General features: G+C 42.7%; 10 protein-coding genes across 26 annotated transcripts in view; 4 read left to right on the forward strand and 6 right to left on the reverse strand.

Annotated features, from left to right (window-relative positions):
• Window positions 1-8,525: 8,525 nt before the first annotated feature.
• LOC109893947 (glutathione-specific gamma-glutamylcyclotransferase 1-like) lies at window positions 8,526-10,030 on the forward strand. The gene is made up of 2 exons (XM_031828528.1): window positions 8,526-8,531; window positions 8,634-10,030. Exons 1-2 carry the CDS (start codon window positions 8,526-8,528, stop codon window positions 8,997-8,999), a joined length of 372 nt encoding a protein of 123 aa, XP_031684388.1. The 3' UTR covers window positions 9,000-10,030.
• Window positions 10,031-44,517: 34,487 nt separating this feature from the next.
• On the forward strand, window positions 44,518-55,142 carry LOC109894514 (zinc finger FYVE domain-containing protein 1). Of its 2 annotated transcripts, XM_031828991.1 has the most exons (12): window positions 44,530-46,252; window positions 46,384-46,888; window positions 47,622-47,690; window positions 48,956-49,170; window positions 49,368-49,474; window positions 49,565-49,673; window positions 49,792-49,889; window positions 51,636-51,753; window positions 51,893-52,063; window positions 52,288-52,468; window positions 52,642-52,755; window positions 53,008-55,142. In XM_031828991.1, exons 1-12 carry the CDS (start codon window positions 45,665-45,667, stop codon window positions 53,238-53,240), a joined length of 2,508 nt encoding a protein of 835 aa, XP_031684851.1. In that variant the 5' UTR covers window positions 44,530-45,664; the 3' UTR covers window positions 53,241-55,142. The 2 variants fall into 2 exon arrangements, with proteins under 2 accessions (XP_020343648.1, XP_031684851.1); XM_020488059.2 differs by lacking the exon at window positions 47,622-47,690 and having other exon boundaries at window positions 44,518-46,252.
• A 330-nt stretch (window positions 55,143-55,472) lies between these two features.
• LOC109894515 (zinc finger protein DPF3) lies at window positions 55,473-94,768 on the forward strand. Its single transcript, XM_020488062.2, has 10 exons — window positions 55,473-55,571; window positions 68,015-68,175; window positions 75,468-75,575; window positions 83,387-83,511; window positions 83,836-83,928; window positions 85,617-85,680; window positions 90,103-90,228; window positions 90,671-90,793; window positions 90,904-91,714; window positions 91,959-94,768. Exons 1-9 carry the CDS (start codon window positions 55,540-55,542, stop codon window positions 91,065-91,067), a joined length of 996 nt encoding a protein of 331 aa, XP_020343651.1. The 5' UTR covers window positions 55,473-55,539; the 3' UTR covers window positions 91,068-91,714; window positions 91,959-94,768.
• A 1,500-nt stretch (window positions 94,769-96,268) lies between these two features.
• On the reverse strand, window positions 96,269-168,282 carry LOC109893949 (regulator of G-protein signaling 6-like). Of its 3 annotated transcripts, XM_031828992.1 has the most exons (18): window positions 167,925-168,248; window positions 165,849-165,964; window positions 119,563-119,662; window positions 118,016-118,066; window positions 117,805-117,911; window positions 107,320-107,371; window positions 106,607-106,671; window positions 106,126-106,202; window positions 105,460-105,541; window positions 105,040-105,114; window positions 103,302-103,406; window positions 102,967-103,139; window positions 102,338-102,463; window positions 101,890-102,076; window positions 101,163-101,255; window positions 100,818-100,859; window positions 100,547-100,600; window positions 96,269-100,296 (listed from the first exon to the last, which is right to left on the reverse strand). In XM_031828992.1, the coding sequence occupies exons 2-18, from the start codon at window positions 165,936-165,938 to the stop codon at window positions 100,246-100,248; spliced, it is 1,530 nt and encodes a 509-aa protein (XP_031684852.1). In that variant the 5' UTR covers window positions 165,939-165,964; window positions 167,925-168,248; the 3' UTR covers window positions 96,269-100,245. The 3 variants fall into 3 exon arrangements, with proteins under 3 accessions (XP_031684852.1, XP_031684853.1, XP_031684854.1); XM_031828993.1 differs by lacking the exon at window positions 100,818-100,859 and having other exon boundaries at window positions 167,925-168,282; XM_031828994.1 differs by lacking the exon at window positions 100,547-100,600.
• Window positions 168,283-174,586: 6,304 nt separating this feature from the next.
• LOC109894516 (signal-induced proliferation-associated 1-like protein 1) lies at window positions 174,587-240,857 on the reverse strand. 2 transcript variants are annotated; one of them, XM_020488064.2, is made up of 21 exons: window positions 240,589-240,857; window positions 200,273-201,872; window positions 199,910-200,040; window positions 198,701-198,889; window positions 198,317-198,491; window positions 196,789-196,892; window positions 195,945-196,102; window positions 191,691-192,270; window positions 186,875-187,149; window positions 186,489-186,743; window positions 184,231-184,380; window positions 183,805-183,944; window positions 183,579-183,655; window positions 183,001-183,371; window positions 180,755-180,979; window positions 180,300-180,456; window positions 178,149-178,350; window positions 176,684-176,827; window positions 176,449-176,557; window positions 176,122-176,200; window positions 174,587-176,018 (listed from the first exon to the last, which is right to left on the reverse strand). In XM_020488064.2, exons 2-21 carry the CDS (start codon window positions 201,717-201,719, stop codon window positions 175,875-175,877), a joined length of 5,112 nt encoding a protein of 1,703 aa, XP_020343653.1. In that variant the 5' UTR covers window positions 201,720-201,872; window positions 240,589-240,857; the 3' UTR covers window positions 174,587-175,874. The 2 variants fall into 2 exon arrangements, with proteins under 2 accessions (XP_020343653.1, XP_020343652.1); XM_020488063.2 differs by having other exon boundaries at window positions 176,675-176,827.
• A 15,040-nt stretch (window positions 240,858-255,897) lies between these two features.
• Window positions 255,898-260,371, reverse strand: gpx2 (glutathione peroxidase 2). The gene is made up of 2 exons (XM_020487159.2): window positions 256,724-260,371; window positions 255,898-256,575 (listed from the first exon to the last, which is right to left on the reverse strand). The coding sequence occupies exons 1-2, from the start codon at window positions 256,943-256,945 to the stop codon at window positions 256,222-256,224; spliced, it is 576 nt and encodes a 191-aa protein (XP_020342748.1). The 5' UTR covers window positions 256,946-260,371; the 3' UTR covers window positions 255,898-256,221.
• Window positions 260,372-260,526: 155 nt separating this feature from the next.
• On the reverse strand, window positions 260,527-264,631 carry LOC109894517 (ras-related protein Rab-15). Its single transcript, XM_020488065.2, has 7 exons — window positions 264,482-264,631; window positions 261,723-261,783; window positions 261,466-261,526; window positions 261,227-261,304; window positions 260,965-261,054; window positions 260,805-260,870; window positions 260,527-260,707 (listed from the first exon to the last, which is right to left on the reverse strand). Exons 1-7 carry the CDS (start codon window positions 264,603-264,605, stop codon window positions 260,558-260,560), a joined length of 630 nt encoding a protein of 209 aa, XP_020343654.1. The 5' UTR covers window positions 264,606-264,631; the 3' UTR covers window positions 260,527-260,557.
• A 3,360-nt stretch (window positions 264,632-267,991) lies between these two features.
• Window positions 267,992-272,455, reverse strand: LOC109894518 (protein max). Of its 4 annotated transcripts, none has more exons than XM_020488067.2 (4): window positions 272,192-272,455; window positions 270,301-270,408; window positions 269,799-269,937; window positions 267,992-269,262 (listed from the first exon to the last, which is right to left on the reverse strand). In XM_020488067.2, exons 1-4 carry the CDS (start codon window positions 272,372-272,374, stop codon window positions 269,075-269,077), a joined length of 618 nt encoding a protein of 205 aa, XP_020343656.2. In that variant the 5' UTR covers window positions 272,375-272,455; the 3' UTR covers window positions 267,992-269,074. The 4 variants fall into 4 exon arrangements, with proteins under 4 accessions (XP_020343656.2, XP_020343658.2, XP_020343657.1 ...); XM_020488069.2 differs by having other exon boundaries at window positions 269,799-269,922; window positions 272,192-272,398; XM_020488068.2 differs by having other exon boundaries at window positions 269,799-269,922; window positions 270,292-270,408; window positions 272,192-272,359.
• A 4,395-nt stretch (window positions 272,456-276,850) lies between these two features.
• LOC109894520 (sodium/bile acid cotransporter) lies at window positions 276,851-281,133 on the forward strand. Of its 2 annotated transcripts, none has more exons than XM_020488075.2 (6): window positions 276,851-277,098; window positions 278,716-279,155; window positions 279,387-279,591; window positions 279,766-279,944; window positions 280,060-280,259; window positions 280,411-281,133. In XM_020488075.2, the coding sequence occupies exons 2-5, from the start codon at window positions 278,734-278,736 to the stop codon at window positions 280,244-280,246; spliced, it is 993 nt and encodes a 330-aa protein (XP_020343664.1). In that variant the 5' UTR covers window positions 276,851-277,098; window positions 278,716-278,733; the 3' UTR covers window positions 280,247-280,259; window positions 280,411-281,133. The 2 variants fall into 2 exon arrangements, with proteins under 2 accessions (XP_020343664.1, XP_020343665.1); XM_020488076.2 differs by having other exon boundaries at window positions 276,958-277,098; window positions 280,193-280,259.
• LOC109894519 (sushi domain-containing protein 6-like) overlaps window positions 281,010-288,358 on the reverse strand; it is an 8,665-nt gene continuing 1,316 nt past the window's right edge. For 2 of the 9 annotated variants that reach the window (XM_020488073.2, XM_020488072.2), the window contains exons 2-8: window positions 286,323-286,474; window positions 285,680-285,871; window positions 285,148-285,540; window positions 284,838-285,032; window positions 283,321-283,459; window positions 282,761-283,155; window positions 281,236-282,650 (exon numbers count right to left, since the gene is read on the reverse strand). In XM_020488073.2, the coding sequence (XP_020343662.1) occupies window positions 282,625-282,650; window positions 282,761-283,155; window positions 283,321-283,459; window positions 284,838-285,032; window positions 285,148-285,540; window positions 285,680-285,871; window positions 286,323-286,440 (1,458 nt within the window). In that variant the 5' untranslated portion in view covers window positions 286,441-286,474 and the 3' untranslated portion in view covers window positions 281,236-282,624. Of the gene's footprint in view, window positions 282,651-282,760; window positions 283,156-283,320; window positions 283,460-284,837; window positions 285,033-285,147; window positions 285,541-285,679; window positions 285,872-286,322; window positions 286,475-288,358 lie in introns of all 9 variants that reach the window. The other 7 variants (XM_031828996.1, XM_031828997.1, XM_031828999.1 and 4 more) reach the window with 5 other exon arrangements.

The raw sequence follows: 288,358 nt of genomic DNA on the forward strand, positions 1-288,358 counted from the left end.
CCAACGTCCATTGTAGAATTGCAAGATCTCAAGCAAAGCATTTTTACAGGATATACTCAAATCAACTCACAAGTTTGGACATTGGACAGCCAGTGTCACTGTCAATCTATGTATAACCAGGGAACATAATGTAAGAGCTTTCAACATCCTGTGAATGGGGGAAAAATAGCTTGCCGTTTCTGTTTTATGTAAACTATCCTCTGAAATACAATGAAAGGATGGAATAATGAATGAATGAAGTAATTCATGAATTGTTGAATTACTTTATATCTCTGTGTCTTTTATGTGACTCCACATGATACCATTTTCAGTAAATCAAACGACTACAAGATTGCAAATACAGTAGGCTACATTGTACATTACTTCCAGTGACACCACAAGTAAAGATTAAACTACACACTTAATAAATCCCCTCTCTTATCAAAACAGTTGTGATGCTCAAAATCAATTCAGACAGTAGAGGAGAGTTGGGTAAGTTGAGCCATTTTCTTCCCATTCAGCATTACTCCGTCAAATAGAAATAGTATTATTGTCTGACAAAGCTATCCACATATATTTCCCTGGTAATAATCAGAATTAATTTAAACATTTCAATTTTGAAAACATAGCTTGCCCCAAAAAAGTGGTCTCTCGGTACAAAATACCTCAGTTTGCACAACTTACCCCATACCTGGGGTAAATTGTGCCAAGAGACCACTTTTTTAGTCTTTTAATAATTTTAACCGAAAGGTTGCTGGATCGAATCCCCGAGCTGACATGGTAAAAATCTGCCGTTCTGCCCCTGAACAATGCAGTTAACCCACTGTTCTCTGGTAGGCCGTCAATGTAAATAATAATTTGATCTGAACTGCCTTGCCTAGTTAAATAAAGGTTAAATAAAATAAAACATTTCTAAACATTTTAGAAACAAGTATCATGAAACCTCTAACACAATACAATAATTTGACTTCGTGCAAATATTTTGGGGACCCAATTTGCTAACCTCTTTTTCCATGCCATGTGGTTTCTTCCTTCACAGACTCCATGAAATGATGACCTCGTCCTAAATATTTGGTCAAATTATTAATTTTGTTTATGGTTTCCTAGAAACAGTGATGGCTCAATTTACGTATTTGGCTCAATTTTCCCCACTCTCCCCTACAGATCACTCATATAATCCCATGTTATTGTTTGTCAGTGTCTGTTCGTCAGATATGTTGTTATAGCAACATTGTAACGTTCGAAAACAGGATTTCAGAGAATGTTTTGTGCTCGATAAGTTTCTAATTGGTCGGCTTGTACTTTTAGTACGACCTCTTCTATGATATCATTGGTCAGCAACGTCTTGGTCTGACATCCCGCCACAACACATACACGTGTCTGTCTGTACACCAATATACTGTTGTAGTAGTACTGCACATTGGTTGATAGACACACCAAACTGATTGTACAGATATACGTTGCGGTGAGAGATACTAGGTCTATGCATCAGCTCTTTTACATTTATCAACATCTTTGGGTAGGCTATGATAGGGTTATTACGCAAAACCATGGTCGCCGAAATGCATTTATAGCGAGTAGTTCAGCGGTCTCATGCTTCGGAATGCATCTACAAAGGAGAGTGAGCTCCACCGGTAACATCGTATAACAGCTCCCACTGGCCACAGACCTCAATTAAACGTCTATTCCACTTTGGTTCAACGTGGAAACAACTTTGATTCAACCAGTGTGTGCCCAGCGGGCTATTTCTTGACAGAAGAAAATAGGCAATACTTTACATCTTCTCTTACATATTACCTGAACACGACCAACTAACCATAATGAAGCTACTGGACATTACTGTATCAGAAAAACCCAGCCTGTGGATATTCGGATATGGCTCATTAGTCTGGAAACCAGACTTCAAATACAAGAGAAACTACGTCGGCTATATCAAAGGATTTAGTAGACGCTTCTGGCATGGGGACAATTTTCATCGAGGAGACAAAGACATGGTAAGTCTTTACCTTCAGAAATGCAATCAGTGTATTTGCTGCTGCTGTAGACAGACATAATATTATCTCAGATCAAACTGTTGAGCTTCAGAAGGTGGGAAGTCAAATGAAAAGTCTAATAAAAAATGTCTGATTTGTGTTGCAATCATATTGGTTATGGAAATGTCAACTTACATAAAGGTCTGGCATGGCCAAAAATACCTAACCTGATAGGCTCACATGTAGTAGGCTAGCATAAGTAGAAATTAATTGGTAAAACAATGCTGACTGTGCATTGATCCTCATGTGCTCTATTAATCTCTGTCCTTATATCTATGGTCCTTATCCTCCACAGCCAGGTAGAGTGGTGACTTTAGTGGAAGATCATGATGTAAGTGGCTTTGTTTAAAAATAACCCAGAACACACCTACAGCTCACATTTGTTTTGATCCTGTCTACCATGAATAAGTACTGTACTTTGTGTTGTAAAATACATTGACACTGGCAGTGGCGGGAGGGAGGGTCATAACATATTGAACCTTAATCGTGCAAGGTGTAACGCTCGAAGAGTGATGGGTGTGGAGTCAGGCGCAGAGAGCAGAGAACTTGGGAAAAAACGCTTTAATGTCCAACAGAAAAACGTATAACGGGTGACGCCGAACACAGGCGTAATACACTCTACCCAAGTATAAACTGGTACCCCACCGGACAGCGAAAAAACCCAACAATAATCAGGAACACCTCTTGACATAACAGTAACAAGCCCCCACAAACACAGGCAGGCTAACCAAACTTAAATAACCCCAACCCAAAAACCCCAACAAGGAACAGGTGAAACCAATTAGACAACGAAAAGGGGATCAGTGGCAGCTAGTAGACCGGCGACGACGACCGCCAAGCACCACACGAGCGCAAAGGGGAACCACCTTCGGTGATACCTCTTTCCCAACTGTATTTAATTTGTATTTATTTATTTTGCTCCTTTGCACCCCATTATTTTTTATTTCTACTTTGCACATTCTTCCATTGCAAAACTACCATTCCAGTATTTTACTTGCTATATTGTATTTACTTTGCCATCGTGGCCTTTTTTGCCTTTACCTCCCTTCTCACCTCATTTGCTCACATTGTATATAGACTTGTTTATACTGCATTATTGACTGTATGTTTGTTTTTACTCCATGTGTAACTCTGTGTCGTTTTATCTGTCGAACTGCTATGCTTTATCTTGGCCAGGTCGCAATTGTAAATGAGAACCTGTTCTCAACTTGCCTACCTGGTTAAATAAAGGTAAAATAAATAAAAAATAAATAAAAATATTCGTGACAGTACTCCCCCCCCCCCCCCCCCGACGTGTGGCTCCCGCAGCGCGCCGACACCGGCCTCGAGGACCACCCAGAGGGCGAGGCGCAGGGCGATCCGGATGGAGGCGATGGAACTCCCTCAGCATAGATGGATCCAATATGTCCCCCACCGGGACTCAGCACCTCTGAGACTCTGCACGCACTCCTCCACTGCAGGACCCTCGGTCTGGCTCTGGTGCCATGGTGCCAGGACCGGCTGGTACCCCAACACGCACTGAAACGGTGACATGTTGGTAGAGGAGTGGCATAGTGAGTTCTGGGCCATTTCAGCCCAGGGGACGTATCTCGCCCACTCCCACAGCCGGTCCTGGCAATACGACCGCAGAAACGTACCTACCTCCTGGTTCACTCTCTCCACCTGCCCAGTACTCTCCGGGTGATACCCCGAGGTCAGGCTGACCGAGACCCCCAGACGTTTCATAAACGCCTTCCACACTCGGGATGTGAACTGGGGACCCTGATCAGAAACGATGTCCTCGGGCACCCCGTAGTGCCGGAAGACGTGGGTGAACAGAGCCTCCGCAGTCTGTAGGGCCGTAGGGAGACCGGGCAACGGGATAAGATGGCAGGACTTAGAGAACCGATCCACAACGACCAGGATCGTCGTGTATCCCTGAGACGGTGGAAGATCAGTGATATATGGGACCATTGCCGTTGTGGAATGGGGAGGGGTTGTAACTTCCCTCGTGGCAAGTGCCTAGGAGCCTTGCTCTGGGCGCACACCGAACAGGAGGAGACATAGAATCGCACATCCTTAACTAAGGTGGGCCACCAGTACTTCCCCCTAAGACCCTGCACTGTCCTCGAAATTCCTGGGTGACCCGACGAGGGTAGACTATGAGCCCACCGAATCAATTGATCACGAACAGCAAGCAGCACGTACCTACGACCCTCCGGGCACTGTGGAGGCGCAGGTTCCTCCCTTAGCGCCCACTCGATGTCCTCGTCCACCTCCCATACTACCGGTGCCACCAGCCTAGCCACTGGAATGATGGGAGTAGGATCGATGGACCGGTCCTCGGTGTCGTAGAGACGGGACAGCGTGTCGGCCTTAGTGTTGAGGGAACCTGGTCTATTCGAGATCGTGAATCTAAATCTGGTGAAATACATGGCCCACCTTGCCTGACGAGGATTCAGTCTCCTAGCTGCTCGGACATACTCCAGGTTACGGTGGTCAGTCCAGATGAGGAAAGGGTGCTTAGCCCCCTCGAGCCAGTGTCTCCACACCTTCAGGGCCTTAAACACAGCCAACAACTCCCTGTCCCTCACATCATAGTTTTGCTCCGGCCCGAGCTTCTTCGAAAAAAAGGCACAGGGGCGGAGCTTCGGTGGCGTACCCGAGCGCTGTGAGAGCACGGCTCCAACCCCAGCCTCGGATGCGTCCACCTCCACTATGAACGCCAAAGAGGGGTCCGGATGCGCCAACACTGGCACGTCGGTGAACAGCGCCTTCAAATGACGAAAAGCTCCGTCCGCCTCTGCCGACCACTGCAAACGCACAGGTCCCCCTTCAGCAGTGAGGTAATGGGAGCCGCCACCTGACCAAAACCCCGGATAAACCTCCGGTAGTAATTGGCAAACCGTAAGAACCGCTGCACCACCTTTACCGTGGTCGGAGTCAGCCAATTACGCACGGCCTTGACGCGGTCACACTCCATCACCACCCCCGAGGTGGAAATGCGATAACCCAGGAAGGAAACGGCTTGTTTAGAAAACTCACATTTCTCCACCTTCACGTACAGGTCATGCTCCAGCAGTCGCCCAAGAACCTCAGAGACACATGCGCGGCGCATGTGGCGGAGTAGATCAAGATGTCATCAATATACACCACCACACCCTGTCTGTGCAGGTCCCTGAGAATCTCGTCGACGAAGGATTGAAAGACGGCTGGAGCATTCGTTAACCCGTACGGCATGACGAGGTACTCATAATGGCCAGATGTGGTACTAAACTCCACTCATCTCCCTCCCGTATACGCACCAGATTATACGCGCTCCTGAGGTCCAGTTTCGTGAAGAACCGCGCCCTGTGAAATGATTCCACCGCCGTAGCGATGAGAGGTAGTGATGGAATTGAGACCTCGATAATCAATGCACGGACGCCAACCACCCTCCTTTTTCTTCACAAAAAATAAACTCTAGGAGACGTGTGACATGGAGGGCCGAATGTACCCCTGTCCCAGAGCTTCCTTGACATATGTCTCCATAGCCAACGTCTCCTCCTGGGACAAAGCATACACGTGACTCCTGGGCAGTACAGCGTTTACCTGGAGGTTTATCACGCAATCCCCCTGTCGATGGGGTGGTAATTGGGTTGCCTTCTTTTTACTGAAGGCATAGCCAAATCGGCATACTCAGCGGGAATGCGCACGGTGGAAACCTGGTCTGGACTCACCACCGTCGTCGCACCGATGAAAACTCCTACACACCTGCCTGAACACTCATCAGACCACCCCTGGAGAGCTCCCTGTCTCCACGAAATCCTAGGATTGTGAATAGCCAGCCAGGGATCCCCAGCACCACCGGAAACGCAGGTGAATCGATAAGGAACAGACTAATCCGCTCATTATGATCCCCCGTGTAATCATCTCCAGAGAGTTCCATCTCCAGGAACCGTGGCCTCCCTGTCCAGCCCTGACCCTAACGGTTGACTATCTAAGGAGTGCACGGGGAAGGGGGGGTCTACCTGTACTAACGTAATCCTCAACCTCTGGGTGAGACCGCGATCTATAAAGTTCCCAGCTGCGCCTGAATCGATTAGCGCCTTTTTATTTTTATTTTTTATTTTACTAGGCAAGTCAGTTAAGAACAAATAGTTATTTTCAATGACGGCCTAGGAACAGTGGGTTAACTGCCTGTTCAGGGGCAGAATGACAGATTTGTACCTTGTCAGCTCGGGGATTCGAACTTGCAACCTTTCGGTTACTAGTCCAATGCTCTAACCACTAGGCTAGAGCGGGCCTTATGCTGGAGAGAAGGAGAAAACTTAAGGAAACAAATGAATAAAAACATGTGACCAACAGGAAGCTCTGGGTGAGTGTGGTGCTGACTCACCTGGCGTGCCCGAGAAGTGTTCTGCCTGCCCTCTCGACTCCCAGATGGACTCCTCCAGCTCCGACCGGAAGTGTGCCCTCTCCGGCCACAGCTTGTGCGGAAGGAGCCTCCTCCTCCTGTCTCCCTAGATGCAGCCCCCCCTAGCTCCATAGGTATGGGAGCAGGAGGGCCAGGAGGTGGAACAGACAGGACCCTTTCTATGAGCTCGTCCAGGGTGAGCGTAGTGTCCCGACAAGCCAGCTCCCTGCGGACGTCCTCTCTCAGGCTACACCTGTAATGGTCTATCAGGGCCCTGTCGTTCCACCCCACTCCAGAGCCAAGGTCCGGAACTCCAGCGCAAAGTCCTGTGCGCTCCTTGTCCCTTGCCTGAGATGGAACAATCTCTCACCCGCCGCTCGGCCCTCCGGAGGGTGATCGAACACGGCCCGAAAACGGCAGTGTGAACTCCGGGTAGTGGCCCCTCGCCGAGTCAGGCCCATTCCAGACGGCATAGGCCCACTCCAGGGATCTACCTGTCAAGCAAGAGACGAGGACACTCACGCTCTCCTCGTCCGAGGGAGCCGGCCGAACGGTGGCCAGGTAAAGCTCGAGTTGGAGCAGGAATCCCTGGCACCCCGCCGCCGCTCCATCGTACTCCCTCGGAGGTGCCATACGCAGGACGCTGGTACCGGATATCGCTGGAGGAGATGGTAGCGTTGCAGGTGGGAGGGTTGGAGGGGAAGTAGGGAGACCACTCCTCTCCCAGCGGTCCATCCTCTCCATCATCTGATCCATCGCTGATCCGATGCGATGGAGGATGGACGTGTGATGAAGGACACACTCCTCCATCGTGGGGAGAGGGGTAGTCGCTGCTCCTGCTGACTCCATACTTTTGGTGCGGGCTTCTGTAATGCTCGAAGAGTGATGGGTGTGGAGTCAGGCGCAGAGAGCAGAGGATTCGGGAAAAAACGTACAACGGGTGACGCCGAACACAGGCGTAATACACTCTACCCAAGTACAAACTGGTACCTCACCGGACAGCGAAAAAATAAATAAATAATCAGGAACACCTCTTGACATAACAGTGACAAGCCCGCACAAACACAGGCGGGCTAACCAAACTTAAATAACCCCAACCCCAAAAAAACAACAAGGAACAGGTGAAACCAATTAGACAAAACCTATTGAAAAGGGAAAAAAGGGATCGGTGGCAGCTAGTAGACCGGCGACGACGACCGCCGAGCGCCACCCGAACGGGAAGGGGAGCCACCTTCGGTGATATTCGTGACACAAGGTGTATTTTTTGGGCCAACACATTAAATGTTTGAGCTTAGGTTTTGTACATTTCTCTGATCAAATAAATCATACATCAATTTCAAAACACCTGTTACAGTTTTTGGATTCAAGGTCAGGATTTGATATAAGGATTTTAGCATTCATCTGTAAATTCACTTGAAAGTGGCACCCAGAGTGCAAATTATACTGTGACATTAGAGGGGTCTCTATTTTTTATGGACTTTATGGTAAAGACATGTAATTGAACTTTGACCTTTTAATGTGTCATGTACACAACCAGCCATTATGTTTTTATCTGATTGTCAAACAAATCACTTCAAAAAGTAGATTAAAGGAGAAGCTCACTATTTTACAACTTGATGTTAGATGTTCCCTCACCCTGAAAGTAGTCTATGGGCCATGGAGAAACTGTAGTCCATGGTTCAGTTTTCTTTTATTAATAGCCATTATAAACTTCAGCTAACTTTAGCCACCACACGCTAACAATCAATGGAAGTGATGGGGGCATGTGACCATGTTTTGTTTTTAATGGCCACCTTAAGTACCATCAAACCAAATAGGGAGTTGATTTGAATTGATTTCAGGTGATTTGGACACAATTTTTTTTAAACATGCCTCCAGCACTTCCATTGATTGTTAGCTTGTGTTTGCTAAAGTTAGTTGAAGTTTGTAAGTGGCTGTTTAAAGAAAACGGATCAATGGATTACAGTTTCTCTTGGCCCATAGACTATTTTCAGAGTGAGGAACCATCTAACATCAAGTTGTAAAATAGTGAACAGTTCATACTCTTTTTGGCCATACAGCATCAGATACACGGGCTACACGTGCTAAGACAGAGGGTTGCTGTTTCGCTGGCTCGTATACTTTCTCAGGTGATATTGATGTCTGTAGGTGCGTGTCTTAGTCAAAATTATCAATATATTCTATATATTCAATCTGATTACCTACTTCTCCTTCCCCAGTCTAACATCCATCTCTTCTTACGGCAGGCTTGCACCTGGGGGGTAGCCTACGAGGTCACCGACTCCCAAATGGAGGAGTCTCTGCAGTATCTGAATCTGAGAGAGGCTGTGCTGGGGGGCTACGCCACCAAGATGGTGGAGTTCACTCCCAGAGAGAAGTGCCAAGGGTCTCTGCTTGCCCTGGTCTACATCGCCACCTCTGACAACCCCATATATCTTGGGCCTGCCACTCCCACAGAGATAGCTGCTCAGATTGCCATCTGCAGAGGCAACACGGGCCACAACATAGAGTACCTCCTTCGCCTGGCTGAGTTCATGAGGCTGTACTGTCCTGAGGTCGAGGATGATCATCTCTTCTCCATAGAGGCAGCCGCCCTGGCTCTGCTCATCTGAACTACCAGGGCCAGGGATACTCACATCAGACCAACGATACGACCACTCAATGCTACGACATGCGCAACCCTACTTGTTAATATGATCAATGTGAAGACAATGACAATATGAAGAGAGTGCGAGTCACTATAACTCATAAAAAGGGTCAACATGTCATGATCACTGTTTTTGTTGTCCATTGTCTGTGAACGCCCATGACATTGAAATGTTTTAAGTTAATGGGCAATGAGATTACAAGTACGGTGCTGTATGTTTCTCTACAAGGTGTGTAAAGGGAAATCTGAAATTCTTATATTTCCTGCAATCTTGTGCAAAAATGGTGACAGAATTCACCTTAACATTTACCAGTAACTTGGTTAATAAGGACTATGTTTGTACACAAATCTGCTTTCTAGTATAGCCATGAACAGCATTTATTGTATACTTTGATTACATATCAAAGAATAACTTAATCATACAGTAGTCTTGCATTGCGTACAAGACTCCTAGGGTCTATGTCTATGAAGACATATAGAGGCTGGCTGACAGAAGAATCTACTCATATAAAACAGAAAATTTAACCTTTACCTCAGTGGCATACCACAGTTTCACCTTAACATTACACCATGCAGTCTGAGATTATTAAAGCTATATAACAACATCCTACCTTTTCCCAGCAACAAGAGATATGTCTTATGTAGAGAAATTGGGAGCCTATCTAAATTAAGGAAGCTAGTGATTTGAACAACTATGAAGAGACTCTATCTTTCAATTGTCTGATGCAGAATCAGACTCCTTATCCATTAGGCCACGCAGTCTATGATTATTAAATCTACATAACAATGTCCTAACTTTTCCAGGCAACAAGAGACATGTCTTATTTAGGGAAATCGGGAACCTGTCTAAATAAGTAAAGCTAGTGAAATTGAACGACCATGAAGGAACTCGAAACCTCAATCTTCTGATTCGAAGTCCGACATCTTATCCATTAGGCCACTCAGTCTAATTCTACACAGTGCCTTTGGAAAGTATTCAGACCTCTTGACTTTTTCCACATTTTGTTCCGGTACAGCGTTATTCTAGAGTTGATTAAATCGTTTTTTCCCCTCATCAACCTACACACAATACCCCATAACGACAAAGCAAAAAATGGTTTCTAGAAATGGTTGCAAATTTATTAAACATACAAAATTGAAATATTTAATTTATTGGGTATGATGCTACAAGCTTGGCCCACTTGTATTTGAGGAGTTTCTCCCAATCTTCTTTGCAGATCCTCTCAAGCTCTGTCAGGTTGGATGGAGAGCGTTGCTCCACAGCTATTTTCGATTGGGTTCAAGTCTGGGCTCTGGCTGGGCCACTCAAGGACATTTAGAGACTTGTCCCGAAGCCATTCCTGTGTTGTCTTGGCTGTGTGCTTAGGGTCGTTGTCCTGTTGAAGGTGAACCTTCGCCCCAGTCTGAGGTCCTGAGCGCTCTGGAGCAGGTTTTTATCAAGGATCTCTCTGTACTTTGCGCCGTTCATCTTTGCCTCAATCCTGACTCGTCTCCTGCTGCTGAAAAACATCTCTACAGCATGATGCTGCCACCACCATGCTTCACCATAGGGACGGTGCCAGGTTTCCTCCAGACGTGAAGCTTGGCATTCAAGCCAAAGTTCAATCTTGGTTTCATCAGACCAGAGAATCTTGTTTTGGCAAACTCCAAGCGGGCTGTCTTGTGCCTTTAACTGAGGAGTGGCTTCCATCTGGCCAATCTAACATAAAGGCCTGATTGGTGGAGAGCTTCAGATATGGTTGTCCTTCTGGAAGGTTCCCCATCTCCACAGAGGAACACTAGAGCTCTGTCAGAGTGACCATCGGGTTCTTGGTCACCTCCCTGACCAAGGCCCTTCTCTACCGATTGCTCAACATGGCCGGGCGGCCAGCTCTAGGAAGAGTCTTGATGGTTCCAAACTTCTTCCATTTAAGAATGATGGAGGCCACTGTGTTCTTGGGGACCTTCAATGCTGCAGACATTTTTTGGTACTCTTCCCCAGATCTCTACGGACAATTCCTTCAACCTCATGGCTTGGGTTTTGCTCTGACATGCACTGTGTCTTTCCAAATCATGCCAATCAATTACATTTACCACAGGTTGACTCCAATCAAGTGAATGGAAACAGGATGCACCTGAGCTCAATTTTGAGTCTCATAGCAAAGGTTCTGAATACTTATGAAAATATGTTTATGTTTATTTTTTACTTTTAATACATTTGCAAAATGTCTTAAAACCGGTTGTCACTTTGTCATTATGGTGTATCGTGTGTAGATTGATAGGGGAAAAAATGTACTTAATCCATTTTAGAATAAGACTGTAACGTAACAAATTGTGGAAAAAGTCTAGGGGTTTGAATACTTTCCAAATGCACTGTAACTTCCTACAATAATAAATAAAAAATCCATGGGGCAAAGAGAAAAAGTAGCAGTATTATAGCTAATCTCATGATATTCTACACATTTTGCAATGAGGCTGAGAGAATTTAGCATTTTTAAAGCTAATTTCTAGCAATTCTGCACATATTGCCATGGGACAGAGAAAAAGTAGCAGGTTTACAGCTAATTTCCTGTCATTCTAAACATTTTTGCCATGCCTTATGACGTGTTCATATGCTATCTGGAGGGGGAGGGGACCTCTAGGGGGCCCCCCCTCCAAAAATAAATATATACACTCAGTGGCCAGTTTATTAGGTACATCACCCCATTCTCCTACAGACAGTTAGTCACGTGGCCTTGGCTTGCTATATAAAACAGGCAGAGAGGCATTGAGGCATTCTGTTACTGTTCGATTGAACGTTAGAATGGGCAAAATGTGTGACCTAAGCAACTTTGAGCGTGATCATCGGTGCCAGGCGCGTTGGTTCTAGTATCTCAGAAACGGCCCACCTCCTGGGTTTTTCACACACGACAGTGTCTAGGGTTTATAGGGAATGGTGCAACAAACAAAAAATCCAGTCAGTGGCAGTCCTGTGAGTGAAAAAATCTCATTGATGAGAGGTCGAAGGAGAATAGCAAGAATCGTGCAAGCTAAGAGGCGGGCCACAAACAGCCAAATAACGGAGCAATACAAAAGTGGTGTGCAGAATGGCATCTCGGAATAAACAACTTGTCGGTCCTTGTCACGGATGGAATATTGCAGCAGAAGACAACCACACCAGGCTCCACTCCTATCAGCTAAAACAAAAATAAGTGTCTCCAGTGGGAACGCGATCACCAGAACTGGACAATTGAGGAGTGGAAAAACATTGCCTGGTCCAACGAATCCCGGTTCCTGTTGCATCATACTCATGGCAGAGTCAGGATTTGGCATAAGCAGCATGAGTCCATGGCCCCATCTTTGCCTGGTGTCAATGGTACATGATGGTGGCGGTAGTGTAATGGCGTGGGGAATGTTTTCCTGGGACATGTTAGGTCCCTTGATACGAATTGAGAAATGTTTCCATGACCCGAAGACTTCAGGCTGTTTTGGAGGCAAAGGGGGATCTGACCCGGTGCTAGATGGGTGTACATAATAAACTGGCCATATATACAGTGGCTTGTGAAAGTGTTCACCCCCTTGCATTTTTCTTATTTTGTTGCCTTACAACCTGGAATTAAAATAGATTTTTTGGGTGTTTGTATCACTTGATTTACACAACATGCCGACCACTTTGAAGATGCAAAATATTTTTTATTGTGTAACAAATAAGACAAAAAACAGAAAACTTGGGCGTGCATAACTATTCACCCCCCAAAGTCAATACTTTGTAGAGCCACCTTTGTAGCAATTACAGCTGCAAGTATCTTGGGGTATGTCTCTATAAGCTGGGCACATCTAGCCACTGGCACTGGGATTCTTGCCCATTCTTCAAGGCAAAACTGCTCCAGCTCCTTCAAGTTGGATGGGTTCCTCTGGTGTACAGCAATCTTTAAGTCATACTGCAGATTCTCAATTGGATTGAGGTCTAGGCTAAGACTAGGCCATTCCAAGACATTTAAATGTTTCCCCTTAAACCACTCGAGTGTTGCTTTACCAGTATGCTTAGGGTCATTGTCCTGCTGGAAGGTGAACCTCCATCCCAGTCTCAAATCTCTTGAAGACTGAAACAGGTTTCCCTCAAGAATTTCCCTGTATTTAGCGCAATCCATCGTTCCTTCAGTTCTGACCAGTTTCCCAGTCCCTGCCGATGAAAAACATACCCACAGCATGATGCTAACACCACCATGCCTCACTGTGGGGATGTAGTTCTCTGTGTGATGAGAGGTGTTGGGTTTGTTCCTTGATGGCCAAAAAAGACAGGAATGTCAGTGATCTGCCATGGCCAGCGAAGAGCCCGGATCTCAATCCCATTGAGCATGTCTGGGACCTGTTGGATAGGAGGGCCATTCCCCCCAGAAATGTCCGGGAACTTGCAGGTGGAAGAGTGGGGTAACATCTCACAGCAAGAACTGGCAAATATGGTGCAGTCCATGAGAAGGAGATGAACTGCAGTACTTAATGCAGCTGGTGGCCACACCAGATACTGACTGTTACTTTTGATTTTGACCCCCCCCTTTGTTCAGGGACACATTATTCCATTTCTGTTAGTCACATGTCTGTCAAATGTGTTCAGTTTATTTCTCAGTTGTTGAATCTGGTTATGTTCATACAATTATTTACACATTTTCAGTTGGCTGTAAATAAACGCAGTTGACAGTGAGAGGACGTTTATTTTTTGGCTGAGTTTATATATATATATATACAGTTGAAGTCAGAAGTTTACATACACTTAGGTTAGAGTCATTAAAACTAGTTTTTTAACCACTCCACAAATTTCTTGTTAACAAACTATAGTTTTGGCAAGTCGGTTAGGACATCTACTACGTGTATGACAGTCATTTTTCCAACAATTGTTTACAGACAGATTATTTCACTTATAATTCACTGTATCACAATTCCAGTGGGTAAGAAGTTTACATACACTAGGTTGACTGTGCCTTTAAACAGTTGGAAATGTCCAGAAAATTATGTTATGGCTTTAGAAGCTTCTGATAGGCTAATTGACATCATTTGAGTCAATTGGAGGTGTACCTGTAGATGTATTTCAAGGCCTACCTTCAAACTCAGTGCCTCTTTGCTTGACATCATGGGAAAATCAAAAGAAATCAGCCAAGATCTCATCCTTGGGAGCAATTTCCAAATGCCTGAAGGTACCACGTTCATCTGTACAAACAATAGTACGCAAGTATAAACACCATGGGACCCCGCAGCTGTCATACAGGAAGGAGACACGTTCCGTCTCCTAGTGATGAACGTATTTTGGTGCGAAAAGTGCAAATCAATCCCAGAACAACAGCAAAGGACCTTGTGAAGATGCTGGAGGAAACAGGTACAAACGTATCTATATCACCAGTAAAACGAGTGCTATATCAACATAACCTGAAAGGCCACTCAGCAAGGAAGAAGCCACTGCTCCAAAACCGCCTTAAAAAAGCCAGGGGAGCTGGGGGGGCTTTGCTGCAGGAGAGACTGGTGCACTTCACAAAATAGATGGCATCATGAGGCAGAACAATTATGTGGATATATTGAAGCAACTTTCAAGAAATCAGTCAGGAAGTTAAAGCTTGGTCGCAAATGGGTCTTCCAAATGGACAAAATTGCAAGTTCCAAACATTCCTCCAAAGTTGTGGCAATATGGCTTAAGGACAACAAAGTCAAGGTATTGGAGTGGCCATCACAAAGCCCTGACCTCAATCCTATAGAGAATTTGTGGGCAGAACTGAAAAAGGGTGTGCGAGCAAGGAGGCCTACAATCCTGACTCAGTTACACCAGCTCTGTCAGGAGGAATGGGCCAAAATTCACCCAACTTATTGTGGGAAGCTTGTGGAAGGCTACCCAAACTGTTTGACCCAAGTTAAACAACTTAAAGGCAATGCTACCAAATACCCATTGAGTGTATGTACACTTCTGACCCACTGGGAATGTGATGAAAGAAATAAAAGCTTAAATAAATCATTCTCGCTGCTATTTATTCTGACATTTCACATTCTTAAAATATAGTGGTGATCCTGGCTGACCTAAGAAAGGGAATTTTTACTAGGATTAAATATCAGGAATTGTGAAAAACTGAGTTTAAATGTATTTGGCTAAGGTTTATGTAAACTTCTGACTTCAACTGTATATATATATATATATATATATATATATATATATATATATATATATATATATATATATATTTATATACAGTACCAGTCTAGAGTTTGGACACACCTACTCATTCATGGCCTTTTCTTTACATTTACTATTTTCTACATTGTAGAATAATAGTAAAGACATCAAAACTATTAAATAACACATATGGAATCATATAGTAACCCAGAAAGTGTAAAAAAAAATCGAAATATATATATTTAAGATTATTTGGTAAAGTTCATATTATGGCACGAACATCTCAGATAAACGACAGTCCATCATTACTTTAAGACATGAAGGTCAGTCAATTCGGAACATTTCAAGAACTTTGAAAGTTTCTTCAAGTGCATTCGGGAAAACCATCAAGCGCTATGAAACTGGCTCTCATGAGGACCGCCACAGGAAATGAAGACCCAGAGTTGTCTCTGCTGCAGAGGACAAGTTGATTAGAGTTACCAGCCTCAGAAATTGCAGCCCAAATAAATGCTTCACAGTGTTCAAGTGACAGACACATCTCAACATCAACTGTTCAGAGGAGACTGAGTGAATCAGGCCTTCATGGTCAAATTTCTATAAACTATTAATGGACACCAATAACAAACACGAGCAATGGACATTAGACCGGTGGAAATCTGTCCTTTGGTCCAATTGAGTCCAAATTTGTTGATTTTTGGTTCCAACCGTCATGTCTTTGTGAGACGCAGAGTAGGTGAACGGAAGATCTCTGCATGTGTAGTTCCCATTGTGAAGCATGATGGAGGAGGTGTGATGATGTGGGGGTGCTTTGCTGGTGACATTGTCAGTGATTTATCTAGAATTCAAGGCACACATTACCAGCATGGCTACCACGGCATTCTGCCATGATATGCCATCCCATCTGGTTTGCGCTTAGTGGGACTATCATCTGTTTTTCAACAGGACAATGACCCAAAACCCGTGGGTGCTGCGGAGGTGTATGTAACGACAGTGCTTTTTACCGGTTTCTGGTCAGACTTTAAAAACTGGTCTTGTCGTAGAACATGCATACCTCAGGTTGAGTCCTTGCTTGAGTCATGCAAATACTTATCCAGTGATGAAATAAGATTATTGCATTGCTCAATGTACTGTATATATTGTAGCTATTTCTATTATTATATGAAGTCTATTTGCCCTTTTTGTAAAGGAACATGGATTTGTATGCTTTGTTCTTCTAATTAACTGAAGTAAATAACATTGAACTTGAGATCTTGCCAAGACCCCTGGTTCTTTCCAATACACAGTGGTGTAAAGCACTTAAGTATAAAGTATATAGTAGTATTATAGCAGTACTATAAAGTACTACTTAAGTTTTTTGGGGGTGGTATCTGTACTTTACTTTACTATTTATATTTTTGACAACTTTTATTTCACTACATTCCTAAAGAAAATAATGTACTTTTTTCTCCATACATTTTGTCTGACACCCAGTTATATTTTGAATGCTTAGCAGGACAGGAAAATTGTCAAATTCACGCACTTATCAAGAGAACATCCCTGGTCATCCCTATTGCCTCTGATCTGGCAGACTCACTAAACACAAATGCTTTGTTTGTCAATTATATCTGAGTGTTGGTGTGCGCCCCTGGCTATCCATTACTTACTTTTTGAGCATTTTAAGCTCATTTCCTGCATGCCTTCTCCATTTAGAACAAAGAGTAAGCAAAATTGCCCACAGTCATCAAGCTAGGTAAGATATCATTATTAAATATGTTTAAGTGATTAATAAGAAGGTAATTCACTAATAAATATTGTGTTTCACCTTTAACCAATAGTTTAACAAATGAACAACTCTTGAAAAAAAGAGACATCCTCTATATCAAATTTCAGCCAGTATGACCAGCCAGCCCGAGCTGCCTGCACGCCCGACCCCCACCAGTCTAGTCAAAAACTAAACACTCTCCCAACACAATTTCCTTCCCAGTTCACACATTACATTTTTTTGGGTTCCCAAGGGAAAGGTATGGAAACAAAAAACAAAACAAAAAACCCCACATACACCTCAAAAATACATTAACACACAGAAACAGCGAATCCTCAATATAATTAATCTCATAGGACTAATAGAACTGTAGAGCTCTTTTTACTTGCACACAATATAGCTGAGTCGCCCAGTCCTGTCCCTAGGGGTCCACCACCCTGCAGCGCCCCAACACACCTCACTCAGCTTTAGGATCTTAGTGAAACATTCATTATTGGTTCGGGTGTTTTACGCCAAGGCCAGAATGACAACCCACAGGACGACAGACCACCAGGGCCAGGACTGAGTAGCCCAGCAGCTAGGGATTGCCTAAATAGGTATATCCCCTGACATGGGCATGTTTTCAATACAGATGCCTTTTGTTGTATTGTATTCCATATAAGGCATCCAGACTTTAGGAAAGTTGCCCAGTATACCCTTAATCTTGTAATAAATCAAATCTAGTGATACATGACTTGACATTGTGGGAGGATAACCAACCTTCCATTTAATGGGAATGCATTTCTTAGCCGCTATAAATGCTTGGTTAGACAGTTTCTTCAGATAACAGTCTCCAGTATCAACATTTCCAAGCAAACAAAAACAGGTAGAAGATCTGTAGACATGCTGAGACAAAAGAGCACAGTCTTTGCTAGAATTCAGCCAGCCTTTACAAGACCATAACATATGCAAATATGTCCTCTTTTTTGTTTTACACCTCCAGCAGGGGAATTACATGTCTGAGTGCATGTAATTCAGTTTCATTGACATATTGTATGTTCTATGGATGGCCTTAAACTGCAGTCATTTATGTCTGAGATGATATGAACATGACTCAAACATATCTGTAGCCATTCATCATCATTAATAGCTTCTTCCAAGTCTTCCTCACATTTTTGTTTGACATGTTTTGTGTCATCAACCCTTAATACAGTTTGTAAATCAACTTTGGAGGTTTGCCAGAGTGCCTTAAAATAGCATCTGGCCTGTCCAGTGTTCCAAAAGAATAACAGCTAACGTTAGCCAACTTTTGTCCAGCTCTCTCTCGAACGGTACATCAACTGGCGAAAGCTAGCCAAGTTAATTTACTTCTGAAACGGGACAAAACAAAGGCCACAAAACATTTCCAAACAAACAACAGCTGTTAGATAGTAATAATAGCTATCTGACAGATAACTAGAGGTTAGAGCTGACCTGCTTGTGGTAGCTACTGTGCTAGCTTGTCACACCCAGATCTGTTTCATCTGTCTTTGTGCTTGTCTCCACCCCCATCCAGGTGTCAACCACCTTCCTCATTATCCCCAGTGTATTTGTACCTGTGTTCTCTGTTTGTCTGTTGCCAGTTTGTCTTGTCTTGTCAGGTCTTACCAGAGTGTTTTCCTGTCTCCCTCCTTTCTCAAATTCTGTTCCCTCGTTTCCCAGGTTCTGACTATTCTGCCTGCCTGCCGCTCTGTACCTGCCTGACTCTGACCCGTTTACGAACCTCTGCCTGTCCTGTCCTCACCTCAGTCGAGAGGGGATGAAACATTAGCTAATGTTACATATAAGCAGTGGTGGAAAAAGTACTCAATTGTCACACTTGAGTAAAAGTAAAGATACATTAACAGAAAATGACTCAAGTAGGTAGCCTAGAGGTTAGAGCATTGGGCCAGTAACCGAAAGGTTGCTAGATGAAATCCCTGAGCTGACACGGTAAAAATCTGTCGTTCTACCCCTGAACAATGGCAGTTAACCCACTGTTCCTAGGCCGTCATTGTAAATAAGAATTTGTTGTTAACTGACTTGCCTAGTTAAATAAAGGTTACATTTAAAAAATAAACAGTAAAAGTGCAAGTTACCCAGTAAATACTAAAAGTATCTGGTTTTAAATGTACTTAAGTACAGTGGTAGGAAAAATATTATATTTTCCTACTTGAGTAAAAGTACAAAGTAAAAGTAAATGCTATACATCAAAGCAAACTAGACAGCACTATTTTCATATTGTTTTTAATTACGGACAGAAAGGGGCACACTCCAACACTCAGACATAATTTCCAAACACAGTAGTTGTGTTTTGTGAGTCAGTCAGATCAGAGGCAGTAGGAATGACAAAGTGTTATATTGATAGGGGCAATAATTCTGTCCTGCTTGAGCATTCTAAATGTAACGAGCACTTTTGTGTGTCAGGGAAAATGTAATGATAAAAAGTACATTATTCTCTTTAGGAATCTAGTGGAGTAAAAGTAAAAGTTGTCAAAAATATAAACAGTAAAGTTAAGTAAAGTACAGATACCCCAAAAAACGACTAAAGTGGTACATAAAAGTATTTTTACTTTAGTACTTTACACTACTGCATATCAGTTACAATGCTAGCTCAGCACTGCGAGTAAACACTAGTTTAGTTTTTTTTCTGTTAAACAGCAGTTACCTTGCCAGCGACATCAATCAACTAAAGAGTAGACAGTCTCTGCTCTGCTTGCTTTTACAACTCGGTGAAAGAGTGCAACACATACGCACTGAACTATGCTCAAGTCTCCCAAGCTAATCCAGCCAGCCTTTCAGAAGCTTTGCCTTCACACAGCCTACCTGAACGCTCAGAAACATCCACATGGTCCAGGTACTCCAACAAAAATGCAATTTCAGAATGTGTGTGGGGGGTGGGGGGGAACATGACCCCCTGTCCCCAGTGAAAGTTGTGCCTCTATTTAAAACCAAATACTTGTAGACTTTTACTCAAGTGTTATATTCCTGGGTGACTTTCACTTTTACTTTTCTGTGAAGATATTTTTACTTCTCCTCAAGTATGACAATTGGGTACTTTTTCCACCACTGCCAATACAGTATAAGTATATGCTTGTGGCAGTCTAATAGTAAAGCTTAAATTGAAAATCTGTTCCAGGTACGTACTGTAGATAGTGTGCAGATAGAGATATATAGAGGATTGGGTTAGAGGAAATCTGTTTTTCTCTCCGGATTTGCAATACAGAAAGGCATCCCAATGCCTACAAGTTTTTCCTCAACAGTATGTTTCCTGGTTACGTGCCAAATCTCAAACTCTTTTACTTCTGCACACCCTCATATCCCATGGCCAAATACAGCTACACTATACACTCAGTGGTCAACAGTCTAGACTATTCTGAAGCAAAGAAGAGAAACACGAGCTCACAGCACCACTAGAGTGCCTTTGTAATTTATTTGTATTTATTATGGATCCCCATTAGCTGCTGCCAAAGTGGCAGCTACTCTTCCTGGGGTCCAGCATAATTAAGGCAGTTTATACAATTTTAAAAACATTACAATACATTCACAGATTTCACAACACACTGTGCGCCCTCAGGCCCATACTTCCCCCCTACCACCTATCTACAGTACACAGTGTGTGTGTGTGTGTGTGTGTGTGTGTGTGCCAATGTTTGTGTTACTTCACATTCCCCGCTGTTCCATAAGGTGTTTATTTATCTGTTTTTTAAATACATTTTTACTGCTGGCATGAGTCACTTGATGTGGAATAGAGTTCCATGTAGTCATGACTCTATGTAGTGCTGTGTGCCTCCCATAGTCTGTTCTGGACTTGGGGACTGTGAAGAGACCTCTTGTGGCATGTCTTGTGGGGTATGCATGGGTGTCCGAGCTGTGTACCAGTAGTTTAGACAGACAGCTTGGTGCATTCAACATGTAAATAAAGGTAGGGATGAAGTCAATCTCTCCTCCACTTTCAGCCAGGAGAGATTGACATATTATTACATATTATTAATGTTAGCTCTCTGTGCATATCCAAGGGCCAGCCGTGCTGCCCTGTTCTGAGCCAATTTAAATTTTCCTAAGTCCTTTTTTGTGGCACCTGACCACACGACTGAACAGTAGTCAAGGTGCGACAAAACTATGGCCTGTAGGACCTGCCTTGTTCATAGTGTTGTTAAGAAGGCAGAGCATCGCTTTATTATAGACAGGCTTCTCCCCATTTTAGCTACTACTCCATCAATATGTTTTGACCATGACAGTTTACAATCTAGGGTTACTCAAAGCAGTTTAGTCATCTCAACTTGCTCAATTTCCACATTTTTTATTTCAAGATTTAGTTGAGGTTTAGGGTTTAGTGAGTGTTTTGTTCCAAATACAATGCTTTTAGTTTGAGAAATATTTAGGTCTAACTTATTCCTTTCCACCCACTCTGAAACAAACTGCAGCTCTTTGTGGAGTGTTGCAGTCATTTCAGTCGCTATAGTAGCTGATGTGTATAGTTTTGGGTCATCCGCAAATATAGACACTCTGACTTTACTCAAAGTTAGTGGCATGTCGTTAGTAAAGAATTTAAAAAGTAAGGGGCCTAAACAGCTACCTTGGGGAATTCCTGATTCTAACTGGATTTTATTTGATAGGCTTCAATGAAAGAACACCCTCTGTATTCTGTTAGACAAGTAACTCTTTATCCACATTATAGCAGGGAGTGTAAAGCCATAACACACACTGTATGTTTTCCAGCAGCAGACTATGATTGATAATGGATTTTATTAAATCAAACCCGCAATGCACAGCAAAATTAAACTGCCCCTGCATGGAGGAAAGGCACATTTTCACTCAAATCAAAAGTAGTTTTCCCCACTGAACATGTTCTGTGAATCACATATTGTTTTAATATATGGTACAGAAACCATGTGTTTTTTATATGTACATTATATCAAGATTTGAAAAGACCAATGAACAGATTCCCAGATCACAGACTGGCTTTAACATTTGGAGCACAGCATTACTGTCACCAAAACAGATCTGCCCTTTGTCGTATGCCAGGTGCCATTAATACAGGTAACGAGTGGAGGACAGAGGAGCCTCTTAAAGAAGAAGTTACAGGTCTGTGAGAGCCAGAAATCTTGCTTGTTTGTAGGTGACCAAATAATTATTTTCCATCATAATTTGCAAATAAATTCATAAAAAATCATACAATGTGATTTTCTGGATTTTTTTTCTCATTTTGTCTGTCATAGTTGAAGTGTACCTATGATGAAAATACAGGCCTCTCTCATCTGTTTAAGTGGGAGAACTTGCACAATTGGTGGCTGACAAATTTTTTTTTTGCCCCACTGTATACCTACTTACATTTTGGAAGCTAATAGATTACATTTAGTTAAACTATGAGAAATAATAATTGTAATCAGAAGATACCTATAATATTTACATGCAATATAATAACTGCAGATTAAATAATGCTTTAATTGAAAATAGTACACCCACCCACCCTTTAAGAGCTAGAATTGACTTTGTACCTTATGTTGTGATTCTCAACAAATATATTGTTGTCTTCTCACACTATTTTAACCCCACAAGCCAATAAACAGGTTAAGAAGCTCTCTTTATATTGCAAACAAATAATCTGAACTACAAACCACACATATTTTAGAATTTCTGTGCATCCTTGACAATCGCTAATCAATATCCCAAAACAGCACACCTTTTTTTCTCTGAACCTGAACATCTTCTCTTTCCAATGTGAGTTTCAAGGCACAAGGCGAGACCCAGATGCAGACACAGGAGGCAGGTGGTTGGAGTCTTACAATGTTTAATAATCCAAAGGGGTTGGCAAGAGAAGGAGGTACAGAGTGGCAGACAGGCTCGTGGTCAAGGCAGGCAGAATGGTCAGGCACAAGGGTACAGAGCCCAGAAACAGGCAAGGGTCAAAACCGGGAGGACTAGAAAAGGGGAATAACAAAAAGGAGTATGGGAAAACACACTGGTTGACTTGTCTGAACATACAAGACGAACTGGCACAGAGAGACAGGAAACACAGGGATAAATACACTGGGAAAAATAAGTGACACCTGGAGGGGGTGGAGACAATCACAGGAACAGGTGAAACCGATCAGGGCGTGACAGTGAGGGGTTATGGCAGGGGAAACTGTGTTGCATAGTTTAGTGTGTGGTGCGGGAATAATGACAAGTGAACCTGGGGAGCTTTTTGTTCACATTGCCCTTAAAAAGGGAAACCACCTCGAGGGTCTGAGTTCCTTTTGTAGTTTTCACACTGGACAAAAAATGTCTGAAAGGGACCAAGTGTGAGAACACCCTAAGAAATATCAGAACGAGCAATGTCAGAGTCCAGAACTGCGTGTACAAAACATTATGAACATCTTCTCTTTAAATGACATAGACTGACCAGGTGAATCCAGGTGAAGGCTATGATCCCTTATTGATGTCACTTGTTAAATCCACTTCAATCAGTGTAGACTCCTGAATATCTAATCAAATGGCTACCCAGACTATTTGCATTGTTATTATCTATGAATTGGTAACTTTAATAACTCTACCTACATGTACATATTACCTCAATACCGGTGCCCCCACACATTTACTCCGGGTACCCCCTTTTATTACTGCTCTTTAATTATTTGTTATTTCTTACTTGTTTTTTAGGTATTTTCTTAAAACTGCATTGTTGGTTAACGGCTTGTAAGTAAGCATTTCACTGTACAAATACTACACCTGTTGTATTTGGCGCATGTTACAAGTAAAACTTGATTAAATTTTTTTGAAGGGGAGGAGTCTTAAGTCTTGAGACAATTGAGATATGGATTGTGTATGTGTGCCATTCAGAGGGTGAATGGCAAGACAAAAGATTGAAGTGTCTTTGAACGGGGTGTGGTAGTAGTAGGTGCCAGGCAAGACGGTTTGTGTCAAGAACTGCATTGCTGCTGGATTTATATATATATCACAAACCCTTGAGGTGCCTTATTGCTGTTACCAACATAATTAGAGCAGTAAAAATACATGTTTTGTCATACCCGTGGTATACGGTCTGATATACCACTGTTGTCAGCCAATCAGCATTCAGGGCTCGACCCACTCAGTTTATAATGGTGTGTATAAACCAGTGGAGGCTGCTGAGGGGAGGACGGCTCATAATTATGTCTGGAACTGATTCCGCTCCAGCCATTACAACGAGACCGTTCACCCCAATTAAGGTGCTACCAACCTCTTGTACAGACAGTATGGACAGTATATGAATAGGAAAGGTGTGTACAGCAGTAGTTATATAGGGAGGCTAAGGTCCTTGATGATCTTCTTGGCCTTCCTGTGACACCGGGTGCTGTAGATGTCCTGGAGGGCATGCAGTGTGCTAGTACATTATGTTCCTGGGAGAGCCTCTTCACCGACTCACATGAGATGTGCTTTGTGTATGTTTAGAGTGAGACACAGGGGGCAGAGGGGGTTCCCATTCCCTGCATGTGGAGTTTGATTACATTGTGAGAACATGTGCACACCCAGCAAAAATAGTTCTCAGCAGTGCATGCTTTTTGGGCTGTGCTCCTTCAGAGGCACACTGGTCCAGATTCCAAGACAGCTGTCTCTAAATGGGTGAAAGGTTAAAGCCGTAAAAAAAAAGCTCTCTGTAAGGAAAGGCAAAGGCTGTTTAAACAGTATAAATGGAAGTATAGGCCTGTATGATGAATTGGACGAATGGAAACTCAGTCAACAGAAGCGTCTGATGAGACCTTATGTGACTGGACCCCTCTGCGTGCCAATAGGACTACACACTTCAATTGGAGGCCAACAGCATATTCATAACAGAGTATGAAATCCTCTGCACTATTATCAATCATAATGCATCGCTATCTGATGACTCAGGAAACAACAAAGCATGACCTGAAAACCATTTGGGCTCTATTTCAAGTGCAAAATGCAGTTGACTTGACTCATAAATCCACACCATTTTTATAGGCTGTTTTGAAAATATCCTCTGTAGTCAAAACACTTAAATTGGCTTTGGGAATAAATTAACATCATGATATGGTGGGGGTTAAAACCAGTTTGAAGACCTGGATGTACAGTATGTGATACTTCCAGGTTGTTATTGTAAAATATGTGTCCTCAATAAGTCCTACGTGTGTACTCAATAACCTGCTAATGTACTGATACACGTGTGTTCTACTAATGTGTACTCAATAACCTACTAATGTACTGATATACATGTGTGTTCTACTAATGTGTACTCAATAACCTACTAATGTACTGACACAGATGTGTGTTCTACTAATGTGTACTTAATAGGCTACTAAAGGCAATGTAAACCCACTACACTAAAGTCTGAGTGGTTGCTTCTAGCATACAGTACCTTTAAAGTCAAAACAGGACAGCAATATGGCTAGTAAAACAGGAATACAGTACACCATGAATGTGTACATGTACATTCTCATGGACAGTAAACAGAGAGCAACCGCTCTGTTAGATCAGTGATTAATCATTACGCGATGACCAGTTGGTTATCCTGAATATAATGAACTGTCAAGCTAACACCTCTTAGATGAGCTGATAATAAGGGCTTACCAATCAATAGAGCTCTCACAAAGCCTCCATGAGGGTTCCTTGGAGGCATATAGGAGTGAAAACATGACCCGGGGGTCACTCAATTAGAGCATAGGGATCAGGCACAGGCCATGTCATCATCCCTGACCATCTCCATTACATAACCACATGGCCCTAGCTCACTGTAAGTGGTCATTTAAGACAAAGTAAAAACCTAATCAAATAAAATGAAAAATGTAATTGGTTAATGAGGGGCAGACATTTCTTAACCTTGCAAAGCTGCCTGATCCTGCAAGCTTACATGAACGTTGGTGCACTGATATCTGCAAGAATCAGTCTGGTATTTACGAAGGCTAAACATTTCTAGCTCTGAAACTTTTGTCTATTTTGTTTTTCAATTGTTTCCCCTCTCACCCTTCTCAGCCCCAATGACTCGTGTTCTCTTTTTTGTGGTCATCTGACATAGAAAATATGTTATTATGGTCTGACCTGCATGTGCATTGATTGCAAGGAGCATGCGTAAACAATACTGAGGAGGAACAGAGCGACGTCACACATCCTCATGGTAATAGCAGTCTGTTGGGAACAGGAGGCACGCTCCAGAAACATTGTTCCTGGCTAATCATCCCCTTAGCCTCCACCTGCATGCTAATGTGTACTCTGGCTGAACCCAGACCCTTGACCTTGTGTGGTCAGAAGGAGGTTGAAGGTCATCCTGAGAGTGCGTTAAAAAAGTGATTAGGGCACTAATGGAGTCTGGGCACTTAAGAGTTACTGGTCCTCAATAATGGAAGTAATCCCAAACCCCAAGGTCAGGCCTAGTATCCACTGAAAATCAACGGACCCCATCACAGACTGGTTCCACTGGACATGAAACCATTACAGACATAAAAGGCTCCACACAACAGAGAACAAACACTAACAATGGGTAACGGGTTGGCAGTAAATTTGAAACCGCATATCAAAGCTACAGTTGAAGTCGGAAGTTTACATCCACCTTAGCCAAATACATTTAAACTCAGTTTCTCACAATTCCTGACATTTAATCCTAGTAAAAATTCCATGTCATAGGTAAATTAGGATCAGTACTTCATTTTAAGAATGTGAAAAGTCAGAATAATAATAGAGTGAAAAATGTCAGTCTCTCGATGTGCGAAACTGATAGAGACATACCCCAAGCGACTTACAGCTGTAATCGCAGCAAAAGGTGGCGCTACAAAGTATTAACTTAAGGGGGCTGAATCATTTTGCACGCCTAATTTTTCAGTTTTTGATTTGTTAAAAAAGTTTGAAATATCCAATAAATGTCGTTCCACTTCATGATTGTGTCCCACTTGTTGTTGATTCTTCACAAAAAAATACAGTTTTATATCTTTATGTTTGAAGCCTGAAATGTGGCAAAAGGTCGCAAAGTTCAAGGGGGCCGAATACTTTCGCAAGGCACTGTAGATACTTTTGTACCTGTTTCCTCCAGCATCTTCACAAGGTCCTTTGCTGTTGTTCTGTGATTGATTTGCACTTTTCGCACCAAAGTACATTCATCTCTAGGAGACAGAACGCTTCTGCTTCCTGTATGATGGCTCCGGGGTCCTGTGGTGTTTATACTTGAGTACTATTGTTTGTACAGATGAACGTGGTACCTTCAGGCATTTGGAAATTGCTCTCAAGGGTGAACCAGACTTGTGGAGGTCTACAATTTATTTTCTGAGGTCTCGGCTGATTTCTTTTGATTTTCCCATGATGTCAAGCATAGAGGCACTGAGTTTGAAGGTAGGCCTTGAAATACATCCACAGGTACACCTCCAATTGACTCAAATGATGTCAATTAGCATATCAGAAGCTTCTAAAGCCATGACATAATTTTCTGGAATTTTCCAAGCTATTTAAAGGCACAGTCAACTTAGTGTATGTAAACTTCTGACCCACTGGAATTGTGATACAGTGAATTTTAAGTGAAGCAATCTGTCTGTAAACAATTACTTACTTGTGTCATGCACGAAGTAGATGTCCTAACCGACTTGCCAAAACTATAGTTTGTTAACAAGAAATTTGTGGAGTGTTTGAAAAACGAGTTTTAATGACTCCAACCTAAGTGTATGTAAACTTCCGACTGTAAGTTGTTAATTCAAACTGAAATGCCATATTGACCTGTTAGCTCAACGTTCACACATGCCTGAGCACACCAAAAGGTCTGTGAGCAGCTCTGCTTTGCAACAGGGTCTGTTTGAGTCAGAACTTACGTATTCTGACTTATGTATCTACGTGTTGCTGTTAATGGTCAAGCTACCTGATTCTGCAAACAGGGACAACAAAATAATAACAATCATCCATCATCATATGATGGTAAGACACAAACTTCAATCCATCGCATCTATCATTCCCTACAGACTGATGTGACTGATGTGTGTCCCACCTCCATACAGAGCACAACTAACAACCTCTGGATATTATAATCCAATCTGTGGGCACCAGGGCTCTGGGGGCTGGGGCCTGAACCAGGACTGACCTGATTAGCCTCTCAGCCAGAGAGCTGCCCTCTGCTTCATTAGCCCAACCCTCCTCTGTGGAATGGCACTTTTACTACTCTTAATTTAATTTCCCTAATCTAATTTCCACTTGAGCACACCATGGCCAACCCTCTTCTGGTTGTGGGGTGTTTTTGGGGCCTTCTGGTAAATAGCATTGTGAGATCATCTCTTGGAAGACTTCTGGCTTTCACTGATAGACGGGTGGGGTGGGAATGGGGATCAAATTGATGTGTAGTTATAAAACAGTCTGGAGAGAGGGCTGATTGTGTGTTGGTAAACACTGGCTGTCTGTTTGCATTTCAGCCCACAGTCACCTGCTTGGCAACACAACAAAGACACCGGGACCATATGGTACTCTCGCTGAGTGACGCTATCTCGCCCTATCATCAAGATTGCACAATGCTGGTTGTCAACACAAAGCAAACCATACTGACAAAGGAAACGTTTTTCCAGACCAGGTCTGGTTTGAGTTGTAACAGCAGACATTGGACAATGTAACTGATTGGGGAGGGATGAGCAAACAGCTCCCCCTGTTGGCTGTGTCTGTGTGAGATACAGTAGCAAAGAGACATGAATAAGAGAAAAGAGGATGGGACAAGAAGAGAGGCTGACATGGTAAGTTGGTAGAAGACATTGCAGAGAGGACAGATGAGTGACCTTTCTGAAGGTCAAGAACATTCTATCTATGCAATATACAATCATTGTACAAAACATTAAGAACACCCGCTCTTTCCATGACAGACTGACCAAGTGAATCCAGGTGAAAGCTATCCCTTATTAATGTGACTTGTTAAATCCACTTCAATCAGTGTAGATGAAAAGGAGGAGACATGTTAAATAAGGATTTTTATTTTATCTTGAAACAATTTAGACATGGACTGTGTTTGTGTGCCATTCAGAGGGTGAATGGGCAAGACAAAATATTTAAGTGTCTTTGAAAGGGGTATAGTAGTAGGTGCCAGGTGCACCGGTTTATGTCAAGAACTGCAACGCTGCTGGGTTTTTTCACGCTCAACAGTTTCCTGTGTGTATCAAGAATAGGCCACCACCCAAAGGACGTCCAGCCAACTTGACACAACTGTGGGAAGCATTGGAGTCAACATGGGCCAGCATCCCTGTGGAACGCTTTTGACCTTGTAGAGTCTATGCCCGAAGAATTTAGGCTGTTCATGCTCCTGTGTATTATTTACGAGCAATAAATAATGTGTAATAACTGATGTCGCTGTGTATTAGACTTTCCTTTAATTATTTCCACCAAAGGGCAAAGATCCTTGGTATAGATAGAGATGGCTCTGACATATGCACTCTGTAAACACTTATGTACCAAATTCACTTAGCAAATATCAAAAGGCCCTGGATGTTTCCTGCCATTTTTCTGGAGAGTGTTTTCTCTCAAAGAACAGGAAGCAGAGCCTAATTTTCCCACAGACCCACAGAGGTTGGATCTCAATGCCGTTCTACAGTGGTTCTATGTTGTATTTACAGAGGACAATAAAGGAGAAGCTAATTTATTGTGAGAGGGCCTCTGTGTCGGGGCTACTTGGCGTCCTAATTACAGTAAGGAACACAAAAGCCCTTCTAACTGTAACTCTGTCGGCACATTGTTTCATTCACATCATCGTTTCAGTTCATCAACAGCACATTGATTGGTTAGACAATAGAATTGATATTGGCCAGCATTCCTCTAATGTAAAAAAAGGAAATGCTTGGGAGTTGGGGGGCTCCGTAGCTAGCTTATTGTCAGCTTCACATTTCTGACAGTTTGTTCCTCCATAGTTGGCAGTCTTTCCATAGGTAATTTACCTGAGGTGGGAAGTATCTGCTGCCTGCCAGGGGCATTGTTCTGGGTCATCAGTCAGGTGTCATTGACTAGTGATCCATCATGCTGTTTTCAAAGATAATGGGGTTCCCTTTTGACCCAACAGTTATAGGAACCAGGCCAGTCCTGGTGTGTTTTTCAAATAATATTTCAGCCAACCTGACAACTACAGCTTGTTGAAACATGTATAACAAAAAGTAAAATGTGGCTTTCACTTTGAGGGTAATGGTTTGGCTTAACACCATGGGTTGTGTGGTGAGCCATGAGTGAAGCATCATTTGTCAATATTTGTCAGGACTGTTTTGGTCCAACACCATCTTTTCATCACAGGTCAAACAGTGATCCTAGCTAATGCTATGAGGACAAATCCAGCTTGGAAACATCCCAAAGGGGGCTATGTGGACTCAGGAAACCTCACTTCACTTACGCTTTGAAATAACTGCCCCCTTTGGGACAACTTGATACAATCTTGTATTAGCTAAAATCATCCGGGTTCTCTATATAGATTTCCCTTTGATGTTCTGCATTTGTGCTTGGGTTCCTTAATCTACTGCCCATTCTCAGTCACTGGAACCTTCTGATTCAGGTTCCTGATGATTGCCATGACTTTCATTCTTCACTTTTACCTATCTGAAAAAACAGAGAGACATGTCTGTGTCCAATGCTATCAGTGCTGTGAGCTAAAATGTGCTTGTTACAGATGGACAAGACTGGTCTAAAGTACACTATATATACAAAAGTATGTGGACACCTCTTCTAATTAGTATATTTGGCTATTTCAGCCTCACCAATTGCTGACAGGTGTACAAAATCGAGCACACAGCCATGAAATCTACATAGACAAACATTGGCAATAGAATGGCCCGTATTGAAAAGCTCAGTGACTTTTAACATGGCACCGTCATAGGTCAGTTTGTCAAATTTTTGCCCTGCTAGAGCTGTCCCGGTCTACTGTAAGTGTTGTTATTGTGAAGTGTAAGCGCCTAGGAGCAACAAAGGCCAAGCATCGGCTGGAGTGGTGTAAAGCTCACCGCCATTGGACTCTAGAGCAGTGGAAACACGTTCTCTGGAGTGATGAATAGCGCTTCAACATCTGGCAGTCCGACGGACGAATCTGGGTTTGGCAGATGCCAGGAGAACGCTACCTGCCTGAATCCATAGTGCCAACAGTAACATTTGGTGGAGGAGGAATAATGGTCTGGGGCTGTTTTTCATGGTTCGAGCTATGCACACAACACTAGTTCCAGTGAAGGGAAATCTTAATGCTACAGCATACAATGACGTTCTAGATGATTCTGTGCTTCCAAATTTGTGCCAACAGTTTGGGGAAGGCCCTTTCCTGTTTCAGCATGACAATGCCCCAATGCACAAAGCGAGGTCCATACAGAAATGGTTTTGTCAAGATTGGTGTGGAAGAACTTGACTGGCTGAATGGAAGCAAATCCCCATGGCAATGTTCCAACATCCCAGAAGAGTGGAGGCTTTTATATCAGCAAAGGATGGACCAATTCCATATTAATACCCATAATTTTGGAATTATACTGTATGTTTGACCAGCAGGTGTCCACATATTTTTGTTAATGTAGTGTATATAATATATCACCATCACAACCCCAGAGCCGAAGGTCTCACCATCATTTCTCTCTCTAGGGCCTAGGCCAAGACAAATATTCCTGACTTGTACTTGTTAAATTATAGGGAGCTATTTCCTGAAGTGATTAAGGAAATCAGTCGTCACTGCATGGTAGGAATCCATTTCCATATTATGTGTTTGTTCGGAGTTCTTTACTCCTTTGAAAAGGGTATGTTTTACAGTTTAAAGGTAATCAGCAAATCTTGCCAGATTTTTTCAGCTTTTTTATTGATCCTATCATGCTTCAAAAGACCAGATGTTTGAGCTTGGACTGATCTGATAGGGACAAACAGATGTTTCAAAGGCCAAAATGTTCCTCAACATCTGATGTTGAGGCACTAATTCCATGAAAGACTATGGTCCCATGTGGATATGTCAATATATTGAGGCTAATGTCACAACATTACTTTATTAAACCCCTTTTCAGTGGTGGAAAAAGTACTCAATTGTCATAATTAAGTAAAAGTAATAGAAAATGTCTCAAGTAAAAGTGAAAGTCACCCAGTAAAATACTACTTGAGTAAAAGTCTAAAAGTATTTGGCTTTAAATATAGTAATAGTAATAGTGATATAAAAGTAATAGTAAAAGTATAAACCATTTCAAATTCCTTATATAAGCAAACCAGATGGCACTTCTTCTTTTTTTTTGACGGATAGCCAGGGGTACACTTCAACACTCAGACATAATTTAAAAAACAAAGCATTTGTTTTTAGTGAGTCCGCCAGATCAGAGGCTGTAGGGATGACCAGGGATGTTCTCTTGATAAGTGTGTGAATTGGACCAATTTCCTGTCAACATGTAATGAGTACTTTTGGGTGTCAGGGAAAATGTATGGAGCAAAAGTAAAAAGTTTTCTTTAGGAATGTAGTGAAGTAAAAGTGAAAGTTGTCAAAATATAAATCATAAAGTAAAGTACAGACACCCCAAAAAACTACTTAAGTAGTACTTCAAAGTATTTTTACTTAAGTACTTTACACTACGCCCCTTTTTGACACCAAGGTCACTCTCCCTCCAAATGCTGATATATAAAAATGTCAATCTGATATGATGGGGTATGGTGGAGGGAAATATTAACCGCATAAGGGAAGTGGAAGACTGAAAAAAATCCTCTGGCACCAGGGGCCCTCTCCTCTCCAGAGCTGACAGGCAGACAGACAGACAGGGGTGGGATAGGGGTTCCTGGGGGATCCCAAAAAGAGCTGGACAGACTGACCCACAAGGAGACAGGGATAAAGCCACACAGTCCGTATTTCCATCATAGGAAAAGTCAACTGGAATTACATGGTCAGGTATGCATTATGGGGACAAATGCTGTGGTGGTTACAGGCAAGGACTATAGCCGCTTTCATGTGTGAAACTTAGTGTGGTTCCAAGAAATACAACTGTGTTTCATAATGGGCTTTACCACACAAACTCAGCTGAGTAGCACAATACAACCTTTAATGTGACTAGCACAGCAGACAGAGCTCACACCATCCTAGTTAGACTTGTGATAGGCGCTAACAGACAGAGGGAAGAGATTGAACTTGAAGGAGCGCTCCAGCTGACCCAGCTGACCCGTGGACCCAGGGTCCGATTGGAGAGACGCTTTGAAGGTGTTGTGTTCCAAGACATGGTAGGCTTGAGCTGGGAGACGCACCAACAGAAGGGAGATCAAGCCCCAGGACCCATTGAAGAAAAGACTAGAGTTACACCCCCTCAGCCCCCCAAAAAACTCATAGCTCCCCACTCCCAATGTGCTGACAGAGGACTGACAATGTTGTGGTCCAGAGATACTATGCCTAATGTGGTTTTGTTTTATTTGTACAGATACAGTTTCTGCTGTATAACAGTAAAGTATGTCTGAAGGGTGATGAGTCGTTTTTCATGATCCCTCACTGGAAGCATATTAAGCAAGTGATACAACGTTTGAAACCTAACTCCACCACCTTAATTTATTACTGATGAGGCTAGCTTTGATATGGACCAAACATGTATGCAAATCAGTAGTTAATTCACTGACCTGGACTAAATATTCTATGGCCATCCAACAGGCAGTGATGAACATGAATCTTACTATCAGTTTTTGCCCGTTTGTTTTGGAGCAGTGGTACTTGTCATCAGGGACAGACCTCCTGTGGCTTTCTCTTGAGGACAAAGTGGGATTAGGGCTCCCCCTCCTCTTGGACCACTACCAAGGCTTAATGGAGCAGGAATTAATGAATTGGAGGATGGATGGATAGATACTGTAGATAAGTAAATGGATGATCTGAGGATACACGCAGGGTCAGGTGACCCCCAAATCAGCACTTGGGCTCTACTTACAGACAAAGCGCAGGGAGGAATAGGAGTTGTACTCTGGTGTGTGGGATTTACTGTGAGTAGTTTCTGCCACCTCTGCCATAACTGGCAACAAGTAAAAAATATGAGCAACAGGGGAGATTCACAGAGCTCTCAATTCCTATGAATCTACCCTGTTAATGAAGGAGCTATAGGCCAGGGAGGTGACCTGGGAAAGGGCTGTATCCTGTCTCCAGGGGAGGTGCAGAAATACAGACTAAACCAGTCTGGCCCTGTCAACATCTGGTTCCTCTCTGCCTAACCATACATGTAATGGGCCTAAGTATCTTACAGATATAGACCCGAACTGACTATTTATATAGTCTGGCTCTAAATATTCAGAACTAATATTTTACTATTAAATTGTACCTTGGGTTTGGGAATGAAAAGTCCAGCCAGGAACAAACACCCCTGGAGGAGCACTATAGACTACAATACCGCTCGGCTCACCCCCTTTGTTAGAGAGACACTCATAAAACACACAGAGAATCTCACTGTCAATAGACTGTCGCTAGAGCAAGTGCTGGCCCGGTAGTGACGAACCTAACGATTGTACTTGTAGAATTGCAATGCTCATCAGTGGACAACAACATGACTTTGAGCCAATCAGAGAGCACAACTTGTGGGAGAGAAAAAAAAGGGGGAAAAAGAAAAACATTTTCATTTTTTCCCATACATCCGCAGATGAGCCATTCACACTTCATACTCAATGTAGGCTATGTAGCTAGCTAGGACGCAATGCACACAACACTAAATACCTCCTCCGAGCAAACTAACAATTGTAGCCATTATAATTAAATCACAATGGATTAGCTAGTTTCCATTAATTAGCTGACTGTGTTAGCTGCCAATTAATGCAGTGTCCTTAGCTAGCTATGTTGTGCTAGCTTGCGAATATGCTAACGTTTGCTAGCTAGCTAAGCATTTGGCTATGTGCTGGCACTGGTAGTATGGGATTATCGAGAGGGAATTCAATTGTTTCTTCGTCATCTTACTAGGTAGTTATCTAGCTGTGGTTATCTGGCTAGTATCAACAAGGGCTTTCTACAAAATAGCAACATTAGTGCAGATAGCTTGGAATCTATTCTAGACCTTAAGCAATACTCACGGGTATGTATTGCTAAACAATGCTACTGCCACCTGGTTTGGAGCATATTAACAAGGCTGATGACTTCCAAGGTCTTTGCTGTGTGAACAACACTGTTCAGAGGTGCTAAGTACAGTCGGCAGGCAAACGTTTGACAAATCTACCAGTGTGTCTGAGCTTTAAGACGGATGCCACTGGACCCAAGAGGAAAGAGGATCCGTAAAAGCATCATCACGGGGTCCCAGAGAAATCTGTAACCTATCTCATTTGATGAAGGCGTGCTCTGCAAATACTCAACTGATAGCGCAGGCTTGAAGGATGCTGTTGCTTTCACTGGTAGATTATTCAAGAAAACATACCCCACATATGCAAAGAGCTTATTTTCTACCCCATTTGACCCTATCTATGCCAGTGGCACGTTGATCTCCAGTTTACGATATATAATCCTTTAACACCTCTCTGACAGATTTTCTGTTGTGCTCCAATTCGGTCTAAGACGTGAACTTCAGTTACTGTGTTTACTCTTTAACATATTTTAAAGAACTGGTTCAGATGTATTCGGGTTGACGGACTGTTTTATATCTTCTGTGAAGCTGCTCCACAGACCAAAGGCCACAGCTTTGATAGCCTGTGAATGGAGCCCTGTACGCTAGTGCATCGTAGGCTCTGTTGTGGTGACCTGCAGATATCCATTCAGAGACCATTACTAAGCAGATTACTCCTCCAAATCTGTGTCAGGATATAGTTCTCATGTCTGGTGATGCTGATACAGCGATGTGGAATACGAATGGATTGCTCTTTTTATGAACCACGCAGGAGGAGTACAGTAAAGGTCAGTACAGTGTATCAAAAACATGTTTACAGTAACTGAGGCGTGAGAACTATAAAGAATAGGCAAGGTAAACTAAGCAGCTGTGCAGTTCAATGAAGCCTAACAGTCAGATGATCCTGAAAACAGAGTGCTGCTGACACCTATAGCACAGGTCAGGACATGCAGCAAATAGCAATAAATAGGGAGACTCCATTAATTTAATAACTGTTCTTTCACACTAATTTCATGCAAGTTATATAATCACACAAACTTGTGCCCGGGTCAAACATGTTAAGAGCAGCTATTGAAGAAAAGGGAAATTGGAAATCCAACTATAACGGTCTGTTTCCTGTGTATGGCAGTGTTACCTTGGATGTGGGAATGAGTCCTGTGAACCACTGTGCCAAAATGCAGTATGGGGACTGGTGATACCATGAAGACAGGGTCCAGATGTTGCCCTTCTACCGAGGGGGAATACATTCCCTATCACTCACACTGCAGGTGGGAGAAAGAGAGGGAGAGAGAATGAGAGAGAGAGTAACAACGGCAAACAGGAAGTAGGGAATTTACAACACAATGCTCCTAGAATTTCCTGCATGCTTCAACAGATAAGGAAGTCAATCTAATTTTATATTTTCCCCTGAAATATATTCCCACTGTCCCAAGTCACATCTTGTGTTTTCTGCGCAGTAGGCCTATACTAGGGCATTGTGGTGAAATAACTTCACAAATACATAATTGTGTCCCTCAGACTGAAAAATCTTCATATAAATTTGTAGACCGTCATTGTAAATAAGAATTTGTTCTTAACTGACTTGCCTAGTTAATTAAAGGTTAAATAAAATAAAATAAAAATATTAATTTGAACAATGCACATTCCAACTCTTCCTTATTAATATATCATATAGAATTTCTGTGAATCAGGTAAATCCAAATACTATTGCAGTCTTTCATCGAGAGAATGGTTGCATGCACAACCTTGAAGGCTCTAAAACACTGGGCACACATAGGTGTAACCTAATACATCAGACAGTGATAGCTAGGTATTACAGTCTGAAACAAAGCAATACAATTGTTTGGAAATGTTCCTCCCACGACCTATGCAAGCCAGAATGTTCAATAAAATGACATTTGAACTACCGGTTGTCTGGGCGGTTGCTCCTTATGCAGCTGGAAGTTTGAGACAAAATATCCAAAGGAAAGTTTTATGAAACCGACTTTTTAAAATGCTAGTACTGAGATTTCCATCACCTTGCACATGTTCAAGACCATGTAAACACCCGCAAGAGCTTGGTTAGTAAGCCTGCATCACGTTTTGCATTTAGACTCAAGAAAAATATGAATGCAACATGTAAAGTGCTGGTCCCATTTCATGAGCTGAAATTAAAGATGTTCCATGTGCACAAAAAGCTTCTTTCTCAGGTGATGAACAGACAAACCATGAAAGCCACACACAGACATCTGTGTTTTTGAATTTGATTTCCGGTGGATATTTGGTCAAAATTTTCTTCGGCATAAGGACGAACTCAGTGGACAACCGGCAGAGTAAATTAAAATTACGTTTATTCAAAATTCTGACTTGTAAAGGGACTGTTCGGAATGATGTCATCTATGTTAGAGACGAGTGTAGAGGCATGTCCATTTCACACTCAAATTCGTAGAGGCTAATGCAGGTGATCCTCTGTGTATCTTCCTGACTAGTGGGAAATCACTCCAGAGAAAATCCCACCACTGAAATGGAATTTGGGACATGCTGCTGTAGCAGAGGATCCTGCTCCTGCATCTGACAGCTGAGCTGACCAAAGAGCAACTGTCAAGCTGTTGACAGAGCCACAATGCCCACTCAACTGAGCTATTTCAGAGGACAATCAGATCTGGGAGAAGAGAGGAAGCCACAAGCAGGTCTGGAATCACAGAGGGAGCTGGCCACACACACAGGGCTGGAGAGGCAGATATTGTAGCTGACAGTGGAACAACACTGCCTCCTATAGAGAGCGGTGACAGTCTCACATGAAGTAAATAGTATTGTTTATTAGTTATTAGTAACAGGGTATTACACAGAAGCTAGAGTACAATTACTGTTGTAGGCCTATAAGTATCTGTACTTAAACTGTTACAATGTATAAGGTAATCCAGAAATAATGCCCAGTATCAATGGACATCAGTGTTGTTACAATAGGCCTATAGGCATAATATTCTGCTTTCCAAGATAAAAGTATACTGAATGGATCAATCATTTCAAAAGTTGCTGACATTCTGATCACAATCTTGAATGGTGCAGTTGAGCGATGTGAGCGCATTTCCAGTAAACTTTTAAATTGCATTTACTGGTCACTTAAAATGTTGAATATGCTTAGGCTTGCGTTGCAGTAAAGCTGTAGGCCTATGTGGTGAATCTGATATTGTTGTTTTTATCGTTTTTTCATGACCTCTGTGGAATTTCATACGGTAGTGAAGTGGGAATTCAGCAACTCTTCTTTATTCTTAAAAGTAAAATCAACACACTATTAGCATTCCTTAATGTATTAAATGTAATATACTTCTTTGGTATCATGGCATTCGCACATTTTGTTTGTGCATTCCACCACCTACTGTGCGGTCAATCACCTTACATTTTGGCATTTAAAAATGTAAAAAGAAGTGGGAAAATAAAAAATTGCACCCTCAACTAACCCTTACCATCCACCTATATACCACTGGTTTATAAAAAAAACACCACCCCATTCCACTACTTTGACCCTAAATGATCCTATCCCAGTATCTCTACTTGCACATCATCATCTGCACATCTATCACTCCAGTGTTAATGCTAAATTGTAATTATTTCGCTTCTATGGCCTATTTATTGTCTTACCTCCCTACTCTTCTACATTTGCACACACTGTACCCAGATTTTTTTTCTAGTGTGTTATTGACTGTACGTTTGTTTATGTGTAACTGTGTTGTTTTTGTGGCACTGCTTTGCTTTATCTTGGCCAGGTCGCAGTTGAATATGAGAACTAGTTCTCAACTGGCCTGTCTGGTTAAATAAAGGTGAAATAAATATTTTTGGGGAATTACCTTGATTTCTGTATAAATTGGTCATAAAATTTCATCTGATCTTCATCTAAGTCACAACAATAGACAAACACAATCTGCTTAAACTAATAACACACAAACAATTATATGTTTTCATGTCTTTATTGAACACAATTTATTGAACACAATTCTTGTTTAGTGTTTTATGTATCGTAGACTCGTCAACAGATATGTTAGCATGTTCCAGAGATTTCTGTAAGTATTTAGCTGACACTCTAGGATTCTTCTTACCTCATTGAGCATTCTGCACTGTGATCTTGCAGTCATCTTTGCAGGACGGCCACTTCTAAGGAGAGTAGCAACAGTGCTGAACTTTCTCCATTTATAGACAATTTGTCTTATCGTGGACTGATGAACATCAAGGCTTTTAGAGATACTTTTGTAACCCTTTCCAGCTTCATGCAAGTCAACAATTCTTAATCTTAGGTCTTCTGAGATCTTTTTTGTTCGAGGCATGGTTCACATCAGGCATTGCTTCTTGTGAATAGCAAGCTCATATTTTGTGAGTGTTTTTTTTTACAGGGCAGGGCAGCTCTAACCAATCTCGTCTCATTAATTGGACTCCAGGTTAGCTGACTCCTGTAGCTTTTGGAAAAAGTCATGAGCCTTCACATACTTTTTCCAACCTACACTTTGAATGTTTAAATTATGTATTCAATACAGACAATAAAAATACAAGAATGTGTGTGTTATAAGTTTATTGCAAGAATATCATATCAAATTTTATGGCTTATTTATGCAAAAATCCAGGTAATTCCAAAGTGTTAACATAATTTTTCTTGCCACTGTATTTTCTGTGATTTACGTTTCATTTATACAGTACTGTGACGCCCTGATCTGTTTCACCTGTCCTTGTGATTGTCTCCACCCCCTACAGGTGTCACTTATTTTCCCCAGTGTATTTATCCCTGTGTTTCCTGTCTCTCTGTGCCAGTTTGTCTCGTCTTTTTTCAAGTCAAACAGCGTGTTTTTCCCGTGCTCCTGCTTTTGCTATTCTCTTTTGCTAGTCTGTCCGGTTTTGACCCTTGCCTGTTTTCTGGACTCCGTACCCACCTGCCTACCAGTCTGCCTGCCCTTACCTCGAGTCTGCCTGCCACTCAGTACCTCCTGGACTCTGATCTGGTTTTGACCTTTTGCCTGTCCACAACCATTCTATTGCCTACCCTTTTTCGAATTAATAAATATCAAATACTCAAATTATCTGCCTCCCGTGTCTGCATCTGGGTCTGGCCCTGAGCCCTTATAGGTACAGATGATAACCATGGCAATGACTGCTAAGAAGACAACTTCACTGAAGCACAAATTTGTAACATTATGTATTGGCCTAGGCTTACTACTCACCCTTGACCCATCATCCTCTAATCTCTTCATTGCCTCAGCATACAACATCTTCTGTTCTACTCTGACACTGGCAACCTCAACCTGTCTCTCTCGCACCGGTGCACTTCTGATCCCCAGCAACATGGGTACCCCCACAATTGCCAGGTTTTTCAACTGATACTACACAGTCCTTTGTCCCATGCCCTCCTTCACACTTCTCACATCTCAGAATCCTACACACTGCTGCAACATGACCCAAGCTTAGCATCTGAAACACTTTGGTTGGTTTGGCACAACAGCTCTCACTGGATAACTGATATCCTAACATGCCTTTATCAGGTAAAGACTGCTTCAAATCTTAAAAGGACAGCCAATGTATTCTCAGATAGCAGAATGCGGTTTGTACTTGGCACCATTCTTCTTCAACACACATTTTCCCACTGCACTCAGCTCGTCTCCTCGTAACCACGTCTATCCATTCACAACACACTTGCCGTGCCTTCCTCTGTATTGCTTGCAGAGCACGCACTGATGGCGTTTCTCCAAAACCCAACTTCTGTTCCTTAGCCCAATTTACAAGTCTGGCTATCTCTGACCTCTCCACACTTCTCTTCAATCATTACCAGATCAAAATCTTGATTCAGCTTACTGCTAAATTTACTATAGAGACTTAAAGGACGCTTTTATGTACTTCAAATGCACCTTCATGTTCAGGGATCCAATCACAATGGGAATACAAGAACACATTAGAACACCACCCATAGAACACCATTTTGAAATATAATAAAAACCTACATTTTTTGCTCTGTAAACCTTGATAAAGGTCCAAAACAATAGAGGCGCTTATCAACAGCCATTATCCTCAAGGAGTTGCTGCATTTCCTTTTCACTTCAGTTTGCTGCTCAATTCATGCATCTTGGTTGGAGTGGTAGATAGGTAGCCCTTCCCTTTGCACTGAAATCAGTGGAGGCTGGTGGGAGGAGCTGTAGTAGGATGGGCTCGTTGTAATGGCTGGAAAGGATTAAATGGAATGGTGTCAAACCTTGTTTACATATGTTTGTTGTGTTTGATACCAATCCATTTATTCCATTCCAGACATTACAATGACCGCGTCATCCTATAGTTCCTCCCACCAGCCTCCACTGACTGAAATGTGGTGGAACCATGACAGTAACTTGACTGGGCATATGAAGCGTCCGGGTTAGCGTCCCGCTCCTTGAAAGTGGCAGCTCTACCCTTTAGCTGATGCGGATGTTGCCTGTAATCCAAGTCTTCTGGTTGGGGTATGTACGTACGGTCAGTGTGGCGGTGACGTCATCGATGCACTTATTGATGAAGCTAGTTACTGATGTGGTGTACTCCTCAATTCCATCGGAAGAATCTCGGAACATATTCCAGTCTGTGCTAGCAAAACAGACCTGTAGCTTAGCATCTGCGTCGTCTGACCACTTCCTTATTGAGTCACTGTTACTTCCTGCTTTAGTTTTTGCCTGTAAGCAGAAATCAGGAGGATAGAGTTATGGTCAGATTTGCCAAATGGAGGGCGGGGGAGAGCTTTGTACACGTCTCTGTGTGTGGAGTAAAGGTGGTCTAGAGGTTTTTTTCCTCTGGTTGCACATTTAACATGCTTGTGGAAATTAGTAAAATGGATTTAGGTTTTCCTGTAATAAAGTTCCCGGGCCACTATGAGTGCCGCCTCTGGATGAGCATTTTTTTTTTTTGCTTATGGCCTGATACAGCTCTTTGATTGCTACGAAAAATATAGATGAAAACTCTTGGTAAATAGTGTGGTCTATAGCTTATCATGTGATACTCTACCTCAGGTGGGCAAAACCTTGAGACTTCCTTGATACTAGATTTCATGCACCAGCTGTAACTTACAAATAGACACAGACCGCCACACCTTGACTTACCGGAGGCAGCTGCTCTATCTTGCCGATGGACCAAAAACCCTGCCAGCTGTATGTTATCCATGTCGTCGTTCCGCCACAACTCGGTGAAACATAAGATGTTACAGTTTTTAATGTCCTGTTGGTAGGATAGTGGTGATCGGAGCTCATCCATTTTGTTATCCAATGATTGCACGTTGGTTAATAGGACTGAAGGTAGAGGGGAATTACTCACTCGCCATCAGCTCCTTACAAGGCACCCTGAACTACGTCCCCGATATCTCTATCTCTTCTTCATGCGAATGACGGGGATTTAGGCCTTGTCGGCTGTCTGAAGTAACTCCTTCGTGTCCAACTCATTAAAGAAAAATTGTGTCCAGTACGAGGGGAGTAATGGCAGTCCTGATATTCAGAAGCTCTTTTCGGTCATAAGAGACAATGGCAGAGACATTATGAACAAAATAAGTTACAAATAACGCAAAAAAAAACACACACAATAGCACAACTGGTGACCTTTAATTGTCCCGAGCACAATGTGCACCTGTGTAATGATCTTGCTGGTGTCTTTACAGTCTTATGTCCAACAATTTAAACATTAAAATATACAGTACCAGTCAAAAGTTTGTACACAATCACACCTACTATTTTGTACAACTATTTTCTACATTGTAGAATAGCAAAGACATCACAACTAGGAAATAACACATATGGAATCACGCAGTAACCAATTTTTTAAAAACAATTTTAGATTTTAGATTCTTCAAAGTAGCCACCCTTTACCTTGATGACAGCTTTGCACAATCTTGGCATTCTCTCAACCAGCTTCACCTGGAATTCTTTTTTGAAGGAGTCCCACACAGTTTTGAAGGAGTCCCACATATGCTGAGCCCTTGTTGGCTGCTTTTCCTTCACTCTGTGGTCCAACTCATCCCAAACCATCTCAATTGGGTTGAGATCGGGTGATTTTGGAGGCCAGGTCATGTGATGCAGCACTCCATCACTCTCCTTTTTGGTCAAATAGCGCTTACACATTGTCCTGTTGAAAACAAATGATAGTCCCATTAAGCCCAAATCAGATGGGATGGTGTATCGCTGCAGAAGGCTGTGGTATCCATGCTGAATTCTAAATAAATCACAGACAGTGTCCTCAGAAAAGCACCCCCACACCATCACACCTCTTCCTCCATGCTTCACCGTGGGAACCACACATGCGGAGATCCGCATCAGTTCACCTATGCTGAATCTCACAAAGACACGGTGGTTGTAACCAAAAATCGCAAATTTGGACTCAACAGCCCAAAGACAGATTTCCACCGGTCTAATGTCCATTGCTCGTGTTTCTTGGACCAAGCAAGTCTGTTCTTATTATTGATGTCTTTAGTAGTCGTTTCAAAGTTTTCTGGATTGACTGACCTTCATGTCTTAAAGTAATGATGGACCGTTGTTTATCTTTTTTTTATTTGAGCTGTTCTTGCCATAATATGGACTTGGTCTTTTACCAAATAGGGCTATCTTCTGTATACCACCCCTACCTTATCACAACACAACTGATTGGCTCAAATGCATTGAGAAGGAAATCATTCCACAAATTAACTTCTAACAAGGCACACCTGTTAATTGAAATGCATTCCAGGTGACCTCCTCATGAAGCTAGTTGAGAGAATGACAAGCGTGTGCAAAGCTGTTATCAATGCAAAGGGTGGCTGTTTTGAAAAATCTCAAATATAAATTATATTTGGATTTGATTAACACTTTTTTGTTACTACATGATTCCAAATGTGTTATTTCATAGTTTACAATGTATAACATAGTAAAAATAAAGAAAAACCCTTGAATGAGTAGGTGTGTCTAAACTTTTGACTCTTACTGTATATATACAGTATATTTGCTCTGAACTTGTGGGGCAAGCAAAGGATGAAGACATCAAATAAAATCAAACACCTGCAGGCGGCCAGTTGTGGAACCCTGGTGTAGGGTAAACACGGGTACTAAGGTTAAGTACGTTGCGATTGATAATAATTTGTCACATTCATTCCGACACAACTACATTGTGTCCACTTAAGGACATTTTCATTCTGGGCAGGTCTCACATCAAACCCACTGACATGATCAAACCATAGAGAAATATGATTTTGTTATCAGGTAGTCGTTTACCCAAGGATTCAAACTATAAATTATCTACTGCCCTCTACTGTTGTACTGATGTACTGAATATTACAGAAGCTACTGAGCTTTTACTTGTTTAAAGCATATTACAAATTGCATAGAAAATCTATATTTGTTAATTCTGTCAGGAAAATGTATTATTCATAATGATCAAATTCAAAGTCTTGCAATATTGGTGGTAGTGTCAGAAGGAGTTCCCTTTCACAGATTCAACACACAACTAAATCAGGTTGTACAATCCAATATCTTTCTGATAAAATGTAATATTTTACTAGACAATCCATCATCCATGTCTGTGTGTGTCATTATGTAGAAGTACACATATTATCAAAGACAATTTGATAGATTTTTGACTACAACGCCTGCTTGTTTCATTCAAAACAACTTCATTTCCCAGCATACACCTCAATTTGCCTTTATAATCTGATCAGCTGATCTGACCTGGCTGGCAACAACAACAATCCTAGCGCACAGAAATTCGCTAGGGAAGGGGTTGATGAACAAAACAATGACAAAGCTAGGAAGGATTTCAATGCAATAATATATTTTAAAGTCTCCCGAAACGACTTGGGCTATTTTTCTTTGTATGCTTTTGTTGACCGACCAGTTGTTATCGTAGCATTCGTCTATAATATTATTGACAACCGAGTTTACCAAAACTGTCTAGCTTGGATAACACAGCTAGCTAGCCAGCCAGCCAGTTAATGTTAGCTGTTTCAGACAGGGGCGATTGTGATTTGTTGTCGGTGTTTTGTTGATCAGAACTCGTAGTTTGTCACATTGACATTGGAATAACGTTATTTTAAACTAGCCAACTACGTTAGTTGGCTAACTATTGTTTAAATGTCAAGCTACAGGCAGCTAACTTACTAGCTAGCTTTTTTAGGCAGCTGTCAACTAGGTTATTTTATTTTCGAGCTAGGTAGCAATTAGGAAGCTAGCTAACAAGGGAAGTAATTTATGTTTGATTCTAAACAGCTGACTAGTTTTCCCAGCTGTGGTTTCAAGTTGGTGCCAGTTTGCACATATTCATGTTTAGTGTGGTTAGCTATATGTTTCAGGGAAGTTGTCTTGCCAAACATTTGTTTTATTGCATACATTGAGTTTCCAGCTTTACTTTGCTGTAACGTATTCTGTCTGGCAGTGTTATAATGTTCACGAAGCCAGTTATAACCGTAATTTATGTTATTGTCAAGAGCAGGTTGACTTAAAATAGCCGGAACAAACATTCAACCATATTACCTCACAGTACTATATTTGCAATGTGTCACATATTGACATTTTTGTATTAAATGTATGGAATGCAGCAGTAATTGTTGGCTAATAAGCTGTAAGAAGTTGTAGTGGATCTTGAACCTTTACAGGTCAATTGGAGCACTGTCACCATGCAACCCTGTTAATAAGTCTACTTACATCAAGTTGTCTATGTTGTAGGTGTAGCCTATAAAGCACACAATATTTAATACTACGGTCATGTGTTATCACAAACTACTTAATTGATATTTATTTACTCTTCTTTTGGGTCTATTTGGCGTTATAGTCAAATTACTCCAGCTAGCATAAAACTGTTCAGATTTGGCTTGTGAAGGAAAAATGAGTGGTCATGGTTCATCAGAAAAGGAAATTAACACCAGTCTAATTTGTCAAGAGAGCTATGCTTGTGGGGGCTCAGAAGAGGCTGCTTTTGAATGTGATGAATGTAGAAGCTTGCAGTGTGTTCGCTGTGAGCAGGAACTCCATAGTCAAGAGGGCCTGCAGAACCATGAACGGGTAGCAATAGGCCCATGGCATGTACCCTACTGTGACAACTACAGAGGAGGGAAAGAAAGGCCAGTAAATGGCTGCTGCCACAGGTCTGTCGTCCGCTGCCAGAACTGCAAAGTCAACCTGTGCCAACCGTGTCGGAAAAGCACCCACAATGGAGGTAACAAGAGGAAGCACCCACTCACTGCCTATCCTCCTCCACCCAAACCTGCAGAGCTCAACTCAACCCCTTCACCCAAACCTGCAGAGATCAACTCAACCCCTTCAGCAAAACCTGTTGAAGTCAAATTAACCCCTCCACCCAAACCTGCAGAGATCAATTTAAGCTTATTGGTAGATGAGGCAGAAGTCCAGAAGGCAAAACTTCTGGAGAAAGTATGCAGTTTTCTTCTGGTTGATGCGAATGAGGAGATGCAGGTAGGTAGTGAAGGGAATAAAAAAAAGTCCTTTGAGTTTTTGCATTCTGTCAGTTTTATTTCTAAACTAAATTGTGTTTTGTGAAATGGAATTACCTCATCTGCTAACACCACTCTTTTTTTTCTCTCCAGGTAAAGGACGATGGCGCGTTTGTGAAGAAATTGAACTGCAAACCTGACAAGCTGATCAAGGTGGTGTCCATCTTTGGCAACACAGGAGAGGGCAAATCCCACACTCTGAACCACACTTTCTTCATAGGCAGGGAGGTGTTCAAGACCTCCCCCACACAGGAGTCCTGCACAGTGGGGGTGTGGGCAGCATTCGACCCCATCCACAAGGTGGTGGTCATTGACACAGAGGGCCTGCTGGGTAACAGCTCCAACCAGGGCCAAAGAACACGACTCCTTCTCAAGGTGCTAGCTATCTCCGACCTCATAATCTACCGTACCCATGCCGACCGCCTCCATGACGACCTCTTCAAGTTTCTGTGCGACGCGTCGGACGCCTACCTGAAGCATTTTACCAAGGAGCTGAAGGCCACGACGGCCCGCTGTGGCCTTGACGTGCCTCTGTCCACCCTGGGTCCGGCCGTCATCATATTCCATGAGACCGTCCACACCAAGCTGCTGGGCTCAGGTCAGTGCTGAGAAATACTGTAGTCAACACTTACCATAGTATGCTGTACACAAATCGAAGAATATTACTTGCTGCACTCATCAGTCTCATTGTTATTTCACCTTCCTTGACAGAGTGGAAGCAGGAATACAGTAGATTCATGCATATTGTCAAGAATGCTGCTATAGAAGATCATAAAACATGTGATTTGGTCATTACTGCTGCACAATCCTACTCATCCCTATCTCCTTTTGACACGCTGAGACTAGTATTTGTTATTTCAACAGAGCTGTTTTGATACAGTGTGAACAGGTAACTGACCAGTCAAGCAGTTTGAATAATCTAGAGACCTTTTCCTTTTAAAGTATGTGGCTGTTGAACTGTAAATTATTTGATATCCCTTAAAATATGCTGAACAAAAATATAAACGCAACATGCAACAATTTAAAATATTTTACTGAGATACAGTTCATATAAGGAAATGAGTCAATTTAAATAAATAAATTGGGCCCTAATCTATGGATTTCACATGACTGGGAATACAGATATGCATCTGTTGGTCACAGATACAGTACCTTTAAAAGAAAGGTAGGGGTGTGGATCAGAACCAATCAGTATCTGGTGTGACCACCATTTGCCTTGTGCTGCGTGACACATCACCTTTGCATAGAGTTGATCAGGGTGTTGATTTTGGCCTGTGGAATGTTGTCCAACTCCTCTTCAATGGGTGTGTGAATTTGCTACATATTGGCAGGAACAGGAACACGCTGTCATGCATGTCGATCCAGAGCATCCCAAACATTCTCAATGGGTGATATGTCTGGTGAGTATGCAGATCATGGAAGAATTGGGACATTTTCAGCTTCCAGGAATTGTCTATAGATTCTTGCAGCATGGGGCTGTGCGTTATCATGAAACATGAGGTGATGGCGGTGGAATGGCACGACAATGGGCCTCAGGATCTCATCATGGTATCTCTGTGCATTCAAATTGCCATCGTTCAAATGCAATTGTGTTCGTCGTCTGTAGCTTATGTCAGCCCATACCATAACGCCACCGCCACCATGGGGTACTCTGTTCACAACGGTGACATCAGCAAACCACTCGCCCACATGACACTGTACTTTTATTTTAATTTGATCTAACCTTTATTTAACTAGGCAAGTCAGATAAGAATGAATTATTATTTACAATGATGGCCTACCAAAAGGCCTCCTGCGGGGAGGGGGGCTGGGATTAAAAATAAATAAAATAAAAATATAGGACAAAACACACATCACTACAAGAGACAACACTACATAAAGAGAGACCTAAAGACAACAGCATGGCAGCAACACATGACAACACAACATGGTAGCAGCACAAAACAGGGTACAAACATTATTGGGCACAGACAACAGCACAAAGGGCAAGAAGGTAGAGACAACAATGCGTCACTCAAAGCATCCACAACTGTTAGTAACAGTGTCCATGATTGAGAAAAACATGCACATTGTCTACAGTTGTAAGGCCGGTTAGACGTACTGCCAAATTCTCAAAAATGACGGAGGTGGCTTATGGTAGAGAAATTAACTTTAAATTCTCTGGCAATAGCTCTGCAGTCAGCATACCAATTTCACGCTCCCTCAACTTGAGACATCTTTGGCATTGGTTACAAAACTGCACATTTTAGTGGCCTTTTATTGTCCCCAGGACAAGGTGCACCTGTGTAATAATGCTGTTTAATTAGCTTCTTTATATGCCACAACTGTCAGGTGGATGGACTACCTTGGCAAAGGAAAAATGCTCACCAACAGGGATGTAAAACATGTGTGCACAAAATTGAAAATAAATAAGCATTTTTGTGCATATGGAACATTTCTGGGAACTTTTATTTAAGCTCATGAAACATGGACCAGCACTTTACATGTTTATATTTTTGTTCAGTGAATGTTTCTTGTCTTTAGAGTTTGACTTTTTTGTTGTGTGAGGCCCCTTCCATCTCAGTTTTGATTGATCAACGTAATAAGTGAAATGTCATTTTTATGAAGGGATATATAAAAGTTAAGTCTGTCTTCCCATCCTGTTCTTCGTTCTCCCTCATAACAGACAATTCATCAGAGTCTGTAGATCGGTTGCTACTTGAGCGGTTCAGGAAGCTAGGCCGTTTCCCAGAGGCATTTAGCTCCATCCAGTACCGAGGCACGCGTACCTGCAGCCCCCCAACTGACTTTGGTGGCCTGCAGCACACCCTGGAGCAGCTGCTGGACAACAACGCCACCCGCTCTCCTCGCTCCCCAGTCGTCATCTTCAAAGCCTTGCAGGTAGTAGACATGCTTATAACTCAGTCAGTAGCCAACTGGCTCCAAAACAGTTTCAAACAGGCTCACATTTACATGAGGCAAACACTAAAACAATATTACTATTCATTAGTTACAGATCTGTTTACTTTCACACTGTTTGAAAAATCTAGTCAGGCTATGTGTATTACATTTCTGATGTATTGTTTCTCTCTGTCTAGGCCCTAAGTGAGCGCTTCAATGGGGAGATCTCTGATGAGCTCATAGCCCACAATTGCTTCTTCCCCGATGAGTATTTCACCTGCTCCTGCCTCTGCCTCAGTTGCGGGTAAGTCCTCTCATTTATTTCATTTTCTCCATCTCATGCCACTGACTACAGCGAGGGTTTTAACCAGTCACATTGTTGTTGCTATTTTAGCTCTGGCTGCAAGAACAGCATGAACCACCTTGGGGAGGGGGTGTGTCATGAGGCCAAACACCGCTGCCGTTACTCACCCCAATACGACAATCGCATCTACACCTGTAAGGTTAGTTCTGTGGATATCCAACTAAATCTTGTACTACCTGAACCCAATGTTGCCATATGACATTCTGAAGATCTGACTCTGTATCAGGCTGACCGCAATGCCTCTGTTGTCCCACTAGGCCTGTTACGAAGGGGGAAAGGAAGTGGTGGTGGTTCCCAAGACCTCTGCGTCCTCAGACTCTCCGTGGCTGGGCCTTGCTAGATTTGCTTGGTCAGGGTGAGTGACACTTGAGGTCATCGGTTGGGGTTGAATTTCTACCGGTGTCTCTAATTTTAAGTCATGGTGCTTTTTGATCTAGAATCACCAATCCATTCATTGCTAACTCTTAGCTGTTTACTAACTTATTTGGTGCACTCCAGATATGTAGTTGTTTGTCTTGAGGTACAGTGCATTCGGGAAGTATTCAGACCCCTTTTTCCACAATTTGTTAGTTACAGCCTTATTCTAAAATTGATTAAATTAAACATTTTCCTCATCAATCTACACAATACCCCACAATGACAAAGCTAGAACAGTTTTTGAAAATGTTTACACATAAAAAAAAAAAACTGATACCTTTTACAATTTACATAAGTATTCAGACCCTTTGCTATGAGACTTGAAATTAAGCTCACGTGCATCCTGTTTCCATTGATCTTCCTTGAGATGTTTCTACAACTTGTTTGGATTCCATCTGTGGTAAATTCAATTGATTGGACATGATTTTGAAAGGCACACACCTGTCTATAGAAGGTCCCACAGTTGACAGTGCATGTCAGAGAAAAAAACAAGCCATGAGGTCGAAGGAATTGTCCGTAGAACTCCAAGACAGGATTGTGTCGAGGCACAGATCTGGGGAAGGGTACCAAAAAAAATTCTGCAGCAATGAAGGTCCCCGATCATTCTTGAATGGAAGAAGCTTGAAACCACGAAGTCTCTTTCTAGAGCTGGCCGCCCAGCCAAACTAAGCCATCAGGGGAGAAGGGCCTTGGTCAGGGAGGTGACCAAGATCCCGCTGGTCACTCTGACAGAGCTCCTCTTTGGAGATGGGAGAACTTTCCAGAAGGAAAACCATCTCTGCAGTACTCCACCAATCAGGCCTTTATGGTAGAGTGGCCAGATGGATGCTACTACTCAGTAAAAGGCACATGACAGCCCGCTTGGAGTCTGCCAAATGGCAGACCATGAGAAACAAGATTCTCTGGTCTGATGAAGCCAAGATTTAACTCTTTGGCCTGAATGTAAAGCGTCACATCTGGAGGAAACCTGGCACTTTCCCTATGTTGAAGAATGGTGGTGGCAGCATCATGCTGTGGGGACATTTTTCAGCAGCAGGGACTGGGAGACTAGTCAGGATCAATGGAAAGATGAACGGAGCAAAGTACAGAGAGATCCTTGATGAAAACCTGCTCAGAACCTCAGACTGGGGCAAAGGTTCACCTTCCAACAGGACAACAACCCAAAGCACACAGCCAAGACAACGTAGGAGTGGCTTTGGGACAAGTCTCTGAATGCCCTTGAGGCCCAGCCAGATCCCGGACTTGAATCCGTTCGAACATCTCTGGAGAGACCTGAAAATAGCTGTGCAGTGACGCTCCCCATCCAACCTGACAGACCTTAAGAGGATCTGCAGGGAAGAATTGAACAAACTCTCCAAATAAAGGTGTGCCAAGCTTGTAGCGTCATACCCAAGAAGACTCGAGGCTGTAATCGCTGCCAAAGGTGCTTCAACAAAGTACTGAGTAAAGGGTCTGAATACTTTTTTAAAAAATGTATAAATTTGCAAACATTTCTAAAAATCAGTTTTAGCTTTTTCACGGGGTATTGTGTGTAGATTGAAGGGACAAAAATAACAATTTAATCCATTTGAAAATAAGGCTGTAACAAAATGTGGGAAAAGTCAAGGGTTCTGAATACTTTCCAAATGCACTGTATATGGTTATAACTGCTCTGTAAAATGTAACTTTTTTTGTGTGTCTGCAGGTACGTGATTGAATGTCCAAACTGTGGGGTGATCTATCGGAGCCGGCAGTACTGGTATGGGAACCAGGACCCAGTGGATACGGTGGTCCGCACTGAAATCCAGCATATATGGCCTGGGGTAAGAGAACTACCACACCACATACCTACTAAAATACTTCTAAATGCCTATTGGTATTATTTCCACATTCTCAACATAGTCTTATATGTAAAGAAAATAACTTGTAAACTTCTTGCAACTCAATGTTCACTTTCCACAGGCAGATGGATTCCTGAAGGACAATAGCAATGCAGCACAGCGTCTGCTGGATGGTGTTAACTTCATGGCCCAGTCTGTGTCAGAGCTCAGTGTGAAGCCTGCCAAGGCCGTCACCTCCTGGCTAACGGATCAGATCGCCCCGACCTACTGGAAACCCAACTCCCTCATCCTGGTGAGTGACAGAGGACCAACCACACACATCATACGTGGAACATTTGAGTCAACACTTTCTTGTCCAGGAACCTGTTTATTTGCCCTTCGCTGCCTTTCAGCTGGGGGCCAATGTTACACAACCCATGTTTGCGGGTCACAAGATAAGGCTCAGATCGACCCCTCGTCCTAGATTCCCCAGTCAATAACTGCCTCTTGTTTTTGTTTTTCCCCTGTAATGTCCAGACATGCCTTAAGTGCCAAGAGGTCTTCCAAGACAACGATACCAAGCATCACTGCCGTGCCTGTGGGGAAGGGTTCTGTGACACATGCTCGTCCAAAGCCACGCCTGTCCCAGAGAAAGGCTGGGGTCTGGTCCCCGTGAGAGTCTGTGACACCTGTTTTGAGCAGAGGGCCACACATACAGGTACCAACACCTCAAAGCCAAAGTTAGCCTGTATTTATTTATTATTAGCCATGCTGTACAGTGGTAACTTAGTACACTTATCCTTTAAATCTGTTTTTAGCCTTACTTAGTCTGCATACGTGTTTATGTTAGCCATACTCTACAGTGGTAACATAGTTGTATGCCTTGTACAGAGCTGTTGCATGCAGAGGTTGAAGATGAGGAAGGTGGAAACCTAGCCAGGAAGGTTGGAGAAGCAGTGTCAAACACACTGGGCGCCGTGGCTACTGCTATTGACATCCCACTGGGTGAGTGTTATGTAACACAAGAGCCAGATAGAATTGTGTAATGGGCAATGACTACAGGAATTTAAACCCATGGACAGGCTGCCATCTGGTGGCATATGAAAAATGTCTCTGCTGCTCCTTATCACAAATAAAAGTATTTTTAGATACTGCAGTATTAGGATACTTTCATCGTTCGACATGTTATTGCAAGTGCAATACTAAACCATTCTATTGTAACAGTCGTTTTTTACTGTGTGTCCGCTCTCTCTTCAGGTCTGGTCAAGGATGCTGCGCGTCCCACTTACTGGGTGCCTGACCAGGATATCCTCTCTTGCCACAACTGCCAGTGCAGCTTCACTGCCAAGTTGTCCAAGCACCACTGTCGCGCCTGCGGGCAAGGCGTGTGTGACGAGTGCTCGCTGGAGCGTCGGCCGGTCCCGTCGCGGGGCTGGGACCACCCCGTCCGTGTTTGTGCTAACTGCAACCAGAAACATGGAGACCTTTAACGGGGCTGGCCCTCTTCCCTTACAACACTGGACTGAACCACCTCTAGACCCTCCACCCACCCCTTATAGACCTCCATTAAATGGTTCTGTCCTGTGTCTGTGGCAAGTGTGTTTATAGTAAATCTAGTTTTAGGGTTTCTGATGGCTTGTGGAACAACAGGAACATCTATGTAATTTGTCCTTATCAAAAGAGCCAGGAAGATATTTTGAGCTCTTCAATTTACCCAAATCACAGCTTTTTTTAAATGGTTTAAAAATATTTTTCTACCATGGAAAAAAAGTACATTTCTAGCATGTTAGCAATGTTATTTTCTTGAGAAACCTGGGGAGGGGATTAGTTTTAATCAATACTTTCCATAAGGCCTTGTTTTACTGATGTTACTACTAATGTTGAGGGGATAATGGTGTCAGTGAAGTCCCTGCTGCAGGTTAATTGCATGCTCTACTACACTATTTTAGGTTTGCTCTAAGTCTGTTGCAGCTTTACAAAGCTGCTGCTTATCATAGCCAGAAAAATACAAAAAAACAAAGATTTGACTTAGATTTGAGCATGCATGACCAGCCATATCCCATTTGTCAACCAGTCTGTCAAGAGTTAGTCAACTTTAGATTTAGGATATTTGGTCTACAAATAGCCTTTTGGGTTACTGCTTCTGTTGACACTAACTTCAGAGGTTATGGTTCTATGAAGACATGGAATTATGCTAGAAGGTGAATTCAGGATTTTAGAAACATTGTTTTGTAGAAAACAATTGTTCAGCTTGAGTCTGAAAGATGCATAGCCTTTGAGATGTTCAGAGGGTCTGGTGATCTCTGAATAAATCAATACCTAACCTCATTGTTATATTTTAACTTATACTGGGTGGTATTTTTGTAATGTATCTGACCATTTCTGTTACTTAAGTGTATACACATGATGTGCATTATGCACCTAGAATTTGAATGGTGTGGCAGTTACTACCGTTTGTTTGAATCTTGTTTGATCACCATAAGCATAGGCTGGTGGGACAATGAACTCAGCATTTGTTTTCAGCCCTCTGCTTCTGTGGCATTATTTGTCATCCATGTTAAAGATTGCAGTGTCAAATAGATTGCATGCTCATTCTTTCATATTTTGTGCTTTTTAATAATTGAGAGGTGATATGCTATATGTAGACAGTAAGTCATCTTAAGTTAGTTTAATGTGGTTTTATTTCTGAATAGTGTTATTGGTATATTTGAGTTCAATTGCTTTCTTGACTGGAATCTGTTGTCCTTCATTCATACAACACTTGGATATGCACAGTCAGCTAGCATTTATACCTTAACCATTTCACTTCTTTGATGGTTAGATGAATAAGAGGCTGAAATGTCAGAACCCAGGGAACAATATTACCTGGATACATGCCAACCAAACACATGTTTATTTCCTTTGTGTTTGGGAAAAAAAGAAAATTAAGAAAAAAAGGTTGTCCTGTAAGCATTTAAGAGATAATTGTCATTTTGTTAGATTTGTATTTTATTTTTGCCCTTTTGTCTAAGCTGTAACCCTAGATAGTGAGGTATAGAAATTACGATGGAATCTGCCCTGTCTGCTGTCAAAATGTTTATCTGATTGAATGATGTCATTGTATGAAACTAAGTCATGTCTGTGTTGCTAATATTGCACAGAATAATAGCCAGGAATGTCAGCTATGTCCCCATCTAGTCCTTTGTTTTCCAAACCTATTGCTTGAGAGAGACCTTTGACAGAAATGATAATGGATTGAATTCTCGAATCGACACTCCTAATGCACAGACAAGAAAGAGGTATGAAACACTATGTTATGCTGTTATTGAACATAAGATCATGAAAAAGTGTGGCTGTCTGCATATTGACAATGTCCAATGGAATAACTATATTATTAAAGTCTTATCAGCTCATGGCTGTTTATAATTATTTGGTTTGGGAGGGGGCTATGGATATTTAGTCAGGTTCTATTTCAAATTTCTAATAAGATGTGCTCTTCTTCGAACCCTGGCAACCTTAGTTTTGTTGCATTGGTAAGAAGAAAGTTTCTGACAACTTTAGCTATCTCTTCAAGAAGTCAGTATCATAGACATATGGTCGGTATTCCGTTTTCTACAATATAAATACAGGCAGAACCCTTTAAAATCGTTTTGACAGTTTACTCATTGAGTTTACCACACAGGCCACGCCTTATTCACGTATACTGTGGATGCATTGGCCAACGATTTTACCCCGAGCCCTGATTGGTTGCTTTTGCGTAGGTTTCCCTCAGAACTGCAAGACGCTGATATTGCGTTACAGTGTAGCAAAATGGCGGCTGTCATTCAGAACCCACTAAAAGCGTAAGTAATTTTGACAAATTGATAAAATTCTATTTTGTTACTTTGTTGCCAATACTTAAATTAAAATGATCCGTCTTTTCAAGCAAGTAAAAGACGCGTGCAAATGAGAAATAATGCTGTCTTAGCATTTTGTGTATGTCTACTTGCATAATGTGCCACTGCTTTCACCAAAGTAGCACCTACTTAGTTTTTTATTATACATTTCTGCTTATGATTTACAGTATTCTAGCTATAATATTGGTTATGATATGCGAATGATATATGAATTACACATTAGGCCTATAGCCTAAACCTGCTAATTTATTGACTCCCCATCCAGAGACGCTTTGACCGATACTTTTAATCCTACTTCAAAATTAAGAACAAAAGTGTTTCAACATGCATTGCGCTGTGACGAGAACGAATAAAATACAAAATTACATTAATGTTGGATATTTACGTAATAACATTGACATTCCGATTCAGAGAGTCGTTTATAGTTGGTGTGAATTTTCGACATATCAACTTTGGCGCTGAGCGCAGATGTGGTCAGGTCCAGGACCCGGTAGAGCAAGGGAGGAGGAATTTTACATTTGCATGCCTTTCCTTCCGAAAGCGAAGTGACAGCAACGTGAGCCCCGGAATTTCAGTTGGAGATAGTAGGCCTATGTATTTTGTAACGCCAGTGCCATAATTTCAGTTTTATGCTACGCTCTGTGTGCAGGCACCACTTTATGAGTCTCTACAGTGTTTGTCCATGACTCCATATATGTTTTGTAGTATCTTTTTATTTAACTAGGCAAGTCAATTGAGAACAAATTCTTATTTACAATGACGGGCTAACCCAGACGACGCTGGGCCATTTGTGCACCAGCCTGTGACACAGCCTGGAATCGAACCAGGGCCTGTAGTGACGCCTCTAGCACTCTAGCAGTGCATTAGACCACTGCACCACTCGGGAGCCCTTTAACATTGTATCTAACATTCTTTTGTCAGAAAATATCTATTCATCCCATTGAAGTTGAGAAAAAACTATTGTCAATTTAATAGTTTCAAAGCAAGTTTGTATGTATTGATTGGTATTGGCAACGCCTGTATGTCCATGTCTTTGAGAAAATTTACAAGACCTACCGGTAGGCCATTTCTTTGTTGCTATCCATGTTTGGACACTGACAGACTGTTGTAGTGCAGCAGGGCAGTTGAGGTATAACCAGACCTTTTGAAATGTGCAGTACAGATGGTGAGACTGTTTGGAGGTGAAGAATGAGGGATATAACTTGACAGTGCCTTTTTTAAATGGAGGAGTGGTGCAGATGAACCTGGTCCAGGATCCTGTGCCAATTTATCAGGATGCTATGGCAGATGTCAGTAGTGTAGAGAAAAGATGTTGGTTGGATGGGCCTGCAAAAATTTGCTATGGGGCAAAGATACAATTTAGCTGTTTTTAAAGCTGATTTCCTGCAATTCTACACATTTTGCCATTGAGGCTGAGAATTTTTTAAAAGTTAAACTGTAGGTGTGTTGACTGTCATAAAGGCACTGGATTATGAGCTGTCTTGTTTGTTAAATGAACAAATAATGTAGGCAGTGGCATGGTGCATATAGCCATAGAAACACAGTGACATATACCTCAATGTGGTCATATTTGTGGCTTATTGGGGGTGTGGCTTTCAGTTAATTTTGGCCAACCATCCTATGAGAGTGAATGCCATTCCAGTTAATCTGAATGTCATTCCAGTGCACTGCTCTGAATTCTGAGATTGTTTGCATTTTTAGGTAAAAAGACTAATGTCCCATTTGGAACAAGTAGAGAGAGCATATCTGCTCAAACTGATTGGGTGGGCCCAGGCCCACCTGTGCCTACGCTGCTGGACAGAAGACCCATCTGCTCCTCGGTAGAAGTACCCTGGCACCCCCATGGGCCCTACAGGATCAAGGGAGTGTGCTCCTCGCCTATACCCTCCATTTACGTATGATTGCCATTGTTATTATACATTCATGACTGCATAAATGAGAGGGAACAGCTCTACCACTGACAAGCATAAAGGGATAGTCTTGTTTCATAATTTCATGGCTGTGGTTCCCAGTTGGCACAATGTAGCCTAGTTTGAGCATGTGCCATTTTTTAAAATATATTTTGCTGGACTAATTTCCTCTAAACCACTTTATCCTTGCATCCAACAAGATCAACCTACACATTCTATTGTGCCTGAAGCTGCTGCTTCTTCATCTCATTGAGAGGTTTTAACATTCAAATGTGGAATATCTCCTCGCTATAAGCTATGCTTAATGAAGTGTTTCAATCTGCTATAATTAGCCACATGTCATTTTTCAGATTATAATTAGTCACACTTGACACTAATTGGATGTTGCTCATGTGGACCAGTTTGACAATTTTGTATCAAGAGTATTCTCATTTGAGATTAGGCAAATTTAATTAGGGAGTCTTGTTGGCTTTGTTATAGAGAAGGATGTGGTGGGTGTACCTTAAGTGTTGCTCCTCCCACACTGTGTGTGTGTTAATTCCTGTATGCATGAGAGGGAGATATAGGGTGAGAAGAAGAGATGAGAAGAGGGAGAAGGGCCTCTACAAGCTACTGATAAAATGGAGCATAAATATGGAATATAAATATTGAGCCTGTGTGTGCACAGTGTGTTATCTTTAAAGATGACTCGGTGAACTGGCTATCTTAGCTATAGGGTCAACGTGTTCGATAGGAAGTCTTGTATGACACTATGCCATTACTCTGCGGTTGGCTTTGAGTGAGTCATGCTGTATGTGTATTGGTACTGCAGTGAGGTGTAGGCCTATCGTCTGGTTTTCCTCTAGCCCTCATCCTGGCTCTGTTGTGCTGATGGTTGTAATCAAGGGCCTGTTGTCAGGATGCAGTCTCTCTCTAGACCCTCCCCTCTTTCTATGCTGCAGCTCTGGTTTCCTGTAAAGCTGACATGTACCTACAAAACCCAAGACATTTGCCTCAACAGATCTCAAAAGGCAGAAGTTGGTGGAGGAAATGGTTATTCTGAAAAATATGTATTGTATTGCCCTTTTTCAGCCTGTTGGAAAATGTATGGCTATAAGAGTATCAAGGTCTAGACAACAACATTGTAACTCCAACACTGTAACTCCAGCCCTCATAGGCCCTAAACTATACTGAACAAAAATATAAATGCAACAATTTCAATGATTTTACTGAGTTATAGTTCATAAAAGGAAATGAGTAAATTGGAATAAATTCATTAGAGAGCCTTAGGACCATGCCTGATGACTCCTTGCTGTCCCCAGTCCACCTGGTTGTGCTGCTGCTCCAGTTTCAACTGTTCTGCCTGCTGCTATGGAACACTGACCTGTTCACTGGACGTGCTACCTTGTCCCAGACCTGCTGTTTTCAACTCTCTAGACAGCAGGAGCGGTAGATATAATCTGAATGATTGGCTATGAAAAGCCAACTGACATTTTACTCCTAAGGTGCTGACCAGTTGCACCCTCTACAACCGCTGTGATTATTATTATTTGACCCTGCTGGTCATCTATGAACATTTGAACATCTTGGCCATGTTTTGTTATAGTCTCCACCCGGCAAAGTCAGAAGAGGACTGGCCACCCCTCATAGCCTGGTTCTTCCTAGGTTCCGGCCTTTCTAGGGAGTTTTTCCTAGCCACAGTGGTTCTACACCTGCTTTGCTTTCTGTTTGGGGTTTTAGGCAGGGTTTCTGTACAGCACTTTGTGACATCAGCTGATGTAAGAAGGGCTTTATAAATACATTTGACTGATTGATTAATCAATCCCTAATCTATGGATTTCACATGACTGGGCAGGGGCACAGCCATAGGTGGGCATAAGCCCTCCCACTGTGGAACCAGGCCCAGCCAATCAGAATGGGTTTTGCCGTATATTTTTTTGTGCTGTGATTTGATGCTTCACAAAAAGCCCTTAACCTTTCTATTCTCATAGCTTCTACAGATTGTAAATTAAAGATAAACATTTTTGCTAAAATAATGATTATATTATTGATCAATTTGAGTATGACTTTTCAAATCACCCAGTATTGCTATCTACAGTGTTAGTTCTATGTAAATGTTGCAATTCTTCAGCCATTCCTGGACCTGTGACCAAAAATGAGCTACGTATGGACAGTACCAAATTGAATGATCAAATGACTCTGCCTCCTCGCAGCAAAATCTGCAGAGCTGGGAAGATTGTATCCCCCATATACTGTATATAACATTCTATTGGTTGCAATAATTTTGTATAATAATTTAAATTTTAAAAAATGAAGTTTTGAATCCTGCTTCGTTTTGCTTGTCAATTTATAAACCATGTGCCATGGAATCAGTACATCGCAAATTTCTTCCCAACTATTTTGCAATGTTTTGGTCCTTAAATGAAATTTGAAATATATTTTCTTTTTATATACAATTTTCTTTAACAATTTTTGGTCTTTAATGCAGGGCCGACAGACAAGTTCTTTACTTTTTCCCCCTTCCACTTGCCTCTTCCAATTTTGTGGTAATGCTGCAATTAATTAATTAATTAATCATTTTGGGTAGAGCAGACATTTCCATATGTCTGTGTTAGCTGCACGTGTGACATAACTCCACCAGTCCTGTTTTATGATATCATTTACAAAAATGCTACCTTTTTAAATACTTTATTTTTTATTTTTATCAATTAGTATATTTGAGTTTAACCACAATATTTGCTGTATTATTTGTTCTGTCTTTTGAGGTGGATTAAACTGAAATTGCAACCAACTTTCTAAGGCTTGTTTAAAAAATAAGAATATTTTGGAAATTATTTAGTTTTCAGAAAACCGAAAGTGAGCAGTTGTAATCTGAATATAGGGAAAAAGGCCATTCTTGAACATGGGGTGAAACATTCTTACTAATTTACAAGAGAACTATTTCTGATTTTAATTATAACTTTTGTATGACTGATGCCTTTAGTGAGTAATTTAAGAATTTCTGCCCTCTGAATTCATACTCGTTATATAAGTAGGCCTTTTTAGTTTTGTCTGGCTTGCCATTCCAAATAAAATTGAATATTTTTTGTTCATATAATTTAAAACGTGTGTCACTAGGTGTAGGCAAAACCATAAGCAAATAGGTAAACTGTGATATGACTAAAGATCAGGGGGATTTTTCCACGAATAGACAGGTATTTTTCTTTCCATGGTAGCAAGATCTAATCTATTTTTGCTAACTTTCTATAAAAATGTATTGGAGTGAGAACATTTCTTTCTTTCGGGATATGTATACCGAGTATGTTCACATCCCCGTCAGACCAATTTATTGGTAAACTACACGGTAATGTAAAAGTAGCATTTTTCAGTGATCCTATGCGTAATATAGTACACTTATCATAATTTGGTTTTAATCCAGAGAGGTTAGCAAAAGTACATAGATCCTTTATGAGGTTGTGGAGGGACGCTAATTGTGGTTTTAAAAGAAAACATGAATCATCAGTGTACAATGACACCATTGTTTTTAAGCCACGGATTTTCAATCCCTTAATATTATTGTTGGATCTAATTTTAACAGCTAACATATTGATGGCAATAATAAATAGATACAGTGCCTTGAGAAAGTATTCGGCCCCCTTGAACTTTGCGACCTTTTGCCACATTTCAGGCTTCAAACATAAAGATATAAAACTGTATTTTTTTGTGAAGAATCAACAACAAGTGGGACACAATCATGAAGTGGAACGACATTTATTGGATATTTCAAACTTTTTAAACAAATCAAAAACGGAAAAATTGGGCGTGCAAAATTATTCAGCCCCCTTAAGTTAATACTTTGTAGTGCCACCTTTTGCTGCGATTACAGCTGTAAGTCGCTTGGGGTATGTCTCTATCAGTTTTGCACATCGAGAGACTGACATTTTTTCCCATTCCTCCTTGCAAAACAGCTCGAGCTCAGTGAGGTAGGATGGAGAGCATTTGTGAACAGCAGTTTTTAGTTCTTTCCACAGATTCTCGATTGGATTCAGGTCTGGACTTTGACTTGGCCATTCTAACACCTGGATATGTTTATTTTTGAACCATTCCATTGTAGATTTTGCTTTATGTTTTGGATCATTGTCTTGTTGGAAGAGAAATCTCCGTCCCAGTCTCAGGTCTTTTGCAGGCTCCATCAGGTTTTCTTCCAGAATGGTCCTGTATTTGGCTCCATCCATCTTCCCATCAATTTGAACCCTGTCCCTGCTGAAGAAAAGCAGGCCCAAACCATGATGCTGCCACCACCATGTTTGACAGTGGGGATGGTGTTTTCAGGGTGATGAGCTGTGTTGCTTTTACGCCAAACATAACGTTTTGCATTGATGCCAAAAAGTTCAATTTTGGTTTCATCTGACCAGAGCACCTTCTTCCACATGTTTGGTGTGTCTCCCAGGTGGCTTGTGGCAAACTTTAAACAACACTTTTTATGGATATCTTTAAGAAATGGCTTTCTTCTTGCCACTCTTCCATAAAGGCCAGATTTGTGCAATATACGACTGATTGTTGTCCTATGGACAGAGTCTCCCACCTGTGGGGTGGCCAGCTGTAGATCTCTGCAGTTCATCCAGAGTGATCATGGGCCTCTTGGCTGCATCTCTGATCAGTCTTCTCCTTGTATGAGCTGAAAGTTTAGAGGGACGGCCAGGTCTTGGTAGATTTGCAGTGGTCTGATACTCCTTCCATTTCAATATTATCGCTTGCACAGTGCTCCTTGGGATGTTTAAAGCTTGGGAAATCTTTTTGTATCCAAATCCGGCTTTAAACTTCTTCACAACAGTATCTCGGACCTGCCTGGTGTGTTCCTTGTTCTTCATGATGCTCTCTGCGCTTTTAACGGACCTCTGAGACTATCACAGTGCAGGTGCATTTATACGGAGACTTGATTACACACAGGTGGATTGTATTTATCATCATTAGTCATTTAGGTCAACATTGGATCATTCAGAGATCCTCACTGAACTTCTGGAGAGAGTTTGCTGCACTGAAAGTAAAGGGGCTGAATAATTTTGCCCGCCCAATTTTTCAGTTTTTGATTTGTTAAAAAAGTTTGAAATATCCAATAAATGTCGTTCCACTTCATGATTGTGTCAGTTTTATATCTTTATGTTTGAAGCCTGAAATGTGGCAAAAGGTCGCAAAGTTCAAGGGGGCCGAATACTTTCGCAAGGCACTGTATGCCGATAGTGGACAACCTTGTTTTACTCCTCTTGACAGTCTGAAACTTTCTGAGATGTAGCCATTATTTACAATTTTACACCTAGGGTTATCATACATAACCCAAAATTCTAGGCATTTTATATATAAACTCCAGTTGTACTTTAGCAAAAACCTTTTCAAAATCAGCTATGAAAACCAGGCCTGGTTTCCCCGATACTACATAGTATTCTACTGTTTCCAGTACTTGTCTTATATTTTTTCAAATTTATTTATATAGCCCTTCGTACATCAGCTGATATCTCAAAGTGCTGTACAGAAACCCAGCCTAAAACCCCAAACAGCAAGCAAAGCAGGTGTAGAAGCACGGTGGCTAGGAAAAACTCCCTAGAAAGGCCAAAACCTAGGAAGAAACCTAGAGAGGAACCAGGCTATGTGGGGTGGCCAGTCCTCTTCTGGCTGTGCCGGGTGGAGATTATAACAGAACATGGCCAAGATGTTCAAATGTTAAATGACCAGCATGGTCGAATAATAATAGGGCAGAACAGTTGAAACTGGAGCAGCAGCACGGTCAGGTGGACTGGGGACAGCAAGGAGTCATCATGTCAGGTAGTCCTGGGGCATGGTCCTAGGGCTCAGGTCCTCCGAGAGAGAGAAAGAAAGAGAGAAGGAGAGAATTAGAGAGCGCACACTTAGATTCACACAGGACACCGAATAGGACAGGAGAGGTATTCCAGATATAACAAACTGACCCCAGCCCCCCGACACATAAACTACTGCAGCATAAATATTGGAGGCTGAGACAGGAGGGGTCAGGAAACACTGTGGCCCCATCCGAGGACACCCCCAGACAGGGCCAAACAGGAAGGATATAACCCCACCCACTTTGCCAAAGCACAGCCCCCACACCACTAGAGGGATATCTTCAACCACCAACTTACCATCCTGAGACAAGGCTGAGTATAGCCCACAAAGATCTCCGCCATGGCACAACCCAAGGGGGGTCGCCAACCCAGACAGGATGACCATTATCTCCAATGTATTATCCATGTAAAAAATGGTCTGATTAGGATGGATAATATCTGACAATACCTTATTAATTCTATGCGCCAAGCATTTAGCTAGAATTTTTGCATCATAACACTGACGTGTAAGAGGCCTCCAATTGTTTAAATGGACTGGATCTTTAAATATACACTTGGATTCTGTTTCAGTAATAATGAAATCAGACCTTCTTGTTGCGTTTATATAGGAGTGGTTAAAACATGCTAATAATGGTCCTCTGAGTATATCAAAAAACAGTTTGGTATATTTCCACTGGTATGCCATCCAGCCCTGGAGTTTTCCCACACTTAAAGGCTTTAATTGCATCAAAACATTCCTCCTCTGTAATTTGGCCTTCACAGAGTCTTTCTGTACAGATGTTAATTTTACATCATTAATAGGAAAGAAATCCATACAATTAGTTTCAGTTTGTGGAGATGGAGGAGACTGAAACAAAAACATATTCTTAAAGTACTTTACTTCCTCTTTCAAAATATCATTCTGTGAATCTTGTGTGACTCCATCATTTGTAACAAGTTTCAATACATTTTTTTGGTAGCATTTCTATGTTGAAGACTGAAAATAATTTGCATTTTTTCCCCCCATATTCCATGGGACTAACACATGTTTACATGTTGTGTTTTATATTTTTGCTCAGTATAAAACTCTAGGGGTTCCTCAAATGTAGTGTAAAAATAAATGGAATTAATGTTCTGAATTAGACTTCTGCAGATCACTTGGCTTGCCTGGCCTCATGGAAACTGAGTTATCATTCTCTATTATGCAAAATGTGTGTTCATCTAGTGCTCAAACTAAGGGCTGGGCACAGACATGCGACGCCCAGACTGTTGACAGGAGCACACTGATCGAGGAGGCCCCAGCAGCCACAAGATTTTTTTGTTGTTGTTTCCCCCTCACTCACATCTGTAAGATGATGTGTGCTTTTGAACTTTCCCTTACTGTAGCTAAGTCACAACAGTGTCTGTGTCTGGTTAGCTCTGCTATGTATTTTTACCGTTGGAACAACCTTCCAACCACTTCAATGTCACACAAAGGTGCTAAATAACGGACAGTGGGGGAAAAAAACGAATGTGAGTATGAGCGGCGCCTCTCTCACCTCTTGTGCTCTCAGACGCCTCTCTGAGGCTCGTCACTCATGATGAGTGTTGGAGATGTCTCTCACCTAGGCTGCTGCATCTGCTGCTCAGGACCAGTGCACTAGTAGGATGAAAGACATGCAGCAGCCTTTGAGACAGACAGTTGACACCTCATAACAGAGGGAGCTTTTAACATGACTTTCGCGGCTTGTTTGTTTTCTATCCTCCTGGATGTTTTTGGTCAGACGCTGAAGCTCGACTGAAGTGATCTAGGTACAGCATTCAGATTCACATGACATGATGGTAGTTTAAGGCCTATATGTTCTTTAAGTAGGTTAGTAGCCTCTAATGACTGTATTGTTCAACAGTTACATATGTTGTAGCTGTTTATGGCATACAATCCTGAAACATGATTGAGGTGCTATGACATATTAGTCATTTCTGGTCCCAGGAACGTGGTGCTTTAGTTTGGGCAGGCATAATAGTCATCATTATTATCAGTAGTCTAGTCTTGAGGTTTATTTAAAATGTAATAAACTCTGTCACTCACTGCTCAATCACCTTTTCAGATGGATTATTTTATATTAAACCCTCAAGCGAGCGCTTACCAGTTGGCCACTCTGCATGTGCATAAACCCCAGTTTGTGATTTGTTCCTGTAAAAATTCCTGTGCTGCTCAGAGGCTAGTTTTAGAACCTTTAGAAATGTCATTGCTCTATGAAATTTCCACAAGGCAAAGAATATCATTGGCATTATTATCTAGCCTACTATTCACTGTCTTTGTTGGTTTATAACACGAGGAAGGAAAACAATGCAGCCTGCTAGTTACCGTGCTATCCTTTCTGATGGTTTGTCTTTAACCTCTCTCTCTGAGCTTCATGCTCTTCGTCTCTCTCATGCTCTCCCCTTCTTTCTCTCCCTTCTTTCTCTCTCTTTTCCCTCTTATTGCCTTGTGTACCTGGAACTGTTTACTCTTCACAACCACACTGACATGCAGCCTCATTCCAAGAATCCTCAAACACTGTGGCTTTGTCTTACCGCAGTGCCTTCCTCTATGTGAGGGAAAACATTCCAAGCATGTCTGTTTATCTGTTGGAAGTTGTCTAATCAGAGAGTTAGGGAGAAAGAGAGGATAGATTTGTAGGACAAGGAGGAGAGAGAGAAAGCGGATTTGGCCGCCTTTGCCCAGCCCAAGCGTGCCAATGCCTCCTCTTCTCACAGACCTCCGTATCTCTAATTGAGGCTGGGAGAGCTACGATTATAGCGCCTCATTAAGTGTGTCTTTTCAAAATGGCTGCTTGTGCGTATTGTAATCAAGAACATGTGGTGAAAATGTATTATGGGTAGGCTATACCAGTGGCGGGCCCAGCTAGGTAGAACTTTACACAGGCATATGTTGCTGCCTTTTGTGTAAGATTCAGCATTTATCCTCATCTTTGATGTAGTCAAATTAAAACCTGTCTGTGTGCTAGCGGCTCTGCTGAGATTAATTAAGCAGACTAATTACCATATGAGCTGTGTGGCAGGGACTGAAGGTTTGAATGTGAAATATCCTCCTTTCACAGCAAATATTAACATTGATACCCTAAGGGGCTGCCAAACTATCACCGGCATTGGAAAAAATCTCCACAAACTATAAGATCATTGAGATAATGTTAGCAGTAGTAGTGTCTGTAAATCTTTATATGTTAGACATGAGAATCTTTGAACACATTCTATATTGTGATACCCTCGCCCAGCACATCATCTTCCTCATTAATTCATCACCATAAATATAAACCAAGGCTCACTACTGTGTAGAATCAGTCATGTGATTCAGTCATGTCCCAGCGACCCAGAGGTCATGATCAAATCAACTGTATTTATAAAGCCCATTTTACATCCACACATGTCAAAGTGCTTATACAGAAACTCAGCCTAAACCCCCAAACAGCAAGCAATACAGATGTTGAAGCACAGTGGCTAGGGAAAAACTCCTTACAAAGGCAGGAGCCTAGGAAGAAACCTAGAGAGGAAGCAGGCTTTGAGGGGTGGCCAGTCCTCTTCTGGCTGTGCCGGGTGGAGATTATAAGAGTATATGGCTGTTAAGGGCAGATTTTTCTTCCAGATGATGAAAGGAAAGGCCAGGGATCATCAACTAGATTCAGCGGCAGGCCAATTATTATTATTTTTTTCTATTGAGCGGATGGTCAAGGGGTCGGAACGTAATTACAAATCATTTGTAGAATCATCTGTGAATTGACCGCAAGAAGCCCAAACAGATATAATATTTATCTAAAACATAATAATTTCAAACCTCACTTGGAGCTGATTTTCTGGTGTTTTACAGTCTTGAAATGAATGAATGAAAGTGCAAAAAATATATATATATCAGAACTTGATGGGCCAATTTGGGCTACGGGCCACCAGTTGGGAACCCTGGGCTAGGCTATATGAAAGTCACGCCAGTCTCCGCAAAGAGCAATGCAAGCATCACACAGACAACATTCATCTTAGTCACGTTGTTTGTCCATGGTAGAGCCACTCCAATCAGCGGTTGAAGATCCCGGGAATAGTGTTTGTTTGATTATTTGATTGACCCTGGTGATTAACATGGTTTAAAAGCTGACTGTAATCATCATTGCATTTCTGCTGGTCGCTAGGGAACGGCCCATGACCCGCCATCCCTAATTGTATGCCGACAGAGCAGTACAGAGGATGAAGAGGTGAAAATATGCTTCCAGAATGTAGCCAATACCAACCCTATAATGTTTTACATGGTGTATAATCTGTCAGATCAGGAAAACCTTTATTTATTTATTTTATTGAACCTTCATTTAACTAGGCAAGTCATTTAAGAACACATTCTTATTTACAATGACGGCCTATACAAACTCATCTTATAGTTTTGCTTGGGGCTGGGTTTAGGTCTACAAGATCTACATGGCTTAATGTACAGTATATGACAGTCAAATGGAAACTTCTCTTCCCCTGAAGAACATACGGTCTGTAGGGATATTTCTCGTGGTCCATGGTGGTCAGTGAGTCATGGCTGAAATGAATTGTCTGGTTAGCCACTAATCTGGTATTTTGGCCTATTTCAGTGTCTATAACAGCCACATAACCAAATGCATGTCTCTGCCAACCACATGTGGTGTTGACCTCTGTCTGATTTGTCTCCCTGCTGCAGGTTGGGTGACCAGTTCTACAAAGAGGCCATTGAGCAGTGCCGCAGCTACAATGCCCGCCTGTGTGCCGAGCGCAGCGTGCGCCTGCCCTTCCTGGACTCCCAGACCGGTGTGGCACAGAACAACTGCTACATCTGGATGGAGCGCCACCATCGCAGCCCTGGTGGGTAGAGAAGCACTATTCTGTTGGTTGGGAGTTATGATGGCTGGCTCTGTGGTTTACTAAAGGGCAATTCCACGCCAACAGTGTTGCTGAGACTCTGATTTTTCACTTTGAAATGTATGTCAAATAAAAACAATGATTGCGGTTTATGCTGTCATTCTCTTACCAAACTTTGCATCTGCACTGTTATTCACTGTTATTGCATTTTTGTTTAATGTTCAGTTGAAATTGTTCAAAGTAGTCATTTTGCATACTACAGTTGTATGGTTTGTTTAACTTTGCAATCATTGGTTTTTGTTTGACATGCATTTTTTAAAGGGAAAAATCTGAGTCTCGGCATCACTCTTTTAGCATGGAATTGCCTTAACTATAATTCAGTTGACGTTTAATGGGTAATGTCATCTGTCTAAATATGTCCCTCTGGCCACTACAGCTACACACATGTCTAATATAATGATATCCAATAGTGTTCATGTTCCCTCCAGGGAGAACTATTAATATACAGTGCATTAGGAAAGTATTCAGACCCCTTTACTTTTTCCACATTGTTACGTTACAGCCTTATTCTGAAATTGATTAAATTGTTTTTTTTCGTTCATCAATCTACACACAATAACCCATAATGACAAAGCAAAAACAGGTTTGTAGAAATGTTTTCAAATGTATAAAAAAAAATCAAAACTGAATTATCACTTTTACATAAGTATTTCAAGGCACACTTAACCAACATGGCTACCACAGCATTCTGCAGCGATACTGGTTTGAGCTTAGTGGGACTATCTGTTTTTCAACAAGAAAATGACCCAACACACCTCCAGGCTGTGTAAAGGATATTTGACCAAGAAGACTGATGTGCTGATGTGCTGCATCAGATTACTAGGTTGAAGCACCTACTAGGTTGAAGCGATTACAGCCTCAAGTCTTCTTGGGTATGATGCTACAAGCTTGGCACACCTGTATTTAAGGAGTTTCTCCCATTCTTCTCTGCATATTCTCTCAAGCTCTGTCAGATTTGATGGTGAGCGTTGCTGCTCAACTGTTTTCAGGTCTCTCCAGATATGTTTGATTGGGTTCAAATCCGGGTTCGGGCTGGGCCACTCAAGGACATTCAGAGACTTGTCCCGAAGCCACTCCTGCATTGTCTAGGCTGTGTGCTTATGGTCGTTGTCCTGTTGGAAGGTGAACCTCCGTCCCAGTCTGAGGTCCTGAGCGCTCTGGAGAAGGTTTTCATCAAGGATCTCTCTGTACTATGCTCTGTTCATCTTTCCATTGATCCTGACTAGTCTCCCAGTCCCTGCCGCTCAAAAACGTCCCCACAGCATAATGCTGCCACCACCACCATGCACCACTGTAGGGATTGTGCCAGGTTTCCTCCAGACGTGACTCTTGGCATTCAGGCCAATGATCATGATCTGAGAGTCCTTTAGGTGCCTTTTGGCAAACTCCAAGCTGGCTGTCATGTGCCTTTTACTGAGGAGTGTCTTCCGTCTGGCCTCTCTACCATAAACGCCTGATTGGTGGAGTGCTGCAGAGATGGTTGTCCTTCTGGAAGGTTCTCCCATCTACCCCAGAGGAAGTCTGGGGCTCTGTCAGTGTGACCATCAGGTTATTGGTCACCTCTCTGACCAAGGCCCTTCTCCCCTGATTGCTCAGTTTGGCTGGGCGGCCAGCTAGCTCTTGGAATAGTATTGGTGGTTCCAAAATTCTTCCATTGAAGAATGATGGAGGACACTGTTCTTGGGGACCTTCAATGCTGCAGATATTTTTTGGTAGCCTTCCCCAGATCTGTTCCTCAACACAATCCTGTCTCGGAGGTCTAAAGACAATTCCTTAGACCTCATGTCTTGGTTTTTGCTCTGACATGCACTGTCAACTGTTAGACCTTATATAGACAGGTGCCTTTCCAAATCATATCCAATCAATTTAATTTACGACAGGTGGACTCCAATCAAGTTGTAGAAACATCTCAAGGACGATCAATTTCGTGTCTCATAGCAAAGGGTCTGAATACTTACAGTACCAGTCAAAAGTTTGGACACACCTACTCATTCAAGGATTTTTCTTCAAGGGTTTTTCTTCATTTTTTCCAATTTTCTACATCGTAGAATAATAGTGAAGACAACAAAACTATGAAATGACACATATGGAATCATGTTGTAACCAAAAAAGTGTAAAACAAATCAAAATATTTTTGAATTTAGATTCTTCCAAGTAGCCACCTTTGCCTTGATGACAGCTTTGCACACTTTTGGCATTCTCTCAACCTGCTTCACCTGGAATGCTTTTCCAACAGTCTTGAAAGAGTTCCCACATATGCTGAGCATTTGTTGGCTGCTTTTCCTTCACTCTGCGTTCCAACTCATCCCAAACCATCTCAAATGGGTTGAGGTCGGGTGATTGTGGAGGCCAGGTCATCTGATGCAGCACATCAGTCTTCTTGGTCGAATATCCTTTATACAGCCTGGAGGTGTGTTGGGTCATTTTCTTGTTGAAAAACAGATAGTCCCACTAAGCTCAAACCAGATGGGAGGGTGTATCGCTGCAGAATGCTGTGGTAGCCATCTTGGTTAAGTGTGCCTTGAAATCTAAATAAATCACAGACGGTGTCACCAGCAAAGCACCATCACACCACCACCTCCATGCTTCACGGTGGGAACCACACATGCAGAGATCATCCATTCACCTACTCTGCATCTCAAAAACACACGGCGGTTGGAACCAAAACTCTTGAGTTGGACTCATCACACCAAAGGACAGATTTCCACTGGTCTAATGTCCATTGCTCTTGTTTCTCGGCCCAAGCAAGTCTCTTCTTATTATTGGTGTCCATTTAGTAGTAGTTTGCTTGTTAGCAATTTGACCATGAAGGCCTGATTTCACGCAGTCTCCTCTGAACAGTTGATGTTGAGATGTGTCTGTTACTTGCAGCATTTATTTGGGCTGCAATTTCTGGGGCTGGTGACTCTCTAGTGAACTTATCCTCTACAACAGAGGTAACTCTGGGTCTTCCTTTCCTGTGGCGGTCCTCATGAGAGTCAGTTTCATCATAGTGCTTAATAGTTTTTGCGACTGCATTTGAAGAGACTTTGAAAGTTTTTGAAATGTTCTGGATTGACTGACCATGTCTTAAAGTAATGGTGGACTGTCGTTTTCTCTTTGCTTATTTGAGCTGTTCTTGCCATAATATGGACTTGGTCTTTTACCAGATAGGGCTATCTTCTGTATACTACCCCTACCTTGTCACAACACAACTGATCAAACGCATTAAGAATGAAATCAATTTTACTAATTGCTACATGATTCCATGTGTTATTTCATAGTGGTTATGTCTAAACTAGTATTCTTCAATGTAGAAAATAATAGAACAAAGGAAAACCCTTGAATGAGTAGGTGTATTAGGTGTGTCCAACTTTTGACTAGTACTGTTTATACAAGAGTATGTGGACAACCCTTCAAAATTTGTGAATTCGGCTATTTCAGCCACAACCGTTGCTGACAGGTATATAAAATCGAGCACACAGTCATGCAATCTCCATAGACAAACACTGACAATAGAGTGACCTTACTGAAGAGCTCAGTTACTTTCAACGTGGCACCGTCATAGGATGCCAACTTTCCAAGAAGTCAGTTTGTCAAATTTCTGCTCTGCTAGAGCTGCCCCGGTCAACTAGTGCTGTTATTGTAAAGTGGAAAACGTCTAGCAGCAACAACAGCTCAGCTACGAAGTGGTAGGCCACACAAGCTCACAGAACGGGTCCGCCGACTGTTAAAGCGCGTCTGTCCTTGTTTACAACACTCACTACCGAGTTCCAAACGGCTTCTAGAAGCAACGTCAGCAAAATAACAGTTGGTCGGGAGCTTCATGAAATGGGTTTCCATGGCCGAGCAGCCGCACACATGCCTAACATCACCATGCACAATGCTGGAGTGGTGTAAACCTCACCATCATTGGACTCTGGAGCAGTGGAAACGCGTTCTCTGGAGTGATGAATCACACTTCACCATCTGGTAGTCCGATGGACAAATCTGAGTTTGGTGGTTGCCAGGAGAACCTTACCTGCTCCAATGCATAGTGCCAACTGTACAGTTTGGTGGAGGAGGAATAATGGTCTGGGGCTGTTCTTTTATGGTTCGTGCCAGGTCCCTTAGTTCCAGTGAAGGGAAATGTCAACACTACAGCATACAATGACATTCTAGACGACTCTGTGTTTCCAACATTGTGGCAACAGTTTGGGGAAGGCCATTTCCTGTTTCAGCAGGACAATGCCCCATGCACAAATGGAGGTCCATACTGACATGGTTTGTCAAGATTGGTGTGGAAGAACTTGACTGCCCTGCACAGAGCCATGACCTCAACCCCATTGTACACCTTTGGGATGAATTGGAACAGTGACTGTGAGCCAGGCCTAATCGCCCAACATCAGTGCCCGACCTCACTAATGTGTGTGGCTGAATGGAAGCAAGTCCCGGCAGCAATGTTCCAACATCTAGTGGAAAGCCTTTCCAGAAGAGCAGAGGCTGTTATAGCAGCAAAGGGAGGAACCAACTCCATATTTATACCCATGATTTTGGAATGAGATGTTATACGAGAAGTTCTATGTCCATATACTTTTGATCATGTAGTGTATATCAGCTGCATAGCCTCATCTCCTCTAATCTGCATTGTATGCGCTCAAATGTTTGGGAGTCTACTGTGTGCATTTCATCAAAACACTTGCCGTCAAACAACAAATAATACTGCACACCTCTGGTTCTTTTCCTGTGTTTGGTCTGGACTGCGTTCTCACCTGCAGCAAACCATGGTACGAATGGAATCAGACAGACACCACCTTTTTTGAGATATGACATTTTTGGCCGATATCCGATATTTTCCTTGCCAAAAAAAACAACACCGTTAACCAATATAAAAAGAAATTGCGGCCTTTTAAGCATTCTAATACAGTTAAATAGTTAACACACACACATGGACGCAGCGGTCCAAGGCACTGCATCTCAGTGCAAGAAGTGTAACAACAGTCCTTGGTTCGAATCCAGGCTGTATCACATCCGGCCATGACTGGGAGTCCCATCTGGTGGAGCACAATTGGCCCAGCGTTGTCTGGACCGTCATTGTAAATAAGAATTTGTTCTTAACTGACTTACCTAGTTAGATAAAGTGAAAATTATGACAATAAAGTGAAAATGATTGTCAGTAAAAAACTTTAAGCTCCTCTCTGAAAAAAAAAAAAACGTGTCAGTATTTTGCCCCTTGATAACCAGTGCACTTCTGTGTGTTGTAAAAGCGTTACATGGTCGAGAGTTCATGGGCCTTGCTTTAACAAAGTCAACCATTTTCATTGTAAAGTCCAAAATGTCTTTCAAGCTGTCAGGCATTCCCTTGGCAACAAGAGGCTCTCGTGGATGCTGCAGTGACCCAAGTGGCGTCGGGAGCAACTGCTTGCACGTGGTTATTTTATGACTAGCTTTTTTGGGGTGTGTGTTGTTTTGCTGTGGTATCGGGTATTGTTTTGGTATTGAGTATCAACTCATGATATTAAACCTGGTATCATATCGAAGTAAAAAAAATTGGTATCGTGACAACCCTAGTTAGAAGAGAGAGAGCCAGGGGTATTCACTAACTACCATATGCTAGCTACTCTGAGGGCTCATTCACACGGAAGCCCATCACCAATGTGTCTGCACATGTTGACTTTCAACTCTCCACAACTAGACAGCCTCTCCCCCTTGGAGCTGCAGGCTAAAAATAGAGCAGGCAGCCTGCAGCAAGGAGCTGATTCTGCATGCAGCCCGAGTCTCCCTCTACCACCGCCAGTCAGACAGCCAGCAACTTACTCTGGCTTGCTGCAATGCTAGCTACCTCTGCCCAGCTACAGGAGAAGGCCCTCTCTCAGTGGAGAGTCTGTAGACACCAGGCAGAACCTGGAACCAGCTGCTCCTCTACTGGGCACGATCACATTCACTGGTATGTTGCACAGTGTTAGTGACAGGCAGAGCAGAGTGAGCATCAGTGAAAACAATACAATAGGAAGTGTGAGTGAAACAAAACAATGGCTGGGTTTCATTCCCTCTCTCTCGCTCTCTCCCAAACCCTACATAACACATCACTCTTCCAAGTCCCTTGCAAATAACTTGGAAGACAGTTTGAGCAAATCCACGAGAAGAACAATACAAAACTAAGTATTATTATTCATCACAACAGGATTATGATAGCTATTCCAGAACTCTTTTTGAGAACAATCATTTTTTGAAAATGCAAAAGAGAATTGAGCCGCTCTAACTTTGGCGCGAATAGGCTATTCAGTAGTCTACACTATACAGTACCAGCCAAAAGTTTGGACACACCTACTCATTCAAGGGTTTTTCTTTATTTTTAAAATTTTCTACATTGTAGAATAAGAGTGAAGACATCAAAACAATGACAAAGCACATATGAAATCATGTAGTAACCAAAAAATTAGTAACCAAAGTGTAGCCACACTTTGCCTTGATGACAGCTTTGCACACTCTTGGCATTCTCTCAACCAGCTTCATGAGGAATGCTTTTCCAACGTTCTTGAAGGACTTCCAACATATGCTGAGCACTTGTTGGCTGCTTTTCCTTCACTCTGCAGTCCAACTCATTGAGGTTGGGTGTTTGAGGAGGCCAGGTCATCTGATGCAGCACTCCATCACTCTCATTCTCGGTCAAATAGCACTTACACAGCCAGGAGGTGTGTTTTGGGTCATCAAATGATAGTCCCAATAAGTGCAAACCAGATGGGATATCGCTGCAGAATGCTGTGGTAACCGTACTGGTTAAGTGTGCCTTGAATTCTAAATAAAATCACTGACAGTGTCACCAGCAAAGCACCACCACACCACCTCCTCCCTGCTTTACGGTGGGAACCACACAGAGATCATCCGTTCACCAATGGTGAAAATTATGGTTAGTAAAATGAGGTATTTCCGATGTAAATTTTATTATACATTTGAAAAAATGTCTAAAACCTGTTTTCACTTATGTCATTATGTATGTATGTAGATTGATGTGGAAATTATTTTCTTTAATCCATTTTAGAATAAGGCTGTAATGTAACAAAATGTCAAATGGAAGGGGTCTGAATACTTCACGAGTACACTGTATACACCTGTGTAAGGATATTTTTAGGGCCAGTAAGCAACACATTATGTATCTGGGTGGGGGGCATTGAGACGTGAGAGGTGTTTTCTTTAGTTCCTGTCTCTGTGTCTGTCTTCAGCACTTTGAGGTTGTAATGAAAAGTTCTTAATAGTTGAATGTATTATTATTATAGGGGTGGCTGCAGGTCAGATGTATACATACCCTGCCCGCTGCTGGAGGAAGAAGAGACGGCTGCACACCTCCATGGACCCTCGTCTACGCCTCTGTGGCCTACAGCTAGGTAATAGAAATACCAGTTTACTCTCACCCCACCCCCCAAAAGTCCAGTGTCTCTCTCTGCCACGTCTCATCACCCACTCTTTTGTCTTATTACTTATGATCTGGGATCATCTAACTTGAAAGCACATAATTTAATTTCAGTGTGGAAATCAAACAGACTGCTAGTCACTTTTTATCAAATGAAAAGTGCTCCGTTCAGTAACCGAGTAAACTTTTTTTTGTGAGAACAAGAGCATGTAACAAATGGTTGCCTGCTGGGAGGAGATGGACAGGAATCACAACACGGCATTTAATAAATGTTATGAAATGGAGTTTGTCACTGCTCCTCACTTACAATCCTGACCATTTACTCACTCACTTTATCACCCGCTTCCATTTATTTTTAGTAGGGATGCACGATATATCAGTGAACATATTGGAATCGGACGATATTAGCTAAAATTGCAAACATTGGTGTTGGCCGATGTCTAGTTTACCGTGCATACCTATAGAACGTAGGTACAGGACGTAATGACTCCATTTTGCGCTACACGTGCAACACAGCATTCCTAACCTAGCCCACAATGTGTGCTGTGTGGATCGAGCAGTCAACAAGTCGAGCAGTCATTTGAAAGAGTAAGAACATTTCAGCGAGACAACTCAAGGGCGAAATGGCAAGATAATGGAATTCATTGCCCTTGACAAGCAACCGTTCTCAGTCGTGGGTGATGTTGTCTTTCGCCGACTGGTCAAGCACCGGTACACACTACCAAGTGTGCTATTTTTCAGATGTTGCCCTACCGGAGTTACACAGTAATAGTGTCACTGCTATTAGCTTCACAACATACATACTATGGAACGCTGTTTGGGTCTTTGCGTGTCAAAAAAGATACAGTAGCACTGTCAAAGCTGTACAAAAAAGTCTGCAAACAAGTGAACACCGGCCACGAACGATGTGTTTACAATACCGTGTTGGTAATAAAGCATCATTTGTTTGACCTCAACTTCTGGGGTAGTGAGCTTTAGCTTGGTACCTAGCTAGCAACAATACAACCAGCCTGAAAACAATGACCAGTAGAAACTGCAGTCATTTTCATTATTCTTATCAATGATTTAGGAATCCTTGTAAGTATTAGCAAGGTTGCCACTTGTTGTTTGCCTATTGAAAATGACCTCCAGTTCATGAAAATAAATAGGTAGCCAGCTAAACAACCCTGTTGCCCAAAGCTAACGTTATAAGCAGCCAGCTAGCTTCATCTGGCTAGTGAGACTCGACCGGACCGGGTTATGTGTTATGAAGCTCAGTTATTATTTGATTAATGCTGGTCATACCCATCTATGTGAAGGTAGCCACAATTAGGATTAGCCACAATAGTGGACTTTGCGGTTAGCCTTCAAAATAAAAGTATGGCATAATTCTACTATTTGTATTCATTTGCATCACTGTCAATGACGTACTTTAATTTTGAAGGCAAACCGCAAATTCCACTATTGTGCCTAATCCTTATTGTTGCTACCTTCACATTCACGTACGACCAGCATTAATCAAATAAGAACTGTCTTATGAATTAGGCTTATTTTAGATGATGACACCTAGCTATATAGTTAGCTATAGCTACTGAAACAGATTATGTCGTTTTGCTATGTTTTTGGGGAAGAACATTGTTTGCATTCTTGAGCTATTTAAAAAAAATGACCAGCACTGTAGGTGCGTGAGACAACTTTACAAGCATTACAGCTTACGTATCGATGAATCGTTGTGACATATGAAATACGAGTGATAGTGTAATCAATGTGTAATAACTACGTATAAAATGTATTTTAAAAATTAAATTATGTGACGTGCAGTCATATTCAGGTCAACAAGCTTATTTGACATGTCAAATAGTGTTCTTTTTTTGACACGCAAAGTCCCAAATGGCATTCCATAAAAATCCTGGTTGAGAATGAAACGACTGAACAAATAAACAACGAAACAACACAGCAAGTAAGTGGAAGAAATAGGTTTTGATTAACTGGTAATGGGACATACAGTTGAAGTCTGAGGTTTACATACACCTTAGCCAAATACATTTAAATTCAGTTTTTCACAGTTCCTGACATTTAATCCTCGTAAAAATGTCCTGTCTTAGGTCAGTTAGGATCACCACTTCATTTTAAGAATGTGAAATGTCAGAATAATAGTCGAGAGAGTGATTTATTTCAGCTTTTATTTCTTTCATCACATTCCCAGTGGATCAGAAGTTTACATACATTCAATTAGTATTTGGTAGCATTGCCTTTAAATTGTTTAACTTGGGTCAAACGTTTTGGGTAGCCTTCCACAAGCTTCCCACAATAAGTTGAGTAAATTTTGGCCCATTCTTCCCGACAGAGCTGGTGTAACTGAGTCAGGTTTGTAGGCCTCCTTGCTCAAATACGCTTTTTCAGTTCTGCCCACAAATTTTCTATAGGATTGAGGTCAGGGCTTTGTGATGGCCACTCCAATACCTTGACTTTGTTGTCCTTAAGCCATTTTGCCACAACTTTGGAAATATGCTTGGGATCATTGTCCATTTAGAAGACCCACTTGCGACCAAGCTTTAAGTTCCTGAGTGATGTCTCGATGTTGCTTCAATATATCCACATAATTGTTCTGCCTCATGATGCCATCTATTTTGTGAAGTGCACCAGTCCCTCCTGCAGCAAAGCACCCCCACAACATGATGCTGCCACCCCTCTGCTTCACAGTTGAGATGGTGTTCTTCGGCTTGCAAGCCTCCCCCTTTTTCCTCCAAACATAACAATGGTCATTATGGCCAAACAGTTGTATTTTTGTTTCATCAGACCAGAGGACATTTCTCCAAAAGTACGATCTTTGTCCCCATGTGCAGTTGCAAACCGTAGTCTGGCTTTTTTATGGCGGTTTTGGAGCAGTGGCTTATTCCTTGCTGAGCGGCCTTTCAGGTTATGTCGATATAGGACTCGTTTAACTGTGGATATAGATACTTTTGTGAAGACGCTGGAGGAAACAGGTACAAGGTCCTTTGATGTTGTTCTGGGATTGATTTTCACTTTTCGCACCAAAATACATTCATCTCTAGGAGACAGAACGCTTCTCCTTCCTGAGCGGTATGACGGCTGCGTGGTCCCATGGTGTTTATACTTGCATACTATTGTTTGTACAGATGAACGTGGTACCTTCAGGCGTTTGATAATTGCTCCCAAGGATGAGCCAGACTTGTGGAGGTCTACAATTTATTTTCTGAAGTCTTGGCAGATTTTTTTTTACATTTTCCCATGATGTCAAGCAAAGAGGCACTGAGTTTGAAGGTAGGCCTTGAAAAACATCCATAGGTACACCTCCAATTGACTCAAATGATGTCAATTAGCCTATCAGAAGCTTATAAAGCCATGACATTTTTCTAGAATTTCCCAAACTCTTTAAACGTAGTGTATGTAAACTTCTGACCCACTGGAATTGTGATACAGTGAATTATAAGTGAAATAATCTGTCTGTAAACAATTGTTGGAAAAATTACTTGTGTCATGCACAAAGTGTCCTAACCGACTTGCCAAAACTGTAGTTTGTTAACAAGAAATTTGTGGAGTGGTTGAAAAACGAGTTTTAATTACTAAGAAAAATTCAACAATTAAATGTTAGTTGTTTAATAAAGGAAAAATATCTGATGTTTCGATTTATCGCTCAGCACTACTTAGAGCAAACAAAATAATTGTACTATGACAGTCTAAACTGTTTTAAATGTAATTTGATACATATCAGGGTTAATTTGCTAATCTGTGGCCATAATATTGCGTTAAATAACTTTCCATAGACATTATTCATTACAGCTAAATATTGTAATTTATTAAATGTTTAGTTCCAAAACTACATAAACACTTTGAAGCTCATTTCTGAAGCTTATATATTGCAATCGTCTACACACCATAGAAATACAATGGATTTGACACAGTATACGATTCCCAAGGAGTATTCACTTCCCAGGGTCCAGGGCTGCTGGCTGGCTACTGCTAGCAAGCCCAGACATATGTAAAGTAGTCTAAAATATGTTACTGTCACGTTATGAGTGCATTTCACATTACTATTGGGTTGTAATCATATTATAACGCTCACATGAATGAGATGCTGAATACATGTTTGTCATTGTCACTCAAAAATAATTCCAATTTAGTTGCTAGTAGAATAACGACAATGTTACAATGCAAATGGCATGGTTAAAATAGTTTTTATGTCGTTTTTGAACTAAACCTCCCTTGCACTGCACTGCACTGCACTGCACTGCACTGCACTGCACTGCACTGCTCTGCTTTGTAAGTCCTTTTGCTCAAAGATATTTATAACTAACCCAAGATAGTTAATCTGTATCGTCTACAGTTGGAGCAAATGAAGCATAGTGGGCAGAAATAAGCAAGGAGGTGGGCAAAGCCAAGCACGAGCTAGTGAGATCCTATGTATTTGCATATTTCCGTTAGGAAACACCGCCTCTGTGAAGTGCACTTGTGGACAAACTCAATTCAACCTTGCACTCCTTCTACACAACAAAATGTTTTAAAGCTTTTGCAAAGCATCAAGTCTCTAAAGTTTAGTGCACTGTGTTCCTAACATATTCTAGTTTTGGGAACAGAAGCATTTATTAAGATCAGATGTTTCATGAATGAGAAAATGTGCGGAATGTCGGCCCAGTTTAACCTAGTTCCACCCTCTCCTACTACACCCGCAACTGGACCTCACCAGAAAACATTCTAAACCAATGTTTCAGCTTGATAGCCCTTGTGACGTGTCTGTGTTCAAATCAAATCAAATTGTATTTGTCACATGCCCCGAATACAACAGGTGTAGACCTTACAGTGAAATGTTTACTTACAATCCCTTAACCAACAATGCAGTTTTAAGAAAATACCTTTAAAAAAGTAAGAGAAGAATAACAAATGATTAAAGAGCAGCAGTAAATAACAATAGCAGGGCTATATACAGGGGGTACCGGTACAGTGTCAATGTGTGGGGGCACCGGTGTCGAGGTAATATGTATATGTAGGTAGAGTTATTAAAGTGACTATGCATAGATAATAACAGAGAGTAGCATTAGCGTTCCAGAGTGGGGGGGGAAGGGGGGTCGATGCAAATAGTCTGGGTGATTAGCTGTTCAGGAGTCTTATGCCTTGGGGGTAGAAGCTATTTAAGAGCCTCTTGGACCTAGACTTGGCGCTCCGGTACCGCTTGCTTTCGGTAGCAGATAGAACAGTTTATGGCTAGCGTGGCTGGAGTCTTTGACAATTTTTAGGGCCTTCCTCTGACACCGCCTGGTATAGAGGTCCAGGATGGCAGGAAGTTTGGCCCCGGGGATGTACTGTGCCGTACGCACTACCCTCTGTAGTGCCTTGCGGTCGGAGGACGAACAGTTGCCATATCAGGCAGTGATGCAACCCGTCAGGATTAGATTAGATTCAACTTTATTGTCATTGAACAAGTACAGTACAACGAAATACAGTTAGCATCAGACCAGAAGTGCAAATAAAAAAGTACAAAAAATGTACAAGTAAAACCATTAAGTACAATGTATGTTATTAAGTGGGATGTATAAATATGCAATGAAGGCAAATTGAAAGTGCAAGGAGGCATGCAACTGAAATGCAGGGATAGCAACAATGAGGTTACCGAGGTAGACATGTACATGTACAACTGAATAATAAGGATGCTCTCGATGGTGCAGCTGTAAAACCTTTTGAGGATCTGAGAACCCATACCAAGTCTCCTAAAGGGGAAAAGGTTTTGTCGTGCCCTCTTCACGACTGCCTTGGTGTGCTTGGACCATGTTCGTTTTTTGGTGATGTGGACGCCAAGGAACTTGAAGCTCTCAACCTGCTCCACTACTGCCCCATCGATGAGAATGGGGGTGTGGTCGGTCCTCCTTTTCCTGTAGTCCACAGTAATCTCCTTTGTCTTGATCACGTTGAGGGAGAGGTTGTTGTCCTTGTACCACACGGTCAGGTCTCTGACCTCCTCCCTATAGGCTGTCTCATCGTTGTCGGTGATCAGGCCTACCACTGGTGTGTCATCAGCAAACTTAATGATGGTGTTGGAGTCGTGCCTGGCCGTGCAGTCATGAATGAACAGGGAGTACAGGAGGGGACTGAGCATGCACCCCTGGGGGGCCCCCGCGTTGAGGATCAGCGTGGCGGATGTTGTTACCTACCCTTACCACCTGGGGACGGCCTGTCAGGAAGTCCACAATCCAATTGCAGAGGGAGGTGTTTAGTCCCAGGGTCCTTAGCTTAGTGATGTGCTTTGGGGGCACTATGGTGTTGAATGCTGAGCTGTAGTCAATGAATAGCATTCTCACATAGGTGTTCCTTTTGTCCTGGTGTGAAAGGCACAGTGTGCTGTGCAATAGAGATTGCATCATCTGTGGATCTGTTTGTGTGGTATGCAAACTGGAGTGTGTCTATGGTTTCTGGGATAACAGTGTTGATGTGAGCCATGACCAGCCTTTCAAAGCATTTCATGGCTACAGACGTGAGTGCTATGCGTCGGTAGTCATTTAGGCAGGTTACCTTAGTGTTCTTGGGCACAGGGACTATGGTGGTCTGCTTGAAACATGCTGGTATTACAGACTCAGACAGGTTGAAAATGTCAGTGAAGACACTCGCCAGTTGGTCAGCCCCTTCTGCCTGTGTTTTGCTTAGTTGTTTTGGTGGGATGGACCTCATCTGCTCTGTAATCAAAATAATCCCATAGTTCACTCCTGCAGACAGTTTTGCCAACAAGCTGTTTGTCAACAAGTTGTGAGCGTGGAGGTAGTATGTTTTCTCTCTTGCTTCTCAAAGTGGCTCAAGCTGTGTCGACTGCATACACAAGCACAAGTATCCTGGCTAGCTACTGCCCCCTTGAGAAGAATCAGACAAATTACTAGACACTCGATCCTCTTATCCTCCGTATATGATGTGATACACATTTGACAGAAGTACGGAAGTAACAAAAATTATAGTACCGAACCATTTTTCATGTTCTAGTATCAAAGTATTTCCAAAGTTTCGATATACCGTGCAACAGTATCTCCACCTCTATCTACTCAGATCCTTACCTCTTATCAACTGCTGCATGTTAGCATTCAGTTTAGGGATTGAGACTGCTAGGTGATTTTACTTGGGGAGATGAGTGTCTGTGAAGGTATGACAGCTTGAGGCTTTGAAGCCTGTCCTCTTTTCTAAAATCATAAGGCTGAATGAAATGGCCATCAGTGAAGAGAAAGTCTTGAATATGATGTCCATGATAGACTGACTACCAACCAATGTTAGTCTTTTATCTCATCCACACTCTTTGTTTTGACCTCTATCACAACAGAAAAGCTTTGGAATATTTCACATTAAAGGGACAGTTCACCCAAATCACAAATGTACCTACGTTTATGGACATTTCCTAGTTTGACTAGGAGAATCAGCGACCCAGGGTTAAGGTTTGTTTAGTTATGGCTTTGCATTATTTATTTTTAGACAATGGTAGGTCGTCCCTGGTAGCGTGCTTTAAATAGCAATCCCAGATTAGACTATCTTTGTAACAAGGCATTACACATTGGATTAATGTATCCTTCATTTGCTGAATAGGAACATAAGTTATACAGAAAGTATCACACCCCCCTAATGAAGGGATTTGGCATTTATAGTGATGCTTTGTTAAGCAAGCCATTTGTATCTTCCTGGCAAAGACTGACTAGATGAGGTGATGCCTGTCAGTGTCTTTAGAGTTACTGGTATACATGTCTACTTTAACTGATGTGAGGGGCGGCTCCCGGGTTTGTTTGATTTATTTGTGTGTGTTTGTTGCTCTGTATCCAGATGGAGGACTCCCAGGCAAGGATACACTTCCCACACAGGACACCACACTGGAGGCTCTTCTTAGAGGGGAGGGCCTAGACCAGAGGACCAACTCTAAGGATGAGGAGAGTCTCCTAGAAATCCAGGTGGGTCCTAATTAAGTTTTATCCCAATGGTTTAAAGGGAAAGGGATTACTCTGATCTAGGATCAGCTTATCTAACCTCTGCCATGACTATAACCAGTCTGAGCCTAATACCAAAACTGCCTGGATTGGTATAAAAGGGCACACTGTCATAATGCACTTTAAATATGCAAATGGCTAGTATCAGAGGTTTATGGCCTTATAGTTTATTACAACCATCTTTTTTAAAAGTGTTTTATTTTGTTGTTCCTCAGACTGGGAGTCAGGCAGTGTCTTTGACCTCCAGACAAGAGATTGATCCGTCTATTCCCTTTTTTCCCACCACAGAGGGTGTTGGAGGCTGACGCAGCTGAAGGTGCATACAATGACGATGACTATGAAGCGGACCCCCCCAAAAAAAGACATAGAGGAAAAGGCAAAGTAAGTGATCCACAGAGACATACTGTACTATAATAAATTGCTGCTAATGTACATGACTGCCCTAGTTCATAACTCATTCAGTAGAAATCACATTTGCTACATTAGCTAGCTAAGATCATGCATATAACCATCTAACGGTGGGTTTGCCCCAAATGCGCGTGTGCATGCCATCAAATCAAAGGCACTCTTTCGATATAACGTTTTTGAGTAATAACATGTTCAGCTACTTAAGACATTGGCTTGAAACTAAGTTGTGTGCCTTTTAGAAGTAGAGAAACATTTTCACTCATTGTCTTCTCAAACCCCGGTCTGGTCTGTCAAGTCTGCTTCGCAAGCGTTCTCGGAAGTCTCATGATGTTGGGCCTCTGGGTTTAGAAACTCTGTGGTACTATATTTGCATCATTATATGTGCTGCAAGCACTTCCTGTTGTCTGAATAACACTAGGTGCTAGAGACTGATCTGAATCAATACATTATAAACTACAGTACCAATATTAATAAATATTAAGTGCTCTTATATATTTATACTGACAGAACTACATTATACACTGAGTATCCTAAACATTAGGAACACCTTCCTAATATTGAGTTGCAACCCCCTCCCCTTTTGCCCTCAGAACAGTCTCAATTTGTTGGGGCACGGACTACAAGGTGTCAAGTGTTCTACAGGGATGCTGCCACATGTTGACTCCAATGCTTGCCAAAGTTGTGTCAAGTTGGCTAGATGTCCTTTGGGTGGTGGACCATTCTTGATACACACGGGAAACTGTTGAGCATGGAAAAACCCAGCAGCATTGCAGTTCTTGACACATACCGGTGCGCCTGGCACCTACTACCATACCCCGTTCATATGCATTTAAATATTTTGTCTTGCCCATTCACCCTCTGAATGACACACATACACAATCCATGTCTCAATTGTCTCAAGGCTTAAATCCTTCCTTAGCCGGTCTCCTCCCCTTCATCTACACTGATTTTGAAGTGGATTTAACAAGTGACATCAATAAGGGATCATAGCTTTCACCTGGATGTACCTGGTCAGTCTGTCATGGAAAGAGAGGGTGTTCTTAATGTTTTGTATACTCATTGTAGATTAGTATGTTTTTCAACACAACCCAGTCATAAGCTTCAGAAACGACTTGTCCTGAGAAACATTTCCTCCATACAGACTGTTACTATGACATTGATGACAAAGGAAACAGACGACCTATAGCTACGAACTACCATCTCACCTAAGATATTTTCCTGCCAGCCAGTTGAATGCACCTGTAGAAATTAGTTTATCTTTTGTTGGCTGCTTTCTTTGCCAGTGAATTACATTTTTTATCTGATTTATTTGTAAAAATGTAAATTCTTATACAAAACACCTTCCCTTTCTACTCTGTATCTTTCCAACAAAATGCTATTTTAATGAATCACCGTTTCATCTAATGCATTAGAAATATATTCTACCATATAGTTGTTGGCTGGCAGGAAAGATTTTTGCTACATTAATGCAATCTATTGAGTGTGCTATATTTACCTTTATAAGCTGGTCTTTTTCAGTTGGACTTTTAGTTTAGTATGATATGGGCTTGTACTGTAGGTTTCTGTTTCATTTGCAACTTCCTTTGGATCACTGGGGCCTCTGTAGGACTAGCGCTGTCGTGTAATTGGTCACCATGGTGATGCTGGTTTTGTCCCCACAGGGTCGGGGTTCAGGCCGCAGGAGGACAGAGATGGATGACCAGGACAAGCCATACCGCTGTGACAGTAAGTAGAAAAGTCAAGAAATGATCGACCTTCCTCACATATCGGATCAATTATTATATCATCCAGTTATGAGACATTTGATCTCCACTTCAAGTGGTTTGTTTTTCTTAAGGACAATCTCCTAAAGAGAGATTATGTACTACCATGCCTCAATAAGCTAGTTATTCAAAAGTTATATTGATTTCTCTGGTCTGTTCTGGAAGTCGTTCTACAAAGGGATTAGGTGCTGTCAATTTCAATTCCCATGTTCAATAACATTGGGAAATGGCAGCACTCCAAAATGTTAAAAAAAAAACTCAAACACCTCATTTCAACGCTTTTCGGCAGTTATGCCTACATCACAGCATCAAGAGATGTGCATCATTGCGAGGGTGGTGAGTAGTGGTATTAAAAACATTAGTCAACAAACACAAGGATGCTGGTGCATGTTGACTCCAATGCTTCCCAGAGTTGTCAACGTTGGCTGGATGTCCTTTGGGGGGTTAGACCATTCTTGATACACACGGGAAACTGTTGAGCGTGAAAACACAGCAACATTGCAGTTCTTGATACAAACCAGTGCACCTGGCACCTACTACCATACCCCATTCAAAGGCACTTAAATATTTTTTCAACCTCTGAATGGCACACAAATAAAATCCATGTCTCATTTGTCTCGAGGCTTAAAAATCCTTATTGAACCTGTCTCCTCCCCTTCATTGACACAGATTTAACAGGTGACATCAATAAGGGATCATAGCTTTCACCTGGATTCACCTGGTCAGTCTGTCATGGAAAGAGCTGGTGTCCTTAATGTTTTGTACACTCAATGTATATACATATACATATACACAGATCAGCAGAATAAACTCAACAAATAGCATTTGGGGATTAAATGCTGTGGTTCCCTATGGACAGCATGTCAACAAGCTAGCCCACAGGCGTTAACTCAAACTAAATTAAACCCTAACATCAACATGATGTACATAATGGTCATTCAAATCCCCCTTGGAGAACTCAGAGGCATGTGTTTCCACATGAATGAGAAGCACACAGAGGAGACCAGTGTTGTCAATGTACCGTCTCAAGTTGTCCAGTAGGCACACAATTTGCATGTGGAAAACCTAGGCAGGGGTATTGGATTTTCTTTAGTTGTGGTGACTCTTACTGAGTGACACATACCATTTTCTTTAGTTGTGGTGACTCTTACTGAGTGACACATACCATTTTCTTTAGTTGTGGTGACTCTTACTGAGTGACACATACCATTTTCTTTAGTTGTGGTGACTCTTACTGAGTGACACATACCATTTTCTTTAGTTGTGGTGACTCTTACTGAGTGACACATACCATTTTCTTTAGTTGTGGTGACTCTTACTGAGTGACACATACCATTTTCTTTAGTTGTGGTGACTCTTACTGAGTGACACATACCATTTTCTTTAGTTGTGGTGACTCTTACTGAGTGACACATACCATTTTCTTTAGTTGTGGTGACTCTTACTGAGTGACACATACCATTTTCTTTAGTTGTGGTGACTCTTACTGAGTGACACATACCATTTTCTTTAGTTGTGGTGACTCTTACTGAGTGACACATACCATTTTCTTTAGTTGTGGTGACTCTTACTGAGTGACACATACCATTTTCTTTAGTTGTGGTGACTCTTACTGAGTGACACATACCATTTTCTTTAGTTGTGGTGACTCTTACTGAGTGACACATACCATTTTCTTTAGTTGTGGTGACTCTTACTGAGTGACACATACCATTTTCTTTAGTTGTGGTGACTCTTACTGAGTGACACATACCATTTTCTTTAGTTGTGGTGACTCTTACTGAGTGACACATACCATTTTCTTTAGTTGTGGTGACTCTTACTGAGTGACACATACCATTTTCTTTAGTTGTGGTGACTCTTACTGAGTGACACATACCATTTTCTTTAGTTGTGGTGACTCTTACTGAGTGACACATACCATTTTCTTTAGTTGTGGTGACTCTTACTGAGTGACACATACCATTTTCTTTAGTTGTGGTGACTCTTACTGAGTGACACATACCATTTTCTTTCCTTTTTTTCTGCTTTGCTTTGTGTTTTCTCTGTTTCAGACAGATGCAAACAAAAGCAGAAGTCAAAAACTGCCGCCTCCAGTATCTGGACTTGTTGCCTTTTTACTTGTATCTTAGGACATTTTGAAGTGGTTTGATGTAGTTAAAGACCATAGTTGATTAGTATTCCTAGTGATCTTATTGGTGTAACTTGTGTACTGTACATCCGTTCTCTTAACAATGAGTCCATGTTTTATGTGTGACTCTTGCCACACATTTCTCCCTCACTGTCCTTATGTTCCCGCATCAGGGTTATGCTTTGTCCTGAGAGTGTTCCGTATTACTGAGTAGTGAACCATTTCCCTGTATTTTCATTCCTTTCTCCAACAGATAAGCTAAGCTCCAACATTTGGATCCTATCAGTCTATTTACAGAACTCAACATGATGAATTTCTCATGGCATGTTTTCTTAGTCTACAGATATGACCTTATTTGGCAACCTTATTGGGCACACTTGAAGATGAAATAAAGCCATGTTGCAACAATAATGACATGAATGCTTAAAGGTTGAAAACTACCTGACACTGTGTCAGTGGGTATTTGACCTACTGTTGAAATGGATCCTAATGTTTTCAGTGCATTGACAAAAACATTGTGACTTAAGGGTCTTTTAGAATTTTCACAAAATCCCCAATGTGTCTAGAACTGAAGATGGGTGACACATACAGTTGAAGTCGGAAGTTTACATACACTTAGGTTGGAGTCATTAAAAGTAGTTTTTCAACCACTCCACAAATTTCTTGTTAACAAACTATAGTTTTGGCAAGTCGGTTAGGACATCTACTTTGGGCATGACACAATACATTTTTCCAGACAGATTTTTCCAGACAGATTATTTCACTTATAATTCACTGTGTCACAATTCCAATGGGTCAGAAGTTTACATACACTAAGTTGTCTGTGCCTTTAAATAGCTTGGAAAATTACAGAAAATTATGTCATAACTTGAGAAACTTCTGATAGGCTAATTGACATCAATTGGAGGTGTACCTGTGGATATATTTCAAGGCCTACATTCAAACTCAGTGCCTCTTTGCTTGACATCATGGGAAAATCAAAAGAAATCAGCCAAGACCTCAGAATAAAATTGTAGACCTCCACAAGACTGGTTCATCCTTCAGGCCTGAAGGTACCACATTCATCTGTACAAACAATAGTATGCAAGTATAAACACCATGGGACCACGCAGCCGTCATACCGCTCAGGAAGGAGACGCGTTCTGTCTCCTAGAGATGAACGTACTTTGGTACAAAAAGTGCAAATCAATCCCAGAACAACAGCAAAGGACCTTGTGAAGATGCTGGAGGAAACAGGTACAAAAGTATCCAAATCCACAGCCCTATATCGTCATAACCTGAAAGGCCGCTCAGCAAGGAAGAAGCCACTGCTCCAAAACCGCCATAAAAAAGCCAGACTGCGCTTTGCAACTGCACATACGGACAAAGATCGTACTTTTGGAGAAATGTCCTCTGGTCTGATGAAACAAAAATACAATTGTTTGGCCATAATGACCATCATTATGTTTGGAGGAAAAAGGGGGAGGCTTGTAAGTCGAAGAACACCATCCCAACCATGCATGGGGATGGCAGCATCATGTTGTGGGGGTGCTTTGTAGCAGGAGGGACTGGTGCACTTCACAAAATAAATGGCATCATGAGGAAGGAAAACGGTGTGGATATGTTGAAGAAACATCTCAAGACATCACTCAGGAAGTTAGCGCTTGGTCGCAAGTGGGTCTTCCAAATGGACAATGACCCCAAGCATACTTCCAAAGCTGTGGCAAAATGGCTTAAGGACAACGAAGTCAAAGTATTGGAGTGGCCATCACAAAGCCCTGACCTCAATCCTATAGAAAATTTGTGGGCAGAACTGAAAAGGCGTGTGCGAGTAAAGAAGCCTACAATCCTGACTCAGTTACACCAGCTCTGTCAGGAGGAATGGACCAAAATTCACTAAACTTATTGTGGGAAGCTGGTGGAAGGCTACCTGAAACATTTGACCCAAGTTAAACAGTTTAAAGGCAATGCTACTAAATACTCATTGAGTGTATGTAAACTTCTGACCCACTGGGAATGTGATGAAAGAAATCCAAGCTGAAATAAATAATTCTCTCTGCTATTATTCTGACATTTCACATACTTAGGATCACCACTTTATTTTAACTGACCTAAGACAGGGTATTTTTACTTTGATTAAATGTCAGGAATTGTGAAAACTGATGTTTTTGGCTAAGGTGTATGTAAACTTCCGACTTCAACTGTAAATGCAATTTGTCTCAGACACATTTTCAGGAAAGAAGTGAATGTTTTGTCTCTGTTTTGTGCTCTCAGTCTGTGGGAAGCGCTACAAAAACCGTACGGGGCTGAGTTACCACTACACCCATTCCCACCTGGCAGAGGAGAGGGGGTCCGAGTCCTCCCGGTCACCCTCCACACAACGCTCCGACAGACACAAACGTAAGACACTCGTATTCAAGGCCTCTAAAATGCCTCTCTTCTGGTGTCACCATCAGCAACAGAAATGTACAGAGAGCATCTGTGGGGGTGTTTTTAACCGTCATTGCTTTTCCTAGTACATGGTTTGCATGTTTTTTTCAAGCTTTGTTGGAGTCAATTAGCTAAAGTAGGGATAGCGGTACCTCTGTAGGTGTTTAGGAACACTGAGCTTACAGTTCCACCTGCACCTCATGGCTGACTACCTCCACTGGGCTCTCAACATGTGATTTCTGTCTTCAGTGCAAATTCACTAGCTCCGTTTTAACTAACGATGTACACTAATCGTTTTCGGGTCAGCCCTGTCTAATGAGGTCTTTTGAAAACATATTTTTTCTTCATAAATTGTTAAAATGTCTGAATGCTTGGTTCAGGGCTCAGTGTTTGATCTAGCCTTCTTCTGCAGGTCAGAAGGGCCCAGGTGGGTCTGCCAGTACCAATAACTACTGTAACTTGTGCCGGTGCACACCAGGCTCCAACAGGGGTAAATCTCGGGAGAGGGTACCCTGCTCAGTCTGCCGATGCTCCAGTGAGTACCCTGCTCTGCTACACAGCATCCACACCATGATTATGACTAAGCTGTACTGATTGCTGTATTGTAGCTGTTATGCCGTCCTCATCCTGTCATCTTGTTGCCAGCTGGGTGCCCAGAAGAGAAGGAGGACAGCAGGCCGTTTGCCAGGGCAGAAGAACTGTTTGGCACCACCTCAGAGAGCGACACGTCCACGTTTCACGGCTTTGAGGACGATGAGCTTGAAGAGCCCTCGTCAAATGGCAAGGGGACATCCAACCGATACAGATAGAGAAGAACTTACTAGGTTTAAAGACTATTTTTAATATGGATAACCTCTAGCAAAAGTCTGCTGCTTCTTTTTAAATGTTTTTGTTGTTGTTGTGGAAAGCACAAGTGATTATTTCAGGAGAGAAATGCAAGAAGTGTTATTTTATTATCTACTGAACCTTGTTTAATAATTTATGAACATGTTTTTTATATTAACTTTGAAAGCAACAAGAAACAGTGTTTCTTGACAAGTGACTTGCTCTTCATGTGAAACTGAAGGAAGAATCACTTCTTGGATTTTTTTCCCCCTGGAACAGAAAAGGCAATTATGTTATAAACAAACACTGGAACGTGGATATCATTGTATTGCTCTTTTTGGGATGATTTGCCAGTGAAAATGAAATTCAATAATTTATCTGAAATGAAACAACTTAAATGATAAACTTGAGTTTGGATGGGGAATGAATGTCAACACCAACCCATCCCTCGGCTTGTTGATGTCACTGGAATCACCAGGCAGTTTGGAAAGAGGAGCTTTTAGATGACACCTCCACTGCTTCCTTCTCTGGATTATAATAATGTGGCAATGAAGGAGTGAAGGATTGACGTGTGTGGATGAAGCAGAGGGCTACGAAGGCATAACAGAAGCAGGGCATGGCTAGCTGAAAGGTAAGCACCTAGGTCCTATTCACACATAGTAGTACAGCGCTTTCTCATTTAATTGCAAGGTATATCCTTATTCCATCAGATCATGCTAGAGGGCTTTGCACTTTGAAGAACATTGAATGTAAAAGTGCTCATGTTAATCTCGATCACCATCAACAAATATATATATTTTTTTAAACAACTGCTGCTGGTTGTATGCCAGTTATCTTGGACAGGGGTGAGTCTGACCTATTTCTCTCTGTTGTAGGCGTACCATGGAATGAAGATCCAGAGGGCTGTGAAGCCAGTGAGGGGTGAGGTTCAGGACCCTCAACACTGGGCCTCTACATACCCCTCCACTGGACTCAAAAAAATCTATCTGGCTGACAGTCAGACAACATACAGCCAGCCTGCCAGCGACCACACAACCCCATACTCTCTGACTCAGACATTTTCTCTTTGAATTTCCCCCCTGAGAATATGTATTGATTATCCCAGACGGAACGTAGAAAACGAGTGGCTCCACATACAGTGAGTCTCTCCTGCACTGCAATGCACTGTGCTGTATGGTACCTATCCTGTATAAGGAAAGGTCAGGGCTGTGGGTTCTCTGCCCACAGAGTGTGTTTGAACCCTGTGTGTTGCTACTCTACGGCTGTGTCCACCATGCCCATGGGATCCAATATGACAATGAGACGTCATTAACTTCATCACTGTGCCAGCCTGCGACCCAGTTGGGAACCAGCTCTGACGGCCATAGTGACCCAGTGACCTGATTGAACCACTCTGACCTCTAACTTCTGACCCCTGCCATAGCGACGGTGCTGAACTCCCTCCGTCACTAATACAACAAAACCTCTGGACTACTTAGACATGCTCTTTTCTCCTCTCTCTTCTCTTGCTCTCTTTAATGTCAAACTAATGTAGAGTTTGCTTTAATCCCATCCATCCTCATGTTTCAGAATTGTGCTATATTCCTTTGTTTTGAACAGAATATTGACAGATAGGGTTCTTAGTGTCATTTAAGTGTATCTGCTGATTATTCTGATGTCTTCTGTTTGTTCTGGCTTTGTTGATATGTCTTTCTACAATACCTACTATTACTACTACAGTACTACTACTCAGGCATATGATTTGTACTGCTGTTGATTGTTCTTGTGTCTGCATAATGATGCAGTCAGTATCAGGCCATTCTCCCCTGCCTGCCTCATGATGTATTCTATTGGTCAAAAGGATAGAAATAACTGATGAGGGTATTGACAAGGAATCAGAAAGGGCAATAAAATGAATGCCACAGAGTTTAGTCATCACACTAACACATGTCTATTTAGCCCAGCTTTAACAAACCATTGCAATAACAAAACATTCTGAACAGTGCCCAACTGCATTCTTGGGCACATTACTCCAATTTCTCTCCTTCCTCTGATTCCTCAAACACTTTTGTCCAGAATCACTTATTGGTAACTGCCAAAATAAAGAAAATACTTCAGTAAATGAGGGATACAAAGTATATTGAAAGCAGGTGCTTCCACACAGCTGTGGTTCCTGAGTTAATTAAGCAATTAAAACATCCCATCATGCATAGGGTGATGTATAAAAATGCCCAGTTGCCCATATTTTTTTGCTACCATGGCTAGAAGAAGTGATTTTGAAAGAGGGGTCTCAAAAGAGCATAGCTAGGGGGTTAAAAGTGGCTTGGGTGTGTGTCCATGTGTGCATGCTTGCACCTTTTAATGAATGGGGATAAGCAATTGAAGACTTATTGGAGATTCTGGAGTGGCACCTGAGACAGCGTTTTCCACCACCATCAACAAAACACCAACATGATGGAATTTCTCATGGAAGAATGGTCTTGCATCCCCCAAATATAGTTCCAGACGCTTGTAGAATCTATAATCTATTTGATCTGTTCTGGCTGTTAGTGGTGTCCAACGCCCTGTTAAGATACTTTATGTTGGTGTTTACTTTATTTTGCTAGTTACCTATACATGCCATGTGTACATAATGCGAGGAGAGTTATGTACAATTGCAGAAGAGCTGTAAAACAATGTTATGTGACATTTTGATTTGAGTGCTATATTAGGCATAAATACTTTATGAAGTGTAAAGGGTGCTTGGGATATTGAGCCAAAAACATGTTGATGTATTGTATATCTATCACACAGTCATGTGTCCTTCCATGTGGTCATATGAGCAAGTTGTTAGTTGTTCCATTAGCTAAAATAACCTGAAAATGCAAGATAGTATTTAAATAGAAAGGAATGTCTTAAATGTTGGCACATTAGACACGCAATACACATTCTTAACACTGAATTCCCTCAGGGATACCTTCATCCACAGTTTCTAGGTCTTTTTTATGGATAATTATTTTGGTAATCAGCAACAACCTCCCTATCAATTACATGGTCACCAGTCATTTTGGAATGACAACCTGGTACTGATGTAGGATCTTAATTTTACCTTTATTGTCGCAGCAAAATAATTCTACAGCAACAGAATTTTAATGTTTAGTCTATAATTTTGCCTGATCGGTGGTCAGGCTATTAGCTAGTCAAAATGAGGCTACATGAAAAGTGTTATTTTGTTAATATAACTGTGTTAGTGCAGGTTTTCAATGAATTAATCTGCAAATTCTCAGCAGCAAAAGAGTGATCAAATTAAAGTCTTACATCTGTATTAACCCGCCTGGAGTCAGCGGAGAGTGTGTGGTTTATGGTTAACGTTTTCTTTCACTGGTGACTTCCTCTAACAAACGGGTCTAGCATGGTGCACTTCCAAACAACACTCATTAAAGTCAGTGATGTCTGTATAGAAGCAAGTGTCATCACCACCAATCATATAATCTTGCATAGCCTGTATACCTCGTCAAAGACGGCAATAACCCAAGAGCTCTCAGCAAGCCTTCCTGAGTTAGCGGGGAGTGCAGGGGTTGGAATGGAGCCAAGAACAGATTAAATGGACTTGACCGGTCATTTTATCTTCAACTGTAAATAACTAAAATCGAGAGAATGAAGTCTTTGTTTGTTAAACTATTTTTATTGTAATGAAAGAAAATAAAGAATGAGACTCTGCCCACTCCGGATGTTTGGGGATGTTTTGCTGTGGACCTATTTAACACCATTGTTGCTATTGTAGTATTTACGTTACTACCCAGTTATAAGAGTAACTGGTTACCAATATGCTACTAACTGGTTACCAGTATGTTACGAACTGGTTACCAATATGCTACGAACTGGTTACTAACTGGTTACCAATATGCTGTGACCTGGTTACTAACTGGTTACCAATATGCTACAAACTGGTTACCAATATATTACTAACTGGTTACCAATATATTACTAACTGGGTACCAATATGCTACTAACTGGTTACCAATATATTACTAACTGGTTACCAATATATTACTAACTGGTTACCAATATATTACTAACTGGTTACCAATATGCTACTAACTGGTTACCAATATGCTACTAACTGGTTACCAATATGTTACTAACTGGTTACCAATATGTTACTAACTGGTTACCAATATGTTACTAACTGGGTACCAATATGCTACAAACTGGTTACCAATATGCTACTAACTGGTTACCAATATGCTACTAACTGGTTACCAATATATTACTAACTGGATACCAATATGCTACTAACTGGGTACCAAAATGCAAGTAACTGGTTACCAAAATGCTACTAACTGAGTACCAAAATGCTACTAACTGGGTACCAATATGCTACTAACTGGGTACCAAAATGCTACTAACTGGTTACCAATATGCTACTAACTGGTTACCAATATGTTACTAACTGGTTACCAATATGTTACTAACTGGGTACCAATATGCTACAAACTGGTTACCAATATGCTACTAACTGGTTACCAATATATTACTAACTGGATACCAATATGCTACTAACTGGGTACCAAAATGCAAGTAACTGGTTACCAAAATGCTACTAACTGGGTACCAAAATGCTACTAACTGGGTACCAATATGCTACTAACTGGGTACCAAAATGCTACTAACTGGGTACCAATATGCTACTAAATGGGTATCAAAATGCAAGTAACTGGGTACCAAAATGCTACTAACTGGGTACCGATATGCTACTAACTGGGTACCGATATGCTACTAACTGGTTACCAAAGTGCTACTAACTGGGTACCAATATATTACTAACTGGATACCAATATGCTCCTAACTGGGTACCAAAATGCTACTAACTGGGTACCAATATGCTACTAACTGGGTACCAAAATGCTACTAACTGGGTACCAAAATGCTACTAACTGGGTACCAATATGCTACTAACTGGGTATCAAAATGCAAGTAACTGGGTACCAAAATGCTACTAACTGGGTACCGATATGCTACTAACTGGTTACCAAAGTGCTACTAACTGGGTACCAAAATGCTACTAACTGGGTACCAATATGCTACTAACTGGTTACCAAAGTGCTACTAACTGGGTACCAATATGCTACTAACTGGGTACCAATATGCTACTAACTGGGTACCAAAATGCTACTAACTGGGTGCCACATGTGCTACTGTAAATGAGAGGCGGACACCATGTAGATGGAGGTCCCAAGGTTTTATTTTTTAGTCCCCACAAGATATTAGGTGCATGGGTCTTTTAGAGTGCTAATAGTCATTTTGCTGATTTGAGAAACTAGAAGCACAAATGTCCTGGATATGTTACATGCATAGTAATGTGCCCATACCATAACATGTGCTTTTAGATAATGGAAATCTATATAGCCAATTTATATACAATGCACTCTGTACACACACACACAGTGCTATTGTGTTTGTGCAGACAATATTCTTTAAAGGGATATTTCACAGATTACAAAATTAGACTTATGTTTCCTTGCCCTGTAAGCAGTCCATGGACAAGGTATGACAGCAATCCATGCTTTGGTTGAGTTTCCCTGGCAGTGTTGGCACTGTTTTCAAATGCTGGCCTAGCTAGCAGAAAGTGTTCCATTCTGCTTCCAGGGCAAGATTCCTGACAATAAATGTCAACATGTGGGATTTCTACTACAAAGCATTTGGAAACTGCCAGGGAAACTAAACTATAGACTGCTTACAGGGTAAAGAAACCAATGTCATTTTGTAATTTGGGTGAACTATCCCTCAATAAATTAAGCATTTCTATCTTATAGTCAAGAGGTTTTAGTTTATGATAATCATATAAATATCAACCTGTACAGTGCATGGCAGCAACTCTAATTTAATTTGAAGTACTGTAATTCTCTCAGTATTTGACTTTAGTAATATTGACTCTGGCAGTTGATCATATGCCCCCCTTACCACACGAGGGAGCTGTTGTGCTGTGAATGATACTCTCCTCTATCTCAGGACTTTGGGAATGTAGAAGAGCGATGCAGCAGAGTCCTTCAGATGAATCATGTATCTTCCAGTTCCAGGGATGGATGTTATATCAGTCAGGTGCATCCTGTTGGTTTATGTCCTTTCAGCAGAGATGTTCGTTGTTCTGTTCAGTGGTGGAGATTGAGGTAATTTCCCTTTTGGTTGTGTTTGAAGATAGAAGAAGAAGAACCAAGCAGCTTGCTGGTTGGCTGTGCACGTAACCTTTTCTCCCCAGCTCAGACTCCCTAAACTTCATTTCACAGAGCATTTCCCCTAACAAGCATACACACGGTTTGGCAAATATAACAATGGCTTGCAACAACATGACATGAGGAATAATACATACACATATCTCTGTAATGACTGAGCATGTAAGTCATGGTTTACATTGACATGAATGCAACATAACGGCTAGCGCTAAATGAAACATGCTTCTCTTGGTCTGTTAAGCGATATAGGATCTTTCTGATTGTGAGGTGATGACATATTTCAACATCCAAATAAATATTCCTGCCACAGTGCTCCTGTTCGGGCATGCCTGGCCACCATGGCCCATAGAGGTGCATGGTGTTTAGTCTCCATTAGATGACACTGGTGACATTCCAAAGTGGTAGTGATGCAGGGCTATTTTATTAGGGGCCTGTAAGGCAGGTGAATGTCACTTAAATATCTCTGTGACTGGTCTAATGTGGCATTTATTTGGCATGTATCTGCTTGAATAGGTGCAGGATAATACAGAAACACCATGTATCACATTGTTATTGATCATTACATTGTTGGGTTTTGAGTTTGCAAGAAAGGCATTTCACTGTACTTGTGCATGTGACATGAAAACTCGAAACTTGGTGCTGTGTAAAATACTAAATAAGGCTGAATTCACTGATTCTGAGAGAACATTATTGAGATTTTCCATAAGGGACAGGGTTTTCGAGCTTTAAAGCTGTCTATATTGATTTAATCAAATGGTAGGTGTGCTCTTGAGTGTATGATTGTCTGTGTTGGCCAGGTCTCCTTTGAAAAATAGGCCTATGACCTCAATTGGACTTCATGCTTTCAAAAAATAAGAATCGAACCATAGCATGAATTCTAAACAAACACAATTTGATGAAACATGCAATGATTAATTGTAAATTCTCTATCAAGCCCTTATGCCTACTCCTGGAATGTAATAAAATCATGGAGAATTTCCCTCAAAGTCGCTTCTATAATAACAATTACAATACCTTAGATTTATGGGCAAACAAAAATATTCCCAATCACTGCAAAAATAATAGGTTTTAAGTTTCCATCAGTAAATAGGATTATATGGTGTACTGTATAAGAAAAAAATATGATACAGATTTAGACAAAGATAAAGATATAAAAAAAGAGATTTGTTAAATACAGAACAGAAAAGTGTCCTCCTGCTGTCATTATTGCTGACTGCCTAGTGTGGGCAGACTGTACTGTATATGTATATACAGTTGAAGTCGGAAGTTTACATACACGTAGGTTGGAGTCATTAAAACTCGTTTTTCAACCACTCCACAAATGTCTTGTTAACAAACTATAATTTAGGCACTATAATCTACTTAATGCATGACACAAGTAATATTTCCAACAATTGTTATTTCGCTTATAATTCACTGTATCATAATTCCAGTGGGTCAGAAGTTTACATACACTAAGTTACACTTTGCTTGACATCATGGGAAAACCAAAATAAATCAGCCAAGACCTCTGGTTCATCCTTGGGAGCAATTTCCAAATGCCTGAAGTTACCACGTTCATCTGTACAAACAATAGTAAGCAAGTATAAACACCATGGGACCACGCAGCCGTCATACTGCTCAGGTAGAAGACGCATTCTGTCTCCTATAAATGAACGTACTTTGGTGCGAAAAGTGCAAATCAATCCCAGAACAACAGCAAAGGACCCTGTGAAGATGCTGGAGGAAACATATACAGAAGTATCTATATCCAGAGGAAAATGAGTCCTATGTCGACATAACCTGAAAGGCCGCTCAGCAACGAAGAAGCCACTGCTCCAAAACTGCCAAAAAAAAGCCAGACTGTGGTTTGTAACTGCACATGGGGACAAATATTGTACTTTTGGAGAAATGTCCTCTGGTCTGATGAAACAAAAATACAACTGTTTGGCCATAATGACCATCGTTATGTTTGGAGGAAAAAGGGGGGAGGCTTGCAAGTCGAAGAACACCATCCCAACCGTGAAGCATGGGGGTGGAAACATCATGTTGTGGGGGTGCTTTGCTGCAGGAGGGACTGGTGCACTTCACAAAATAGATGGCATCATGAGGCAGGATAATTATGTGGATATATTGAAGAAACATCTCAAGACATCAGTCAGGAAGTTAAAGCTTGGTCGCAAATGGGTATTCCAAATGGACAATGACCCCAAGCATATTTCCAAAGTTGTGGCAAAATGGCTTAAGGACAACAAAGTCATGGTATTGGGAGTGGCCATCACAAAGCCCTGACCTCAATCCTATAGAAAATGTGTGGGCAGAACTGAAAAGGCATGTGTGAGCAAAGAGGCCTACAAACCTGATTCAGTTACACCAGCTCTGTCAGGATGAATGGGCCAAAATTCAACCAACTTATTGTGGGAAGCTTGTGGAAGGCTCCCCGAAACGTTTGACCCCAATTAAACAATTTAAAGGCAATGCTACCAAATACTCATTGAGTGTATGTAAACTTCTGACCCACTGGGAATGTGATGAAAGAAATAAAAGCTGAAATAAATCACTCTCGCTACTATTATTCTGACATTTCACATTCTTAAAATAAAGTGGTGATCCTAACTGACCTAAGACGGGGAATTTTTACGGTATTTTTACTGTGTTAATGTATATGGCTAAGGTGTATGTAAACTTCGACTTCAACCCAGTGTCTGCATTCACTTCCTATCTGTACATGTCCCACTATGACTCATTGAGCTTGTATGTAGCCCTACTGTATGTGCTTGTACTGTGTTCATACCATGTGGTGAGTGGGTCAAGCTCCCCTCCCCCCCAGCTGGCATGATCTGTGGTTCTGTGAGTAGTCCTAATTCCAGCGCTGCATGGCACTGTCTGTGACCCACCAGAGCAGAGCTTCCCACCCCAGCAGCACCCCTCTCCCTGCATGGTCATGGCCCTTCCAGGGGTGTCTGTCTGTGCCCCTCCAGCCCAGGCAGTGTCAGGATGACTGCATCAGCCCTGTCAGCCGCTTGCCCGTCAATGACTTGCCCTGGAAAATGGAAACAAACATTACTGGCACAGTTTTTGGAAAATAATGCAGTCTGTGTACAGTTCTGTGCCAAGAAAGTACTAAGACTAGTTACCCCTGCATAAATGTTGAGCACTTACCTGTCCTTAAAATGGTAATAAATACCATCAAAAGACCTCTGCACTACTAGCCTGCACAATTATATTGAACTTGAAAAAGGTCTTCATTAGGTTGCGTGCCCGTGATACAGCCCCAGTTCCTGGTGACTTACCACACTGCGGGTGAACTTTTCCAGGGAGGTACGGCGGCCCTGCTCACCCTCTGTCTGCGAATAGGGGCAGCATGGTGTGGGGGTGGGAATCGGGGAGGGGAGGGGAGGGGATGAGGGAAGATTAGAAAAGTGTCAAGGAAAAACACAGGTTACATTTTAGGCCATGAAGCCAGAAGCGGTGGCTATGGTAGAAGAGCTAGGGACCAGGCCAGCAGGGGGGAGTGTCTTTGAAGGGGACAACATAACACAGGGATGCACTGCTGCTGCTCACCAAGAGAAGATGATGCTTTGATCTGCTGTGGTGCTGATCATCCTAGTACACAGTATAACAGGACTTGCTTTATTTTCCATTTTAGAGAGCTGTGAATGTATAAATCCGAAGGAGTCAAATAATATAATAAACTGAACGACATGAATACTCGAGCAAAGGTAAGCCGTCTCAGTTCAGATGTAAATGGTTATGTAGTATCTGCAGAAAGTGTGGATTTGAGAATAAAGTTGCATCTTCCAAAAAGTGCTTTCAAACAAAGTGCTTTCAAACATATTTAGTAAATGCATATTATCACAGGTTTAAGATGGTGGAGTTGTGACTGAGTAGGTGTTAGTTACAGCTCACCAGCTTCTTTCTGGCTAGCAGGAGGTCCTGATAAATGTTGGATCTCAGGAAGCGTGCATAGCTGTCACTTTTCATCAACTTGAAGATGTGTTCCTGGAGAAGAAGGAGAGGTGGTTGATGGTGTGTGTGTGTATGTGTGTGTTTGTGTGAATGTGTGTTTGTGTGTGTGTGTGTGTGTGTGTGTGTGTGTGTGTGTGTGTGTGTGTGTGTGTGTGTGTGTGCGTGTGTGCGTGTGTGCGTGTGTGCGTGTGTGCGCGTGTGCATGCGTGCGTGCAATTGTGTGTGTGTTGAGTTGAGTTGATGATTATGTAAGAGTGGGAACGAAGGAGCTGAGTGTAAACCATGCTTGATAACATGGAGGGAAGAAGGAGTCTCCTGAGATGGCTGAATGAACACAAAGCCATCATATAGCCATTGAAGCTAATGCACCGTGAGGTGCAAAGCAAATACAGTTTGAATCTAGGATGAATGCATGTGCCATTCACAGGTATTACTCGGCCCATTAGACCCTGAAAAACATCGTTTCGTCACCACCATTCACTTAATTTCCTTTCACTCCATCTGTCCCTCCACCCCCCCTCTCAGCCAGCAGTGTGTGGGTGGGGATTATGATGTTATGTGTTTGTGTGAGTGGTTGAATGTGTGTGCAGTAGTAGCAGTAATATTGACAGTCTGTGTGGGCGTGCATGCATATGTGTTTGAGTGAATATGGGAGACTGATATGTACCTGTGCGTCCTCATAGCTGTATCGTCCAGGATCTTTCAGGTTATGGCTGGTGAGCTCATAGCTGTGGGAGTCCAGGTTGATGGAGCTGGGTGCACCCTCTGCCAGGAACTCCTGCCAGATCTCCTGGGCCCTGGCTGCCACATTCTCAAGGGGCCTCCGCTTCAGGTCCTGCACTGCCAACCAGAACCTAGTCAAGGGGCACAGGTAGGGCACAGCCAATAGAGATCAGTGTCTGCATTCACTTCCTAGTGTTAAACTGCCAGGAGAGGAGAGCGCCCCTTGTGGACATGCATAGCAGTCATTCCATTTAATCTCATTGCTGCCACTCAAAAGCCTCTATTGGCCTGGGGAATATAAATGGATGTGAAACAGTAGAAGGGAAGAAGATAGTGACAGTGTTATCATTGGGAACTGCGCCTGCCTGAGCCTATAAGGCTCCACCTCTCACCGGAGGTTCTCTGAGCTGAACTCCGACTCCAGGAACTTGAGGAAAGCGTCCCGTCCCGCTGGGTCCTTGAGGGCCTCCTCCAGAGAGAAGCCCCACTTCTTCACACGGTGCTGGCTGGGGTCCCGGCTGCTCACAGGGAAGAACGGTGAGAGACGACTGTGAGGCATCTCAGAATGCCAATCAAGCCTAGCATAGAGCTGGTTTACTGTACATGCTATTCTCACACTATTCTCCCACAGTACATATGTTGTGGGTGTGCATGCTGTTTAATATGTGGATGAATAGGGAAAGAAAGAGGAGCTAGCCATGGGGGTATCATGACATTTTGGCCAGCACCTGAGAGCACTGACCCTCTGCCTGACCCCACTAGTCATTTGAGGAGTGATTATGTTTGACTAGTGAGGTCGGTCCATGGGGCCTATGGCCTCACACCACCGGAGGCTGCTGAATGGAGGACGGCTCATAATAATGGCTGGAATGGAGTAAATGGAACAAGGTATCAAACACATGGAGGCCATGTTCGATTACCATTCCATTTATTCCATTCCAGCCATCCCTATGAGCCCGTCCTCCCCTATTAAGGTTCCACCAACCTCCTGTGCCCCACACTGCCTCCCCAGTAAACCCACCTAGCCTCCAGGTCCCAGAAGGTCATGTCATCGCTGATCCAGGGGTTGGACGGTTCAACAGTTGACGCTAAAGGATCGTAGACCATGAACTGTTCTGTGTAGCTCATGAGGCTGTCTGCTACTTTGGACATTTTCATACAGTGTCTGTCCAGCTGCATGTTCAAGAAGGAAATCTGAGAGAGAAAAGAAGGAAAAATGAGAGAGTAGCATTAATCAAGAGGAGAGTTGGCGTTATGATTGATGAGTGAGACAGATAGGCAGACAGACAGACAGCATGAAATAATGGATAATGCCAGTGTTAGTAATGACCTGTCAGGAGAATCACAGTGTGTTACCTCCTTCTGCACGTCCTCTCTGGTGGGCTTCCTGGACGGCTGGGATGGGAGGGACTGGTGGACTGAACTCTGAGTCTGGGTGTCGTCTGTTACCCCATACACCGACTGGACAGGGACAGAATGGATATACATGTCTGTTATTTGTATTTGTATTTATTATGAATCCCCATCTTCCTGGGGTCCAGCAACATTAAGGCAGTTTATACAATTTTAAAACATTACAAAACATTCCCAGATTTTACAACATACTGTGTGCCCTCAGGCCCCTACTCCACCACTACCACATATCTACAGTACTGCCAGGAGACAGTACAACATCCGTGTGTGTGTGTGTGTGTGTGTGTGTGTGTGTGTGTGTGTGTGTGTGTGTGTGTGTGTGTGTGTGTGTGTGTGTGTGTGTGTGTGTGTGTGTGTGTGTGTGTGTGTGTGTGTGTGTGTGTGTGTGTGCGTGCGTGCGTGCATGTGTCTGCGCCAATGTTTGTGTTGCTTCACAGTCCCCGCTGTTCCATAAGGTGGTTTTTATCTGTTTTTTAAATAAAATTTTACTGAATAGAGATCCATGTAGTCATGGCTCTATGTAGTACTGTGTGCCTTCTATAGTCTGTTCTGGACTTGGAGACTGTGAAGAGACCTCTTGTGGCATGTCTTGTGGGGTATGCATGGGTGTCCGAGCTGTGTGCCAGTAGTTTCGACAGACAGCTCGGTGCATTCAAAATGTCAATACCTCTCATAAATAAAAGTAGTGATGAAGTCAATCTCTCCTCCACTTTGAGACAGGAGAGATTGACAGGCATATTATTAATACCAGCTCTCTATGCACATCCAAGGGCCAGCTGTGCTGTCCTGTTCTGAGCCAATTGCAATTGGCACCTGACCACACGACTGAACAGTAGTCAAGGTGCAACAAAATTAGGGCCTGCAGGACCTGCCTTGTTGATAGTGTTGTTAAGAAGGCAGAGCATCACTTTATTATAGCCAGATTTCCCCATTTTAGCTAATACTGCATCAATATGTTTTGACCATGACAGTTTACAATCTAGTGTTACTCCAAGCAGTTTAGTCATCTCAACTTGCTCAATTTCTACATTCTTTATTTCAAGATTTAGTTGAGGTGTAGGGTTTAGTGAGTGTTTTGTTACAAATACAATGCTTTTCTTTTTAGAAATATTTAGGGCTAACTTATTCCTTGCCATCCAAGCTGAAACTAACTGCAGCTCTTTGTTGAGTGTTGCAGTCATTTCAGTCGCTGTAGTAGCTGATGTGTATAGTGTTGAGTCATCCGCATACATAGAAACTCTGGCTTTACTCAAAGTCAGTGCCATGTCGTTATTAGAAATTGAAAAAAGCAAGGGGCCTAAACAGCTACCCTGGGGAATTCCTGATTCTAACTGGATTATATTTGATAGGCTTCCATTAAAGAACACCCTCTGTGTTCTGTTAGACAAGTAACTCATAACACATAAGTTTTTCCAGCAGCAGACTATGATCAAGAATGCCAAAAGCTGCACTGAAGTCTAACAAGACAGCCCCCACAATCATTTTATCATCAATTCCTCTCAACCAATCATCAGTCATTTGTGTAAGTGCTGTGCTTGTTGAGTGTCCTTCCCTATAAGCATGCTAAAATTCAGTTGTCAATTTGTTTCCGTATTGCTTATACACTCACCCTCAACACACGCACACAGATATATACATACATAAACAGAGACCACTCATCACTAAAAGCCTTCTTCCTTACCTTTTTCACCTTCTGTGGATTCTTCTCTCTCTGGCACTTGCGAATGTCCATCTCTGTGGTGTTTACACAGCCTGGCTGTGAGAGAGTTAGTTTTCAGGTCAGATTATAGTGGGTCACCAGACATCCTTCCCTAGCCTGCAGGCTAGACTTAATTCAAAACTGGAGTTGGCTAATACAGAGCCCCACTAGGATCCAGATGAATTCAGGCTAACCCAGGCCCCACCAGACATTAAAACACTGTATTGTTCTAACAGTAGAGCCCTACAGGACTTTCACTGTAACATTCCTTGTCCTTTCATCATGCCCTCTCTCTATTACTCCTTCAGACCTTAGCACCACCTCCTCCTCTCAGCTTAGCACCACCACCTCCTCCTCTCAGCTTAGCACCAGCACCCTCCTTCCTTCCTCCTTTCAGCTTACCACAGGGCGATGGACGTCCCAGAATGCCCTCTCCTGGCTGTCTAGGATCTTCCTCTCAGCCTTGTCCTTCTTCCTGTCGATCCTGAGGGTAGGGGAGAGAGGACAGAGCCAAGTCAATACTGAGAACACAGACAGACATGTCACTTTTAATGAGAGACCAGAGGAGGGTAAAAGCTCAAAGTGGAAGTCACAACCTGTTTCGTCACCAAACAATCTGTGGTCTGGCCGCTGGCTGGTAGGGTACAACTCTTACATAACTGACATTTACTGATCAGTGCTTGGTTGGACTGTTTCTCTCTCTCACTCGGAATGTAACAAAGCTAAAATGTATTATCTCTTAACTACAGTAAATACTTAGTGCTCAGACTATAATCATTTGAAAGGGTAATCATGACCAATTAGGTTTTTCTCATGTCCTGATATCATGTTTACAAATGTCAACCAGCAGATGGAGATGTAGTGGAAGGAACAGTGATAATAGTCAATGAGTAAAATATCACCTAGAAAGTAACCTAGGGGTATGCATCTGGCACACTGGGGACTCTATAGTCACCTGCATCAATGCATGAAATATAAGGAATACACTGACATAGGGCACAATAGACAAAGTATCAAAACCACAATATGTTGTGTGCGTGCTCGTTTGCCTAGTTACTGTCCACTCACTTGACCTGCGCCTCAGCTTGCATGAAGATGAACTCCCACTTCCTGGCGAAGGCCCTCTGCAGTCGAGCCAGGTTCTCCTGTAAGACCCCCAATCGTTGAGAAATGAGGGGTAAGAGTAGACCAGTGAAGGTTCTTGGGTAATTGCATTGCTACAATGCTTTTTGCTGCATAAAGCTAGCCAGCTCAGCTTAACCGGGAAGTAATATCATGGTTGTTGTAATTTGCATATAATAAGGGCATCTGCTTGGCAAGTGAGCAATACAAACATCTGTCATACATATTCAATGAAGTCACCTATTTGAATTGTGGGGAAAACAACACTCTGACTAAACCTATATGGCATGGAATAGACAAGAGCTTATGAGCATGGCATGTGATCTGAGAGAATCTGTAGTTGTGTAGTTGATACCTCTTTTAAAGAGTCAGTAGTGTATTGATAGTGTACTGACGACAGTTCCAGTAGGGTGAATATGGGACTCACAGCCTCGTAGTCAGCTAGCTCCAGCCTGGCCTTGTTCTGCATGGTGCGCTTGCACAGGTAGATAGCTGCAGAGGAGAGAGAAGACAGCAGAGTGTAGTCAGTTACTTACTGTTGCTTGGCAGACTGCCTGCCTTTAGTGATATTGCCAAACAAATGTCACATATGCTGTATCGCCAGTTGTAAGTGTAGTTTATTTCTTGCAAACAAATGCCACCTACTCGGTTTCCGCCTGAGTAAATCTGTTCCGATCAGAGTGAGGTGAGCAATATTTAATGAGACAGTTGGCAACTTTCCATTTACATAATCAGGCTGGAGAAATGCCATGCAAACATGAAACCCTGGAGATGTACAATAATTTCACGTATGACGTCTGTACCCTGATTGGCTAATATAGCCTGGGGGTAAAATGAGATCCTACTGGGGAGATAGTGGGATGCATTACAGATTGGGCCACTCAATCAATACTGGGTGTGAGACAACAACAGATCCATAGTCTGTGTTTAGACTCTAGGCAGGAGGATATGACACAGTCTGGGCCAGACACTGCTCTCACTCTGCACTGAGCAGAGCTATAGGTTAGGCTGGCAGGGAGGGGCATCAGGGGGGAATAGCTGGGGGTTACACATAATGAAAATATGAGGGGTAACATTTAGACACATTTGAGGTCAGTGATATTTTCTCAATCCACCCTTAGGGACCACAACATAACTTACCATAGTCTGTGTTTTCAGGTTCCCAACAATTAGAGGGCCAGAAGTATGGAGCCTGAGGAGGAAAGTGGAGAGATCATTAACTTACTCATCATCTTAAGATCATTTATACATCAGAGCATCTGTCCAAGACTGGAGAGGGTCTCCTTTTTACTGTCTTTCCTAATGTTGATGCATACATTTTTTTCCACGCTGTCCCTAGGAGCAGTGTTTGAAGTTAACAGATCCTTTCCTTTATGTTTCACTCTGTAAAAATGTTGTGTTGAGTATGTGGATTAAAATGCTCAAATAATGAGGTTTTAAACACATTTCTGAGACACAGTTTAGTTTGAAGATGGGCAGCCCCGGTTTTAATATGCATGTTGTGTCCAGTCCACCCTGACTCATAGCACTAAGTCATGTTGAGATGAAGATGCTGGAGAACACACAAACCATCCATACTCTTTGTTCATGCCTTTCCCTCTCTACGAACATGCTGAAGTTAAAATAAGATAAGTGGTGTGATAATCAATGCCCTTCTTATGCTCTGCATAACTATATAGGTAAGAACAATAGCTATATTCTCCATCCAGATTTCTTTGATTATCGCAATTGATATTTCAGATTCAAAGTTCATTCCATGATGCATAAATAATGGCTTTCTCAGATCTATCATTTTTAATGATGGGCAGAATTAGAATGCAGAGATGTGCCGAGACATCTCCAATATCACTCATATAATTAGCTTAAAGCCTCCATGCAGTCTTTGTAATTTTATTTTTAAATCAGTACTGTATGTCTAAAATATCACTGAGTGTTCAGTGAAAATGTGTAATTTAAATGCTCAGTCTGATCATGTGGGTGTTAGGTAACAAATGTGAAGATATTTACATAAGCAGCCCTGATTGGCTGATAGGATGGTCTAGAGCCGACCCCCTTACCCAGATGACATCATGATGTGGGCCAAAAGTTCCATCCCACCTGAACAGGCAGAAATGTCAGGATTTCCTTTCAAACAGCTCTTACACAAAAAGGGCAATCTGATAATTTTCACAGTTTCTTAGTGTTATTTTGACCTCATAGTGTGGAAATATCATAACTGCACTGCCCCTCTAACAACAAAAGGCTAACAAGATGATTGAGATATGAATATGTGTCAGAAGCAACACATCAAACAGACAGGTTAACATGTATTTTCTCAAGTCTAAACCAAACTGCAGCAGTGACATATCATGTTGTGACTAGCCGCGGGAAGTAGGGGTGCTGAAGGTGCTGCAAATTGAAATACCTTTGCCAAAATTATTTAAAATAAATGTACAAATTCAAAATACTACACCAGGGAGCATAATTTAGCCACAGAGGATCAGTAGCTTTTAAAAAATAGCTGTGGATTAAGTTTTATCACAAGCACTTACAGTTGTGAAAGCTGCAATTTGGGAAACATGCATGTCAAATATAGAACAGCTTGTTGCACTGTGGCCAAAGACAAATATTCTATAGAAGAATTTTGGAACCTTTAAACCTGGTACTTTGACTGTTAAAATCAAGGGTACACAAGCGTTGGTTGCCAGGCCTTACTTTCCGTGCGATTGTAAATTCCATCTGGAGTGCCAGAGCATTGTCAGATTATCCGTTCGTAAACTCAGAGCGTTCAGAGCGCACACTGGACACTCTGGCCGAGGAGTAGTGTTGATCCATGTGTTCTGACCTCACAACGGCAGTCATGCACCCAAGCTAACTGACTAACAGTGGCTAGCTTGCTAGCTACTTCAAGACACATATGTGAGAACATCTCACTCTGACCAGTTTACTCGCCCTAGCAGAGCTGGTTAGGCTGTTTTCATTTTGTCCAGAGCGTTGGTGACTGTAACTCTGCTGCTGGCAACAATTTAATTAAATTTCTTTGCTGACGATTACTGACTCCGGTCCTATTCAATGAGTGTTGAGTGTTCGTAAATGCACCAGTTACTCACACTCAGACGAGAGTGCTCTGAAATCGGAGTAGATAGCCAGAGTGAATTTACCAACGCACCCTTGAATGGGAACTGTCATCTATGGTTGGTTGTGGCTGTCAAATAGCTGTTTGCACATTTCTAAATGCACAAGAAAAAACAATGGGATACCATTTGGAAAGCAAATCCCTACTGCTGAAAAGAGAAGACTAATCTAAGAAGACTAGTCTGTTGAAGCTAAGAATTTTTAACAAGTGATTGCATTGTGAATTGTTATGCAATAATTGATTAACAAGATACATACAAGATACATACAGATACAAGATACATACAATGCATTCGGAAAGTATTCAGACACCTTGACTTTTTCCACTTTGTTAAGTTACAGCCTTATTCTAAAATGTATTAAATGTTAAAAAATATATAAATATCATCAATCTACACACAATACCCCATACAAAGCAAAGCAAAAACAGGTTTTATGAATACTGAAATATCCCATTTACATACAATTGAAGTCGCAAATTTACATACACTTAGGTTGGAGTCATTAAAATATGTTTTTCAACCACTCCACAAATTTCTTGTTAACAAACTATAGTTTTGGCACGTTCATCTGTACAAACAATAGTACGCAAGTATAACACCATGGGGCCACGCAGCCATCATACCGCTCAGGAAGGAGATGCGTTCTGTCTCCTAGAGATGAAAGGTACGTTGGTGCGAAAAGTGCAAATCAATCCCAGAACAACAGCAAAGGACCTTGTGAAGATGCTGGAGGAAACAGGTACAAAAGTATCTATATCCACAGTAAAAAAGATTCCTATATCGACATAACCTGAAAGGCAGCTCAGCAAGGAAGAAGCCACTGCTCCAAAACAGCCATAAAAAAAGCCAGACTACGGTTTGCAACTGCACATGGGGACAAAGATTGTACTTTTTGGAGAAATGTCCTCTGGTCTGATGAAACAAAAATAGAACTGTTGACCATCGTATATTTGGAGGAAAATAGGGGGAGGCTTGCAAGCCGAAGAACACCATCTCAACCGTGAAGTACGGGGGTGGCAGCATCATGTTGTAGGGGTGCTTTGCTGCAGGAGGGACTGGTGCACATGGAGTGGCCATCACAAAGCCCTGACCTCAATCCTATAGAAAATGTGTGGGCAGAACTGAAAAAGCCTTCAAACCTAACTCAGTTACACCAGCTCTGTCAGGATGAATGGGCCAAAATTCACCCAACTTATTGTGGTAAGCTTGTGGAAGGCTTCCCGAAACATTTGACCCAAGTTAAACAATTTAAAGGCAATGCTACCAAATACTAATTGAGTGTTTGTAAACTTCTGACCCACTGGGAATGTGATGAAAGAAATAAAAGCTGAAATAAATCATTCTCTCTACTATTATTCTGACATTTCACATTCTTAAAATAAAGTGGTGATCCTAACTGATGAAAGACAGGGAATTTTTACTAGGATTAAATGTCAGAAATTGTGAAAAATTGAGTTTAAATGTATTTGGCTAAGGTTTTTGTAAACTTCCGACTGCAACTGTAAGTATTCAGACCCTTTACTCAGTACTTTGTTGAAGCACCTTTGGCAGTGATTACAGACTCAAGACTTCTTTAGTATCATGCTACAAGCTTGGCACACCTGTGTTTGGGGAGTTTCTCCCATTCTTCTCTGTAGATCCTCTCAAGCTCTGTCAGGTTGGATGGGGCGTGTCACTGCACAGCTATTTTCTGGTCTATCTAGAGATGTTAGATCGGGTTCAAGTCTGGACTCTGGCTGTGCCTCTCAAGGACATTCTTGTCCCGAAGCCACTCCTGCGTTGTCTTGACTGTGTGCTTTGGGTCGTTTTCCTGCTGGAAAGTGAACCTTCACCCTAGTCTGTGGTTCTGAGCGCTCTGGATCAGGTTTTCATCAAGGATCTGTCTGTACTTTGCTCTGTTCATCTTTCCCTCCATCCTGACTAGTCTCCCAGTCCCTTCCACTGAAAAACATCCTCAATGCATGATGCTGCCACCACCATGCTTCACCGTAGGAATGGTGCGAAGTTTCCTCCAGCATTCAGGCCAAAGAGTTCAATCTTGGTTTTCATCAAACCAGAGAATCTGGTTTGCCTTTTGGCAAACTCCGAAAACGTTTTTCTTCATCTCCCAGAGAATTGGCCGAGGCCTATATTTTTTTTTGTCTTTTCAATATTTTTATCTGCCAAAATCCAGCTATTACTGGCTAACGGAAACCCTGAGCCAGACAAGTGACCGGGACCCGGGAAGATTTATAATTTATTTGACATTTTAAGAATTTACCAGTCATCCATATGCATTGGGTGTGTAACCCATTAGGGTGTCCACCCACACAGCCAGCGCCATCAATAATCAAGGGATATTGGCCAAATGAGCCACATTTACACGCACTTAAAAACAGTCTATAACAAATTACAAAAACACTATTTCTTGTGTTTCGAATTTCGATGTGTAGCATATGCAAAACTTTATAGGCCATTGTTTTATTGGTATTTACTTTCCTAAAACAATAAATGTCCATCTCATGTTCAGCTGTGGGAAATTTGAGCACTAAATGCAACAAGGAATTGCATGCATAGGCCTATAGACCTAGGTGTCCACTATATTAATATTTAAAAAGTAAATATAAAGGAAGAGAAGCTTAGTCCTAGCCCCATAGAGAGAGATGCCTGAGGCATGCTATGACACCAACATTCATTCATTTATCCTTGTCAGATTGGCTACTGCGTCTGCTATACAGATATAGGCATACAGAAGGAGTCTAATTCATACATTTTCTATCTGAATATTTTTTATAAAGATAAGTATTATATTGTTATATTATAGGGGTAACTCTGGTAGGCCTAAAACATTATTCCTCACCTCAATTTCAACTGTCAGAGTCAGTTGGAGCGCCTGTGCGCACTGCCTTCATGTCATAGGCCTTCAGTATAATAGAGGCTAATAGCCACACTACACCAATCCTTCACAAACATTTCTAAACTTTATTAAGGTAATATCAAAAGTAAGTCAAGCCATTGTTTATCTGGAAAATATGAGCAGGATAATATATCATGGTAAACACAACACTACAGTTGGAACTTCATTTGGCCCAAAAAAATGGCTCAACAGAATGAAACAAAACACTTGCGAACTGTTTTAAACATTCACAAAGGTTTTGAACAGGCTGTATTGCAGCAATTACCAAGAAAGGCTAGTGCCTACCATACCCAACACATGACAGCAAATAGGCTAATGATGTTTATTTTACATCAGGCCGTATAACTTATCTTAAACTAAATACAGAATTTAGCCAACGAAAATGTCTCCTCAGAATTAAACAAAATAAATTTTGCATAGGCTTTTTAAAGAACTGATTTAGACTAATACATATGCCTACAATAATAAAAATGATATACATAACAAAAATAATAAAACAAATGCTAAAAAATATGTTTGTTTTTTTGCATCCTACCTGAATAGCAAGTTGCACATAAAGTACCAGTCAAAAGTTATTTGTTTTTCAACGGGACAATGACCCAACACACCTCCAGGCTGTGTAAGGGCTATTTGACCAAGAAGGAAAGTGATGTTGTGCTGCATCAGATGACCTGGCCTCCACAATCACCCGACCTCAACCCAATTGAGATGGTTTGGGATGAGTTGGACCGCAGAGTGAAGGAAAAGCAAGTGCTCAGCATATGTAGGAACTCCTTCAAGACTGTTGGAAAAGCATTCCAGGTGAAGCTGGTTGAGAGAATGCCAAGATTGTGCAAAGCTGTCATCAAGGCAAAGGTGGCTACTTTGAAGAATCTCAAATATAAAATATATTTTGATTTGTTCAACACTTTTTTGGTTACTACATGATTCCATATGTGTTATTTCATAGTTTTGATGTTTTCACTATTATTATAGAATGTAGAAAATAGTACAAATAAAGAAAAACCCTTGAATGAGTAGTGTAGTGTGTCCAAACTTTTGACTGGTACTGTATGTGTGGTATTAATAAAAAATATTCTGCTAATGTCTTATATTATGTAAATGACGTAGCATGCATGACATGTGTTTATTAAAGGCTTGCCCCGAAACATCACAGATTTATCTCAAAGCACAGCAAGAAGTTGTCATTAAAAGCGGGGCTTCCAAAGATGCAGCACCTATTTATAGCACAGCGTGCCCACACAGCTTCTGTCAAAGCTCCTCAGTGCTGGCACAGAGACACACTCAAAAGGGCATCAACATACTGAAAAAAGCATGCAGGTCCTCTTTTATTGGCAATGATGACGCTCACTTGTTGCACCACACATAACATCAGAGGAAGGGTATTTTTTAGTCCGATTGATTATGGGTGACACACACGCATCCCCATCCAGAAAAAGGCTCGTCATGCATTTTAATCTGAGGGAAAATAAGTGTGCAGAAATGGATTCTCCGGTAGATTGGGGGAGGAGTGGGATGGGTGAGTGACAGAGAAAAGTGCAGAGGAAGAGAGTGCCAGTTTAGCGCTTCCCAAAGGGAGCTGCTCCTAGCTGGGATTAGCCAGCCATAGTGACTCATTATTCTGGAGCCTTTCAGCAGGACCAGGGACCATTCAGCCTCCACTACACTGTAACACCCTGTGCTGAATGTCACAATGCATGCAGGGCCGGCTTAATGCAGGGGCGTACTAGGGCTGCAGCCCCTGGGCCCAGGCCTGATGGGGGACCAATTTTAAATTAAAATATAAATATAAACTCTGCAAAAAAAGAAACGTCCTCTCACTGTCAACTGCGTTAATTTCAGCAAACTTATTTTAACGTGTAAATATTTGTATGAACATAACAAGATTCAACAACTGAGACATAAACTGAACAAGTTCCACAGACATGTGACTAACAGAAATGGAATAATGTGTCCCTGAACAAAGGGGGGGTCAAAATCAAAAGTAACCGTAAGTATCTGGTGTGGCCACCAGCTGTACTGCAGTCATCTCCTCCTCATGGACTGCACCAGATTTGCCAGTTATTGCTGTGAGATGTTACCCAACTCTTCCACTAAGGCACATGCAAGTTCCCAGACATTTTGGGGGTAATGGACCTCACCTTCCGATCCAACAGGTCCCAGACGTGCTCAATGGGATTCAGATCCGGGCTCTTCGCCAGCCATCGCAGAAAACTGCCATTCCTATCTTGCAAGAAATCACGCACAGAACGAGCAGTATGGCTGGTGGCATTGTCACGCTGGAGGGTCATGTCCGGATGAGAATGCAGGAAGGGTACCACATGAGGGAGGAGAATGTCTTCCCTGTAATGCATAGCGTTGAGATTGCCTGCAATGACAACAAGCTCAGTCCGATGATGTTGTAACACATCGGACGCGAGTGAACAGGCCTACAAGCCCTCAGTCCAGCCTCTCTCAGCCTATTGCGGACAGTCTGAGCACTGATGGAGGGATTGTGCATTCCTGGTTTAACTCGGGCAGTTGTTGTTGCCATCCTGTACCTGTCCCGCAGGTGTGATGTCCGGATGTACCGATCCTGTGCAGGTGTTGTTACACATGGTCTGCCAGTGTGAGGATGATCAGCTGTCCGTCCTTTATCCCCGTAGCGGTCTCTTACGCGTCTCACAGTACGGACATTGCAATTTATTGCCCTGGCCACATCTGCAGTCCTCATGCCTCCTTGCAGCATGCCTAAGGCACGTTCACGCAGATGAGCATGGACCCTGGGCATCTTCCTTTTGGTGTTTTTCAGAGTCAGCAGAAAGGCCTCTTTAGTATCCTAAGTTTTCATAACTGTGACCTTAATTGCCTTCTGTCTGTAAGCTGTTAGTGTCTTAAAGACCGTTCCACAGGTGCATGTTCATTAATTGTTTATGGTTCATTGAACAAGCATGGGAAACAAGACTTTACAATGAAGATCTGTGAAGTTATTTGGATTTTTACAAATTATCTTTGAAGGACAGGGTCCTGAAAAAGGGACGTTTCTTTTTTTGCTGAGTTTATTAAGGAAAAAATATACTGCATATATTATATACAGTGCATTTGGAAACTATTCAGACCCCTTGACTTTTTCCACATTTGTTACGTTACAGCCTTATTCGAAAATTGATGAAATTCATCTTTTCCTCATCAATCTATACACAATACCCTGTAATGACAAAGCAAAAACAGGGTTTTAGACATACTAATTTATATAACAAAACAAAAACAGGGGCAGCAGGCAAAGTGGTTAGAGCGTTGGATAATAACCGAAAGGTTGTTGGATCGAATCCCCGAGCTGACAAGGTAAAAATATTTCGTTCTGCCACTGAGCAAGGCAGTTAACCCACTGTTCCCCGGGCGCCGAAGATGTGTATTTCGATTATGGCAGCCCCCCACACCTCTCTGATTCATAGGGGTTGGGTTAAATGCAACACATTTCAGTTGAATGCATTGAGTTGTACAACTGACTAGGTATCCCTCTTTTCTTTCCCTTTACTTACATAAGTATTCAGACTCTTTACTATGAGACTTGAAATTGAGCTCAGGTACATCCTGTTTCCATTGATCATCCTTGAGATGTTTCTACAACTTGATGGAGTCCGTCTGTGGTAAATTAAATTGATTGGACATGATTTGGAAAGGCACACACCTGACTTTATAAGGTCCCACAGTTGACAGTTCATGTCAGAACAAAAACCAAGCCATGAGGTTGGAGAGCTCCGAGACAGGATTTTGTCAAGGCACAGATCTGGGGAAGGGTAGCAAAACATCTCTGCAGCAATGAAGGTCACCAAGAACACAGTGGCCATTCTTAAATGGAAGAAGTTTGGAACCACCAAGACTCTTCTTAGAGCTGGCCGCCTGGCCAAACTGAGCAATCGGGGGGGAAGGTCCTTGGTCAGGGAGGTGATCAGGAACCCGCTGGTCACTCTGACAGAGCCCCAGAGTTCCTCTGTGAAGATTGAGGTACCTTCCAGAAGGACAACCGTCTCAGCAGCACTCCATTAATCAGCCGCTTATGGTAGAATGGCCAGACGGAGCCACTCCTCAGTAAAAGGCACATGACAGCCCGCTTGGAGTTTGCCAAAAGGCACCTAAAGGATTCTCAGATCATGAGAAACAACATTCTCTGGTCTGATGAAACCAAGATTGAACTATTTGGCCTGAATGCCAATCGTCGAGTCTGGAGAAAACCTGGCACCATCCCTACGATGAAGCGTGGTGATCACAGCATCATGCTGTGGGGATGTTTTTCAGTGGCAGCAACTAGGAGACTAGTCAGAGTCGGGAGAAAGATGAATAGAGCCGAAAGTACCGAGAGATCCTTGATGACAACCTGCTCCAGAGTGCTCAGGACCTCAGACTGGGGCGAAGGTTCACCTTCCATCAGGACACCGACCCTAAGCTCACAGTCAAGACAACGCAGGAGTGGCTTTGGGACTAGTCTCTGAATGTCCTTGAGTGCCCCAGCCAGAGACCGGACTTGAACCTGATCAAACATCTCTGGAGAGACCTAAAAATAGCTGTGCAGCAACATTTCCCATCCAACCTGACAGAGCCGGAGAGGATCTGCAGAGAGGAATGGGAGAAACTCCCCAAATAGTTCAATAAAATATGTGCCAAGCTTGTAGCGTCATACCCAAGAAGACTCAAGGCTGTAATCGCTGCTAAAGGTGCTTCGACAAAGTACAGAGTAAAGAGTCTGAATACTGTTTTTGTTTTGTCATTATGGGATATTGTGTGTAGATTGATGAGGATAAAAAACATCAACTGCACATCAACTCGGTACTATGACCCCATGTACAGTATATAGTGAAGTTATTGTTATTCATTGTGTATTTACTATTACTTTTATTATAATGTGATATACATTTTCTATTACTTCTCTATTTTCTTTATCTTTGCATTGTTGGGAAGGGCCCGTAAGTCAGCATTTCACTGTTAGTCTATGCCTGTTATTTTCGAAGCATGTGACAAATAACATTTGATTTAAACAGCAATGCCAGATTGTGGGATGCTGTGAGTAGATATGCAACACTGTACATTGTGCCTCTCCAATTGATATCATCTATAAAATCATATATATATTTATAATATAGTGATCTGTAGTGATTTACCCACGGGTTAAGGGAGAGAACAAGGGTAGTGAGTCCAGATCAATTACAACACTTGACCTGTTACTGAGGATCAGACTATAGGAATCTCTCAATTCAGTTGCTCTGTTAGAACACTCTCCCCTGGTTTTCTCTGCTTTAGAGCGTAAAGTGACCAGCCACAAGGTATTGAGGCTACTGTTCTAGACAGTGCACAGGATCATTTATGGTCATAACTCATGTTATGGATGGTGGTGTGGACAGGTCCAGTTTGGGACCACTACACCCTTAGAACAAAAGGTGCTATCTAGATCCTAAAGGGGTTATTCAGCTGTCCCCACATAAAACCCCTTGAAGAATCCTTTAGGTTCCATGTAGAAAATAAGAAAGAAAACGTTTCTTTATGGGGGACAGCCGAAGAACCCTTTTTTGACCCTTTTTTTTCTAAGAGTGTAAGGAGGTACGTCTACTGGTGCCTGAAGTTGCCATGGTAGCTTACCTGGAAGCGGTACAGGGTCCCATCATCTTTGAGAGTGAGGACGTGGTCGGAGATGGGGAAGAGGTAGCCAAGGGCAGCGATCAGGCTCCCTAAATGAATGGCTTCAGCTACAGGAAAGAAGACTAACGCTGAGTAGAGAAAAATAGCCTGAGTAGAGACTGACATCAGGGGTCAATCCCAGTCACGCTGGCTATGTACATAGCAGACATACCTGAGTCCTCAATGGAGAGGTTTTTCATCAGCCACTGCACAATGTCTGCTCCTGGTATTCAAAGCAGAAGAACGGTTGATAGGGACAATGAAATGGCATTGTACACACACAGAAAGCCTCTACACAACAGCTGCAATAATTAACAGGTCTCCCCTCAACAATCTATTACTTTTAGCTTACAGCACAGCTACAATGCCCTTGGCTGAGGCTGAATGTGGCACAGCTGAGTATGTGTTTGCATGAACAATCCAAATGGAACAATGTGATCTTAGTCTAACAATAGGCAGGAAACCACACTGCCCTTTCCCACCTGGACAAAATGAACACCTATGTGAGAATGCTATTCATTGACTACAGCTCAGAGTTCAACACCATACTGCACCACAAAGCTCATCACTAAGCTAAGGACTCTGTGTCTAAACACCTCCCTCTGCAACTGGATCCTGTACTTCCTGACGGGTCTCCCCCAGGTGGTAAGGGTAGGCAACAACACATCTGCCACGCTGATCCTCAACACCGGGGCCCCTCAGGGGTGCATGCTTAGTCCCCTCCTGTACTCCCTGTTCACCCACGACTGCATGGCCAAGCACAACCCCCCCTCCGTCGGCCCCCCTGCTACTGCACGGCATGCGGTACCCGAGCGCCAAGTCTAGGTCCAAAAGGCTCTTTAACAGCTTCACCCCCAAGCAAAAAGACTGCTGAACAATTAATCAAAAGGCCACCCCCCCACCCCCCTTTGTCTTTCACTGCGTCTACTCGCTGTTTATTATCTATGCATAGTCACTTTACCCATACCAACATGTACAAATTACCTCTGTTTTTTATTTTGTTTACTAAATATTTTCTTAACTCTATTTCTTGAAATGCATTATGGTTAAGGGCTTGTAAGTAAGCATTCGGCATGTGACAAATACAATTTGATTTGATTTGAAACCAGGTAACCATCTTTTCTCTCCTGGACAGCAACATATTTGGCAAAATGTGAGGAGGAGTGAGACTGGGAGAGTGAAGCGTGAGCCCAGCAGGCCTAAAGAGACGTGAGGGGGTGAGTCACACTCAGAGCAACGTTACTGGGACCCCCCCCCCCCCCCTCCTCCTCTCCTATTCCCCAGCCCCATGGCTACTGTTGACTCTGTTGACTCACACACACACATACACACACCAGCCAGAACAGTCTTACTCACTCACACTGCCCCCTTAAACCATGTCATAAAACACACAACCAGCCACTCTCTACAATGTCAGTGCCAGACGGCCTCATCTGTTTCCCTCTGCAGAGGCAGCAAGTCAAATGAGCCTGAAAGGTCATATTTGCTTTAATGATTCTGACTCTCTGTCTGCTCTCTCTGCTTTCTCTCATTGTATGAGACAACAGACACACACGCTCGCACGCACGCACGCACGCACACACCCGCACACACACACACACACACACACACACACACACACACACACACACACACACACACACACACACACACACACACACACACACACACACACACACACACACACACACACACACACACACACACACAGCTGGTCACCTGATACCACACTGGGGATCTTGGACAGGAAGCTCTTGACAGTTCGGATGGCCACCCCTCCTGCCTTCTCATCCTGTAGCCGCATAATGACATCTTCAATCTAACAGGGAGAGGAGACACAACAAAAGTGATCAGGGTTAGAACACAAACCAAACCATCCACAGTCTCTCCATTAAAATGGTTTATTTTCATATAACAATCCAATTTTAATGTGGAAATCTAGGGTCCGTTTATCCAGCCCCACAATTCCCACGGTAACAAGGCCCACGAATGGGGAGACTAGGCCCATTGAAGATGGCTGTCAGAGCGATTCCCCAGAGGTTAAGATAAACATCACACCTCAAACGCCTTGCAGGCAGCAAGCACCCCGCCACATCACACAACAGCAGCCTAAAATTAGGCACGGCCGCACCGTGCTCGCAGCTCAAGACTCAGACACACACACACACCCACATACTGACTGACTGTAACAAAGACGATTATGCTTGGATGAATTCAAAGGCCTGATTGTGTGCAAAGCTGATTTGATTTGGCTGCTCCTTTAGCTTCACCATCTCAGAAAGGTCATCTGTATTTATCTGCACTGTTAAATGGGAGATGGTATGGATCGACTCGTTCTATTACCATCAATATTCAGCAACAATCAGAAAACGCTCTTTATCAGCCATTTGTATAGAGCCCTATAGGGGACAGTGATAAAGTCACGCAATTCTCTGTTGTGTGTCACTGCCATTCCAGCAGGTTCCTGACCCCCTTCTCTCCCTCTCCTCTCATCCATCATTCAAACAGACACATTTGCATGTTCCAGCAGCCTCCTTAGCCTCAGAAATTCAGCTCTTAGCGAGCGCACCAAGGGCCAACTGCCTCCTCTCCGAAGTGGTTGCAGCAGGTTGCAGTTGCACGGCATGCCTCAGTACTGTGTATCTCTGCCCTCACAACGACAACCATAGAGATGTGCAGTATTCTGGACAATCCCAACTAACAGTATAAATAAGAATGGTTGGTTTCGCAACAAGTACAAACATTGGTCACTATTTCAACAACCAGCCCCTACAACCATTGTGTCTCTGGTCTGATGGCCTGATGAGAGCAACAAGCATAATTCAGTAGACCCATTAGCAGGTCTGTCTCTGGCTAGAAGTAGTGTTGAGAAGACACTAGGTCCGTCTCTGGCTAGAAGGAGTGTTGAGAAGACACTAGGTCTGTCTCTGGCTAGAAGTAGTGTTGAGAAGACACTAGGTCCGACTCTGGCTAGAAGTAGTGTTGAGAAGACACTAGGTCTGTCTCTGGCTAGAAGTAGTGTTGAGAAGACACTAGGTCCGTCTCTGGCTAGAAGGAGTGTTGAGAAGACACTAGGTCTGTCTCTGGCTAGAAGTAGTGTTGAGAAGACACTAGGTCTGTCTCTGGCTAGAAGTAGTGTTGAGAAGACACTAGGTCCGTCTCTGGCTAGAAGTAGTGTTGAGAAGACACTAGGTCCGTCTCTGGCTAGAAGTAGTGTTGAGAAGACACTAGGTCCGTCTCTGGCTAGAAGTAGTGTTGAGAAGACACTAGGTCTGTCTCTGGCTAGAAGGAGTGTTGAGAAGACACTAGGTCCGTCTCTGGCTAGAAGGAGTGTTGAGAAGAAACTAGGTCCGTCTCTGGCTAGAAGTAGTGTTGAGAAGACACTAGGTCCGTCTCTGGCTAGAAGTAGTGTTGAGAAGACACTAGGTCCATCTCTGGCTAGAAGTAGTGTTGAGAAGACACTAGGTCTGTCACTGGCTAGAAGTAGTGTTGAGAAGACACTAGGTCCGTCTCTGGCTAGAAGTAGTGTTGAGAAGACACTAGGTCCGTCTCTGGCTAGAAGTAGTGTTGAGAAGACACTAGGTCCGTCTCTGGCTAGAAGTAGTGTTGAGAAGACACTAGGTCCGTCTCTGGCTAGAAGTAGTGTTGAGAAGACACTAGGTCTGTCACTGGCTAGAAGTAGTGTTGAGAAGACACTAGGTCTGTCGCTGGCTAGAAGTAGTGTTGAGAAGACACTAGGTCCGTCTCTGGCTAGAAGGAGTGTTACGAAAACAGTATAAGTTGCTATATTTACTCTTCTGCAAGCCGCACAATCGAAGGCAATTATCTCCTTGCAAACTGGCTAAATATTAAATAGATGACTCAGACACTCAAGTCATGAATCTAATATACCTGAGCAACACATTTTAGATGCGTATGGATTTAATAATAGTCCGATAATGTGGAGAAGAGAAGGAATAGTGAGGCAAGACAATTATAATTCTCTCACCGAATGACTGCCTCTTTACACCGACTGTGCAGTTGGAGAAAGAGAAAGAGAGAGAGAAAGAGAGAGAGAAAGAGAGAAAGATAGATAGATAGAGAGAGAGAGTGAGAGAGAGAGAGAGAGAGAGAGAGAGAGCACTAAGATACTACACCACATCAACTCTATTTTCAGAGAGAAGAAACAAGGATTTTACAGTACAGTTACATTCTTATCTTTTAGAACGGCACTATCAGTCCAACCAGATTTACTGTCTTCCTGTGTCTGAGTACAAACCTTGAGACAAAACACTGGGAATAAGTTATGAAATTATCTCCATTCGCTGCAATACAATGCCACTCCACACACACCGAGAGAGACAACAGTAAAAGGATTTGGTTATTTTGTTCTTGTTAAATAATGGACCTTGGACTCCATAACAGGTTTGAAAATAACTAATTATCTCCCTATAGGATGACAGTGGGCACGAAGTACTTAGCAGGGGTACAGAAACCAGCAGTATCTTTTCACTGTGGAAGCTAATGGTATTTGCATCTTGGTGTGAAGGGCTTTTGAGAGCGGAACATTCCTGCTAGCTGCCGATAACAGTACTTTGCCCTGCCACACTGAGCTCTATTAACGGCAATCGGGGAAGAGGTATGTGTGTGTGTGCCTGTGTGTGTGTGTCTGCTGGGGCCCATTGTCATCCGTTCCTCTTATCTGTGAGGTTACTGAGGGCCCATGCTGCTGTCAGGGCAGTGGCTACTCAGCCAGCCACCCTGTGACGCTCCCTAGCAGGCCATTACAGTGGACTGCTCAACTTATTATCAACACAGAAACACTATCAGGACTTATGGTACTGTATATGCTGTGTGGCTTAGATTCCCAACTGTAGTTTCTACCTCAAACAGTGGTTTCAGTTGAAACAATGACTGGGAGCTACAATTAAAGTCGGACGTTTACATACAGCTTAGCCAAATACCTGATATTTAATCCTCGTAAAAATGTCCTGTCTTAGGTTAGTTAAGATCACCACTATATTTTAAGAATTTGAAATGTCAGAATAATAGTTGACAGAATGATTTATTTCAGCTTTTATTTATTTTATCACTTTCCCAGTATGCTTGGGGTCATTGTTCATTTGGAAGACCCATTTGCGACCAAGCTTTAACTGATGTCTTGAGATGTTTCTTCAATATTTCCACATAATTTTCCTGCCTCATGATGCCATCTATTTTAAGTGCACCAGTTCCTCCTGCAGCAAAGCACCCCCACAACATGATGTTGCCACCCCCGTGCTTCACGATTGGGATGGTGTTCTTCGGCTTGCAAGCCTCCCCCTTTTTCCTCCAAACATAACGATGGTCAATATGGCCCAACAGTTCTATTTTTGACCAGACCAGAGGACATTTCTCCAAAAGTACGATATTTGTCCCCATGGACAGTTGCAAACCGTAGTCTGGCTTTTTTATGGAGGTTTTGGAGCAGTGGCTTCTTCCTTGCTGAGTGGCCTTTCAGGTTATGTCAATATAGAACAAATTTTACTGTGGATATAGATACTTTTGTACCTGTTTCCTCCAGCATCTTCACAAGGTCCTTTGCTGTTGTTCTGGGATTGATTTGCACTTTTCGCACCAAAGTACGTTCATCTCTAGGAGACCTTCCTGCGTGGTATGACTGCTGCGTGGTCCCATGGTGTTTATACTTGCGTACTATCCCAAGGATGAACCAGACTTGTGGAGGTCTGCTACCTTTTTTTCTGAGGTCTTGGCTGATTTCTTTGGATTTTCCCATGATGTTAAGATAATAGGCACTGAGTTTGAAGGTACGTCTTGAAATACATCTACAGGTACACCTCCAATTGACTCAAATGATATCAATTAGCCTATCAGAAGCTTCTAAAGCCATGACATAATTTTCTGAATTTTCCAAGCTGTTTAACGGCACTGTCAACTTAGTTTATGTAAACTTCTGACCCACTGGAATTGTGATACAGTGAATTATAAGTGAAATAATCTGTCTGTTAACAATTGTTGGAAAAATTACTTGTGCGCAAAGTAGATGTCCTAACCGACTTGCCAAAACTATAGTTTGTTAACAAGAAATTACTGAAGTGGTATAAAAACATTTTAGTTTTAATGACTCCAACCTAAGTGTATGTAAACTTCCGACTTCAACTGTGTCTATCAATGGAGATGAGATGAAATACCTGTCCATTTACCAGGATGTTTTGAAATACCGGTCAAGACAAGACCATACTCCAACTGTGACTAATACTAACTACCTTATATCCATAAATGGTGCCAGACAAGCTAATAATAAGCTAATAAAAGCAGAAAGTCTCCCAAAATGAGACCTTGATAAAAAATGTAGAAGGGTGTAATAGAGCATTAATGATTCAACAGCCGTCATCACCACAGACACATTGGTCATTGTTCAAAGACCTTTATGGCTGTGAAAGTCATAATGGCCAATCTGATAACTTTTCAAGACTGTTTTCTAACTTACTTTCTGCTGAATGAGATTCTCTTTACTGCCCAATTAACATATGAACAGAGCCCAACAATATGAAACATAAAGTGAGTATCGGATAAGTGTAAACTCAGTGCAGTGAGAGGTCACCGGTCCCAATACATTCTTCTGTCTTGCTCTGGATGTCTTCTGATGCTGGATTTGTTTGTGGTTTCCAACAGTCTAAGCCATCACAATGAACTGTATATAGAGCATGTGACTTTTAGGCAAGAAATCCAACTGATTTTTGGCTGTGAGCATTCTTAAATAAACCAACCCTCCACCACCCCCCTTATTCCTAGGACCAGCCAGGCATCACACTGTGTGAATAGCAAGCTGATGTCTAGCTTGGCTCTAGCTGCTCTTCTCTGGGGATGCAGGTATGAATGACAGCTGCTTTGGTGGAGAGGGTCTCCTTGTACCCTCTATGGACCAGAGGGGGGCTGCTGCAGGCCTGGTCATGATGAGGGGGTGCCGGGGGTTAGGGAGCCTCTCCTGGATTCGTTCCACCAAGGACAGGCACTGTGACAGCTACAGCAGCACCAACAATGACTGGAAAGGCCAAATACCTACATACAGCTGATATATCAACGATGTATAATGGGTTGAAAACACAAATGCTTTCATTAGCCGATGTGAACAAAACCTTTAAACAGGTCAACATTCACAAAGCCTCTGGGCCAGATGGATTACCAGGATGTGTACTCCAAGCATGTCTTCACTGACATTTTCAACCTCTCTTTAACTGAGTCTGTAATGCCTACATGTATCAAGCAGACCACCATAGTCCCTGTGCCCAAGGAAGGTAACCTGCTTAAATGATTACCGCCCCGTGGCACTCACGTTGGTTGCCATGAAGTGCTTTGAAAGGCTGGTCATGGCTCACATCAACAGCATCCTCCCGGACAGCCTAGACCCACTCCAATTCGCATACCGCCCCAACATATCCACAGATGACGCAATCTCAATCGCACTCCACACTGCCCTTTCTCACCTGGACAAAAGGAACACCTACGTGAGAATACTGTTCATTGACTACAGCTCAGTTTCCAACACCATAGTGCCTACAAAGCTCATCACTAAGCTAAGGACTCTGGGGCTAAACATCTCCCTCTGCAACTGGATCCTGACGGGCGGCCCCCAGGTGGTAAGAGTAGGCAACAATATGTCTACCATGCTGAACCTTAACACAAGGGCCCCTCAGGGGTGTGTACTTAGTCCCCTCCTGTATTCCCTGTTCACCCACGACTGTGTGGGCAAACACGACTCCAACACCATCATTAAATTTGCTGACAACACAACAGTGGTAGGCCTGATCACCAACAACGATGAGACGGCCTATAGGAAAGAGGTTAGAGAACTGGCAGTGTAGTGCCAGGACAACAACCTCTCCCTCAATGTGAGCAAGACAAAAGGGCTGATCGTGGACTACAGGAAAAGGCGGGCCAATCAGGCCCCCTATTAACATTGATGGGGATCTGTAGTGGAGCGGGTTGAGAGTTTCATGTTCCTTGGTGTCCACATCACCAATGAACTATCATCAAATCAAATCAAATCAAATGTATTTGTCACATACACATGGTTAGCAGATGTTAATGTGAGTGTAGCGAAATGCTTGTGCTTCTAGTTCCGACAATGCAGTAATAACCAACGAGTAATCTAACTAACAATTCCAAAACTACTACCTTATACACACAAGTGTAAAGGGATAAAGAATATGTACAAAAATATATATGAGTGATGGTACAGAGCGGCATAGGCAAGATGCAGTAGATGGTATCGAGTACAGTATATACATGTGAGATGAGTATGTAGACAAAGTGACATAGTTTAAAGTGGCTAGTGATACATGTATTACATAAAGATGCAATAGATGATATAGAGTACAGTATATACGTGTACATATGAGATGAAATATCTCATGGTCCAAACATACCAAGACAGATGTGAAGAGGGCACGACAAAACCTTTTTCCCTCAGGAGACTGAAAAGATTTGTCATGGGTCCCCAGATCCTCAAAAGGTTCTACAGCTGCACCATCGGGAGCATCCTGACCGGTTGCATCACTGCCTGGTATGGCAACTGCTTGGCATCTGACCGTAAGGCGCTACAGAGGGTAGGTCGAACGGCCAAGTACATCACTGGGGCCAAGCTCCCTGCCATCCAGGACCTATACAATAGACGGTGTCAGAGGAAAGCCCATAAAAATGTCAGAGACTCCAGTCACCCAAGTTATGGACTGTTTTCTCTGCTACCGCACTGCAAGCGGTACTGGAGCGTCAAGTCTAGGACCAAAAGGCTCCTCAACAGCTTTTGCCCCAAGCCATAAGATTGCTGAACAATTAATAAAATCGCCACCGGATAATTTACATTGACCCCCCCATCCCTTACTCTCTGTTTATTATCTATGCATAGTCACTTCATCCCTACCTACATGTACAAATTACATCAACTAACCAGTACCCCCGCACACTAACTCGGTACTGGTGCCCCCTGTATACAGCCTCGTTCTTCTTATTCTTATTGTGTTCTTTTTTATTATTACTTTGTATTTTACTCTACTTGGTAAATATTTTCTTAACTCTTCTTGAACTGCACTGTTGGTTAAGGGCTTGTAAGTAAGCATTTCACTGTAAAATCTACACCTGTTGTAAACAAATAAAGTTTGATTTGATTAATGAATGTGTATTTGAAATAGTCCTATGAATATCTCAACAGGATACATTTCTCTTATGTGTACGTTTCAGTGTTTAATGACAGTATGTTCCTGTTACCAAGGAGATAATTTTACACCTCACTGAAGCCCTTTTCCTCCACCAACATAGCTCATTAAATCCTCTTGATCACTGGAGAGCCTGGATTGTACTGCAAACACACTAACAGTTTATCTTTCAGCGTGGAGAAAACAAAGCATAATCACTCAAATCCTGGTTGGGATTTAAGCTTCCTGAAGGTGAAAATCCATATTCTACCATGTCCTTGTGAAATTGTTCTGATGAGAGTCTGGGTTGTGGTTGTTTAACTGTAGGTTGGCACACAAAGCAGGAGGAAATGATCCTTCACTGTAACATTGGAGAACTCCTTTGAGGGGGAGAAGCACAGGGCTTCCGCAAAATAATCCTCAGCCGTGTTTCCACAGCTAGGACCCTGGTAAACAACATTCTGAGCCCACCCTGGTAAACAACATTCTGAGCCCACCCTGGTAAACAACATTCTGAGCCCACCCTGGTAAACAACATTCTGAGCCCACCCTGGTAAACAACATTCTGAGCCCACCCTGGAAAACAACATTCTGAGACCACCCTGGTAAACAACATTCTGAGCCCACCCTGGTAAACAACATTCTGAGCCCACCTTGGTAAACAACATCCTGAGCCCACCCTGGTAAACAACATCCTGAGCCCACCCTGGTAAACAACATTCTGAGCCCACCCTGGTAAACAACATTTTGAGCCCACCCTGGTAAACAACATTCTGAGCCCACCCTGGTAAACAACATTCTGAGCCCACCCTGGTAAACAACATTCTGAGCCCACCCTGGTAAACAACATCCTGAGCCCACCCTAGTAAACAACATTCTGAGCCCACCCTGGTAAACAACATTCTGAGCCCACCCTGGTAAACAACATTCTGAGTCCATCCTGGTAAACAACATTCTGAGCCCACCCTGGAAACAACATCCTGAGCACACCCTGGTAAACTGCCCAGAGGTGCAGCATTCTGAATAAGACCTAATTAGCTGCAGCTTGATTGGCTGTTCAGCCTGCTGTCCCACTGTCCCTAAAATCCATAGGAAAAGCCCCAGTGTGAATGTGTTTGTGATTCAGAACAAGGACCAACATGGTCAAAGTGTTAATGGGAATGGGAGTTGCCTGCTTAGGCCAGTTGGAGCTCCCTGCTTGTCCAGTTGGAACTCCCTGCTTAGGTCAGTTGGAGCTCCCTGCTTGTCAAGTTGGAGCTCCCTGCTTGTCAAGTTGGAGCTCAATGCTTGTCCAGTTGGAGCTCCCTGCTTGGGCCAGTTGGAGCTCCCTGCTTAGGCCAGTTGGAACTCCCTGCTTAGGCCAGTTGGAGCTCCCTGCATGGGCCAGTTGCAGCTCCCTGCGTGGGCCAGTTGGAGCTCCCTGTATGGGCCACTTAGAGCTCCCTGCATGGGCCAGTTGGAGCTCCCTCCTTAGGCCAGTTGGAGCTCCCTGCTTGGGCCAGTTGGAGCTCCCTGCTTAGGCCAGTTGGAGCTCCCTGCTTAGGCCAGTTGGAACTCACTGCTTAGGCCAGTTGGAGCTCCCTGCATGGGCCAGTTAGAGCTCCCTGCGTGGGCCAGTTGGAGCTCCCTGTATGGGCCACTTAGAGCTCCCTGTATGGGCCAGTTGGAGCTCCCTCCCTGGGCCAGTTATAGCTCCCTGCATGGGCCAGTTGGAGCTCCCTGCTTGGGCCAGTTAGAGCTCCCTGCATGGGCCAGCTAGAGCTCCCTGCATGGGCCAGTTGGAGCTCATTGATTGTCCAGTTGGAGCTCCCTGCATGGGCCAGTTGGAGCTCCCTGCGCGGGCCAGTTGGAGCTCCCTGTGCGGGCCAGTTGGAGCTCCCTGTATGGGCCAGTTAGAGCTCCCTGCGCGGGCCAGTTGGAGCTCCCTGTATGGGCCAGTTGGAGCTCCCTGCATGGGCCAGTTGGAGCTCCCTGCTTGGGCCAGTTAGAACTCCCTGCATGGGCCAGTTAGAGCTTCCTGCATAGGCCAGTTAGAGCTCCCTGCATGGGCGAGTTGGAGCTCCCTGCTTGGGCCAGTTAGAGCTCCCTGCGCGGGCCAGTTGGAGCTCCCTGTATGGGCCAGTTAGAGCTCCCTGCATGGGCCAGTTGGAGCTCCCTGGTTGGGCCAGTTAGAACTCCCTGCATGGGCCAGTTAGAGCTCCCTGCATGGGCCAGTTAGATCTCCCTGGTTGGGCCAGTTAGAACTCCCTGCATGGGCCAGTTAGAGCTCCCTGCATGGGCCAGTTAGAGCTCCCTGCATGGGACAGTTAGAGCTCCCTGCATGGGCGAGTTGGAGCTCCCTGCTTGGGCCAGTTAGAGCTCCCTGTTTGGGAAAGATGGAGCTCCTTGCTTGGGACAATTGGAGCTCTCTTGTTAAAGAGACTAATATAGGAGTGTAGTAGAAGAATGGGAAATAAGGGGAGGGTCTACATGGGCTCTAGTTTCCATGGCAACATGCATAGAGAGAAGGGGAACAGAACAATTAAGAGTTTGATGAACTCAAATAAAATAAAATGTTATTTGTCACATGCGCCGAATACAACAAGTGTGAAATGCTTAATTATGAGCTGTTTCCCAATAATGCAGAGTTAAAAAATAAGAAAATAAAAACACAAGAAATATACAAGAATACACAATACACTTCCCTGCATGGGAAGAGAGCCAGATATACACAGTTTACAAATTCCCATCAGGCCTGTAGAGAGGGATAATCTAGTCAGTAGTCCCTTTGAAAAACAGAGAAACAATATAAATGCCAGTAGAAAGCAGAGGATGAAGCAGGAAATAGGAAATATTGGAGCCTGAATGTACTCTGTCAACAACATATGGACCAGATATAGAGAAGCCCTTGACCGTCCTCTTCACTGAGTGACTCGCCAGGTTATTCCTCTCTCAATGTGAGACAAGGGGGACAGAAAAAGATCCTCCCATGCAATTATCTGTTGTTACAGACTCAATGGGTTGCTAAGGACATGAGTGCAGACAACACAGAAAAACATTTGAATCCCTCAGTCAGAATGAATGGTGCACTTTTAAATCTAAGTGGCCCATAGATAGTGACTAATTTCAATTATCTGCAATGACGAATGTCCTTGAAAAGCATTAGCAATTTCAGGATAGAAACAAGTAGCCCATAACACCCTATATCAAGACCAACACAGCCATTTCTTTGGATCTCATTCACCAAAACTGGGGTCCAACATCTATTGAAAACAACAGCTAGTCTTCGAGGCACTTAGGTCAAACAAACAAATCTCACACCATCTACATCCTGAGCACCAGTAGGACTCCAGAGGGTCTGTGGTCTAATAAGGTCCCCTGACTTTAGCCCTGCTTGGTAATTGGGTAAGAAACGCTATAGTGAACCCTTTTTGCATGTTGCGCAATCAAATACAAAAGATGAGTTAGAAGTGAGATTGGTGGCAGCCCTACAACTGTCTGAAAGATCAACAGCAATATATTGCACTAGGAGGAAGAGTTGCCCTGCTGGTACTGTACTGGGTGTGTCAGATTTGCCTGGTAGGCACTTTAAAAAGTTATTCCACTTGCAACATGGTGACAGTCAGAGAGATTTGTAAATGACTGCAAGGAAGTCATCGTTTATTCACATTTCACCACTTCAACATGTGGATGTGTCCTTCATCTGAGATAAAATCACAGTCAGTCTCACTTCTAAGTTGCATCCATCTGCACTCTTTCCTTCATTTCTGAGGTATTCATTTAAAAAAAATGTATTTCACCTTTATTTAACCAGGTGGGCCAGTTGAGAACAAATTCTCATTTACAACTGCGACCTGGCCAAGATGAAGCAAAGCAGTGCGACAAAAACAACAACACAGAGTTAGTTAGGTAAAGCCAAGCTACTGAAATGTGAGAAAGTGCTATAAGACAACAGTGTTTGACAACAGGGTGGCTGTCTTGAGTGAGAACCCCGGATAGAACTGTTCTATTTTGAGAAGGAAAGGGAAGATGCACACAGATAGATTCTCTGTGTGGGCATCAGATGATCACAGCCCCTCTGTACTGATAACCATTTAGCTGCTGCAGTCGCTGAAGCCCACTCTCTGTCATCATTAGCACTGTCTGGGAGAGGAGGGGTGATGGAAGGCCGTGGTTGTTCGGATGAGTACGCTTTGACGTGATGTGTTCAACATAAATAGCAACAACCATCTGGGGTGGCTGAGAGGTTAAAGATGAATGCTGCTACTAGACAAAGTACTCACAGCAGCTGAGTCAGAATTGGTTATTGGTTATAGGCCGTTGTTATTTTCATTGTGTGGTAGCTCAACATCTTTACATCCAATCCAAGTCTGATTCATAATTTCTAGCAGAAATAAAAAATACAACATGCATATTTTTATAAAGCAAAAAAAAAACAGGATGTTAAATTCAATCTTGACTTTGCAACGCTGACATGAAAGTGCATCAGGGTCTCCTACAATCTGCATTTGTGTTGTTATGGTGACATAAAAAATTGGTAGGTTAGTGGGATGTTTGTTTAGGCCTTGATCTGACTCACCTACACATCTACATGAGCCCACAGGCTTGTTCCTTATGTGAGAGAAGGAGGAATTCTGTTCCTTCATTACAGAATCCACTCCACCTTATGTGCAGGAGGGAGGACAGGACAGGACAAGCGAGTCCCGTGGGCTACAGTGGTGAGGCAGTCTTGACAGGCAGGGTGCCATGCCAAACAAAGGGCAGAGAATAATATTTTTTTGAGTTATTAGACAGACTCCTCAAAGGATTTGGTTTGCTGGAACAGATGGAACTCCATAAATTTGATCTCGCTCTCCTTATTACTGAAACGACTACTGATCAGTTACATCTGTACAGAAGATATCTTCACAGCAGAGACAAACCTGGCTGTGCCTTTCCTCTAGCTAGCATGTCATTACTAGTAACACACAAAACAGGGGCAGCCTGATGTCCTCCTAACAATCCTTTCTTATGTTTGTTGTAATCAGTGTTATAATGATCATTTTGCATCAAGATGTATTGTCAATATATTCCTGACGCTCATTGGATGCTAACAGGTGATTGGTATCAAAAGGGTTCAAATAACAGCAACGGGTATTTAAATGGAACTAAGTTTGTTTCCTGCTCAGGGACAATGAGATTACTTCTCTGGACATCTGATCCATAAAAATCCATAAAAACACACACACACCAGTTGGTTTTACTATCCAAGTGGGGACCACATTGTTTTATTCACATTCAAATTCCTATTTTTCCTAACTCTAACTCTAAGCCTAACCCTAACCCTAACCCTAACCCTTAACCTAACCCTAACCCTAGCCCTAAACCTAACCCCTAACCCTAATTCTAAATTAACCCAAATTGTAACCCTAGCCCTAAACCTAAGCCTAAAATAGCCTTTTTCCTTTTGGGGACCGGCGAAATGTCCCCACTCCCCCCTTGTTTTACTATCCTTGTGATGTTTTTGGAACCCAAAAAGACAGGAAAGTTAGATCACACACACACGCACACGCACACACACACACACACACACACACACATCCAGCCAGCAACATATGCTTATTTAGCCTGTGTGTGTGTGTGTGTGTGTGTGTGTGTGTGTGTGTGTGTGTGTGTGTGTGTGTGTGTGTGTGTGTGTGTGTGTGTGTGTGTGTGTGTGTGTGTGTGTGTGTGTGTGTGTGTGTGTGTGTGTGTGTGTGTGTGTGTGTGTGTGTGTGTGTGTGTGTGTGTGTGTTTGCCAAATGCTCCATAGAATCCTAATCATTTTTCCAGCGTCTTGATTTAAAAGGGTTTTCTCTTTTTTTCTCCTTGTGTCACCAATGAAGGCATCTGTTCTTAATTCATACTAAACAACTCTCATGAGAAAGAACCATGCACAATCTGACAACACTGCATCATTGCAGTCCCTGTCATAGAAAAATACACACTTGCCACATCCCAAAATGATGCCATCTTCCATCTTCAGGAACAGGCAATCAGTGAGGTAAGGGCCTTGACCTTTGAAACACATGCATTATCTGTCGTGGCTGCTGCCTTGTTCGATTTTATGGGGTCCCGTTCCCTTCCCCCAGAGTGTGACAGTCCTCCTCTATGCAGCACTGTGCCTGTTACCTGAATCCTATGTTTGGCCCTCCAGAGTGTTGCTAGAACATTCACAAGCTCTTAAGAGGAGAGGATGCTGCGCTGACAACAGGAAAACAAATTGAAAATGCCTGTTCTGTGAGAGCCAAAGAGACGTACCAGTGCATCACTTGGGGAAGCTTCCACTGGCTTCCTCAGTGACATATAGATACTATTACTAACCCACTCTGCTGTCTGAGAGCAACATGAGAACATCAGGACCAATGTACCAATGTGCAGAATGTGCTTTACAGTATATGGGAGAGAAAGGAGAAACCTACTATTTTCAGAAAACCCACCAACACTGGATTCAATAATGAGGTCAGAACAATGTTTTACAACCTCATATTTCCTTGCGAGGTGACATTCTACCCACTTTCACAAACGTGTTCCTGTTCCTGCACACTCGTATGGTTGATAACCAAACCGCATTGAACAGGCTAGGCAGCAACACATGTGACAAGGAAAGGGGAGCCTCATCACGTAGAGCCACAGGGCACTAGAGTCACTAGCATTGCTCACCTCAGATGAGGTTGTGTCTGTCCCCTCCCCGGGGCCCAGGGCATGGCTGGCTCCTCGTTCTCCTGACAGACAGAGGGGAAGGTGTGGCACTGGCCTTTGTCACCGTGTCCTCATCTCCCTGCAGGGCCACTTGTCCCCATTATTATTCTCTAATGGCCTTTTAATAACCACAAATAAGCCTGGAGGTATTCGATGCCAGGGAGGCTCTTTGATTGAATCAGAGAGTGAAAACAAGTGTTTTATAATAGGATCCGTTACATGCAGCATGTAACACAGCCCTTTAGCCTGTCTGTGTGATCAGGGGATGGTCTAATGATGGAATAAATCAGCTATGTTGTTTGGAAGATTTATTATAGTTATAATACAGTTGAAGTCAGAAGTTTACATACAGCTTAGCCAAATACATTTAAACTCAGTGTTTTTTATTTTTTACAATTCCTGACATTTAATCCTCGTAAAATTCCCTGTTTTAGGTCAGTTAGGATCACCACTTTATTTTAAGAATGTGAAATGTCAGAATAACAGTATAGAGAATGATGTATCTCAGCTTATATTTCTTTCATCACATTCCCAGTGGGTCAGAAGTTTACATACACTCAATTACTATTTCGATGCAGTGTCTTTTAAAATGTTTAACTTGGGTAAAACGTTTGGGTAGCCTTCTGCAAGCTTCCCACAATAAGTTGGATGATTTTGGGCCATTCCTCCTGACAGAGCTGGTGTAACTGAGTCAGTTTTGTAGGCCTCCTTGCTCACACACACTTTTTCAGTTCTGCCCACAAATGTTCTATGAGATTGAGGTCAGGGCTTTGTGATGGCCACTCCAATACCTTGACTTTGTTGTCCTTAAGCCATTTTGCCACAACTTTGGAAATATGCTTGGGGTTATTGTCCATTTGGAAAACCCATTTGCAACCAAGCTTTAACTTCCTGACTGATGTCTTGAGATGTTGGTTCAATATATCCACATCATTTTCCTTCCTCATGAAGCCATCTATTTTGCGAAGTGCACCAGTCCCTCCTGCAGCAAAGCACCCCCACAACATGATGCTGCCACCCCCGTGGGGGGGTTGGGATGGTGTTCTTCGGCTTGCAAGCCTCCCCCTTTTTCCTCCAAACATAACAATGGTCAATATGGCCAAACTTCTATTTTTGTTTCATCAGACGAGAGGATATTTCTCCAAAAAGTACGATGTTTGTCCCCATGTGCAGTTGCAAACCATAGTCTGGCTTTTTTTTTTAGGTTTTTAAGCAGTGGCTTCTTCCTTGTTGAGCGGCCTTTCAGGTTATGTCGATATAGGACTTGTTTTACTGTGGATATAGATACTTTTGTATATGTTTCCTCCAGCATCTTCACAGGGTCCTTTGCTGTTGTTCTGGGATTGATTTGCACCTTTCGCACCAAAGTACGTTCAGCTCTAGGAGACAGAATGCGTCTCTTTCCTGAGCGGTATGACGGCTGCCTGGTCCCATGGTGTTTATACTTGCGTACTATTGTTTGTACAGATGAACGTTGCACCTTCAGGCATTTGGAAATTGCTCCCAAGGATGAACCAGACTTGTGGAGGTCTACAATTTTTTTCTGAGGTCTTGGCTGATTTCTTTTGATTTTCCCATGATGTCAAGCAAAGAGGCGCTGAGTTTGAAGGTAGGCCTTGAAATACATCCACAGGTACACCTCCAATTGACTCGAATGATGTCAATTAGCCTATCAGAAGCTTTTAAAGCCATGACACCATTTTATGGCATTTTCCAAGCTGTTTAACGGCACAGTCAACTTCTGACCCACTGGAATTGTGATAAAGTGAATTATAAGTTAAATAATTTGTCTGTGAATAATTGTTGGAAAAATTACTTGTGTCATACACAAAGTAGATGTCCTAACCGACTTGCAAAAACTATAGTTTGTTAACAAGACATTTGTGGAGTGGTTGACTGCAGCACAGCAGTAACCAAATGCTCAAATGTATAGTTGCTTATTCATCTTTTATTATTTTACTTCAGTGGAGAACAAAAATAACAAACTATAATGTCAGTGGAGGTGGAATTTGCTACTGGACCAGTACACCCCCTGCATTATTGAAGACTCTACCCACTGAGACATGAGCCATGCTTTGTAATCTAATATCCTGCCACTATATTTCAAAATGATGTGAAATGTCATTTCTGTGTTTCTCTCTCTGCTGGTCCAATCTGAGCGTGACAGCTGCTTGTAATTCAGTGAGTTAGTTTGCAGGCGAACGGCTTGGCAATACCTGCCTCGGGACTTTGAACATCCCAATTATCTTGTAATTTCCCTCTACAAAGGCCCCTGCTGAAGGACATATTTCAGGAAAGGAATTGGAATATTTCTCTCCAAAACACGGGTAAGCTGTTAATGCACCAGGAATTAAGGACATGAAAGAGAGAAAAAGGCAAATATGTGACTCGGAAATGTGAAATGTCAAAGTCTCCCCAGAGCAGAGTAGTGTTTGCTGATGCTCCTGTCAGACCGTGGAAATGAGGCCCGTCATTTCTGGGGGTCAGGTTTCATAGTAGAGATAACCCATCTCTTAAATGTGATATTGAGTAATGTTGGCCAGTTTTTACCTAAACCAGAGTGAGCTGAAATGTAGATATCAAAAATCACCTAATGTTATGCATACCTATTTTATGCAAAGCACGTTTAGATGGATCCTGCTGTGCACAAGTTCATGAGTGTTGCAGACATTTAATTGGAAAAACAGTTGTACTGTCATCTTGGCACAGAATACAGTGCCTTTTGTAGAAGCTACATGTTAAGTTGCAGTAGGTCCAGATCGAACTGTAGTCTGGCCAGTGGTATTCAGCAAACAGAACACATTGGGCTTATCACAAAATGTACAGTATATTCATACTGATACTGTACATTTGTACATCCACTGTATATCAACCGTATACCCACTGTACATTTGTATATCTGCACATTCGCTTATAGCTCTATGCTCACTCTATCTAATTGAATATAATGTATTGAAACTCTGTTGTCCGTATTCTGTCTCTAACATTAAATATTTTCTATCACTAGCAGCACCATATTACCAAGTACAATTCTGAGTATGTGTAAATGTACTTGGTGAATAAAGGTGATTCTGATTCTAAATCTGATTCTGATGTGTCCCAGATAAGATTTTGCACCATAGTACCTTGGCTAAATCATATTATTCTCTAACCACCATCTGTAACCATAGTCCCAAGCAGTCAGAACATGGTCAGTGTGTCTGTAATGGGATTCCATGGCCTAGTTTCCACAGTTCTTCTAACACAGTGCTACTCTGCTTGGGCTGTGAAGTCAACATCTATCAGGCTTTCAAGTAAAGCCTACAGCGCTGCTCTGTTCTGGAGAGGCTCTCTCCTCCATTCTCCCAGTGAATATGCCCTGTATGTGACAGCATCGCAGAGACAATTAGTCCTTCAGGGGATTAGCAGCATACAAAAAAAGGTTCAAATCCAAAACGTTGCTCAATGAAAAATGCACATATATTTACAAATGCGCATTTGTCGGTAACTCAATTTCTGGTACCACATCAGACCGTGGGAATAACCATATTTGCTTATTCTCATGTTTCAATCTGACTGCAGCATAGCCTTAACTCTTCTCTGGGCCGTATCGATTACCATGATTATTGTGAGCTTAAAAGCTTCAGGGCTCTCTTTCCGTCTTCCCTCTGCCCTTATGAAGACTAATCTCCACTTTAAGTTAACTCAGGCTCAAATTTAGGGCCTTCAAAAATGAGCATCTTCAAATTCAGCATCTTCAAAAATGAGCACTGTACCAGGTAAAGGTAAGCAGTTTCTGAACCATTGTAGGTTTACTGAATGTTATTTCACCTCTGATAGATTCTGCACTTAGTTTAGAGAGAGAAAGTGAGAGAGAGAAAGTGAGAGAGAGTGAAAGATAGAGAAATGATTGTGGTATCTGACACGAAATGTTAGGTAGTATAACTTTCTTTACTTGAAAATCTGTCTGCCAACATGAATCCCAGACTTGATATTAAAACATTCAAACTTGTTATGTACAGGTAACTGCTAAAATAAAGGAAACACCAACATAAAGTCTCTTAATAATAGGGCGTTGGGCCACCACCAGCTGCCAGCTTCAATTCATCTTGGATTCTATAGATTCTACAAATGGGTGTATGACACCATTCTTCCATGAGAAATTACCGAATTTGGTGTTTTGTTGATGTTGGTGGACAATGCTGTCTCAGGTGCCACTACCGAATCTCCCATAAGTGTTCAATTGTGTTGACATCTGGTGACACACACACACACACGCTTTAAACCCCCTATGCTCCTTTGAGACCCCTCTTTCAAAGTCACTGAGATCTCTTCTTCTAGCCATGGTAGACAAAATAATGAGCGACTGGGCATTTTTATACATGACCCTAAGCATGATGGGATGTTTTAATAATAACCACACTTGTGTGGAAGCACCTGCTTTTAATATATTTTGTATCCCTCATTTACTCAAGTGTCCTTTATTTCGGCAGTTACCTGTATATTCTGGTTATGTTATGTACTGTATTTTCTATATTCTACTGGTTGTTACAAAACTGTAGTCAACCCTCCCTGAACGTATAACTTGGCTTAGCCATTTGGATTAGGTATGGTGATATTGTGTTCTGGGACAATAGCTTAAACATGATACATGATTGAGAACATTCAAGCCAGGTTGTATTTTTCCCTGTTTCTTTAGTTTATTGCCTATTCCGCCATTGAACTGTGGCTTTCTGACAACAAGAAACACAAGAAGAAGAACCAGAATGGTTCCAATTGGGTGAGCTGTCAGTGAATCCTGAAAAGCTATTTTGATGCAGGTCCATGTTCTGAATCCAGGCCAATAGTCTGGCCCTCTGAGGGCTCTCCAGGAAGATCAGTTGGCTGTGATGATTAACATTAAGGGCGGGTGACTCATCCCTGCTTCACCCTCATCAGACAGGCAATTAACAAGCCCCTCCAACACTCCAGGAACACCACAGTCCATCATTACCTTACAGACCTGATGACTTGTGCTACATGGAGATGATTCAAATGCTATTTTGAGGAAAACTCATCTGTATGCCTCAGATTGTCATCAAAACAGACAGAAAAGGAGAGCAGATGGTGATACGTTAAATTGCTGAATGAGTTTTACATGAGCAACACTGTCTCTCCCCGACTTTATTTGGTGACAATATTGTAACACATCAATATTATTTAAAAAAAAATCAGGCTAACACCACACTGTCTATCTGTCAGCTGTAAAAAGCAGCCATCCACTGTCATGATTGACCCAACATTGAATGTGTCACTATATTCTCCTTTGTTGTTTATCTGTGAACTCATATTCCTCCTCAAGCCCCTCTTCCCTGTGGCTTTTCTCTGAGGAGACAGAATGTGTAGTCCACAGAACCACGCATCAGTGGCTGCAAGCCCAACATAGAAACAGTATACAGTGTGAAAATCTACTGGAGCATTTAACAAAAACACTCCCCTCACAAAGCAGACGAGTGAGAGCAAAATGTGGGACGGTGGAAGAAGAGGAGCATTTCTTTAGAAACACCTCCAGAGGTTTGAATGTGTCTCTATCGAAGTCGGTGCTTCATTTGAAGCTGGAACCGAATGCCGAGAGATTGCTAGAAGAACCAAACACTGACTGGTAGAATACAATAGAATAAGTGTTTAGTTTGACTGTGGCAGGTCCACTGAGCCTCACGTTGCTCTACTTCTCTGATAGAACGAATAAATGGCCACAGACTGATCTAATGGATGGTCCAACTCTGTAGTCCAGCTCTTAATTCACTGTGTCAGCAGCACCGCAGCGCCACAGTGAGAGGCCTGCCAGTCACACGCCTGCCTGTCAGACATGTCACAATGTCAGACCAGGGAGGATTCGGTCCTTTCACCTCTAGGCAGGCAGAGAGATGTCGAGAGCAGCTATTCTGTTTACACGTCACACACACAAAAGGACAGGGGAATCATTGTCGATCAGCGTCATAAAAGATTTCAGAGCCCACCTGATTGCATTTCAACTGATTGATATATGGCTAAAAATCATCTTCAACTCTAACCCTATGAGGTGGGTTGTCATCAGTGATCTGCACACCCAGTTTCTGGAGTAATCTACTGTGTGATGATATGTAAGACATGTTCCGTTTACGCTACTATGGAGTTCTAAGCTGTATTTTCCGCCTGCAATGGGTGAGGTGCGACGCAGGGGGGTTGTGGAGCATGCAGAAGTGGGGCAGCGTGGCGCCTGATCCCTCCCTACACCCTCCTGCCAACCTTCCCCCTGCCAAGCTCACAGCGGTGCCCTGCCTGCGGGGAGCCCTGCATCAAAGTATGTACACATATGGAACCCCATTAATCTGCCCTAATGAGCACGATAAACATCTCGTGTGCCTGTGTCTCTATTTAATGTGCTCCTTTTGACTGCAGTTGAGTGGGAGTACCAGTACAGACAGCGAGAGAAGAGACAGAATCCACACTGAGAGGATTTCCCCTAGCTAGCTGGAGCAAAGCCCTTAATTTCCCCCACAGCGTTTTCACTATTGAGTGGTGAATAATCCTTTTAACACAGTATACCCACATCCTGTGACTGATCGAATACAAGACCTCCAGGATTTGTTTTTGGCTATCTGCATTATTATAATTTGGATGGGTAAAATAACTTTCAGAAAGTCCATTACTTACTAAAGAAAGGGAGCGTTAATGTTATGTAACAGTTTGAGTTAACTACAGTTTGTGTAGTTTGGCATTTATAATTTAACAGTATCAAAAGTGAAATATGCAGAGAGTTTAGAGACCCAGCCTGGCCTCGATACACAAGAGTGACACCATACCAGCACTTCTGATAGGCCTGCCTTGGCACCAGTGGACACGCTTGTAAAACCATTCATGCTTGATAAAGTAGCAGGAGGCCTCATACCCAGCAGTAGAGTTGATAACCAATGTGTCCATTTGGACCGTGTTATCTAAACTGCATACAGGAACCGTAAAGAGGAGCCAGTGGACACCTATATGATGGGGAGAGTCTTTTGGAGTATTCAGATATCCTCCACTATCCTCCAGTCTTCCAGAGGCACTTGACGGTGATTGGCGAGTGAGTTATGGTCGGTCGCAGGCAGGCAGACAGGCAGGCACACTTCTATCCTCAGACCTGTTCCAGTGGAGAGCATGCCTGCCTGTGTCTCTCACAGCTAAAGGTACAAAATCAACAATCCCAAACTGTGCCAAGTCCTTCCTGTGGTGAGATAATGGACTTGTGATGAGGGGTAAGGTAAGGTGAGGTGAGGGCCGCTCTCTATACAGTCTCCTGTTCATCAGTGGGTAGGAGCTGTTGCTGAGTGAGGGGTAATACAGTATGTTTGGCACTAGCTGCTGTATGAGAGATGTATACTTTCCGGTCTGTCATTCCCTGATTGATTGCATAGCTCAGTTCAATTTAATTTAAAATTCTACTTTTGAGGACACAACAAACTAAAATATATTATATATATATATATTCCAAAAATGTAAATATATTCAGTCATTTCCTCCCAAACTCTCTACATTTATGTGTCACATCAAGGGATAAAAATACCAACTGATGAGAATAAATGTGATGCACATGAATAAAAGAAAGGAGAGGAATGACGTCCCAATCGACACGAATTTCTCTAAAAATGGAACGCTTGAAATTAGCTTCAATTATTCATGTGCAATAAGCAGAGGAATAGAGTGTAAGAGAATGAGAGTGAAGGAATAGACAATGAGAGAGAGAGAGTTGGACAGAGGGGTAGAGATGAGGGAAGGCAGAGAGAGGGGGGGGGGGTGTGAGAGCGAGAGAGAGAGAGAGAGAGAGAGAGAGAGAGAGAGAGAGAGAGAGAGAGAGCAAGAGAGAACCAGTATATATCTGCCATGTACTGTGCGACTTTTGTTGCACCCAAGAGACAATAGACAGTATGATTACAGCTATTTAGTCCAAATTGAATCTGCTGTGTAATATGTTGTAAACATGTTTCATCATGTGTACTGAACAGTAATGAGTTTTATGTCTCAGAGGGCTGGTAAAACATAACAGATGGCTAACATATCAGCAGCATTACTTGACTGAGACTAATATATCAGTTGAAGTACACATTATGTTTATATCTTCTCACTCTAAGGACACAGGCTAAAAGTGTCACTCCAGTCTCCTTTTCACCTAATTTAACACCTAATTTACTTAACAAAAGGCACATCTCAAAAGATGGTCTAGGTAAATCATGACATACAGTGCCTTGCGAAAGTATTTGGCCCCCTTGAACTTTGCGACCTTTTGCCACATTTCAGGCTTCAAACCTAAAGATATAAAACGGTATTTTTTTGTGAAGAATCAACAACAAGTGGGACACAATCATGAAGTGGAACGACATTTATTGGATATTTCAAACTTTTTTAACAAATCAAAAACTGAAAAATTGGGCGTGCAAAATTATTCAGCCCCCTTAAGTTAATACTTTGTAGCGCCACCTTTTGCTGCGATTACAGCTGTAAGTCGCTTGGGGTATGTCTCTATCAGTTTTGCACATCGAGAGACTGAATTTTTTCCCATTCCTCCTTGCAAAATAGCTCGAGCTCAGTGAGGTTGGATGGAGAGCATTTGTGAACAGCAGTTTTCAGTTCTTTCCACAGATTCTCGATTGGATTCAGGTCTGGACTTTGACTTGGCCATTCTAACACCTGGATATGTTTATTTTTGAACCATTCCATTGTAGATTTTGCTTTATGTTTTGGATCATTGTCTTGTTGGAAGACAAATCTCTGTCCCAGTCTCAGGTCTTTTGCAGACTCCATCAGGTTTTCTTCCAGAATGGTTCTGTATTTGGCTCCATCCATCTTCCCATCAATTTTAACCATCTTCCCTGTCCCTGCTGAAGAAAAGCAGGCCCAAACCATGATGCTGCCACCACCATGTTTGACAGTGGGGATGGTGTGTTCAGGGTGATGAGCTGTGTTGCTTTTACGCCAAACATAACGTTTTGCATTGTTGCCAAAAAGTTCAATTTTGGTTTCATGTGACCAGAGCACCTTCTTCCACATTTTGGTGTGTCTCCCAGGTGGCGTGTGGCAAACTTTAAACGACACTTTTGATGGATATCTTTAAGAAATGGCTTTCTTCTTGCCACTCTTCCATAAAGGCCAGATTTGTGCAATATACGACTGATTGTTGTCCTATGGACAGAGTCTCCCACCTCAGCTGTAGATCTCTGCAGTTCATCCAGAGTGATCATGGGCCTCTTGGCTGCATCTCTGATCAGTCTTCTCCTTGTATGAGCTGAAAGTTTAGAGGGACGGCCAGGTCTTGGTAGATTTGCAGTGGTCTGATACTCCTTCCATTTCAATATTATCGCTTGCACAGTGCTCCTTGGGATGTTTAAAGCTTGGGAAATCTTTTTGTATCCAAATCCGGCTTTAAACTTCTTCACAACAGTATCTCGGACCTGCCTGGTGTGTTCCTTGTTCTTCATGATGCTCTCTGCGCTTTTAACGGACCTCTGAGACTATCACAGTGCAGGTGCATTTATACGGAGACTTGATTACACACAGGTGGATTGTATTTATCATCATTAGTCATTTAGGTCAACATTGGATCATTCAGAGATCCTCACTGAACTTCTGGAGAGAGTTTGCTGCACTGAAAGTAAAGGGGCTGAATAATTTCAATTTTTCCGTTTTTGATTTGTTAAAAAAGTTTGAAATATCCAATAAATGTCGTTCCACTTCATGATTGTGTCCCACTTGTTGTTGATTCTTCACAAAAAAATACAGTTTTATATCTTTATGTTTGAAGCCTGAAATGTGGCAAAAGGTCGCAAAGTTCAAGGGGGCCGAATACTTTCGCAAGGCACTGTAGCATGACTTACCACCAATGTCCTCCCTACTCCTTGAAGTTTGCAGTTATATCTAATATCTTTTGATGAAAACATATTTTTGTACCCTTTAGCATGTGTACTTTACTGTATTTCTACTTGGGATATTGCTTTTCAACAGTAAAAGTTTTTTTTAAATGTCTGGAGTACTTCTTTAAATCAGCCTAAAGAGTACATCCATCAAGCAAAAGAACATTCCCATTGAAAATAGCTGTATTTTAGAAAGTACTTAGTGTTCCAACACAACACATACAGTAGCCCACTCTAACTTTAGGCAGGGTGTGCTTTCTGCACAGTGGGGCCACAGAGAATGGAGCTGTAATGAAACATTACTCTCAGAATGCCCAACAGGCGTTGGCACAACAAATTGCCTCATCAACTCGGGCTCAGCAGGACTCATTTCTGTGTTAGTCACTCACAATCAACACACTGTTCAAAAAGCATCTGGACTGGAGGTTGATACCAACATGCAAAGCACATCTATACACTCACAATTCAGGTACAAATGGGATGCATAACAACATTCATATCCCACACTTAAACACTTGATTACAAACAGAGATGAAATACAGGACCAACACATGATTCTCCTAGGCAGAGAGAGAAAGCAAGCCATGAGTCCCTGAGTAAAAATTTGCGGTGTATACAGCAAGCCACCACCACAGAGAAGAACCCAGACCTGGGGCAGTGTCACAGAAGAACAAGGAACAATTTGTCCTGGGGACTGGATATCTGACTTGTCTATTAATAGTTAATGAGCTTTTTTCTGAGCTGTGGCCCGACTCCTTTGCCAGTCTCCACAAGGAAAACTGCTATTTTAAGCTTAGGGGTTAGGTTTAGGGTTGGGGTTACAATTAGGGTTAGAGTTAGGGTTACGGATTAAGTTTGGGGTTAGGAAATGGGATTTTGAATGGGAATCAATTGTTTGGTCCCCACAAGGATAGCAAAATAGTATGTGTGTGTGTGTGCATCCACTACATATCGAGCTCTCTCTAAAGTGTGCCACAGTTATTGCCTTGTTTTGCTTCAACAATTCCTCTCTGGGATTCAATACAATGCTGTTAAGACCAGACCGGGACAGGCATTCTCCACTTTCTGTGTAGTCATCACAGTCAGTTTCGTCTAACTGAACATCCAGGTTAATATTATTACAACTCACTCTCAACAAAAGACAGGCTTAGACATGGCACTAATGTCCATGCAGTGAACGGCCCCATGTACTACAGCTTCATCTTCCCAGCTACAGAGGCTGGGGTGAAAACCCCTCATGATGATTTCATACCTAGTGGGCTGTACTGTAACTGTCTGTTGCTCTTTGCGTTAGGATAATACATTTCTTCCAGGCTGATGTGCGACCAGGATTAGGGGACGATGGTCCTTGCCTATTCCCAGGTGGCAGAGCGTATTGATGACCATCTGGTCTTACCTCAGCAGCTCCAGCATCATCTCACACTGACTATGCCAGGCTGCCTGCCCAGAGGGCCATTAGCATGCCGGGGGGCTGGGATAGAGTCCTTCACCACCTCAACTGCAACACTGCATCCCTGTTTTAGCACAAGCTACCTGTCAAAACATAGTACTTCAAGATGATAGAGGAGTATTATTTAAAACGCTTACAATGTCCACTTTAAAATATAATCAATGGCACAGCCCCGGGCGCTTTTCTGCAACATGACAGCTCCTTTAGAACATGTAAGGTCCTGGAAAAACAACATTGAATAAGCATTTCCATGTAAACACACACACAGTCCATTTCTGTAGCACCAGAAGGCAGTATGTTTAATATTTTTTACATAACTAGGCAAGTCAGTTAAGAACAATTTTTTATTTACAATGATGGCCTAACCCGGCCTAACCCAGACGATGCTGGACCAATTGTGCGCCGCACTATGGGACTCCCAATCACGGCCGGTTGTGATACAGGCTGGAATCGAACCAGGGTTTGTAGTGACACCTCTAGCACTGAGATACAGTGTGGTAGACCACTGCACCCCGGTTGTCATCAGAGAACAACTCAAAGCGTGTGCTGACTAGCTGGCAAGTGTCTTCAGTGACATCTTCTCCCTGACCCGGTCTGTAATACCAACTTGTTTCAAGCAGACCACCATAGTCCTTGTGCCCAAGAACGCCAAGTTAACCTGCCTAAATGACTATCACCCCATAGCCCTCACATCTATAGCCATGAAATGCTTTGAAGGCTGGTCATGGCTCACATCAACCCCATCATCCCAGACACACTGGACCCACTCCAATAAGCATACCGCTCCAACAGCTCCACAGATGATGCAATCTCTATTGCACTCCACACTGCCCTTTCCCACCTGGACAAAAGGAATACCTATGCAAGAATGCTGTTCATTGACTACAGCTCAGCATTCAACACTATAGTCCCCTCCAAGCTCATCACCAAACTTGGGACTTTGAGACTGAACACCTCCCTCCGCAACTGGATCCTGGACGGGCCACCCCCAGGTGGTAAGGGTAGACAACAACACATCCGTCACACTGACCATCAACACGGGGGCCCCTCAGGGGTGTTTGCTTAATCTCGCTGTTCACCTACGACTGCGTGGCAGCGCAAGACTCCAACACCATCATCAAGTTTGCTGACAACACGACGATGGTAGGACTGATCACAGACGACGATGAGGCAGCCTATAGGGAAGAGGTCAGAGACCTGGCAGTGTGGTGCCAGGACAACAACCTCTCCCTCAACGACAGCAAGACAAAGGAGCTGATCTTGGATTACAGGAAACAGAGGGCCGAGCACATCGTTGAGGCTGTAGTGGAGCGGGTCGAAAACTTCAAGTTCCTCAATGTCCACATCACAAGAAATGAACATGGCTGATACACACACACACACAGTTGTGAAGAAGTGTGTCTTCACCCTTAGGAGGCTGAAAAGATTTGTTATAGGCCCTCAGATCCTCAAAAAGTTATACAGTTGCACCATTGAGAGCATCTCGACCGGCTGTATCAATGCTTGGTACGGCAACTGCAAGGCGCTTTAGAGGGTAGTATGGCCCAGTACATCACTGGAGCCGAGCACCCTCTACTTTTTTTTCTTTAATTCTGCATTGTTGGAAAAGGACCCGTAAGCATTTCACTGTTAGTCTACACCTGCTGTTCACAAAGCATGTGACAAATACAATTTGATTTGATTGACTGATTTGATTTGAATGCCTGCAGCTCAAATGGAAGCTGAATAAGGAGCATGAAAAATACATTTCTAATGTGATTACTGAGGCCATCAGCGGGAAGCATTGGCAGCCTTCAGGCCAGGCAACGATTTACTGTCAGAGTACATCTGCCAGGAACAATCAGAGGCTGAAAAAGCTGTCTGCAATCTACGGAGGGTGAATATTTATGACATTGAAGTGTGTAGATGTCGTAATGTAGGACAGGGGTTCCTAAACTATTTGACTTTGTGACCCACCAATTGAGATGTCTTCTGAGTTGCAACCCACCATGAGGGTTGAGCGGTGAAAAAACAAACCCAGACCAAAGAAAAGTAAAAAATATATTTACAATACCCTCTTGTTAAAAACATTTAACTGAATGTAGATTTGAGTATGGGCTCTTGTGACCAATTTTAAGACATTTACTATATAATAATGATATTATTTGTAACAATGCAGGTTTTTTTTCTGTATCAAAAAGGATCTTAGGTGGTGGGCATGACAGGGAGCTGAATTGTGTCTGGGCCCTGGGCAAGAACTTTTGAAGCCCTCAATTTAATGTAGTTTTAAATCCAATTTCCTGCAATTCTACACACTTTGAGATGGTGAATGCTATGTTCTTATGCTCAAACATTATAACAAAATCAATCGGGGCCTAGTTGTCAAGCTCTGGAGTGAAAGTCGATTTAATTTCATACCGGTACAGGACTCTCTTTTTTTTTACAGGTGTAATCATAGAATTACATGTAAAATCCCTATTAATTGAATATGATCTCTGTGGGTCTAGAAGGCGTAGTAAAGATTTGTCTTATAACTTTTAATACGTTTTACCGTGTACTGTGGCATAAAAACAAACACTAAATTAATTATTAGGTCTGTGGTAGTCATGAAGTTTTGTCAGCCAATTATTGTCATGCAAAAGACTGCCGGTCTCACAGTAATTGACGGTTAATTAACATAAACACATTTAGCATCTCCAGGCCTCCATGCATACAAGCCTCTGATGTGCACCTTTGGAACATCTGCATTTATAAAAGTCAAAAATCTATTCAATATACACCATCACAATAAAAATAGTATGATATGAAGAACATGTATTTCAGAAGAACAGAATATGAGTTGGAGTACAGTATGTTATCTGGCTATGTGCCATGTCATAGGCTGTAGGCTTGTTCATTTAGCAAAGATATGCTTATAAGTCCCACAACATTATTTTATAGTAAAAAAAGATATAATTGAACTTAACTGAATAAAAAATAAAGGATATTTTTCCCATTTCGGAGTGGCTACAGTTGAAGTTGGAAGTTTACATACACTTAGGATGGAGTCATTAAAACTCGTTTTTCAACCACTCCACAAATGTCTTGTTAACAAACTATAGTTTTGGCAAGTCGGTTAGGACATCTACTTTGTGCATGACACAAGTAATTTTTCCAACAATTGTTTACAGACAAATTATTTCACTTATAATTCACTGTATCACAATTCCAGTGGGTCAGAAGTTAACATAGGCTAAGGTGGGCATATCGAGAAGCTGATTAAGGGCGGACAAAATGGCGCCGTAGAGAGAACACGGTGTTTCAGCGAGCTCTCGTGGCATTCGTAAATTTATATTCTTACATTAATCTCCTAGCTTGAAAAAGTGGTAGAATTGGCTAAATAAGTTACCATTTAATTAGTCTTGATGGCTATTTCGCAAAAATCTCCGACAACATGCCCAATAGAACTACTAAGAAGTCGACCAAAACCACCACCCCTGTGGATGTGCATGAGGAGCTAGCTAACGTTAGCGAAGCTAACACCACTGCGGATCCAGGCACAATGGACCTGATGATTCAAAAGATGACTGATAACATTACTAAAGTGATCGATGCTAAGATAAGAACGGTCTTGGAAGCAATATCAGGCCATTCAGCTGAAATACAGAGCGCTGTGAAACGTGTTGTTGAGGCGGAAGGAAGAATTGCTGCAGTGGAAACTTCAACTACATCTATGGACGCTAAGATAAAAGCACTTGAGAAACAGGTGCGCGAAATGGCGGAGGACATTGACGACTTGGATAATCGAGGACGCAGATGCAATATTCGTGTTGTGGGACTCCCGGAAAATTCTGAAGGGACACGGTCAGTAAAATTCTTTGAGGAATGGATCCCTGGCTACCTACAAATGGACACTAAGGCTGGTCGTGTGAAGCTGGACAGAGCCCATCGCTCTCAAGCACCGATACCCGGTCCCAATCAGCGCCCACGGCCGGTGGTTATAAAGTTCAACAACTTCACCGACAAGCAGCGCGTCATGGATGCGGCTAGAAACATCGGCTCTGATGGTAGTCAACATAAAAGTCCAAAGGTCTCATTCTTCAATGATTATTCCACAGCGGTTGTACGAAGACGCAAAGTGTTTGATGAGGCGAAGGCTCGACTCAGGACTTTAAGCTTTAAGCTGCACCTCCACAGCATTGAATAACTTTGTTTATTTTTGGTTGAATCTGATCATGAAACAGTGGTGTGAGTCCCCACGTACTCCGGCTCAGTAATATTCGTATCTTTATTATTTTTCCTGCTAAAGTAATAGCCGCTATAGCTCAGGCTGAGATATGTGTGAATCCATATTGGTGCCCAGGCTTGGTTTTAGGTGGAAGAGCCTCAATCTTCTTCTATTGATTTTCTTTTCCATACATATAAATGATGAGGCTATTGAGCGCCAATGCGGACTTAAGAGTCTACATTGGAGAGTTGAAATCCCCTGCATGTTAGCTAGTGGGAAAACCCCCTTTTGGATCTTTACATGTTTAATTTTTGGGTTTAGTATAGTTTGAGTTCATGGTTCATATTGTTTGTTTATGCTCAGTGAGATAGAGGAGAGTTCAACACATGGAAAAAGGTACCACCCCACTTTTACAGTAGGATCCAGTCTGGATATTGAATGGTCAAGATACAATGGCAGGTAACGGACTGCGTGTATGTACATGGAACATTAGAGGGAGCCATAACCCCATTAAAAGGAAGAAGGTACTGTCTTTTTTTGAAAAAATAAAATATTGATATTGCCGTGTTGCAAGAAACTCATTTGGATGATAAGGAGCACCTGAAATTACAACAATGGGGGTTTGGTCATGTGTTTTTCTCATCATTTACATCCAGAAGTAGAGGTGTAGCAATTCTGGTGAAAAATAACTTACCACTTAAGGTCTTGAATTGTGTGAAAGATAAATTTGGTCGATTTGTTATAATTAATGGTACTTTACAAGGGCAGAACATTTCCATAATTAATATTTACTTCCCCCCTGCTCACCCCCCTGATTTCCTCACTAAGGCATTTCTAGACTTTTCAGAATTAAACTCGGACACTGCAGTGGTTGGAGGAGATTTTAACTGCTTGTTGAACCCCCTTATTGATAAGTTTCCCAGCGGTATAGCTTCAGCCTCTCCTCAAGCTAAGTCACTTAAAGCTATTTGTGATGATCTGGGGTATGCAGATGTCTGGAGAGCTTTTCATCCCTCCAACAGAGAGTTCACTTTTTTCTCTGCACCTCATCGATGTCAGACTAGAATAGATTATCTTTTTATGCCAGGACGTCTTTGAAGTCTGTTTTATCCGCTAGGATAGGAAGCATAGTCATATCTGATCATGCTGAGGTGATCCTGGACATAAAACTCAACGGGGCATTCAATCGGTCAAGACATTGGAGGTTGAACACAACCATTCTTAAAGACCATACATTCACATCATATTTTATTACAGAGTTTAAAGCATTTTTCTCTATTAACTCTCAATCAACAGACAACCCCTCGCTCCTTTGGGAGACCTGTAAAGCGTATGCCAGGGGTCTGATTATGTCATACACAGCCAATAAGAGACCTGTAAAGCGTATGCCAGGGGTCTGATTATGTCATACACAGCTACTAAGAGACGGAAAAAGCGGAAAAAGCAAAAAATGTTAGAGGGTGAATTAGGAACTAAAGAGAAGGACTACATTAAAACGCCCACTCCTGCCCTGTTAAAGGAAATATCAGTCTTTAGATCAACGTTAGACTCTCTCCTAACACAGGACGCTGAAAAGAAAATGAGATTTGTCAGGCAAAAGCTATATGAACATGGCAATAAGCCAGGAAAGTAGGGCTGACTCTCAGTCAATTGCTACTATTACTGATTCTGATGGTAATCATTTATATGAAAATAAATTGATAAGTGACTCATTTAAGAAATGTTATACAAACCTTTATGCCTCAGAACTGCCAAAGGATGCACCCAAATTAATGGAGAACTTATTTTGTAAGATTGAGCTCCCTACTATCTCCGAAGAGCAGAGGTCCCTCCTTAATGCCCCTATTACCAAGGAAGAGATAATGTTCACAATTAAGAATCTGCAAAATGGTAAGGCCCCAGGACCAGCCGGGTTTTGTAGTGAGTTCTATAAAGAGTTCCATGGCCTGATCCTTGAGCCATTATGTGATATGTTTAACCACTCATTTTCAAATGACCAACTCCCTCAAACGCTGAGAGAAGCCAACATTTCACTTATTCTCAAAAAGGGAAAATGTCCAGAGTCTTGTTCCTCGTACAGACCAATTTCCCTTCTGAATGTGGATAGAAAATTGCTTTCTAAAATTCTAGCCACAAGATTAGAGGACTCACTGCCACTAATTGTGAAAGGAGACCAAACTGGCTTTTTTAGGGCCCGTAAGTCATGCAACAATGTCAGGCGGCTTCTTAATGTAATTCAAGCCTACCAACAAAGTGCTGTGGATGGTATTGTGCTCTCCCTAGATGCTGAGAAAGCATTTTATCGTGTGGAGTGGTCTTACCTATTATTTGCTCTAAATCAATTTGGTCTGGGGGACAACTTTATAAAATGGGTGAAAGTTTTATATGACGATCCTCAGACTGCTGTCCTTACTAATGGGCTAATGTCAAATAGCTTCTCTATACACAGAGGTACCAGACAGGGCTGTCCTTTATCCCCCCTCCTCTTTGCACTCGTTATGGAACCACTGGCCGAGACCATCAGGGTAACGCCTGCTATACAGGGGCTGCTCATTGGTGATGTTCACCATAAAATAAGCTTGTATGCTGATGATGTCCTGATATTCATCTCTAGTCCCGAGACTTCAATTACATCTCTTATTAATATTATTGAATTATTCAGCGAATTCTCAGGCTACAAGATTAACCTTACTAAGTCAGAGGCTATGCCACTTGGTAGCCTACACTCTGTACCTAATACTTCTCCCCCCTTCCCTTTTAAATGGTCTCCCTCAGGTTTCATGTATCTGGGTATATTTGTAACTCCTAAATTCCAGCTAATGTACAAAGCCAATTTTGTTCCCTTGTTTGATACAATAAGACAGGATCTGGAGCGCTGGAACTCTCTCCCGATTTCTTGGTTGGGTAGAATATCCCTCTTGAAAATGAACATTTTACCTAGACTACTTTACCCAATCCAAATGATCCCAGTATTACTCTCCAATAAGGTAATAAAGGATGTAAATGGATGGCTAAGTTCCTTTATATGGAGTAAACGCAAGCCAAGATTGCAACTGCCAAGTTCTATGGGCGGCTTGGTCCTGCCCAATATCAGGTTCTATCAATGGTGTGCCCACCTTTGTTATATTTCTGACTGGATCACAAATGATGACTCCTCTATTTGGTTAGACATTGAGACTTCTCTTTCAAAATACCCCTTACAGGATCTTTTATTTTTCAGAAGTTTCAAGTCTGTAGAAGATCACTGCAATAATCCCGTTACACTTAACATACTCAAAGTATGGAGGTCAGTTCAACGCTTCCTGGGAAGGTCCAAACTAACCTCTGCTCTTACCCCAATTCTTAACAACCCAGATTTCAGTCCAGGATTGCTGGATGCTGGCTTTAACTTATGGCTTAATAAGGGCATACGCAGGCTAAATGACTTATTTGCTGATAAGATTTTGTTGTCATTTGAGCAGATGGTCGAGAAATATCGACTCCCAAAGCAGGACTTTTTCCGCTTCCTTACAAGTAAGAAATTATATTCTGAAGAGCATCACCTTAATTGGTAACCCTGATGTGTCTGTCATTGAAATAATGCTTTTTTTTCCCACAAAGGAAAATGTCTGTAAGTCTGTTTTATGATACTTTAAGGTCCTTTTCTGCTGTCAACACACAGAGGGTGAAACAAGTGTGGGAGAAAGAATTGTCTGTTACTATTGACGAAGAGATGTGGGAGGACATTTGGAGATATGCAAAAACAATATCTATATGTAACCGTACTAGAGCAATCCAATTAAGAATAATACACAGATTGCATATATCCCCAAATCACAGACACGCTTTTAGCCCCACTTCCTCTTCCCCTCAGTGTCTTAAATGCAAAACTGATACAGGCACCCTAACACATTGTTTATGGTCATGTACCAAAATACAAAGATACTGGTCTGGTGTTCTGCAAGAAATTGAAAAGATCCTAGGGGTTGATCTAGAATTGGACCCAGTTTCTTTACTGTTAGGTCTCCCTAGTAGGCATGTTACTTCTGTGGGTAAAAGGAGGCTTTACAACATCCTTACCTTCGCAGCGAGGAAAAACATCCTTTTACAGTGGATTAGTGAGAAGGTTCCTTCTATTAAAGATTGGCATAAGATACTATTTGAATGGGTGCCTCTGGAATATCTGACATGTACATTGCATTCTAAAACAGACCAGTTCTACAAAGTATGGGAACCTTATCTAGACTGTGTATACTGAGTACCATCTCTCCTCAACCGAACAGACAAGCGGACATCCATTGCTGACCCTGGCTGACCCTAGTGACTGTCACAACTTGCAGGCTTGTTTTCGAGTTGCTGTGCGTTTTGTTGCTAACCTGTTTTGCTACCTGACAACTTTACGGTTTTCACTTTTTAATTACCGTTCATATATTTATTTATTTTTTCCTCAACTTTTTCACTCCGGACACTTTATCTGGACACGATTCGTCAGGACCTCCAACAGCCGAAGCTAAGTAGTAACATTAACATGATGACTTCTAATTGCAGCCGCTGTACTCGGCTTACGGCGAGGATAGCTGTGCTGCAAGCCCAGCTTCAGACGCAATCGTTAGGCAAGGGTAATTTCAGTGTAGGAAAGGATGAAATAGCGTCTGAGGCACCAGTAAGTACAGATAGTAGTGTAAATCCCCTGGCACAGTCCCCGCAGCCGGACAACTTTCTCACGGTTTCTGGAAGGAAATGCTGTAGGAACGCTCAACCGGTGTCGCTCATTCAGCCGACAGAAACTTTCAACCGGTTTTCCCCATTAAGCAGCGGGTCGGAGTCAGAGGCCGATTCTTCTCTGGTCTCTACTCCTCCCGTTACGGGGTCTGAGACGCCGAAGCTTCCCACCATTAGCTCTGACAAATTGAAAACTCTAGTCATTGGCGACTCCATTACCCGCAGTATTAGACTTAAAGCGAATCATCCAGCGATCATACACTGTTTACCCGGGGGCAGGGCTACCGACGTTAAGGCTAATCTGAAGATGGTGCTGGCTAAAGCTAAAACTGGCGAGTGTAGAGAGTATAGAGATATTGTTATCCACGTCGGCACCAACGATGTTAGGATGAAACAGTCAGAAATCACTAAGCGCAACATAGCTTCTGCGTGCATATCAGCTAGAAAGATGTGTCGGCATCGAGTAATTGTCTCTGGCCCCCTCCCAGTTAGGGGGAGTGATGAGCTCTACAGCAGAGTCTCACAACTCAATCGCTGGTTGAAAACTGTTTTCTGCCCCTCCCAAAAGTTAGAATTTGTAGATAATTGGCCCTCTTTCTGGGACTCACCCACAAACAGGACCAAGCCTGACCTGCTGAGGAGTGACGGACTCCATCCTAGCTGGAGGGGTGCTCTCATCTTATCTACCAACATAGACAGGGCTCTAACTCCTCTAGCTCCACAATGAAATAGGGTGCAGGCCAGGCAGCAGGCTGTTAGCCAGCCTGCCAGCATAGTGGAGTCTGCCATTAGCACAGTCAGTGTAGTCAGCTCAGCTATCACCATTGAGACCGTGTCTGTGCCTCGACCTAGGTTGGGCAAAACTAAACATGGCGGTGTTCGCCTTAGCAATCTCACTAGGATAAAGACCACCTCCATTCCTGTCATTACTGAAAGAGATCATGATACCTCACATCTCAAAATAGGGCTACTTAATGTTAGATCCCTTACTTCAAAGGCAATTATAGTCAATGAACTAATCACTGATCATAATCTTGATGTGATTGGCCTGACTGAAACATGGCTTAAGCCTGATGAATTTACTGTTTTAAATGAGGCCTCACCTCCTGGCTACACTAGTGACCATATCCCCCGTGCATCCCGCAAAGGCGGAGGTGTTGCTAACATTTACGATAGCAAATTTCAATTTACACAAAAAAAAATGACATTTTCGTCTTTTGAGCTTCTAGTCATGAAATCTATGCAGCCTACTCAATCACTTTTTATAGCTACTGTTTACAGGCCTCCTGGGCCATATACAGCGTTTCTCACTGAGTTCCCTGAATTCCTATCGGACCTTGTAGTCATAGCAGATAATATTCTAATCTTTGGTGACTTTAATATTCACATGGAAAAGTCCACAGACCCACTCCAAAAGGCTTTCAGAGCCATCATCGACTCAGTGGGTTTTGTCCAACATGTCTCTGGACCCACTCACTGTCACAGTCATACGCTGGACCTAGTTTTGTCCCATGGAATAAATGTGGTGGATCTTAATGTTTTTCCTCATAATCCTGGACTATCGGACCACCATTTTATTACGTTTGCAATTGCAACAAATAATCTGCTTAGACCCCAACCAAGGAACATCAAAAGTCGTGCTATAAATTCACAGACAACACAAAGATTCCTTGATGCCCTTCCAGACTCCCTCTGCCTACCCAAGGACGCCAGAGGACAAAAATCAGTTAACCACCTAACTGAGGATCTCAATCTAACCGTTCGCAATACCCTAGATGCAGTTGCACCCCTAAAAACAAAAAAAATGTCTCATAAGAAACTAGCTCCCTGGTACACAGAAAATACCCGAGCTCTGAAGCAAGCTTCCAGAAAATTGGAACGGAAATGGCGCCACACCAAACTGGAAGTCTTCCGACTAGCTTGGAAGGACGGTACCGTGCAGTACCGTAGAGCCCTTACTGCTGCTCGATCATCCTATTTTTCTAACTTAATTGAGGAAAATAAGAACAATCCGAAATTCCTTTTTAATACTGTCGCAAAGCTAACTAAAAAGCAGCATTCCCCAAGAGAGGATGACTTTCACTTTAGCAGTGATAAATTCATGAACTTCTTTGAGGAAAAGATTATGATTATTAGAAAGCAAATTACGGACTCCTCTTTAAACCTGCGTATTCCTCCAAACCTCAGTTGTCCTGAGTCTGCACAACTCTGCCAGGACCTAGGATCAAGAGAGACGCTCAAGTGTTTTAGTACTATATCTCTTGACACAATGATGAAAATAATCATGGCCTCTAAACCTTCAAGCTGCATACTGGACCCTATTCCAACTAAACTACTGAAAGAGCTGCTTCCTGTGCTTGGCCCTCCTATGTTGAACATAATAAACGGCTCTCTATCCACTGGATGTGTACCAAACTCACTAAAAGTGGCAGTAATAAAGCCTCTCTTGAAAAAGCCAAACCTTGACCCAGAAAATATAAAAAACTATCGGCCTATATCGAATCTTCCATTCCTCTCAAAAATTTTAGAGAAGGCTGTTGCGCAGCAACTCACTGCCTTCCTGAAGACAAACAATGTATACGAAATGCTTCAGTCTGGTTTTAGACCCCATCATAGCACTGAGACGGCACTTGTGAAGGTGGTAAATGACATTTTAATGGCATCGGACCGAGGCTCTGCATCTGTCCTCGTGCTCCTAGACCTTAGTGCTGCTTTTGATACCATCGATCACCACATTCTTTTGGAGAGATTGGAAACCCAAATTGGTCTACACGGACATGTTCTGGCCTGGTTTAGATCTTATCTGTCGGAAAGATATCAGTTTGTCTCTGTGAATGGTTTGTCCTCTGACAAATCAACTGTAAATTTCGGTGTTCCTCAAGGTTCCGTTTTAGGACCACTATTGTTTTCACTATATATTTTACCTCTTGGGGATGTTATTCGAAAACATAATGTAAACTTTCACTGCTATGCGGATGACACACAGCTGTACATTTCAATGAAACATGGTGAAGCCCCAAAATTGCCCTCGCTAGAAGCATGTGTTTCAGACATAAGGAAGTGGATGGCTGCAAACTTTCTACTATTAAACTCGGACAAAACAGAGATGCTTGTTCTAGGTCCCAAGAAACAAAGAGATCTTCTGTTGAATCTGCGAATTAATCTTAATGGTTGTACAGTCGTCTCAAATAAAACTGTGAAGGACCTCGGCGTTACTCTGGACCCTGATCTCTCTTTTGAAGAACATATCAAGACCATTTCGAGGACAGCTTTTTTCCATCTACGTAACATTGCAAAAATCAGAAACTTTCTGTCCAAAAATGATGCAGAAAAATTAATCCATGCTTTTGTCACTTCTAGGTTAGACTACTGCAATGCTCTATTTTCCGGCTACCCGGATAAAGCACTAAATAAACTTCAGTTAGTGCTAAATACGGCTGCTAGAATCCTGACTAGAACCAAAAAATTTGATCATATTACTCCAGTGCTAGCCTCTCTACACTGGCTTCCTGTCAAAGCAAGGGCTGATTTCAAGGTTTTATTGCTAACCTACAAAGCATTACATGGGCTTGCTCCTACATATCTCTCTGATTTGGTCCTGCCGTACATACCTATACGTACGCTACGGTCACAAGACGCAGGCCTCCTAATTGTCCCTAGAATTTCTAAGCAAACAGCTGGAGGCAGGGCTTTCTCCTATAGAGCTCCATTTTTATGGAACGGTCTGCCTACCCATGTCAGAGACGCAAACTCGGTCTCAACCTTTAAGTCTTTACTGAAGACTCATCTCTTCAGTGGGTCATATGATTGAGTGTAGTCTGGCCCAGGAGTGGGAAGGTGAACGGAAAGGCTCTGGAGCAACGAACCGCCCTTGCTGTCTCTGCCTGGCCGGTTCCCCTCTTTCCACTGGGATTCTCTGCCTCTAACCCTATTACAGGGGCTGAGTCACTGGCTTGCTGGGGCTCTCTCATGCTGTCCCTGGAGGGGGTGCGTCACCTGAGTGGGTTGATTCACTGTTGTGGTCATCCTGTCTGGGTTGGCGCCCCCCCCCCCCCCCCTTGGGTTGTGCCGTGGCGGAGATCTTTGTGGGCTATACTCAGCCTTGTCTCAGGATGGTAAGTTGGTGGTTGAAGATATCCCTCTAGTGGTGTGGGGGCTGTGCTTTGGCAAAGTGGGTGGGGTTATATCCTTCCTGTTTGGCCCTGTCCGGGGGTGTCCTCGGATGGGGCCACAGTGTCTCCTGACCCCTCCTGTCTCAGCCTCCAGTATTTATGCTGCAGTAGTTTATGTGTCGGGGGGCTGGGGTCAGTTTGTTATATCTGGAGTACTTCTCCTGTCCTATTCGGTGTCCTGTGTGAATCTAAGTGTGCGTTCTCTAATTCTCTCCTTCTCTCTTTCTTTCTCTCTCTCGGAGGACCTGAGCCCTAGGACCATGCCCCAGGACTACCTGACATGATGACTCCTTGCTGTCCCCAGTCCACCTGGCCATGCTGCTGTTCCAGTTTCAACTGACCTGAGCCCTAGGACCATGCCCCAGGACTACCTGACATGATGACTCCTTGCTGTCCCCAGTCTACCTGGCCATGCTGCTGCTCCAGTTTCAACTTCCACCTGACTGTGCTGCTGCTCTAGTTTCAACTGTTCTGCCTTATTATTATTCGACCATGCTGGTCATTTATGAACATTGAACATCTTGACCATGTTCTGTTATAATCTCCACCCGGCACAGCCAGAAGAGGACTGGCCACCCCACATAGCCTGGTTCCTCTCTAGGTTTCTTCCTAGGTATTGGCCTTTCTAGGGAGTTTTTCCTAGCCACCGTGCTTCTCCACCTGCATTGCTTGCTGTTTGGGGTTTTAGGCTGGGTTTCTGTACAGCACTTTGAGATATCAGCTGATGTACGAAGGGCTATATAAATAAATTTGATTTTGATTTGATTTGATTTATCTAAATTACCTAGAACCTGAGGTATCAGCTATTATGCTGCAAGGATTCTCTTAGAATGGCGGGGATCTAGAGGTATTTCAGAACTACACTGTACATTCCATGTGTGGAACCTAACCTCTTGGTTTAAACTGAGCTTTTGTGTTTAATTTCTGTTTGTAAGTTTGTTTAAAATGTATGTATTGAGAGACGCAATGATGGTGTACGTATGTATGGGTGTGTATATGTGTGTGTGTGCGTGCACGTATGTATGCGTATGTGTGTGTATATGCATGGGTATATGTATGTGTGTGTATGTATGTGTATGTATGTGTATATATATGCCCGTAGATATGTGTAAGTGGGTGCTGTTTTTCTTGTTTTTGTTCTGTGTGCTTTGTCTCTGTTGTTGTATCTCTTAATATGGGTGAAAATTGTGAAATTCCAATAAAAATACTGTTACAAAAAAAACTTGGAAAACAGCTTGGAAACAGCTTGGAAAACAGCTTGGAAACAGCTTGGAAACAGCTTGGAAACAGCTTGGAAAACAGCTTGGAAACAGCTTGGAAACAGCTTGGAAACAGCTTGGAAACAGCTTTGGAAACAGCTTGGAAAACAGCTTGGAAAACAGCTTGGAAAACAGCTTGGAAAACAGCTTGGAAACAGCTTGGAAAATTCCAGAAAATGATGTCATGGCTTTAGAAGCTTCTGATAGGCTAATTGACATAATTTGAGTCATTAGAGGTGTACCTGTGAATGTATTTCAAGGCCTACCTTCAAACTCTGTGCCTCTTTGCTTGACATCATGGGAAGAAAAAAAGATTGTAGACCACAGGTCTTGTTCATCCTTGGGAGTCATTTCCATATGCCTGAATATGCATTTCCATATGCACGTTCATCTGTACAAACAATAGTACACAAGTATAAATACCATGGGACCACGCAGCCGTCATACCGCTCAGGAAGGAGACGCGTTCTGTCTCCTAGAGATGAAAGTACTTTTGTGCGAAAAGTGCAAATCAATCCCAGAACAACAGCTGGAGATGCTGGAGGAAACAGGTACAAAAGTATCTGTATCCACAGTAAAATGAGTCCTATATCGACATAACCTGAAAGGCCGCTCAGGAAGGAAGAAGCCACTGCTCCAAAACAGCCATAAAAAAGCCAGACTGCTTTTTGCAACTGCACATGGGGACAAAGACCGTATTTTTTGGAGAAATGTCCTCTGCTCTGATGAAACAAAAATAGAACTGTTTGGCCATAATGACCATCGTTATGTTTGGAGGAAAAATTGAGGGACTGGTGCACTTCACAGAATAGATGGCATCATGAGGCAGGGAAATGATGTGGAACAATTGAAGCAACATCTCAAGACATCACTCAGGGAGTTAAAGCTTGGTCGCAAATGGGTCTTCCAAATGGACAATGACCCCAAGCATACTTACAAAGTTGTAGAAAAGTGTCTTAAGGACAACAAAGTCAAGGTATTGGAGTGGCCATCACAATCCTGACCTCAATCCTAGAGAGAATTTGTGTGCAGAACTGAAAAAGCGTGTGTGAGCAAGGAGGCCTACAAACCTAACTCAGTTTTACCAGCTCTGTCAGGAGGAATGGGCCAAAATTCACCCAACTTATTGTGGGAAGCTTGTGGAAGGCTACCTGAAATGTTTGACCCAAGTTAAACAATTTAAAGGCAATGCTACCAAATACTAATTGAGTGTATGTACACTTCTGGCCCACTGGGAATGTGATGAAATAAATAAAAGCTGAAATAATAATTCTCTCTACTATTATTCTGACATTTCACATTCTTAAAATAAAGTGGTGATCCTAACTGACCTAAGACAGGGAATTTTTACTAGGATTTAATGTCAGGAATTGTGAAAAACTGAGTTTAAATCTATTTGGCTAAGGTGTATGTTAACTTCCGACTTCAACTGTATGTTAAGCGTAAAAGTGACCATTTGAAACAGGTCTTATACACTATATTTAGAGTTATTTGGCCACTTTAGTTATGAATGATACAAACCATAGAAGGGCTTAGAAATCAAAACATATATGGGCTGCATGATGTGACTATAGGCTGTTGATGATTTGAGAAAGTATCAAAAAATGCTTGCACTCTGTTGCTTGCCTCAGGCTGCACAGCTGTTCTCTCATCAAGTGATCATATTTTCACTATTCTAAGTGTAGTCTTGTCTTTACTAACATGTCAAATTAGTTTCCATATAGAATGACCCATTATCAAATGGGCAAGAACAGGGGCAGTGGTAAAAAGATATGTCATCCATATGCACTCCAATAGTGAATGGAGGCCGCTTTGCAGGCTGGTTCCTTTTTTAGGCTGCTCAGTTTCTATCACTCCATGCATCAACCACTGGTTGAGGAGCATGCAGCCTCTCGCTGCTCGACAGGTGATATTTCGCCAACATTTTGTATGCCATGGGCTCTCCAACCCCGTTCCTGCAGCTACTGTAACGATCATCATCCTCGTCTGGGGAGGAGTAGGAGAGATCGGACCAATATGCAGAGTGGTACGTGTCCATGTTAATTTATTTATTCAGAACACTAAACAAAATAACAACGGAGAATGAAACAAAACAGTTCTGAAAGGTGACATACACTAAACAGAAAACATTCACCCACAAAACACAGGTGGGAAAAGGCTACCTAAGTATGATTCTCAATCAGAGACAACGAACGACACCTGCCTCTGATTGAGAACCATACCAGGCCAAACACATAAACACAACCTAGAAAACGAACAGACTGCCCACCCCAACTCACACCCTGACCATACTAACACAAAGACAAAATAAAGGAACTAAGGTCAGAACGTGAGAGCTACCCAGTGATTAATTTGGGAAACCTTGTGAAATCTGTTCGGGAACATCGATAGTAACATGTTTTCACAACAAAACATATTTAATTAAACTGTTGACAGCCCCTCTCTCTGTACGTTGGAGAAAGGAATGAAGGAGAGAGAGGAAGAGATGGAAACACATGGGGTGAGATATTCTGTAGCTAAAGATGTGTCAGCCTATTAATTATGAATGTATAAAAAATGCCCTATTACTAGGCTATTCAAAATCAAATACAAATTCAATAAAATTGTAGGCTTAGCCACCTTGCAAAATCAATGAACCTACAGCATCGTTTAGGCCTATACGTTCTCTCCCAGTATCATGAATAGAAAGTTTGAAGTATAGCACAAGATAACCAGTCCATCCATAATAATAATACAGTCCACACTCAAAGGCGATTACTATAATTTGTTTAATTTTGGAGAATAGGCTAGACCAATTATGTAACATAGACATCTGAAATCAGTTTTTGTTATTTATTTTACTGCTGTGCATAATATGCAGTAGGCTATGTATTGTATAAGGGCACAATTATTATTTTAATTTCTGGACTATGTGTATACATAAACCCTAATATGTGATGAGTGTTTTGAATGAATCATCACCTTTCACGTCCATTTCCTTGTGTTAGGCTTTGAAACAACATCCACAATGACCATGTTTTCCACTCAGTTTCAACCTGTTGTTGAACTTCTTTCTTCAACTTGATTATCACAGGGAGGTGAATTTAAAAAGTACTATAGGCCTACTGTTTTGATAAGTGTTTGATGTGATTTTCATTTGCATTTGCAGTGGTTAGAGGGACAGTAGAGCCCTGAGTACCAGGCCATTAGCAACCTGAAGGTCATTACCGAGTTGGGTACTACCAACGCATGTCCAGAGTGCATAAGAGGAGTTTACTGACATGTGGTCAGTGTGCTACTCGTCCTGGGGTCCAGAAACATTAAGGCAGCAGCTACTCGTCCTGGAGTCCAGAAACATTAAGGCAGCAGCTACTCGTCCTGGGGTCCAGAAACATTAATGCAGCAGCTACTCGTCCTGGGGTCCAGAAACATTAAGGCAGCAGCTACTCGTCCTGGGGTCCAGAAACATTAAGGCAGCAGCTACTCGTCCTGGGGTCCAGAAACATTAAGGCAGCAGCTACTCGTCCTGGGGCCCAGAAACATTAAGGCAGCAGCTACTCGTCCTGGGGCCCAGAAACATTAAGGCAGCAGCTACTCGTCCTGGGGCCCAGAAACATTAAGGCAGCAGCTACTCGTCCTGGGGTCCAGAAACATTAATGCAGTTATATGCGGTCACGCAACAGCTCTAATCATGATGTTTCCATCTGATTGTCAAACAATCACTTCAGAGAGGCACTCCTGTAGGCTACCCACGCACACTCCACCAAACAGTGCACTGTGCACCCACAATTTGATGAATGGAAAGAGACACCTGTTACAAACACCTTACGATTGTAATTAGGCCTACACCTGAATTGATGTGTCCACTGCTGACCCTCACTATTTATTTTTCCGGAATGCCTACCCTGACAGTACAGGCTTACTTTCACCCTTAGTCTAGAATTTATTATGGTGATTGTAAATTCTCAAAGATTATAGGCTATTTAAAAATATATAATAATAATATACAGTGCCTTCGTAAAGTATTCAGACCCCTTGACTTTCTCCACATTTTGGCACACCTGTATTTGGGGAGGTTCTCCCATTCTTCTCTGCAGAATGCTTCCCATTCCAAAGCCACCCCTGTGTTGTCTTGGTTGTGTGCTTAGGGTCAATGTCCTGCTGGAAGGTGAACCTTCACCCCAGTCTGAGGTCCTGAGTGTTCTTGAGCAGGTTTTCATCAAGGATCTCTCGGTACTTTGCTCCATTCATCTTTGCCTCGATCCTGACTAATCTCCCAGTCCTTGCCATTGAAAAACATCCCCACAGCATAATGCTGCCACCACCATGCTTCACCGTAGGGATGGTGCCAAGTTTCTTCCAGACCAGATACTTGGAATTCAGGCCAAAGAGTTCAATATTGGTTTCATCAGACCAGAGAATCTCATTTTTCATGGTCTGAGATTCTTTAGGTGCCTTTTGGAAAACTCCAAGCGGGCTGTCATGCATCTTTCACTGAGGAGTGGCGTCCGTCTGGCCACTCTACCATAAAGGCTTGACTGGTGGAGAGCTGCTGAGATGGTTGTCCTTCTGGAAGGTTCTCCCATCTCCACAGAGGAACTCTGGAGGTCTGTCTGAGTGATCATCGGGTTCTTGGTCACCTCACTGACCAAGGCCTTTCTCCATTGGTTGCTCAGTTTGCCTGGGCAGCCAGCTCTAGGAAGATTATTGGTGGTTCCAAACTTCTTCCATTTAAGAATGATGGAGGCCACTATGTTTTTGGGGGCTGCAGAAATGATTTGGTACCCTTCCCCAGATCTGTGCCTCGACACAATCCTGTCTCGGGGGTCTACAGGCAATTCTTTCGACCTCATGACTTGGTTTTTGCTCTGACATGCACTGTCAACCTTATATAGACAGGTGTGTGCCTTTCCAAATAATTTCCAATCATTTGAAATTACCACAGGTGGACTCCAAGTCGTAGAAACATCTCAAGGATGATCAATGGAAACAGGATGCATCTGAGCTCAATTTCAAGTCACATAGCAAAGGGTCTGAATTCTTATGTAAATAAGGTATTTCTGTTTTTAATACATTTGCAAAAATGTCTAAAAACCAGTTTTTGCTTTGTCATTATGGGGTATTGTGTGTAGATTGCTGAGAATTATTATTTTTTAATCCATTTTAGAATAAGGCTGTAACATAACAAAATGTGGAAAAAGTCAAGGGGTCTGAATACATTCCGAAGGCACTGAATATATAAAATATATATACAGTATATATATATATATATTTTTTTATTTATTGCAATGCACAAAAATGTTAATCCCGCGAGCCTTCTGAACACCTGCCTCAACCCACAAGTTTGTCCCAACCCACAATTTGGGAACCACTGCTCTAGGAGATAACGTTGTCTACTTTTGCTTCAATCTTCATGGCGTGTGACCACATTCAACCACATTAAGCCTGCTTATGTTCTGACTGCTCTTCCAGGTGGCCCGGGGAAGTGGAAGCTCATTCTAGGAACCTTATTTCAGCACTGAACATGGCACAAGCTCATTATACTCATTATCCTCCTATAATCATACTCATTTTCAGAAAGACACTAGAGAAAGAAGTTCAATCAGCGACATTTTTTTTCCTGAACAATATCATCATCAATCTTCCATTGGCTCCATTTCTTTTCTCAAATCATTTGTTTTTCTCTACCCACTATTGCAAAGTCATTAGCAAAAAGGACAAAAATAACAGAATGGAATCGGGACTGGATCTGTCAACTCTTAGTTTTGTAATCATCAGCACATAGGGACTAGTTCGGGGATTAGTTTAAGATGATCAGAAGCAGGTTTTTGAGTGGGCCTGCCTGTGCCGGGCAAGCTGTAGAGCTGAGTGTGAAGATAACAACCTCTTTATGAGCGGCTCCAGAGAAAGCAGACGAGCCCACCCTTGGAGGAGCAGCCACTCCTGTGAGTCCTACTACATTATTACCAAAGATGCCACTCACCCTCTCCTCTCTCTTCTCCAATCGAAGCACAGGCATTGAGACTCAAGTGCCATAGGGATTATATAATTACCCCTGACACATAAAAGGACCTTTTCTTCCACAAACCCACACTGATGGAGAGCTTATTAAAACTTTTGAAGGTTGCAGAGTACAGACAGTCTGCCGGGCTGCCAGAGAAAGTGTGTGGTGGCCAGTGTGGGTCACATCAGCGGCTGTCTCTGACAGACACACACAGAGAGGGTTTAGAACATGTTTCATTACCTGCTTGTGCGTAGGCCTCTTCCTGTCATACTCAGACATTGAGATGTAATGTGTTATAGACATTGAGAGATAAACCGCTGAGGTGTCAGAAACCACTGTGAGATTCTGTACCAATCTGCTTCAGAAACACTCAAATGAATTTGCTTCCAATGGATAACTACATTGGGTGGTTACCTATAGAAACTGTACCATCTTGTAAATGATCAAATTGCCCTATATCTTGCTATATGGGCTGTCAGAGAGCATACAGACACATACCTTTCTGTAGATGATTGTGTTGGGAGAGTCCTCCTCAGGATCTGTTGTCCCCACACACTGTTGTCCCTGGTCTCTGGATCCCTCCTCCATGACTGCTGTGTCCTAGGCTCAGGAGGCTGCACCGACACAGGGAGCAGAGGGGAGTTAGATGAAAGGACCATCATCAATGTCAAAGACTATTCATAATATACACTCATTTACCCAGGTTGGCCAAATATCCCATATTTGATTAACAGTTCCCCACAGCAATGTATTCACTGGGTTCAGGGTGAAAAACACGGTCAGTTTATTATTACCATTATGACATTCCCCAAAATGTTTGCTCTTCTCTCAGGTGACAACACCTGTCACAATACAGGCAGATAACAAAGCCCTGGCAGTAATGCAGCACAGTGAGGTGAATATAAACTAGCTGACTAAGCCAAGAAAAATGTCAGGCCTGTGAGTGAAAGTGGCAAAATGTCCTGGCGACAGTCATGTATAATCAGGCATCGTACAGCCTTCTGCTGATAAGGTATAGATACTCAGTGGTGTTCAGGACATTGGTGAGTCAGAGACTGTAAACAATAATTATAATAGGTACATAGTGTGTTGGGCATAGGTAATGTGCAATAAGCCTGTTATTGAATTCATTAGGCTACTATGGTTAAAACCTTGACCATTTGCACAGCTAAGACAACATTAGCCACATAGTGTGCTTTCATCAGACTTGCCAGTCCTGTGTACTCACGTACGGCTTAAAAAGCTACCGTAAGGGATTATACATGACCTCCATTCAATATCCATCCCACTACATCTCTCTCTCTCTGTTTCTCTCTCTCGCTCTCACTCCCTCGCTCTCTCCCTCTTTACAGGATAATTAATTCTGCTTAACTAAGGATTTTCATAATCTAAGTTCACAAGGCTACAATCATATTCCTCTCCAGTTGAGTAATAATTTGTATCAGATTGGAGTAAGCATTTGTAATCATGTGTCAGGCAGAGAAAGAGAGAGGATTACATCATTTGACACATTCATATTTTTGGAGTATGTAGAACAGAGAGGGACGATAAAAGCTTCCAAGAACAGTTTTATAAAAAAGCCTTATCATATTTATTTTAATAACTGTTTGTGTTCCACTACAAGAAAGTCTCATAGGTTATTATGGTTGTCCTGAAAGGAGGAGCTGTGAAACTCTGCATTCTGAAACAGCAGTGAGAGAGCATCATGGCACATTCTGTACAGAATTGCATGAAATGAAAGTTTCATACATAGTATAAATCAGTAAAACAACATTTTGCCTAAGTGAGTGTCAGTACAATTATTGTTTCTTGAAGTGTGGCCACCTGATGCATTGTAATCCATAACAAACATAGACTATAATGGTTAGAGGATCGGATTGAGATTGAATACATCCAATAAGCCACTAGCTGCTCAGCACTAGACATTCAAGGTTGCTTTGAGTCTTTCATAGTCATGATTTATTTCAACTTTTGAACACACGAAGAGCATTATCCTATAGAGCAGGAAGCAGTAATCATGCACATTATCCCCTTTTTATCCAATGTTGTTATTGCCACCATGATGATGGATTGAGTAGCTGTTTGCAGCCTGCATTGATTAGCAGAATGTCTAAGTAACTAGGAGTTCCTGAACTAAGTTAACATCCTCTCCCTATATCAATTTCTCCAACCATTCAGACATTCCATATGAAGTATATGACACCTACAAGACAAAATATTCCTATGTGAATAGATGAAGACCTGCAAATGGCTCCTTGCTATGAACTGCTGCAACCTATTATTCATGGGAACAACTTCATTTCCAAAGCACGCAAATCTAACGTCACAGAACATCAGTCCTGTAGATGTCTGTGTTAGCGTTAACATGGATGGAACACAGGCACTGACATACATGCACTGACAGTCACCATCTAATTCCATAGCCTCAACAGGATACTCTGAGCTGTGAAAAGTTTATGTACAACAGGCACAAAACAGACATGCAGTTGATCATCCACAGCCAATCCTCCTCACTCACACCAGCCAGCCAATACAATGCTCCTGATATCTCCCAACTAATGAAGCATTCATTACCTTAGCAACAAAAGAATACCTTGTCCACTGCTCCCTGTTTTGCTGTCCTTAGGAACAGGCAGCAGGCAGGTTCATGGTATAATTGGAACGGGGGGAGAAATAATTTTTAAAAGAAAGGATGAAAACAGTGGAGCAGCGAGAGAGAGAGCAGCTGGTTGGTCACTGCAGTATTCCTCTATTCCTCCTCTTCTCCAGTTTTCTGTCTGCCATGGGAGGGAGTACGGAGTGGAGCTGAGCGGTTAGGGAGGTCCTTGACATGTGCGCTCCCCGCTCCTCTCTGTCTGTCTGTATGTCTGTGTGTGTTTCTGTCTGTCTGTGTGTGTGAGGGAGAGAGAGGCAGATTGAGTTGGGAAAGGGGGAGGTAAACGGGAATTAGAGAGAAGATAAAGAGAAAAAAGAGGGAGGAGCGAAAGACAGATAGCGCAGAGAAAGGGTGAGTGAGAGATGGGTTGGAAGAGAGGAGATGAGATGGACAGCTTTGGATGCTGGGTAGCAGAGCAGGAAAGCAGGGCAGAGAGAGCTGTACACAGAACCTGGACTCAGGGGTAGACGTAACATAGTAATTGTAAATCTGTTTTATAATATGTTACGTTTTGTATGGTATGTATTCATTTGTGGATGTCCATCATCCATCATCCATTTCGTATGATATGTTACGAATTACAATTTATATAATAGGTGGCTAGGTGGCTTATGTTAGCTAGGCTAGGGCTTAGGGTTAAGGGTTAAGGTTAGGGCTACGGGTTAAGGCTAGGATTAGGGGTTTATGTTAGGGTTAAAGTTAGGGTTAGGAGTTAGGGGTTAAGGTTAGAGTTAGAGTTAGGGGAAAGGTTAGCTAACATGCTAAGTAGTTGCAAAGTAGCTCAAAAGTAGTTGTAAAGTTGCTAATTAGCTAAAATGCTAAAGTTGTCCGTGATGTGATTAAAACACGCAACGTTTGGGTTGCTAGACGTTCGCGTTAAACGCCTACTCATCAACCCTGAGCAACCTCACACCTTTCATTTTTTAAAAGTAATCTTCTGTCTTATGTAACCATACCATATCATACTAATTTGAGTGTCACAGATTTAAATGTACTATATTACATCTAGTCTTTGAGGCCACTGATGCTGAAAATAAGAATCATTCCATTAAGAGGACCATGAAATCATAATGAAGGCCAAGTTACACTTTGATGGTACAGGATGGATTTGAAATAATGGAGAGATGATTAAATGTGTTAATCCACGGTTTCATTAACATTTAATTGAAAGCCCATATTCTACAGGCTGCACATAAATAAATGAATGTGCAAGTCGAAGGCTACTGGGTTTTAAATGGTCATATCTAAGACTGCACCCACTTAATGAACTGACAAACTGTACTGTAGTTATTCTGTAATTCTCATCAACATGCTATAGAAACATATTCCAACTAAAAATGTGCTTGTTCCAGGATGGCAAGAGACGATAATCTCTTTCCCTTGCCCTCCCGCTCTCTCTCTCTCACTGTCTTCTCCTCTCTCTTTAACACTCTAGGAACATCCAAGCTTAAATGGCCAACCAAAATGGCGGAAGCTTTTTTTTCTCTTATAAATGAGATCCAAATTCCCCCAATATTCTCCCAGAAAATCTTTGCCTGGCCAATTTATGAATACATACAAACACACACACTCACTCACACACACACACACACACACACACACACACACACACACACACACGTGCACATGCACACACACACGTGCACATGCACACACACACACACACGTGCACATACACACACACACAAAGACTTTTCACAGAACCAGTTAACCGTCTACATATATAAACTCAAACAGAGCACAGGGACCGGTATTGCGGCATATATCCTTGTTGTCTACTCTAATTCCTTCCCTGTCATTCCTCTGTAACACCTTCTCTTGTAGCCGAGCAGCCCACATGCTGCGACTGAAACCAAGGACACCTCAGAAACATGCAGCTTACCTTCTGTTTCTATCAGATGAACTGCGTCAAAGGGAGCATTTCTACTTTGGATGCAAATCATCATTCAACATCGAATTGTGTAAAAAACAAGCTCACAGAAACACAAGCAAACCAGTAAGAGCTGAATAGGAAAGTCAGATGTGTGTGTGTGTGAGTGAGTGTGTTTGTATGTATTCATAAATTGGCCAGGCAAAGATTTTCTGGGAGAATATTGGGGGAATTTGGATCTCATTTATAAGAGAAAAAAAAGCTTGTGTGTGTCTATATGTGTCTATTATTAAATGTACAAAGAAAAGTAACCCCAGAGTACTTCCATTGAACCTTCTCATATAGTACTGTTAACCATATACTATTACTACCCTCCCCCATTATGGCTGAGATGTATTAACAATACCCTTTGTTGGTGCTTACAGTAAAACATAAACCACAGTAATATGGCGATATGATAATCCCCCACGCCCCACAGCGTACAGTATTGCATTATGTCCGTGACCTGCAAAGCTGTTACTGTAACATCTCCCACTTACATCAGCCAAATGTACCATTAAGACAATCTAGGCTCTGCATCATTAACAAGCAGAGAAGGAGGTCTCATTCTAATCAGCTTTAAAGGAGCCAGGCTTCATCTACATTCATGCTGAATTATTGAGGAGACATTCGCCACAGTTCTTCCCTGGTGATATATTAACCACGAGATCACCACACCTGACATCCCCCATCACCTCTGCTCCTCTCTGGACTCACTGCATTATTCAACTGGATCAGTAAACTGGGACAGGTTCTTATCTATGTACACCACAGCATGCATATGTTCTAAATCATGTCCTAGGACCTAGAGAGAACATCTGGAGAAGTCAGCAACTCTGAACTCAGCAGGGAAAACATACTTGGGAAAACATGGTCCTTTAAGCTTTTGATTTTTCTATTTAATCTTCATTTATCCAAGTTTTTTGCAAGAAAGACCTGGTTCAAGACAGTTGCAGGGTCAGCAATATTACAACTATATCAACAAATAACCTCCCAGTATAAAACTCCTTCAATGCGAAGGCATCACCTAAAACCCCCTCCTCTCTCTCCCTCTCTCATGGTGGATCTGGCTGGGTGCGACATGCTGTAGCCTCAGTTAGGCTGTTGTGTAATAGTCTGTCAGTGGAAAAACAGCAGCTCACTATTAATCACAAAATAACACATGCTACCGCCCACCTTCTGAGGCTGCCACTGGACTGGCAAGCAGGGTACGAATTACGGGGGAATGAGAGCTCAGCTCCCCTGAATGAGACGTTAGCTCCCCTTAATGCAACAAAAGTACAATATTGGGGGGTCCCGAGTGGCGCAGCGGTCTAAGGCACTGCATTTCAGTGCAAGAGGCGTCTCTGCAGTCCCTGGTTTGAATCCAGGCTGCATCACATCCGACCGTGATTGGGAGTCCCATAGAGCGGCGGGTTTGGCCGGGGTAAGCCGTCATTGTAAATAACAATTTGTTCTTAACTGACTTGCCTCGTTAAATAAAGGTTCACTTTACCCCCCCCCCCAAAAAAATATATATATAATGCTAATTTAACCATTCTTCTATTTGTTTAAAATATAGTATCTGTTTTACAGTGGTAAATATGTTTTACAGTGGTAAATATGAAAATAAAAGCTTCCAAATGAAATGACCACCCCCACCTCTCTGTCATGGTTTACACCATATCTAAGACTACACCACTCAGTAGGGCTGAATGTCTGCCTCAGCTGTGCTTATTTGAGAATTCATTTAATCTTGTACTTCCACCATTTGTTTGCCATGCGTCCTTGATTAAAATAGTCTTTATCCCAAAGCGTTAGATTTATCCGTTGATTTACCATTGTTTACTTCTTGTCGGTCAGCTGTTTAGAGCGATCATTGCTTTGTTTTTCAGGTGCACACGGGTGCTGGTGTTCTCCGTGCCGTCCGTGGCCAGAAGTACTAGACCATTTATTTACCTTTATTATTTTCTATCAATATTTGTTTTATTTCCTGGATCAGCTGATGACGGTCAACAATATAACTAGACAACTAGACACCAACATGCATCCAATCCATCCAACAAATACATTAATGACAGTAGGCCTATATTTGACTATTTCTGTGAGAAGCATTCGGCATAGGACTACATTATTTTGGATTTGAGGACTGTTGTCACGGCAGAACATAATGAAATGTTACGTAGGCATAGTTAGTTCCAGTTCCAGTGCATTTTCAGAGATCTCCAAGATACAGACAGGGTTTAGGTTCAATGTTCTAATGCCACTGTTTAAATGCTTAGTAATGACAAATAACACTGTCATAAATGCTATTAAAGTAAGGAAAGAAAAGCAGTGTTTTATATCACATGGTCTGTATAGACTTCAAGCATTAACTCATGAATTATGGACAACAAACATGCTTTGATTCAACTAAGTATGAGGTCTATAGTGAATGTAGGCTACCTGTTCTGCATATGTTCATGTGTGTAGAATTGCCTCAGCTGAGAGGATAGGCTACTGCCAGTGGGGTAGGCCTAGCGGAGGGTAAACGCCATTTACCCACCTTTTTCAGAAAAATGCATTGAAAGTATAGGGAGCGTTAGGCAATCAGAGATAACCCACCAATTGTTTTTACTACTACATCACTACCGGTATGCCTATTAGAAGTTCATGGTAATACACATTGTAGCCTAGTCTAGTATGTTGACATGTGTGTGTTAGCGTGGCCATCACATTTTTCCCGGGACAGGTTCAGCCTAATTTCAGGTGTCCAACCTTTTCAGGCTACAAAAAATTTACATTTGTCAGCAAGATGTATCAATTAATAGACCCAATCAATATAGACCTAATCAATATAGACCTAATTAATATAGACCTAATCAATATAGACCTAATTAATATAGACATAATCAATATAGACCTAATCAATATAGACCTAAGGCCTAATTAATATAAACCTAATTAATACAAATGTAATTAATATAGACCTAATCAATATAGACCTAATTAATATAAACCTAATTAATATAGACCTAATTAATGTAGACCTAATTAATATAGACCTAATTAATATAGACCTAGTCATTATAAACCTAATCATTATATACCTAATTAATATAGACCTAATTAATATAGACCTAGTCATTATAAACCTAATCATTATATACCTAATTAATATAGACCTAATTAATATAGACCTAGTCATTATAAACCTAATCATTATATACCTAATTAATATACACCTAATTAATATAGACCTAGTCATTATAAACCTAATCATTATATACCTAATTAATATACACCTAATTAATATAGACCTAGTCATTATAAACCTAATCATTATATACCTAATTAATATACACCTAATTAATATAGACCTAGTCATTATAAACCTAATTAATATACACCTAATTAATATACACCTAATTAATATAGACCTAGTCATTATAAACCTAATTAATATACACCTAATTAATATAGACACAATCAATATAAACCAAATTCATATCGACCTAATCAATATAGACATAATCAATATAGACCTAATTCATATCGACCTAATCAATATAGACATAATCAATATAGACCTAATTCATATAGACCTAATCAATATAGACCTCATTAATATCGACCTAATCAATATAGATCTCGTTAATATTGACCTAATCAATATAGACCTCATTAATATAGACCTAATCAATATAGACCTCATTAATATAGACCTCATTAATATAGACCTCATTAATATAGACCTAATCAATATAAACCTCAAATCGAATTAATATAGACCTAATCAATATTAACCTCAAATCGAATTAATATAGACCAAACCAATATAGACCTAATTAATATAGACATAATCAATATAGACCTCATTAATATAGACCAAATCAATATAGACCTCATTCATATAGACCTAATTAATATAGACCTAATCAATATAGACCTAGTTAATATAGACCTAATCAATATAGACCTAATCAATGACCATAGCTAAATATCATTAGGCACGGCACACTGTTTTGTAACAGATTTATCAAATGGCGCCAGAATAAATGCAGTTTGGATGGTGGAATTATTTTGGTGGACGACCATGCAGTTAGCCTACTTTTAGAAGTTATTTATTTGACAATCAGATGAAAATATCATGACCGGTTGTGTTCATGCCACATTAAAAGGTCCAAAAAAAAATTACGTTAAATTACGTCTTTATTAATAGGCCCATAAAACAAAATGTAATGCACACGCTTTACTTTTGACTACTTTAATACACTATAAGTGAATTTGTGCAAATACTTACGACATCTTCAACTGGGGGACTAAATACATAAAGTGCTTTAATTTCTAAACGGTAGAACAGATACGTTTCAAAATACCCTCAAATTAAAGGTGACATTCTGTACTGTCACCTCATATGAAACATTAGATCTCAAATCCATATTCTAGAACCAAAAGTTGCTAAAAGTTGCTTCATTATGCAAATAAATATGGAGGGGAATGGATGAAATCAATGCACTACTGCCGCTAAAAGCTAACCATGATTATAATCTACTACATCTATAAATAATCTACATGGATTAGTGGAAAATAAGCGGAACCCTGTCCTGTGGCTACATCATACATACCATATCTGCATTTGGGTGTGCAGCCCCACACTATAATGACTGCTGTACAAAGACACAATCACCACAACGACCCCTGAACAAAGACAAAATTGCACAAAATATCTTTAATAGATATAAACATTTTTATACATCACAGCTCAAAGGAAAGATCATCACATGCTGTAAAACATGAATGAAGGTGCAAATTATGATGAGCATCAGAATCCTTTGTTATTTACAGGGTGTACAGTGTAAGAACATACGGGAAAGCTTGGAGGTTTAATAGTACAACTGACTGTAGACATGGAGGGTCTACCAAGTCGCACCATTAACAGGTGTCAGGTCTCCCTTCTAAGCAGACCAATGGTCAGGTTGGACTCACTAATAGACTTACAGAGGACTGTAACGGGCATTTCAGGATTTACATAACCTCTTTATATGGCATGGCGTACAGTAGCGATTTCATCTACAGAGAGTAGAAAAGGATCAGGTGTGGCACCAGAGGCCTTCTAAAACGCTGCGGACCAGGATCGAGTATAGTACGTATTGCCATGTAATCTGGCATGTTATAATCACAAGGTGGCCCTGTGGATCCAAAACCGCAGCCAGGCAAGGAAGGAACCATACCAATATTCTGGTAGGATATTAAAATAGATCAAGAAGAATTAATATCGTCACTATGAAGTTCATTGAACAGTAACCCTCACCTTCCAGTCGTCCACCCAGGCAGCCCAGTTGTTTTCACACAGAAACCAGTACAATCTGGTACTACTGCATCCAGTAAGCCCATTTTACTCTCCTGGAATGAGGTCACTCCATAGAGAGACATGGGGAAGTGGCAAAACGATATCCGTTTTTTTTCAGTGGTAACATTTCTGTTCATATATATTTACAAAATAAATTGTTGAACAGCTGTAGTTGATGATGAATTGCCATCTTTCTTCAACACAGTGGATGTGTAATACCACAACCACTTACTGCTCAGTGAGGTTTTATAGGAGGAGAGAGAGGATGGAGAGGGAGAAAGACTGAGAGATCAACAGCATGCAATCTTTTCTTTAGGATTTGCTGGCACTGTACTGTAGTGTCCCTGCATGTCTGACAGAGATGTATTAACTTCCCTGGGCTATGATGATCATGACAATAATAAGCTTGGCAGATCAGTTCATGATGGGACTGTTGAAGACCAAAGTGATTCAGTTCATGTTGATCATATAGCATTTAGATCCACTGTGAATCGGTCCATGTCAATAGCAGAATCACAGTTAATGTAGAAGGAATCAAAGACCAACTCCTGTGGTTCTGAGCACCCATCGTGTGAATCAGTTTAAGTTTGAGTGTGTTGTGGTCACGTGTGTTCAGGTGCTCCTCCTGTCTACTGCACATAGACAGAGTCAGTTCATGTCGATGGTGTTGAAGACCCACTCTGTGAACTTCTTGAGCTTGGCCGAGGCGCTGTAGGACTCCTCGTGGAGCCGCTGGTTGTGCTCTCTCAGGCTCTGTATCTGGGCCTGCAGGGACACCTTGGTATCCTTCTCCTGGACACACACATAGGGGGAGTCATCAATAACACAGAGAGGAGAGTACAAGATGGCTAGGCTAAGACTCGGGTGCTAGAGGTCTGGTTGAGTCTTGTCTCACCTTAATAAGGTCATCCTGCAGCAGCTTCACCATTGACTCCAGCTGGCTGACCTTCCCCATCAGACAGGCTGGGCTCTCACTGTGGGAGGGGACACACTGTTCACTACCATATTCTAAACTAAAACTACCATATTCTAACTAAAACAAGACTAGCATGACCTGGGCCAAATTGGCTTAGGCAGAGGAGTTGAATAATAGGCAGAGGAGTTGAATAATTCCTGGCCATGTGACCTAGCTGGGAAAAACTGGGCCCAAGTTGTAGGATAAACTCCTGGCCCTACCTATGTCTACAGAATTATCTGGACGTGCATGGTAAATGGGTCTTACCCAGGCGAGGGGTGTCTCTCTGGGGCAGCCTGGGGTTCTGCCTGCTGGGGGCTGGTGTCTGTGACCTCTGGCCTGGAGCTTTCATCATTTACAGATAACAGTCTCTGAACTGCCAGAGAAAAACAGAACAGTTACAGCTTCAGTCACAGCTCATATTGACAACACAAAGCAATGAGACAGAGTGCCACTGCCCTCTGCTGGTAAAGATAATACATCTCTAGCTTACTTTGCCTACCCTCGAAGGCCTTGGCAGCATCTACCAGGTTGGACCAGTCCAGAGCACGGTCAGCTCCAGAGTTAGGTAGGGGTATGAGGCCTGGGTCCCCCAGCTGCTGCCTCATGCCCCCCTGGTCCTGGCTGGACAACTCACACAGGTCACCTGAAAGGGGGGAGGAGAGAGGGAGGAGAGACAGCAGATTACAACAAAGCCCCAACATATCAGAAGCCTTTCCCATCAAATAAAGCACTAAAAATGATGACCAATTATACCAATTATACTCCATATACACATAATGGTAAACAAACCTCTTGGTACTAGGGGGCAGTATTTTCATTTTTGGGAAAAAAACATTCCCGTTTTAAACGGGATATTTTGTCAGGAAAAGATGCTAGAATATGCATATAATTGACAGCTTTGGATAGAAAACATTGTAACGTTTCCAAAACTGTAAAGATATTGTCTGTGAGTATAACAGAACTGATGTTGCAGGCGAAAGCCTGAGAAAAATCCAATCCGGAAGTGCCCCAGGTTTTGAAAGCGCTGCGTTTAATGACTCCCTATTCAGCTGTGAATGTACCATCAACGAGCTTACGCTTTCTACGTATTCCCCATGGTGTCTACAGCATTGTGACGTAGTTTTACGCATTTCTGTTGAAGAATAGCCGTAGGCGGCCACATTGCGTAAGTGGTCACATGGTGGCTCCGAGAGAGATTCTCGAGTAAAATACAGAGGTAGCCATTACTCCAATCGGTCCTACCGAAAAACTAATTGTCCCGGCGGATATATTATTGAATAGATATTAGAAAAACACCTTGAGGATTGATTATAAACAACGTTTGCCATGTTTCTGTCGATATTATGGAGCTAATTTGGAATATTTTTCGGCGTTGTGGTGATCGCAATTTCCGGGCGATTTCTCAGCCAAATGTGAAGAACAAACGGAGCTATTTCGCCTACAAAAATAATATTTTGGGGAAAAAATTACTTTGGCTATCTACCTGGGAGTCTCGTGAGTGAAAACATCCGAAGTTCATCAAAGGTAAACGATTTAATTTGATTGCTTTTCTGATTTCCGTGACAAGGTTGCCTGCTGCTAGCAAGGCATAATGCTATGCAAGGCTATCGATTAATTTACACAAATGCTTGTCTAGCGTTGGCTGTAAAGCATATTTTGAAAATCTGAGATGACAGGGTGATTAACAAAAGGCTAAGCTGTGTCTCAATATATTTATTTTGAGATTTTCATGAATAGGAATATTTTCTAGGGATATTTATGTCCGTTGCCTTATGCTAATTATTGTCAGGCGATGATTATGCTCCCGCATGCGGGTTTGGGAATATCAAGAGGAGAAGTTATGGCATTAATCTGATAACACTTCTAAGATAAACCCTGATCCCCTGGTTTGAGATAGAACTCAATTGGAATGAAATGGCATTCCCTTTACTCAAGGATAATTTGCAGGATAATCTGAGGCTCACCCAGAGACTTATGTGAGGGTTGTCGGGGTGGCGCGTGGCGGGTGGTGGGCGAGCGGGGCACGGTGGAGCAGTTGAAGAGCAGCTCGTTGGGCGTCTCTCTGTGCCCACTGTGCGAGGGCTCCCGCTGGCCACTGTAGATGCTCTCATCTGACAGGGTCCTCTGCAGGGAGCGCCGGCTGGGTGGGGGGACAGGGAATGAGGGCTGGTGAGAGTGAGGGGGAGAGAGAGGAGCACTGTGAGGCTGCTGATTGACCTATACACTCAGACTTTAGCATGTTGCACAGTTTACGTGGCAAAGCAGGGGAGGGAGTTTGGATTCATCAAGCAAATACTCACATCAACTACTCTGGAATACATTTTTTATATACAGTACCAGTCAAACGTTTGGACACATCTACTCATTCAAGGGTTTTTATTTATTTGTATTATTTTCTACGTTGTAGAATATTAGTGAAGCCATCAAAACTATGAAACAACACATATGGAATCATGTAGTAAAAAAGTGTGAAAACAAATCAAAATATATTTTATATTTGAGATACTTCAAAGTTGCCACCCTTTGCCTTGGTGACAGGTTTGCACACTGTTCGCATTCTCTCAACCAGCTTCAATAGGTAGTCACTTCAATTGCATTTCAATTAACAGGTGTGCCTTGTTAAAAGTTAATTTGTGGAATTTCTTTCCTTCTTAATGCGGGGGGGGGGGGGGGGGTATACAGAAGATAGCCATATTTGGTAAAAGACCAAGTCCATATTATGGCAAGAACAGCTCAAGTAAGCAAAAAGAAACAAGAATCATTCATTACTTTAAGACATGAAGGTCAGTCAATTCGGAAAATGTCAAGAACCTTTCTTCAAGTGCAGTCTCAGAAACCATCAAGCGCTATGATGAAACTGGCTCTTATGAGGACCGCCACAGGAAAGGAAGACCCAGAGTTACCTCTGCTGCAGAGGATAAGTTCATTAGAGTTACCAGCCTCAGAAATTGCAACCCAAATAAATGCTTCACAGAGTTCAAATAACAGACACATCTCAACATCAACTGTTCAGAGGAGACTGTGTGAATCAGGCCTTCATGGTCGAATTGCTGAAAATATACCACTACTAATGGACACCAATAATAAGAAGAGACTTGCTTGGGCCAAGAAACACGATCAATGGACATTAGAGCGGTGGAAATATGTCCTTTGGTGTGATCCATCAAAATTTGAGATTTTGGGATCCAACCGCCTTGCCTTTGTGAGACGCATAATAGGTGAACGGATGATCTCCACATGTGTGGTTCCCACCGTGAAGCATGTAGGAGGTGTGATGGTGTCGGGGTGCTTTGCTGGTGATATTGTCAGTAATTTATTTAGAATTCAAGGCACACTTAACCAGCATGGCTAACACAGCATTCTGCAGCGATACACCATCCCGTCTGGTTTGCACTTAGTGGGACTATCATTTGTTTTCAACAGGACAATGACCCAACACACCTCCAGGCTGTGCAAGGGCTATTTGACCATGAAGGAGAGTGATGGAATGCTACATCAAATTACCTGGCCTCCACAATCACCCAACCTCAACCCAATTGAGATGGTTTGGGATGAGTTGGACTGCAGAGTGAAGGAAAAGCAAGTGCTCATCATATGTAGGAACTCCTTCAAGACTGTTGGAAAAGCATTCCAGGTGAAGCAGGCTGAGAGAATGCCAATAGTGTGCAAAGCTGTCAACAAGGCAAAGGTGGCTACTTTGAAGAATCTCAAATATAAAATATATTTTGATTTGTTTAACACTTTTTTGGTTACTACATGATTCCTTATGTGCTCAGCATATGCGGGAACTCCTTCAAGACTGGTGGAAAAGCATTCCAGGTGAAGCTGGTTGAGAGAATGCCTAGAGTGTGGAAAGTTGGCATCAAAGCAAAAGGTGGCTACTTTGAAGAAACCTTTTTGGTTACTACATGATTCCATATGTGTTCTTTCATAGTTTTGATGTCTTCACTATTATTCTACAATGTAGAAAATAGTAAAAATAAAGAAAAACCCATGAATGAATAGGTGTGTCCAAACTTTTGACTGGTACTGTATATTTCAAATGTGATTTCTAATCAATGTAACAATAACGTCCATAGTAAAATGGATGATGGTGACAAAGCGTTGCCAGCTACCTTTTGATCGTGGGAGGAGGGCGGTGGGCTGTCCAGGGTGATGAGTTTCTTCAGTTCTTCCTGCAGGTTGGACTTGTTGACCCGCTGGGGCGATTGGGTCCTGAGTTGGGCCCGGAGCTGAGGGTTGCCACCCAGCAACCCATCACTCTGGTGACGTCTGAGGAAGACGGAGAGTGAAGACCAGCAGTGTTATGTTGCAGTTCTCAGTTGAACCACAGGGTGGGAGTGTTGCACTTGTTTATAAACAAACGTGAGCCATGACTGAGGTGGGAAATGCATCTCCTCTCAGTTGACTCAGATCTTAAGCCTCCATAACATCAACAATCTAGGACAGTAGGATTTGTTTGTATGGGGAAAGAACATTCTTTCACAACAAGACAGTGTAATGGTCTCATTGACCTATCAATAAACACACGTATGTTCAACATTCCTTCTCTATTTCCCCCCATGCTTACTTGCGTATGTTGCCAAAGTCCACAGAGTTGATGGTGCCTCCAGGCTTCCTCCAGCCGATAAGGAACTTGGAGGTGGCTCCCTGGCGGGGGTAGAAGCTCTTGGGGCCTCCAGGGGAAAGGGAAGTGTGGGAGGTAGGGGAGGTGGTCAGGGCTGACTCCTCCTGGGAGGAGCTGGGGCTGCAGCCTGGACCCATGGGACTGCCTGAGTGGCCCGAACTCAGAGTACTGGGAGGAAAAACAAACGACTAGTATTGGTATATTTATAAACTGGGTGGTTCGAGCCCTAAATGCTGATTGGCTGAAAGCCGTGATATATGAGACCATATACCACGGGTATGACAAAACATTTATTTTTACTGTTCTAATTATGTTTGTAACCAGTTTATAACAGCAATAAGGCACCTCAGGGGTTTGTGGTATATGGCCAATACACCATGGCTATTGGCTGTATCCAGGCACTCCGTGTTGCGTCATGCATAAGAACAGCCATTAGCTGTGGTATATTGGCTATAGTCTCACCCTCTGCCTTATTGCTTGATTAAACACTACCGTTCAAAAGTTTGGGGTCACTTTGAAAGAAAAGCATTTTTTTTGTCAGCTTCATTAAATAGTATCCGCAAAACACCAGTTTCAAAGTCAACAGTGAAGAGGCGACTCCGGTAGCTGGCCTTCTAGGCAAAGTTCCTCTGTCCAGTGTCTGTTCTTTTGCCCATCTTAATCTTTTATTTTTATTGGCCAGTCTGAGATATGGATTTTTCTTTGTAACTCTGCCTAGAAGGCCAGCATCCCGGAGTCGCCTCTTCACTGTAGACGTTGAGACTGGAGTTTTGCGGGTACTATTTCATGAAGCTGCTAGTTGAGGACTTGTGAGGCGTCTGTTTCTCAAACTAGACTCTAATGTACTTGTCCTCTTGCTCAGTTGTGCACCGGGGCCTCCCACTCCTCCTTCTATTCTGGTTAATGCCAGTTTGTGCTGTTCTATGAAGGGAGTAATACACAGCGTTGTATGAGATCTTCAGTTTCTTGGCAATTTCTTACATGGAATAGCCTTCATTTCTCAGAACAAGAATAGACTGACAAGTTTCAGAAGAAAGTGCTTTGTTTCTGGCCATTTTGAGCATGTAATCGAACCCACAAATGCTGATGCTCCAGATACTCAACTAGTCTAAAGAAGGCCAGTTGCTTATTGCTTATTTAATTAGCACAACAGCTTTCAGCTGTGCTAACATAATTGCAAAAGGGTTTTCTAGTGATCAATTAGCCTTTTAAAAGTATAAACTTGGATAAGCTAACACAACATGCCATTGGAACACAGGAATGATGGTTGCTGATAATGGGCCTCTGTATGCCTATGTAGATATTCCATAAAAAAAATCTGCCGATTCCAGCTACAATAGTCATTTACAACATTAACAATGCCTACACTGTATTTCTGATCAATTTGATGTTATTTTAACGGACACATTTCTAAGTGACCCCAAACTTTTGAACAGTGGTGTATATACATTTCTGTAATGTGCACTCATCTATGAACACATTTCTGTAAAAGTTTCAAAACTATTTCAAAAACACCTGGTACTTTTCACTACTTTTCCCCACATACTACATTTCTGACACCTCCACATCTGAAATGAGAGAAATGAATAGGTCACAGTGTCCTTGGACTTCTTCTACTTTAACATTTCAAACAATATTTCTCCCCAGTTTGTCTTGAAAGCGAGCGTCTTCCACCTCAGACATGCTGTGTGTACATTAAAACAAAGTCACTAGTCTGGTGGTGCTGGAGTTATTTCAGGGCCACAGAGGATAGGCTGAGGAGAGGAGGAAAGTCTCTGTTCGCTCAAAGGAACAGTGGTTTGGAGTGTTAACAGTGTTGAGCTCTCACATTCAGCATTCCTCAGTGTTTCAAGTTCTCTCTTTCTCTCTGTGAGAAACTAGCTCACACTCACACACACACACACACACACACACACACACACACACACACACACACACACACACACACACACACACACACACACACACACACACACACACACACACACAGCAGATTGCAGCTTGCTACCTCTCTCACCGCAAAGTGCAAGGCTTGGGAGTTTTCCATCTGGGACAATAGGGGATATATATGGACTACAATGCATCACTGTCTGCTTAATGAAACATTGATACGTGAGAGGAAATATTGGCTGCATAAAGAGCTGACTGTAATAGAACTCTAGTGTAGCACAACACAGGGAGGCACACACCTGGAATGGGAAGCAGCATCACTGAGGGTGTAGGAGCCACTGTCTGGGGCTGAGGGGAACACAGGGGGGCTCTGGGCGGGGTCCTCGCCGCTCCCTGGGGGGGCGGGTGAGTCTGGGGCTGAAGGAGAGGTCTCTGGGGCCCGCCGCTCTTTGGCCCTGGAGCCCCCGGACCCTGAGGCCCCGTAAGAGGTAGCGTCGATGCCGCTGTCTGTGGACTCCCGCTGCAGGTAGCCGTTGAGCTCTGAGTCAGGCCGCACCCCCGTCCTGCTGGAGCCAATCTCATACCACTTCTCATCACTGTGGGCGGAGCTGGAGGCGTTACTGGACAGTGTGTTACTGCCTGATTGGCTGGAGGAATAGGAAGTTTCCACCTGTAGAGATAGGGACCATAAAGTCACTTCCTGGTTGTTTGACCACAGTAAATAAAGACGACTACTTTGGCATAGACAACAATACATTGCCAAGCTAGCTATATTCCTATGTCTATCTGCCAGAGCTCAAGGTCCTGTAAGTCCACTACAGCCTCTTCACTAAACCTTAAAATACATATTTGGTCATATTTGTGCCTGCTGCCTGACCTTGATGTTAATGTTGGGGGACAGGTGCCCCCCCTGCTCCTGGAAACGAGGTACTGCAGCCTTGGAGACAGCTAGGTCTGGGAGGGACAGGAGCAAACAGAGGAATGAGACAACCAGATAAAAAAAATTGTAACATAGAGAGGTGGTCCTATCTCTGACTGTCACCCTCTGCATCACCCAAAACACCAGACAGGACATGGGCATTTTCTAAAGCATGTCCTCATACCTGTTGTGGCTCTATCGGCTCCCCTGTTGGCCCCCTCCCCCTCTCGGGGCCATCCGGGAGCAGGCTTAGCCCCGTTAGACCCTTCTCCAACTCCCTGACGCTCAGCAGACACAGGGGAGTGACGGTTATTGTTGTTAAACCTGAGAAAGAGAAGGAAGAAGAGGGCATCGTGTCTAGCTGCATCATTTACTGAAGAAGAGTCGTTTATCATATCAGTTAGTACAACGTATCATTATATTTCAGTCATTTCCTTTCTGTTGTTGGATAACTCCCAAATAAGTAATTAAAGTAAATACAGACTACATCTGGAAATAAAGCAATTAAAGCGAAACCCTGCAGCGAATTTGGGTCTGTGTATGATCGGGGTATGGTCTGAATGTGGCCTTAGCTTGGCCCAGGTTTGTTGCGGCCTGAGTGTTCTCTCACCCGTCTGGCATGGACTTCTGTCTCCAGTGGTTGGAGCCTGCACTCCCGGTGTCTGTGTAGGAGAGACTGGTGGGGGAGTTGCGGGTGTGTGGAGAGCGGCCCATTATGATTGAACAGGCCAGGGCATAGTTATCATTCCCTGGGGAATACCTGAGAGAGGGATACATACCAACATACATAGGGAGTTATCATTCCCTGGGGAATACCTGAGAGAGGGATACATACCAACATACATAGGGAGTTATCATTCCCTGGGGAATACCTGAGAGAGGGATACATACCAACATACATAGGGAGTTATCATTCCCTGGGGAATACCTGAGAGAGGGATACATACCAACATACATAGGGAGTTATCATTCCCTGGGGAATACCTGAGAGAGGGATACATACCAACATACATAGGGAGTTATCATTCCCTGGGGAATACCTGAGAGAGGGATACATACCAACATACATAGGGAGTTATCATTCCCTGGGGAATACCTGAGAGAGGGATACATACCAACATACATAGGGAGTTATCATTCCCTGGGGAATACCTGAGAGAGGGATACATACCAACATACATAGGGAGTTATCATTTAGGTTATTTCAATATGTTTAATGACAGAAAGAAAGGTTCCACCACTACTGATGAGCGATTAACCAAAATGTCTGTTTATTTTCTGTTTTTAAATAACTAATTGACCGAAGTCGGTTCCATTATTTGAATTGCATTTTGTTTTTGTAGTTTGTTTGTGCACTCAACGCGCTGTTTGTGCCATTTCTCTAGAGAGATTTCTCTCTAAGACTTGTTGTCCAACTCATCATAGTTAAAGGAAAACAATGTTTTGGTATTTGTTTCATTCGTCCATTGTTGATATAGTCCCAAAATGTTTTGCAAGTCAGCAATCATACCAGATATATTTCTGTATTTTCCGGTATGATTGCTGACATGCACAACATTTTGGGACTATATCAACAATGGACGAATGAAACAAATACCAAAAGATATTTTTTGGGTGAAACTTCCCTTTAAGCTCAGAAAACGTGGTAATGAACTACAATGACTAGAATCCATCCATCTACAGCTGCCTGTTCTCATTGGTTCTTGCCGTGCAAGCCTGTGGGTCCGGCAGACAGACAGACAGACAGACAGACAGACAGACAGACAGACAGACAGACAGACAGACAGACACTAAGAAGAAGAGCAATAGAGACAGGAGCGGGATAGAGAGTGGTTGTTAGCTACACTATATACAAAAGTATATGGACACCCCTTCAAATTTGTGGATTCGGCCGTTTCAGCCACACCCATTGCTGACAGGTGTATTAAATCGAGCACACAGCCATGCAATCTCCATAGAAAACATTGGCAGCAGAATGGTCCGTACTGAATATCTCAGTGACTGTCAATGTGGCACCGTCATAGAATGCCACCTTTCAAACAAGTCAGTCAAATGTATGCCCTGCTAGAGATGCCCCGGTCGACTGTAAATGCTGTCAGCGGGAGTGGTGTAAAGCTCGCCGCCATTGGACATGGGAGCAGTGAAAACGCGTTTTATGGAGTTATGAATCACGCACCACCATCTGGCAGTCTGACGGATGAAACTCGGTTTGGCGGATGCCAGAACGCTACCTACCCCAATGCATAGTGCCAACTGTAAATTTTGGTGGAGGAGGAAAAATGGTCTGGGGCTGTTTTTCATGGTTCCAACTTTGTGGCAACAGTCTCAGCATCCTGTCTCAGCAGGACAATGCCCCATGCACAAAGCGAGGTCCATACAGAAATGGTTTGTCGAGATTGGGGTGGAAGAACTTGACTGGCCTGCACAGAGCCCTGACCTCAACCCCATCTAACACCGTTGGGATGAATTGGAACGCTGACTGCGAGCCAGGCCTAACCGCCCAACATCAGTGCCCGACCTCACTAATGCTCCTGTAACTGAATGGAAGCAAGTCCCCGCAGCAATGTTCCAACATCTAGAGGAAAGCCTTCCCAGAAGTGTGGAGGCTGTTATAGCAGCAAAGGTGGGACCAACCCCACCTGAATAAATGATGGTTAGAGCCTAATAAGTGATAGAAATGGGAAGTCACTGCTATCAACTGTTTTATTCTGTGTTGTTACAGTATCGAACTCACATAATGCATTTATTAAAAAACAAACTGAAACCGAACCAACCTCAAAAATCACAAATCGCTCAGCACTATCCACCACTAGGCTTGAACACCTTCCCTCCTATATATCATATCAATAGCTGGGGTGACTATCTTACCTTTTGGGGTTGAGAGGGCGCCCATCGCTGGACACACTGCGCGGGATGACTCCGGCTCGGTCCTGATAGTCTGAAGCCGGGGCCTTGATGAGCGTCCCCCCCAGCGCCGCTGTGGTGTGGCTCTGGGGGCTGGAGGAGGTGCGGGGCCACTTGTTGTTGTTGTTGCTGCGGAAGGGGAATTTAAACTCATAGGGCATCCCCTCCTTGTGGTTCTTATAGTCCACCAGGGGCATGTGGTACAGCTCTGAACAGCCTCTGTGAGAGGAAACAGAAATATACACTAAAACACCGCAATGCTGCACCAGTACCCAAATGCATGCTACTGATATGACTGATGGAGGGTATATCTGTTGATGGATAGATGATTGGCTGTCTATAAGCTGTACCTGCGAGGGGTCGAGTCCTCGTGCGGGGGGATGATGACCACCTTGACAGTGACGGAGGTCCTCAGCAGGTCAATCATCTGCTCGTGGGACAGCGATGCCACGGCCACCTTACAGATCTCTACCAGCCTGCTGCCCTGGCGCAGCCCCGCCTGCCAGGCGTACCCGTAGGACTCGACCTCCGCTACGATGCCCTCAAAGTTCACATGGAAGCCCAGCTGGCCCAGACCGTTCCTCCTCAGGATCATCTCTGTGGTCTGGCTGCCCTTCGTCAGAAGCTATGGACAGACAGGAGAGGAGGAGAAGCACGAGAAATAGGAGGAGGAGGAGGAGGAAGAAAAGGAGGGGTAGGAGGAAGAGGTGGATAAGTGAGGAAAGAGTTTTTACTACAAAACATCAGAATCCTGCAGGGAAACTTAAATCAGTTTACCTAATTTCTATCAGCATGTTAGATGTGCAACCAAAAGGAGAAAAAAACTCTTTCTTTACTCCAGACAGAGATGCGTACAAAGCTCTCTCTCGCCCTCCTTTTGGCAAATCTGACCATAATTCTATCCTCCTTATTCCTGCTTACAAGCAAAAATGAAAGCAGGAAGCACAAGTGACTATAAAAAAAGTGGTCAGGTGAAGCAAATTCTACAGGACTGTTTTGCTAGCAGAGACTGGAATATATTCTGGGATTCTTCCAATAGCATTGAGGAGTACACCACATCAGTCACTGGCTTCATCAATAAGTGTATCAATGACGTCGCCCCCACAGTGACTGTACGTACATACCCCAACCAGAAAGCCATGGATTACAGGCAACATTCGCACTGAGCTAAAGGGTAGAGCGGCCACATTCAAGGATTGGGACTCTAACCCGGAAGCTTTGAAATCCCGCTATGCCCTCCGACGAACCATCAAACAGGCAAAGCGTCAATATAGGACTAAGATCAAATCGTACTACACCGTCTCTGACGCTCGTCGGATGTGGCAAGGCTTGCAAACCATTACAGACTACAAAGGGAAGCACAGCCGAGAGCTGCCCAGTGACACGAGTCTACCAGACGAGCTAAATAACTTCTATGCTCGCCTCGAGGCAAGTAACACTGAAACATGCATGAGAGCATCAGCTGTTCCGGATGACTGTGTGATCACGCTCTCTGCAGCCAATGTGAGTAAGACCTTTAAACAGGTCAACATTCACAAGGCCACAAGGCCAGACGGATTACCAGGACGTGGTCTCCGAGTAAGCGCAGACCAAATGGCAAATGTCTTCACTGACATGTTCAACCTCTCCCTGTCTGAGGCTGTAATACCAACATGTTTCAAGGAGACCACCATAGTCCCTGTGCCCAAGAACATTAAGGTAACCTGCCTAAATGACTATCGACCCGTAGCACTCACGTCTGTAGCCATGAAATGCTTTGAAAGGCTGGTCATAGTCCACATCAACACCATTATCCCAGAAACCCTAGACCCACTCCAGTTTGCATACCACTCCAACAGATCCACAGATGATGCAACCTCTATCACACTCCACACTGCCCTTTCACACTTGGACAAAATTAACACCTATGTGAGAATGCTATTCATTGACTACAGCTCAGCGTTCAACACCATACTGCCGTCAAATCTCATCACTAAGCTAAGGACCCTGGGACTAAACAGCTCCCTCTGCAACTGGATCCTGGACTTCCTGACGGGCCGCCCCCAGGTGGTAAGGGTAGGTTACAACCCATCAGCCATGCTGATCCTCAACACAGGGGCCCCTCAGGGGTGCGTGCTCAGTCCCCTCCTGTACTCCCTGTTCACTAATGACTGCACGGCCAGGCACGACTCCAACACCATCATTAAGTTTGCCGATGACACAACAGTGGTAGGCCTGATCACCGACAACGATGAGTCAGCCTATAGGGAGGAGGTCAGAGACCTGACCATGTGGTGCAAGGACAACAACCTCTCCCTCAATGTGATCAAGACAAAGGAGATGATTGTGGACTACAGGAAAAGGAGGACTGAGCACGCCCCCATTCTCACCGACAGGGCTGTAGTGGAGAAAATTTGGCTTTATTTATCATGGGTCCTCAGATCCTCAAAAGGTTTTACAGCTGCACCATCGAGACCATTCTGAAAGTTGCATCACTACCTGGTATGGCAACAGCTCGGGCTCCGACCCCAAGGCACTAAGGAGGGTAGTGCGTACGGCCCAGTACATCACAGGTGCCAAGCTTCCTGCCATCCAGCACCTCTATACCAGGCGGTGTCAGAGGAAGGCCCTAAAAATCCCAAAGACTCCAGCCATCCTAGTCATAGACTGTTCTCTCTTATAGCGCACGGCAAGTGGTACCGGAGCGGCTTCTAAACAGCTTCTACCCCCCAACCATAAGACTCCTGAACATCTAATCAAATGGCTACCCAGACTATTTGCATCCCCCCCCCCCCTAGCCCCACTATTGTTATTTTACTGCTTCTCTTTAATTATTTGTTATCTTTATCTCTTACTTTGATTAGGTATTTTCTTAAAACTGCATTGTTGGTTAAGAGCTTGTAAGTAAGCATTTCACTGTCAGGTCTACACCTCACACTTTTATTTGAAATCAAAAGACAGACAACGTTGGCAGAAGTCTGAATCGTTTAATCTTAACTATTCTGTTGGCTGCTACTGTAAAGCACACCATAAAACCCCAAATGTGCCCCATGGCAAAGATCTGATACACATGCCAGCACAGACACACGCCAGCACAGATTCAATCTATCACCAGCGGATGCAGCACCCTTCAATTAAAGTGTTTGTGTACAGGGGCGAGTGTTGAAGGAGACACGGGTAGTAACCCTGCCTGGCCTTCTGAACCAGCGTCAGGTGGAAAGAGGTTGTAACAAAGTACTTAATATACAGTACCAGTCAAAAGTTTGGACACGCCTACTCATTCAAGGGTTTTTCTTTAGTTGTACTATTTTCTACATTGTAGAATAAGAATGAAGACATCAAAACTATGGAATAACACATATGGAATCTTGTAGGAACCAAAAAGGTGTTAAATCTCAAATATATTTTATATTTGAGATTCTTCAAGGTAGCCAACCTTTGCCTTGATGACAGCTTTACTCACTCTTGGCATTCTCTCAACCAGCTTCATGAGGAATGCTTTTCCAACAGTCTTGAAGGAGTTCCCGCATATGCTAAGCACTTGTTGGCTGCTTTTCCTTCACTCTACAGTACAACTCATCCCAAACCATCTCAATTGGGTTGAGGTCGGGTGATTGTGCAGCACTCCATCACTCTCCTTGGTCAAATAGCCCTTACGCAGCCTGGAGGTGTGTTTTGGGTCATTGTCCTGTTGGCGTATTGCTGCAGAATGCTGTTGTAGCCATGCAGGTTAAGTATGCCTTGAATTCTAAATAAATCACCAACAGTGTCACCAGCAATGCACCCCCACACCATCACACCTCCTCCTCCATGCATCACGGTGGAAACCACACATCCGTTCATCTTCTCTACGTCTCACAAAGACACGGCGGTTGGAATCAAAAATATCAAATTTGGACTCATCAGACCAAATGACAGATTACCACCGGTCTAATGTCCATTGATCGTTATTACCACCGGTCTAATGTCCATTGATCGTGTTTCTTGGCCCAAGTAAGTCTCTTCTTCTTATTGGTGTCCTTCTGTAGTGGTTTCTTTGCAGCAATTCGGCCATGAAGGCATGATTCACGCAGTCTCTGAACAGTTGCTGTTGAGATGTGTCTGTTGCTTGAACTCTGTGAAGCATTTATTTGGGCTGCAATTTCTGAGGCTGGTAACTCTAATAAACTTATCCCCTGCAGCAGAGGTAACTCTGGGTCTTCCTTTCCGGTGGCGGTCCTCATGCGAGTCAGTTTCATCATAGCGCTTGATGGTTTTTGTGACTGCACTTTGAAAGTTCTTGAAATTTTCTGCATTGACTGACCTTCATGTCTTAAAGTAATGATGGACTGTCGTTTGTCTTTGCTTATTTGAGCTGTTCATAGCCGTAATATGGACTTGGTATTTTACCAAATAGGGCTCTTCTGTATACCACCCCTACCTTGTCACAACACAACTGATTGGCTTAAACGCAAGAAGGAAATAAATTCCACAAATTCACTTGTAACAAGGCACACCTGTTAATTGAAATGCATTCCAGGTGACTACCTCATGAAGCTGGTTGAGAGAATGCCAAGAGTGTGCAAAACTGTCATCAAGGCAACGGGTGGCTATTTTGAAGAATCTCAAATCTAAAATATATTTTGATTTGTTTAACACTTTTTTGGTTACTACATGATTCCATATGTGTTATTTCATAGTTTTGATGTCTTCACTCTTATTCTACAATGTAAAATAGTTTTAAAAAATTAAGAAAAACTGGAATGAGTAGGTGTGTCTAATCTTTTAACTGGTACTGTAGAGCTCCAGGCAACCACAACAGAGCCAGAGCAGGATATTATGCTACAACACTGACACACTAACTAAACACAAACATTAAATAAGCCTTAGCAAACAGCGTTAATCTTTCATTGAAGACAACTGGCTTTGTCTAATCTCATGTGAATGATTAAACTACCTCCCCAAATAAGGTCACACTGGCTATTTCACCACAATGCTGAGAGCTATACGGTATCTCCTTTGGACATAATGGATAGTCAGAAGTGGAGATTAGAGATGTATTCATTATAACACATTTGTTAGTGAGGAAAATATCTTATATGGCTTGAAGCTTGGAAGACCTGTAATTGTCACAACAGATGGTGTATGAAATATTATTTTAGGCCATCAGCCAGTAATAATACACAGACTAACTGTGCTGCTACTGACCTCCAGGCGTTTGACCACCTCTCCAAAGTCCTCCGTGTTGTTGTTGATGGAGCGCAGCGACACACTCTCTCCACGCTCATAGTAGATCTTCATGGAGGCGGGGCTGCCCGAGGACCAGCCAATGATGTCGCGCGTGGCGCAGTTGAAGACCACGGCTTTGGCATCCTGGTCCAATAGGATGAGGAAGTCGTTGGAGATGGCCAGTAGACACTCCCTCTCCGCCCCGGCTACCTGGTCCTCTACATGCACCGGCCATGTCACCGCCCCCAGGCTCCGTAGCTCTGCCCCACTGTATGGCCGAACCCTCTCTCTCCGCTTGTGAGCCAATGAGATGAAAGGGAATTTCCCTGTGGGCTCAACTGGCGTGCCGGTCACGTGACGTTCTGCCAGGTCCCGCAGGTACTCCTGTCGCGTGCGTGTCGCCATGGCTCCGAACTTCTCAGACTTGTGGGCGGCGTTCTCAGCGTTGATGACCTTGGCCAGCAGGAAGTCCCTGAAGACGCTGGACTTGGGGAAGGTCACACCCTTGGGGATAGGGGGGCCAAAGGAGGGCACATCCCTGGAACGAGTCACAGCCACTCTGGGGAGAGGAGAGAGAGAGAAAGAGAGAGAGAGAGAAAGAGGGAGAGAGAGAGGTCACTAATTAGTAAGCACACTGAAAGAAGGAGTCCTACACCCAATCTCAATGGATCCCCAGGGCACTAGATCTGAGAGAATTGAATAGGAGGAAGCAAGATGGCAATATGTAGCTTTTACTATATTTCTTATACCTATCCTCTCAGGGAGAACTTACACACTTTGCACATGACAGAAATTAATTTGGTTTGGTGACACTGGGCCTAGAGTGCAGAAAACAGTAGAATAGGCTGGGAAATAAGAGGAGTAACATCCTTATAGAGTTTTCCCTTGGCTATTGTTCAATTTCACGTGAGTCTTCCTAAAGGAGGGTGTGAATCTTCCTAAAGGAGGGTGTGAATCTTCCTAAAGGAGGGTGTGAGTCTTCCTAAAGGAGGGTGTGAGTCTTCCTAAAGGAGGGCGTGAGTCTTCCTAAAGGAGGGCGTGAGTCTTCCTAAAGGAGGGCGTGAGTCTTCATAAATGAGGGCGTGAGTCTTCCTAAAGGAGGGCGTGAGTCTTCCTAAAGGAGGGTGTGAGTCTTCCTAAAGGAGGGAGTGAGTATTCATAAATGAGGGCGTGAGTCTTCCTAAAGGAGGGCGTGAGTCTTACTAAAGGAGGGTGTGAGTCTTCCTAAAGGAGGGAGTGAGTATTCGTAAAGGAGGGCGTGAGTCTTCCTAAAGGAGGGCGTGAGTATTCGTAAAGGAGGGCGTGAGTCTTCCTAAAGGAGGGCGTGAGTCTTCCTAAAGGAGGGTGTGAGTCTTCCTAAAGGAGGGTGTGAGTCTTCCTAAAGGAGGGAGTGAGTATTCATAAATGAGGGCGTGAGTCTTCCTAAAGGAGGGCGTGAGTCTTACTAAAGGAGGGTGTGAGTCTTCCTAAAGGAGGGAGTGAGTATTCGTAAAGGAGGGCGTGAGTCTTCGTAAAGGAGGGCGTGAGTCTTCCTAAAGGAGGGTGTGAGTCTTCCTAAATGAGGGCGTGAGTCTTCCTAAAGGAGGGCGTGAGTCTTCCTAAAGGAGGGCGTGAGTCTTCCTAAAGGAGGGCGTGAGTATTCATAAATGAGGGCGTGAGTCTTCCTAAAGGAGGGAGTGAGTATTCGTAAAGGAGGGCGTGAGTCTTCCTAAAGGAGGGCGTGAGTCTTCCTAAAGGAGGGCGTGAGTCTTCCTAAAGGAGGGCGTGAGTCTTCCTAAATGAGGGCTTGAGTCTTCCTAAAGGAGGGAGTGAGTATTCATAAATGAGGGCGTGAGTCTTCCTAAATGAGGGCGTGAGTCTTCCTAAAGGAGGGTGTGAGTCTTCCTAAAGGAGGGTGTGAGTCTTCCTAAAGGAGGGAGTGAGTATTCATAAATGAGGGCGTGAGTCTTCCTAAAGGAGGGTGTGAGTCTTCATAAATGAGGGAGTGAGTATTCATAAATGAGGGCGTGAGTCTTCCTAAAGGAGGGCGTGAGTCTTCCTATAGGCAAGGCTCTCCTTAGATCACCTACTATTCTTCCCAGTCAACTACCATTGTTGCTCCACAATAGGCCTCCTAGAGTTGAATTACTATTCACACACACACACACCCCAAACCCATGAAACACTGTCTCATATCCATTGGTAACCACCTGATTTCCCATACACACACTGAAAATACATCAGTCTTTGGCAGGCTACATGGCAGGTTTCTTTTCTACTCACATGAAAGCTTAACCTAGTTCTGATTCAGATAATTGACAATGATTGGCTTCCAAATCAATATACAACCCAACAATGGTGAGGTAAGGCTGAACAGCAGCACTATAGAAACCCACTGCAGGCCAGGCTCGGGTAGGCTGATGTCAGAGTCATGACAAGCCTCAGTCCATTAAACAGACAACATAACGATCGCATGTGACATTACAGCCCAAGCCTCGCTAAACCAGGCCGGCGTATATAAATATAGATTCAGCACATCTGACAAGCCAGCTACCACTGAGACGGCCACTCTCAGCCAGCCCCAGATTACAGGGAAGAGGAGTGGAGTGGAGAAGGCTACTCCCTATTTTTCTAAACAAAGCTCTGATCGTTATGCAATACGGCTGAGTTAATCTATCTGCGTTTGGACAGCAGTTGATAGCACAAGATTATCACTAGGCTGTATCGCTAGGCTGTACCCCTATCAATATTTAAAGCTACTATACTATATATCAATCAAAATGCAACGGTAACTTAAGACAAAATAAATGATCCAATAAAAAAACTAGATGTATATTGAACTATGAGATAAATTACAGTAGGGCAGGTGTGTGTGTGTATGCGTTTGTGAACATGCTAAAACCTCTGTCCACTGACCCCTCTTTTTCACACAGGTCATCAGCATCACACCTCAGGCCCCCCCCCACACACACACACACACACACACCCCAAACCCACCTTTGTCTTCCGTAGTGCCTCCTGACTTGGCTAGGCATTACAATAAGAAGTATCCATGAAGTGAATCCTCTCCAGTCTGTTTGTTCTGATCACAATACTGCAGGTACACACATATTTCTCCAACAAATTATAGCTGCTCATGCTGCCGTCCAACCGTTGTTCTGTTGCTAGATCTCGTGCGTTTCTTACTCCTCTTTGAAATGGCATCTCAGGCTTCAAACCAATCAGGCTCCTAGCGAATCAGCTCTCTGGAGGAGGCAGAACAGAACAGAGAGGGTTTGGAACTTGTAGTATGTTCATTAGATTCATGGGATTGAGCCAGAGGCTGGAAGCTGAGAGCTTCTCTGGGTGGAGTGGAGTCTCCACTGCTTCAGGGTCCTGATCTCCATTTCATCCAAGAGGAAAACCAGGCAAACCAGCATTTTTCCCAATCAGCCTCTTCTCTTCGAAAACCAGGCAAACCAGCATTTTTCCCAATCAGCCTCTTCTCTTCGACGACACTTGTTGGCTTCCCTTTAAAAAAGAATAACTTCAGCTGAGGAGGGTATCCAATCTTTAGCAGGCAGCGCTGGGGGGGTGGAGAGGGGAGAGTTCAGAATAAATTAGCCCAACTTTGATGAGATTTAAGCTCAGACCCAGAGCCAGTTCAAGTGTTCCCGTGGAGGGTCTGTGAGCACTGAGGGACAGAGCACTGCTCGGCTGCTCAAGAATCCTCTGATTCGCTCGTCCAGCAAGGGAAACCTTGATGTGCATGCTGATAACTCCTTCAGATCGCTCAGACTCTAGTGCTCCAAGGCAGTGTGGCAGGCAGGAGGGTTGAGTGAGTGCGTGAGTGAGTGTGTGTGCGTGTGTGTGTGGTAGGGGGGGTGAGCGCTTGAGTGAGAATGCCACAGAGCTCTGTGATCACAGGGGGTAAGGAGAACAGTAGAGTAGGGGCCCATCCTACCAGCTAGTCAGCTGCAGGGGTGATCTCTCCTAGTCAACCATAATCAAACAAATGTATACACTGCCTACAGTATCCTGGCTACAGAGAGAGAGCGGAGAGGAGAGTAGGGCTAATAGTTACACAATACATTTGATCTGGGTTTGTGAGCATGCCTCCCAGTGGTTCTCTTCCTCTTTATGTTATCTACCTGCATGAGTTATTCAGAACAACCACTGTTGTAGCACCAGGGGCTTTCCAGGTTGTTTGTGACTGCCAGGTCCTCTAGTGGTCGCTAGTGGTCTGACCACGCTTTCACCGCGGTCTACGCTCACCTGTAGCAGGTGTTGTCGGAGCAGGGGCTGTGTACACGGACGATGATGAACACGTGTTGGAAGTGGGAGAAGATGGTCTTGGGGGTGAAGGGGAGGGCTCCCGGCTCCTGGAACACGATGGTGACGATGTCGTTCCCAATGTGTCTCTTCCTCAGCAACTACAACACAGAATTAAGGAATCTCAATGACAAAATCTCAATGAATATCCTATTCTTCTTGAATTAAACTTGATTAATAATTGAATCCATCTATGACATAACATGTTATCCAAATGCATGTCATTTGATTGTCATTTCCTTATGTGATATCATAGAGCCCTTCCATACCTGTTGTTTGTTGTTGGGTGTGTAGGGCAGCAGGGTAGACACATGGAACATGATATCATAGAGCCCTTCCATACCTGTTGTTTGTTGTTGGGTGTGTAGGGCAGCAGGGTAGACACATGGAACATGATATCATAGAGCCCTTCCATACCTGTTGTTTGTTGTTGGTTGTGTAGGGCAGCAGGGTAGACACATGGAACATGATATCATAGAGCCCTTCCGTACCTGTTGTTTGTTGTTGGGTGTGTAGGGCAGCAGGGTAGACACGTGGAACATGATATCATAGAGCCCTTCCGTACCTGTTGTTTGTTGTTGGGTGTGTAGGGCAGCAGGGTAGACACATGGAACATGATATCATAGAGCCCTTCCGTACCTGTTGTTTGTTGTTGGGTGTGTAGGGCAGCAGGGTAGACACATGGAACATGATATCATAGAGCCCTTCCGTACCTGTTGTTTGTTGTTGGGTGTGTAGGGCAGCATTGTAGACACATGGAACATGATATCATAGAGCCCTTCCGTACCTGTTGTTTGTTGTTGGGTGTGTAGGGCAGCAGGGTAGACACATGGAACATGATCTCATAGTCCCTGTAGGCCGTGTAAAGGGAGTGGGTTCCAGTGGAATCAGCTGGAGGAAGAGAGAGGATCACCACAATGTAAGGTCCCATTGTACTGCTACTGCAACCCAACTCTGTCCTCCAGCAGCAACCTATCTGCTCAGTGCTTTAGGCCTGCGTGACGAATTTGGCCCACGGGTGATAATATTTGGCCTCCAAACTTTTCCAAGAAAAAAAAAATAATTTATTTTATTTTATTGGGAGATAAAAGACTAAAAACACCAGCAAATCAGCTCCAAGTTATTTGAAATGTGGAAATCTGTTCCAAAGTATTCCCACACATAATAGAGAGATATATGTGATTATATACAAATGTAAGCAAGGTTTGAAATGATTCTGTTTTTGTGAGATATTATATCTGTTCGGGCTTCTTGTGGTCAATTTGCAGTCTACAAATGATTTGGAATTATGTTCCGGCACCCTGACCATCCGCTCGAGAACAAATTGGCCCGCGGCTGAAATGAGTTGATGATCCTGGTACTAGACTGTCTCCTGTTACATAGCACAAACAACAAGCCATGATAGCATAGACTGATCAATGTCTGCCCGGATAGTGTGACAGGAAAACAAAACCAAATAATCGTAGTCATACAGATTGAGCCCTCTCAATACTATTGTTGGTTAAACAAAACGCCTTTCACATGTAACTATATTAAATATATAGCACAGCCTCTTGTGCATTACTGCAGGCATTGGAGTGGACAATTATACCATAACCCTATCAGTCTACCATAACCCTAGGAGAAAAGTTTCTGGGTAGCCAGATTACCCAGGCAGCCACCTCAATCAAAATGTATGGACAAAATAGGAATGTTCATATTCATTGAGTTTATGGATAGAGGAAGTGACAAAAATAGCCAAATGTAATTAAGTGCATGATTGGGACGAGCTGCCATTTCCTGCTCTGCTCTCATGAGGAATATAAAAGATGTAGTGTAGTCTGTGGGCCAGCCATAGCAGACCTGATTTAGTCCTCAATACACCAGACACAAAAGGAGGGAGGGAGGGAGAAAAGACAGAGAGCTAGGGGTATGAGGAAGGGTTGGTCAGAGGAACAGGTATAGTGGAGTGATAAGACAAGCAAGGGGAAATGAGGGGTTTACAAGACAGGCTACATTAAGTAAACGGGATTGCACATAAAACATGTGAGAGACAGGACAGGAAAGGCTCTCTAGATTACAGAGATTACCCCCAAACCTGTAGCTGCTAACATGCAAGGCAGAGCAGAGCACCACCTACAACAGATAGTAAGCAGATCCTACAGAAGGACTCATAATTCATTCTGTGAGACCTGGGGTGGAGGTCAGAGAGGTTCCCACACAGGAGCCTGTCACACTGCATCCTTGGTCAAATAAAAATACCAATCACTCTTTTAAACGCACGCTGCGTGTGTGCGTGCGTGTGTGTGCGTGTGTGTGTGTGTGTGAGAGCGTACTCTTGATGTCAAGCTGGGCGCGGTACTTGGTAAAGCCTTTGAGGCGGACTCTCTCCCCTAGCAGCTGTAGGAACTCTTCCAGGGCAGGGCCAGCCATTTCATTGTTGTACATCTCCTCCTCACTGCTCTGCCCCGCCCTGCAGTACATCACCCCCACCTTCACCTGGAAACTCAACTAGAGAGGAGGATGGGGGGGAGTTATAATGTTAAGACATTTTTGCAGTGCAAAACTACAGAATTTTTTTATAGTGCCAATAGTAGAGACAACTAAAGGTCTGCCATCTATGAAAAATGACAACTGCCCCATTAACAACATACAGCTGTGGCATGACTCAGGGCTATTCAGAGAGTCTTTTTATGTCATGTGAGTGTGTATCCTCCTACCCCCTGTTCGTCCAGTTTCATCAGCTGTTCTGTGACCTTGGGCGTGTTGAGGGCCAGGCGGAGGCAGGGCACGTCCAGCTCTGGTAGCAGGTGCTCCAACACCTCCTTCAGGGGCAGCCCGCGGGTAGTGCCATGCTTAGAGGACGAGGGGACAACGTCCTCCAGAATAGACCCCCGGAGTGTGGTCAACTAGAGGAGGGATAAAAGGAGGAGAGGAAGAGAGAGAAGTGGAAGTGGAGGAATGTGCCTCAGGAATCACCAGTTCATGGAATTTTATTTAAAGATGGAACAAAATGAACATGTCAGTTCTGCTTCCCAAACACCATAACATCTCCTGAGTAAGTTTATAACTATTTAGCTAAAAGAATCTGACATAAAGCAACAGAAAAGAACAAAGCTCAGTTATGAATCAAACTTTTGGCCTGGGGGAAGTAGGAAGAGGAGGGTGGAGTGGGGGTTGTTCAGCGAAGCATAATGTTTACACAGAGTGTGCATTGTGTTCAGCAGTGGCAGTGAACTCAATCACTTTGCTATTATATGCAGCTGGAACGGAGGGGAACTTTCTCTCCCACACCCCTTGGAGAGGACCCTAATAAACGTCCAGTGTTCTCCAGGTTTGGGGCCCTGGGGTCCCGGGATGTCTCTCACAGAGCTGGAGGGTCTAATCACACACACCTGTCCACCATCCAACCGGGGGAAAACACCCCAAGACAACCCTCTCTGAAAACTCCAAGGCAGGTGTCTGAAATCTATAGCTGGGAAGGAAATGGTGCAGTTTCGCAGTCACTCCATAACAAAAAGCATGATCTTCCAACTAAAAGTGGCCATGATTTTCCAGTGAAATGTAAAAGAAGGGTTCTCTATAGTGGTTTGAGGTTGTGTAGCATTGAGATGTGTGGAGGATGAGAGCAGTTCCTATAGTTTCTATACACAGAGCTGATCCGAGAGGACAGCTGATGGTTCTCTGGGCTTCTTACATAATGTGAACCTACCAGGCAGACAGAGATAGGGGAGAGGGACTGATCTACCGAAAAACAAATCTACAGACAATCAATGTGACATGATTTTAAAACAACAGAAATCTCTATCTATCTAGCAGGAGTCATTAACATGAGTTTGACACCCCTATACTAAGGGAATCTTTGATCATGTAATAAGTGACATGATCTAGGGAGAGTGGTTGTAATGTCAGAAGGCTAGCTGTCTGACCTCTGAGGTTCTGAAGATGACCCGGTAGTTGTACTGCTGGCCGTGCTCTTTGTGCTCCTCCTGTTTCTCCCTGCGCAGACTCACAGCCACCGGACCCAGAGCCTCGTCCATCCCAAAGTAGTTCCAGTGTTCTGAGGGAGAGAGAGAGGGAGGATAGGGAGAAAGGGAGGTAAAAGTGAAATAAAATAACCTTTCCAACTATGTATAAACATACACTTGAATTTGGTAACTGTATTAAACGATGGGCTGTGTAAGACTGTTTGTTTATGTTTTACATTCTAGTGTTATAGTTCTTCATGTACTGTATAATGTTTGAACAGAATAAGTTTCATCGTGTATGTTCTGCATCGTGTATGTTCTCACCTCTAAGGTAGAAGAACTTCCTGTAGTAGTAGGCTCCCAGGTCCACGTGTTCTACGATGTAGTGTTTGCCCCGATCACCGAGGGCACTGGGGTTGTCCTTGGGCCCCTCCAGGACTGCCACCCCAGCGTTAGTGCAGTGGGAGCTGAGGGACAACTCAAACAGTCTGTTCTCGCCTCCCAGGGTCCCTGAGCCCCCACTTCCCTGTCTGGGGGGACCGCCCCCTGCCCTGCGCCTGCAGGTGGCCCCAATCTCGTTGCAGAAACAGGGGCAGTTGAGGAGCAGTTCATTGCTCTGCTCATCCCCGCAGTCCATGCTGGGGCTGTCCCTGGCCCCGGTGCTGAGCTCCTCCTGACTGCCAGTGGGGGAGCTATAGGCCAGGCTCTGGGTGGAGGACACGGTGGAGGTGGTGGAGGCTGCAGCTGCAGCAGATGCCCCCGTGGTGGTGTTCTTCCTCTTCACTGCCGCCGTCTGCCTGCTCTGGATGACCTTTTTCAGGTCAAACATCATGCTCTGCACGTCGTAGTGGGAGAAGCCCCTCTGGCAGACCCAGGGCTTGAGGGGTGTGACCCCATCGTCTGAACGGCCGTCCTCAGCATCAGACCCTGCTCGGGGCGAGTCAGATTCCCCCCGCACGCTGCGTAGCTTCCGGAATATAGACTCGCCCCCTGTCTCAGACTTGGAGCGTCTCTTTGGGGGCTTCTCTCTCTCCTTGACTCTGCTGGATGCCTGGTTCTCACTAGTCTCCTCATGTAGTTCTATTGAGGCCTGCTTGAGTCCAGCAGTCAGCAGATCCTCTAGTCTGTCTGGGGCAGGGCTGCGCTGGTCAGGCTTCACTCCCTGGTAGCCCTTCAGCATCTCAAAGAAACTCTCCCCTGACGCCCCGTGCTGGTCTATAGAGGAGGTGCTGCCATACTCTCTGTGTAGAGGGGACCACTTGGCCCCTGAGGAGCCCAAGTCCTCCCCACTGTCCCACCCACCGTCCAGCTCACTGATGGTGATGTCACTGTTGCTGCGCTGGCGGATGCGGCCGATGTTCCTGTGGGATGGGACTCTGTAGTCTCCCGGGGACAGGTAGTGGCTGTCTGGGCTGTAGCTGGCCCCCTGGGTTTTACTCTTCAGTGTGTTCTGGATGTTGCGGAGCATCGAGGAGTCCTGGGGGCTCATCAGGTGACCGAGTTTCAGGTGGCTCTGCCCCTCTCCGGCCAGGGCTGGGGAGTCTGGCTCCATGGTAACTTGCCACAGAGCTCCCAAGTCCTTCCTCGGGGGCCATTCGGCAACCCGTGCCCGCACCCCCATTTTGGGCACCCCCGGGCCCACTTGAAGGTGGGCACTGTCTGTACGTGCCCCTCCATTGGCCAGGCGAAGGTGGCGGGTGTAGAACTCATCAGAGGCAGGGATAGAACCCCCGACGATGCGCTCCATGGGTGGGCGCTTCAGACTGGTCATGGTGCCAAGGCCAGGGCTGGTCACCAGGGCACTCAGCAGCAGGGCATGGCTAGGCTGACTGTGGAGCTGGTTGCTCAATGTTCAGGCTTCCATACTGACCCTACAGCTCTGTCTGTCTGCCAATCCACTGGGTGCTCATCTTGCTCCAACTGGCTACAACCGTGAAATAAACAGAGTGTTTGTATTAGAACATACTGTAAACTCAATAATTGCACAGCCTCTCATTTCATATTGACACCAACTTTCTCTAACTAGGCGAAGAGAGGAAACAGTTGGGGAATGTGTAGTAAGCTGACTGACTGGTGTTGGATAATACAAACATATAGATCTGGTCTGGATAGGTAAACAATTACACAGTGACACAGGATCCCTGCCTGCTAATTGCCTGCTGTGTACAGTACTCTGTTACTGATGTGGCCTCCGCCATACTCCTAGGTTTTATAGCAGGCTAGCAGGCAGGACAGTGGAAAGTACTGGACTGAGTCTTACTACCTACTCTCTCTTTGGGCCTTGAGGCAAGCCAGCTAATGTTCTCCAAGTTTAATCATCTGACTGCTGTGTACAGTACTCTGTTACTGATGTGGCCTCCGCCATAGTCCTAGGTTTTATAGCAGGCTAGCAGGCAGCACAGTGGAAAGTACTGGACTGAGTCTTACTACCTACTCTCTCTTTGGGCCTTGAGGCAAGCAAGCTAATGTTCTCCAAGTTTAATCATCTGACTGTGTGGGAGTATGAAAATGGCTGCAGAACAAAAAATGTATCTGGAAGCATTTGCAAAGAAACATTTTTTTACATTTCAGGGTTTTCCAGATGTGCTTTCTCATGACATGTCCAGGGGGACATAGTCAGTCAGCTAGCTGCTTTTAGAAACTCTAGGACAGCATTACAAATGTGCCCGACATTTCTATTCTACAGAATTGAAAAGGATATCTGGATTTCACAAACCTGCCTGCAGAGTCATATTTGGATGTGATTTTTCTGACTCAGTTAGAAGTTGCTGACATGTTCAATTCCAGATAACGGCTCTAACCTTTACAAAACCAATTTCAGCATAAACATCTGGGGTGGAACATGAAAGTTCAGCCAAATCCAAAAAGTTTTAATTATTTTCTCCAAACTGAGCAAAATGATGCCTTAAACCTCATCATTAAATTCCTCAAATGAATTCCCAAAGTAGATTATAAGGTCATTCAATAAACTAATAGAAACATACTTATGTAATTACTTATAAGGTGTTACAAAAATCATGAGGTTTCGATCTATCAAAACAATGTGTACAGAGTACAGTCTGTTCAGCTGGAGGCAGGGCTCTCAATTCCCACTCTCTGTCACTGACGCTGGATTACTGACCTCTCTGAAGTCCCTTCACATGCTGTGGACAGCAGACTCACCGAATCAAAATGCTGAGATCCAGTATACTGGATCAAACACCTCGAGCCCACATCAAAAAAGGCCCTTTGAAAGGCGGCAGCAGAGAACTCAGTGATGTTTCTCCCTGGCAGATTGAGCCAATTTGGCAGCGAGAAACTGGGAGAGATTAAGGTTCCTCTCAGTCAGTCCTGCAGCACACAAGCTGTGATTACATTAGCCACTGGATGTCAATGCTGTGATGGGCTTTATCCATGCCAGGCACATTTATACAAGGAAAACATCTGTGTCAACTTTACACATACACAGACAGTCAAAAATTCTGGGAAAATGGACATTGATCTGAACGTTAATTGATTTACCTGATGAGACACCAAAAATATAAACACATTCTCTAAGCATGTTATATCCTCAATGTGTGTCGAAAATGATTACAAGCTGATGGAAAATCAAAGGCAGTACAAACAAATGCTTCTGCCACCAAGAACCTCTGAACACAATTTTTTTTAATACATTTTCCACACAACCAGTTCATATTACCCAGGAGCCATCAGTGCTGCTACTGTAAGCCAGTGACCCCAGGGAGATGGGTCAAATGGTCACTCTGAAAAGAGCACAATTTGCACACTGCACCCAATATAATATTGTGAACAAAATACATTAGGAAACAAAACAAAACAAAACTACATTGTAGAGGTCGACCGATTAATCGGAATGGCCGATTAATTAGGGCCGATTTCAACTTTTCATAACAATCGTAAATCTGTATTTTTGGACGCCGATTTTTAACATTTTTAACACCTTTATTTAACGAGGTAAGTCAGTTAAGAACACATTCTTATTTTCAATGACGGCCTAGGAACGGTGGGTTAACTGCCTTGTTCAGGGGCAGAACGACAGATTTTTACCTTGTCAGCTCAGGGACTCAATCTTGCAACCTTACGGTTAACTAGTCCAACGCTCTAACCACCTGCCTCACGAGGAGCCTGCCTGTTACGCGAATGCAGTAAGAAGCCAAGGTAAGTTGCTAGCTAGCATTAAACTTATCTTATAAAAAACAATCAATCAAAATCACTAGTTATAACTACACATGGTTGATGATATTACTAGTTTATCTAGCGTGTCCTGCGTTGCATATAATCGATGCAGTGCGCATTCGCGAAAAAGGACTGTCGTTGCTCCAACGTGTACCTAACCATAAACATCAATGCCTTTCTTAAAATCAATACACAGAAGTATATATTTTTAAACCTGCATATTTAGCTAAAAGAAATCCAGGTTAGCAGGTAATATTAACCAGGTGAAATTGTGTCACTTCTCTTGCGTTCATTGCACGCAGAGTCAGGGTATATGCAACAGTTTGGGCTGCCTGGCTCATTGCGAACTAATTTGCCAGAAGTTTACTTAATTATGACACAACATTGAAGGTTGTGCAATGTAACAGGAATATTTAGACTTGGATGTCACCCGTTAGATAAAATATGGAACGGTTACGTATTTCACTGAAATAATAAACGTTTTGTTTTCTAAATGATATTTTCCGGATTCGACCATGACCTAATTAATTATGTTATAATTAAGTCTATGATTTGATAGAGCAGTCTGACTGAGCGATGGTAGGCACCAGCAGGCTCATAAGCATTCATTCAAACAGCACTTTCGTGCGTTTTGCCAGCAGCTCTTCGCAATGCTTCAAGCATTGTGCTGTTTATGACTTCAAGCCTATCAACTCCCGAGATTAGGCTGGTGTAACCGATGTGAAATGGCTAGCTATTTAGCGGGGTACGCGCTCATAGCGTTTCAAACGTCACTCGCTCTGAGACTTGGAGTAGTTGTCCCCCTTGCTCTGCATAGGTAACGCTGCTTCGAGGGTGGCTGCTGTCGATGTGTTCCTGGTTCGAGCCCAGTTAGGGGCTAGGAGAGGGATGGAAGCTATACTATTACACTGGCAATACTAAAGTGCCTATAAGTTCATTCAATAGTCAAAGGTACAGTGGGGAGAACAAGTATTTGATACACTGCCGATTTTGCAGGTTTTCCCACTTACAAAGCATGTAGAGGTCTGTAATTTTTTATCATAGGTACACTTCAACTGTGAGAGACGGAATCTAAAACAAAAATCCAGAAAATCACATTGTATGATTTTTAAGTTATTAATTTGCATTAATTAAGTCACCATAAGACTCTCAGACCATTACAAACAAGATTCTCTGGTCTGATGAAACCAAGATTGAACTCTTTGGCCTGAATGCTAAGCATCATGTCTGGAGGAAACCTGGCACCATCCCTACAGTGATGCATTTTGGTAGCAGCATCATGCTATGAGAATGTTTTTCAGTGGCAGGGACTGGGAGACTAGTCAGGATCAAGGTAAAGATGAACGGAGCAAAGTACAGACAGATACTTAATGAAAATCTGCTCCAGAGCACTCAGGACCTCAGACACCTTCCAACAGGACAATGACTCTAAGCACACAGCCAAGACAACACAGGAGTGGCTTCGGGACAAGTCTCTGAATGTCCTTGAGTGGCCCAGCCAGAGCCTGGACTTGAACCCGATCGATCGAACATCTCTGGAGAGACCTGAAAATAGCTGTGCAGCGACGCTCCCCATCCAACCTGACAGAGCTTGAGAGGATCTGCAGAGAAGAATGAGACAAACTCCCTAAACACAGGTGTGACAAGCTTGTAGCATCATACCCAAGAAGACTCAAGGCTGTAACCACTTCCAACGGTTCTTCAACAAATGACTGAGTAAAGGGTAAAGGGTCTGAATACTTATGTAAATGTGATATTTCAGTTGTAATTTGTTTATACATTTGCAAAAATGTCTAAAAACCTGTTTTTGCTTTGTCATCATGGAGTACTGTGTGTAGATTGATGAGAGGGGAAAAACTATCGAATCCATTTTAGTATAAAGTTGTAATGTAACAAAATGTGGAAAAAGTCAAGGGGTCTGAATACTTTCAGAATGCACCGTATACTCATACTACAGTTTCTTGAGAGTACATATCGCTCCAGGCTGAGCCTCCCCGTTGAGCTGATATGCACGTTGAGTTGACGAGGGAGTTTTTGACAACAAAAACTGCTAAATCTGTCCATATTATACACCCTCCTGATGTGCCCCAAATCTTATTGGATCTAGTAGTCTAAGTAGCATAAAGCTTGCAGCCAGATTAAGATAAATAATTCCCATTCTAAACAAACAAACTGGATTCCCTCACATGAATACTGCTCAGACAGATACAGATTCACTCTATTTCAGGCTCTATGTCTATATTTTAAAATACACTGTAATTTGCTCCTGCAGCAGACAGTTAACAAAACAAGTATCAAAAGTAGCACCTTAATCCATCATAGCATAAATTAATTATTCCACATCAGTGTCACAATTGACTGTTAGAAGTCATTATGAATGATGAAATCCAACCTCCAAATGAATAGTGTAATGGAGCCTGCGGTTGGTCGTGCTCACAGTACATGACCTCCATCACCTGGCCGGGCTCTGCGGCTAGTGTTCTTCTCTAATGGATGGTATTCCGCTGTGGCACAGGAAGCCTTGTCCTGTTTGCACTCTGCATTTCAATCACTGCAGCTTTGGGCCCGCTGCCTGCCTGGTTGGCTGCTGCAGCACAGAGCAGTGTCCACACGGACATATTAACAGAACCACAACACACACAACCACCGCAGCCGAAACACAGCCACAGGCCTAAATCTGGCTGCTGACAGACATTTGGAGGGCCCGAATTCATGGGACTGTCAGATTAGTCTGGGCGGGGTGGAGGGGAGAGGTGAATGAAGCTTCTGACTGACACTCCCCACCCCACCCCATACAGTAGTCCCTTCTCCCTATCAGTTGTCTATTTTAGCAGGTCTGTGGGACATGTCGAGGCGCTGTGAGTCTGTCCACTAAGTGAGGTTAACTTCCTGTAATTGGGGCTCTGACTTCCCAGCTGCTCCAATGAGCCTGAGGACAGATGAGTATTATGCTGCACCACTCAGACAGAGAGACAGCGGTGATGTCATCATGGCTGCCTCTGGGGAGATTAAGACTGGATGGGCCAGCCAGGGCACAAAGCCCTGTGTGCTGCTAGAGTAATATAGCCTTACTTTTCCAAACTTTTGTCTCTGCTCTTGGTTGGGTCTGATATAATTACCACGGGTGTTGGGTATGTGATATTAAAACTGATTTACCGACTGGACCCGATTGGACCTGTCCTCTGTTCATGTAGTGTTTGTGTGATGAGAACTGCTCAAGCTTGTAATCTGTGTCAGACACTTGCAACTCAATATTTGGCCAATATCGCTTGTTTATTGATGGCGATGGCAGCACCCAGTCTGAGGTTTCTTTCACTCTATATTTCTACTCTCGGATCTGAACAGGTCCCTCGGATCCGAACAGGTCCCTCGGATCCGAACAGGTCTCTCGGATCCGAACAGGTCCCTCGGATCCGAACAGGTCTCTCGGATCCGAACAGGTCTCTCGGATCCGAACAGGTCCCTCGGATCCGAACAGGTCTCTCGGATCCGAACAGGTCTCTCGGATCCGAACAGGTCTCTCGGATCCGAACAGGTCCCTCGGATCCGAACAGGTCCCTCGGATCCGAACAGGTCCCTCGGATCCGAACAGGTCTCTCGGATCTGAACAGGTCCCTCGGATCCGAAAAGGTCCCTCGGATCCGAACAGGTCTCTCGGATCCGAACAGGTCCCTCGGATCCGAACAGGTCTCTCGGATCCGAACAGGTCCCTCGGATCCGAACAGGTCTCTCGGAACCGAACCAGCACGGGTCTGTTTGGGTCTTTTTTCCACGGAACGAGTCTGACTGTCCTCGGGTCCATTCGGAACGGGTCTCTGTAAATCAGGGCCACACAGAGTGATTCTTGGTAGTCTTACACAAATCTACTTTGAAACAAAGGTACTGTACATATCTCACACACATGGTTATGGCATTAAAAAAATTGTTGTATTCCATTTTGAGTTTGCATCCCAATATTACACTTGATATACATCACAGAAAACTGAAATATAACAAAACCATTGAAACATCTTTGTCGTAAAAATATATATATATCATTTAAATTCTGAAAAATATTTATAACATTCCACCCATGAGGCCAAAGAGGCCACTTTTGGTCATTGACTGCAGGAAAGAGCTACATGTATTTATGCAGTTGGGAAAGCCATGAATCCATTTCCCAGTGGTACAAAAAGTTGACGTTGAAGACCGCTATTTCTCACTACTGTGTTATGAAGCACATACACAGACAGACCCAGTTACCAAGAACATTAACCATATTTAAGTATTTAAGTATATTTGGTGATCAACAAATGTATTTTGACACAATAACACTTGCAGAGCTGGTGAATGGGAGTTTGACTCAGAGTTTTCTGGGCGTTAGAGAGGTCTCTAATACTGGTTCACCAAGTACACAACATCAAAACCACTGCCGAGGACACATAGCACTGAGATGGGGAATGGATTATAAAAAGCACCTTTTTTTAAGGTATTCTAAAAGCTTCCGGTAACAGCTAACACACTCACAGAGAAAAAACTGCAGTAGAAAGTAAAACAAATGTGGTCATTTCCTTGTGATTTCCTTGTGAGGGCACATTCTGTAGAAGTTACCAAGGCAACTTACAGCCAGGGCTCACTGATGCCAGCTTAAAATGATGAGAGGCACACTCCTGTTGGTCGGCCTGAGCACCATGGAGGCCAAGCTATGCCCTATGAGAGAACCCACAACATGTCTGGGAATGTCCAGGAGACCTCTAGCTGTTTCCCAGTGCCCTGCTCAGCTGGCACAAAGTTCCCTCTGTCCTGTGGAAGACTGGGATTCCTCTCCAGCACAGAGAAGCCCTTGATAAGAGGCTGGTCCTGACTGTGTAGGGCCCACTAAGAAGACCGAATGAATGTCAGAGACAGAGAGAGAGAGAGAGAGAGAGAGAGAGAGGTTAGGGGAGAGGGAGAGAGTTTAGGGGAGAGAGGGAGAGAGGGAGAGTGATTAGGGGAGAGAGGGAGAGAGAGAGGTTAGGGGAGAGAGGGAGAGAGAGAGGAAGAGGGGTTAGGAGAGAGAGTTTAGGGGAGAGAGGTTAGGGGAGAGAGGGAGAGTGATTAGGGGAGAGAGGGAGAGAGAGAGAGAGAGGTTAGGGGAGATAGTTTAGGGGGGAGAGTTTAGGGGAGAGAGGGAGAGGGATTTGGGGAGAGAGGGAGAGAGAGAGGTTAGGGGAGAGAGGGAGAGAGAGGAAAAAGGGTTAGGAGAGAGAGGGAGAGAGAGAGGGGTTAGGGGAGAGAGAGAGATGTTAGGGGAGAGAGAGAGAGGGGTTAGGGGAGGGAGAGATAGAGAGCGGGAAGAGAGAGAGAGAAGGAGGGGTTAGGGGAGGGAGCGATAGAGAGCGGGGAGAGACAGAGAGAGAGAGAGAGATTTCAACATACCAATTAGGATCTGGCTAAAAATACTTGAATCAGTCATAGAGCCCATTGCCCTTTACGGATGTAAGGTCTGGGGTCCGCTCACCAACCAAGACTTCACAAAATGGGACAACCACCAAATTGAGACTCTGCATGCAGAATTCTGAAAAAATATCCTCTGTGTACAGCGTAGAACACCAAATAATGCATGCAGAGCAGAATTAGGCAGATACCCACTAATTATCAAAATCCAGAAAAGAGCTGGTCAATTCTACAACCACCTAAAATGAAGCGATTCCCGATTCCTGGGGCTCTGTTCACAAACACAAACACACCCCACAGAGCCCCAGGACATCAGCACAATTAGAGAAAACAAAAAGATAATTACTTGACACATTGGAAAGAATTAACAACAAAAAAAGAGCAAACTAGAATGCTATTTGGCCCTAAACAGAGAGTACACAGTGGCAGAATACCTGTCCACTGTGACTGACCCAAACTTAAGGAAAGCTTTGACAATGTACAGACTTAGTGAGCATAGCCTTGCTATTGAGAAAGGCTGCCCGTAGACAGACCTGGCTCTCAAGAAAAGACAGGCTATGTGTACACTGCCCACAAAAGGAGGTGGAAACTGAGCTTCACTTCCTAACCTCCTGCCCAATATATGACCATATTAGAGATACATATTTCCCTCAGATTACACAGATCCACAAAGAATTCAAAAACAAATCCAATTTTGATAAACTCCCATATCTACTGGGTGAAATTCCACAGTGTGCAATCACAGCAGCAAGATTTGTGACCTGTTGCCACAAGAAAAGGGCAACCAGTGAAGAACAAACACCATTGTAAATACAACCCATATTTATGCTTATTTATTTTCCCTTGTGTACTTTAACTATTTGTACATTGTTACAACACTGTATATATATATATATATATAATATGACATTTGTAATGTCTTTGTTGTTTTGAAACTTCTGTATGTGTAATGTTTACTGTTAATTTTTATTGTTTATTTCACTTTTGTATATTATCTACCTCACTTGCTTTGGCAATGTTAACACATGTTTCCCATGCCAATAAAGCCCCTTGAATTGAATTGAGAGAGAGAGAGATAGAGAGAGATAGAAAGAGAGAGAGAAAGAGGGGTTAGTAGAGGGAGAGATAGAGAGCGGGGAGAGAGAGAGAGAGAGAGAGGGGTTAGGGGAAGGAGAGAGAGAGCGGGGGAGACAGAGAGAGAGAAGAGGGAGTTTGGGGAGGGAGAGATAGAGAGAAGGGGGGATAGGGGAGGGAGAGATAGAGAGCGGGGAGAGACGGAGAGAGAGAAGGAGGGGTTAGGGGAGAACAGAAAGAGGGAGAAAGGGGGTTAGGTAAGGGAGGGACAGATAGAGAGGGGATAGATAGATAGAGTGTACGAAACATTAGGAACACACCCCCTTTGACCTCAGAACAGCCTCAATTTATCGGGGCACGGACTCTACAAGGTGTTTAAAGCATTTCACAGGGATGCTGGCCCATTTTAACTCCAGTGCTTCCCTCAGTTGTGTCAAGTTGGCTTGATGTCCTTTGGGTGGTGGACCATTCTCGATGCACACAGGAAACTGTTGAGCGTTAAAAACACAGCAGAGCGGCAGTTCTTGACACACTAAACCGGTGCGCCTGGCACCTACTACCATACCCGTTCAAAGGCACTGAAATATTTTGTCTTTCTCATTCACTCTCTGAATCGGGAACACATACACAATCCATGTCTCAATTGTCTCAAGGCTTGAACATCCTTCTTTAACCTGTGCCCTCCCCTTCATCTACACTGATTGAAGTGGATTTAAGAAGTGACATCAATAAGGGATCATCGCTTTCAGGTGTTCCTAATGTTTTGTACACTCAGAGTATAGTCTCTCCCACACAAGAGGTGAGGCCCACAAACAGACCAGAGGCACAGGAAGAGAAGAGGCAGTAGAGGCACATATACTGTACACAACCCTCCTCCTCACTCACTCTGTGCAGCCGGGTGCAGAACAAGTAGCAACCTTTCTGTTGGAGCAAACGGAGAAAAACACACATGCCTCGCGGAAGCAGACAAATGATAACGATACACCCGCACAAAACTGCAGGCGGGCAGGCGGGCTGGAATTTCACAAATTTCATCAATGTAGGAAGTGATGAGTGTGTGAGAGATAAAGGCAAGTAAAAGGTGGAGACTGTCCGATCCAGACAACCTGTTCAAAGTTACAAAGAAAACAGCCACATACCCAAAGTTCCCCCGAAACTGTCATAATCATCCCCTTTGGTTTCAAAATCAGCGCCAACTATATCAGCTTTGATCATGGGAATACTTTTCTCACATGACTTAGCACACCACAATAAACAATAATTGGAGTGATGACATGCTCTACTGACCACAGAGACATACAATATGCATGGCGTGTTAACACTTCAAAGCAGCGCTGTGGCTACTAGCTGCTACACAGCTCACCACCACGGTGTTGCATGCCCTGGTCCAGCCCTTCAGCGGATGCAAGCCACAGTTCAGTGAGCATAGCTAACCACTGACAAAGTGTGATTAACTGAACCCTACAGAAGAAGACAGATCTGGAGGCCCGCCAAACGAAGACACTGACAGTATCTCTGCTGGGGCCTTCTCTCTCTCTCTCTCTCTCCTCCTCCTTTCCTAGGATTTTACTCAACCACAGTCAATTGTTTTGTGTTGGGAAAGCAGTGATAAAGGGTGGGTGGCACCACTTTCCAAATTCCATTTAATCGAGTAGTATCTGTTTCAAACAAAAGTGGTGAGTATATAGGTGGGCTGGAGGTTTGGCACGAAGTTGTGTAACTTCTGAGATCTACTGTCTGACAAAGCCTATACAATTATTTACTTCTCATGGTGGCATTGTGTGTATATAAAAAAATCATTCATGTTCTGCTTAATAATTCTCGAGATTAATAGCATTTACAGTTGAAGTCGGAAGTTTACATACACTTAGGTTGGTCATTAAAGTCATTAAAACTTGTTTTTCAACCACTCCACAAATTTCTTGTTATAGATTTGGCAAGTCGGTAAGGATATCTACTTTGTGCATAACACAAGTAATTTTTCCAGATAGATTATGTCACTTATAATTTACTGTATCACAATTCCAGTGGGTCAAAAGTTTACATACACTAAGTTGACTGTGCCTTTAAACAGCTTGGAAAATTCCAGAAAGTGATGTCATGGCTTTAAATGCTTCTGATAGGCTAATTGACATCATTTGAATCAATTGGAGGTGCACCTGTGGATGTATTTGAAGGCCTACCTTCAAACTCAGTGCCTCTTTGCTTGATATCATGGAAAATCAAAAGAAATCAGCCAAGACCTAAGAAAAAGAATTGTAGACCTCCACAAGTCTGGTTCATCCTTGGGAGCAATTTCCAAATGACTGAAGGTACCACGTTCATCTGTACAAACTAGAGGTCGACCGATTAATCGGAATGGCCGATTAATTAGGGCCGATTTCAAGTTTTCATAACAATAGGAAATCGGTATTATCGGGCGCCGATTTTGCAGATTTATTTATATTTGTATCTTTTTTTATATACCTTTATTTAACTAGGCAAGTCAGTTAGGAACACATTCTTATTTTCAATGACGGCCTAGGAACGGTAGATTAACTGCCTTGTTCAGGGGCAGAATGACAGATTTTCAATTGTCAGCTCGGGGGACCCAATCTTGCAACCTTACAGTTAACTAGTCCAACGCTCTAACCACCTGTTTCTCATTGCAATCGATGCAACGCTGGGGGATGATTTACAAAAGCGCATTTGCGAAAAAAGCCCAATCGTTGGACGACTGTACCTAACCATAAACATCAATGCCTTTCTTAAAATCAATACACAGAAGTATATATTTTTAAACCTGCATATTTAGCTAAAAGAAACCAGGTTAGCAGGCAATATTAACTAGAGGTCGACCGATTATGATTTTTCAACCCCGATACTGATACCGACTATTGGAGGACAAAAAAAGCCGATACCGATTAATCGGCCAATTTTTTTAATTTATTTGTAATAATGACAATTACAACAATACTGAATGAACACTTATTTTAACTTAAGATAATACATCAATAAAATCAATTTAGCCTCAAGTAAATAATGAAACATGCTCAATTTGGTTTAAATAATGCAAAAACAAAGTGTTGGAGAAGAAAGTAAAAGTGCAATATGTGCTATGTAAGAAAGCTAACGTTTCAGTTCCTTGCTCAGAACATGAGAACATATGAAAGCTGGTGGTTCCTTTTAACATGAGTCTTCAATATTCCCAGGTAAGAAGTTTTAGGTTGTAGTTATTATAGAAATTATAGGACTATTTCCCTCTATACCATTTGTATTTCATTAATCTTTTGCGTGTAGGGGGCAGTATTTTCATTTTTGGCTAAAAAACATGCCCATTTGAAACGGCCTATGTCTCAGCCCCAGAAACTAGAATATGCATATAATTGTCAGATTAGGATAGAAAACACTTTAAAGTTTCCAAAACTGTAAAAATATTGTCTGTGAGTATAACAGAACTGATATTGCAGGCGAAAACCTGAGGAAAATCCAATCAGGAAGTGCCTCTTATTTTGAAACCTCTCTGTTCCGATGCATGCCTATCCTCCATTTAAAGCGATATCAACCAGATTCCTTTTTCTATGGCTTCCCTAAGGTGTCATCAGTCTTTAGACATAGTTTCTCAAAATGAGCGTGAAAGATCACATTACCTAAGTGGATATGTGGGGGCTCTCAGAGTGAGTTTTGCGCTACAGAGTAAAGCGGCCATTGTTTCTCCCGGTGTTATTGAACAACCTACACACCCAGTTGATATATTATCGAATATATATTTTAAAAACAACCTGAGGATTGATTATAAAAAACATTTGACATGTTTCTGTGGACATTATGGATATTATTTGTCGTGACCGCTCTTTCCTGTGGATTTCTGAACATAACGTGACAAACAAACTGAGGTATTTTGGGTTTAAAAATAATCTTTATGGAACAAAAGGAACATTTGTTGTGTAACTGGGAGTCTCTTGAGTGAAAACATCCGAAGATCATCAAAGGTAAACAATTCATTTGATTGCTTTTCTGATTTTCGTGACCTAGCTACTTAATGCTTAGTGAACATAATGTTATGCAATGCTATCGGTAAACTTACACAAACGCTTGGAATGCTTTCGCTGTAAAGCATAATTTCAAAATGAGACGACAGGTGGATTAACAAAAGGCTAAGCTGTGTTTTGCAATATTGCACTTGTGATTTCATGAATATTAATATTTTTTAGTAATATTATTCGACTGTGGCGCTATGCTATTCAGCGGTTGCTGATTAAAATGATCCCGCTAACGGGATGGGTAACGTCAAGAAGTTAACCTTTGACTATTGGATGTTCTTACAGGCACTTTAGTATTGCCAGTGTAACAGTATAGCTTCCATCCCTCTCCTCGCTCCTCCCTGGGCTCGAACCAGCAACACAACGACAACAGCCACCATCGAAGCAGCGTTACCCATACAGAGCAAGGGGAACACTACTAGAAGGCTCAGAGCGAGTGACGTTTGAAATGCTATTAGCGCGCGCTAACTAGCTAGCCATTTCACTCCGGTTACACCAGCCTCATCTCGGGAGTTGATAGGCTTGAAGTCATAAACAGCGCAATGCTTGACGCACAACGAAGAGCTGCTGGCAAAACGCACGAAAGTGCTGTTTGAATTAATGTTTACGCACCTGCTTCTGCCTACCACCGCTCTTAGATACTTAAATGCTTGTATGCTCAGTCCGATTATATGCAACACACTAAATAATATCTAGTAATATCATCAACCATGTGTAGTTAACTAGTGATTATGATTGATTGTTTTTTATAAGAGAAGTTTAATGCTAGCTAGCAACTTGCCTTGGCTTCCTGCATTCGCGTAACAGGCAGTCTCCTTGTGGAGTGCAACGAGAGAGAGGCAGGTCGTTATTGCGTTGGCCTAGTTAACTGTAAGGTTGCAAGATTGGACCCCTGAACAGAGCTGACAAGGTGAAAATCTGTCATTCTGCCGCTGAACGAGGCAGTTAACCCACTGTCCCTCGGCCATCATTGAAAATGAGAATTTGTTCTTAACTGACTTGCCTAGTTAAATAAAAATTAAATAAAGGTGTAAAAAATATTCGTATTTTTTTAAATCGGCGTCCAAAAAAAACGGTTTCCGATTGTAATGAAAATGTGAAATCGGCCCTAATTAATCAGCCATTCCGATTAATCGGTCGACCTCTAATATTAACCAGGTGAAATTCTGTTATTTCTCTTGTGTTCATTGCACGCAGAGTCAGGGTATATAAAACAGTTTGTGCAGCCTGGCTCATTGCGAACTAATTTGCCAGAATTTTTAGTAATTGCCACCTGTTAGATAAAATACCGAACGGTTCCGTATTTCACTGAAATAATAAATGCTTTGTTTTCTAAATGATAGTTTCCGGATTTGACCATATTAATGACCAAAGGCTAGTATTTCTGTGTTATTATGTTATAATTAAGTCTATGATTTAATAGAGCAGTCTGACTGAGCGATGGTAGGCAGCAGCAGGCTCGTAAGCATTCATTCAAACAGCACTTTCGTGCGTTTTGCCAGCAGCTCTTCGCAAGCACAGCGCTGTTTATGACTTCAAACCTATCAGCCTAATAGCTGGTGTAACCGATGTGAAATGGCTAGCTAGTTATCTGGGTGTGCGCTAATAGCGTTTCAAATGTCACTCGCTCTGAGACTTGGAGTAGTTATTCCCCTTGCTCTGCAAGGGCTTTTGTGGAGCGATGGGTAACGCTGCTTCGAGTGTGGCTGTTGTCGATGTGTTCCTGGTTCGAGCCCAGGTAGGGGCGAGGAGAGGGACGGAAGCTATACTGGTAGACTGGCAATACTATAGTGCCTATAAGAACATCCAATAGTCAAAGGTATATGAAATACTAATGGTATAGAGAGAAATTGTCCAAAAAATACTATATTAACTACAACCTAAAACCTCTTACCTTGGAATATTGAAGTCTCGCGTTAAAAGGAACCACCAGTTTTCATATGTTCTCATGTTCTGAGCAAGGAACTCAAACGTTAGCTTTTTTACATGGCACATATTGCACTTTTACTTCTCCAACACTTTGTTTTTGATTTATTTAAACCAAATTGAACATGTTTCATTATTTATTTTACGCTAAATAGATTTTGATTGATGTATTATATTAAGTTAAAATAAGTGTTCATTCAGTATTGTTATAATTGTCATTATTACAAATACAATTTTTTTTAAATCGGCCAATTATTCAGTATCGGCCTTTTTAGTCCGCCAATAATCGGTATTGGTATCGGTGTTGAAAAACCATAATTGGTCGACCTCTAGTACAAACAATAGTTTGCAAGTATAAACACCATGGGACCACGCAGCCGTCGGACCACGACGCCGTCATACCGCTCAGGAAGGAGACGCGTTCTGTCTCCTAGAGATGAACGTACTTTAGTGCGAAAATTGCTAATCAATCCCAGAACAACAGCAAAGGACCTTGTGAAGATGCTGGAGGAAACAGGTACAAAAGTATCTGTATCCACAGTAAAACGAGTCCTATATCGACATAACCCGAATGGCCGCTCAGCAAGGAAGAAGCCACTGCTCCAAAACAGCCATAGAAAAGCCAGACTATGGTTTGCAACTGCACATGGGGACAAAGATCGCACTTTTTGGAGAAATGTCCTCTGGTCTGATGAAACAAAAATAGAACTGCTTGGCCATAATGACCATCGTTATGTTTGGAGGAAAAAAGGGGATGCTTGCAAGCCGAAGAACACCATCCCAACCGTGAAGCACGGTGGTGGCAGCATCATGTTGTGGGGGTGCTTTGCTGCAGGAGGGACTGGTGCACTTCACAAAATAGATGGCATTATGAGGTTGGAAAATTATGTGGATATATTGAAGCAACATCTCAAGACATCAGTCAGGAAGTTGAAGCTTGGTCGCAAATGGGTCTTCCAAATGGACAATGACCCCAAGCATACTTCCAAAGTTGTGGCAAAATGGCTTAATGACAACAAAGTCAAGTTATTGGAGTGGCCTCAATCCTATCGAAGATTTGTGAGCAGAACTGAAAATGCGTGTGCGAGCAAAGAGTCCTACAAACCTGACTCAGTTACACCAGCTCTGACTGGAGGAATGGGCCAAAATTCACCCAACTTACTATGCGAAGCTTGCGGAAGGCTACCCAAAACATTACACCCAAGTTAAACAATTTAAAGGCAATGCTACCAAATACTAATTGAGTGTATGTCAACTTCTGACCCACTGGGAATGTGATGAAAGAAATAAAAGCTGAAATAAATAATTCTCTCTACTATTATTCTGACATTTCACATTCTTAAAATAAAGTGGTGATCCTAACTGACCTAAGACAGGGAATTTTTATTAGGATTAAATATCAGGAGTTGTGAAACACTGAGTTTAAATGTATTTGGCTAAGGTGTATGTAAACCTCTGACTACAACTGTACTTACAAGTTCTATTTGTGTTTTAGTGGGTGCAGATGAGACGAGGTGGTAAAACTGGTCATATTTAATAGTGTCAGCTTGACCCATTTTACAGAGAGCCTCAGACTTCTGAGGTCGTCAACTTTCCCCAGCTAGCTCTGTGGTATCAAGAGCAGTGAAGAGGAAGCAGAGAGAGCATTGGTGCCTGAAAAGGAATGTGAAACATTCTAATGAGGTGCCTGGCTGCCTCTGTTCCTGGCTATAGAGCTGCAGCAGTCAGTCAGTCAGTCTGAGCCTGCTCTAGGCTGCACTTTCCCTCTCCTTGCCCTCACTGCTGCCTGTCTCTAAACTACCACTTACATCTCTCTCCCAACTCTCCTCTCCGCCTTTCTCAACCAGCAGGGCTTTCATTCCATTAGAAAGATGAGATGCAAGGCAAGACAGGATGACAGAGGCTAGATGCTGCGAGTCACTTCTTGGTACACACACCACAGTAGTAAAAAATGTTAATGGGTCTTATTGATGAGCGGGCTCAGCAGTCAGCTGTATGACTGATACTTCCTAACTTCAGTGACCTTGATGGCTGCTACAAAGCTAGCACACTTTAACCCTCTGGACTGTCAAATCCCTGTCTAAGCCGGGGAGGGGATTCTAAACTAACATATGGAATTGCTTTAAGATGGTCATAACGAATATTATTTAAAGAGGTCGACCGATTAATCGGAATGGTCGATTGATTAGGGCCGATTTCAAGTTTTCTTGAAACAATCAGAAATCTGTATTTTTGGACACCGATTTTCCTGAAATATATATATATATATTTTTTACACCTTTATTTAACTAGGCAAGTCAGTTAAGAACTCAATCTTATTTTCAATGACGGCCTAGGAACAGTGGGTTAACTGCCTCGTTCAGGGGCAGAACGACAGATGTTTACCTTGTCAGTTCGGGGGATTCAATCTTGCAACCTTACAGTTAACTAGTCCAACGCTCTAACCACCTGATTACATTGCACTCCACGAGGAGCCTGCCTGTTACGCGAATGCAGTAGAAGCCAAGGTAAGTTGCTAGCTAGCATTAAACTTATCTTATAAAAACAATCAATCACTAGTTAACTACACATGGTTGATGATATTACTAGTTTATCTAGCGTGTCCTGCGTTGCATATAATAGATGCGGTGCGTATCATTGCTCCAATGTGTACCTAACCATAAACATCAATGCCTTTCTTAAAATCAATACACAGAAGCACATATTTTTAAACCTGCATATTGTCGGGCTGTTTCACCGTCTGGTACGGAAACTGCACCGCCCACAACCGCATGGCTCTCCAGAGGGTGTTGCGTTCTGCACAACGCATCACCGGGGGCAAACTACCTGCCCTCCAGGACACCTACAGCACCCGATGTCACAGGAAAGCCAAAAGGATCATCAAGGACAACAACCACCTGAGCCACTGGCTGTTCACCCCATTACCATCCACAAGGCAAGGTCAGTACAGGTGCATCAAAGCTGGGACGAGAGGCTGAAAAATAGCTTCTATCTCAAGGCCATCAGACTGTTAAACAGCCATCACTAACACAGAGAGGCTGCTGCCAACATACAGAAGTGAAATCATTGGCCTATTCACTATTCACTATTCACTTTATTAATGCCACTTTAATAATGATGTTTACATATTTAGCATTTCTCATCCCATATGTATATACTGTATTTTACACCATCTATTGCATCTTGCCTATGCCGCTCGGTCATTGCTCATCCATATATTTATATGTATATACTCTTATTCCATCCATTTACTTCGATTTGTGTGTATTTGGTAGTTGATGTCGAATTGTTAGATTACTTGTTCATATTGTTGTACTGCCGGAACTAGTCGCACAAGCATTTCGCTACACTCGCAATAACATTTTTGCTAACCATGTGTATGTGAACAAAATTTTATTTGAAAGCTGATATTGCCAATTTTTTTTTTACAAATATTTTTATTTTATTCTTCCAAACAAGATATTGACCAATGGATTGATTATCACATTATGAGCACAAAAAAAGCTATTTTAGTCTGCCATTGGTGTCAGTAGAGGACATAACTTCTTAGGGCTACAATCCTGTTAACAGGATGATATGACAACAGACAGTGCAGGGTGCCAAATTCAAAACAAAGGAAATCTCATAATTAAAATTATACCGTTTTAAAGGTAATCTTGTTGTTAATCCCACCGCAGTGTCCGATTTCAAATAGGCTTTACAGCGAAAGCACCACAAACAATTGTTAGGTCACCACCAAGCCACAGAAAAACGAAGCCATTTTTCCAGCCAAAGAGAGGAGTCACAAAAAGCACAAATAGAGATAAAAATTAATCACTAACCTTTGATCTTCATCAGATGACACTCATAGGACTTCATGTTACACAATACATGTATGTTTTGTTTGATAAAGTTCATATTTATATCAACAAATCTGAGTTTACATTGGCGCGTTACGTTCACTAGTTCCAAAAACATCCAGTGATTTTGCATAGCCACATCGATTCAACAGAAATACTCATCATAAATGTAGATGAAAATACAAGTTATACACATGGAATTATAGATATACCTCTCCTTAATCTCTCTAGGATAGGGGAGGCCTGTCAGATTTTAAAAAGGCTTTTCGGCGAAAGCATAAGAAGCTATTATCTGATGATAGCACAACAGTAAACAAAGAGAATAGCATATTTCAACCCTGCAGGCGCTACACAAAACGCAGAAATAAAATATAAATCATGCCTTACCTTTGACAAGCTTCTTTTGTTGCCACTCCAATATGTCAATTGGTCCTTTTGTTCAATTAATTCCGTCCATATATATCCAAAATGTCAATTTATTTGGCGCATTTGATCCAGAAAAAAAACAGCTTCCAATTTGCGCAACATCACTACAAAATATCTCAAGAGTTGCCTGTAAACTTTGCCAAAACATTTCAAACTACTTATGTAATACTACTTTAGGTATTTCTAAACGTTAATAATCGATCAAATTGAAGACGGGTCTATCTGTGTTCAATACAGGAAGACAACAAACCAACGCGACTTCAAGTCTTGCGCAACTCTCAAAAGTTTTACCCAGTTCCTAGATGTCCGTACTTCTTCATTGCACAAAGGAATAACCTCAACCAAATTCCAAAGACTGGTGACATCCAGTGGAAGAAGGTAGGAACTGAAAACAAGCGACTAAGAAATATCATTTCCCAATGAGAACTCACTGAACAGAGACCTCAAAAAAATCTGAACGGTTAGTCCTCTGGGTTTTGCCTGCTACATAAGTTCTGTTATACTCACAGACATGATTCAAACAGTTTTAGAATCTTCAGAGTGTTTTCTATCCAAATATACTAATAATATGCATACCTTATATTCTTGGCATGAGTAGCGGGAAGTTGAAATTGGGCATGCTATTTATCCAAAAGTGAAAATGCTGCCCCCTATACCTTAAGAAGTTAATGATACCGCTGTGTCAGATTTTTTTTTAACTTAACTGAAAAGCAAACCATGCAATAATCTGAGACGGCGCTCAGAAAAGAAAGAAAAAAATTCCGCCATGTTGGAGTCAACAGAAACCAGAAATAACATTATAAATATTCCCTTACCTTTGATGATCTTCATCAGAATGCACTCCCAGGAATCCTAGTTCCACAATAAATGCTTGATTTGTTCGATAATGTCCATTATTTATGTCCAAGTAGCTACTTTTGTTAGCTCGTTAGGTACACATATCCAAACGCTCGTGCAGGTCCCGCATAACTTCAGACAAAAACTTCAAAAAGTTATATTACAGGTTGAAGAAACATTTCAATCTAAGTATAGAAACAATCTAGAAATATCTAGAATCTAGAAAAAATCTTTATGGTGTTGTTACCATACCACAAAGAATTCCTTTGTGTCTAGAGAAGCAATGGAACGCAGGTCGATATCATGTGGAATGCGCGTGACCAGGAAATGGCTCTCTGCCAGTAACCTGACTCATTCAGCTCTTATTCAGGCCCACAACACAGTAGAAGCTTCATTCAAGTTTCTAAAGAAGGTTGACATCTAGTGGAAGCCCTAGGAAGTGCAACGTCATCCATACCCCACTGTGAATTCAATAGGGCCTGGGTTGAAAATCGACCAACCTCAGATTTCTCACTTCCTGTTTGGATTTCTTCTCAGGTTAGTGCCTGCCATATGAGTTCTGTTATACTCACTGACATCATTCAAACAGTTTTAGACACTTCAGAGTGTGTTCTATCCAATACTAATAATTATATGCATATATTAGCAACTGAGACTGAGGAGCAGGCCATTTACTCTGGGCACCTTTCATCCAAGCTACTCAATACTGCCCCTGCAGCCATAAGAAGTTAAACCTATTGAAGTCATCACCCAATGCTAAATCTACAGGTTATGATCTTATGGACAATCTTTTACTTTATTATGCTACTCAGATTGCAGCTCCACTGAAATACATATTTATTTGGTCACTGGAAAAGGGAACATTTCCAAATGTATGGAAGCATGCTAACCTGTGTCCAATTCTGAAAGACAGCAAAGAACCCATTACTCCTGCCAATAGTCGACCAATTGGTCTACTCGGTTCACTCAGTACGATATTAGAGGGTATTGTGTGCAGAAAAATATGGGAATATATGGGAAAAAATGATCTGATCACAGCCAATCAGCATGCTTATAGCAAAAACCATTCCACTACCACTGCATTGGTTGATATGATTGACCAGTGACTCAATGCTATGGATAATGGCAGGTTTGTGGGTTACTATTTTTAGATTTCATTGCAGCATTTGATTTAGTGTATCATGAAATAATTTTGACAATTACTGCATTATGGGTTTAAGAAGGCAGCATTGAATTGGGTACAGTCATATCTAACTGACAGGAAAGAGTCCACCTATATAAATGGGTTGTTTTCTTCCCCTCGTGCTCTAAACTGTGGAAGGGCAGCTGCCTTGGGCCCCATCTTTACTAACGACCTTCCTTATACCTTATCTGAAACTCAAGCTACTATACTTGCAGATGATACAACAATTTATAAAGCAAGACAATCGGTTCAACAGGTACAGCAAGCTCTACAAGTAGATCTACTAAATATCAGGGAGTGGGTTTTCCAGAACTAACTTGTTTTGAACGCCAAGAAAACAAAGGTTATGTTGGTCTGTTCCACCAGGAAAAGGTCAACACAACACAACAATTAAGTATGGGGGAAGTACAAATTGAGGAAGTGGCAGAAATCAAACTGCTAGGGGTGCAGCTAGACTCCTGCGTATCATGGCCGTCTCAAATAACTAATCTACACTGCATTCAGAAAGTATTCAGACATCTTGACTTTTTCCACATTTTATTACGTTACAGCCTTTTTCTAAAATGTATTAAATCATTGTTTTTCCTCATCAATCTACAAACATACAGCATAATGACAAAGCAAAAAGCAAAAACAGTTTTTTAGACATTTTTGCATACGTATTAAACATAAAAACAGAAATACCTTATTTACATAAGTATTCAGACCCTTTACTATGATGCGACTCAAAATTTTGCATGATTTAGAAAGGTACACACCTGTCTATATAAGGTCCCACAGTTGACAGTGCATGTCAGAGCAAAAACCAAGCCTTGAGATCGAATTGTCCTTAGAGCTACGAGACAGGATTGTGTTGAGGCACAGATTTGGGGAAGGGTACCAAAAAATGGCTGCAGTTTTGAAGGTCCCGAAGAACACAGTGGCCTCCATCATTCTTAAATGGAAGAAGTTTAGAACCACCAAGACTCTTCCTAATGCTGGCCGCCCGGCCAAAGCCCGGCCAAATTGAGCAATCGGGGTAGCTGCCAAAGGTGCTTCAACAAAGTACTGAGTAAAGGGTCTGAATACTTATGTAAATGTGACCGACTGGCTCAATTTGGTCTTTTGAAGCAACATTTGAAATTGTGTTTTTTACATTGGATAAAAGTAGAGACTCAGAGCTACAATATGGTATATCATACACTACAGTTGACTAACAACAAGAAAGTAAATATGCTTTGAAAGTTGATAAACTTGTAACCCCACTATGAGAAAATGTCCCTTGAATGTTTTGATACACCTACTGGAGAGCTTTTCTTTGTCTACACTACATGCAGCTTTGTTCACACCCTCTAAAGTCTTAGCCCCACCCATCTCTGTAAGGATTCACATGTGAGGCCATGTACTAAACAACCAAAGATTTCAAGACTAAAGGTTGGTTTATACTACAGGTGTGTTCGTAAATTTAATCTGGAGTGTGAGACTGTGCTCTGGGTGTTCGTAAACTCAGAGCGTTGTTAGATTGTCAGTTCGTAAATTCAGAGCGTTTCGCTCTCAGAGCACACACTGGACGCTCTGGCCAAGGAGTAGGGTTGATCAGAGCGTTCTGACCTAACAACAGCAGTAAAGCACCCAAGCTAACTGGCTAACATTGGCTAGATACTTCCAGACACAAATGAGAGAACAGCTCATTCTGACCATTTTACTCACCCTAGCAGAGCTGGTAAGGTTTTTTTAATGTTATCCAGAGCATTGGTGACTGCAACTGTGCTGCTGACACCTTTTGGCTAACATTTACTGACACCGGCCATATTCAACCAGTTGTGAGCATTCATAAATTCGTCAGTTATTCTGCGCTCAGGCACACTCAGACGCGAGTGCTCTGACATCGGAGTAGATAGCCAGAGCGAATTTACCAGCTACGTATATCGACAGTTGGCGTAGTGACATCATGAAAATTCTATTGAAATGGTTACTTGCATAGTGGAGCCTTTTGTTTAGACATGTAGCTAGCTAGCTAAACAATGAAACATAATCCCAACTCATAACATTACTACCCTGCATGAATCTGCAAATAGCTCACCAGCCAGGTTCAATGATAGCTAGCTAGCTAACATTAGGCTATAACTAGCAATGCAAATGGCTCTGAGATACAAATAATCTTACTACACAGATCACACAAGTAACGTCAGCTAGCAAGCCAGCCAGCTAATGTTAGCTAGCTAGCTAACAATATACTTTAAATTGAAAGGAAAATTACTTTCAGACAAAATTTGAAACATGTAATATCTGAAAATGTAGCTAGCAAGACTATCTTACTCGTATACATGGATGGACACTTCTCCCTCTCTGTCACCGTGGATACCATGGTTGCCCTTAGTTTGAAGATGTAATCCGGAGACAGGTGTTTTATACAACAAACTTCTGTGTGATTTTTTTTCGACTTCATCTGCGTATTTGCAATCTAAAGGCAGAATTTTCTCCATCTCCTTAGCTATCATACTCTAATTCCACTGATTTCAAAACTCGGTCCTCCAGAAAGTGGAGAGCAACACTTATGCAGTTCTACTACACGATACAGTGCCTTGCGAAAGTATTCGGCCCTCTTGAACTCTGCGACCTTTTGCCACATTTCAGGCTTCAAACATAAAGATATAAAACTGTATTTTTTTTTGTGAAGAATCAACAACAAGTGGGACACAATCATGAAGTGGAACGACATTTATTGGATATTTCAAACTTTTTTAACAAATCAAAAACTGACAAATTGGGCGTGCAAAATTATTCAGCCCCCTTAAGTTAATACTTTGTAGCGCCACCTTTTGCTGCGATTACAGCTGTAAGTCGCTTGGGGTATGTCTCTATCAGTTTTACACATCGAGAGACAGAATGTTTTTCCCATTCCTCCTTGCAAAACAGCTCGAGCTCAGTGAGGTTGGATGGAGAGCATTTGTGAACAGCAGTTTTCAGTTCTTTCCACAGATTCTCGATTGGATTCAGGTCTGGACTTTGACTTGGCCATTCTAACACCTGGATATGTTTATTTTTGAACCATTCCATTGTAGATTTTGCTTTATGTTTTGGATCATTGTCTTGTTGGAAGACAAATCTCCGTCCCAGTCTCAGGTCTTTTGCAGACTCCATCAGGTTTTCTTCCAAAATGGTCCTGTATTTGGCTCCATCCATCTTCCCATCAATTTTAACCATCTTCCCTGTCCCTGCTGAAGAAAAGCAGGCCCAAACCATGATGCTGCCACCACCATGTTTGACAGTGGGGATGGTGTGTTCAGGGTGATGGGCTGTGTTGCTTTTACGCCAAACATAACGTTTTGCATTGATGCCAAAAAGTTCAATTTTGGTTTCATCTGACCAGAGCACCTTCTTCCACATGTTTGGTGTGTCTCCCAGGTTGCTTGTGGCAAACTTTAAACAACACTTTTTATGGATATCTTTAAGAAATGGCTTTCTTCTTGCCACTCTTCCATAAAGGCCAGTTTTGTGCAATATACGACTGATTGTTGTCCTATGGACAGAGTCTCCCACCTCAGCTGTAGATGTCTGCAGTTCACCCAGAGTGATCATGGGCCTCTTGGCTGCATCTCTGATCAGTCTTCTCCTTGTATGAGCTGAAAGTTTAGAGGGACGGCCAGGTCTTGGTAGATTTGCAGTGGTCTGATACTCCTTCCATTTCAATATTATCGCTTGCACAGTGCTCCTTGGGATGTTTAAAGCTTGGGAAATCTTTTTGTATCCAAATCCGGCTTTAAACTTCTTCACAACAGTATCTCGGACCTGCCTGGTGTGTTCCTTGTTCTTCATGATGCTCTCTGCGCTTTTAACGGACCTCTGAGACTATCACAGTGCAGGTGCATTTATACGGAGACTTGATTACACACAGGTGGATTGTATTTATCATCATTAGTCATTTAGGTCAACATTGGATCATTCAGAGATCCTACTGAACTTCTGGAGAGAGTTTGCTGCACTGAAAGTAAAGGGGCTGAATAATTTTGCACGCCCAATTTTTCAGTTTTTGATTGTTAAAAAAGTTTGAAATATCCAATAAATGTCGTTCCACTTCATGATTGTGTCCCACTTGTTGTTGATTCTTCACAAAAAAATACAGTTTTATATCTTTATGTTTTAAGCCTGAAATGTGGCAAAAGTTCGCAAAGTTCAAGGGGGCTGAATACTTTTGCAAGGCACTGTATCTTTTAAAAAAAAGCCACGTTATAAAGGATTACCTACACATACTGACCAGCTCATGTTTTAGACAGAAGCGAGCTACATGGCAGACCAATCTAAACTCATCTCTCGGCATGCCCAGCCCACTCATTATCTCAGCCAATGTTGATGTCTTTTTCTGTGGCTAAACCAACTAGGCTTGTAATTTAACAATTTTATTTGTTTTTACAGACGGTATACAAGTTTGTTATTGAGGCACATGAAAGTTCACATGTTGCAGAAAGCATTTCTGCCCAAAAAAATGCATTTAGATTTTTTTTTAAAGTTTGCGTTCAAATGGCTATCCTGTGAAGTAGTGTCATGCGACACACGCCTAGTTTAAAACTTTGTTTTAGGAGTGGGGTGTTTTATACATTTGCAAAAATGTATAAAAACCTTTTTTTAACTTTGTCATTATGGGGTATTGTGTGTAGATTGATGAAGGGAAAACATTTTTTTTATACATTTTAGAATAAGGCTGTAACATAACAAAATGTAGAAAATGTCGAGGGATCGGAATACTTTCCGAATGCACTGTATGTAAAAAATATATATATTAAAACCGCATGCACGATCAGAAGGATAGCTAACTATTTACTGGGAAAGATTCTTAAGCAAACAACCCAAGCATCAGGTGAACTACTGTTCTGTGGTCTGGGGAAATGCATCAGCGGGTGAAATTAGGAGGATGCAGATTGCACAGAACAAAGCAGCAAGGACTGTTTTAAGGTGGAGATATGACTATTCTGTTGTAGTCATGCACAATGCTCTAGGATGGTCATTAATCAACAAGATAATTGAATAAAACATGCTTATTTTATTTCACAATGTACACCATTTAAGATGGCCAAACTCCATTCACAACAGTATTCAGTTGGTAAGAGACAGACACTCAGTAAATACTAGGAATAGATTGTCCACCATCTATGTGTTATCCAGACAGAAAAGAGAAATAGTCAGAGCAATAAAGAAATGTAATAATTTATCTGAGCAAACCAGAAACCTTTCAATATATTCATTCAAACAATACTTTCAAACCATTTAAATATAATAAATTGAAAGGCTGTGCAGGACTATGGTAGATGATGGAATCAATCTATCTTCTCAGACTGTTCAAGTATTTATCTGGTCAATATTTCAGTGTATTATGTCTGATGTGTGTAACAGTGTGTTATATGTGAAAATGTGATTGTAATATAAATTGTATTATAAATGGTATTTTAATGTTTAAGGACTCTTGGAAGATTCGTCCAAATTAGGACTGAAAGAGATCCTAATAAAATAAAATAAAATCAGCTAAGATGACAGTGATTCAGCATCAAAAACAATGGGGAGCTCGCTCTCAGGCTAAATCTACAGTAGCGAGTAGCCTAGCATAGTTTGAATGCTACACTAATCAATGTCAGAGCCAATTAGGAGCAGAGAATGCTCACTATGAGAGAATGTATGTCTGGGAAATGTAGTGTCTGGGAGAATCTGGTGAAAATGCAAGCAGTTAAACCAAATAACAGCTCAATGATAGGCTATTATTTCCATTTTGCCCTTTCGTTAGGTAGTGCAAGAGATGATTGGGTGAGTGTTCAATAAGGCAGCAGTGCATTCACACATGCCTGGGTCAGTAAGGGTAGCCAGTGACGGTGCATGTCCGGGCTCTGTGCTGGTGCTGTATGGGGGTAGATTTGTGCTGTGTGTGCCAGTACCAGTCCATTCTGGAACACAGCCAACATAACCATTTACTTCTCCCACACTGGACACTGTAGGTCTCAGTACAACAGGGACTTAACAACAACCCTAGACAACGCTTAAGCCATGTACATATCATATTTGTTTCAAACAAAGTACACAAAGCAACAACATCTATCCTATGTCCCTGTGTGTGAGAGCGCTTGCACGAAGTGCATGAGTGTGTGAGAGAAGGAGGGAGGGAGAGGGAGAGAGAGATAAATGAGACTGAGTGGCTCTAGTGACAAACTGCAGTATAGCAGCAAGGTCAGTTGACAGTGACCTGCCAGATTCCCTCTCCAGAGGTGTCAATATGGCACAGACCTGTGATGTCTGAAGCCATCCAGAATCCTCTCACACTGTGGGCCAGGACACAGAGATACTTGGGGCTAAGGCCCTATTCCCACTACGAGAGATGGATAGTCTGAGGAGCTGAGTGGTGAAAGGGATTTCTTCATTACATCCTTGCCTTACTTGTCATTGTTGCTGGCTATGCAACATTCTTGGTCCCCAGCTCAAATTAACCATAAATATCAAAGTATCCAGTAAGCACAAATTATTTAAGAATCCAAGCAACTTTTCTACGGATAATGCAACCAAGCCATACTACTCTTGAATAATGCAACAATTCACAAGCATGAGCAGACAGTTAAAGGGTTTACTTTCTTGTCCGTACACATTAAATTAGCTAACAATACACATCCAACTCCTGCTAGCTAGCTAACTAACAACATGCTTCATGATCAAGTAACGTTAGCATATTAATAATGCACGTTTACCCCTCCCATACAAATATAAAAGTACAGTAATGTTATCATACAGTGTCATTCATATTATAACATAATTTACACAGCTAGGTAACGTTAGTGAGCAATCTATCTAGCTAAACAAAATCATTTCTGCTGACGTTTAGCTGAACCATAGCTAGATAGGTGATCTTAATCGTACACTAGCGTATTAAAGTTATCTTAGAACAAACCACAATGTAGAAAATAGTAAGTGTGTCAACTTTTGACTGGTACTCCAGTCAAACGTTTGGACACACTTACTATTTTCCAAATTGTAGAATAATAGTGAAGACATCAAAACTATGATGTAATAACAAAAAAGTGTTAAAACAAATCAAAGTGTGCCTTGAACAAATCATTTTACATTTGAGATTCTTCAAAGTAGCCACCCTTTGCCTTGATGACAGCTTTGCACACGCTTGGCATTCTCTCAACCAGCTTCATGAGTGCTTTTCCAACAGTCTTGAAGGAGTTCCCACATATGCTGAGCACTTGTTGGCTAGTTTGCCTTCACTCTGCGGTCCAACTCATCCCAAACCATCTCAATTGGGTTGAGGTCAGGTGATTGTGGAAGCCAGGTCATCTGATGCAGCACTCCATCACTCTCCTTCTTGGTCAAATAGCCCTTACACCGCCTGAAGGTGTGTTTTGGGTCATTGTCCCACTAAGCGCAAACCAGATGGGATGTGTATCACTGCAGAATGCACTGCAGAATGCAGTGAGGTAGCCATGCTGGTTAAGTGTGCCTTGAATTCTAAACAAATCACTGACAGTGTCACCAGCAACAACAAAAAACACACCATCAAACCTCCTCCTCCACACTTCACAGTGGTAACCACACATGCAGAGATCATCCGTTCACCTACTCTGCATCTCACAAAGACACGGCGGTTGGAACCCAAAATCTCAAATTTGGACTCATCAGACCAAAGGACAGATTTCCACCGCTCGAATATCCATTGCTCGTGTTTCTTGGCCCAAGCAAGTCTCTTCTTCTTATTGGTGTCCTTTGGTAGTGGTTTCTTTGCAGCAATTCAACCATGAATGCCTGATTCACGCAGTCTCCCCTGAACAGTTGATGTTGAGATGTGTCTGTTACTTGAACTCTATGAAGCATTTATTTGAGCAGCAATCTAAAGTGCAGTTAACTCTGGGTCTTCTTTTCCTGTGGCGGTCTTCATGAGAGCCAATTTCATCATAGCGATTGATGGTTTTTGAGACTGCACTTGAAGAAACTTTCAAAGTTCTTGAAATTTGCCGATTGACTGACCTTCATGTTTTAAAGTAAACATGGACTGTCATTTCTCTTTGCCTATTTGAGCTTTTCTTGCCATAATATGAACCGTTTCAGGAAACTAGGCATATGTCACAAGTCACGACTTCACAGGAGAGCCATTTTAAGTTTTTGTTTTGTTATCAAAATGCGTTTTTTGGTGTAGAAATGCCTTCTGGCACATGTGCACTTTCATGTTCCTTAATAACAAACTTGTTTTTTTTAATTTTACCTTTATCTATAGGGGGCAGCATTTTCACTTTTGGGTAAATAGCGTGCCCAATTTCAACTTCCTGCTACTCGTGCCAAGAATATAAGATATGCATATTATTATTATTAGATTTGGATAGAAAACACTCGGAAGTTTCTAAAACTGTTTGAATCATGTCTGTGAGTATAGCAGAAATTATGTAGCAGGCAAAACCCAGAGGACTAACCATTCAGATTTTTTTTTTTTTAGGTCACTGTCTATTCAAGGCACTTGTTTGCAGTTCCTACCGCTTCCACTGGATGTCACCAGTCTTTGGAAATTGGATGAGGTTCTTCCTTTGTGTAATGAAGAAGTAAGGCCATCTTGGATCAGGATAATGTTATGTGTACTGTTTGAGAGTTGCGCAAGACTAAAAAAGTAGCGTTAGTTTGTGATCCTCCTGTTTTGAAAACAGATAGATCCGTCTTCAATTGTATCGATTTATTAACATTTAAAAATACCTAAAGTTGTATTACAAAAGTAGTTTGAAATGTTTTGGCAAAGTTTACAGGTAACTTTTGAGATATTTTGTAGTGACGTTGCGCAAATTGGAAGCTGTTTTTTTTTCTGGATCAAACGCACCAAATAAATAGACATTTTGGATATATATCGACGGAATTAATCGAACAAAAGGACCATTTGTGATGTTTATGGGACATATTGGAGTGCCAACAAAAGAAGCTCGTCAAAGGTAAGGCATGTTTTATATTTTATTTCTGCATTTTGTGTGGTGGCTGCAGGGTTGAAATATGCTATTCTCTTTGTTTACTGTGGTGCTATCATCAGATAATAGCTTCTTATGCTTTCACAGAAAAGCCTTTTTGAAATCTGACATGTTGGCTGGATTCACAACGAGTGTAGCTTTAATTTGGTATTTTACATGTGTGATTTAATGAAAGTTTACATTTTATAGTATTTTATTTGAATTTGGCGCAATGCATCTTCCCTGGCAATTGGCCAAGTGGGACATTTGCTTCCCGTCTATCCCAGAGAGGTTTAACTAAGCAAGTCAGTTAAGAACAAATTCTTATTTTCAATGACTTTCAACCTTCGTCTCTCCCGAGCCCGTACGGGAGTTGTAGCGATGAGACAAGATAGTAGCTACTAAAACAATTGGATACCACGAAATTGGGGAGAAAACGGGGTAAAATCCACACAAAAAAAATAAAAAAATAATAATTAAATAAAGATTCTGTTGTCAAAACACTGATGATGAAACAACTGCATTCATCATATTAGATAACACAGACATAAAATAACAGGCCTCTAAATCATTTTGCTTACTGATTACGATATAGGACATATTAATATTACACAGGTAGACATCATGCCCTAATCATAAACTGCATATAATACATTCTTGTGGTTTTACATTTTCCCTCACAGAAGAATCTGTTGCTCAGGCCAGGACAGTGATGTGTCAGCTTATTATGACTCTTTTTGACAGAGAAGGTTGGCTGGGTTGATCTGATGGGAGAGGAGCTGTAGTGACAGTTAAGAAGCCTCAGTATGGGAAAGGTCAGGAACTCACTAAGTGAACATATATAAGTTACCATGAGCTCCCGTCTACCATCCAAACACCACCAAGCCAAATGGCTGGACTAGAGTAAGCCCAGTCAAACCAGCTACAGTAAGCCTAGTCTCACATTGCCATATTTTGTAGCCTAAGCCTGTAACCAGGAACATGAGAGCAGGAGAGAGCACACTCAATAACCATGACCTACATTATAATAAAGTGATTCAGTACAAAACATGATGATCCCTCATTGCCAACAAATAGATGGGAATACAACAAACACTGTGGATTTTCTAGAATAATAACAGAGTAATAGCATTTGTATGACAATCAGTGTCATTTAGAAAGCCTGATGCAGCAGAAGCTCAGTGAGACACCCTTTTCTTTCCCCACTAACACAGATCTCAAGGTGAAAGCCTCATTAATATACCCTCACACCCGCCAAAAATCTGCCCTGCTGCTGTCACATACTAATTGCTTCTCTACCACACAAGAAGGTGTGCTCTGGAAAAGATGAGCTCTTTTAATTAACCCCTCGACCGACTGTGGATTAACAAGAGAGGTTCTAATCCATTCAAATCTCATAGAAGAGGAAGTGCTACCTTAACTCTCCTGTTCTGCAGGACCATGTAAGCGTTTAAAGAACATCCGGTACTAGCTGCCTGCAGGTGCTGACTACAGGGGAAAGCTGTGGCTGTTAGGAGTCCCAAGCTATGCTGAAGGAGAATACTAAAGAGGAGAAACACTGGATCTCCCCACTGAGGAGCGCATCTGACAGAGAGCTGGCTCAGTCAGAGAGAGAGTGACAGCGTCAAATACACAGGTACTGCTGCTCAATAAGCTAAATCTAACCGAAACCAACTGTTGGAGTGAATGGGCCAAATGTAGGCATCCCTTAGCATATTCTCACAGCAGGAAGATGTTGCAATGTGAAGTCAAATATGTAACATCAACATATCATATTGTATTGGGCCTATACCATTTAGCACATCAATTCCACAATGTTTCCTTTGCACGTTAACTACTTCCAGCCATTGATTAGGGCATGGCTCCACTTATGGCTTGATGCACTTCTAGTCCTATTATGTACAGTAAAGCCTCAGAGTTAATCAATTCATACAAAGTCATTTGTGCAGCAGTAATTCAGGCAGCATTGCATAACAGGAGCCATGCTAAATCACTGGTCGTGCCAGGAAACCAATGTCCAACCTACATAGTGCACTGCTGCTGACCTGCACTGCAAACACACCACACTGTAGCCCACAGTGTAGACAGCTCTGGAACGGTGCTGATCAAAAGCCAAAACTAATCTACACAGGGCCTAGGGAGGAGCGCTTTCCTATTCTTATCAAAAAGAAAAGCAAAAGTACAGAGACCTCATTCACAGTCAAAAAACCCACAAGGCCTACAGATTAGCATATGCTGTATTAGGTTGACAACATCTGACAGTTGTTCCAATTTTTCAATTTTAGTCTTGGTTCACAGGACTCAGGAAAAAGCGGATTGCAATTACCACGCCCCACTCATACCCCCACTTCGCTCTAATAAAGGCTCAGAATCCCCAGAAGTCTTGAAGGAAAAAACATGCAGAGTTTATGTTTGAGCTCTGTGTGATCCTTAATTTGCATCTTTACAATAAGAGTATCTCACGCACACACACACCATAGACACTAATATTCTCCCCAAGGAACATACAAACATGCACACACAGGCACACACACTCATGTTTGCATCAGAGCTGTGGAGAGAGCTTCAACCTGGATCACTATAGACACAGTGACATCTGCAGAGGTTAACTAACAACAAATACAAGTTAAACGTAACGGTGTGATAATAAGGTTACCAAGTGGAGCAGAAGGGCGAGAGGCCAGGGTGTGCCGGTGTTTTGAATCCAACAGTACATGATCCCTAGCGACTAATTAGCATTCAAAGCAGGGAGCCGCGCCACATAAACACTTGCCCACCTGCCGCAAAAGGCCCACATCACAAAGAATCCTCCCTGCCTCTCCTTGAGCAATAATGGCAGGCAGGCTTTTATGTGATACCTTGCACAGCAGACCTCATGCACCTCTTTCCCATGCAGTCCCTCCTCCCAACACATCAACAAGTGAATGTATTGTAACAGAAGACCGACCTTCAACTCAACACTTTAAAACGATCAGAACTAGAGTCAGTTTAGTAGTCTAGCTCTTCGTCCTTGGCCTCAAGAACAACATCTGAAAACAGACAAAATCTGTCAAAACTGAATTGTTATTTATTTCTGAGAGCATGAGCTCCCAAATATGGAGTTGATGTATGTATGTATCTCATACCAGCAGAAAAGCTGTAGCCAAGATATCCAGGAATACATCAATTAAATACACAGGAAACAGGCTGGGGGGAAAGCAGCAGCCATGTTTGTTATTGGTCGGCCTCATCTGCTCTCTCCACCTGGGAACAGATGGAAAGAGTGTCTCTCTGCAGCAGTCAAATTGATAGGGAGTGGGACAGTTTATCAAGTCAGAAAGTAGGCAGGGTGTTGATGTGTTATCCATTTCTAATTCTCCTAATCTATGAGGTGTGGCACTGTCAACAACAAGGTGAAAGTCACGTGTGGCTCAGATTGTGGAGCATGGCGTTTGCAACACCAGGGTTGTGGGTTTGATTACCGCAGGGGACCAATATTAATAAAATATCAAATGTATGTACTCACTTCTGGAAGTAGCTATGGATGAAAGATTCTGCTAAATAACTGAAAACTAAACAGCAAGAAAGGAGAGGGGTTGTCCTGAATATCACAGAATTGTCCCCCCTTGTCAGTGAATCCTAGCAATATCAGGTGAGAACACAGTCAATTGACTATTCCATTGTGTTCCCTCTCTCTCTCTGCATGTGTTTCAGAGGAGAGCCTCTGAAATTCTCACACAGGACAAGGAAGGAACTGGAGCCAAGCAGTCTCATTCCTCACCCCCAACCATGCCTGGAGTAGAGCAGGAACTCAACTCACAGGATGGAAATGTATTACGTGTTTTGACTAGAGAGAGGATGTGGAATCTTGGAGCAATATGAACAGGGATTTCTGCTAGTTGGGATGCAGGAAACCAAGAGGAGGGAGCCTAAAGTGCAACTCTTTCAGAAATGTTAACAGCGTCTTTAGATTTTGTGTTGGGGGTTTCAAATCAAATAAGTTCTGAGCAGAACTCATGCGGTGCTGTGTGGCATGGAATTTCAGTTTCACTGTACACGACGCTGCACCTGAAAGTAACAAAAACAGTTGAGCCGTTAAAGTGAAGGAATGAGGACTAGCTGAACAGACCTGTCTGCAAATTGATATCCTGATTCAGGCATGCTCAACCCACTGCATATTCCAATCTGCTTCTCAGATTTCTGCCCACAGAACAACACTATAGCTGTGTGGTTTCGACCCCGTATGGGAAAATAATATGTCACTATTGTATGGAAGACACACAGCATGAGGCATGGGCCTTGTTCTCTGTTTATAGACTAGGAATGGTAGCAAAGATTTTGTATGTGAGGGAGATACAGGGGGGAGTAGATTTGACAGTGTGATACTGTAGGCAGTGACTGACATGTTTAGACACAACCAGGCAGATCATCACTATAAGGCAAGATAGCCTAAAGCAACTCAACACATCCTCAGGTACCAACATTTTATTACGGAAGCGTTTTATTTCTTTCCGTGTGTGGTTGTTTGTTGGAGATGTGTTTTCCCCAATCCTTTCCCAGAACACACTATTTCCAGCACTTGTGCCTGAGAGGCAGAGAAAGATGGGAATTACAGCCTGTCTGGTCTGGTGAGACTGTGGCTTTGGGTTAGAATTGAGAGTTAGATTAAATTAGTCAGGGTATCACTCTTTCTCTTAGTGTGAGGTTACTTAAAATCATCAGCATCAGCAACAGACTGAGACTATGAGGGCAGCACAAGAAGTGGATTGATACTGTGGGGAATAGGCCTATTTGTCAGGGCTAGATTAGAATAGACATCTTGTCCCAAATCAGCACATCAGCTATGTTGCAACTGCACCACTACATTACATTCTGCCTCATCAGGAGAATAAGTGTGCGTGTGTGTGTGCGTGTGTGTGTGTGTGTGTGTGTGTGTGTGTGTGTGTGTGTGTGTGTGTGTGTGTGTGTGTGTGTGTGTGTGTGTGTGTGTGTGTGTGTGTGTGTGTGTGTGTGTGTGTGTGTGTGTGTGTGTGTGTGTGGAGGGGGGGGTCACAACTCAAAATAATAATGTGACCTCCACATAAATAATTGTAAAGCCGAAAAAGTTAAGAGTTGCCTATATCATTTTTGTGATGTGGTGGAGGGGGCAGTTTCTTTGTTCGTCTGCATTTACTCTGTGACAGCGAGTTAAAAGAGATGACATCATCTCCATTGTGAGTTCCGCTCTTTCGCTGTTTCCATTGGTTGACATATACCCGGCAGGCCCAAACAGACAAAGCCGGAGCATTCCAACAGTTTAACAGGAGACAGTACCACAGTCATCCTCATCCCAGTCAGCTTTATCACCCCCATTCAACTCAATGGTGACATCGTAGGGCACCGGAGGACAGATTGCCAAGACAATCATTTACTCTTCTGCCTTTGGTCTGACAAACATTGCTTAATCATTCGAACAGGAGCCTACTCATTTTTTCATAACGTAATATATTTCTAGTCGTTATCCTTTATGGTTACGGACGGTTTGCCAAAAGGTCAATCCGCTTCTTTGATTTCACAGAGCTTAGTCAGAATGGAAAGGAAAATAACATGGCCTTGTACTTGACATCAGACATGTGTATCAGTCCATTCAGTGGCACATCCCAGGGCCTGTTATGTCTGTTCTCAGCCTTCAACACCTAACAACAGGAGGGAAGGCAGGCAACATTGCAAATTCAAGCAACACATTACTTGAGGAGAAAGACGATTTAAATCAAGGTGGACTTGTTTTTCTAATTAGAATTCTTACTGATTATTCTAATTATTGTTGAATGTAAACATTTGAGCACCTTGAATAGGCAGGCAGTGGGCCAGGGTATTTAATTGGCCTGGAAGCATATTCCACCCTGTTATATTAACATGTTATACCTATATATAAGAGTAGCCCTGTCATGAACAAAGCAAACATTTAGTTTTAGTATTTCACTTCAAACACATTCAAGAGAGGCACTTTATAAAACTGAACTATGCTCCAATTGTTGCTCCTCCTATCTGGCATTCAGAGCCAGGAGTCAAGAGCCTGCCCTGGACTCCACCTCCCTGTCTCTGCTGTCATACTCTTGTGATAAGATATGCGAGCTGCATGTACCCTATACTATTGTCCTATGTTAAACATGGGGGGGGGGGGGGGGGGGGGCACAAAGCAGAGAATGGTTCACCCATCATGGGAGATTAAAATAGAAATACACTTTTCCCCATAACAGTGTCAGCACTAGATTGATTTAAAGTGAAAACTCCATCATAATGGGGCACTGGTCCAGTTTGCATGATGATTTTGCTTCAGCAAAACAATATCAGACTAAATATAATGAGTAATGAGGTTAAGAAAATATTTATTCAACAGTAAAACAGAGGTCTTCAATTGTTATGACTATGGACCTGTCTGATGTTTTCCCAGTCATCAATCTCCCATGTTCACAAAGAATGATAATATTTTGTCCACTATGCAACTCAATATTCTTTCCTTCCCCTTTCTGACTCATCCCACCATAACCAATCCCGTTTCCTACAGAACAATGCCACGGATCAGCATACACCAATATGGGTAGAGAGACAGAAGAAACAGTAGGGCAGGGATCATCAACTAGATTCAGCCGTGGGCTGATGTTTTCTTGAACGGATGCTCGGGGGGCCAGAACATAATTACAATTTCTTTGTAGACTGTAAATAATTGGGAACAGATTTCCAAAATTAAAATCACTTGGAGATGATTTCCTGGTGTTTTTACAGTCTTTTATGTCCAACAATTAACATGTTATGAAATGTTCTCAGAAAACCACAGGCTGCCAGTTGGGGAACCCTGTACGAGGGGGACTCCAATTTCAACACTGTGATGTTCAAGCTCTTATATGCAGAAGACAGAAAGTACGAACAGTGAGTGAGTGCTAAATCGACGGTATTTGGACTCCTTGTGACAGCTACTGGAACTGTCAGAAACAGCTGGCATGAGAGGCCAAGTTCAAATCTCATGTCTAAGTGCATCCAGATTTGCCACTGTAGGGGCCCTTCAATGCTAAATATAGCCTGCCCCATAAAATGTCAACCATTAGCTTTATGTAACTCAATAGGCTACTACTTGGTCAGTGGGGCATTTGAATTCCCCCTGAAACTAAAACTCATTTCTACCGTGTCTCACAGGTTGCATAGAAAAATGAACGTTTTTGCCAGTCACATGTCTGAAGGTCTATACTTCATCTTCCAGAAATGTATAACACTTTACATTAACCTGCTCTAATTCTTGTGTAGTAACTCTGTAATAATACTTTAATATTTGCTTTGAATTCAAATCAACGTGTATTTGTCACGTGCTCCGAATACAACGGATGTAGACCTTACAGTGAAATGCGTACTTACAAGCCCTAACCAACAGTGACATTTTTAAGGAGAAAATAGGTATTAGGTAAACAATAGAAAGGTAAAGAAAAGAAAAAACAGCCAAATAACAGAAGCGAGGCAATATACAGGTGGTACCGGTACAGAGTCAATGTGCCGGTTAGTCGGGCTAATTGAGGTAATATGTACATGTAGGTATAGTTAAAGTGACTATGCATAGATGATAAACAGAGAGTAGCAGTAGCGTAGAGGGGGTTGGCGTAGTAATAGTTCAATAGTTAGTGTTACTTACTAAACAGGTGTACAGCCTGTGAGCAACAATGTAAAATGTTACTCAGAACTCTGACTAATACATTGCCTGCTTTATTACAACAGCAATGTCTAGTCAGCTGTGTCAGATCATCAGTTAGCCTAATTTAGCTGATGTAAAGTATCAATTTTCCAAACAAACGTTGTTCATTTGTCCATTCTGTCCAAAACAGGGAATGCAAGGTAGGTGTTCTTTCTTTGAGTTCGAGACGAACCCTCAGGCTTGGAGGCATCTCACTGACAAAGAGCCAAACAGGCAGTGTAAAGGCCAAGTTAGCATACTGTATGTCCTAACTGCAGTGTTGAGCAATACAACCTATGGTTGAGTAGACAATAGTGTTATGCCTTGTGACAGTCCAACCTGCATATGTGTTGCCTGGCTTATAGAAAGATCCATCAACATTAACCCTTTAGAAACATTAACCCACCACTAGTAGAGGCATGGGTTAACAGACGTGACAATATGTATGTGGTTCTCAACCTTTTTCACAAATGCTCGGTTATTGTACCACCAACTGAATTTTGCTTTACCCGTACTACCCCATGAAGTACCCCCTTATGTGCATTTCACCATAGGCCTATGGTCTCATGAGTCGTCTCAAGTACCCCCTGTGGATAGGCCAAGTACCCCCAGGGGTCCTAGTAGGCTACTCTGGTTGGGAACCACTGATTTATATATACCAAAGGAGAGTACTACAACAAAAGCTGCAGCATAACAGGTCTATTACAGCGCTATTAAACCATGTCAATTTGCTCGATACCACCTGTAAATCAGCAAACCCAAACTGAACTCGAAACAATGCACATTGTCCTTGAAAAACGTGATACAGTGATGCATTGCATTGATCATGACAAGACCAAAATTGACATTTTCCACTCCAGTCACGTGCAACGTGCGCGTTCTAAACCCACATAGCAACCTTTCTGGATCCATCCTAATTTGGGGAAAGAAAATATCCTGATTGCGTATTCAAATGTAGATTACTTACTAGTAGAGAACATAAATCGGTCATATTTTGCTGTTTAACATGCTAATTGTTTGGGGAGACAATCCAGATGTTGCTTGCGCCCATGTAGCTTACCCCCAAAACACCATGCACATGACATGCATCGTTCCCCAACGACATAACGCAGGTTTGCGACTCACCTTTTCTTGTCTCTCCCTCAACCGTTGGATGGCATGAACACAATACTACGCGTTTCCCCCCCCTTTTGCTTCTCGTGGAAGACGCTTTAATGTAAAAATGTTATAAAAAATACAGGAACAACGTTAACTATATGGCTTTAAAGCAGATGTTTCCGTTCCAGTTAAAATCACAATTATCTTTGCGCCTTCCCCAGAGATGCAGTCTAACTTAGAAGTTGGACACAAAGTTACTGGTTTGCCTCGCTGCGCTATGCAGTTGCTGTAGGGATGAGATCATACCAATATTACCAACCACCCTCCCGTCACTGTACTGGAATCTCGCGAGAGGGCTTCATACAATAAAGCAAACGTTACTGTGGTAACAAAGCAATTTCTGCTCACCTGGTAGTGTTTCTGCTGAAGCTCTTTTTGAAATTGCCCAAAATATAACAAGGTCTATCTAGGATAGAACATGTGAAAGCAACTGCAATACTTTGCAAATCAATGTGACTGAATGCAATCAATCATTTCCATGTCATATCAGCTTTCTTTTACTCTAATGGGTTGTGAAAGGTTTATTATCCTTGTTCATTTTGCCTATAGGGACTATGGATTGTTTCTGGACTGAGCTACAGTCTTACATTAGCCAAGGCACTCATTCTACTTGCAAAAAACACAAACCTCAGAGAATCCTTAACTGTTGTCACAGATCTCCCCAAGGGCTGACAATGCATAAATGACATTAAGGCATTACTCAGCAGCAATGTCTCTCTGTCTCAGCCTGCAGTAGATGTGACTGTTTGAGAGAATATGCAATGCTCACTCTCTTCCTCTACTGCTGGGTGGCTCTACCAAAACTTCCCTTTTAATAGAACTAAAACCAAGAGGATAGGAAGAATCACTCCAGGTACTCCAGTGTTCAGAGAGGACACAGTGCAAGAGGATGGATTGGGTGGCTGCAACCTTGACTCAAGTAATAGAGTAAATGTAAATCCGGGGCACGACAATTAGTATGATGTGTTACATTTCGTATGGTCGATGTCCATTATCCAATTCGTATGATATGTTATCAATTCCAATTTGATGAGGCTAATGTTAGCTAGGTGGCTAGGTGTCTAATGTTAATGTTTGCTATGTGGCTAACATTAGCTAGGCTAGGGGTTAGGCCTTAGCGTTAGGGTTAAGGTTAGGATAAAGTGTTAAGGTTAGGGGAAGGGGAAGGGTTAGCTAACATGCTATGTAGTTGCAAATTAGCTAAAAAAGTAGTTAGTAGTTGCAAAGTTGATCCTTAGCTAAATGTACAAAACGTATTCAAACACGCAACCTTTGGGTTGCTGGACATTCGCGTTATATGCCCTCACACCCCGACTTTGCGTTATATGCCCACCCCTGACCGACTGACTTACCAACCACCCTATTGCCTTAAGTAACCATCTGTCTTATGTAACCATACCAAATGTAACATCATCATTGGCGATTTTAGCATGTAAATCTTGGTGGGGCAAACCCCTCCCAAAATATTTGATGCATGCCAGCAAAGCGACTACTGTCACACCCTGACATGTTTCACCTGTCTTTGTGCTTGTCTCCACCCCCTCCAGGTTTCGCCCATCTTCCACCTTATTTTCTCCAGTGTATTTATACCTGTGTTCTCTGTTTCTGTTGCCAGTTCATTTTGCAGCCCTCCTCCTTCCTCTCGGACTGCTCTAAGATAGCATACCTCATCATGCTAATGTCCGGGATGGCTCTCACCTGGGCTAACGCAGTATGGGAACAACAGTATGCTTCAGTCTGGAGGAGTTTGTGGCAGAGGTAAAAAGAAAACATTCTCAATGCTCCATTGTCTGGGAGAGAGGCTGTCCGGAAGTTACTCCAGCTTCGGCAAGACTCCAGCAGTGTGGCAGACTATGCGTTGGATTTCCGCACGTTGGCAATTGAGGGTGCCTGGAACCCGGAAGCATGGTTCGACATGTTCCTACACAGAGTTTCGGAGGAAGTAAAGGACGAGCTTGCAGCCCGGGAACTGCTGACAGATCTCGACTAGCTTATTGCCTTGACCATTCGGATCGATGGGCGACAACAGGAATGAAGGAAGGAGAGGAGATTCGATTTCACTCGCCCACCCAAGGATTCCACCTCACCTTCGAGGAATCCCGATGGCTCCGTTGCTGAGAGAACCCAAGGCTACCCGAGTTCCCCCGAGAGTCTCCGAAGTCTGCCGATTCACCTCTATCTGAGCCAATGCAACTAGGCAGAGCTAGGCTGTCTCCAGTCAAATGGCTATACAGGCTTCACTCTAAGCGTTACCTGTATTGCGGGACTACTGGTAATTTCATCTCCACCTGTCCACTAAAAGACCAGGCTCACCGGTAGGAGCGAGTACTCTGGTGGGCCATCCGGAGAACTTTTTCTCTCCACTTATTCACACCTCTTTTCATGCCATTTTGCTGTGAGGGAACCAATTGGAATCATTCTGGGTACTCATCGACTCTGGGGCCGATGAGAGCTTCATGGACACTACCCTGGCATCCGAGCTGGGCATCCCCATTCAGCCCCTTTCCATTCTCATGGATCTGAAGACCAAGGTTTGGAAACCTACATTGAAGACTCACCCGTCCTTCTGCCTCCCCCACTGGCGGAGGACAAAACCCTGCGCCCATGCATCAACTACTGGGGCCTTAACAAAATCATGGTGAAGAACCACTACCCGCAACCACTTATCTCCTTGGCCTTCGAGCCGCTCCAGGGGGCCACCGTTCTCTCCAAGCTGGACCTAAGAAACACCTACCACCTGGTGCGGATACGGGAAGGGGACAAGTGGAAGACTGCCTTCAACACGGCCAGTTGTCACTACGAGTATCTGGTCATGCCATTTTGCCTTACAAACGCCCCAGCTGTGTTCCAGGCTATGGTTAATGATGTTCTCTGCGAAATGTTAAACCGGTTCGTCTTCATCTACCTCAAAGACATCCTCGTCGTCTCCTGCTTCGTCCATGTGTCCCACGTCCGACAGGTTCTCCAACGCCTCCTGGAGAACCAGCTTTTTGTGAAAGCAGAGAAGCGCGAAAACCATCGCTCCACCATCTCCTTCCTGGGTTACATCATCGCTGCAGGGAGTGTACAGATGGATTCTGGGAAGGTGAAAGCGGTGGTGGATTTGCCGCAGCCTACATCCAAGGTGCAGCTGCAACGTTTCCTGGGATTCTGAAACTTTTATCGCCGCTTTATCCGGGGTTATAGCACCCTGCCCCCCCCCCCCCCCCCCCCGGTCTGCACTCAACCTCTCCCAATGTTCCATTCACGTGGTCTCCAGCTGCTGACCCGGCATTCTGGGATCTCATACACCGTTTCACCACAGCTCCCATCTTGGTTCATCCTGACCTGTCCCGCCAGTTCGTGGTGGAGGCCGATGCTTCGGATGTCGGAGTGGGGGCTGTCCTGTCCTAGCTTTATACCCTGGTACTCAAGTTACATCCCTGCCCCTTCTTCTTCCATTTTCTCAAAACCACGGAGAGGAACTACAATGTGGGGAATCGTGAGCCTCTCGCGGTGAAGATGGCGTTGGAGGAGTGAATGCACAGGCTGGTGGGGGCGGAACATCCATTCATTGTGTGGACCAACCAGAAGAACCTGGAATATCTCTGCACCGCCAAGCTTCTCAATTCCAGGCAAGCTAGGTGGGTCCTGCTTTTCACCCCGGTTCAACTTCTCCCTCTCATACCGACCGGGATCCAAGAATGTCAAGTCAGATGCGCCGCGTTAGACCCATGGCTACTACCCCGGAACCCGAGACCATCCTTCCCACCTTGTCCCTGGCGAAGGCACTCAGCTGGGGAATAGGGAAGCAGGTCAGTGAAGCACAGCATTCCCAGCCGAACCCAGGGGGGCAGATAACCGGATGTTTGTTCCTGACACGGTCCGCTCCTCGGTCCTGGAGTGGGCCCACTCCTCCATGCTTGCCCAACACCCAGGCTCCGGCATTCTGCACACTCATTGGGTCGTCGGCCATCTTGTCCTCTGGGTTGCACACCCAGTCCAACGGCCAGTCGGAGTGAGTTAACCAAGACCTGGAAAAGACTCTTCACTGCCTGGTCTCCGCCAACCCCACCACCTGGAGCCAGCAACTAGTGGGGGTCGAATACGCCCGCAACACCCTTGCTCTGCCACGGGTCTCCCAATCTCTAAGGTCATTAGCCCCTCTGCTGTTTGTCTTCTGTTGCCCCGTACCCTCCGTATATATCCCACTTTTCATGTGTCTAGAATCAAACCCATATGTCTAAGCCCTTTGTCTCCTGTTTTTGGACTCCGATCTGGATTACCGACCTCTGCCTGACCTTGACTTGTCATTTTGCCTGCCCCCTCTTCAACTAGAGCTGATGAGAGGCAATACGTAAATTTGGTTTAGACATTAATGAGCAAGCTAGGAAGGACATAGTCAATATAACTATTTGTTCAGCACTTTTGAAATGTATAGCAACAGAACTCAGAACATGGGCCGTTCTTACAGTATTCTCCCTGTATAGAACCATAGGCGGCAGTGTAGCCTAGTGGTTAGAGCATTGGACTAGTAACCGAAAGGTCGCAAGTTCAAATCCCCGAGCTGACAAAATCTGTTGTTCTGCCCTTGAACAGGCAGTTAACCCACTGTTCCCAGGCCGTCATTGAAAATAAGAATTTGTTCTTAACTGACTTGCCTGGTTAAATAAAGGTAAAAAAATAAATAATAATAATAATTAAAAGGGACAAATAAGCAGACAATGAAAGCTCTTACAATATTTGATTATGACATTTCTCTTAAACAGGCTATAGGCTACATGTGCACCACCAAGTCAGAACAGTAGGCAAAATTATCCGGGGAAAAGGGACCAAATTAGTAGCGTAAGGCACATAGGCTACTAACAGCTTACTACACAACATATACCTTCTTTTCATTTTTTTTACCCCTTTTTCTCCCCAATTTCGTGGTATCCAATTGTTTAGTAGCTACTATCTTGTCTCATCGCTACAACTCCCGTTCGGGCTCGGGAGAGACTAAGGTTGAAAGTCATGCGTCCTCCGATACACAACCCAACCAAGCCGCACTGCTTCTTATCACAGCGCCATCCAACCCGGAAGCCAGCCGCACCAATGTGTCGGAGGAAACACCGTGCACCTGGCAACCTTGGTTAGCGCGCACTGCGCCCAGCCCGCCACAGGAGTCGCTGGTGTGCGATGAGACAAGGATTTCCCTACCGGCCAAACCCTCCCTAACCCGGGCGACGCTAGGCCAATTGTGCGTCGCCCCACGGACCTCCCGGTCACGGCCGGTTACGACAGAGCCTGGGCGCGAACCCAGAGTCTTTGGTGGCACAGCTGACAGCATATACTTTGTACTACTTTCTTAGCTACAGTATACATATCTCCCTGGCATATTATATAATTTATGCAGCAGCATACAATACATTTTTGGACTCACGTTGTTGTGCTCTGCTCACTTGAACAGGAAGGTGGCGCAACGGTCCCTCGTGGGCATATTGTGTCATAAAACTTTGTCATCGAAGTCTGGCATCCTTTGGATTTCTGGTTCTTTCCAGACAACTGAAATAGACAACATAGAATGCCCACCCCAAGTCACACCCTGACCTAACCAAATAGAGAAATAAAATGGCTCTCTAAGGTCAGGGCGTGACAGTACCACCCCCTCAAAGGTGCGGACTCTCGGCCGCAAACCTGAACCTATAGGGTAGGGTCCGGGTGGGCATCTACCCTCGGTGGCGGCTCCGGGTCGGGATGTAGCCCCCGCTCCCTACGCTGATCCCTCCGCTTCTGTGGAACCGGACCGTGAATTGTTGCCGGAGGAACCGGACCGTGGATCATCGCCGGAGGCTCTGAACTGGGAACCACCGATGGAGGCTCCGGACTGGGGACCGTCGCTGGAGGCTCCTTGCCATGGATCGTCACTACAGGCTCCGGGCCATGGATCATCACTGGAGGCTTTGTGCCATGGATCATCACTGGAGGCTTTGTGCCATGGATCATCACTGGAGGCTCCGGGTCATGGATTATCACTAGAGGCTCCAGGCCATGGATTATCACTGGAGGCTTCGTTCCATTGATTATCACTGGAGGCTTCGTACGTGGAGCCGGAACAGGTCTCACCGGACTGAGGAGACGTACTGGCAGCCTAGTAAGTGGAGCTGCCACAACACGTCCTGGCTGGATACCCACTCTAGCTCAGTGAGTGTGGAGAGCTGGCACCGGACACACTGGGCTATGATGGCGCACTGGAGGCATAGTGCGTAGAGCCAGTGCAGGACACACTGGACCGTGGAGACGCACCGGAGGTCTGGAGCGCAGAGCTGGCACAACTCGTCCTGGCTGGATACCCCAGTAGCCCGGCAAGTGCGGGGAGCTGGAACAGGCCGCACTGGGTTGTGCTGGCGAACTGGGGATACCGTGCGTAGAGCTGGCGCAGGATAACCTGGGCCGAAGAGACACACCGGAGGCCAGGAACGCTGAGCCGGCACAATCACTCCTGGCTGAATGCCCACTCTAGCACGGCAACTGCGGGGAGCTTGCAGAGAGCGCACCGGGCTGTGGCTGCGCACCGAAGGCATGGTGTGCAGAACCGGATAACACGGTGCTTGACCAGTCACTCGCTCCCCACGGTAAACACGGGGAGTTGGCTCAGGTCTGAACCCTGACTCCGCCAATCTCCCCGTGTGCATCCCCCCAAAATAAATGTTTTGGGGCTGCCTCTCGTGTTTGCTTCGTTGAGCCAACTCCTCGCAACGTCGCCGTTCCGCTTTAGCTGCCTCCATCTCCTCCTTCGGAAGGCGATACTCTCCAGCCTGCGCCCAGGATCCTTTCCCGTCTAAGATCTCCTCCCAGGTCCATTCTTCCTGACCACGCCGCTTGGGTCCTTTGGTGGTGGGATCTTCTGTTACGGCTGTCGGCGGAATGAGACCAAGGTGCCGTGTGGTAGTGACATAATTGAGTAAAAGTCTAAAAGTATCTGGTTTTAAATGTACTTAAGTACAGTAGTAGAAAAATTAAAAAATTTACTAAAGTTAATGTACAGTGCCTTGCGAAAGTATTCGGCCCCCTTGAACTTTGCGACCTTTTGCCACATTTCAGGCTTCAAACATAAAGATATAAAACTGTATTTTTTTTGTGAAGAATCAACAACAAGTGGGACACAATCATGAAGAGGAACAACATTTATTGGATATTTCAAACTTTTTTAACAAATCAAAAACTGAAAAATTGGGCGTGCAGAATTGTTCAGCCCCCTTAAGTTAATACTTTGTAGCGCCACCTCTTGCTGCAAGTCGCTTGGGGTATGTCTCTATCAGTTTTGCACATCGAGAGACTGACATTTTTTCCCATTCCTCCTTGCAAAACAGCTCGAGCTCAGTGAGGTTGGATGGAGAGCATTTGTGAACAGCAGTTTTCAGTTCTTTCCACAGATTCTCGATTGGATTCAGGTCTGGACTTTGACTTGGCCATTCTAACACCTGGATATGTTTATTTTTGAACCATTCCATTGTAGATTTTGCTTTATGTTTTGGATCATTGTCTTGTTGGAAGACAAATCTCCGTCCCAGTCTCAGGTCTTTTGCAGACTAATATCCCTGTCCCTGTCGCTGAAGAACATCCCCACAGCATGAATCTGCCACCACCATGCTTCACCGTAGGGATGGTTCTAGGTTTCCCCCAGATGTGACACTTGGCAATCAGGCAAAATAGTAACATTTTGGATTCATCAGACCAGAGAATTTTTTATTTTCTGATTTCACCTTTATTTAACCAGGTAGGCCAGTTGAGAACAAGTTCTCATTTACAACTGCGACCAGGCCAAGATAAAACAAAGCAGTGCAACAAAAACAACAACACATAAAGTTACACATAAAGAAACATACAATCAATAACACAATAGAAAAACATATGTACAGTGTGTGCAAATGTAGAAGAGTAGGGAGGTAAGGCAATAGATAGGCCATAGAGTAGAGATAATAACAATTTAGCATTAACACTGGAGTGATATATGTGCAGATGTGTCAGTTTATGCTCTACTGGTGTTGAAGTCAGGTTCAGGAGAGCAGACCGTTGTGATCAGGCGCACTCTTTATTAGGGCACAAGTACAACAAACGGACACAACTGCGTCAAACCTCCAGCCGAAATGCAAAAAGAGGAACGTTTTGTGACTGTAGTTTGCGCTAACGTAATAATCAAACCTCATCAAATCAAATCAAATGTATTTATATAGCCCTTCGTACATCAGCTGATATCTCAAAGTGCTGTACAGAAACCCAGCCTAAAACCCCAAACAGCAAGCAATGCAGGTGTAGAAGCACGGTGGCTAGGAAAAACTCCCTAGAAAGGCCAAAACCTAGGAAGAAACCTAGAGAGGAACCAGGCTATGTGGGGTGGCCAGTCCTCTTCTGGCTGTGCCGGGTGGAGATTATAACAGAACATGGCCAAGATGTTCAAATGTTCATAAATGACCAGCATGGTCGTATAATAATAAGGCAGAACAGTTGAAACTGGAGCAGCAGCACGGCCAGGTGGACTGGGGTTATCATATGGGTTAAATGGGTTAAACAAGAATACCCAGGGGGGAAATAACCAGCCTGGCGCGTCACACTGAACATGAAACAAAACAATTCCACACAAGGACAAGGGGGGAACAGAGGAATATATATATATATATATATACAATGTGATTAGGGAATGTAACCCAGGTGTGCGGGAACAAGACAAAACAAATGGAACAATGAAAAATAGAGCGGCGATGGCTAGAAGACCGGTGACTTCGACCACCGAACGCCACCAGAATAAGGAGAGGAGCCGACTTCGGTGGTATTCGTGACAAGATGATGATGTGCAAGTAGAGATACTGAGGTGCAAAAGAGCAAGAAGATAAATAACAATATGGGGATGAGATAGTTGGGTGTGCTATTTACAGATTGGCTGTGTACAGGTACAGTGATCTATAAGCTGCTCTGACAGCTGATGCTTAAAGTCAGAGAGGGAGATATAAGTCTCCAGCTTCAGTGATTTGCTATGGGTGGGTGTTGCTATGGTGACCCGCTGGCTCCAGTGAGCTGAGATAAGGCGGGGCTTTACCTAGCAAAGACTTATAGATGACCTGGAGCCAGCGGGTTTGGCGACGAATATGTAGCGAGGGCCAGCCAACGAGAGCATACAGGTCGCTGTGGTGGGTATTATATGGGGCTTTGGTGATAAAATGGATGGCACTGTGATAAACTACATCCAGTTTGCTAATTAGAGTGTTGGTGGCTATTTTGGGAATGACATCGCCGAAGTCAAGGATCGGTAGGATAGTCAGTTTAACAAGGGTATGTTTGGCAGCATGAGTGAAGGAGGCTTTGTGGCGAAATAAGAAGCTGATTCTAGATTTAATTATGGATTGGAGATGCTTAATGTGAGTCTGGAAGGAGAGTTTACAGTCTAACCAGACACCTAGGTATTTGTAGTTTCCACATATTCTAAGTCAGAACTGTCCAGAGTAGTGATGCTAGTCGGGTGGAAGGGTGCCGGCAGCAGCAATTGGTTGAAGAGCAGACATTTAGTTTTACTAGAATTTAAAAGCAATTGGAGGCCACAGAAGGAGTGTTTGTATGGTATTGAAGCTCGTTTCGAGGTTTGTTAACACAGTGTCCAAATAAGGGGCAGATGTATACAGAATGGTGTTGTCTATGTAGAGATGGATCAGAGAATCACCAGCAGCAAAAGCGACATCATTGATATATATAGAGAAAAGAGTTGGCCCGAGAATTGAACCCTGTGGCACCCCCAAAGAGACTGCCAGAGGTCCGGACAACAGGCCCTCCTATTTGACACACTGAACTCGATCTGAGAAGTAGTTGGTGAACCAGGCGAGGCAGTCATTTGAGAAACGAAGGCTATTGAGTCTGCCGATAAGAATGCGGTGATTGACAGAGTCGAAAGCTTTGGGAAGACAGTACTGTCTTTTATCGATGGCAGTTATGATATCGTTTAGGACCTTGAGCGTGGCTGAGGTGCACTCATGACCAGCTCGGAAACCAGATTGCATAGTGGAGAAGGTACGATGGGATTCGAAATGGTCGGTGATCTGTTTGTTAACTTGACTTTCAAATATTTTAGAATGCAGGGCAGGATGGATATAGGTCTATAACAGTTTGGGTCTAGAGTGTCTCCCCGTTTGAAGAGGGGGATGACCGCGGCAGCTTTCCAATCTTTGGGAATCTCAGACGATACGAAAGAGGTCGAACAGGCTAGTAATAGTGGTTGCAACAATTTCGGTGGATAATTTTAGAAAGAGAGGCTCCAGATGGTCTAGCCCAGCTGATTTGTAGGGATTCAGATTTTGCAGATCTTTCAGAACATCAGCTGTCTGGATTTGGGTGACTGAGAAGCAGGGGGGCTTGGGAAAGTTGCTGCAGGGGGTGCAGAGCTGTTGGCCGGGGTAGGGGTAGCCAGGTGGAAAGCATGGCCAGCCGTAGAAAAATGCTTATTGAAATTATCGATTATCATAGATTCATCGGTGGTGACGGTGTTTCCTAGCCTCAGTGCAGTGGGCAGGTGGGAGGAGGTGCTCTTATTCTCCATGGACTTTATAGTGTCCCAAAACGTTTTGTAATTAGTGCTACAGAATGCAAATTCCTGTTTGAAAAAGCTAGCCTTAGCTTTCCTAACTGACTGTGTATATTTCTTCCTGACTTTCTTTAAAAGTTGAATATCGCGGGGGATATTCAATGCTAATAAAGAATGCCACAGGATGTTTTTGTGCTAGTAAAGGGCAGTCAAGTCTGGGGTGAACCATGGGCTATATCTGTTCTTATTTAAGATGGTGAGGAAAGCACTTTTAAAGAGCAACCAGGCATCCTCTACTGACGGGATGAGGCCTGCTCGCTGAAGTGTTTTAGGGAGCGTTTGAGGGGTGGTCGTTTGACTGCGGACCCATTACGGACGCAGGCAATGAGGCAGTGATCGCTGAGATCCTGGTTGAAGATAGCAGAAGTGTATTTAGAGGGCAAGTTGGTCAGGATGATATCTAAGAGGGTTCCCATGGTTACGGATTTAGGGTTGTACCTGGTAGGTTCCTTGATCATTTGTGTGAGATTGAGAGCATCTAGCTTAGATTGTAGTACGGCCGGGGTGTTAAGCATATCCCAGTTTAGGTCACCTAACAGTCCGAACTCTGAAGATAGATGGGGGGCAATCAATTCACATATGGTGTCCAGGGCACAGCTGGAGGTTGAGGGTGGTCTATAACAAGCAGCAACAGTGAGAGTCATGTTTCTGGAAATATGGAAATAATCTTGTTTCTCATGGTCTGAGAGTCCTTTATATGCCTTTTGGCAAACTCCTTTTACTGAGGAGTGGCTTCCGTCCGGCCACTCTACCATAAAATCCTGACTGGTGGAGTGCTTCAAAGATGGTTGCCCTATTGGAAAGTTCACCCATCTCCACAGAGGTACTCTGGAGCTCTGTCAGAGTGACAATCGCATTCTTGGTCACCTCCCTGATCAAGGCCCTTCTCCCCCGATTGCTCAGTTTGGCAGGGCGGCCAACTCTAGGAAGAGTCTTGGTGGTTCCAAACTTCTTTCATTTATGAATAATGGAGGCCACTGTGTTTTTGGGAACCTTCAATGCTGAAGACATTTTTTGGTACCCTTTACAATTCCTTCAACCTCAAGGCTTGGTTTCTGCTTTGACATGCACTGTCAACTGTGGAACCTTATATTGACAGGTGTGTGCCGTTCCAAATCATGTCCAATCAATTGAATTTACCACAGGTGGACCCCAAACAAGTTGTAGAAACATCTCAAGGATGGTCAATGGAAACAGGATGCACCTGAGCTCAATTTCGAGTCTCGTAGAAAAGGTTCTGAATACTTATGTAAATAAGGTTCTAAAATTCTATTTTTTATTTTTAATAAATTTGCAAACATTTCTAAAAACTTGTTTTCACTTTGTCGTTATGTTGTATTGTGTGTAGATTGATGAGGGAAAAGTGAATTTAATCCATTTTAGAATAAGGCTTTCTGAATGTGACAATGTTATATACAAGCGAAGCAAGGATAATACATTTTAAAAGAAAACCGAGATAACCAAATTATATAATAGCTTGTTTATTAGGCTAAATATCGACATCACTTTCATGTATGTGCAATCGATAGACCTACCTAGTATTAACACATTAGGCCACTTAAATATTTGTTTCTATTAGGCCTGTAGGCTAGTATTATCGAAAAGCTGACACATTTTACTGTAACCTAACCAATGACCTAAATGTCAACTTATTAGGTATATGGCAACAATTAGCTTGCTACTATTTTTATTGTTTCATTATTTAATTGTATAATACCTGTAGGCCTACTTGAAGCTCACTGATTTGTTGAGCAATTATGGAAACCATTGTCATCCTATTTTTAGGTCATGTTGAAAAAGCAACTTTGACTTTATTCATATTTGCTCCCAGTTTAGACAAACTGAAGAAATGCTGAAATTACATAATCAAACATTGCATACAAAATAGCACAAGAAAACACTTAGAATACATAACACATGGCAAACATTTACGGGGAACAAAAATATCAACCCGAAAACATGTTGGTCCCATGGTTAATGAGCTGAAATATCCCAGACATTTTCCATAAGCACAAAAAGCTTATTTCTCTAAAATGTTGTGCATTAGTGAGCATCTCTCCTTTGCCAAGACAATACATCCACCAGACAGGTGTGGAAAATCAAGAAGTTGATTGTGCTGGGGACAATAAAAAGGCCACTTTAAAACGTGTAGTTTCGTCACCCAACAGTTTTGAAGGAGCAAGCAATTGGCATGCTGACTGTATGAATGTACACCAGAGCTGTAGCCAGAGAATTTAATGTTAATTTCTCTACCAACGTCATTTTAAGGAATTTGGCAGTCTGTCCAACCGGCCTCACAACTGCAGATCATGTGTATGGCGTCATGTGAGTGAGCAGTTGGCTGATGTCAACGTTGTGAACACAATGCCCCACATCCGGCTTCTTCACCTGCAGAATTGTCTGAGACCAGCTATCCGGACAGCTGATGAAACTGTTGGTTTGCACAACCAAAGAATTTGCACAAACTTTCAGAAACCGTCTCGGGGAAGCTCATCTGCATGCTCGTGCTCCTCACCAGGGTCTTGACCTGAATGCAGTTCGGCATTGTAACCCACTTCAGTGGAAGAATGCTCACTTTTGATGGCCACTGGCAAGCTGGAGAAGTGTGCTCTTCCTGGATGAATCCCGGTTTTAACTGTACCAGGCAGATGGCAGACAGCATGTATGGTGTTGTGTGGGCGAACGGTTTGCTGATCTCAACATTGTGAACAGTGTGCCCCATGGTGGAGTGGTTATAGTATGGGCAGGCATAAGCTACGGACAACGAACACAATTGCATGTTATTGATTGTAATTTTAATACACAGAGATCCCGTGACGAGATCCTGAGGTCCATTGTCACGCCATTCATCCGCTGCCATCACCTCATGTTTCAGTATGATAATGCAAGTCCCCAATGTCGCAAGGATCTGTACACAATTCCTGGAAGCGGAAAATGTCCCAGTTAGTCCATGGCCTGCATACTCACCAGACCTGTCACCCATTGAGCCTGTTTGGAATGCTGTGGATTGACATGTACTACAGCGTGCTCCAGTTCTCGACAATATCCAGAAACTTTGCACAGCCATTGAAGACAAGTGGGACATTCCACAGGCGGCAATCATCAGCCTGATCAACTCTATGTGTCGTGTTGTGCTGCATGAGGCAAATTGTGGTCACATCAGACACAGACTGTTTTTCTGATCCATGCCCCTACTTTTTAAAATTTGATCTGTCACCAACAGATGCATTTATGTATTCCCAGTCATGTGAACTCTATAGATTAGGGCCTAATGAATTGATTTCAATTGACTGATTTCCTTATATGAACTGTAACTCAGTTAAATCTTTGAAATTGTTGCATGTTTCATTTATATTTTTCTTCAGTGTATAATACAAATATACATAATAGGCTACAGATTTGTATTTCTCTTGTTGGGAAAATTGCATTTTGTAAAATAGACTGAATAGCCATAAATCATTTAAGGCTACAGCGAGTTCTTTGCATCTTCGGGATCGATGTCCCGTCCACGGGATTGTTGAGCTAACGTAGGCTAATGCAATTAGCATGAGGTTGTAAGTAACAAGACAATTTCCCAGGACATAGACATATCTGATATTGGCAGAAAGATTAACAAGAATTTAAGCTAACTGCACTGTCCAATTTGCAGTAGCTATTACAGTGAAAGAATACCATGCTATTGTTTGAGGAGTAAACAATTTTGAACATAAAAAGTTAATAAAACAATTAGGCACATTTGAGCAGTCTTGATACAAAAGTTTGAACAGAAATACAATGGTTCATTGGATCAGTCTAAAACTTAGCACACACACCAAAATCTAAATTGCACCTGGCCTGGAATAATAATTATGTCCTTTCTCTTGCATTTCAAAGATGATGGTACAAAAAAAAACCGGTTGTTTTTTCCTTTGTATTATATTTTACCAGATCTATTGTTATATTCTCCTACATTCCTTTCACATTTCCACAAACTTCAAAGTGTTTCCTTTCAAATGGTACCAAGAATATGCATATCCTTGCTTCAAGGCCTACAGGCAGTTATATTTGAGTATGTCATTTTAGGCTGATATTTTAAAAAAGGGGCGGATCCTTTTAAGACTATTTTCTGGAATAATTTTCAGCACGGGACAGCAGCTCCTGTAACAACACGGTTAAGTTTCACTTTGGAACGAGTTAACTGGATGGTGTTTTGGGAAAACGGTGTGACGTATGCCTAAATTCCATCGCTATGGGGAATCCAGACCCTGGTCATTCAGAATCACAACACACGGACTACAGCCACATTGAAGTGTGCACATCATTTTCGTGATGTTGTCAGCTAACCAATTTACATACCCACACTATTCCAAAACAAAATGTGTTTTTTAACATACCTAATTACCATTTTTTGGAACGAAAACTTCGTCACTCATGTTGTTATTAATTATATGTCATATTTCATAGAAATCTGGAAACATTGGACAGTCACTAAAATAAAAGTGTAATGTGAAACTAGAAAATGTCAAATTATAACATGATTAATACACATGGGATATGGTGGAACGATAAGAACAGTTTTTACAAGTAGAATCTAATAATTTTATTCCAACTACTATTCCAATTACCTTGTGTATATATTGCCTTTTGTCTGACAAACTTCACTAACAACTCAACGAGTTGGTGGCATAAATCTAATCCAAACTCAAGTTAGTGGCACCACCTGCTGGCCAGCATAGAAAAAGACAGGAGAGGGTTTACTATAGGTCAGGATCACTGCTGGAGGACATACAAAAATATAGCTGATGCTTTCCATATTTTTATTACATGAGCAAGAAGACTTATCAAGGCATAACCCACAACTCTTGAGCATTTACATGGCCTCAGATAATACTCCCAAGTTTTTAGAATATTAGCCTCATTTAGTAAAACTCAAAAGGATGGACGACGCCATAATAGTCCCCGTCTATCATAGATGTGAAGTCATTTGTGTAGCAGAATGAGTAGTACACAAGGAGAACATTCCCATGCTATTTTCAGGTCTTGGTTAGTCTCAACAGTCTTTGAATGTCAGGCTCGATGTTGATAGTCTCAAATTTTTTGCTGTAACGTTTAAAGGGCTCTCCCTCTGGCCCAACCAGGAATTTCTCAAAATTCCAAGAGATGTCTGTCCTGCTGATGGGACTCCAGATGAGGAATTTAGGATCCTGGATGAGGGTGTGTGGATCATCATCAGGATAGGGAAGTTTGTCTTTCAAATAGGCAAAGACAGGGTGGGTGTTGGTTCCATTCACATCACACTTTTCAAAGACAGTGAAGCCAGGCTGGTAGCCATCTCCTGGACGCACATACTTTAATGAGTTCAGGATCTCCCCATTTGAACAGTTCTCCTGTAAAACATGCAACATTCTCATCTGACATTAATCATTAAACAAATCACCCGATACCTGTAAATGAACAGAATCTTTTACTAGATTAGCTTGTTTTCATTGATTTTACAGAACCACATAACCAAAGGCCACAATGTGGCATACTGACCTGGTAGCCAAACTGATTGCAGGGGAAGCCCAGGACCACTAGCCGGTGAGGGTACTTGCTCTGGAGCAAGTTGAGCTGGCTGTAGTCCCGGGTGGTTGTCCCTCAGAGCGATGCCACATTCTCAATGAGGACCACCCGCCCTCGAAACACATTGAAATCTACTGAATTCCCCTCCAGGGTCGTGGCCTTCAGATCATAGAAGGTCTTTGCGATGAACGCCATGGTCCTGTTCTGTAGTTACTGGCAGTAGTGAGGACCAGTGTGTCTGTGTGTATTACTACCTCAGGTCACCGGACTTCAGATATGTGCCTGCCTTACCTGGGTGTCAAATATCTCTGCAGTAAAATGATACCCACCTGACATACAATACTGTCACACACAAAGGTAGATAGGCTCATATCTCAGCTTGTAAACTTGCACAGAACGGTATGAACGGGGTCATGTTAAATTAAATCTATGGTTATTCGTTGCATGGTTTGTTAAAATGGCATAATTTAAAAAACAAGATTACTTGCATACTAAACACGTAATGGTTTTTTATACAAATGACATGTTCTTCATGTTGGCCAAATACACCTAGCGGTTTTAGTCAGACTCGTCTGTGAATCTGATCTAGTAACAATGTATTCCACAGTATCGAAACATTTACCAGAGATGTAATGTACAGTAAAATACACTATGCACAAATACACATTTGACTCCTGAGTGGCGCAGCGGTCTAAGGCACTGCATCTCAGTGCGAGTGGCATCACTACAGTCCCTGGTTTGAATCCAGGTTGTATCACATCTGGCTGTGATTGGGAGTCCCATAGTGCGGCGCACAATTGGCCCAGCATCGTCATGCTTTGGCCGTCATTGTAAATAAGAATTTGTTCTTAACTGACTTACCTTGTTAAATAAAAGGTAACTTATATATATATATAAATATAAAGAAAAGTACAGTTGTCATTACAAATGACTTATTTCCTGTGAGAATATTGAGAAGGGAACCATGTATACAGCCCTTTATAATAGTGTATGTGCATGCACCATAGTGGCATTTGCTACAGCTTTTCAACCTGTAAAAATACCTAGAATTTGTCATGACAACTTGTAAATTCACAAAACATTCAAGCTACTAACAGTAGTATTGAACATTATGTCTGTTTTAGATATGAGTTTTTGGCTTCATGCATGTTTGAGTATGGGTTAGTCTTCCACAGGTAAATGAGCCCTTCTTGCTAGCCTGGATTTTATTTCTGCTTGTGAATAATTTAACCATGCCCTCTGCCCACCCTATCTCCCATTTCCTCGTCTCATCTCCTAAAGCACCAATCAAGAGCTTCAGATTCTCTTTGGTCCGTCCCACTATTAATCAATTTAGCAAATTAATTTGTAAGCATAATTAGCTTTTCAAGTAGACAGCAACGTTTGCGATATGAAGGTTAAAATTGTGGCAAAACTTTAAGAGGCATCATGCCCATGGGGACACAGGGGCACGTGCACCCTCAGATTTGTCTCATTTAAAAATACAAATAAATACTAACGCTACTAGCCACCAAACAATTTTATGACGTTGGCTTTCACTAGCCCATATAGGTTCCCAATCTCCTAACTTCATAACTAGCTACCAATAAGGCATTTCAGGCTATCAAGTTACAGTAGCTAGTTTATCTAACAATCTTAGCTGGCATGCCTGCCAGCAAGGTTAGTAGATTTTAGAAAAGCAAGCAATAACTAAATGTATTGAAGACTCACATTCATTTCAATATTTTACCCGAGATTTTAGTCTCTTAAAAAAAAATATCCACCAGTCAGGACAATAGACAGCTCAAGAGGTATGCTTAGATAAGCAGGGGAAAATATTGATATAAAATTATGCATATTGATGGCTCTAGATGCAGGAAAAAGCTAAATTGAGCCCTCTTCCGATCCACCTGCCAATCATCCTCATGTACTTTGTGCACCTCAGATTTTTGGCGTGCATGACGCCCCTGGTGGCAACACAAATTATACAGGGGTAGGCTTAAGTATACCTTGTCGATCCAAACGAGTGGAGCTGCAACTTTCAGTGTAGCATTGCAGACAGCAGCCCATCTGCAGGCATATCTTCTTATTACATGTTGACTACTCAACTCAGGGTGCCATCAGTTTGGGTGTTGCAAAGCCGGGTAATAAAAATGAAAAGGTCAAGTAACTATAAAACAACACACGAAGATGAAAATTTAACAGTGAGTAAAACTATAAAATGCATGAATCTGAGCAACAGTCAGTAAAAACCGAACATACAGTTGAAGTCGGAAGTGTACATACACTTATGTTGGAGTCATTCAAACTTATTTTTCAACCACTCCACAAATTTCTTGTTAACAAACTATAGTTTTGGCAAGTCGGTTAGGACATCTACTTTGTGCATGACACAATTTTTCCAACAATTGTTTACAGGCAGATTATTTCACTGTATCACAATTCCAGTGAATCAGAAGTTTACATACACTAAGTTGACTGTGCCTTTAAACAGCAGAAAATCATGTCATGGTTTTAGAGGCTTCTGATAGGCTAATTGACATCATTTGAGTCAATTGCAGGTGTACCCGTGGATGTATTTCAAGGCCTACCTTCAAACTCAGTGCCTCTTTGCTTGACATAATTGGAAAATCAAAAGAAATCAGCCAAGACCTCAGAAAAAAATTGTGGACCTCCACAAGTCCGGTTCATCCTTGGGCGCAATTTCCAATTGCCTAGATGTACCACGTTCATCTGTACAAACAATAGTACGCAAGTATAAACACCATGGGACCACGCAGCCGTCATACCGCTCAGGAAGGAGACACGGTCTGTCTCCTAGAGATTAACGTACTTGGTACGAAAAGTGCAAATTAATCCCAGAACAACAGCAAAGGACCTTGGAAGATGCTGGAGGAAACAGGTACAAAAGTATCTATATCCACAGTAAAACGAGTCCTATATCGATGTAACCTGAAAGGCCGCTCAGCAAGGAAGAAGGCACTGCTCCAAACCGCCATAAAAAGCCAGAATACGGTTTGCAACTGCACATGGGGACAAAGATCATACTTTTTGGAGAAATGTCCTCTGGTCTGATGAAACAAAAATAGAACTTTTTGGACATAATGACGATCGTTATGTTTGGAGGAAAAAGGGGCTTGCAAGCCGAAGAACACAGTGAAGCACGGGGGTGGCAGCATCATGTTGTGGGGGTGCTTTGCTGCAGATGGCATGGTGCACCTCACAAAATAGATGGCATGATTTTATAGGGAAATTATATATATATATATTTTTTTATCCACTTTTTCTCCCCAATTTCGTGGTATCCAATTGTTAGTATTTACGGTCTTGTCTCATCGCTGCAACTCCCGTACGGACTCGGGGGAGGCAAAGGTCGAGAGCCATGTGTCCTCCGAAACACAACCCAACCAAGCCGCACTGCGCGCATCCAACCCGGAAGCCAGCCGCACCAATGTGTCGGAGGAAACACCGTATACCTAGCGACCTGGTCAGCGTGCACTGCGCCCGGCCCGCCACAGGAGTCGCTAGTCCGCGATGAGACAAGAATATCCCTAACCTGGACGATGCTGGGCCAATTGTGCGCCGCCTCATGGTCCTCCCGGTCGCGGCCGGCTGCGACAGAGCCTGGGCTCGAACCCAGAGTCTCTGGTGGCACAGCTATCACTGCAATGCAGTGCCGGAATTGTGAAAAACTGAATTTAAATGTATTTGGCTAAGGTGTATGTAAACTTCCGACTCAACTGTCCTCACAGATTTAATAAGTTAATCATCATTTCATTGCCATTATATTTTAGCCAAACACTCCCAGGTTGAGAGTTTTGCCTCATGCTAACATGCGCAGGCCTTCTGGGAGTTGTCCTCTTTGTCCTGCTCTCCCTCCAGATAAGTCATGTCTAGGTATTTATTAATTGAACCCTGGAAGGCATCCATCTCTTTCTTGTGAGCATGCAGGACCAGCTCTGTCAACCGGGTGAACGACTGGAAGACGTAAAGAAAATATTTTATCACAATTGCCTCACATAATCACAAAACAGAGTACATACAAGGTATTCACTCAATAAGGCCTATGACTCACCTCATTTATGTTGCAGTTGGTGCAGGCACTTGTCTCAAAGAACTCCATTCCATAGGTTTTTGCTAGCTGTAACACAAGAGTTCATTAAGGATGGAAAATGTCAAACTGTGTATGAAAGAAAACTATTATGACTGAGGAAAACAGCAAGATAAAGGCCAACCTTGTTCCCTTGTTCTTTAGGCACTTTCCTCTTTTGCTCCTCATCAGCCTTGTTCCCCACCAGGATCCTCTGCACCTTGTCAAGTGCAAACTGAAACATATTGAAACAGGGTTGTGAAAAAGACGACTGGGCACCTACAGTTCAATAAAAATATGTAAAAACTGGGTAACAAACAAAGATAAACAGAAACAGAGAATGGGAGACAGACAGACTGACCAAGTGAATGAAGGAGGGCAGTTTGATCAGTAGGTTTTAGCCTTACCTCATCCACATCGCTAGCCCACTTCACAATGTGCTGAAAGGAACGGGAACTAGTGATGTCATACACCAGGATAAAACCCTGGTGAATGATAAAGAGAGGAGGGAGGGACCGTCATGACCGATTGTGAGCACATAACTAACGGTGAGCACGGGACCAAGCACTTGATGTTGTAAAATGGTTTTAACTCTGGTAATGTACTTCATTTCTGGACAGTGATTATTGGTGTGTAGAGAACCCACCTGTGCCCGTCTGTAGTACTGCTTGGTGATGGTCTGGTACCGTTCCTGGCCAGCAGTATCCCTAGTGTAGGCAGAAAGGCATAGAGGCAATCCCCAGTTTTACATGGTGATGTGACCACATATCAGAATATGTCTCAATCAAAGAGGTAAAGCATATCTTACACTTACATAATGAAAACATGACATTTGTGATGGATGTGTCAGTAACTACTGCATTATGGTGAGTGAGTTGTTCTCGCAAAGATCTGTTCACTCACCAGATCTGTACGCGCACTTTAATGCCATCTATTTTTAATGTTTTCATTTTGAAATCCACTCCTACAGAATACAAAAATATATTGTTATGCATGGCAAACATGTTACTATTGGCTTGTTAATTCATCTTCTCTATCTTTTGTCTCAATTGGTTTTATTTAATTTCACTCGTGCTATCCTGTTTATTCTTTCCCCATTGCAGGACTGTAGTTTTACTGAAGGCTCAAATATTGTAGCCTATCCTACTGGTGGTTAAAACAAGTTTTTCCTGAATAAAGAAATGATAAAAAGAAATGACATCGCATTGGCACATTTTCCTTCTCATGACTTACCAAATCAGCCTGTACTAGTCAATAAGTATCGCTGGTAACGTAACATTCTTCCACTTGGCTAACAAAAATGTATATTGGCCAGTTTGGAAGTAGACACTGATGGGGACTTTTTTTTTTTTGATACCCACTTATCACAGTTGAATGTCCTTTCAATCCGTCATCTTGCTCATGGAAATTCAATTTTTGTCATTTACTACAGTGTATTTCAGCAGGGCCAATGGACAGGGAAGACGTGACTTGAGTGTATCGACTTCTGCATGAAATATATCTCACTCACAACAACCTTCATTTAAATGTCAGTGGTGTGTGATAGCTTCACAGTTGAAAAAGCATAAAAACCCATCAAATAGTCAGACGTAAAATGGCAGTTGCTTGCAACATTGTCATAACCACCATACCTGCCACAAACAGAGTAAACACAGAGCTAACACAAACACGTCACACAAGGATATGCTTCAGGCAACAGACTGGCCATTATATGTTCTTGGTAAATCCAAACTGTGCTTCTAGTCATGTTAGAAACCATTCTGACGGTGTGTTGGACATGACTAAAAAATGCCATGTCATCATCTTCAATAGCGATGGAGGCAGCCTTCCCAATTAGCACCCCAACACTGACATATGGGAGAGAGAGCACAGTCAAATTTGACATGCTGTACATGCTTCACTACCTTTGCATGTGTGTATATCTCCCTGTGCCAGTGTTATAGGCTAATCATGTGTTCAACACGTCTGACATTACATTCACTGCCAGTGAGGCCAGCCAAATCTTAATTGAGCTAATTTAGTGGGTAACACTGTATTTCAGGAACTGGGGTTGGGGGTTCAAGACTGAACAATAATAAGGAATGAAGCAGAAGTAGAATCTAGGAGGGGAGACATCAGGTGCCTTCGTCTAATTCTGTTCTGTATGCTACTCTAACGGACCCATACCCCTCACTAACACCAACCAAATACAATCATTTTTTAGTAGATCAGCAGCAGCTAAGATTGCTTCAGATATTAAACACACCAGTAGAGCTGCAATGTAAGGCACAACCTTCCCAATTCCTTCTAATCACATATTGTTTTGTTTAAGTTGAACAAACAGGAGGAAGAAAGTTACAGGGTTAGATAAACAACCTGAAGACATGTGCCTTAGTGTGTGTGTGTATATATATATATATATATAATATGTAGATTTTCCTGTAATCTGCTGCTTTTCTAACAGAACCCCTGCTCTGTTACCCAGTCAGTCATATTGCTGGATCACCACAATTTTCATAAATAAGAGGGTGCAATGACTGCCGATGACCCATGGGAAATAAATCAGACAGTAGCCTGAGTAGCCCTAAACAAAACAGAAGTCATTCTGGCCAATCAGTCCATTTTCTGCTGCATATCACATTTGTCATTATCATCAGACATTGGCCACATAAATAGGGGAAGAAAGGCTTCAGTATTGAGAGCACCATTTTAATGTGAGTTACTTTGTCTGTCTATACCTGTACTTTGTATGAAAACAAAAATGAAGTGGGGGAGTAATGGAGTTTCACAAACAGAGGGAACGCAGAAGATTCATTTCCCCCAACCCTGCCACTTCCTGTTCAAGAAAGACCTCCCTTCCGAGTAAATACCATCATCAGGCTTGGAGAGGCTTTCTAAGCAATTACAGATCCTGCAGTTCCATTGTGCTCTGCCAAAGAGAGGCGTATTTCCTTAAAGCTTCCCCCATCCATAATAGGCTAAAAGGCCCTGTATGTGATCATTATTGCAGAAAACACTGTACCATTAAAGTTTTGTCCAGTTTTAGATCCTTAGTCCATTCTGAATGCTTAGGCGACTAAATATATGCCTACACCTGTTGGCTGAAAACTAGATATTCCTTTAAACCATGTGTTTCTCAATGGACAACATTTTTATCATGATGATAGATGGGAATCTAACCCTATTTAGAGGAATAATTGGTAATGTAATGTGACTGAGGCCTATCTTGAGCACTGTCCAGTGAGCTCACACTGGTGTTTCTAAACAAATGTGTCCATAGCCTGGGTCCAGGGGGAAATTGTGTTGAACACGGAATGATGGAAACTGAGGAAACAATCAACTGGTTCTAGTAAAGGCATGTTCTTTAGAAAACTGGTGTTTGTGAAAGGTCTCTTTTAGGTTTGCAGACCTAACAAAAACAACATTTGATTTATTTAACTAGGCAAGTCAGTTAAGAACAAATTCCTATTTGATACAGTTCGGACTACGGCATAGTAGAGTTTCAGAAATATGTCCTTCAATCAAGTCTTAGGTGACAGCATTTTAAATCTATTAGGAAAAGTCCCGTCAAGCGTTTCGTATAGAATTGCTGTCAATCACTTATTGTGGGAGTTGCATATGTTATTCGCGGCAAACTTGCCTGAATCAGTCAACCTAACCAATTGCAATCAACAGCAGCTTACCAAGTGTAGAGATATGCGACGAATGGAATTCATTATCCGTGAACCTGCACAACAAACAGGTCTTTCCAACCCCGGAATCTCCTAAAAGTAGCAACCTGAGCAAAACGTCATACTGCTTTGCCATGGCGGACAAAAATAACTAGTTTCTTGTTAAGCGAAAACTCACTTGCATGGGGGCTGCTCTGTGATTTGCCATAAATCTAACAGATGGGAGTATCTAACATGCTTTTAGTACGGCGGTTAGATCAAAAGGCTTGGGGAAACGACAACAGCACCACAAAAATAGTGGTTACAAATGAGCCTTTGTCTATCTCCCCATGTGCCTCACTCAAATGAAAAATTGCCTATATACGTTTCATCTCTGTAAAGTAAAAAAATATATAATAATAATGTAAGCGGTATCTTAAATGTAGTGTCAAAATGGTAACGTTAGCATTTGGTAATTCATCTTCAATTCATGTTAAACTGCGCAGACTGATTTCATTAATATTGATACGTTGCCATTATCTACCAGGAGATGTCAGTGTTTCTCGTAACAAATACTGGGGCTCTTTCCTCCTTTTTTTTGCTGTTTTGTTGTAGTTCTTGAAAACTAGGTCTAACTCTGCCATTTCCCTAGTTTTCAGCTGTTGGCTCACGTGAACTTTGTTTTAACGTCAATAATCATAATTTGCGATATGGCCCTTATCTTTCAACAGCGTGAAAGAATCCTTCAAAAATCCTCCATACAGCTGTGTGCCTCAATCTGCCGAAACTACACTTCCCGAGTTACACTTCCACACAGGTGTTCAGAGCACGTTAGATAGCACAGGTGTATGTTTCAGTCTTGTTTTCCATAAACAAGCGCTGTGATATGGCCGTGTGGGAACACTAACCCTATAACTTTGTTTCAATTTAAACGTTTACTGATTTCTCGCTGATATGAAACATAACGTCATTGTGCTTCCGAAACCGGACCGCAGGCGATGCGTGTTGTTAAAACCGAGCGCCATGGCTCTTAACAAAACTCCCCGCCCAAAATACTCCTTCGTCCAATGACTTATGTGTAATGTACTGAAACAGTGTCATGATCAAGGGCTAGGGTTTTGATGTATGCATATCCCGCAATAAGCTTACCATGGTGTTGATAGACTAGTGCAGCAGATAGTGTTGTATATGGACATACCAGTCTACCATCCAGTGGCGACTCGCCATTCAGGGTAGGTGGGGCGGAGCCCCAAAAAAACTGTTTTGTGCTCCACCTGTTTGTTTTGCATGTTATTTTGCCATTACGTGTCACATATCAGTTTACAAACAATGTTAAAATAATCATTGAGTTAATAAAGCCACATACAAACATGGTCACTTTTTTTTGCTTTCTTGAGTGTGGATGTTCCAGCCTAGCTCAGTGCTTTCTGAGGTGGTGGGGAAGCCAGCGGAAAATTCAGAGTGGCGGGGTTGGTAATGTTCTCTAGTTGCGCCGTGATTGGCTCAGTGTTCTGTCACTCATGGGGACACCACATAAATCTACAGGGGGAGCTCAAAAATTGAAGCCCCTTGTGTGCTGCCATAGTTACATTAGAAGTGCCCATCAATGAAGGCTCAAGGTCATTGGCCACAGATACAATTACATAAAATAACATATCTACGGTAGCTTTGATCGGACTGATAATGTCAACATCATATTCTCAAAATCTTAGCTAGAAAGCTAGACAAGCAGTCATTATCATGAATCATGTTGACAATCTACTGGCAAATCCTTTTCAATTATTGTCATACGAAGAGAAATTATAGATAAAATGTACCGGTGCTCATCGACCATTACAAGTTGGAAATCATGAATTCAACAATTAGTGTTTTGGAAGGAATCAGTGGCTAACTGCAAGCGTTGCCAAGCAATCACTAGCCTGCTATTCAGTGGGGTGGGTGTGTGGTCCAAGTCTGAGTTTAAGATTCTGTCAATCCAGCATGACATCTGCCATGCTCAATACAACTGGGAACTGGGAACTCTTGAGAAAAAAAGAGCTCAGACTGGGAAAATAAGTTTGGTCATCCAACTCTGGAATTCAGGCCTTTTCTAGCGCTCCGACCTGAAGATCACTGACGTCATGACTCAACCCCCCCAAGAGTTCATTGAGAGAATACCCAACCCCCCCAAGAGTTCATTGAGAGAATACCCAACTTTGATGACAAAATTTGCCCATGAAGAACCGCCATGCCACCTTCCGCACAAGGAGAGTCCCAAAATGTATTGTATGCAGCATGTAATATGCTAGGGAGATATGATTCCTGTAGCTAAGAAAGTAATACTAATTATGTTGTGTAGTAAGTTGTTAGTAGCCCATGTGTCTCACCCTAATAATTTGGTGCCTTTCCCCCTCATAGCTTAGCCTACTGTTCTGACTTTGTGGAGCACATGTAGCCCATAGCCTGTTTTAGAAAAATGTAATTAATACATTTTGTAAGAGCTTTCATTGTCTGCTTATATGCCCCTTTATTTATCCTACGGTTCTGACTTTGTGTACAGGGAGAATACTGAGAATAGCCCAAGTTCTGAATTCTGTTGCAGTACAAATAGTTATATTGACGTCAGCCCTAGCTCGCTCATGGTCTTAATCGAAATTACAGATTTTCTCTTATCTGCTCGCCGTCCCCTTACATGCCATAGTTTGTACTTCTTAATTGTCAGAAATCACATTTGTTTAAGCAAGTTAGCCATGTTTTTTTTAAGGCATTAAATGAGGCTGAATTAACTGTTTCGATGGCAGTTAACTATCTACTGATAGGTGTAGCAGTGGTAAGGATTCACTCCATGGTGCTGAAAAGAAAGCTCTGCTGTTGGACCAGCTTTATGTTGGCCCTAACAGTTTGTCAACATTCTAGTGCAATTCATGTATTGTTTAGTGTTGTGTAGCGCTTTGCTGGCATGCAAGTTAAAAAAAAGAAGTTTTGTTTGTTTGCCCCACCAAGATTTACATGCTAAAATCACCACTGCTACCATCTATCCTCTTCTAACTATATTTTCCAAAAACTGAAAGCCATTAGTGTACTGAACAAAAGAGATGCTATCTCAACCATTTTGAACTTCTTTGAATTGCTAACATTTTTTCATCCTCAACCTTAGACAAACACCAGTCTTTGAGATTCTAGTATTGATATGGACGCTTCACCCGTCATTCCTTTACTCTCCTAAACTGAAACTCATTCATTTACTCCACCAGATATCAAGATGTCTCCTTTGAGATGCATGTACCTGCATGAAAAGTGTGTGTCAGGTGTGCGGATAAGTGCTCAGTGCACACTGCAAAGCATCAGTGTCAATTGGCCAACCAACACCATGCCACTCAGTGCTTAGAGCAGGTATGGTTTAAAATGTGGTACAAAAACATTGACACATAGGACAGTGCAGAGGTGTACATGTACCTTGCCCATCACTGTCTGGCACAAAATACCAAGAAAACTCAGTCAGGTATGCTTGGGCATACACTTTAAGCTGCCCTCTTCGCCAGGTCTCCCTTCTACACACAGCACTAAAGGATAAAATAGTTTTATTTATAATAGTCTCATAGCAAAGGTATGCCTCAACTTGCAAGACAATTGTTGGCAGTATGTACAACATATCTGTAATTTCCATGGAATGGAATCAATCAAATATCTATTTTGTACACACTAATTATCTCTGTAAAAAAGAAAAGAAATATTCCCAGTACAGGCAAATATTTCCAAATAAGTTTTTCTTTGTAGAATTTACATTTAAGAGTATAGTGTTATGCACTACACTGATATGGATTTATTTTCCTTTCATAAAAATAAAAGGTTACTTACTACCTTTAACTGCATTGTGTAACATTCAGTATGGATTTTAAGAAACTTTTTTTCTTCAAATCTCAATTTCCTTGAGAATAACAAAAAATAAAAACAAAATGTTGAACCTGTGAGATGAGAATATATTAAATGAGGCCAACATTGTTCATCTATCTATCTCCATTGACAAGTGGTCAAGCTAAATGACAAAAATGTACAATATGGGATACGAAATTCATTTCAATATAAGGATCACTCTAAATTTAGGGATTTGATTACACAAATATTTCAAAGACGGAAAACATCAGCCATCTACACTGATTCAGGAGGGTTGCATTACATATATTTTTCCAAAGCAACTTCAAATTCTTTAGTGAAAAAGTACAACTATTAACAAGGTAAGCTATTCCTTAGGACAATTTCTCAAAACTCTGCCTAAGTCTCAAAACTCATTGAGGTGACATAAAAAGAGAAATTGGGCTATTTGTTGTAAACTAGACTAAAGCTGTACACCTGGTCACCTCCATATCCAATTGGGAATCAATAGAATTAGGTTTTAAACGCATGAACTCCTTCAAACTGCAGAGCTGCCTCACTTTGAGGGTGTTGAGAGTTGTTGCTGTGCCATGAAAGTGTGACAATATGCTGGCGAGGGAAGAGAAAGGTTGAAGCATTGTATATATGATAGCAGCTCTATCACAGTCTTCCCTCTGTCTCCTGGACTGGCATGAGAAGGCTGGAAAGAGACTGAACAGGAGGAGTGGGCTGGTAGATAAGAGAGTCTCTAGTGATAGCACTGTGGATGGGGGTCTAGCTGGGCTCCACACGCAGCTTCTTTCTGTTGGGCGGCTCCTCTGGCTCTGATTCAGAGCTGGAGTCGGAGCCACCATCAAAGGCGGACACTGTGCTCCCCTTGGGGTTGGTGTACAAGCTGCTGTCAGAGGATGTGTAGTTGGCCTGGAGCGTAGTGTTCCCCTTGGCTTTCTCCAGTGCACGGACTGCAATCACCCAGAGAAACACAAGTCAGAAAACAACAGGAGAAGTATCGGTCTCTCCCTTCACCATGAAACATTGTTCATTGGGATAATGCAAAAAGCCATCAGTAGCATATCCATAATGGCACATTTCCATTCAGGATTTACCAGTGTTTTACTCAAAAGGTTCAGACCTTTCTGTTTCTATCTACGTGGGCCGGCACCTGCGTCTCACTGGGCCACGGCTCTGGCGTACCTGCTCTCACTTGGGGCCAAAGCCAGGCCACTATTACTTTCAGCTGTCATTAAATAATGGCTAACTGTTCCCACAAAGCAACTGTTTTGATTATACAGAAGTTCTTGATTCTGCTCTTCTCAAGTCTTCACTGCCAGCCCTAGCTATGGAAACACAATTTTCCTAGTATAAGATAAGGATGAATAGACTAGTGTAACCCTGGTGTTACAGCTGAAAAGCAGCATAAGTATGGTTCTGATCCCATGACCCAACCACTCACCCTCCTGCTACTGCAGTTGTCCCTGGGCCTTGAGCCCACACTCACCCTGCTGCTCCAGCAGTGCATTCTGCTTCTTCAGGTCGTCAATGTCCTGCTGGTGTGTGTGGTTTTTCCGTCTCATGTACTGGATGTAGTCTGTGGCTTTGTCTAGGATCTGAGCTCGGGAGGCCTGTTTGACAGATTGCTGTCAGCAACAAATGACAAACTCAGCCATCAGGCAATGTTGCATGTGTCACTTATCTCAGAATTACAGGTGAAACATGCACTGCTGGCCCAGTTATTCAAGACGGGCTAAATACCATTCACTTATTGGAACCAAGTAGAAATCCAAACTGATTCATAACTGAGCTAATCATTAATGAAAATGAAAACTAAACCATTCAAAATAATGGTTGAGGCTTATTTGATCATCATTGATACAGCAGTACATTTAGCATTAATACATTTGGACATTCATACGTTTCATACAAATTAACTTCATATAGCATTCATTCTACAGTCAGTCAGAGCTGGAAAGTAGAAAATATTGATTACTAACTTTACTAACCTTCTCCCCTTGTAACGCAGGCACAGAGTCCCGTAAACTGCTGAAGCTGTCTTTAATGTGGTCCCTACGCTTGCGCTCCAGCGCATTGTGATGTGCTCGTTTGTCTGCCTGCAACGAGAGATCCACAGACAAAACAGCATCAACCAAAATAGCAATAATTAGAGGCCAAGTAATAAGTGTTAAAAAAGCGTTTCTTCCTGCAATGTTCAAACGTGTATTTGTGGTATTTTTTTTGTGTGCCAACTAGCAAGCAATGTTCAGTTGACCATTTCAATCCCCATCAAAACACAATTATTTAACAAATTTCATATTGTGATTGCTAATGAGTTAATCGCAGTAATAGTTAGACAAAATAGACTGATGCGTGATTTTTATGACATAAGAGTGTTGAATCAATACTCACTGTTGGTATGAAGTCTACAATACTGGTTGCTATGGACAATGTCTGTCTCATACCAAACTACCTCCTATGCACCCTGATCCTCATCGCCACCGACCTCTAGCCTATACTTCTTTGTTATATTATTTTAGAAATCACTAATGTCTCATGTTCTAAGGAGGACAGAATGGTACCGCCCTTGGTTGCTTGGCAGCTACCTCTGCTCTCTAAACAGCCCAAAAAACATATTATGACTCCATGTTCATCACCAAGCATTATAAGGGGTTCAGCAAGCAGCATTGAATTAATGCATAGAAGACATTATGGCATGAGTCAGTGTAATAGCACTGTTCTTATCCTGAGCTGATATCCATCATCCAGCTTCATCAAAATGTGTGAGGGCAACTCTCCGTTAGTTCTCTATGAAAATATTTGTTTATGTTGCTTTTAACAGCACCAAATGCAATGCACGATCTTATCACCTATTGATAAAGTATGAACAACCTGCCAAAAAGACTAAACAAATTAACTATGATGGTAAGGGCACAATGTACATTATTTCCTCTCATGGGGTGCACAGTACAAACACAAAATGACATGACTTCTGAATGGTTTATCCTCTGCATAACATAATACTAGCTCATTACCATTTGGTTTGCTTCAAAGGACAATTCCCCTTGGTTTATGGGATGAGACTACCCTTTCATGCGTTAATATTTTCAGGGTTGATAACTCCCCATCAAACCTGAAAAATTGCACGAGCCTTGTAGATAATTGTCATTTTACATAACGTACAAGCGCAAAGTATAACTAGCTAACTAACTTAAGAAACATTACACTGCCCTTGTAACGTTACACTTCTCTACACCAGTGGTTCTCAACCTTTTTCGCTTACCACCAACTTAATGTTACTCTGCCTGGACTACCTCATGTGCATTTGACCATTAAGCCTATGGTCTCATGAGTCTTCTCAAGTACCCCCTGTGGATAGGCCAAGTACCCCTGTTTGGGAACCACTGCTCTACACCGACTTACCTAACTAGCTACATTAGCTAGCTGACCTTGTAAGCGAGTTGTAGGTAATATTTAACTACATAGCTTGCTGCTTTTGCCGTCGCATGCATCGCTCGCTGTTTGTTGTTCTAGACAAGTTAGCGCCAGCTAGCAAGCGATGTTCAGTTCACCGCTTCAAATATAACAATCAAGCTCCGTGTTAGCTAGCTAGGTAGCTACATTGCTAAAACTGGTCAAATTCGCTAACAAGTCAACAAAGTTTTTTTGATGACATTATGATAGATGCATATATTGAAATGATCATTTGTTGAGTAATCATGTATGCATGTGTTATGTTTCATTGGCAAGCTACTCAGCTGATTGGGTTTGCAGGCTACTGTGTCGAAAAATATTTCTGATCTGCCAGCTAGTTCATCGAGCCAGCTAACATACCCCAGGGAACAACGAAAAGCACGCGTTTCCCTAATCAAAAATACAAACGCAATCACATTAACTTACGTCACTGTCGACATCGATATCTTCGTTGTCGCTCATTCTTCGGTGAAATGTATGAGAAAATTTAAATAGTTTAAAATGAACACAGGAGATAGCTAGCAACCAAAATGAAACGAAGAACGAAACGAATCCTACAGCAGGGACATGACGACCAACGGATTCTCTACACGTGATTCGCCTACACATGGACACAACAGTCTGTAAAGCGCATGTGCGAAGACGAAAGGTTTTGTGGGTATTGATGTCCTTGGTGTGACTCGTTTGGTTCCTACCATTATGTGACCGTCTGTAATCGGACTATATTCCCCACAAAGCTTCTTTATTTGGACGCGCCCGTGCTACGGAAAAGTCTCAAAATACCCTTACAACTGTTCAAGGATCTGTTTTGATCATTTTGCCTTACACATTGTAATAGCTGATCCTAATTCAGCGACTTATACATATGTATAGAAAGAGACCCAGACAGACGTACAGAGACAGGCAGACTCTTTGACCAATAACTGCTTTTTCAAATTATATATAATATCAAACTACACACATATGAGAACTCACAGTAATATCATGATTGCTGACTTGTTTATTGTTATTCAGAATTAGGCCTATGTATGTACAATCTATACATGTTAACTGCTTAAGCATTCAGGGTTATCATTCTTGTTTGCAGAGGCCGTTGATCACAAGACTAATAGGCATGCAGCGATCATAACCAGGCCTCTCCCTCTGTAGCCTGTGATTATGAGGCCAGATGGCAGCCCAGTTTCAGCATCCCTCCCCCACTCCTCACCCTGATCATACACTTCTCTCCATAGGACCTGTATAAACCTGCTGTTTCCCTACAAGCACCTGAATATTCCCATTGCTGCAATCTGAGGGTATGCAGAGTTCAAATGTAATAACAAAAAAATCATATCACAGATCGGGATAATATTTGATAATCAAGGAAATAACTCTGCACAATTGGCTTTTGTATATATACTGTAAAACAAAAACACACAGAAAACAGGCTATAATTCAGAAATGGACTTTGTTTGGTGTTCACCTAATCAATCAGATAAGTAAACATACATTTTACCAACCATCTGACATTCTGCAATTATGTGATCCTCTGATGGTTAATGGATGATCTTACAGTCGATGATACAAACACTCGATGGTGCTTATTGTACAAGTCATGTTTGACACCAATTCTTTAGCAGTAAAGATAATGACACTGTCAAATGATAAATATCCAAAGGAGGCACTACCAGAGACCGAGGGCCAGACTAAATCCAACTAGGCAACTTGCATCCTGTTTACTTAATTAGTGTCCATAAAACAACCAGCACTTTCACTTTCTGTACTTCTGCAGCTCTTTCTAATGTCATATTCATCACCAGCCACACCATATGCTACCCTCAACCCTCACAGCCGTTTCCATGACACAATGGCCAACATACAACCATTGGCATATTTCCCCCTCTCCTCCAAAGAATCCTCAGATATTTCTTGATCAATATACTGTATATATGTAGGGCAGCCCTGAAGTGACTCTTCTTATCAACTGTATGCAACAATTTCCTCTGTGTTGTCTTAGGAATTCAGCATTCTCTGTCTTGATCTCCAACCCCCATTTTCACAGATCTGCGAAGCAAAGGTTCTGTTGTCTTTACATGTCTGTAGGTCTGATATCTGATTAGAGGTTAACTTTACAGTAAAAATATTAGTCAACAACTCAGATTTTGAATCCAAACAACTCAGATGTTATAAATTGTCTTAGATTCATTGTCTCTTTCTCTTATGTTGCGCTGGTGAAATACATTACCTACACTCTTTCTTTCTCTCTCCCTCGCCCATGAGCTATGGGCCATGACACAACCATGGTTTCTTTGTCTCTCTTTTTCTCTCTGACCATGCTTTGAATAATGCCTTGTAATGCTTGTTAATGCTTTGCAACTTAAGCTTATGCCTTGTATAATGTTAAACAGAGTCAAATAAAGATAAACATTTGAATAGGCTAATTGCTTAGTCTTATTACGAGTCACATGTGAGGTATATATAATACAGCATATATAATAAATATGTTAAATATTACCCACTACATATATTTTTATTTATTTATTTATTTATTTTACCTTTATTTAACCTGGTAGGCAAGTTGAGAACAAGTTCTCATTTACAATTGCGACCTGGCCAAGATAAAGCAAAGCAGTTCGACAGATAAAACGACACAAAGTTACACATGGAGTAAAAACAAACATACAGTCAATAATACAGTATAAACAAGTCTATATACAATGTGAGCAAATGAGGTGAGAAGGGAGGTAAAGGCAAAAAAGGCCATGATGGCAAAGTAAATACAATAAAGCAAGTAAAATACTGGAATGGTAGTTTTGCAATGGAAGAATGTGCAAAGTAGAAATAAAAATAATGGGGTGCAAAGGAGCAAAATAAATATATATAAAGAGTAAATGCCAAAGTAATTTATTTCTCAAATAGCTACAACTTCCCAAAGAACTACAAAGCATAAGTTTACCCACACATAGCTCACTTGATGTGGTAAAACACTATCCAACAGTGCACATATTTGGGGACTGCCTGTGGACACAGGTCTCATGAACTGCCTGCCTACTTCAGTAAATGCCGGTTTCCTGAGGTGCTGTGTGCACCCAGTGAGCCTAAGCTCCACAACCACTACAGCGAAAGGGATCACTGGACATTTTTGTAACACTGGAATGTGAGCAAGTAAGAAAAGCACAGGTTCGGTTTGAAAATAAGTTGTGTTTTTCTTCAAGCTCTGTCATGGCGTGCAAAGCATAGTATCACATACATACGTTTTTTCCAGTGAAATGTTGAATCAGAATGCATATCTGGTATTTGTAACACACAACAGGTGTGGACTAACAGTGAAATGCTTACTTCCAAACAATGCAGAGAGAAAGCAAATAGAGAAATAATAGAAAAGTAAAACACGTAATAATAGATACACAATGAGGAACGATAACTTGGTTATATACAAGAGGTTCCAATACTGAGTCGTTGTGCAGGGGTACAAGGTAATTAAGGTAGATATATACATATAACTAGGAATAAAGTGACAGATGGTAAATAGTAGCTGCACCCTATGTGATGAGTCAAAAATGTAAGTGTGAAAATGGTCAATGCAGATAGTCCGGGTAGCCCTTTGGATAACTAACTATTTAGCAGTCTTATGGCTTGGGGGTAGAAGCTGTTCAGGGTCCTGTTGGTTCCAGACTTGGTGCATCGGTACTGCTTGCTGTGCGGTAGCAGAGAAAACAGTCTATGACTTTGGTGGCTTGAGTCTTTGAGCATTTTTAGGGCCTTCCTCTGACACCGCCTGGTATAGAGGTCCTGGATGGCAGGGAGCTCGGCCCCAGTGATGTATTGGGCCATTCGCTCTACCCTCTGTAGCGCCTTGCGGTCGGATGCTAAGTAGCTGCCATACCAAGCAGTGATGCAGCCAGTCAAGATGTGTTCAATGCTGCAGCTGTAGAACTTTTTGAGGATCATGCCATGCCAAATCTTTTCAGCCACCTGAGGGGAAAGAGGCGTTGTTGTGCCCTCTTCACTATTGTGTTAGTGTGTTTGAACAATGATAGACTCTTAGTGATGTGGAAACAGAGGAACTTGAAGCTCTCGAGCCGCTCCACTATAGGCATCGATGTGAATGGGGGCGTGCTCGGCCCTCTGTTTCCTGTAGTCCTCGATCAGCTCTTTTGTCTTGTTGATGTTGAGGGAGAGTTTGTTGTCCTGGCACCAGACTGCCAGGTCTCTGACCTCCCCCCTATAGGCTGTCTCCTTGTCGTCTGTGATCAGGCCTACCACCGTTGTATCTTCTGCAAATTAATGATGGCGTTGGAGTCGTGGCGGCCATGCAGTCGTGTGTGAACAGGGAGTACAGGAGGGAACTAAGCAGACCACCATAGCCCCTGGGAGAGGTTGACAATGTCAGTGAAGACACTTGCAAGCTGGTCAGTACATGCTCTAAGTACATTTATTTGAACTCATCCGTAAAACACTGTTTACAAAATCAACAACTCAGCCTTATTTGACATCTCTGGCCCAGTTGTGTGAGTAGTGACTGGAAGGTCCCAAGTTGCCAAGGATGGCATAAAGTGAGGAGGGGCTCCACTGAAAGGACTGGCAACTTTTCCAGGCGAAGGCATTGAACTTTCAGCCTGGTTGTGTAATATGAATTGATACTTGTTCCATGTGCATGAATACCAAGTAGAAAAAATCCTCCTGAAGTGCTCTGGCAACAATTACACTCTGTCCACACAATCTGACCCATTGATGCTAAACAAGGCTTTCCCACGGTACTCAAGTCTAATAGAAATACAGCCAAACAAGGGACAGAGCTGGCATCTCATATTAGCAGGTGTGGATGAACATTTACTGGAATTTATTGGTACAGTATTGTGATCAGCTTATCTTCAGCTGTACTGAATGTTAGATCTAGAGCCCTGAAACATTTTATAAGAGTGTTGACATCATCATTAACCATGGATATCTAACAAGCTGTTTTTAGGTGACAATTATGTCAATTCTGCTAAGAAAGTTGAATTGGGAAGAAATACATGCATTCCTTTGTCTCATGAACATCCCCCTGTCATATGCAAACATATTCAGTTGGATATGTCCAGGATGTAAGAGGGCAAAGAGTACAGAAATGTGATGATTGTTATGAATTTGAAGATGTAGCCTGTTGCGCAGGAGTTAGCCCCCCTAACATGTGACCATAATGCCATGTGACAGGGGGTTCTAGATAGAGAGCTATGGGGTTAGATAGAAGAATGTGAGGAGGGATGGGTAAAGTGTGTGTGCTAGAGAGGGGAGAGACGGGGAGTAAGAGAGAGAGAGAAAGCACTCAGCGGACCAGAGACTTGAACATCACAAGACTGCACACAATGAAGGTAAGAAAATCCTTTTTAAATAATCCCAGTGCCTTGAGGTGTCATGAAAATCCTTTACTACTTGCATTATAATCTGGGATTGTTATCTACTTTATTTATCTTTTTTATCAATTGGACTTTAATAACAATGTAATAACTAGTTAAACTACACAGACACGACCTGCATGAAAGTAATCTAATTTACACATAAAGCAGATCTAGATTTAGTTTATCTCATTATTTGCAAATAAATACTAATGAGTAAGGGCAAGAAAAAAAGACCAATAATAAAACCTAATTAAGCCTTGAGACAATTGAGACATGGATTATGTATGTGTGCCATTCAGAGGGTTAATAAAACAACAGATTTAAGTGCCGGTTTATGTCAAGAACTGCAACACTGCTGGGTTTTTCACGCTCAACAGTTTCCCATGTGTATCAAGAACGGTCCACCACCCAAAGGATATCCAGCCAACTTGACACAACTGTGGGAAGCATTGTAGACAACATGGCCTAGTATCCCTGTGGAACACTTTTGAACCTTGTACAGTCCATGCCCCGACGAATTGAGGCTGTTCTGAGGGCAAAGGGGGGTTCTAATGTTTGGTATGCTTAGTGTATTTCTGCACTCTGTTTTGTAAAAAATATCCTTTCGGGTCCTGATATTTTCATTAAAGACGTGTTCTGAGACACTTGTAAGAAATTACTAAATTCGCCCTACTTGAGGCCTCTTTGAATCCGTGTATGATTGGGCACCCCACTGCACTCTATTCTTTGGGCACTGTGCCTGTTTGTTGCTCTCTGAATAGCACGGGTTGATGAATAGCCCTTCAGTGGGTGCCTAGGGAACCGCATTAGGATAGCAAACCATGTGGAAAAACAAATCGTACTCCTCCAATTAATTGTGCTAAAATGTATCTGTTTGCTCTTTAGTCACATATTCTAGGAAAGGGAAATATTCTTTGAACAATCATTTGTCCCTCATCGGTTCAGCTTCTGTAGCAGCTGAAAGTCACAAGGAGAATATCTGTCTGAGTAACACCAAAGGCTAATACTCAAATAAAATCACATTTTACTTGTCACATGTGCCGAATACAACAGGTGTAGACCTTACAGTGAAATGCTTACTTACAAGCCCTTAGCCAACAATGCAGTTTAAAGAAAAATAGCATTAAGAAAGTATTTACTAACCACTGTACGGTCAGAACTGAGTGACGATGGTATACATTTATAGAGTAGTGTATTAACTCTCTGGACTGGTGTGTCATCATCAGCATAGCTACGGAGTCATTCAACACTGCAGGATAGATTTGATTCATCTTCTGAGGTGAAATGTTGCCTGGTAGCAAGATACATTCATAGATTGCATTGTTCAAGTCTCATCAAATATATTAATTGTGTGGTGTCATTGAGTAACGTAGCTAGTACCAAACTGTCTTATTGTAAAAATAGTAATACTCATGATGGAAGTCTAGAGTAGACACCATTCAAAGTTTGAAGTGCAATAGAGTGGATAGGAGGAGTTGTGACTCTCCAGTTGGTCAAGTCCAAGAGACAACACAGAACCATTTGCTCTCCATTTGACATAGATATGTTTCTTCATTTTTTTTAATGTTCGGTGTCTCATTAAATATACAGTAAACAAACAGCTTTGGGATGAATGGTACCATGAACCAGACAGAGGGACAGTACCGAGATGGCTATGAGACAGCTTGGAATGGCGGCAACACCTACAACATCACGCCTCATAATGTCACCACTGGCTTCCAGTCCCCCTTCTCCCCGGTTATGGACATGGCCATCAGTGGCATCACCATCATCAGCCTCTTCATCACCATGGTGTCCCTGGGCTGCACCATGGAGATCTCCAAGATCAAGGCCCATATCCTGAAGCCCAAAGGGGTGGCCATCGCAGTGGTGGCCCAGTTTGGTATCATGCCTCTCACTGCCTTCAGCCTGGCCAAAATCTTCCAGCTGGGCGCCATCGAGGCTGTGACCGTGCTAATCTGTGGCTGCTGTCCGGGGGGAAACCTCTCCAACATCTTCGCCCTGGCCCTGAAGGGTGACATGAACCTAAGGTGAACTCATTGACATTTTGATCTGAAGGTTCAAACATTTATACAATTGTTTCACAATACAGAAAAATGCAAAGGTTTGAATAATTTTGCACATGGCATGAATGCTAAACTAAAGATAACACATGTTCTATTGTTAAGATTTGGCAAGGATATCACCAAAACTCAGTTAAAATTGAAAATTGAATGGAAATTACAAAAGTTTCAACCTCCCCTTCTCTTTATATCCTACAGCATTGTAATGACCACATGTTCTACTGTTTTGGCCCTGGGTATGATGCCTCTGCTGCTCTTCCTATATTGCCATGGCTTCAATAATTTGGAAAACGCTGTGCCTTACACTGGCATCACCGTAGCTCTCATCATGACCCTAGTGCCCTGTGCCATTGGCATAGCCATCAACCACCGGGTACCACAGTACTCTCAGATCATCATCAAGGTGAGCTTGACTTCAGATCCTGTATTTTTGGTTAACAAAGTGACACATCTTAAGGTATATAAAATAGTGTTTCTAATCCAAGTTCATTCATATAGCATTTTCTATTTACGAAAGGACATTAATTAACATCCTCTGTAAAAGCATGTTTGATTTGACAGAGCTTTTACTCCACAGGTTGGTCTAAGCATCTTACTAATTGCCACTGTGGCCATTGGTGTCATGTCAGGCATCTCCATTGGGGGAACAGTGCGGGTGCTTCTCACACCCCAACTCATGGCCGTGGCTGCACTGATGCCATTGACAGGCTACCTGCTGGGATACCTCATGTCCACCATCTTCAAAGTCAATCATCAGTAAGTACACTGCTGTATTCATCGGTAGATAGACTGGGCCAAGGGGTATGCATCCATTCACAGCTATCAATAATAATATACAGTTGAGCAAACCATGTAACAAATATTTTCTCAGATGCAGAAGGACTATTTCTATGGAGACAGGCTGTCAAAACATCCAGCTGTGTTCCACCATCTTGAAAGTGGCCTTTCCCCCGGAGGTTATTGGCCCCCTGTATCTGTTCCCGCTAATCTACATCCTATTCCAGGGAGGCGAGGCACTGCTTTTCATCATCCTCTTCAGATGTTACCAAAGCTTCTAGCCACCAGCTGAGGGTAAGTGTCACAGCTGCCTGGGTAACACTAGGGTAGCGTGGCTCAGAGAATGTACTGTCCCCTTACCCCTGCTGTTGTTACAGTGCGCCAGACTGTTTGAGAAAATATAGGCAATCTTTCTTCTAAAGAAATCTATTTTTCTCTCCCATAGCAAAGCCTGTATACATGACAGTGGCCGGTAAAATGGAGGAAGTAAAGGTTCTATAGGTCCCATATGGGAGAGGCCCATAGAGATGGAGCGGCCACGGGAGGACAGCGGACCAAACTGAACAGGCCCAGGACAGGAGTCAAGACCACAGCATTGGAATGGAGGGGGACACCTCAGACAATCAGGATGTGTTGAGAACAGAAGATGGTAGTCTAATATGGTCATCGCTTAGTCACTTCAATGACATCAAATGTATGGGTTTTTAGGGCAACATAACTGGCTGGCGATGTGCAGCATAATTTTACCAATGCAACTGTATACTGTAGTTGGAATGCAGTGTCTAAGCCACTAGATACTAACTGGAGGAAAGAAGGAGTAACTGTATTTATATTGACAAGCTTTTATTTCTAGAGAAGATAATGAATTTAAATACTTTATCTACTGCCAATATTTAGCATTTTGACAATAAATTATGCCCAGGTATTTTATACTTAGAGTAAATATAAAAAATGTATAATGTAGATTAAGGTTTTAACCAAATACACAATGACAATGGGGTCATTTCTGTAGAGGACAAAAGCAGCATAAAGTTGTACAGGGTCTCCATCTTTGTTGCAGTTTTATGAAAACAAAAATTGTGATGTTTAATTACAAAAAAGCCTCTAAAATGTCAAAATGTATTTTCAAGAAGTGGGTTCTTTATAAATAAAGTGCATTACAATGCCACCTAGTGCTGACAGAATGTCCACAAAACATAGAGATCAAACAGTGCAGTGAAAGAGGTTGAACTGTTGGAGAATGGAATTGGTTGACAAGGACAAAACCTTGCACAGCTCAAATTATATTTATTCAAAATTATAACAGGGTATTTACAGAGTAAAATTAACAAACCCTTTTTCAAATATTAAAATACTATCTTTACACCAATTGCATTGTGTAGTCCCAAAGCAACTGAAACCATTTGAAATGACACTAAGCTTCTGTACATAACAATAATGATCTGTTTTGAACTATCTATGGTTAACCCAATTAACTTTAGTCTTCCATATATTATGTCCTTATGAGTCCACCAAGGTGGCAATGTTAAAAGACACGTCTTAATATGCTTTCTCAAGAATTGTGGAAGCATCCAAGCAACCATGTCTGATCAACAGCATTTTGGACATGAATATACTAAATACTAAATTTTGTTTACCCATCTTAACTTAATTCATCATTTTAAACAACCCACAAATAAATATAAAGTATAACATTGTCAGGTCTCCAAGAACCACCAACTATGCTCCAATTTGTTACGTCACGGAGCTGTGAAGAGCGAAAATTGACAATTTTAAAATCCTTTTTTTAGGAAGGAAACTCAATACAAATGCTTTTTGTGCATAGAAGTGGAGCTCTAAGGCCACCTGGGAAAAGGTGTACTGACATGAAGAAGAGGATATAAACTCTAAGCCCAATGTCAATAAGCTGAGAGGTGTGCCTCAACCTAGGGAACACTGGCCTTCAGCAAAATCATCTAATAAGTGCATGAAAAAAAACCACTGCGCTCAAAACTATGATCAGAATGGATATGTGACATCAATTAGTTGTGCCATTAAGAACCCCATTCAGAATATTATCACAAGTTACTCTTACTTACCTTATCGAGCATAAATGGTCAAATCTGTGTATGTGTGAGAATGACCAGTTCAATCTAAGTTGCAGTGGTCTTCATGCATCATTCCTAACATGCTGCTGTGCATGTTCTGCAGTGATCATGTAAAAACAGGTCGACATGGTACAAATTGGTGATGGGTGCAATGATTAGCTCATAAAATGTGTTTAACCACTGAAAAAAAAATACATGTAATGCTGTAAAGAGAATTTTCAAATGTCATATCGAGCTTTCCAGAAGACCATCCAACATACAGGGTGGTCATTCTTTTACAGTTACGTCCCTGCGCTAAGCCAATGGTTAAAAGAACAAGTGTCAGACACTTAGAAAATGGCTAAGCATTATGTACATGTTAAACCCCTCTGAGCCCTCCTCTGGATGGGGGAGAAGCAACATTCTGCTGAGCATGACACAGCCTCACTTAGTGCCCCTGGAGGAGGTGGGTGGGTAGTCTTGTGTTGGCAGCTGCTGCAGTGGGGAGCTTCATACATGCCTCCGACTCAACACAGCCGCACAACAGCAACCCTGGATGTCTCTAATGTACGCCCAAGTGGCTGCAGCATGATTCAGGCCTCCTTTAACAAAGGCATATCTGCAGGAACAAAGAGACATCATCAATACGCCGTATGCATATATGGGCATTATCAACCAATACATGTGTGAAGAGGCCTGTTTGGAGAGACATGTTGATAGGGGGCCTACCGTCAGTGTAGTCCATCTCAGAGTTGAGGAGGGGCAGACTGTGCTGCTCACTGCCTGTGGAGTCCCTCCGCTGTGATGGTGAAGGCGCTGCAGCAGCAGCCTGCTCCGGGCCCCAGCAGGAGGAGTATGAAGGGGAAGAAGTGAAGGATGGTGGTACTGGGTGAACCAATGCCATCTCTGAGAGCTGGGAGAGGGTGGAGGGCCTGGCCTGTGCAATGAGCGGCTCGGTCATCCCTGCAGCCTGCTGGCCCTCTGACAGCACTATTTGGACCCGGGACTCAGAGCTGAGACTCAGACCCCCTCCGCCACACACCGCCTCCTCATAGGAGGGCAGGGCCACCTGCACCCCCTCCACCATGATGGACACGGGCTGGCCTGACACCCCCTGCTCACGGCTGTGAGGGGGACCAGAGAGGAGTGAAACTGTTAATTACTCATTACGTTAGAGACTTATGAGCTAGTTTTATGAGACATGCACACCCCTGGAGTACACAAATAGCTAGGATAAGTCTACCATAGCTGATGCTGAATAAGCATGTCTGTAGTTTCAGGCCACCCACCGGCTGTGGTTGAAGGACTTGAGTTTTGGCTGCAGCAGGACAAACAGGACCACCAGCAGCAGGATGAGGGCTACAGAGCTGGCAGTGGAGGCCACGATGGACAGGGTGGGTATGCCCAACGGCAGGGCAGGGTCTCTGTCTGGAAGAGGGGAATCAGGCAATCAGCCCAAGTGCATACAGTGTCACAGACCTGCCAACCTTGAAGAATATTTAGGAGTACCAATTCAGCACGGTGGTGCCACCGCCGCCCCCCACGACAGCGCACGTGCGACACCCACACTGCTCACATCATAAGCAATTCACTTTTTTTTGCCTAATAATGATGTTGACAGAAGACTGCCTAAGTAGGAATGTGAGGCTTTAGACTGGTATGGTACTTGGTAATTGGCTGCTCTTCGATAGCTAACTAGAAGAGATATAATTAAATGCATACATCAGGGCTCTCCCTAGGATTTTATATCAAACAACATAGCCAACACAGAAGTCTTGTGTTTGATCCTAAATTAAATTGATGTGGTCTCAATGAAATGTTTCTAGGTTACATTTGAGTGAAAACTTAATTTTTGGAGGGGAGAAAAATCTGAACAATTCCAACTACTGGATGCAATGTAGTAGTGTAGTTTACTGTAGTTTACTGTAGGTTATTTGGAATATGAAACAACTGAACTAGGCCTCCTGAGCAGCAAAGCAGTCTAAGGCACTGCATCGCAGTTCTAGAGGCGTCACTACAGGCACCCTGGTTCAAATCCAGGCTGTATCACAACCGGCCGTGATTGGGAGTCCCATAGGACGGCACACAATTGGCCCAGCGGCGTCGGGGTTTGGCCGGTGTAGGTTGTCATCGAAAATCATTTGTTGTTAACTGACTTGCCTAGTAAAATAAAGGTAAACAATAAATAAAACATTGCCGACAGAGCAGATCTACCGCTTCTTAGACTTGTTTCAATGAGTAAAAATTTTAATTAAAAAATTTAAAATGAGCTTGTCCCCCCCCCCCCATCAGATTTCCATCCCTGACATAATCCATCAAGTTTGACTACTAGGCTACCATTCATTCAACATGCCTTGTCATTGGTGAACAGACTTATCACATCATTTGCAGCCTACTGTCGACATACAACTGTATCAAGAGGACAGATCAAGAAGTGATTAATTAACATAGGCCTACTAATGTTTAACAGTCTAACATAACCTTTTGTGAAGGACATATTAGCGGAACAGCTCTCTGCCATGTCTGTTTCCATCCAAGCAGCGACACTCACTGAACTACCGCAACATAGGTTTCCTTGCTCATCAATGCCTACCACCGCAACGCGCCTATTTTATGATAGTTTATCGTATCAGCATACTTTGTCCTCAAATTGCGTGCATGGTACGCAAAATGTGTGCAGGTTGGCAGTCGCTCTTGAGGCTTGAAAAAAGCAATAATGTTAGTGAAATTTCATCTTGCAGATTGATACAACAAAAAGCAAATAGTTCAAGCTACCTAACACGGAACTCTGAAGAGTAAGACCAACCTTGGTCCAGGAGACAGCTAATCTGCATAGGACCGTCCCACTCCCCGTCCTGACAGGTCAGGTATTTGTAGTCTCCCTTCAGGATGTAGCCTTCATCACAGAAGTACTCGATCACAGTGCGATGGTTCAGTCTATGGCAGGGGGACGGGTGGCAGGTGTAACCCCCATTCTCTGGCTCAAATGGAGGCAGACACACTGTTGACAAGAAACAAGAGAACCATCATCAGTGAGTTCACAAACACATTTTAGACTTCCAAATATGTTAGGGTGTGTGGAATGAATTCAGATGATTTAGTAAAGCCATTAGTACTATCACTGTGTATGCAGCGGGGTGGGTCTGAGGACCAGTGGCCCAGGGGGGTGCAGGTGAGGATGTTGGGCCCATCTTCCAGGAAGCCTGGGTCGCAGCTGTACTGGAGCACCGTGCCGACAGGAAAGGAAGCCCCGTTGGTCTCTGTCAGGTTGGCTGACCCATGTTGGACCATGAACGGCCTCGCACATCCTTGGTTGACACAGCTAATCTGCATGGGGCCGTCCCACTCCCCATCCTGACAGGTAAGATATTTGTACTTGTAGTCTCCCTTCAGGATGAAGCCTTCATCACAGAAGTACTCGATCACAATGCCCTGGCCTAGCCGATGGCAGGGAGACGGGTGGCAGGTGTACCCTCCATTCTCAGGCTCAAACAGAGGCCGGCACACTGCTGGTCAGAAACAACACAATCATGTTGTAAAGTTATAATCCTACATTATCCACATTTTGGCATCAACTGTTCAAATAGAAATAAATAATCCTGTTCACAATGAGTCATACTGGTGGCCACATTGTAGAGAGCCACTCACCGTCACTCCGTTTGCACCGGGGTGGGTCTGAGGTCCAGAGGCCTAGGGGGTTGCATGTGATGATGCTGGGCCCATCAGCCAGATAGCCTGGGTCACAGCTGTACTGGAGCACCGTTCCCACAGGGAAGGAACCCCTGTTGGTCTCTGTCAGGTTGACCCAGCTGTTCTGCACCATGAATGGCCTCACACATCCTGAGGAGGGACAAAAGGTCATGATTGATGCTAGCGCATACTGCTGTTTTTTTCCCCTGCTATATTTTGGTTTTAAAACGCTGTTGTTAAGGGCCTTGCTATAAGTGGTTTTTATGAGGTTTATATAATATCAATGAGTCACAAAGGCAGTGGGAGGTGAGTGGGACTTCTAGCAACAGCTTCACGCACTCCATCCAGCATCTTTTACTCATCAGCTATGAGAGGGAGAGGATGTGGGGACTTGACACCTTAATATTGAGTGTAGCTCATGTGTTGGCCAGTTGTTTGTTCAAATAAACCCAATTCCAATGTTATAATTTACCACATACAGTAGGTTAATGTACATCCTGCATTATTAGACTGAAAGAGAGAAGCGGAATTGTAGCAGCATAACAGTAATGTATGGAACGGAGATGTGTGGGGGGGATTTTGCTGACGAGAGATCCCTTACCTGACCCTTGTCCCGTGGATAGCACAGTCAGAAAGAGCAACAGTGAAAGTGCCCGCTTGTCAGCTGAGGTGAGCAGTTCAAGGGCTTTTGACATTGACGCTACCATTCCATTGCACATATTTTACTTCCACTGCAGAGGGATTCAACTCAACCTAGGGATAGAAGACCAGAATTAATTGAGTGACAACTGAACGGAGTTGTCGCCCACCCCCCAGATAATCAACCCTGTCCAAGTTCTAATTATTATTTACTAGCAACTGCAAAGTCACATTTGACTGAGTCTAATGCATATATCCCAAGATCAAGAAAGAGCAGATGCTTTGTTTGGGGACCATGCAATCACGGACCCTTGGGACGTCCCTATCCCCATTGAAGTTGACATTTAAATGGTTAGGGTTGTAGTTTAGGGAAGGGATTTTCCAAGTATCCCGAATAGCACTGACCCTTTATTTGGGTCCAAATGAGAACTAAGTGGCGCACAACAGACCCTGGTTCGATCCTTGGCTGTATCACAACCGGCTGTGATCGGGAGTCCCATTGGGCGGCGCACAATTGGCTCAGCATCATTCAGGTTAGGGGAGGGTTTGGACGGGGTAGGCCAAATAATAATTTGTTCTTAACTGACTTACCTAGTTAAATAAAGGCTAAACAAAAAAAGATCTGACTGTAGTTAAGTTACAGCCAAAGACACTCATACTAGCATCCTATTTGATAACTACCTAGCTAATTAACTAGGTAATGTAACTACGGTCTGGGTATGTCCTCCCAAACCAAGTAAAAAAAAAAAAAGTTAAGTACCTTTTTGGGCAAACCAACCAAATTCAAAGAAATCTGAGTTATAGATCTGTCATACTCATTGAAACAAGTTTAAGAAGCAGTAGACCTGCTCTGTGGCCCAAAAAAAGTACTTAAAAAAAAAAACTTTATTTAACTAGGTAAGTCAGTTAAGAACAAATTCTTATTTACAATGATGGTCTACACCGGCCAAACCCGGACGACGGCAGTTGTGCCCCGCCCTATGGGACTCTTAATCACAGCCGGTTGTGATACAGCCTGGAATCAAACCAGGGTGTCTATAGTGACGCCTCAAGCACTGAAATGCAGCGCCTTAGACCGCTGCGCTACTCGGGATCACATTTCTATGCTTCCACTTTCTTATGTTTAATTTTTGCATATCTTACTTACATCAGCTTCAAACAGCTGAAAATAAAATATTTTTGCTTATTGAAAAGACGGTACAATAATTCTCTACACTCAGTGGTTTGTTTTGTCACATTTAGGAGAACTATTAGAATTCATGTGATTTCTGCTTATTGCACCTTTATACTAACCAGATAGCAGAGGGGAAAACTATTAGCTACATTACCAAAAGTATGTGGCCACAAGTATGTGGAGTTGGTCCCCCCTTTGCTGCTATAACAGCCTCCACTCTTCTGGAAAGGCTTTCCACTAGATGTTGTAAAATTGCTGTGGGGTCTTCCTTCCATTCAGCCACCAGAGCATTATTGAGGTCGGTCACTGATGTTGGACGATTAGGCCTGGCTCGCAGTTGGCGTTCCAATTAATCCCAAAGACGTTAGGTGGGGTTGAGTTCAGGGCTCTGTGCAGGTCAGTTAAGTTCTTCCACACAATCTTGACAACAATTTCTGTATGGAACTCGCTTAGTGCACTGGGCATTGTCATGCTGAAACAGGAAAGGGCCTTCCTCAAACTGTTGCCACAAAGTTGGAAGCACAGCATTGTCTAGAATGTCATTGTATAAGAGATGTCCTGTCACTGGAACTAAGGGGCCTAGCCTGAACCATGAAAAACAGCCCCAGACCATTCCTCCTCCACCAAACTTCACAGTTGGCACTATGAAGTCGGGCAGGTAGCGTTCTTTTGGCATCTGCCAAACCCAGGTTCCTCCATCGGACTGCCAGATGGTGAAGCGTGATTCATCACGTCAGAGAACACGTTTCCAGAGTCCAATGGCGGCGGGCTTTACACCACTCCAGCCGACGCTTGGCATTGTGATTTTAGGCTATTGTGCGGTT

The sequence above is a fragment of the Oncorhynchus kisutch genome, linkage group LG7 (assembly GCF_002021735.2).
Source record: "Oncorhynchus kisutch isolate 150728-3 linkage group LG7, Okis_V2, whole genome shotgun sequence".
Classification (NCBI taxonomy): domain Eukaryota; kingdom Metazoa; phylum Chordata; class Actinopteri; order Salmoniformes; family Salmonidae; genus Oncorhynchus; species Oncorhynchus kisutch.

Excerpts from the sequence above, each read along its gene's own strand:
- LOC109894514 (XM_031828991.1), top strand. The coding sequence starts at position 45,665 with ATGAGTGGTCATGGTTCATCAGAAAAGGAAATTAACACCAGTCTAATT. Across the intron at positions 52,064-52,287 it reads AACCCAACTCCCTCATCCTG|ACATGCCTTAAGTGCCAAGA; the intron begins GTGAGTGACAGA and ends TGTAATGTCCAG. Across the intron at positions 52,756-53,007 it reads TGCTATTGACATCCCACTGG|GTCTGGTCAAGGATGCTGCG; the intron begins GTGAGTGTTATG and ends CTCTCTCTTCAG.
- LOC109894520 (XM_020488075.2), top strand. The coding sequence starts at position 278,734 with ATGAATGGTACCATGAACCAGACAGAGGGACAGTACCGAGATGGCTAT. Across the intron at positions 279,156-279,386 it reads AAGGGTGACATGAACCTAAG|CATTGTAATGACCACATGTT; the intron begins GTGAACTCATTG and ends TATATCCTACAG. Across the intron at positions 279,945-280,059 it reads ATCTTCAAAGTCAATCATCA|ATGCAGAAGGACTATTTCTA; the intron begins GTAAGTACACTG and ends ATATTTTCTCAG.
- LOC109893949 (XM_031828992.1), bottom strand. The coding sequence starts at position 165,938 with ATGGAGGAGGGATCCAGAGACCAGGGACAACAGTGTGTGGGGACAACA. Across the intron at positions 119,663-165,848 it reads ACACAATCATCTACAGAAAG|ATTGAAGATGTCATTATGCG; the intron begins GTATGTGTCTGT and ends TCTCCCTGTTAG. Across the intron at positions 117,912-118,015 it reads CCTCTCCATTGAGGACTCAG|CTGAAGCCATTCATTTAGGG; the intron begins GTATGTCTGCTA and ends TCTTTCCTGTAG.
- LOC109894516 (XM_020488063.2), bottom strand. The coding sequence starts at position 201,719 with ATGACCAGTCTGAAGCGCCCACCCATGGAGCGCATCGTCGGGGGTTCT. Across the intron at positions 200,041-200,272 it reads GAAGTTCTTCTACCTTAGAG|AACACTGGAACTACTTTGGG; the intron begins GTGAGAACATAC and ends TCTCTCCCTCAG. Across the intron at positions 183,945-184,230 it reads CAGAAGTCCATGCCAGACGG|GTTTAACAACAATAACCGTC; the intron begins GTGAGAGAACAC and ends TCTCTTTCTCAG.
- LOC109894515 (XM_020488062.2), top strand. The coding sequence starts at position 55,540 with ATGGCGGCTGTCATTCAGAACCCACTAAAAGC. Across the intron at positions 68,176-75,467 it reads GCGCCACCATCGCAGCCCTG|GGGTGGCTGCAGGTCAGATG; the intron begins GTGGGTAGAGAA and ends TTATTATTATAG. Across the intron at positions 83,512-83,835 it reads AGAGTCTCCTAGAAATCCAG|AGGGTGTTGGAGGCTGACGC; the intron begins GTGGGTCCTAAT and ends TTCCCACCACAG.
- LOC109894517 (XM_020488065.2), bottom strand. The coding sequence starts at position 264,605 with ATGGCAAAGCAGTATGACGTTTTGCTCAGGTTGCTACTTTTAGGAGAT. Across the intron at positions 260,871-260,964 it reads CTAAAGAACAAGGGAACAAG|CTAGCAAAAACCTATGGAAT; the intron begins GTTGGCCTTTAT and ends CTTGTGTTACAG. Across the intron at positions 260,708-260,804 it reads CCAACTGCAACATAAATGAG|TCGTTCACCCGGTTGACAGA; the intron begins GTGAGTCATAGG and ends TACGTCTTCCAG.
- LOC109894518 (XM_020488067.2), bottom strand. The coding sequence starts at position 272,374 with ATGTGTAGGCGAATCACGTGTAGAGAATCCGTTGGTCGTCATGTCCCT. Across the intron at positions 270,409-272,191 it reads ATATCGATGTCGACAGTGAC|GCAGACAAACGAGCACATCA; the intron begins GTAAGTTAATGT and ends CTCTCGTTGCAG. Across the intron at positions 269,938-270,300 it reads CTGCGTTACAAGGGGAGAAG|CAATCTGTCAAACAGGCCTC; the intron begins GTTAGTAAAGTT and ends TGTTGCTGACAG.